Genomic DNA, 275,108 nt, shown 5'->3' on the forward strand with positions numbered 1-275,108 from the left:
CTATTATAAGGTTTAGTTCAGCACTCTAGAAAATCCCCCATGCACAGTCTATCCAGAGAAGAGGTTTCTATTAAGTGCTCTGTGATCCTCAGAGCGCAGTCACAAATTAACACCTCTCCATGCCACTACAGACCATGCAGGGAAAAAAAGAAGGACGATTGTAGTTCGCACTTCAACAACATTACCCATAATGCAGTGTGGGCTAAAGTCGCCGCACCTTCGCCGGGTGGAGCTTATGAACGTGGGAACGTCTGTGCTGCTGCTGGTTGCCGTGGAGTGAAAATTGTTTCAGGGGAGGTGATGAGACCTGTGCGCGGGGATTGATTAAGAGAAGTTAGTTGATAGTGTGTCGGCGGCAGTTTCTGAATCACCCGGGAGGCAGACTTGAGAGCGACAAATGATTTGCATGAGTCTCAGCAACAGGGCACAGAGCGAAATGTCAGGGACTGTTTCAGCCCTGAGCAGAGGGACGCGCGACTAGTACACCGCAACGCGGAAAATATTCAAGGGGGGAGAGAATGCGAATGGTGGGAAGATACCGAAATCAAACAAAATGGAAACGATGTAGCGTCGCTGCGGCATTTCATATAGCTAGAACTAACGTTAGAGTAGAGACTAGATAGCTAAGGAGCTAGCAGGTTAACTAACATACATGTAAAGTTATTCCCCGGAGAAGCTGAAAAGGAGCCCGGAGGCGTCTGTTGAATCAGAAGAGTTCATCAGTACTGCGAAATCCAAGAAGATAAACTAGAAGATGCTACGGAGAAGAATTAACCGTTTGGTATGTGTGACTAATATAAACATTACACACCCACATATACACACACATTGTTAGCTTCTGGCATCCTGCCTCTCCGGCTAACGTTCTAACCGCCGTGATTCTGCCCTGAAATAATGTAAGTTCCTCTTGACATTTTTCCCCGTAAATGCGTGAGAGGGCTGGCTTGTGTCAAGCCGTTACTTCACACTGAATGACAACACGAAACAGCTGTTGTCTCATATGATTGCTCTTGTTGCGGAAGCTTTTTCAGCCAGTTAGCTAACTGCTAGGTAAGTTCTTCCCTGCCAGGAAGTCACGACAGATGTTAAGTTGGTAGCTACACTCAGAGTCATTTAACTACACTTTGGGGTCACACACACAGTCAGACAGGGATTTCTATAAAGCAATTTTGTTTTCTGCCACGTAAACTTGCAACTGTACGTACATGAACAGTGAACAGAAGTCCCACCTGTGTACTGTTGTACGTTAAAAAGACTCGAGTCTAAATCTCAATTAGAAGAGCATAGTCTATCTGTCTCCAGAGACATGGCTGCTTTTCTCTGAGGACCCAAGTGCTAAAAATATGCTCTCTTATGAGGAGCAAAGCCATACTTCAAACGTTATGTCTCTTTTAAACCTTCATGGTTAGAAGTGTAACAATTGGTCAGTGAACATGAAAATTAATCAGCAACAATATTGATAATCATGTCAGTTAAGCTGTACTAGTAAAACACACTTTTCATAGTTTCATATCCTTTTAAATAGAATATCTTTGGATTTTGAATCCTTGCTGAGACAAAATAAGACATGAAGTTGTCACCTTGACCTCACAAAACTTGTGATGGACATTTTGTATAATTTATTTGACTTTTCAAAGACTAAATCAATTAATTGATAAAGAAAATAAATGTTGGTTGCAGCTCTTGGTAGGATGCCTAATAGTAGTTCTGTATTGTGCTACAGTTGCTTTCTGCTATAATGTTACTTTGTGTCCAGCTTTTGTTCAATATAAGTTGGTATTTTGCCAACCTGAACTGCCTTGACATCATATTTCCAGACTGGTCAATTTAATTCTTACCCTTTTAAAGTTCATCCATTGGTTTCATTGCCCTTCTTCCGCGTTAATCAGTCATGAGTGGACTAGTTGAAAGTGGAGTAACTATCTGCAAGGCCAGGTTTATAAATGCTAAGCCGTCTTTACGGCCTCTTTATCATCCCCTTATGCACCGGTAACCTGTTGTCAGCAGTGGGTTGAATCCCCCACAGGCTATGTGAGCAGTATAGATATCGACAGTGAATAAGGGGAAGCAATATAATAATTATAGTGCCTGACCCTCCTCCTGGCCTCTCTCTAAGTGTTGCCAGGTCAGCTGATTTTCCTGCTTCTGGAGAGGATTGCTGCTGTAATTTCTCTTCAGTGTGAGCTGTAAATAATATTTTGTGCGAAGCAGCCAGCCACACTGTCACTGATGCACACAGTGCTGTTATCTCAGGCGCGGGCTCGCTGCCTCCTGATTCACACACCCTCCCCTTGCCCACGGGAGGTACATGTACATCATAAAGAGAGAGAAGGATGGAGAGGAGGGGGGGGGGGGGGGGGGGGGGGGGGGGGGCAAGTGACTGCTCATACCAAAAGGCACTGAGGTGGCCTCATATGCCTCACTTGACTCCCCCACTATGATGCACTGTACCACTAAACCCTGAGTGTGTCTTTGGAAAATCATTAAAAATGGCTGTTAGAATGAGTGAGATTGGGCTTTTTCATGAGGGGGGAGGCTCCAGAGGTTGTAAAGCTCTGACAGGAATGCAGAATCACAGAGTTGCCTTTGATGTTTGTTCAAGCCCTTGAAGGCAGCAGTGTGATCTGTGAGAGGTGGAGCCTGGTGGAAATGTGATAGTATTCATTGAGAACACAGGAGACGCATGAAAACACCATCGCCAAGGCGGCACCTCAGTACGGTTTTTGCACCATGGTAACCAGTAGGCCCCTGCCTACTCACACAGTCGAAATCACACTAGTGAAGTTTATGCTCTATATTTTGACTCTGTTACAGTAGCTGATAGTCCTTCTGCTCAGTAGTGAAGTACACACAAGCTTCTGTAAAATGGTCCAGCCCTGCACAACCCAGTTAGACGATGGAAGCTTGACAGGTTCTCTTATTATGTGCACAAAGGCAGGAAATGGTCATACTGACACTAACTGAATTGCTTTGTGTCAGGCTTATATAACAATAGGACTTAGTGCTAACAATTATCACTTATTGTATAACAGATTAATTAAGAATAACAGTGTTGATAATCAATCACTTAAGTAATTTGTCAAGCAAAATTGCCTAATTGCTATTTCTGATGTCTCACATGCAAAGATTTGCTGTTTTTCGCAGCTTTATGTAATTGTAAATTGAACACGCTTTGGTTTTAGACTCTTGGTCAGACAAAACAAGCAATTGGGAGATGTGGACTCTGGATCAGTAATGAAAATTAATAATTAGTAGCAGCCCTAATATGATTGACAAATTTTAAGAAGGGGGAAAAAAGGTGAAATTAGCTGGACTGTTCCACGGCTGCAGTTCACATTTCCTGTGTGAAATATATTATATTTTGTCTTGGTAGCATGTTAAACTACCATGTGAAAATGTACTCTCATCAAATGATGATGAGAAGTTTCTAGCCTACATGTTCACACTGTGGTTTACATTCTGAGTGATAAGTGCTACACTTATGTAACATGACGTTTACACATTTATTTTTTCATACATAGAACATCCATCTTTTGATGCTATGAGTGTGTCTTTTTCTTGTTGCCAGATACATGTTGTGAAAATCCGATTTGAAGTAACTGAGGTTTCCCCCCATAACTAATGTATTAAAACTCTATCATGCAGATTCAATTGTGATTTGAGTCCTACGAATTGAATTATCAAATATTTTCTGTCATCACCTTTAATACTCAGGTTTGTTTGCTCAGAGTGCAGCACCACTTTGGTTCTCCGTTACCCCAGTAAGGGTTTTCCCCCTCACCCTTCTGCCATCCCTCTCTCTTCAATCTGTCCAACAGGCTGCAGGATGATGCACTGAGGCTTGCTTGTCTTAGATCTATCTCTACTCGACTGTGACCCAAGCACTAGTAGGCAGGCCCTTGCCTGGCAGGAGATGTTGTTATGAGTGAAGGATTGAAGGCTTGCATGTTGAATGTGTTTGGAAGCCCCAGGGCTCTGCAGACCTGTTTCTCAGGTCAGGTCAGCTCAGAGTACCCGCAGGTCTGCGATGTACACACAAACCTGCAAGCAGATACTCACCCACCAACACCAACAAGTGCAGACAATGTTGACATGCCTGCAGATTACACACAACAACACAGTAAGATCGTTGTTTTTAGAAACATCTTTTTGCTAATGTGACCACACATGGTTAAGTATATTATAAGAGGCTTTTGCTGCCTTCAAGGATGGTCCCTTTTCCAGAGTTGAGAAGTCGTTCTTTCGACTACGGTGTGTTTATGAGCTTTTAATTCATAATGTGGAAACAACATGGACGCTACAAAAAGATGTGTTGTAATTTGTCCCAGACTTGTTGCTGCATCAGCACGTTCCCTAAAAGCACTAAAATATTGCTTAAGCTGACCTGTTATCAGGGTTAATACTAATAAATACATTTTCTAACTATTAGATCATTCTATGTGGACAGCAACGGTTACAACTTAATACCATATTACAAATTACATGTGAGCAAAAAATTGATATGCAATACGTGAACTAGTAAAAAGTTTTTTTGCCATCAACCAAACGTTTACTTTCGTCCGCCATGTTTCTGTGTACATGACGTCAACTTTCAGCAAGTCGTTTACCAAAATATTCCTGTTGTTGTTGTTCTGACTTGAGGGGGCATACATGTGAATTTTCCTGTCAGGAACACATTTTTCTGATTATTCCAACACCACATGAATGCCACATATATCTGGTATCACTTTTTCTGGGGGTTATTTGTTCCACAATAAAAGAGGATGTTTTTTTTTACCCGCTGCTGTACAGTACTTTCATCTAAATTGCAAGTACTAGGATAATGAGTCTGATTTGCAGCATTATAAGCACTCAGTGATGTCAAATGTACCTCATGCTTTTTTCATTACTGTATTTTGGTCTTGCTGCATTATCTACCATGCTTCATAATGCTCCAAATGTATTTTTTTATATTGCATTCAGATCAGTCTTGCTTTTATACACTTGTCTGTGAGCAGCTTGTAGCACCTGTTGGAAACATATTAAGGGCTTTTATTAACCGATGAGTCCTCAAACAGAGTTTTCTCTCTTGGGTGAGCAGTTAGAGTAAGAGTGCATCTGAAGGCCACATACCATACAAGGCATGTAGCTGCCATTTGATTTATTAGGCCTGTTTGATTAGGAGAGATGCGTATTGATTAGAGCTGTGCTCAGTTTTGCCGCCATTAGTCTTGCACCGTGCGCTGCCTGGCGAACAGAATTGCTTACTCTCATTTCTTTCTCTTCCTTCCTCTCTCCGTCTGTTCTCCTGCACTCTGCCCAGTAATGGAAACCCAGCCAAAGGAGCTCATCTGCAACACACAGCAGGATAATAAATATATTTAGTGTGGGGAGGGAGGCGGTGTGAGGGAATAAGCGGCCGGCTGTGGGATAGCGGGGTGATAAAATATAGTGAGGGAGTCCAGAAAGCCCTGCGTGACTCAAAGTGGAGTGAAACCAGGGGGTGGACCTGTAGCCTCTTTGCACCTGTCCATCTCTCTCTCCGCTGTGCTTACCTAATGGATGCACTCCTTCAGGGTTTCTGTGGTGATTAACATCGGAGTGGGTGGGTCGGGTTGGATACAAGGGGACCGCGGATGGCTTTTTGTGGCAATCTTCCACTTCCTTTTAAAAGCTAGGTTGAATTCTCAGTTTGTACCTCTAAATAATTCAGGTTGCTTCATTTATTTTGAATTCTCTTCACATCGCTCCTCCCTCTCCTGACCCACGTATCCTCGCCAGGCTAGCGGCACTCAAAATGCATCCTCGTCATCCATATATGTATAAAGGCTCATCCAGAGATTTTCTGTGCCATGCTCCAGCTCTAGCATTACCCAGAGAGCATTCGCAGTGAGATGTGAAGAGAATGCTGAGATGTGTGGGGGGATGTTTTTTTTTTTTTTTTTTTTTTTTTGGTGTGTGTGTGTGTGTCTATGTCTCACTCTGTGTCTGAGCACGGAGGGAGGAGGAGAGAAGACGGCATCTTCTTGATGTTTCATCATCCCAGTTTTTCATTGTCACCTGAAATGATAGGGTACTCACTGACACAGAGAAGAGGAACAGCAAAGCCCATGTGAGGATTTAACGAGTGCTGGAAGACATACGAACATGTCCCCTCCCACACACACACACGAACACACACGCACACACATAAACACCTAGGTTAAGTTACAGCCTACAATGATTATCTCCACTGCAACCCTCCAGCTAGGAAGGTAGTTTTTCTGAGTTGCAGTGAGGAAAAATGAGGCTTTTTAATGTGGTCACACTTCAGTGGGAGGAAACGCTTGGTGCGAAAACCCAAATCGACCATGCCCTCTGAGCAGAGGAAGACAAGAACCACATTGAGTTTTGTCATTAGTCTCATTGGCCCCCTATGCAGTGTCTAAAGATAATTAATTGAATAGCAATTACAGCCAGTGTAGCCTCGTATATTATTAAAGATAATGTCATCAGTAGGGCTGTAGCTGAGATGGAGATTTTTTTTAAAGCTTGTCAGCATTAGTATATACTGTAAATTCCTTTTGTTAGTATTGCATGGCTTTCTGCCAGACACAGTGGGTGGGGGGAGTTAAGTTAAATTACAACCCATACGCTACACAGAAACCCCCCCCCCCCCCCCCCCCCCCCCCCCCCCCCAGCTGGATCAAACACCTTCATCTAGGTAGCTGAATCTGGTGATATGTCGCACACACGCACACAAAAACAGCAGAAAGAGCATGTGCACTTGGCTGGAAAAACCATACTCCATTTATGGCTTCGCTACTTTAAATTCTCTTTAATTATAGATTAAAGTGTGACTAGGCTGCAGCTCAAAATGTGCTCACTTTTCCTGGTCTTAAAACATTAAGTGTGGCGATTTTCTATATAAGAACCCTTGAAAATAATTCACTTTTGTCATTTTCTCTAATAGTCAGGGAGCTAACTTGTCTAGAGCATGGTACAGTGGTTACGGGGACAAAGTTCAAGCAGGAGAAGGTGGAGTAACATATAATCTTAAAACCAAAGCCTAAGTAAATGAATGCTTTGAGACTGTGAGCCGGTTAAAAAATAACTTGCCTAGTGAATATGAAAGGCTTGTGAGGTGCAGCCCTCTGTTCAGTCGAAGGTTGTGTTTTGAGGAACAGCGTGTGACGGATAAACAAATGACCACAGACCTCTGTCAGCATTGTTTTTTGAGGCTACCAAATGATTGAGGAAGCAGCTCCCATTGCGAGGTCTAGATGAGTTTCCCCTCCTCCCCATTGTCGAGGGACACAGTGTAATGTAGGCCAGTACCAGCCTATGGTACAGTACACTCTGTGTCTTGTACAGCTGCAGCGATGCTAGTAGAACAATGAGCCTTTGCCTATCCACAACAGCTCCTTAGGATCAGCCCTCAGTTCAAGTTGGACTATTATTACTCTGTGAGGCTATTCATCACTGTGTGCAAACACTGGACAGAGGAGAGAGTAGCCTCTGGTATGGGGTCTTTATACTATGCCATAGGCCAAGTGTTGGTGAAGCCATGATGGAGGTAACTCCTGTTTCACTATGGGGTAATGGCTCTGCTTTTCATTTTGATTTAGTAGGCTAATACTCATAACATTAATGTGGATTTTTTTGAGAGAGATAGTCTATTTGTTAATTTAATCGTTATATATTATGGTCTCCTGCATCGCGCCCATATCCTTTCAACTAACAAAATACTACTTATGCTGTGGCAAAGTACATGGAAATTGGGAAATTTGGCAACAGCAATGTTAACAGTAAGTCTGGTCGTTCTTTTCTTACCCATCCAGAGTGATTTTTACATTTACATTTTTTTACAAGTTTCAGGTGTATAGTCAACTGAAATTGTTTTAGTCGGCCATTATTTTTTTCCTTTTTATTTTGAGTTTAAGCTGACCTGCTTGCTCGCTCCTTTTCAGCAACACCCTGCTTCACATTAACATCATTTTCCCTCATTTAAAAAAAAAAAAAAATGTTGTGATGTTCCACTCATTTTAAGGAAGGAAAGTGACTAATATTTGTAACACAGTGGTAATAAACAAGTGGGTAATTTAGGAATTGGCATATGGACAAAACATGAAGACTACTTTTCCATATATGAGGAAAATATTTGTTATCATTGCTTTTCGTAGATTGCTGAAAATGATAAAAGCATAAACAAACTGTAGCCACACGACTCAAAAACAAATTTTAAGACGTGCTGAAGAGACCTGTAATGATATTTCTTAGATATTTGGAGATATAGAGGGTACACTAAGAAGTTAAAGTAGTTAAATTTAACAAAGGATCTTTGTGTTGAAATTTGACAAATCAGCCCGCGGGAAACAGCCATATTAAGAACTTGTTTGTTGCACAGGAAATGCAACAAAGGGGCGCTTATTAAAGTCCTTGTAGTGACAGTGACTGCGTTTACATGCACAAAATATTCTGGTTTTTGCCCTTATTCTGATATTCCTACTAAGCTGTTTACATGGCTAATGAATATTCCACTAATATTCCTGTTAACATGCAGAGGGTTTTCAGGGTTTTCCTCTGCTCCAGTGGGAACACGAATCACAACATCTCAGCAGGCAGTCAAGTAAACCAGCGAGGTGAAAAACATGAGTGAGCCGCTGCCTGATGTGTATAAGTGATATTGATATGAATGATATTATAAATTTATGGTTACAGGTACATCCAGTACAAAGGTTGTCCCATGATGTTTACTACACTGCTGAGTGTTTTTTTCCGTGCATCACACCGAGTCATCACCGTTTATCCATGGCTGCATGTCAGGTTAATAACCAAAAACCCTCCATCCTCGTTATGGAGAAAACGTGCTCTGCTTTTCCAGCCCGTCCTGAGCAACTCTCCACTCATTCCTCTCCTCTGTCTGCCTTCTTGCTCCAGTGTATGTCATTTTACCTGCACAGAGGTAAACAGGCAAGCGGGCCGTGTGTCACAAACTGCAGTAAAAACACCAATTGTGACGCATTTTCTGAATGCGCTGTATATATGTCCAAAGACTGCTCCTAAAACTAGAATAATACCTGCATATCCCACATGTCTTAATCAGAAAATGCTACTTCTGGAACATCCAAATGAAATATGCCTTTTACATGAAATGTAAAGTTCAGAATATTGTCATATTCATAATAATAATAGAATATTTAGTGTGCATGTAAATGTACCCAGTGACAAACCTTTAATTCAGGTTTGATGTTAATGTGCGTTTGTGCTATATTAACTTCAAAAGATGATGTAGGCTCTGTAAATTCACTGCAGCCAATGCAAGGAGCACTCGGATGTGTAATCAAAACTGAGAGAGTTACAATTAGTGATAGAGTGAGCATGCTGGAAGAGGACATGCAAGTGGGCTGACAAGAAAGAAAGAGAGAGAGAATAAAAGAGAGGTGAGATACAGTACCGCAGTGACTAACAGCACTGACTCAACGTGTGGATCTTTCTCCTTGTATTCAAATATTAATAACACTATTCAGCCTGTCATAATAGAAACTTTATGTTGCAGTTAGGCTGTTGTCATCAACATTTTTGAAACGGTTTACTTGAGTTAAGGCGTTTGCGCTGACATTTATTTATTCCATCACTCTCAGAATACCATTTGATATAGAGGCCTAGACTCTAATGTAATAGATCTTCTCTTGGGGCTTTTCCTTCTTAAGGTTTCTCCTCTTTGTGCTGAGAGGAAAAAACTGATGATGATGAGGTACTGCACTAAATGGCTGATAAGGTTGACCTGCGATGAATCCACTTACCTTAGAGCAACATCATAAAACCTGACAGAGTAGATAAGATGCATTTGGAGTAGATGTTGTTAAGTTGTTGAATGTGATAAAGGAGTGAGGCATGCACACACGCGCAGAGCCTTCCTTTTTCTGTTTTTCATGTGCTAGTACAACTGTGTAAGAAATTAGAGTTATGCAACTTGGTTCATTTTCACCCAGGGAATTACATGAAACGGATACCAAGGTCAAATGGGAACATGGAGTTTACAACAAATCTGTCGTTCTCAGTATAGTTCAGAGTGCTATTAGTACACGCGCAGGACATAAAGAAGTACAAGCGTAGGTCCCCAGTGCTCTCTCTCCTTCGCACAGCTCCCTCACACCTCATTAAATGTGTTTAAGTAGATTTTCTAAGTGGATTTTTTTTTTTAAGCTTAATGGCACAGCTCCTGCATTCCTTACTGACTGAGCTTGTTGTTTTTGTCCCTTTTACTGTTACAAAACCACAACAGCAGACTGATCTTCTGATTCCTAACTGATTCTCTCAGGCTTACTTTTTTTCCATTTGCTTCAGCACTTTAATAAGAAAATATTACAGCATTGATTTTGTTTGACCACAAAATCTATTTGTGTCAGGGTAAATACTTACTGTGCCACTGTCATGCCTGCTGTCACTAGCCTTTTTTTTCTTCTGTGCATGACGGCGTCTTTATTTGCTGTTTGCATAGAGGTGCTTGTGAAATTAAGTTGCTTGACACCTAACAGACCTCGTCTGGAGATTCAGTGCATATGTATGCTGACTTGGCCGCGCTTCAGTTAAATGTTAACGGTGGGCTTAACAACTAATCAGAAGACACTTTGCTGTCTAAGGCAGCCCTAAAAGCCAGCACCACTTCTCTGTCAGACTTGCAGGCCATAAATGGCAACATGTAGAAACACTATGTGAAAGGAAACTGAAGTTACCATTTCATTTTTGGATGACTCACTTGTTGATATCACAGGGGTTATGCGTGACAGTATGTGACCACTGAATGATAAATGATTAAAATGTAATGGACTCCCCACCAGTGAGGAGCACTTAGGAAACTTCTTGGATGAGAGGCAAGTGGTGAAATGTCTTAAAGAATAAAAACCGTAAATCCAATTGCCTTTAACTTTAGCCGTATTCAGACCAAATCAGGCAGTGCGGCGAAAAACGCCGCATCTCCCATTCATTTGAATGAGGGTAGTGCGTTTAAGCTGCAGGGGTTTTGGTTGCAGTGGTGCCACACCGGCCTGCGGCGAGAAAGTCGATCCAGGATCAACTTTTGGAGAAACACAACCCGGCGTCATGCTGCGGTGGCCAATCACAGCTGGTGATCAGAGCTAAACCGTGCCATGAGGGAGGACAGAGATGTTGTTTCACAGCGGTTATGTTCTAGAGCACATCCACACCTCTGCTCAACCCTGCGGTGGACCACTGTAATGCCTGATTTGGTCTGAATACAGCCTTAGTTTTTATAGGTTGCAATAGCCGTTTGTGTCTTATGGCATCAATTGATAAGTTGATCAACAGAAGTTTATTGGCAACTACGTGGATAAATTGATAAATCGTAATTCTCAGCTTCTGAAATGTGTGAAATTGCTGCTGTGATGGAAATTTTTTCCCTGTCTTCTGACATTTTATAAAATAAATGATTAATGTAAATTAATTTACAAATAACCAGCGGATTAACTGATAATGAAAATGATTGTCGGTTGCAGACCATATAATATTGCATTAACTATCCACTATCCCCATAGTGCTCGTAGTGGAGTTAACTAAGATTATGTTTGACAGGGTGGGATTGCTGTGTGGTCGAAGTGATGCACTGACCCACTCATCTGCAGAAGAGCCCCAGCCCAGCCTACTTACATCAGTGGAGCCGACAGGTTTCCTAGCTGAGATGATGTGCCATCATCTGCACCATACAACAACACAGACTGCAGCATCATAAAGCAGTTAAAAAACCTTTTAAAAAATTTTTACAAATTTTTTAAAGGTTTTACTGTCTAAATTTTATTTGTTTGTACTGGATTGCAAAACAGTGTACAGGGTTACTCAGTATGCATCTGCTCAACTAACAGCAGGCAGATTGTGACAAAGTGGATAGTCACTGAATAGTAAGATGCTGTGACAGGACGCAGCATCATCAGACCCGAGTCATCATTGTGAGTTTGGCAGTAGCTGAATGCAGCCTTATATTTCCCCAGCTCTCAGTGGAGCACCTTACCCCCCCGCCCCATCCCAACCTCTGCTCATTTCACAATGTGTGCATAATTTAATTTAGAGCGTAATTTAATGTAAAGTTTCAGGCTCACTCAATTCTCTAATGCACCATTTATTTCTGACCGAGCAATTACACCTCAGCTCAATCGAGCATTGGATGTTTGCTTTATTGATCTCTATTCACGTTTTGCAGCTGATGCCTTTTCATCAAGGAAGAATCTACTGTGTGGTATTGACATGCTGGCACTTGACTCTTGGCCACTTTTGCTTTACTTGCTAACATCATTGGCATTGAATGGCTTTGTTTGACCTTTGACAATGAGGCAAAGATGATGCAATCAGTTCTATATTTCCTTACATTAGCATTTCTTGTGCGGCCTTCGGCTCACTATTTTGGAGTTGAGCATTGAAATCACGTAACCGCTCAAAAATGAAGTGGGCCCCGTGGTCCGACCCTCATTATATTTAACAGTGAAATCGCCACCAAATCAATGGCCATTCAGTAGTTCTTTTCTTATCTTTAAGACCCCAGGACATGGACTACTTCCTCATTTTATATAGAATCTAATTTCCAGCTTGAATTATGTGTGCTTAGGTGCCAACGTTTCTTTTTGTGAATCAGCACTGAGGCCCACAGCTCGCTTATGTAGGTTGTGTTGTGGCAGTAACAATGTTTGTTCAGTCTACATCAAAACTAGCGTTTGTTTATCTGATAGGACTGCGACCTTGAAACTGTGTGCATTACTGTGGTTCTTGTGCATGATCAGTCCTAAAGAGATGGGCACAGGTGAAAGATTGGCACTTGCAGAAGCCGCCAACTAATACTGTTGACTGTCTGACCTGTAACCCTCAAGTACAAGCCAGAGCCCTTTCCTGGTCCTTTGACTCGAGGCTAATTTGTTTTGTAAATTGTTCCTGACTTGCATTTTTTTTTTATTTTGTCTGCGCAGCGCTTTGTACATGATTGCTTTTCCTGGCCCTACATTGTTTTCTAATGTTATATTAGTGATTTGCAGTATAGCGTATCTGAAATGCTGATATTACATTTGTAGATGACATTTTCAGAGTACAGAGAGGAGGGATAAGTGCCAGAAACACTGCATCTGATTCAAATAAATGAACAAGGGTAGTACATGGTGGTGCTCTTGGTTTATTGCTCCTCCTGGGGGCTAGTTGTTGTTTGATATAGAAAACCTGGATGTACTCGTGTCCTTGGATCCTGTTGTACTTCCTCTCTCTTGTACTCTTTCTCCCTCTCTCTCTCTCTCTCCCTTCATCCTCTGGCAGCCATGTCCGTCCGGTCCTGCTGAAGGAAATGTCAGTGTGAGCTGAGCGGGAAGTGGATGGTAGATTTGACAGCCATACTGAGGTGTGAACATTGCTGCTCATGCATAAGGGAGCATAATCTAAGCCTGTTGGCTCCCTTCTTTAGTCTGGACTGGAGAGAAGATGGGAAATATTTCATAATTAAGACGTGCAATTTGATTCAGATTCAGACAACTTTATTTATCCCAGAAGGGCAATTCAGTTTCAGAGCCTACCCAGTTCACATAAATAAATAAAATAAAATAAAATAAATACAACTCGGTCAAGCAGCAGCACTCCAACATACACATCAACATGTCAGTGACAACAGATCAACAAATTTTACGGTTTATAGTTTACACGTTTGCAAGGACTGGTCCACATTTCACTTACTGCTGTCAGTATTTAGCAGCCTGATAGCAGAAGGAATTAACAAATTTGAATTAGTTTTCCTAGGGGGCGCATTAAAGAGAATTCACCAGAAAGAACATGGTCGGATTGACTAATGATACCGTTTGCTTTCTGGACCACACGTTTCTTCCAGAGGGAGCACAGGTATTTCTGCTGGACTCCAATGAGCTTGGAGCAGACTATTCTTGTCCTTCACAGACAGTCCATTGAACCAGCATATGAAATAAAATGTTAAAAGACTTTCAATAAAAGATTGATAGAAGTTACATAAAATATTATCAGAGACACTAAAAGAGTTCAACTTTCGCATCAGGTGGCCTTTTATTTTATGTTATTTGACCATTAACGAGAAGCAAATGATTGCATAAACTGGTGTTGCTGTATGTAGGCTATGTTTTTGTCCTCCCATGCATAAATTAGACCCTCAAGTGTTTGAGGCTATTCTCTGATCTACCCTCTTGTCAGAAACAGACTTTGGGCAGCTTGCTGTCCAGGTGGCCGACGTAATTCTCACATTCCCTGGCACTGGTCCAGGATCAGATGTTCATGGTAATCTGTCCCCTCAACCCACATGTTGCTAGCTTTTATATGAGATAAAGCAGATCCCCTGCCTGCATAACCTTAATAATTTACAGGCACAGTAATAGCTGCACAACTTGTACTTATGCAGAGAACTCAACCACATTGAAAAAAACTGGTGGATAGAGGTCTTAATTTTATAATGTTTTTCACCCTCAGAGGCGAAAAGAACAGAGAGAATGGTACAAGTTTATTTTCCACAGGCTGATTCTGAGTGTTAGTTTGTAACTTTATTTTAAGTGTGATGAACATGATACAATTTGAAATAATGCGTTTACCTTAGGTTCTTAGGTTAAAAGTGTCACATCATGTGAAATTATACAACATTAATAAACAGGAACAAAACATGTATATTTGTGTTGCAAGTGGCTTCTAGGGCTGCGTACCATAGCTGTGAAATTTCAGTCTTATGCTTAAACACAGCTCAAGAAAAATTAAAACTGAAGAGAGCAATAAACAAAGACTTGAATACATTTGTACACTGTAATATATGTTCAAATATGGTACTCACTCAAAACCCAGTGTCGATTAAAAATGCGCTCTTCAAGCATGCACAGACTTGCTGATTGAGTTACATTTACGTAAATGCCTCACAGTGGCTAAGACATGCTTCATTGAAAGCCATGTCCCAATTCCTGAACGTAATTTAAACCTTGATGCTGGAACTGTGGGAAAAGTGGAACACTAGTTACCATCACAAAATTGTGTGTTCAGGTGTTTGCTGTCACACACACACAAGCATTTCCCCTTTGCTGCATGAGTGAGAGAAAAAAGAGAGAAAGTGCTTGAGTGAAAAACCTTAATAAAAACTGGGACTTTACATGTTAACATTGTTATGCAAATTATTTTTTCCATCTTCAAACTCCAGCAGGTCAGACCCTCCTTCAGTCTTGTGTGATCTCAAGGATCCACAGTCTGTAGGCTCAGACTGTCCATGATAAAGTCATTATGGATAAAAAAAAAAGCATTGTCAGGTTCATGTATGATTCCATTTTTCAGCCTGACCATAAATCTGCCATGGCTTCAAAATGATGCATTTTTTGCATTTCCGGCTCGTCTGCTGCTCGACACTTAATGTTATAACATTTGAGCAGAAAGCACCAATACAAATAGAGATGTTCCAATACCATGTTTTCCTTCACAGTACCAATTCTGATACCTGAATTTGCGTATCGGCCAATAGCGAGTACTGATCCAATACTGTTGCATTAAAAAAAAATAAAAAATTAACAGCTGTATACCACTAACCTTGTATGGATGTAATATGATTGCTGTCTTTCATGTGATGCATCTTCAAATGCTTTAGAAGATTGCTGGTGTTCAAATTGGCAACACTATAGTGCCACAACTTGAAACTAAAGCCTTGCATACTGTGCTATTACACGATGCCTTTTTACTGGTGGGACTTTCCAGTGTAAAATATTGCCAAATTGCTGACATTTTGCTGACGGCTAACATTACACTATTAACTGGAGATCAGTTCTAAAACAGTAGTTGCCATTGGCTGCACAGCGCAGCTTGCTGTGTAGGCTGCTGTTTTGGAGTGAAGAAGAAGAACTGATTTCTGGGAAAATTGCTGTTTTATCTGGATGTGAAACTACTTTTAAGTTTGTTAATAAATTACTATTGGATCAGTGTATAGACTCCCGTACTTGCAGATACCACATCCAGCATTATATACAGTATCGGAGACATTTACGATACTTGTATCGGAACAACTCTAAAGAACAGTTGCGGGAGGGCACTGATGATTAGTGTCTAGGAAAGCATTAATGGCTTGTTTTGCAGTGGTGACCAAAGCTGTATCTTTGGCTTAGGCCAGTTTAGGCTTAAGTTCTAGGCTACACTTGCCCTCCTCCGGATAGAAAAAAAAATGGTGTGCAGTTGTTTATCATTAAAGAGCCCATTTAATGGCAGTCATTCTAAATGGTAGTGACGCACTAATGTGATATGCTGGATTAATATTTATACTGACCTTATTAAACTGACTGTTGAGGCATGACTGAACCACATGAAATACTGTCTCTTAGCCACCGTCATTATAGATTGATTCATTGATTTACAATATAACATTTGTAGGACAACATAATAAAAATTTGCATGAGCATAAAAAGAATGTGGTTTATCAACATCTCTACTTATAGATGAGAGGGGATGTGTGGTTACAGCCTCAGGTTACTTCACACACTCAATTCCATACAGTTTAAAAAACCAGAAAGGAGAAGACCTCTCTGACTATTAATCACTTCAATTCCTTGTCTGGGTCTACTCAGTTCCTTTTTGGGTCATCATTTACAGTATACATTTGTTCTTGAAATGTCCCCAGGCAGAGTTCCTGGAAAGCAAGGTCATGACTACAACCTTGCTTCCCTGCCTTGCTCTGTGAGTCACCCTACCAGCCTTTTATGGAAGAGGAATGCCCAGGCCACCTCATGTTGAGGGGAGACCAGAGTGTCTCTGGCTCCTGACCTGGTTCTTTCCTCTTTAATACATTTATACATTAGGCTTGTGTGTGTGTGTGTGTGTGTGTGTGTGTTTGTGTGGGTGTGTATAGATATCACCCTGCCATCTGCATCACGACAAGTCAGCTCAACCCATAAATCTGAGCACAGCACCTTTTCTCCTCGCTGCCCACATTTATTACTCGTTTATCATCGATGAGTGACCACCTGGGAGAGAAGAAATTCAGTTATAGTCCCTGCACAGTTACTATTTTGGCCTGTTGACCCTTGTCATACTTTTCCTTTGTCCCCTCTCTGAATTATTGGCTTGTGCAACACAGTTTTTCAGAAGAATGCTTTTAAGATTTTTTTTTTTTTTTTAATTTTCTGCACCACGGTAGAAACTGTAATCTCTTAATTCTTGCCCTCCAAGTGGAATTCAGGCCTTACCAGACTTGATTTTTTTTTTTATGGCCACAACAAATCCTTTGTGATCATTGTGGATTTGCTCCATCTGAAATAACACTGCACCATAAAATAGCTCTTTTGTTTTCATTGATTTATTCTATAGTCGCCATGCCTCAGATGGGAGAGTCAAATTCCCTTTTATCCGTAGATAATTCTTGTTTCCTGCATGATGTTCATTTTTTTTTATGAGCTTGATTTAATTGAGATTGGTCCATGTCTAAAATGACTAATATGTCATGTATTTCCTTTTCTCTTTTCATCTTTATCTCCTCCCCTCTTCACTGCTTCCTCCTCTAGCTTGGCGGTGATGAGAGAAGAGTAGACAGTAGGACTATCTATATTGGTCATCGGCAGTGTTCTGCCAGTGAAGCTTTCATCCCACCCAAGTTCTGTGATAACAGGATTGTGTCCTCCAAGGTAAGAAGCACATTCACATTCATAAGGCAGGGCTCCTGTCTGGCCATACACCAAACTGAAATTCATACACCTCCGTTTGTTTCTCAGCTCCTCTGCGTATTATGTTGCACCTGCCCTCGGGCTTTCCTTCTCTCTTATCTAACACTTGGAATGCGAAATGAACTCTTGCACAGTCCCGACTCCTGAGCATTCCCATGTTTTCCTTTCTTTATCCCTCCTCCCACTGCCTCTCTACATGCTTGTCTTCACTCCCAGCGGAAGGCGATTATTTGTCTGTCAGGGGAGCACTGGCTGTGGCAGTGAAATACATGGCTGCTATTAATGTACTGGCAGGGTGGGCAATTCAGTGGTTTCCCCCTGGGCTCTGATAGACCGCAACCCCCCCCCTCCTCCCCCATTAAATCTCACCCCGCAGTCCTGTGTCAGTGGCAGGCTCACGCAGGTGCAGGCTGGCTGGCTTATGGATATGAAGGGTTGAAAATGATGGGGAGGGGGAGGAAGCCGGAGTGAGAGTAAGACGGCAGTGGGATTTATAGTGGTGCAGAGGGTCCCAGTGAGGATGGGCCAATCAATTGCCTCCTGCCAGTATGTCAGGGTAAACAGTCTTTAATTACCCCGGCTGTAGTGTTTATGCTCCTCCATGCCTCTGCCCTCCATCATCCTGTTGCTTTTGCACTCTGCAATGACCAATCTCCACCTCTCCTCTCCTGCTCTCCTTGCTGCTGCTGCTGCTGCACCATCACACTCAGCCACCCTCACCGCTAACACCCCGCCCCCTCCACCCCCTACCCCCCTCCCCTTTTCTCATTACTTTCACTCTCTTTTCTCTCTGGCAAAATGAGATGGGCCATTCTGCTGCGGCTGCATTTCAACACTCTCCCCATGCAGACATTCCCCTTCATAAACAGCGGCTTATTGCTGTTTCTGTGTGAGTGAGTGTGTGTGTGTGTGTGTGTAAGTGTGTATGCCTGCATGCTTATGCATTTGTGTTTTTCACCCGGATACTTTGTTGTGTGGTCCAAAGTTACCAGCAGGGTATTGTTGAGCTGTCTCTTAAGGATTTTAAGCAGATAAAAGTCTTGCTTTAACCCTGATGGTATCAGCAGTCACGGCCACTTCAAAACATACAAAAGATACAGAAACCGTTGCCAACTTGATAACTTCATTGGCTCTCCATTCAAGAGAAGCTGGATCAAGGGAATAAATCTCTAATTTGAATCAATACAATACCTGTGGTTCCCTAAGGGTTGTCTCCCTAGGCTGTACCAAGAAGAGAGACTACAAGCTATTGAAGTTGCCTTTTCTCTTTCCCCTTCCCCTGCGCAGACAGAATACACAAATGCTAGAGCCTATTAATATTGACTGCTTCCCTAATATCTCTCCCCTTGCCTTTCTCTAACCTCCCACTGTAAGTTAGGTTGAAAAAGGTCATGCTTGAATGGGGGAATAACACAGCAAAGAGCAGTATCAAAGATCAGATCTCTGTTTCTCTGTGACTCACAGTACATACATGTTTTTTCTTTTTCTTTTTCCTTCTGCAGTATACAGTGTGGAACTTTCTACCAAAGAACCTGTTTGAGCAGTTTAGAAGAATTGCCAATTTCTACTTCCTTATCATCTTCCTGGTGCAGGTAAGGACAGGCTTTGTTAGTGTGCCAAACCAAACAAAGTGAAGAGTTTTGTTAATCATTTTTCAAATAATACTGCATGGATGTCTGCTCTGTCTGGGACTGTGCTGTTGTCAAACAAGTTCATGTAGTCAGGTCCTGTGTGTGCATCTGACCTTATCAGACCAACACCTTAAAGTTGAATCATGTTGATGATCAATCTGATTGGGTAAATGCATCTCATCCACCTTGGCCTTATTTGGTAGACCTACAGTACTGATGCTTTCAAAAATAATGCCATGAATAGTTTTTATTTATCAATGAACTTCATACAAAGTGCAGTAAACAGAAGAAACCTAAATTAAATCAATATTGGTATAAGTGGCTTTGCCTTCAAAACAGCAACAGTTCTTCTCGGTACACTTGTTTTTCAAGGTAAGGTCGGTTGTTCCTGCATCTTGGAGAACTTGCCACAGTTCCTCTGTTGATTTAGCCGTCTCAGTTGCTTCTGTCTCTTCATGTGATCCCAGACTGACCCGATGATGTTGAAATCAGGGCTGTGTTGGAGACATATCATCTGTTGCATGACTCCTTGTTCTTCTTGTCACTGAAGATAGATCTTTATGACTCTACAAACATACTCTTGTATGTTTGTAGTTTCACAATAAATTCTGGACCAATCAGATGCTTTTAATATCTGATGTGCCTTAAATGTTTGCACAGGATGTACATGATATATATATCCACTGTATAAAACGGGGTGAGGAAGTGTTTGTCTATTTGCATATGGCCAACACAGATGTGGAAACAGTCACTTGAGAGGAACTGTTTGCATGAACTGTTTGCATGTTTTAAATGGTGTGAAATTGCTATGGCTTCCCTTTAGGCTTGTGCAATGTGGTTTGAATTGCAGTAGTTTGAACCCTTGCTCACACTTCTAATCTATGTAAAGAAAAAAAATATCACACTAACTTTACTCTTTCACTTGTATGTTTTACAATCAAAAGTTTCTCACCACCTTTTTGCTATCGTTGGTCTCGCGTATATGTCATTGTTAACTTGTGTTGTGTGTGCTGCTTTATGCTCATAAGTGGAAACTGTCAGCTGGCCAAGAGCGCTGACTAAATTGCAGCGACTGGCATCCTTATTCCCCTGCTCTGTGCTCTTAAGTGACCTCTCTCCTCTCCTCCCCTCATGAATGTGGAGAACATAAAAGAAAAGACCATTTGCTCCCTCCATCTGCTCTTGCTCTTCCATCACCCCTTTTTCTGATCCACGGAGAACCTCTTTCCATCCAGCCATAACCTAAACTATGGCTGCAAACAGCCCTTTTGTGTAAACAGGTGCTGGTGTTGGACTTGCTCTGGAGAGATGTGCTTTCTCCAGTCACATACTGACTGAATGAGCTCACAGAGTGACTGCTCCCAGAAGCCCAGAACTGTACTAAATTGGGAAATATCTCTTTGTAAAGTAATTCCATCATTCTCGTGTCAATAGCAGTTCAATTGCACTGTTTATTTTTCCTCCAGCCCTTGCTTCCACAGTTGACACTCCAGCCTTTATTTTCCAGTTTGTGTAGTTCGACTCTATATCATCCTCAGCTAAAGGACATAAGTGCCGAATTCTGAACAGTTGTGAGCTTATGTGTGAAATTATCGTGAGCTAATGCAGTACACTTATGTGGGAGTAAACCATCAGGCATGTTTGCATCACTCACACAAATTGCCTATTGCTGCGTGTATGCGCCAGGATTATCCGAGCGTGATGTATACAGTGGAGGCTGTTTGTTTGTGTGTAAATACATTGCATGTATGTGTATGTGATTGCGTGTGTGATGTATGACTCAGTGGGTGTCCCGGGTTTGCTGACGGTGTTTACCCAGGCTGCAGCGTGGTTGGCGTTTCTCCTCTAATCCAGCCTCTCTTGAGGGGTTCCTTATCCGAACCACTCAGTTTACCCGTGCAGCCTGCTATTATATCAGAGCGAGAGAGAGGATGAGAGAGAAACAGGTACACAGACCCTGTGTGCACTCATTTTGCACTTGCATCTCACAGATGAAAATAAACCTTTTCACTTCCCGAGAGAGGTTTCATGCAAATGCTTTACCAACTGCCAAATGTCATGCATCCTCCAACTCTCTCTTTTTTTTTTTTTTCTTTCCCTTTGTCATCTGGTCTCCTTTTTTCTGTCTTTCTTTCTCCCTGTCTGTCTCTCTCCCTCACACATTCCCCCCATTTCTCTGCAGCGCTGCACTGCTGACGTCAGGAGCCAGGAAGCCCTCTGTGCTTCTGAGTGCCACAAATAGACACAGGCTGATAAAAAAGCACCACTCTCCTATAAATAGCCCTGCATGTCTTTGCTTGAATTTGATCGAATGGGAATAGAGTGAGAGAGTAAGAGAAATGGCGACGGGAGAGCAAGAGAGAAAAGCTGAGAAAGAGAGAGAGAGAGAGAGAGAGAGAGGAAGGGAGAACGAGAGGGTGAAAGGAATAGGACGCAAGGGCCCACAGCGTTGCCCTGGGACCCTGGGGACCTGCTGGCTGTCGCTCACTCTGACACACTTCCTGGCTCAGATGAAGGGCTTTGTGCTGCTCCACTCTGCTGCTCTGATATCACACCAGCACATCAGCATCCGCACACAGTTCACTCCTATTGCTGAGATTTTTGTCTTTGCATTTGGTGCAGAGGAGGAAAGGTATTTGGCCATTTGGAAGTTTGGTGGGGATTTTACGTAGGTTTTACGTTATTACTTCATTTTAACCCTCACCCTATTCCAAATATGGTCGTTGTCCTTGATACCGTTGCTATGAAACCTGTCAAGTCTGATTTCACATGGCATTGTAGAGAGAGAGATGAACAGTGTTTGTTTTTTTTAAGTCCCTTTTGAAGAACAGATACCGGAATGACACCATCATTTGTCTCTTTTTATAGTCCTCTTTTGAAAAGTTGTCGTCACAGTTGCCATAGAAGTGGCAAAGACAAATCAAACAACATTTTTGGCTGAAAGTTGGCTTTGTTGAGCGCTCTCTCTGTGCTGTGGTTGCCCTTTTTTCAAGTTTGACCATCTGGCTGGTGCATCAGAGGGACATGATGTCCTCAGTCCTTCCTGCAGTTGCTTTTTAGCTTTCTGTAATCAGCTAGCTTTCAATCCAAACATAGAGAATAAAAAATGTTTGCTGTCGACTTACTATAGGCAAAAATAAAGAGTGTCTAACGTTCATTGCATCTGTGCCGTTCTCCTTTGAGAACCTGGTCACGCCAAACATCGAAGGCTAACATGACCCCAGGGTAAACTGAGACCTTCTCAAGAGGTATTCAATAATCTACAAGCTACATAGACCCGAGGAATATGCCCTGGTTTAATGAGTTTCAAACAGAGAGCCCCATATACCATCCTCAAGTACACTCACTATTTGTCTGAAGCATTGAATAATCTCACCTCTAGCTCTCTACACCTGAGGCTACTGCGGCAGAATTATTACTTTCTCTTCTGTCTCACTGGAATCGCCAACTACTACAAATATAATGCAGACTCTCCTCTGAATCTGCACTCCTCCGAATGGTCGATGCACACTAGTCCATCTCTGCCTCGTAATTGATTTATCCTCCAGTTAATTGTAATCACAGTAAAGCTTGGGTAGGCTGGCAGCTCTGCTGTTGTATGGGTACAGAATGTGGCTGTGTGTTTGTGTTCGTAGTGATTACTGAGCGATCAGCAGGTTTGTTTTATTCTCAGTCAGAGCACAGGTGAGGAAAACACCGGAGACTGCTTCAAAACCCATCTCTTGCTCTTACTTGAGCTAATGTCTATCTGACAGCTTGTAATGCTCCTGGTCAGAATACCAACGAGCTGGATGTGTCGTGTCGCTGCGTGCTGTTAATGCTCACTCTGGCTCAGGGGGGGACCAGGATCAGAAATACCGGTTATGATGGTTTTAAGGGACAAGCGCAAACACACAAGGCCGTTTGTGTGTTGGGGTTTTAGCTGGGAGCTTTGGTCAGGTGGTGCTCCTAAACTGGCTGTTGGGGATTACCTGATCACTGGTCCCATGCTTATTCTCACTACACACATTCATAAAAATGAAACAGAAGGCTCACACACAGCTCAAACAGGTAAGGTGAGTCCAACAAAGCTTTGTCTTGGCCCTCTCCCATACCTTGGCAGAAACATAGAAGCGCTGGCATGCCTGCAGATTAAGCACTCTGTCTCTGGCCCACCTGATTAAAAGTCCCGTGGTCCAGAATCTCCCTTGTTCTCTTCCAAAATGTAAATGTCTCCCATGTTTCTTACTGATGACCAAATTTGGGGAATAGTAGAAATGCCTCACGGAAACAGACTACACCCTGTATTTAGAAGACTAGCCCCACCTTCGAAACCATCACCACTCATTCCTCCCCCTGCAACCACACACACATGTGGTGCAGTATGGGTTTTGTAATGATGTATAGTATTCAAAGCATATCTTCTCAGTCTGAATGTTTATTGTTGGGTGTTAGCATTCAATTTCTCTGAAGTATTTTTTTTTCTCCTCCCCAATAGGTGATAGTGGACACCCCCACCAGCCCAGTCACCAGTGGCCTACCCTTATTTTTTGTGATTACAGTGACCGCTATCAAGCAGGTAAGACACTGCCTAATGAGGCTGATGAGTGTTAATATAATTGTTATTGTGATTTCCCATTGCCATGTCCTCATTTTCTCATTGTCTCTCACATTACATCCTTCCTCCTTCTGCATATAACATAATAAGTCCCTCTGCCTTCATAGCTCCCTTGCTGTGATTTTTGTGTAAAGTACGTGACTAATGCTCTCTTGGGTTTTATATTAATATGCTCTGCTGGCGAATTCTGATTCGGGAGGAAAATGGGCTCTCTGGGAGCGTGAGCAAATGGAGAGAGGAAGTCTATTACAAAAATACAAATTATCAAGGGGAGTGTCTGTTTCTTTGATTCTGTTGTTGCCATGTCCCAGCCTTAGATGTATTGTTTCGGATTGGCTTTTTAGCTAATCTGCTGCTGGGGCTTTGAAATGCACAATAGCGGGAGGACTTCCTTCCGAAAATATATGGGACGCACTGATAGCGCTGGACCGCCTTCAGCCATGCTTTGAAGTGGGACACCACAGCAGTCCGCCGGACTCTCTTAGTCAGGTTGAGGTGAACTGTATAGTTCACCCGACCATCCGTGGAATGCCTGTCCTCCCTCTCCGACCCCGTTTTCATCCACCTGGAATCATTTCCCTGCATCACTCAACAAGACTTTCTCTCTCTTCCTATCACCTTTCCCTGTAATCCCGCTTTCTGGCTCGAGCGCTGCCTTGGCACACACTCTGGTTTCCCTCTCTACCCTCTGCATCTCTGCGCCATCTCCTCTATCTCCATCACTATCTTAAAGTACTTAAAAAGTCTACTCTAGGCTTTGTGCCTTATACTGCTGCAGCCCCAGGAATGATATTTTTATCCGACTCAGTATTCTTTCATGGTATACTGTTCCAACTCACTGCTGGACAATCGCTATCCCATTCTGCTGCTGCAGGCACTTTTATGCATATAATTATGGAATACTAAATGTAATTATTATACTGCACATACGGAACTTTCTTTATATCTTACTTCTCTTGATTGGTGAGAGGTCCTGACGAACCTATACTGTGTTTCAGTAGAGTACTTATGTTATTGTGTGATTTGCTAATGTTCCATTGGTGCAAATGTCACAAAGACAGTTTTGTACTTTTTTTGTGTAATAAGGAAATAATAAAATTCTGATTTTGATATGTTGCCATAGGGCTATGAGGACTGGCTACGGCACAAGGCTGACAATGAGGTGAATAAGCACCAAGTGACAGTGCTAGAGGACAGCCGGAGGATACAGAAGGAGAGTGAGAAGATCAAGGTACCTTTCAGCAGCTACATCTTAGCTAAGATCCAGCGTAACAAACATTTCCTTAGAGACGTGGCCTGAGAGAAGCTGCTGGCAGGTTGGCATGACTGTGTTTAGAACGTATGCACGGGGGAGAACATCCTCTGTCTGCTCAACTGCTTAGTTGTTCAAACATGTTTGTGTTGGTAACAAATGTATCCAGGATGTTGTGTGCAGGTGTTTTTTTTGCAGCATATTTTTATCTGTCTGCTATGGTCCTTGTAGTATTTTCAAAGATTTATTTGTGTTCTCAAAAGTGTAACATTCATCAGGCAATATTTGAACCAACTTCTGGTTATTTTAAATGGTTGTTACTGCTGCTGACACCACTGAGAATCAACACCCAGCTGTCAAAACCAAAACATTATTGTTAGGTCTAAAACTGTGGGCAGCTGCTCTCAGCGCAGGAGCTCACACAAGTTAACTGTCAGCTACCTCCTGCTGCAAAATGGAAGAGAGTTAAAGTAAACATTTAGCGAGCCAAAGAGAGACAGTTGTCTTTTCTCACTAGTTGGCAGACTAATCCAGAATTAAAAGGTGAGTGAATATTGAACTAAAATGTGTCTGGTGTTACTCATGTTGCTCTGTTTATGCTATACTATTTGTAAGCAGGCAGCTTGTTTGCAAACACATTAGCCACAGAAACTTGATAAAAAAAATTGGTCATTGGTATGTGGTTTCTTTTTGGAGTCCTTCTGCTCCCTAGTGGTAAAATTACTTGAAGCACCTTTAAATGTGATTGTTTAAACCTTTGTCACTTATCCTGTCCAGTGCTGAATCCTTCTGATCTGGTACAAACGGAGAGAGAAACAATCATGGAATGTATTTACAATTGTTTTTGGTTGTGTTTCTTTGACCAGGTTGGAGATGTTGTGGAGGTAGAGGAAGATGGGACCTTTCCCTGTGATTTAATACTGCTGAAATCTAGCCGAGATGACGATACATGTTTCGTTACCACAGCAAGTCTGGATGGAGAGTCCAACCATAAGGTAATGTGGACCTCTTTGCAGTTCCCCACATTATTTGCAAATTTTGTTGGTATTTTTACCATTTTGTAAAAGTTATATTGGTTTTACTGTACATATTTGTGAATATAATGCTTATTAGGTTTTTGGGAAGGAAGTAGGCATTCATTTTCAACAATTTTTGCAATTTTCTACCTGCACTTTCTTGTACATTGGAACCTGTTGCTTCTGAAAAAAATCTGCAAGTTTCTCTTGTCTAATTCCTCAAAAATATATGTTTGTTCCTTTTTGTGCTCAACTGTGAGTCACAGTATCTGGGTATCATTTGTCTTCCTGTGGTACCCATGTGTGAGGGGTAGAGGAAGGCTAAAAGGATCTCTTGACCTGACCCAGTCAGCGCTCACACTCTGTGTCTCTCTCTCTCTCTCTGCCTCTTCCACTTGCCCAGACACACTACACAGTGCCAGACACAGAGAAGGATCTGGAATCTCTCAATGCCACCATCGAGTGTGAACAGCCACAGCCTGACCTTTACAAGTAGGCACTTCATCATGTGGCCCCAACAGATTTACACTACAAGCATGCATTGCTCAACTCAACTGCCAGTTGGAAATGTCTTGAACTTCTCAAGAAATGAAAGTCAAATTCAAGCAGTTTTGTTCTGACCAGCTCAGAATTGATTATTACTCATTAGTAGGAATCTTAGCGCAGTCAACAAAAAGCCTTTAGCTCCCCCTTGGGGCAAGGAGTAGAAATATTGTCATTTAGCCACACATCAAAGTGGTGTTTTAGATGTGCTAAGTGCCAAATGCTTACTATTCAGGGTCAATAAAACTGACAGCATGCTGCTGGCTAATCACCTATAATTAGCTGGCTCCTAAACCTCTGCTCCTGATTTTAGGTCAATGAGTACTTACAGTTTTTTAAAGTAAATCAACTCTGCATAGATTTGGATACCCCAAGTTCAAATCCACTCTAGTATAGACAGATTGAATGATATGCAAAACAAACATCACACATACTTTTTATACTTTTTACAAATGACCTCAGATTCTAAGCGTGTATGTATTTTTGTTCTAGGTTCGTCGGTCGTATGCACATCTACAAAAGCAATCAGGAGCCTGCAGTGAGGTGAGAGTGCTCATGCACGACCATGTCAGCTCAGAGAGCTAAATCAAAACACAGTTGCTTAAGCACTCATTTGTTTCCCTTTGCATCACCAACAAATCATTATTCCATTGATCCTTTTATTGCAGACAAGCATTAAAATTAAAACAGGCTGGCATGGCTTCAGCTACTCCTTCCAAACCTCTGCCACAGGCATTTATCATTGACTGCTTTGTAATAGCCATATAAACAAATACCAGTGTCCTTCTCAAGAAAACTGGAGCTGGTGTAAGCCCAGACTGCAGTCATACCGTGTACTGTCCCTGCATATTTTAGAGTGGATGCCAGCTTGGCTGCCAGGTTTCCATTTAGAGAATGGAGGAGTGTGTGGATTACACAGCTTCTGTGTGACTGAACTGTTTGATGTACTGATGTGTTTGTGCAGGTCTTTAGGCCCAGAAAACCTACTGTTGAAAGGGGCAACTTTAAAGAACACTAAGAAAATTTGTGGTGAGTCAAATGTTATTGACAGTAACTATATTAGTGTATTAATATTACTGAAGATAGTTCAGTATTTAAAAAGAGCATCCTTTTTCTGCTCCTTTTCTTTTTTAAGGTGTTGCTGTTTACACTGGCATGGAGACAAAAATGGCTCTCAACTACCAGGGCAAGTCTCAGAAACGCTCTGCTGTGGAGAAGTAAGTTTAGAGAAAACGGTGTAAACAAGCTTTAACTATGTGACATACCTCTGGTACTCACATATTTGATTTATTTTATTTTCAGGTCCATCAATGCCTTCCTTCTGGTTTACCTTTGTATATTGGTGAGCAAGGCCCTAGTGTGCACTATACTGAAGTATGTATGGCAGAGCAAGCCTGGGCAGGATGAGCCTTGGTACAATGAGAAGACGAAAAGAGAGAAGGAAACCAATCTGGTGAGTATGCATTTTAGCAACCTGCCTGTCCTTGTTGTCGAAGCAGTCGAACTGTGACACACCACAACGACATTGCATTGATGTTATAGAAAGCACAGTCCAACAATGTGAAATTTCTTAATTAGTATCACTCATCAGTACTTGCATCATGCACATTTTGAAAGTGAAATATCTGCAGTTACATGTCTAGAGAGCCACACAGGAAAAAGTCCTATCACAGCATCAGTATATTATCATGTATAGCAAATATTATTGTAGCTAGAAGCGCTCAGTAAATACTTACCCATCTGTAGGATTGCAGTTGTAACTTCAGCTGAGCTCCATCCATCGTATTAAAACGTTTTACAAGCCCTAGCCTCTTCTGGTCCACACTAGTAAAACTCCTCTCAGAAAAATGGCCGCTGCAGATCTACACTTTGACACAGTCCATTTCACTAGCTGTTAACCTTCTGCCCTAGCACTCAGTGAACTGTGAACATCACGATACAACATTGCAATTGCCATCATGTCTTCATATTTGTTGTTTGGATACTCAAGGACTACTGGTACTTAACTGAGGCACGCAATGTATGTTATTAACATAGAGTACAGTGCAGTCAGACTGTGATAAATCACCTGCCCAGCAATGTCTGGTGACAAAATAAAATGTACATTTTAAATTTGTGTTCTCCTTTTCCCCCCAACAGTATCTAAAGATGTTCACTGACTTCCTGTCCTTCATGGTGCTCTTCAACTTCATCATTCCGGTGTCCATGTACGTGACGGTTGAGATGCAGAAGTTTTTGGGATCCTTTTTCATCGCCTGGGACAAGGATTTTTTTGACCCTGAAATCCAGGAAGGGGCACTGGTCAACACCTCAGACCTCAATGAGGAGCTGGGACAGGTCAGACAGATGGATAATATCAATTAAACCATATTTGAATCGAATAAATGTGTGTCATTGGGGAATTCCTCTCTGCAGACTCAGGGTTCCCGTGTCTTCTGAAAGACCTGGAATGCATAGTTCATCTTTCCAGATTTAAAAAAGAAAGGAAAGACAGATCAAAATGTTCTGGAAAACACTGAATTGAGCTGTATGTACATTGAAACCAAGAGCAGAAGATTTGGAGTCTTTATGTACAGTAGAGCATGACCATAAATATGTGTGCCTATTCTTTATTTACATTACAAGTGAAACAGTTTAAGTAAAATACAAGGAGACATACTGTACAAGAGCTAGTACCTTATAATTCCCTGACTTTGAAAAAACTCAAAACAGGTAAAATAATAAATTATATAAATAAATTAAATAAAACACTACTGCTGTACAGAAATTGTATTGTTTAAAATGTAAAAGAAAATAATTTTACACCAAATTCCTCAGGTCCAGTGCAGTGAAGTGATGGTTCATTATTCATGGAAAAAAGCTTCTACATTATAATGCTTTTGTTTCACAAACACCTATCTACTAAACTAAAATATTTGTTTGTTTTTGTAAAATTTTAAAAAGTAAAATCTAAAGTTACGAGTGAGTCCAAGGCAAGACTGATGTCCATCATCAAAATGTGGTCTTGAGACTGATCTGTACAGCGCTACTGTAAAATACGAGCTCTTGATAATTACACCAGACTGGCACTCTTCTGACTTCTGTTTTTTCTTTATGGCATTTCTAACTCCGCAGTCAGAAATGAGTCACACTTGGTTTGCCAGATGATTACTTCAATTAAAAGTGACGCTTCATAAATCTGATTAATGCAATGTTATTCTTCAAGGGAGTAATTGCCTAATCTTATTGTTGGAATCTGTTTAAATGGGCAACTGAATATTTATGGGTTTGGAAGAGTCATGGTCTTTTATCACATTGTTTACAGGTGGAGTATGTCTTCACAGACAAGACGGGCACCCTTACTCAGAACAACATGGAGTTCATAGAGTGCTGTATCGACGGCTTCCAGTACAAGTACAGGGACACAAGCTCAGAGTTGGATGTGTTCTGTGTCACAGATGGACCTGTGAGCAAACTACAGCAGAAAGCTGGCAAGGTGGGTGTTGTGGTGTCCCTCCATCTGTTGTAAAAGTCACACAAGCAGCAACATATGGCCATTACATAGCTCGTTGCTCAGAAAGACCCTTTACAGGTCAACCTCATACAATCTCCTTGACATGTCAACGTATGCACTCAACATGGAGAGGCAGCAGAGTGGCTGTGTGCTCTTGACATGAGCACCTGATAACACTTTACAGATGGTTGCACCTCAACATGTCCAGTATGGTCCAAAAGTCTGAGACCACTTTCCCATATCTGTTGATAAGAAGTCAATTTAGACAAGTCTTTATCTCAACTCCAGCTACTGTATATGGCTCGGTGTGTGGCTGCAAATTAGTGCAAGTAAAATTGTTGATTGATGCACCATTTAAAAAAAATGATTTCATAATTAATTTAAGAGAAATTGAGTTTGTTATTTAATTGTATTAATTCACATTCATGTTGTGTTGTCAGGAGAAGGAAGAGCTGTTTCTACGTGCCCTGTGTCTGTGCCACACAGTTCAGGTGAAGGAGTCTACAGAGCAAGATCAGGTCCAAGGGGACGGACTGATGGACCAGGTGGATGGCTTAGGGGTGGATGGAGATATGCTCCATGAACCACTGAAGCAGAGAGGGTTTATAGCCTCTTCACCTGATGAGGTTGCTCTGGTCAAGGGTGCCATGAGGTAAGAGATGGGCTGTTATGAGTGAGTTAGACAAACGCACTAAGCGTTCGAATCATTTAAAAGTCAGTTAAATACGGATGAATATGAATGTGAAGTCTTTAGATGATATACAGTTTATTACACTCATTCACACTGTTCCTGAGTACACAATTACTCATTTGTGATGGTTTGTCTCCACCTGCAGGTATGGCTTCACATTTCTGGGTCTTGAAAGTAAAACCATGAAAATTCTGAACAGGAACAACGATGTTGAAATGTAAGTCTGTCATTTCGAAATTCAATTATACATTTTTCTTGATATTCATCTCTTTTTCAGTATTCACATTTACACCAAGGAACTCATTTTATTTCCATTTTAAAGGTATGACCTGCTTCACGTGTTGAACTTTGACCCAGTGAGAAGGCGAATGAGTGTAATCGTCAGATCCAAATTAGGTGAGATTACTTTTAGGCTTATTGCATTGACTGCTATTTAGTGATGGCCCTCAGCTCTGACCATGCTCTGTATTTGTGTGTATGTATGTTTGTGTGTGTTTTTGTCTCCAGGTGATACACTGCTCTTCTGTAAGGGAGCAGACTCTTCCATCTTTCCCCGTGTGAGACAGGAGGAGGTCGAAAGGATACGTATGCACGTGGAGCGTAATGCAACAGTGGGTTACAAAAGCAACATTGTCTTTCCAAATCTTCAGATCGCTGTAATGATTTCATAGCAGATTATTTTGTGTTTTCTTGCTGTAACAGTGTGTGTTTCACTGTGCAGGAGGGCTACAGGACGTTGTGTGTGGCCTATAAACATCTCAGTGCAGAGGAGTATGCCCAGGCAGATGCAGGACTGAGGGAAGCTAGACTGGCTCTGCAGGACAGAGAGGAGAAACTCATGGCTATTTACAATCAGGTGGAGACCGGCATGAGTCTAATAGGAGCTACCGCTGTAGAAGATCGGTGGGTACTCACAAAACATAATTGCATTTTGTTATTTTGCACGCTGCTGTTGTCCTTCCTCTCCCCTCCCTCTCGATAAAGACAAGTGCCAAGTATCTATGAGGCAAGAAATCTCACAACACACCTTGATAGAGGAGGTCAAAAGTTTGCTGAGGCTGGCAAAAAACATAGTGTCATAAACCAGCATCAGCCAAGTTAACATTACAGCTATTGCTGGCATTTGAGCCCCATCTAAATATACTGTAGCAGGTGGTGTCATTTGGAGCATTGTTTCACTTCTGATATACAGTACTGTTCTTATAACAGATCACTTCCCTTTTGCTCTAATGTAATGAAGTAATTTGTTCTTTGTAATATTGTTTATGCTAACTCTAAACTTCCTGCAGCTGCTTTATTGTAAGGGCTTTCAAGCATGTCCAGCAGCTTTTTCCTGCTTCTTGCCCTTTGTCAGATGTCACCAGACTCCTGCTAGTCTTTGTCCTGTATGACCTAGTAGTGACGGCTCAATGTCCCTCTTTTCAGAACTTTTTAATGTAAACTCACACTGCCATCTACTGGTTGACATGGGGTACTCTTCCAGAATCCAGCATTTAAAAACATGCTAATAGAAAGCATATATTGTCTTATAGTCATTATTGAAATTGTGTCTAATTTATTTATTTTTGTTCTTATCTCTCAGGCTTCAAGACGAGGCGGCAGAGACCATGGAGGCTCTGCAAGGGGCAGGAATTAAGATTTGGGTCCTAACAGGGGACAAGATGGAGACAGCAAAGTCCACCTGTTATGCTTGTAGATTATTTCAGAGGGGCACAGAGCTGTTGGAGCTAACTGTTCGCACTCTGGAAGATGGAGGGAAGAGGCGTGAGGAACGACTGCACGAGCTCTTGCTTGAATACCACAAGAAAGCTGTGCAGGATGCACCACCAGTCAAGACTGGCGTCACCAGGTTGGTACATAGATTACATGGTTTTTTACATGATTCTGGTTTGTATGTTGAAGTTATTATCTCTGCCAGGCGTAAACCTGGTAAGAGATCATGCGTTTGGTGGTGTGAGTCCATGTGTCAATGTGTGTATCTGTGGGCAGCTAATCTCGCATACAACTGGACCCATCAGCCTAATATTTTTTGTGCACATTTATGACCTAATGCTCAAGGACTTCTCGTGGTTGCGGTGATTAACAATTTTGTTAAAACCTATTTTCTAACACGGTTCCTTATGAGCCTTTAGTAAAGCTTAGACTTTCATCTTTTCATCAGTCCTCGCCATTTCATGCCATGCGGTACGACATAGCAAAAGGCATTTCCAGCAAAAAACTGGGCTAAAAACAAGCCTTACCTAGTCTGTTGCAGGCCACATTTTGGCCTTTGCCGTGGCTCAAAAACTGACATCCATAGAAAAGTTTGATCTCATCTTGAATTGGAGCTGCAGATTAATTCCATACCTGATATGATATGATCCAGTAAAGTTAGACACAATACGACATGAATAATATCCCCCTTTTTGTTAACTTTGCCACCATCTTGACTGTAAGGGAGCTGTTAGGGACGGTAGGAGTGAGAATCTCTCTTTTTTGTTTGGGAGGGGAGAGGGAGGGAGAAGTTTTGTTTTGTGTGGTGTGTTCCAACAAAATGTTCTAAATAAATAACATTTAAATTGAGAAGTTTGGACTTATCTTCCCATTTATTGTTTCCTTATTAAGTTTATACAGTAAGGCAAACCCAGGAGGACACTTGGTTAGAATACCATTACACTATTCTATGCATCTTAAAGAAAATTGAGACTAGACTATACAAAAAAAAAAAATTCAAAACTTTGCAAATCTCCGCTGGTTGCATCTGGCAGTTGTGGTGGTGTCGCAGTAGATGCTTCATCACCCACATGCCCCCAGACACACCTAGTTGAGATCTGCACTCCACTGAGTGCACTCTTATTCTCTAGTTTTCTTATGATTTGCTTTTGTATTAACATCATTTAACCAAACTCAGTCTTATTGATGATTTAAATTATTTTCCTTTTCTGTTTGCAGGACCTGGTCTTCGGCCAACCAAGACTATGGTTTTATTATAGATGGTGCCACTCTGTCGATGGTGCTCAACTCCTCCTCTGAATCCAATTCCAGTCGCTACAAGAATCTGTTCCTGCAGATTTGTCAAAACTGCACATCGGTGCTGTGCTGCCGTATGGCTCCTCTGCAAAAGGCACAGGTCAGAACAATCATTTGAGATGTGGAAAATATTTATTCATTAAAGATTTGAATTCATGATTTTCACAGTGAGCACTTATGTTCAGATTTTTTTTTAAAGTTGCCCCATGTCTTGCTCCATCTTTAGATAGTAAAAATGGTGAAGAACTCTAAAGGCAGCCCAATCACCCTTTCCATTGGAGATGGTGCCAATGATGTCAGTATGATTTTGGAAGCTCATGTTGGCATTGGTAAGAAATTTCGTGCTGAAGCTGACCAAGGACCTATAATTAAGTCTCAAGTAGAGTGACGGGCAACCTTTTGGTGAAGGCAGTGCATAATTATCTGTTCTTGGTGTTCCAGGTATTAAGGGTAAAGAGGGGCGGCAGGCGGTGAGGAACAGTGATTATGCCATCCCCAAACTCAAGCATCTCAAGAAACTTTTGTTGGCACATGGGCATCTCTACTATGTTCGCATTGCTCACCTTGTGCAATATTTCTTTTACAAGGTAGGAGGAGGAGACACTTCTGTCACATTGACCTCATGTCATTAGTCATGCGAAGAACTTGTTGCGGGTCTCAGCATAGCCTGCATTTCCCAAACAAACCCACAAACTTGATTTGAGGATTATGTGGCAAGGTGTTCTGAGAGAACAAGATTTGACAAGATCAGCCCTCTTAACAAAGTAAACAGATTTTTAGGTTGAACTCAGGTTAACGTGTTGTGTTTTTGTACCTACATAAGAAGCACATGAATGCATTTGATGTTCTTTGTTGTTTTTGTCCATCGGTGTGAGCCTGTTCTCTTTCTCTGTTTGCCTGCAGAACCTCTGCTTCATCTTACCTCAGTTTTTGTACCAGTTCTTCTGCGGCTATTCTCAGCAAGTGAGTATGTCCTGAGGCCCTTTTGAGGTTCAAAGATGTTCTGAACATGAAAGGAGGCAGTGTCCCTTGAATCCACACCACCTCGTCCTCCTGAATGCCGGACTCTATCCCTCAGATTGCCCCTCCCTCACTGCCCTTGGGATGTCTGAACTCTGATTGATATGTTTATGTACTGACACTAATTCACAGACAGATATGAAAGACATGTGTCCTGCTCTGCCACCATGGTACATTGTATGTGGATCTTATGTAATCATGGTGGCACCTATTCATGTCTGTGTGTGTGTGTAGCTACATTCTCATGAACACAGTGACTTAACAATAAGTTTTAGAGATTCAGGTCTGGGAAATGATGCAATTACAGATTGAGATCATTCGTTAATTAATGTATTAATTAGTAAAATTAATGACCTTTTAAAAATAATTGGTGTGTCCAGTTGTGAAAGGTGATGGAGAATATCTTATTCTTCCTCATGCCACATAGCCCTTACTCGGATCTTTCATAAGTAAATGAAAGATTTATATAAGCTTGCTTATATGATATACTATATGTGAAAGTATGACGGTGTGTATGAGTTTTGTCCTCTCCGTGATATTAACCCCTGGTTGCCCCATCCCTCCTGCTCCTCCTTACCAACCCCTTTCCCTTCACTTCCCCCCTCCTGCTCCCATCCTCCCCAGCCCCTGTATGACGCGGCCTATCTGACGATGTACAACATCTGCTTCACCTCTATGCCCATCCTGGCTTACAGCCTTTTTGAACAGCACATCTGCATTGAGGTTCTGCTGGACAATGCTACCCTCTACAGGTAAACCTGGGGATTTCCCGGATCTGCAGTATGCTGTTCCATTTTATTAAAGAGCAACAGCAGTCATACAAATGAAGATTTTTATCTTTTTTTTTAAATTTAGATCTAAGATCACTATTTCAAGCAATTGTAACTCTGCCAATGTGAAAAACTGTTGAACTTTTTTACTTAATCAAAGAGCCTAAGTGGCCTTTATTTGATGTTCATTAGGCTTTACTTTTTTGTCTACTTTTCATGTATTCAATTGAAATCTACCTCAGTCACTAATCAAGTCACCTTGATCTATGTGATGGAGCAGCTAAAGACTTCATGCATGATATTAAAATGTAGTTTTGATTTTCTGTGCTTTAATGAGATTGTATGCCAGCATGCATTAAAGAATGGCTCCGTGCATCTTTGTCTGTCATGATTTTCTTCAGAGAGATTGCTAAGAACGCCATGTTGCGATGGGGACCCTTCCTTTACTGGACTTTACTAGGAGTCTTCCATGGCTTGGTCTTCTTCTTTGGTGTTCGATTTTTGTTCAGTAACCCAGCACTGCAGGATAATGGCCAGGTTTGTCCTCTGACCTAGTGTGTTATCGGATTACACGATGAAGCATTGTCTCCTAAATATATCTCATGTGTCTTCTTCAAATCCAGGTTTTTGGAAACTGGTCATATGGAACGATTGTCTTCACTGTCCTTGTCTTTACTGTCACACTAAAGGTAAACTACGCCGCTGTTGTTTATTTATCTTTTAAGAAAGGGTGTATCATTAGAGCAGCTGTTTCAGGGGACAGATGTCTTGCAGAACATTGATTTCGATAAACAGTGTTGGATATTTGACATGTGCATTTAATCACTTTTCTCCGTCATTCTAGCTCGCGCTGGACACACGGCACTGGACATGGATCAACCACTTTGTAATCTGGGGCTCCCTGGCCTTCTATGTGTTCTTCAGCTTCTTCTGGGGAGGAATAATATGGTTAGAAAACAACCTATACAGTCATAGCTGTTGACCTTTTTTTATTTCTCATTTTCATCAGCTCTGTTCTTGGCTAGTCATCTCCTGTAGCTCTTCCAGCCAATGTAAACCAACATGTTCCTCTCCTGCAGGCCTTTCCTGAGGCAGCAGCGTTTGTACTTTGTGTTTGCCAACATGCTGAGTTCAGTGTCAGCCTGGCTGGTCATCATCTTGCTCATCCTGCTCAGCCTACTGCCAGAGATCCTGCTTGTGGTGTTCCGCAAGCCCCGCGGCCCCCACGCTCGACAGGTACAGCTGACCCACAAACACACACGCACACACTCGGCCTGACGCGCTCTACTACATTTACGCTCTCTCTCTTTCTGTCTTTCTCTCTCTCTCTCTCCCCCTCCCCCTACTGACTTCTCTATTTCTCTCTCTCTTTTGATGCGCAATCTTAACATATAATTGTTGTGACATTTTCACTTTTTTTTTGATCAAGGGTTCAGTTGTTGTTAATGGAGTCCATCCTTGATGTATTTCTGAGTGAAGTACAGTGATGGGATATAATTAGGAGTGGGACTAAAATAAGATTCAAAGTTGATCCGATCACTCCAAAGTGGGCATGATTTTGTGTATACAAAGTAGGGCCCGACCGATACTGGATTTTTGGGGCTGATACCTATATTAAAGAGTAAAAAAATTCTGATATCGATATAATAATCTTATTTATATATATGTATGTATATATATTTATATATATACACAATTTTTGCAGTGATCCCTTAAATGTGGTTATCAAACACAAATATATGTAATGGAGACATGATATTTTATAGTTTAACAATAAACTTTACTGTTTCAGTGCACTGATGTCACTTTATACAATAAACTTCACTGGGAATTTAATAATTATAAATAAAAAACAGAACAAAAAAAACATATATGTATATATAACTTGAATTGGGATTTGAAACGGGATCAAATATACATAAAATGCTGCCTATATAACTTTAAAAAAAAATATTGGTGCATATCAGACAACATATATGTTAATACTGATATATCTGTGATAGGCCAATATCGGCCGATAACATTGGCTGACCGATATATTGGTCGGGATGAGTCATCAAAAATATTTCTGCGTTTTATAGAAATGTTCATATATCAGAACAATTAACAAAGAACTATAGAAGAACTTTGAAAATGTATTTTCTTCATGTCACTGTGTCTCTATGATCAGTCTTGAATATCCATAACAGTTTATATGCGGGTTTTTATTATTTTATTGCATTTCAGAGGGACATTTTGATTTTCCTCCCAATTTATCCAGAAGACATATTTTGTCATTTCCATTAGCTCCACATGGGGCAAATGTGTTTTCCATGCTGCTGGAAATGTTTGGTGGTATGCGATGTGCTTTTGAGTGTGTTGTTTTTTTTTTTTAAATGATGTCTTGATGTTTTTTTAATTTGGAAAAAGTCATAAAACAAACCAAATGTTTTGGACATATTTGAGGGAAGTTTTACAGCAGTGATGTACAATATGAACATGGTATGCATTTCCAGGTTTTTTTTATTTTTGAGTGTGTATCTGTCAGTTGACAGACATACTGTGGAGTTTGCCGCCTAAAATAAAAGAAGACAGGTGGTGTAGTGTAACTATCCAGTACTTTTATTATAATTTAGAACACCCCCTTTAACCTTATTTTTACTCATTTTTCACCTTTCCAACATTGTTTTCCCAGCTATTACTCTCGCTTTTGCACTTTAACACATTCCTCTTACTCTGTCTCACCGTCTTCTTTGTTCTCTCTTCCTCTCGGGACCTGCCTCCCTAAAGATGAAGCATCGCCTTCCTTCCTCGGGGACATCTACCATCTTCATGCTGTCGCAGACCGCTAGCACTCACAGCTTCTCATGGAGTGACTGAGGTCTCTTTTTCTTTCTGTCAGCTCTTATGCTTAAGTCTCTTCTCACAGAGTTTCTCTGTCTACCAGTCTTGCTTGTTTTTCCTACCTGTTGTGTCCTTCCTCTCCCACTGTTCGACTCCTTCCTTACCCTCTTAAGTAACTCAGGGGTGGTGTTCTGTGGCTATTTATAGTCCCCGCTAGATTGGACAGACTAGAACAGATTAATCATTACATCAAGAATGCTATCCTTGGAAGGCTGCATCTTTAAATCTCGACTTGAGTGCTGTTCTTTACATATATGTATATTTAATTGGGAGGAATGTTAGTCAGTGGGCGGGTGTGTGCCCAACTCCGCCAGCGGTGTGGAGTAGGACCAGGTGTCCATGTTGGAAACGTGTAGTCAGTCTTCCATCCTTGTCTGTCCAGTTGGTATCAGTCAGTGTTTCCTCCCAGCTGCCTGTGCTGCTCCAATGCCTGCTGCCTCCGCATGTCCAGTCAGGTGAATGCAGCATGTCCAAGCACCCAAACCTGCATGAGGCTCAAGTCAACAACCTCATCCTGGACACTCACCACAACCCCCGCAGGCCACTGCATTCTGTCTGTCGTGCGTGTGTGTGCGTGTATTATCTCGTGCTTTCTTTTAAGAAACGTGCAAGGACAGTAGCTTCGTTAAGATCTCAACCAATTAATAGAATCAAAAATGATGGTCTTGTTTGGAGGTCTGACCAGGTTGTTACAGTGATTTTTTTTTTTTTTTTTCCTTTTTGAGGCTTCTGAAAATAATTATTGTGAGGAAACAGTGTTGGGGAAAAAAAAACGCACCTGGATTGATTTTCATTGTCCACCTGTCTCCCAGTTGTCTCTGTGTATGTATGTTCCCTGTGTTTATATGTGTGTGCAAGAGGGAGCACAAGACGGAGAGAGAGGCAAAGTGTGTGTGTGTGTGTGTGTCAGCGTAGTGATGTCATTGGTGTCTCTTGCCTCACCCCTCCAGAAGAAGCCGGTTCAGTCGAGTGTGGGGGGCCTCCAGTCTCCCCGGTCTTCAGCCAGGCCCCTGCTCATGAGAACCTTTTCAGATGAATCCAATACTGTCATTTAAACAGGTACCAGCCCACCTTCAGGACATTTAAGCCAATCAAAGACTCGCCCCCCCACCTACCCCCCCAGCAAACCTCTCCAGCAATTCTGGGCCCTAACTCTGAGCTTAACAAGCGAGTTTAAGGCGTAATGGCATACAGGCCACATCCAATAAGACCCAATGTGTTCCTATGTGTTGTGTAAGCTGATATTGGCTGGCTGAAGAGATGCACTTTTTCATGCCATGTTTTGTGTTAACTTCTTTTTTTTCTTTAAGGTGCAAACTCAACTGGTTATTTTTTTTTTGTATATACAGATGCTCCTTTCAGCCTCCCTTTGGAAGCTTTTATCACCGTCTGCATGCGCTTTTAAAAACCTAATTTTTGTTTTTAATTTTAGTCCATCTCATTTTTGTATTATGAATGTCTGTATATGTGTGTGTATGTGGGTGTGTGTGTGTGTGTGAAGTTGTCGGTGGTACTTTGGTTTACTTACCTTTCAGTGTGAAACAACAAAGTTGGTTTGTGACTTATGATTTCCCCAGTGTGACATTTGTAGAGTGATTGTAACGTGGTGGTCTGGTCACGGTGGTCATTTTGTCCTGTGTGCACGTCCAAACAATTGTGTTGCTGGTCGCCGTCTGCTCACCCTCTTTGCAAATAATCAATGCATCTGTGAGAGCTTGGCTCATTGCATGATGTGACTGCTGAAACCTCAGGTTGCATTACATACAGGGGGTAGACAACAGAATAAATGAAAACACCGCATCATAAAATATTTAAAGGATTTTCGTAGGTAAACATGGCAAAAACGATGTGTACAATATGAAATTGGATCCTGTTTCTTTTCACAATACAAGTTAAGAGTTCATTGCAGGTCATATTTATACAGTTCCCGTTTTTATGATAAAACGTTATTTATCTAAATTATTTTTTATTTCACAACATCACTTTTCATCACCAACATTATTTGTTTATTTATTTAATATTGAACACTCTGTCCTTTATATGGTAAATAACAATATTAAAGGAAATTTTACAGACTTCAGATAATAAATTAAACAATCATTATATTTAGAGTTAATTGGAATTGTTTAAACATGTCTGAGGCTAAAGAGAAAAGTAGTCCAAAAAGTGAAGAAATATTTATTATAATTACTATAAAGTCCTTTGATGACTTCACCAGGTCACTGAAATTTGATGAAGAGTTATGAAGAACAGAGCGTGAAGGATTTCCTATATGAAGAATGTTCCAACATCCTTCACTACATGTGGTTTAGGCCTGTAGGGCAGCAATATTAAGAGCGCTGGAGGTGTTTAGAGGTCAAAGGGCATCTCTATCTCTACACATTGTAGGGCATTTGATACTGTGTTGTCTTTAGGTGTTTTCATTTTTATTGTCAACCCCCTGTTGGTAGGTCTGAATGTCACTCCTCCCCATCGCTTTTGACCAGGGTCACCGAAATCTGTGACTTAGCAATAGCACCAAGCATTTTGCAAAAGCTGCTTAACCTGCGTTTTTATTCTGCATTTCTGTTCTCCCACTAGCTGTCAGAGGGCGGCCTCCTACAAACATCCAGGTAAACAAAAAGGAGAAAAACCTAACTTTCTGTGTCTGTTCAATGTCCCTGCTTGAGCCTCAACAGATCAATAAATTTGGATGAAATTGGGAACAGTTTCTTTACTAATTTCTGTTCGTCTCTGGAAGGGAAGGTGTTCTTTTATGTATGGTGGTATGTAGCCAATCGCAGCATTTTCTCTGATGATTTAGGATGATTTCAAGGTGTTTCTTTCTCTTGTTGGCAGAAGCTTTTAATGCCAACATTGGAGTAAAATCCGTCTGCTTGTGCTTTTTCAGATCGCAGCTGTCACACCACTATCCTACAAGCACCTGAAGGAGCGCGAGTGAAAGGCAGCAAGGACTCACAAACAACAGTGGCATCAGCCACATTCAGGGTCCCATGCCCATCAGGTCAGAGCTGTCTGCCATCATGCCTGATCTAAATCAAGGAGGTGATGAAGAAGAAGAGGAGGAGAGAAAAAAAAATCAGAAGAAAAAGAGAGATTTGCTGACTGGGGCGAAGGCATAAAAATGTGTCTCTCTGCTCTGTTCGTCTCTGCCCAAACCCCCCAACCCCCCCCCCCCCCCTCCCCACGCATGCCTGCAGAGCAGTGCCCTGCATTATTCTTAAAAATATCTACTCAGATGACAGGCATGAGTTTTCTTTCTTTTACTTCTTTTTTTAAAAAAATACTAGCTTACAGATGAATGCATACACGGCTGCCTTGTCAGTAGCTCTATTCAACTGCTGTGTTTTAACAAGCGGTTGTAATATCCACTCCAAGAATTGTTCACCTGCATGAAAGAAGGCTCAAAAGAATGCTTCACTCCACTGATGTTCAGTCACTGTATTCAGCAACGTTTTTTAATAAGACATGATAAACCCATTCTCAACGGTTATTCTACTTTACAGTTATTACGCTTTCCAACGGTTATTCTTTTAAATGATTATCATACATTCACTCGTTCACAGGTCCAAATTTTATAAGATGAAAAGTTACTGAACGTGACATCAGTTCAACTCAGTGCAGCAAACTGAGTGTTGGAACGGTTCTCTGGTTTCTAGTTGATTTGTTGTTTTTCATTGATTCTGAAATCTCTATTGAATACTAATTTAGGAGAGAAGTAAAGTGGGGCCATATCGCCGCTCGATCCCAAAAGAGTGTATACGTATGTAAGAATGAGAAATAGATTAGAGATGTAAAGGATATTCTGGCAATGCTTTGAGCATGACCTAAATCTTCCAGCCTCAGAGATAATTTAAGAGAGTCCAATTAAGATGAGAAAATTAATATATGTGCTGTACTGTATATAGCTTAGAGATGTATAACAGCATCTGCTCAAAGCCAAAAAAGATGAAGTCTGAAACAGACACGTAACGCGATCCGATACCGTCCACACAAGTGTGACCTGCAAGTGACAAGTCGGTGTGTGTGTGTGTCTGCGTGTTACATAATTGAGTGCAACTTTGCTGGATGAGAATAGTCAGAAATGCCTGTTTTTTTTGTGTGTGTGTGTGTGTGTGATGAAAAACCAGGATTACTTGAGCCTTGTTGATGTAGTACGGTTAGATATATCCTGCACTATTGAGGAAACTGGTTTGTTCATTGCGTAGATGGTCACTAAGGCACAAGAACGTACGAAAGATACACACACAGACATGCACGTATCGGATAGACGAGAGCGAGAAACACACATTAACAACACACATTGTATACAAATAAATGCGCACATGCACTAAAGCCTAAAATGAGGTATTTATGTTCATTACACATTATCTAGTTTGCATCATTTGTTTCAGTCAGGCTGAAGTTGGAAAGTAAAGAAATCCAACTCCAGACCTGCAGAGTCAACATAGTTAATGCCACTGAGGCTTTACCCTCCATCTCCTTCCTTCTGTTTTTCAGTCAAATCTGCTGACCAACAGGATGATAGAGTGAACTGTTTGGCCTTTTGTTCTTTCCTTTAACTTCTTATGTGTAGTGCTTCATACATTCCATTTAAACATGCAATGATTTCAAACACTTTTAGATACTCTTTGGAATATTTTTTCCTTTTCTTTTGTTTTTTTGTTTTTTTCCCACAAACAAGTATTGTCTGTTTGGCATATTTATTGTTAAGTGTGATTTTATTCACAAATGTTATATTTTTATTACATAAATCTTTTTTATTGTGGAGAGTGGTCAGCTTTGTGCCAGTTGAGTTAGCCTGTGTTATTACTCCAGCCCTGATATGAGCCTGTGCCAATCCCATTTGATAGTCTTTGTCATATGTGCAAAGACAGGCAGCCCCCCCACCACCACACTCCAACCCCCCCCCTAAAATGAACCTCTGAAGCAGTGCTGCTCCTTTTGCCATCATAGTTCTGGGTGATTTAACTTGTGGTTTAAACCAGCGAGTACCAGTCACTAATCAGTTACATCTAACTGTTTAAAAAAAGTAAATAAATTTGGCTAACATATCTGTCAGTGATTTTTAAAGTGAACTGATCCATATTCAAATCATAACTCCCATCTTTTTTCTAGTACTAGGTCTTTGTATTTGACCCCTCCTGACTGTAGCTTGACATATCTGTGTCATATCTATAGAATGGCACATGCAGTCATAATGCCAAATGGAGATTTTAAAAAAATAAGTTAATATTGATTTGTTCTTAACAAATGGAAAAATGTACATGCCTTTCAGTGTCATTTTGTACTAAAAATAGTGGGTTTTCTGATGCAAGGAAAGAGATGAGGCTGTTCTTTACTCTGTGACATGTTACCTCCAGACTGCACTGTGCCGGAGATTCGTGAGAGGACACACTGAGAGGGGCTGCCTGCTTTGTTTAAAAAATTAAAAACCTTTAAGTGACATCAGAGATGCTATTTTCAGATGCTTAAAAATATCTTGGAATCTAATGTTTTGCCTGTCTAAATGAAAAGTATAAAAGAATGGATTGTATTTTTAATGCAACCTTTTTCCAGCCACTTTTGTAAGAAAATCAAAATGTACAAAAAAAAAAAAAAAAAAAACCCACACGAGGCTCTGTGGTTATGGAAACTGTCCCTTTTCTGTGAGGGGTGGAGGTGGACACCTTCAGGCACATCAGCAGCCCTGCATCATGCAGCGGGGGCACCCTACCCCCTCCAGCCCTTTGGGTCTCCAACCTCAACACTCCAAACCTCCAAGCTGAATGTACCTCTTTGAAACTAGTATATTCAAAACCTGAAGATTTTCTGTAATAAAGCAGAATGTTTTGAAGATAAAAACTGCCTTGTGCTTTGTTACACCAGCAGTTATATCAGCAGGTTCCTGTCTGATGTAAGGATGAATGTATGTGTGGGCGTGTGTTGGGTGTGTGTGTGTTTATGTGTGCATTTGACCACACTAAGCAGATGCTGTGCAGTAATGAGATGGCTGAGAGGCTAAGCTGGATCAGCTGAGTGGCTGCGTATCAAGCCGGAGTACTGCTGCTCTCCTACTGCTCCGTGTGTGGCCTCACATCAAGCGCTGTGAGTCACTGACTAGAGGAGGGTTACACACATGAATACAGAGCTTGAAGTTCAGGCACCTGATTTCAGGCATAGAGCGGTTTTAAATTCATAAAATACTTCATTTAAAACATCGTACACGTTTCTTCCTGGACAACTTTCCAGGCTTACAAATCTTTTCTCGCTTTAATCCTTGTAATTCTTCTCCACTCTAGTCTCCACTGTTAATGAGTACTGATCCATTCAGAGCAGTTGTAGGCTGAGCAGTGCAGAGTTGAGTTGAGAAAGGCCCTGTGTATCAACGTGTACACAATGACACCCTTTCTTATTTGTTCTTCTGTTTGAATGTGATTGTTGTGTATTAAAGGCTGTGCTTCGCATGGGCCAAACTTGTTGGCTGAGGGTGCGGTAGATTTTCATTTTCTTTTTACAATAGATCTATTCTCCATTGTGCGTGCATGTATATTCTAGTAAATGTGTGTTTATAAGAGAGCTGGAGAAAGAGGGGACTTGAACATGGCAGCCAGACAGCCCTAACAATCCAGCCTACTGTAGTGCAGCGAGCATTATTCTGAAGGCACAAAAAACAGCAAAAGGGAGCATGAAGGAGTGTGAAGTGAGATAGAAAAGTTGGGAGGGGGTGGCGGTGCGCCAGGAGTAGACTCTTGAGCTCTGCTCGGTGCAGAGCTGACGCACTACAGCTCAGAGAGAGAGAGAGAGGGAGAGAGGGAGAGGGGAGGGGCAACAGGGAGACAGACAGCAGTGGCCAGCTGGACCCTGTTTGTTTTGAAGTAGCTGACTGCTGCTGAGAGCAGCCGGCAATAGTGTGTGTATGAGGGTGAAAGCACATCACACCCAGTCTGGGCAACAGTAGGACAGCAAACCACTGTTTTCTGCTTATGTGGGCAGGTTGTCTTCTTCTCTTGTAGCTGTGCTGCTCTGTTTGGAGGCACTCTATGCAGCTCAAGGTCAGGAAGATCCAGCAGCAGTCTCAGGGAACTGCCCCATCTGGATCCTGGGACCTGCAGAGGCAGGTGGGCCTAAGTTTCCCTGTTGTTGCTGCCAGCCTCTATATACAGACACTATGGAGGGCCGTAGGACTCTGAAGAGGATGTGAGGCCTGGACTACTGTCAATACCTCCCACTACAGCGTCAGTTGTGCCAGCCTGATACTGTGTCGGGGACGAGGGTAATGGGCCAAGCCTCACTGCCGGAGTATAGAGAGCCGGAAAAAGAGTCCAAGGAGGACATGGAGAGCTACCGCTGCCTTCTGCAGGCTGGCTCCCAGCTAGAGAGCACACTGCAGCGTGAGTACACAGGATGCTGACAGTCCTCATTTCACTTCTTGCAGCCACAAGCAGGCTTTTGAATGTATTCCTGTATCTGCACTTAAACTATTGCTACACTCCACATTAGTCTCCTCAGCACAGCAGACTGAGGTGCACTGAAGCAGAAGTGCATTTAGTTGGATTTACAGTGTTCATGTGTAACTTCGGAGAAGCATTACACTAGGCAACTGGAGAACTGCACCCTGTATCTTAGGTCGGTCATTATTATTGATGTGCCAGTTCCTGCAGCTTTGCTCCAAGAGTGGGCCATTGCAGGGATTATGTCAGCTATTTTAAGCCGTCACAGATGGAAAGATATTTATCCATAGTAATAATTTGTGGCCTGAATATCTTTTAGACTATGGGTTGTAGATCAGTGGATGAAAAGAGACAGTATGCTATTGCTGTCAACTATAGAATTAGTAAGAAAAATTGTATGCTCTCAGAGTACATATTGCAGCTTCCAGTGTTCAGGGTATGCTGATGTGTCATGTATTGAATTATGAGGTTAATAAACTGTCACATAGTGCAAATATACTGTATTAAACTCTTTATCATTATGCAGTTTAGCTGCATTTAAAACAGAAAAGGAAAAGGTTGTTATTTTTAATACAATAATGTAATTAACATGAAAAATACTTTTACTGATACATTGATTTTGAAAAACATCAAAAACAAGGTTACCCTCATGTATTCATTGGCCATCATTTTGAGTGTGGATTTGGAAAATGGCTAAATAAATAAATAAATAAGTAAAAATATGGAAGGATGATAAGATGATGGACAGAAATAGCGCCTGATGTGACTGACAGCTTCATGGAGGAGCTTCCTCCAAAGGATAATGTGATTACTTTGGGGATCTTGGCAGCCTTGAGTTATTGTTTAATTGATGGGCCTTTGCTTCTTTACATCTCCTGTGAATTCATTGCACCTGCGCTGGTGTATATAGGTAACAGAGACATGAGGGAAAAGGCCACAGTAAGTTTCTATTTATACCAGGTGAAGGTTTTTTTTTTTCCTCTATGTGAAATGTGAGCCTTGTACTCTGGGGTTTGTCCTAATCTGCTTATGGTGGATGCAGTAGTGAGCATAAAGAACACACTGCTCCATCAAACCAAGGATTGATCATTGATGATACTTCATTATTTACATAGCTCAGCTATTTCCCTCTCCCATCTACACCTGCAGAATATCATTTTTTTATATCTGATTTAAGCACGCCAGTTCCGACATTTATGCCATACGTGTGTTAGCACTCTTTGGGTCATTCAAAGAATGTGAGGATTTCAAGGTAAACCTAGAATTTACACAATACCCATGATACCGAATCTCATGACTGTGTTGTTGGACAACACTCAACAGAAGATTGATCTCCCCTGGAAGTACAATCTAAAGCTTCTGTTTGATGTTGTTCTGCTTATCAGTTAAAAATCTGTGTAAAACTGTAAACCAGTATTCCAGCTGGTACAGTATAGCATGGATAAATATAATTTTCTTTACATCGACAGCACTTAAATACAGGTAAGACAGAGAGTTTTACATTTCTCTGAAGTCTAAATACAGAATCCTGATGAATCTACAAAACATACACTTCAACTACTTCAACTGACATTTCAACTGCTACAAGTACGTACCAACTGACACGTCCACTGTTCACAGTGTACAACTACAAACTAACTTCAACTTCTGTCATTTCTTACTTTTCAACTTATAATTCAAATGCTTTCAGCACTTACTTTTCACCTTGTGTGGTAGCAAAACTACTTTCATGACTTGCATACAAACCAATAATTCATCTGCCTACAGAGCTTAAACTTGAAACTCAAATTTCAGATGCTCCAAAAAATTAAACCTCAAATTCTTTCAAAAAACTTTCAAAACATTCAACTGCAACTCCCACACTACATCTCACATGCAAACAATGAACACAGATTTTTTTCTTTAATTTTCTATTGTCTATACATTCACAGCAGTAGATGTCACACTCTGATAAAAATTATTATATAAGACAAAAAGCTGTGTGAATCATGACACAACAGCTCATAGAGCACTAAAAGCCAAATGTTCCTCATTCTAGAGCACAAAATACTTTAAATGAAGAGTGTCAAAATCACTCCAAAAGCTACCTGAAAATAAATACAGTGTTATAAATTTCTCATAACCAAATGCCCTCATTAGTGTTTGACCAAAGATTACTGGTCTTTGCGAGGCTATAGTGCAGGGTTTACCATCCTAGTCTGAACCAATCTCGTTTCCATGTATCCCAGATGATGGAATACACAATTTCCTTCAACCCTTTTCTATCAGAATGCAGCCACCCACCAGTCTAATCCCCTTAGCACTGAAAGCTTTGTTTGGCAAAATATCTCATGACCTAAAAGCAGCATGAGGTTTGGTCTCTGTGTGCTGTGAACATGTTTGTATGTGTAAGAGGGGATTTCTTGCTCTGCGAGGGATTACATGCTTTTTGGGGTCTCTATAATTTCAGATTGAATACAACATCCATGCTGGGTATGTGCACTCACTACAGTTAAACCAGCCTCTTTATGCTGTCCTTCTATATGATTTACATACATTTACTATGTGAGCAAGGCGTGGCATTGTACCATCAATTGGAAAAATTAAGTAAATTTAGGAACAAATCATGCTTACCCAGCCTCACCATGTTTAGGTTTAATATTTTAATATATGGGTTTAATATTATTAAGCGGCTGGCCTCTTAATATTAACATCTTATAGTGCCTATAAAATGTATACACACCTCTTGGACACCCCTCAGTTTGTATAGATTTAGTCCCATTTCAACATATGACTCTTTTTTTCTGTTGATCATTGTCATAAAGTAAATCGTAAAAAAGGTACAGAGGGTGATTGCTTTTTATATGAACTGTATGTAATGAAATCCGTGTAGATGGTTATCACTGTTTGGTCAACAGAGATAAACGCTTCACCTTCAGCTTTGTATGCAGACTGAAAGCAATGTTCGGAGTCTGGATCTGTTTGACTGGCGGCAAATCTGTTTCCATTCACACACTCGCTCTCCGTAAGAGCAGAAGAACAAACAGAGGTTATTTGAGTTTCGCCTGTGCACACTAGTCTGCATGTCGCCAGGAAAGATTGTGGCACAAGCTCAAAAAGATAACCACAGCATGTCCTAAACGAAAGAGCGAAGAAATATTGATCAAAAACCACATACTGTAGTGATTTGTTTATTTTTAACTTCATGTGTTGCACCTTTTCTATGGATTTTCGATTTCAGTGTTTGAAATATGTGATAAAATTTATTATTACACCTAAATTTCAAATTTAATTGAAAGTAAAATAAAACCTACAACCCCCTTTATTTCCTTTATTTTAATTTAGTTGTACATTGTTAGGCACGAGGCGTGATTGATTGGGCAACAGAATTTTGCGGTGTCTTCAAATTCATTTAGTCTTAGGAGGAGCTGGTAGTTGGGTAAGATGGAGGGAGAGTACGGTAGTTCCACAAACTGGCGAGTTTATTAAACAAACTGCAGTTTGCAGCACAGGCTACCCTCCCTGTGATCAAATACAGCAGAGATCTGCAGTGTGTGTGTTTGTGTATTCTGGGCTTGTTTTTTTTGCACCAACTTCAGTGCAGTCAGAGCTGCTTATCTTATATTTTTTATCGCCTTAAATTAAAAGATTTGAAAAATGTACACATTCACAATACATAGAGCCAGAGAATCAAGTGCTGTTTTACACCTCACTAGGTCAAAAATGGTTTTATATAACTAATTCACAGTTTAATAGATCTGCATATTGCTGTTATGGTAATGTACGTTTTTCATTGGTATGACATTACATCTATTCTATTCGAAACCTGTCTCAACTTAATGAAGGTCTTGCGGCACAGGGCAGAAATGGTTATATAACCATTCCAGCGTGACGGTAACTTTACCCTGCATTCGTGTGTGTGCACAGTCCAGTCCTGCGCTGGTCCAGCTTGGCTCAGCTCCTCTCTGTTACAGATATACATCAAATATTCAGCAGGTACCAGTAGAGCTCATTACTTGCTCCCTGAAAGCCTGACGGACACTATTACTGCTGTCAGCGTATGGAAAATAACACCTCCTTCCTTCCTTCTCTCTGTGTTTCTTTTGCCTTCTCTCATCATTTTGCGACTGCGTTTTCATCTTTCTGCTCCAATTCATTTTAAATGTATTTTATCTATTATGGATGAGGAAATGATGAATTGTGAACTAACCCGTTGATCTGTTGCATAAACCACAGTGGTGGAGACATTTAATTCAGTATGGTTTTAACAAGTTAGTATCTCAATACAGTGTTTAATGTTCCGTATGTCTGTGTTGACACAGAGCGGATGAAGATGTTGCCATTTTAAATGTCTCAAAATGATTTTTAAAAAGGCTATCCCCTAACTGAAAACTGTCAAGCCCAAAAGTGTCCTTTACTCGTAGTGTAAGACGCTTCTGAATTTCACTGACTGCTTCATAGAGACTTTGTGTATTTATTGGATATACTCAGGCTTGAACACTAATGGCATCCAGCATGAGATATGGGCCATCTGCCAGTAAACTTAACACTACATCAACATCAATTCAGTGGGTGTACAGTAAATGAGCTAATGCGTTTTAATGATGTCATTGTCTTATTTGCACCAGAAGCCGATGATTATCATGAAATATATTTAGTCGTACTGCATGTGTACAGAGTACTAGGCTCAAACTGACTACATTTCAGTAAATTACAGTCTCTTTTTGTTTTTTTTAAATAAAGCTGCAAGTTTCTACTTTTAAATGTGATGATTTTATATGAAGGCTTCAGGCTACAGTTTGGTTGTCATAGTGGAAAAGCTTTTAAAGCATCATTTAGGCCTGATGAGAGCTTTGATTAACAGACATACAACAGGAATTCTTATATTGTTGGTCTTGTAGGTTTTTAGAGACAATGAAAGATGGAAAAAAAAAATACCTGCACACCAGCGTCACATTTGCATTTTTTATTTATTTTATGTGGACACGACTGACAGTGTTTTGACCACAGAGGGTCATTTCAATATTTACAGACTGCCTTTCTTGAAGAAATTACTAAATAGAGAGAATCTCATTTAAATGCTGTAATTGTGGTAAATGACATTAACATCTGAATAAAACACTGCAGCAACTGATTCTTCTACTTTATGGATTCATATAGAGATCATTAGTTTTGTAATACACACCACTTCCCTCAGGCCATAGTTGTATTTTTTGTATCTCATTCCAGAGGTGACTGTTCCTGTGAGCATGAAGGAGATAGGAGGCTACATACAGAAACAGGTGGCGTACCTGTCAGGTGAGATCTTTTAATGTAACCATTTCCATCTAAAATCATATAACAGCAACTTTTTTTTACCTCTGCCCCATCCTTACATACCTCTGAGTTACTTCAAAGCACTTGCCACATATTTTATGATTACATATTTTCATTGATTGCTTATGTTTTTCTCCCCAGGGGGCCGTGGTGAAGACTCCAGCGTCATCATCACCCTCCCAGAATGCTCAGCTTTCAGTGACATTCCAGAGGAAGCTTTAGCCAAAGTCTTCACATACCTCACTCTCATCCCTCGGTGTGTGCTCCTTCATCTATCCCTCTCCCTTCCTGCAGTGCACCAAAAGCCCAGCGCTTGTATTCTGAGCACAGCTGGCCTTCACTGCTCCTGAGCTCACTATGTCAAATGTCCTACTGATGCCCTCTATGCCCAAAACCCCTCAGATTAAGGAACTTTAAATTGAAACTGAGGTGTTTCACTCACGTGCCATTGCAGTGAATTTCACCTGATAAATAACTGTAAATGTACAGAATAAATTATATGAAGTGTATTCTGATCAAATCGCTTGCTCTTGCCAGGTTATCTTTTCTCATTTTCATATTTGAAAGCTGCAACATCGATTGCCCAGAATGACATTATCTATATACAATTGCCTGATTTTGCTTGCAGAACGAGGCAACCCGGAGTGAAATTTATTATCATTTTAGACCGAAGACTGGATACATGGGCTTCTATCAAAACTGCACTTGCCAGGATAGCAGTGAGTTTCATATTTCATACTTCAATATCAACATCAGTATTCTTACTAGAAGGTTTAGACATCATGGACTGTATAGAGCAAATGCTCATCATTGTTGGTGAATACATTAGAGATGCTGCAGTGTGAATGTGTCTTAGCTGTTTTATTCATGAGTTGCTGTCCCTGTCCATGGTGCTGAAAACCTCAGCGCTATCCAGGCAGCATCCACAAGATTAAACTACTGTTTTTTTTTTTGCATAAACTTAACATTCTCTCAGCTTGTATATTTCCATGAAGTGCTTATTTTGAAGAGTAGCCTAAACATTTTGTCTGCACTGAATGTCCCCTTGCATACTGCTGCAAATGTATGAGTAAGCAGAATCTGTGTGATGACGCGGGGCGCTGAGGAGAGGAGAGGATGAGGAGGAAGGCGGGCGGGAGGGAAACATTGCAGTCAGCGCTGCCTCCCTCCGCCTGAGAGGCAGCAGCAGCAGCAGCAGCAGCAGCAGTGCTGCGGCTGTGGTCAGGCAGCCGGAGGGGAGCTGCACACTGGCACCGATTTCCCACGGACGAGGCTGGAACTTCTACTTAACTCGAGATGGCTTCTAACACCATGGCTGATAACTTTTACCGGCGAAGAATGCCGAAGGTCCGGAGGAGCCCGGTAACGTGATGCAGATGAGTTTTATTCACCGTCTGAAGAGTTGGGGTGAAGTTTTTGGGCGGGCAGGGTGAATGCGGCAGCGGCAGCGGCACCAGCTGTGGCTGCAGAGTGTAGCAGCATTGCGGTGCTGAGCCGCACCTCTGCTTAGTCATGCAATTAGCTGTGCGTGAAACCCGAATGAAACCGAAACAGACTCGTGTGTGGCGGTTTCATGCGTGTTTATCTTGAAAGCTTGAGTTATCAACCGCGGTCGAGCCAGGACAAATGAATGTCAAAAGTTGCGTCACATGCAAATTCATTGGTGGTTGTGCAAGAAACTACAAAATACATAGGAAACAATATTGCATATGCATTATAAGTCCTGCTGCAGAGCTGACTCCTGCTTTATTGTACACGCATGATAAATGTGCAAATCCTTGTCAAATTGGAATTTTTAAAGTATAGGAAAATATATATATTCATAGGCTATATGTTGCTTGTTATCTCTATCCGATGCGGTACAATATAGCATGCCACTGTAGCTTTTCACAGTTCTCATCATATTGACTTGACTAGAGATAAACTGTTGTGTGACAGTGACTGTGTTTGAGTATGATGCACACATTTCTACAGTCAGGTAACGACCTCAAACGAACTGAAGATGAAATGCATCATATGACGTGTGTAAGTGGTGTAGTGACAGAACCTTGAATCCACTAGGCTGACAGTAATCGCCTGAGTGACAGAACAGTTTAGACCTGAAGCCTCTCCTGTCAGATATGGAGGATGAGAGCTTGTTAATGCTTTCTTCCTTAACTTTCATCTCTTTCTGTGCTAGCATGCATAAAGGAGTTAAAGCAGCACTGATGTGTGAATGTTCTGATGCTGGAAATACTGATTTGTTATGTGTACGCTGCAGTCATTTAAAGTACAGAGTTTTTGTTTTATACTGATATCTCTGTGTGCTGCATCATCAATATAACTGTGATCTTATGTTCCCTCACTTCAAGGCTTCCTTTCCTGGGAACCTCCACCTAGTTTTGGTGCTCCGACCCACCAGCTTCTTCCACCGCACTGTTACCGATATTGGCTTTCGCTTCAGCCAAGAGGACTTCATGCTTAAGATGCCAGTAAGGCAGCTCCCCCTCAGTTACCAAACATGTCCCACATCACAACAAGGTACACCTCATTCTTTTTACAACCCTGATCTCCGTCACTCAAATGTTCTGTGGTGGACACAGCCAAGAACACACGTAGACCTCAGTTTTAACTTCTGAAACCATTATGAACATAAACGGGGAGATACAGTGCTGAGATATTTCTAATACTCCTGGTGAATTTAGTACTTTGATGTGTGAAATATGAACAGTAAAAATCTGGTTCTTGTCATGCAAATCATTTGTACATGTCAAATGGTTCTCATGACTCTATTTATTTTGGCGATAGATGATCAGGAGACTTACCCAAACTATTTTTAAAGTTAAAAAAATCACCTATCCCTAACACCAGGTTTATAGGGAAAAGTGAAACGTACAACTCCCATAAAGTCTGAGTTTTCTTTGAATTATTCTTGAAGTCTCAGATTTTTTTCTGCACCTTTAGGTGGTGATGCTGAGCTCTGTCACGGACCTGCTGCGGTACATTGACGAGAACCAGCTGACGTCGGAGTTTGGAGGCACTTTGGACTATTGTCACAGTGACTGGATTGTTTTACGAACGGTAGGTTACAGATACATTTTGAAACACACTATTAATTGCATGTACACTTTTACAGGATCATTATTCACCATCTCCTTATTATTGTTTTTTCTCTCATAACACAAATAATCTCTCCTCCAGAGTCCAATACATTATCTATGCAATGTTATTATAATGTTCCTGTATTTTCATGTGCTCTTTGCTCCCACTACAGGCTATTGAAAGTTTTGCTGTAACAGTCAAAGACATCGCACAGATGCTGCAGGCTTTTGGCACTGAGCTGGCAGAGACAGAACTGCCTAATGAAGGAAAAGCCATCGAGTATCTCCTGGAGTCTCACACTGACAAATACAGGAAACTCAAGGTAAGGTTTCAAATTTTTCTCATCTGAGAATCATTTATTTTATAAGCACAATGACATGCATGTTCTACTTATTCTACTTTTCTGTTAGAAACATCTAGTAGTATTTTATAAAGTCTTCTGAATGCTGTTCAATTATGATGTAAATTGACCTGCCTTGGATAGGATGCAATTAGATCTGTGTCAAAGGAGGGTCGTCATCTTCTTGCAAGCCTGGAAACCTCTGGGAAGGAGGATGACTCCCTCTGGGATGTGAAGGTGGACTTGGAAACTGTACAACGGTAAGATTTCTGAAAGAAGCCTTTTTCTTTCTCCTTTTGTATAATTTCTCAATTGCTCAGATACTTCAAAGTGTATTATTTGTAATTATGGATGTGAAATTGTAACCTACCATAAATCTACCCCTTTTGCATCAATTTCTTTGCTTGTAGTTGAAGTAAATCTTTTTTTATTGATTATATAACTTTACTGAGGGATTAACAGTGGAAACAAATGACTTGTTTTTAGGCTTCTTGCTCAGCTCAGAGACATGGAGTCAGCCTTTGACGGCTACTTTGAGAAGCATCATCTGAAACTCCATCAGTACATGCAGTTGCTCAAATATGAGCAAAGCTTCCAGGAGGTAAAGACTCCATGTATTTGCCTTATGTTTATGTCTTCATGCATGCCTGTTTGTTTTGTAATGTTATGTTCTAATGACCTTTCTCTAGTGCCATGAAAATCACTGAGTACATTGATGATAATATCTTTTCATTTTGGGCACTCCATGAAATATTGTCTTGTGTAAAGTTGTAATGACCATAGTAATCTCAAGGGGCCAGTGGGTCGGCTTCAGCCTATCTGTCTTTTTATTTTTTAAATCTTTTATTTTTTTATCTCTGTACATCTGATGGTGTATGTTTTCTGTTTAGATGGAGTTGTGTCTGGAGCATCTCATGGCTGAGGAGAGGGAGCTGTCCATATCTGTAGACACTCTTACTCAAACAGAACAGGCTCTTAAAAGGCTGGATGGTCTGGAATCAAATGCACAAGTCAGTGTTTCCCACAGAGACTGTAATGACTCAGTACTTGCCAATAGTGGCATTTTTTTTAACTTGTTTGTCGGCTCTATTAGGAGGTGATGGCTCGAGCCCAGATCATCATCCTTCATGGGCACCAGCTTTCAGCCGGTCACCACTATGCCATGGCTCTCATTATGCAGCGCTGCAACGAGCTTCGCCACCACTGTGATACACTCAATGCTGCTCTAAAGACCAAACACTCTCATCTTCTGCAAACACATCAGTTGCTGCTTTGTCTTGGACAGGTATTGAGACATGCACATACACACACACAGACCTCAGGACCCATATGTTTCTTTACAGTGATACTCTTGTGTTCACCACCTCCAGGCCCAGACCTGGTGTGATGATGGAGCATATCTGCTGGCCAATCAGCTGGTAGATAAGTTCCAGTCTAAGGAGGGGGCCCAGGCTGCTTTGAGGGATATTGAGAGGTTCCTGGAAGGGGCACCATCCATGTTGAGCTCAGGACCTGACATCCTGTCCATTGAGTACGAGGCTGTCATCACAACTCAGCTGCAGGTCAGCTGTAGTTCCATGAGGAACCTCATGTTAAATATTGATTTGAATACATCCAACATTTCCACGTATAGACTATTACTAAGTACTATCATTGAATATTTATATACATTTAGAGTTTGGCTCTTGTCTTTTAGTTTTAGTTCAGTTTCTAGTTAACGTTTCAGTGTTTTTATTTCTAATTTATCTACTTTGAGTGTCCCTTTGTTGGTTGTTTTATTTTTCATGTATGTAATATGGTTGCTGTAACTCTACAATTTCCCTTTAGGGTTAGTAAAGTACCTTCCTACCTCCTTCTCTACCATTTTTACAGGTGTCAGGTACACTGTACTGTATCATTCCCATGTGTATTTGTTCCTTAATATCAAGTATTACTTCATTTTATTCACAATTGAATATACTTTGTGTCCTTATCCCTCTCTGTCAGTCCCAGATAGGGAAAACCTTTGAGAAGCATGCAGCCGTGCAGCAGATGATCCAGAACCGACAGGCTTGTCTGAGGAAGCTGGCTGATAAACATGTCCGACCGGTCCAACTAGTGGCTCCCAGGCCTGAAAACCCACCACGCACCAAGTCCCCACTCTTCTCCCCTAAGCATGGTACAGTACAAACACACACATATGCATCATAGTATCATAGTATTTGTCTTTGGATAGCTACCCTGGTTTGCAACATATACAGTATAGTAAGCTTTCCTCAAATCAACCAAATCCCCACCAACCCTCCTCTTGTTTCCCAGGCTCAGTATGGGGTCTCATCTCAGCCCCTATGGCCTGCCACCAATCCCCCTCCCCTTGCATCTTTTCTTTAGGCACCCTGGTTAAATTAACACATCACAGGGTCCCTGAATAGCCCTAAGGTGTTCCTGAGCAGGCTTTGGGGTTAGCAGGCCACTTTTACAAACAAGCTGGAACAAGGGCAGAAGCTATAATCAGTCCACTGGGATGTACCTGACTGCTCTATTAGTCAGGATAGCTGCTATAGAGCCATATGTGGTTCATATACATTAAAGAACCTTTCATCTCCCTCCGCATCTCTAGGGAGGTTGCACAAAGCTAACCATGTACAGTAGTACCCAATTAATATTGTATGTGTTGTCTTTTATGTGTTTTTTTTTATCTGAATGTATCTATTGCTCTACTGAATGTGTCTCCATCCATAGCATGTGTGAATGTAAAGGGAAAACAGGCTTTTTTTCTGTGTTCATTCATGTCTTTAAAGGTCTTGTTCTCCGTGATATAATGCCATACTAATGAGAGTAATAACAAGAAAAAGAGTGATAGTGAATATGAACCACTCTGAGGCTCCCTGGATGCTCGGGAGAACAGCAATTTAAGAGAGGAGATGAAGGGGAAAGTGGCTGGCTTTGATTGATTTGATCCGTAACATGCGTACACACAGGCATGCGCATGCACACACAGGCACGTGTCCCACTGATGAATGCGACATGGCACATGCAAGGGCAACTCTCACATACACTCAGTTGAGCTTGGACTATCATGTAAGGATTCAGCTGCTAGGATCAAAAGGACACCGACAGTCTTGCCAAACGCTGCTTTAGATCTGCACATGCTGGTTCCAGGCTGCACCTTTAGTGGAGGCAATCTATTATCATTGATTACCTCGAATGTCCATCATGACTGATTAATGTTTTTTAAAATTACTGAGGAATAGGAAAAAAGGTCAAAGGGAGGGCGAGCAAATCCCTTTGAGGCTATCGTGTTCACACTGTGCACATGGCCATAAAAAAGTAATTGTGTTTGATTTACTGTAGGCTTTTAAATTAGCCATCTCCTGCATACGCCTCACATATGGAAATATACTGTATTTGAATTACACTTTAATGAGCTGCTGATCATCTGCCTTTTACAGGTGATGGTTTGAAGTTCACATTCGACCTCTCTCTTCCCGGGAAGAGGGCATCCCGAAAGAGCCCCAACGCTAGAAAAGTAAGAAATCAAGAACAGTACTTTTTTGACATTTCTTTCTTTCTTTTCACAATCAAATCTTCATTTAAATCCAAAAATGTCAGCAGAAAAAAAAAAGTTAATTATCTAATTTTTTTTCTGTCTAACTCTTCCAGTTTGGTACAATAAATTATTTGGTATAGTAATGTATTCTCTAAATTTTAAATGGAAGAGTCAGTGTTGTCCATCTGTGGTGTGTTCAGATAGAGGTGATTCACGACTACCAGGAGAGTCGGAGCTGTGTGTCGTACAGTCTGGAGGGAGAGGACAGCCCAGATCTCCTAAAACGGTGAGGAGGAGGCGTCTGTCCACCCGTCCACCCTCACTGCTGTTGATGTTGTTTACTTTGTGATTCTCTTTGTTCAGCACTAATGACACCCTCTGGCTCTCTCTGTCTACTTGTGTGTGTTTGTGTCACAGTCATGTGATGAGGGAACTCATAGAGACAGAGAGGATCTATGTAGAAGAACTGTTGTCGGTGCTGCTGGTTAGAAAAGACATTTTTTCTTGTCACACAAAAATTTATATCATTAACAATAAAATCTTGTCATGTCATATGTACTTATACCTGCATACGTGTGATGATGTGTGTGTGATTAAATGTTGCAGGGTTACAGGGCTGAGATGGACAATCCAGCTCTGTCGGGGCCTCTGCCCCCGATCCTACGCAGCAAGAGAGACATCCTCTTTGGAAACATGCCTGAGATCTACAATTTTCACAGCAGGCAAGTCATTAATGACTCACATCACACATAGACCTATTTACACATGATAAAAACAAACATGTACAGTATGTTAGGTATGTGAAAGATTGTTGCACACATTGTTGCAAAGAACTCCATTGCAAAATTCACTTTCTACCAACATGAAATCTGAGGTTAATTGATTGAAAATTGGTACCTTTTTACATGTACTTGGTATACCTAGATTTTCTGCCATAAAAAAATCCCACTTCCCTTTGAAAAATAGTTTTAACTCTTGTTTCATGTCACATGTACAAGCAATTGAAATCTTTTTCATTTTTTAGATGGAGGATTTTTTTCCACTTCTTAATATTATTATTATTATTATAGCAAGGACTGAAGAATCATCTTCTATTGATAAATTTTACATGCCACCTTTTATAAATCTGCTTTCCTTAAAATCTGGGAAATTGGTTTTGTTGATTTCCTGAATAAAAAATCCTTTGATGAAACCTTCATGAAAGAGTTCAGATTTTTTTTTTTTGGTTATAATCTAATGGAGGCTGAACTACATCTAGAGTATTCCATTTAATCTCTTTTTGCCAACTTAATTTCTGCCTTTAGAAAGCTTACAGTACCCTAAATGCAAATAACTCTTGTATCGCTAACGCTTGTATCTTTAGCATTACATGTGTTGTTAGCTTTGAGAGCCAAACATGTAATCATCTACATAAAAAGTGGAGTTTTTTTTAGTGTCAGTGTCTCTGCTCTTGCCTTTCAAGTCTGTGCTCCTGCTGAGCTTCATGGCTCATTTTGATGCATGAATTTGCAAATTCTAATAATTCTTGGTCCTTGATCTTTTTTGGGGGAATCCAGGGTTTTTCTTCAGGACCTGGAAGGATGCCTGGAGGCTCCTGAAAGTGTGGGAGCTTGTTTTCTGGAGAGGGTGAGATAATAAATATTTTTGTTATGTAGTTTGCTTACATTTTAACAGTCTGTATGTGATTTATTAGGATTATTTTTAAAACAGATTTTTCTTTCCTGTGTCCCCAGAAAGAGAATTTCCAAATGTATGAATGCTACTGTCAGAATAAGCCACGCTCTGAGGCCCTGTGGAGACAATTCTCAGATTGTGCCTTCTTTCAGGTCAGTTTGGCTCAATCAATCAGCAATTTAGTGATTCATTTACTGTTTTTGCAGTTTTCAACATTTCTGTAAACATTTGTTTCCAAAGTGAAACACTAAATCAAGATATATTTTGGCATTTTAATTTACAATTACAAATGTGGTTTAATTTGTCTCCCTTGTGAAGGAGTGTCAAAAGAAGCTGGAGCACAAACTGGGTCTGGATTCTTACCTGTTGAAACCAGTCCAACGCCTCACCAAATACCAGCTGCTGCTTAAGGTTAGACAGAGAGAAACGTCCTGTGACAGCCAGACACAAACACACAGTCAGTGATCCACAATGATGTATGCGTATGTCCATTTTACAATATGATTTTCATCTTAGTTACTCACTGGTAGTGTCTCTGATGTTTTGATATTAGTTGAAACCAATAGCAGCAAATAGGCCTTGTTACTAAAAATACTTTTGGCAGAAATAAGTTGCCACAAATGCTGCACATGTTTTTGATAACCCCAGATCATGTAGCAAGTGATTCAACTTTCACTCTTCACTGTACTTTTGTATTTTTACATTTTGAGTCTTTATTATTAATGGTTGACTAAATGGCTGTTTTAGCTATGGTACAACATGTGGAGTTACATCCCTGTTATTTCGTGTGTATGTGTGTGTGTTTTCAGGAGCTGTTGAAATACAGTACAGATTGCGAGGGGACCTCTGAACTGCAGGGGGCGCTAACAGCTATGCTGGACCTGCTAAAATCAGTCAATGACTCCATGCATCAAATAGCCATCACAGGATATGAGGTGAACCACATCTGTTCTGACCTGTGTTTGATAAGAACTGTATTTTCAGAATTTCTAAACTCAAATTAATTGGAGATAAATGTGTTTTAGAGTCTATTTTAGAGAGAAATTATTGAAAACAAAGGCTTATACTGTACCCTGTCACTTTATGCAGGGAGAAATTTGCGAGCTGGGCCGCGTGTTGATGCAGGGCTCTTTCAGCGTGTGGATCAGCCATAAGAAAGGTCCCACTCGCATGAAGGAGCTTGCTCGCTTCAAGCCAATGCAGAGACACCTCTTCTTGTATGAAAGAGCTCTGCTATTCTGCAAGCGGAGGGAGGAGCATGGAGACGGCTGTGACAAGACTCCCTCCTACAGCTTCAAGCACTGTCTCAAGGTTAGTTTGTGTCTGTGTATCTGTCTTAGAGGAATACACCAGTTTTTTGGAACATTGGTTAAAATACATTATAAATATGTTAAAATATGTTTTGACTATGAACAACAAAATCAAACATATGTTCTAAGTGGATCAATTATTCCAGTAGTCCATGCTACTAAGACCAGTAAGCATACTTTACATTATTTTGAGTGACAGCGAGTGACTAGCAGTGTCAGGAAATTACAACTTCTAGCAGCTCCAAAGAACATTGTAACTAATCTTATATTGCATGTTTCCGTGGCAGTTTTATGGAGGATGTTGGTAAAATTAATTAAATATCATGAAGATGCAAACTAATTTTCATTAGTAAAAGTCTCTCTTCTAAATAGACTCAGACTCTTTATTGGCCAATTAAGAATGTTTAGTGATGGGAAACTATTGATGTGCCTGAAATCATTCCCTATTTGCTACCTAGCGAACTACATTTACTTCCTGCTGTTTTATTAGAGTGTAAAATTTATGCCCTACGTAGTGTCCATACACTATGTTGGCTAAAAGGTCTTCAATGCAATGTTTTGTCTTTGATAAGAGTGTAAGTTACAGTTATACAACTGTCAAAATAATGATTTAAAAGTGTCAGAAATCAGATTTTGCAGTTTTACAATTGTTGACTAAATTATTGGGCATTTATTATGTAGCGAGCAGTGAATTAATATGCGGAAGTAATTTTAAATACAGCATTGTAAAGCTAAAAAATACAATGCCATGAATAAATACTGTCAGTGGTTTCTTACCTGACATAGTTCAAAAGAATCAAGTTCCCTTTGATGTAAACACTAATATTATATTCTTAATATAAGAAATGGTCTTTTACAATGGTTGAAGCTCATCAAATATAATCTCTATTACTGTCACTAACATGGTCTACTCAGGTTTGAGCATTGAAGTGAACGATACTGGGCGCACATAGTTGATATTGGTGTCTGTGTTGTCATCAGTTAACACGTGTAAGTTGCCCAGCTGGCCTCCGGACCTGATGTATTCCTTGAAGACGTCTTTTGTTGTATGTGTTGATGTTTGGAAGGTGTCACAGCTGGTGTCACACCAACAGCTGCTGCTGCTCTTGATTTATTATTGAGGATGTGGGGAGGAAGCAGTCACACAGCGGAGGTGTGTGCGAGTGTGAATGTTTGTGTTCTGACAGGACAGATGTGTTACATGATGTAAGTCTGATGTATGATGTGCTGTTTGTGCTGCTCATCTTAATGCTGCCTGTCTGCCGGTGTAAACACTTCATGTCTCTTGGCAGATGACTGCTGTGGGGATCACAGAGAACGTCAAGGGGGATGTGAAAAAGTTTGAGATCTGGTACAGTGGCAGGGAGGAAGTGTATGTGGTTCAGGTAAGGAGTATAAAAAAAGTTTAATGCCAGCATTTCCATTTGTTTAACTACAGTATCTCACTGATAATCGAGCTCTTACTTTTACTCTAATTTGAACCCTTTCAACATTATTCACAGCTACATATTACTAATCTACTAGTATAGGTCAAACAGAAGAAGCTAGTCTATGTTGTGAGAATGTTCAACCTGATGTTTCTATTGTCTCTCAGGCTCCTACGGTGGAGGTGAAGATGGCCTGGCTCAATGAACTGCGCAGAATCCTGACTAACCAGCAGAAGCTGCTTAGAGGTCTGTGAACAACTCAGGTAAATATGGTGAAGAGAATCTACATTCAAAAGGTCTACTCAATAGCTGAAGAGTTTTGAACCACCTCTCATAGGCCTCAGAGAGCATGAAATGTGGTTGAAAACTGAAGCTAGTAAGTGGACCTTTGTCCTTGATTCTCTTTACCATATACTGTTGCCAAAGGTAAATAAAGGAACATCCATGCTTAAAAATAAAGTTAATATTTAACTGAGAATCAACTGGAATCCTTCCCTGAGAATGAAACTTTACATTACCTGCTTCCTCTTCTCACAGATGAAGCATATCATCATGGCCAATTGGTTGAGCACATGCAGCTTTCTCCACCACATACAGAAAGGTCAGTGCCTTTGGCTGCTTACAGATATTTACAGTACTGTATTAAGGCATGACTGTAGACAATAGTTGCACAAACATATGAACACACACATGCAGTCACAAAAACTACTATCTGCATTTGCTGAGTTTTCATATTTGATCACAGCTTGAGTGAATGAGACAATATCATTTCACGTTGCCCTTGTAGAAGGCTTTGTGTGTGGCGGTGTGTGAGAAAGGGTACAGGCCCCACTCTGTCCACTCCTGTCTGGTTGCCTATCCCCACTCCTCCCATCCCCCACCTGCAGGGGCATGCGGCCGTCCAGAGGGGTTCCCATGGGCTGTCTGCCGGGGCTGAACTTTGTCTCGCTGTCGGCTGACATGTTTCTGTGCCTGCGTTCCCGGAGCCCCCGTCCCCGAAGCCCCCGGCAACGGCCCCGGCCGCGCCCCCGCCACCGCCCCCAGCGCCACTGACCTGCCCTAACGCTCAGTGGTAAACTCAGCCTGGCTCAACTCGCCTCGCCCTGGCATGACCCTCCTGGCCCAGCTTGGGAATAAAAACCCGGGGCTGCTGTGTTTGCATACTGATCGTCACCTGCACCCCCTTTTATAGCCTCCATTCTGATTCATAACTGACCCCCCACGCTCCCTTTCCACGCCCATGTTGAGAGGCTTCTTTCCCAGCAGCTCCTCCATAGTTTTTCTAACATGGTATAAAAAGTAATTGCTCTAACTTCTGCATCTCAGATTTGCTATTTTGCATGCAATGCAATGCAAAGGACAAAGAAAAAGAAAAATCAATTTTGGTTTCATTCCATGAATTTTCTTAATTTCCTCATGACGGCTTCTTTTGAAGATGGGACTCGTTTTTTGAGATCTATGAATATGCTCTAGAATTTGTTTTCCAGAAATATTCTTACTCAGTGTCTAATAATGTCTAAATGGATCTTGAGAACTCGAGACCAGATCTCCCCTCGTGATGACACATGCCTAACACTGTGTCACTCAGTGGTCTGTGAGTGCTACTGTACTTCCCACCCTCTACTGGGAAGCTTGCACATGGCTGCTCTGTGTTCTGCCCTGCTGTCTGGCTGGTGCCTGAATGGTCATGGCTCTGTGAGAAACAACAGGACAGAGTTGTTCCTTGACCCTGATCTGGGGCCAGCTTTAGTGTTTCCTCCTTTGATAGGTGTGGATCGGATTCAGGAAGTGCGAGCTGACCCTAGATTGTGTGGTTGAGAATAACATCTATCCTGAGGGTGTCTGCTAACTTTGCACAGGATTTGGTGACACTTTTTTTGTGTTGTTCCCCCCAGCAAGCAGCAGAGGGCGTCAGTGAGCTCAGAGGACACCGAGTCAGGGAGGAGCAGTCCAGATCCCCAGCCACACTCCCCTAAACACCAGCACAACCGCAGGAGTGCGTAAATCTCATCCACACATATTTCAGCCACAAATCAAGTAGATACTTAGTAACTATATCACAGAAAATGTTTTGAAAATTGATGCAAATCATACTTGCTTTGCTGCTGATTTTCTTCATAACCCCAAACTGATGTAGATGTTTGACTTTTGCCCCTCAGCAGTTCAGGTGTATTTTCACCTGAAGAACCAGGTACATCGAAGAATTTGGGGGAAAAAGCTACTGAGATTAGCTTTTGATTCTACGTTCTTGTTTATTGCCCAGTAAGTGACAAGGGGTCATTATGTTGCTGATAGAGTTACTAAGTATCTACATGGTGCCTTGTAGGTGTAGTATTCTACTGGATTAATGAATCAATGCCTTTAACAGCCAAAGTAACGTGTGTGCCACAGGTTGGCCCGGAGCTCATCACTCGGTAGACATCTGCGAGGGTCTGGAGGAGTGGCCTGGAGGTCAGGACACCTTCCACCCATCTGACACAGAGGAAGAGGTTTTGGTACAACTGGTGAGACCAAATACAGGCACATTAGATAAATGCAATACTTAAGATGATAAACAGTTAGATCCCCCAGCTTTTTTAGACCTCTGTGTATTATATCCTCATCTACTCAATCAACTAGAAATTACATAGAGGACAATCTACTGGTATTATAAAACACCACACAGCACAACACTTTAGTCCTGCAAAAACAGTTCTTAACCTCAAGGTCCATTTAGCAGCTTTCAGTCAGATAACAATTTTCCTCATCAGATGGAGTTGTCATGTAATTATAGATGTTCAAATTTCCATTTTTCCGAGCAATTTGGAAACCTTGGACACATAGAAGTCTCATCCATGTTGCCTTTAAAGTTGCGCTCCAGACAGCGCTTTACCTTGAAATCAAACAGTCTTATTTGAAAATGCTTAAAAATTAGTCAATGCTTTTGTATATTCACACCTAGATTATAATTCTTTATTCCGAACTGATGTTTTGCTCTTTTATCGTTTTGTTATTTCAGATATATTTTTATTTTGTGGTTCTTGTATTTGATATTTTGTGCTTAATTGCTCTTAATTAAGCACTTTGTAACTTTTGTTTTGAAACATGCTATATAGGTAAATCATAACTATATGAATAATTTTTCGACTTGCTGTTTTCCATCTGTGTTAGTCTCCGGGCAGATACAGGGCTTTGGCTGACTGTCTTCAAAACGGACCAGACAGCATCACCATCAAATGTGGAGATGTCATCCAACTGCAGTGTGAAGACAACAAAAGCCGCTGGTGAGTTTCTAGCATGTCATGGTACATGATGTGATGTAGAGTAGGGGACTGAAATAGTTACTTAAAGTGCAAAGTGTCGGGTGTCAGACAGGAGAATAATAAAAACATCCCAATCATTTTTTTTAGAGAAAACAAAGTATATATATGCACATAATTAGCAAGATAATCCTAGTTAGCCTGTTACCCTAGCTACAAAAATATACCACATGAGAAACAAAACACCATTTACCAGTGTCTTCATCAAGTAAATGTTATTGAAACCAGCTCATAGTCAAAATAATCAAAGCACTCAAATCATATAAAGGTCATAAGTCTAACTCAAAATCTGTCTTTCACACTCCCAAATCAAAACTTTTTCAGTTAAGTTTACCTAATTACATAGGCTAATTCAAACTATACATATACACCCAATATCCATATAAGAAACAGCAATCATATTCACAATCACATTTAAATTCAGTCCCTTTCTGTTATAGAGATTGCTGTGAGTTGTGTGTGTTAATGAGTGTGAATGGGTTAAATTCAGTTCAGTTGAATGGTGCAATGTGTGTAGGTGTGTGTGTGGTTTGGGGTGGGTGGCAGGGAAACAAGCCAAGCAGTCGAGTAGGTTCGATGTGGTCGAGGGGGAGGAAGGTTAAAGGGGAAAGAGTAGGAGAAGCCTGAAGAGTTACAGGCAGGCAGACTTAGCGCTTACTTTCTCTTTCTTGAGATCCAAGGGAACAGCTCCAAGCACATCCTAGGGAAGACAGACAAACTTTCCTCCCTAACATGCTCCAGGGATCAGCACACTTCCTTAGCCCAGGATGGTTCAGGGTGATCCAGAAAAACCCAGCTGGTTCTCTTTTACTACTGCCACTACTAATCTTTTACTTTTATGTAGTTCTTTAAGAGGTTAGGTAGGTTGTCCAGTAACTGGATTAAATTTAGTTATTTCCTTCTTTCTCCATGCTGCTTCTGTCAGTTTTCCCTTCCCCCGGCTCACAGGTGTGTCTCATTTATCTCCTCTCCTACCCCCCTTCCCTTCTAGGATGCAAAGGGCTATGCTGCTCTTTTTTCCTCATCCCCTTTCTGCCACAGTGAGGTACACTAGTTTGCCAGTGTAGTCTGGTTCAGAGATTACTGTAACTAATCCATATGTTAAAGGTACCAATTATGGCAAGAAAGTATCAACTGTATATGATGTATGTTTTTGAGTAAGACACTGAAACCTACTTAGTTAAATTCCAAAAATGTAAAAGCAAATGTAAAGCTAATGCTTTTTTTATTGAATACATATATTCAGAACTGGTACATTTATTTATCTAATCTCGCCTCGTCTTTCCCTCAATCTGAGCCCTTTCCACACTGTTCTTCATCCTTCAGGCTGGTGAAAAACCTGAGTCGGCGACAAGAGGGCTTCATCACTGCTGCCAGCCTGCAGCTGATTATAGAAGACAGCAGTCGAGGACACTCCTCCAGACTAGGGGGTAAAGAAAAGAAATGGGCTTCCAAGATGACAGTATAATGTTGAGCCATAGTATTTCTTTACTTTGATTTTCTTTTTAAAAGTCTGTGTATTTTCCCTTGTAGACCCAGGGAACCTGAAGGCGAGAAAGCTCAGCTCCCCGTAGAGAAGAAAGCACAGAATGTGAATCTAATATCTACCTGTGGATGATGAACAGACAGAACAAACAGATTGAGCCATAGCTGTCTCATAACTGATGCACAATCAGCCACCCACTCCTCACTCCCTGGTGCCATCTGCTTTCCTCAGCACAGTTCCGTCATTAAAAAGAAAAATGTGGGAATCTACACACCTGATTTTCTCCCAGATTTCGATCTCCTGGGCCGGGCCAGTGATTTGCCGCCACAGTGATTTCTGATAGTGAAGGCACAGGAACTGTAAAGCTTTCTTGGACAATCAACAGCTTATCCCTGGATCCTGTTTGGTCTTCCTCTTTTTCTGATAAGTGATTAATGTCTTGTCCTTCTGAGGCTCCATCTGCAACACATGTGCAGTGAGGATGTGAGGTTGCTGCTGCAGGACTTCACAATCTGAACATTTTTCAACCGTCTCTCATTCCAGCTATTACTTGAGATTACAGTATCTAAAGAGTGTGTGTGTTCTGTTTGTCTCAGTGTGTGCTGAATGGATGCTTACCCAGGATTTGCCTGAAATGTTTCTTAAAACAGAGAGTTTTGTACAGAAATGCTATCATTTTTAACATTTACTGTACCTCAGTGTTTCATCTTTGTGTAGTTAGTTGAAATTTTCCATTATATGACTTCACATTGTATTTTTCTTATATTTCATTCCTTGAGGCACCGCTCTTCTCTACAGTCTAGGAGTTAAAATGCCAAAATGTGCCATGCCATAATGCCTTTTTTATTCCTGCTCTATTGGAGTCGTTCCTCTCTTGTATGTACTGTTTGCAGTATTGAATATTCTGTTAATGCTTTAACCTGACCTCACAAATGTTCAACAGGCACTTTAATAAGGTGGAAGGACAATAGAGGGAAAAAAAAAATCCACCAATTGTCTAGTGAATGTGTTCTTTGCTTGCTGCGTTACCTCTTAACTGTGCGTTTCCCCTGATTCATGCTATTATTTCCTTTGTTTATTCTTGAATGTATAATATGTTAGGGAGGCAGGGGAGACATACCCCCCACATGCAGGCAGCAGTTGACATGTCAGTGACGTGATGGTAATGTATGACACAGGCGGACATGATGAAGATTGACGGCAGTGTATTCCTCAGTGTGTGCTGTAGACGAATAGGAGGCGCACTCCACAGAGCACCGAACACTGTCATTCTCCTCAGGATCTTTTGGGAGACATCTGTCAGTCACAGCGTTCAGAAGTGAAGGCGAGGCAGGGTAAGAGAAACAGAGAGATTATGGTCTATGTGCTCCTCCATCACAAAGGCAGATTGTTTCCTCCTCACCATTACGGCTCAGTTAATCTTGGGTTCCCCATTAAAAGGGATCATACGCCCAACATGAAATATACCCTCTGTGTCGAACGCTTAATTAAATATTGATTGCAGACTTATATGAATTTACCACATCAAATCGAGGCCCCAGTCGGAGGGCTGCCTTTGATACGCTGCGTTTGATATGGAAATGAGTCTAGAAAGCAGCAGGGGCCGCTTCGCACTACACATTTCCTATGTTGTTAATTTATTTATTTTGCTGTCATGTTGTTCCTTCATATTGTGAGGTATCTGTGCAGCCCCGGATGAAATTACGTCTCCATATATTTACAGGGGCCACATGTGACTGCGCAACAACATGGCCTTTATTTTGCTTTTATGCTTATATGACAAAATTAGATGCTTTTTTGTTGTGACTTCAATCCAAAATGCTGCAGATTTTGCACAGATTTTCCAAAGTGGAAAACAAACAAAACAATTGCTTGAAATATTATGTATCCCATTGAGCCAAGTAGCCTAAACTTGTTGCTGAATGTTTCTTTAAGATGAAAATGCATGGCAACTGAACAATGAGCAGGTTTGTATTGATAGATATCACTATTCTAAACTTTTTTGTTTGTTTGTTTTTTGTACAGCATCAGTTCTGTAAAAACTAATCAAGTAAAAGAAAATAAACTATTTATTGAAATTATTGAGATTTGTTTTGATAAATTAAAGTACTTAATAGTTGTTTTAACATGGTGATATGAAAACAAGGCTATACATTTGATAATTAGAAAGAAAATGGAAAAATGTCTGCACATTTGTTTTATACACCCTCCTTTAATCTATTACCCCAGTATTCTTGTTTTAATGAAGGCCCACTCATACAATAAAATCGTACAGATTATTCTCTTTTGGTGAGGTTTTGGTCAGCTCATACCTTCGGCTTTTTGTTTTTCTGCTATTGAATACCACTGCTTGTAAGACATTTATTTACCAGCAGATGGGAGTGATGCGTTTGGTGTAACTGTACACAGTCAGTGCATCGTAGGTATGACAGGAATTTGTTGTTATCATTTTAATCTTCATTGTTTATTTAATACATAATATAAAGTTATGTTAAATCATTAAAATGTCTTTCAAACTTTTTAAACATTCCCTGATATATATTTTTACTACTTCTATAGTTGTGGAATTCAATAACTGTAAATTATACAATAACAAATTGTATTTTACATATCTATTTTACACACACACACACACACACACACACACACACACACACACACACACACACACACACACACACACACACACACTGTCAGTGCAACAGCATCCAGAAGTTGCCACTCTGGCAGTGTTTTTAAAGGACACTGACAGGTATGGACACATTGGCTTTTGCAGAGTTTAAATTTGTGACCTTCCAGCTGTGTGAGTGTTTCACCATCAGATTCATGAATTGCTGGACAAATTATTTTTATAACAAACAATTCATCTTTCAATTTTTTAATATCCTATGAAATTAAAAGAGCATCAAGCAAAAAATGATATTTCATTTGACATGACACAACTCTTCTGTAAACTAGTTATATTTTTTTTTTAAATCTAGAATATTTAAATTCAAAGATCAGGGTCTTCCACATCAAATGCCAGCCTGTGTTTAGTTATTCCCATGACGTGGCGTATCCAGGGGTAGTAAAGGGACACTCGGGTGTATACACCATATTTCCCATCCTTTGCACATTCCTCCCCCCAGCTCACAATGCCCGTCAGAAACCATGTGTCATGAATACTGTTTGTGTGAGGACCTCCGCTGTCCCCCTGGCAGGCATCTTTGGCCACATTATAGTACCCTGCACAAAACATGAAGGGAGTGATCCTGGCACTACTGCTGCGCTTACACTCTGTCCGATCTGTGTAGGGAACCTCAACCTTCTGCAACATGTTAGACGTGGCTCCAAGATAGCGTGTTCGGCCCCAGCCGCTGACTGTCCCTGGGGAGAAGTTCTTCATTAGAGATTCAGTGAAGGCCCTTGGTCCTATGCAGATGGGCCGCACTGTTTTGGAGAAGGCGATAGGGCTTTTGAGGTACAGCAGGGCAATATCATGGTTGTACAAGCTTATGCTGGCGTTGTAGCGTGGGTGAATGTGCTGTTCCAACACTTCATAATCCCTCTCTGATTCCTCTTTGGTGTAGATGTTATGCTCCCCTGCAGGTAGACATGACACAGATATCAGCAATCCAATGATAGGTAATAAATTTGCTCTATAAAACAAAACATGAAGTGGAGTATCCCAAAGTAGATGTCCACCTTTGAATGAAATCAAGAATTACTTTAAAAACTATAATACTCCACCATGCTTCAGCAGAGCTAAAACTAGTCTGTGGCACTGTGTCTTACCCACTTTGATGAAGAAGGAGCCATGTGACTCCACCAAGCAATGAGCAGCAGTGATAATCCATTGTTCGCTGAGAATGGTGCCCCCACAGAACAAGTGACCACTGGGAAGCGATACCAAGGCCACCTGGAGAGAAAAGGGAGAACAGATCTGTGAATAGCTACGAGGAACTGAACATACTGCCCTCTCTTTTCCCTCTTGCATTCCTGTAACAATGCCCACATGCATTAACTAGGCCTACTTCTACTTCCATACAATACCTGCCAGGGGATCTCTCCTGGGATAACTACTTCACCGCCTACAATGCGTTTATATGGACTCTCATCGTCACTGTCCATCCACAGGGGCAGTTTCTTTCTGGGTTGGTTTTCTAGAGGGTCATTTGTGGCCGGAGGAGACGTTGTGGTACTGGCTGGAGTTGAAGGAGGGGATGTAGTGGTGGTGATGTTGGTCAGTGAATCTGTGTCGTTCAGGCTTGCACTCTCATTGGCGAGGATAACCCTTGTAGATATTGCACCAAATGTTGTCAACGCAGTTTGGCCACAAGGGAATTCAACTAGTAATGTGAGAGAAGAAGAGTAACATGAGAACATTCTGTGGAATTCAGGATCATTATTATAATATTTATCAGAAATGTCATTAAGAATATGTCGCTACCTTCTGGTTCACAGTTGATCCCATCCTCCGCCAGCTTGTATCCTGTTGCACAAGAGCATTTTGCTCCAAATGTTCCCATTGAATCGCAGAAGTGCATACAGTTTCCATTGTTCACATCACATCTTTTTGCTACAACTGAGAAAAAAATTATTATTAGATGTATACAATGACATGCATTACCATATATAAGTTCTTGTATGTTTTGTCAGATATTAAACCTGTATGATGTAACTGAATGGTTACTGGAACCTAGTGCACTGACAAATGAAAGTGTGTTCTGGTAAATGCAGTCACTTCTCACAGAGAGGGCACTTTGGCTGCTGTTTTTAGAAAATCCAAACAGAGAAACAATCTAATTTTAGAATCTAAAACCGAACTGATGCTGGATATGAGCCATTGATTTTCTTTATAAAAAAACAGGAAAAAGGCATCTGGCTGTTTATCCTGTGAAACTGAGATCTCATCAGATCTCATATTCTCAGCAAATTGAGGTCATGTAGCATTAAAATCTAATTTCTTTTAATCTCATTTTCAAACTTTCAACTTACTAATCTCACAGTCCCTGCCAGTGAAGCCAGACATGCATGCGCAGGTGTAGGTGCCAAGTTGGTCTTTACATGTACCCTGGTTCAGACATGGGTTCGATTGACACTGGTTGCCATCTGCGGAAATCCAGACACAGCACCTTAACACACAGCCAGATGATAACATTTTTGCCAGAGCAAAGTTTTCATAGAAGAAAGTTTTAGCAGAAATATCTCTTTTATACATAAAAGCTTGAGAAATGCAGGTATGTGTTAGAAGATGAACTACTCTGGAAGCAGGGGTCTCATCTTATTTAGTATTAAATTTAGGAATGGCAAGAAGTCCTTTGAGAAATTATTTGATGTGCAGGGGTCACTATTTTCAGGGGTTAGAAAATGATGGCAAGAAACATACAAATGAGACCAAAAAAGACACAACCTCCACTGCAACATTTCTGCTCACTTCTGTCTATTTTGGAAGAAGTCAATTATTAAACATTCTTACCTACATATCCTGCCCAGAACTCCATCTAAAATACAAAGTAAAGCCTTTGATGAATACACCCAACCAAGATAAGAATATGTATAAAGTAATAAAAAAATTAAAATACGCACTGTCTTTTCATCATCCTCAAAGGTCTCCCTGGCCTCCTCCAGGTCACATACTTCCTCCAGACACTCTCTCTCCAAGTTGCCTTCCAGCAGCTCCTCAAACAAACATGTGTTGTGGCGTTTGTGTCTCCGTAGAACACGGTCGGCTGCTTTACCAGACAGAAACACTGGGCCTGCGGGCCAAAGGGAAAATTAAATTACAGAGTCTGTGTTTAAGTAGCTGTCTTTTACTCACAAGTTATAACAAAATCTGTAAAAGTATATTAGTATTCTTTTGTATGTGAAAAAGTAAACAGAACAAACATCACATGCACTATTAGCACTCTTAGTGACAACTCAACAGCTGAAATAAACCCAAAGTCACAGAGAAATGATTTATAAGAGTCATAAAGAAATATATAATACCTCCAATACCCAGCTGAAAGTGTGAAAGCAGCAAATTTAGGCAAAACAAAAAGACTGGTGCCATTCGACAGCGCTGTGATATCCCGACGGTCACACACTCGGCCATCACTCCAAAGTACAGAGCTCTGTTTGCACATGTACACTCATAATAAGCTGCATGTTTGATCAGAGAAAAACATTCTGACTCTGTGGGGAAAAGCTACTGTGTCAACATCCACATGTTCAAGTGACTCCACGTTCAAGTGATTGCACGTATGTTTATTTGTATATTAACAAACAGTGGGGTAAACTAGTATAAAGGATTAGCCAGTTAAAAGCACATGTTAAATCTAAATTCACATTTTTCTACTCTAAGAACATAACTCAGAGAAAGGTCCCAATGGGTTTCCTAAAAGCCTTTTTGTTTCTATGACAACGTATGCCCTGATTTTAACCTTTCTGGGTCTGTTTTCATGCTCCAGTTCTTAACCATTAGGCTCAGCTGTTACCATCTTCTGAACAGACCAAAACAGGGCATTTTGTCATCACTATAAATAAGCTATAAACCAAACTACATGCATTATTTCTATGTAGTTATCACAGGTGGATTGCCTTGTTAAATACAGAGTACAGTTTTTGCAAAGAACTTTAGTCAACTTGTGTGATTTTACATAGAAAAATAATACAACATATTCTCTTCTTCATGTATCTTAAGTTATGCATTTTATTGTGATATCATATTTTAATAACATAAGAGAAGAATTGAGCTAAAAAGGCATTATTCTAAATTTGAAGTCCACACTGTCAATCCATGATATACAAGTAATGATTTGGTTTTGTTTGGTGTGTTTAAGATGTGCTGCTCTACGTTAATGTGGACATTAAATATGTCTCTTTAAATCTCAGGTTTCTCCATTGTGAATTTAAGTGGTCTGTGCTTAACATCTCAGATTAAACTGTGGATATGCAGCTATCTTGACTGTTATATCAGAATTGAATTAATCTGATCATGGTTGTGGAATGGTGTAAGTGAAATTAACTGAAGTCACTCTTTTCATGATAAATCCAACCTTTTTTGGGGGGGGGTTATTATTTTGCAATCCTGTCCAGAGCAGCGTAGAGCCCAGGCCAAAAGAAACAAGTTAATAAATGCACTTTGGCCTTTTCACCACAAGATGGTGTACACACACCTTTGTCATTCAACATAACACATCAGGATGGTAATGGAGATTGGTGAGGGGATCATATGGCTCATTATTTATTATTTCAGCAGAGAGAAAGCCCTCAGTCAGCGACTGGATGCATTACCAACAGTGCTGAGGAAAACAAATAAATCCAAATCTATGTTTAAAGAAAAAACTTCAAGAATCAGCGGCAATGAAGCAACAAACTGTTTATTAGGGTGTGTGTGTGCTATGTGAGACTTAGATATAGGCTATTTAATACATTCTTTCTTTAACTCTCCTCTATGTTTTACATTCAGTCTTAATTGAACTGGATACAAATGCTAGCAAAACACCAAGAAAACTTATGTAAGTGTTAAAGAAGATGGTGAACATACGGTTATGTCTTGAATGCCATTCAGTGTGCCATGCCAGTCTTACAAAATCCTAATGATGTAAGACGGATGCTTTGTCCAATAACAGTTCTCCTTAATGTATAAAAGTGTAAAATATTTATATGTCCCATATGCAGTGTTTCAAATCAACATGTATAAACAAAACAATACAAGCAAGACCAGCATGTACTTCATTTGAACTGATTTTCAACCTGTGGTTACTTTTGCAAACTTGGGACTGAGACTGACTTTTTTTTATACTCCCCAGACCCTTTCATAATTGCACAGTATTGTCAATCAATACCCAAGATGATACATTGGTCAAAGGTGAAGTGCAGCTCATGCTGATTCAGTGTGCCAGCCGAAGATTTAACTCTGGTGTCATTTTGTGGTTTGGCGTATAAGATGCAACCCATCACTGGCTCTGAAATCCCTCCAGAGGGAGTCCAAAGTCTTCTCGAGTGTTGGCAACTATTGACTGGAGACATTTATATTTCATTCAATCGTTCAAAGGCTGAATAATTCATACTTGAATAATTAACACTGTCTGCTCAATACAGGAGCTTCTCAATCATTTCCAACCAGGGTGAATATCAGAGTAAAGAATTTATTTGGCAGCTATATGTTACATCTCGATATTATGATTTGGTCTGATGACGCAAAATGACTTTCACTGCCTAGAAAAACAGAATTTTAGCAGTTTTCCAAATATACTTTTTCATAGGTATTCCAACTATAGTTCACTGGCTGGGTTATGAGTTGAGCATATTAACAAGACTACGGTGTGAGTGCCCAGATGGATAGACCGAACTAAAGCTGTCTGTGATTGGCTATTGATTTATGAAGATCTCCCTGACATCTCTGTCTGCTCTCTTTCTTGGACAGCACCACACAGCTGGGGAATCTGTGTCAACTCCAATTAGATTTGTCACTACAGTGGGGGATAGAGTCAGGGCCTTGCAGATAATAAAAACTCTGTCTTTCACCAGGGACACGTTGTCATTTGCAGAGGGCTTACGCTCTCCTGTGGTAAAACCTTCCTGTGGTTGTAAAACCTCACAAAATGCAGATTTCCTAGTCATACACTGTGTCAATCAGGGTTTACTGTGTCTGGCCTGCAAGCAGGTAGCTCCCGGTCTGAAAAGTGAAGCCAATGTGGAAGTGCTTTAAACCTGGCCAGCAGGTGGCGACTCCACTGGTTCCAAAAAGAAGTCCGATTGTATGGAAGTCTATGAGAAAATTACCCTATTTCTCACTTGATTTATTACCTCAGATAACAGTTTCATAATGAGTTTATGGTCTCAGTCGCTAGTTTTAAGTCTTCTTCAATACAGCATGATGTTCATTTTGTAAATTATGGTCCTATTTAATTTAAATTTGATGATAAAGCAGGGTATGCTTTAGGGCGTGACTACACTGTGATTGACAGGTCGCCACCACGGCGACAACGTAACGTAAACATGGCGCCACCCCAGATTCACAGAGTATAGGCATAGCCGTAGATGTCCTATCTGTGTGTTTTCAGTACATGAAAGTTAATTGTAACATTTCGGTCGCCTAAAAAAAGTCTTGTTTGGTTGTACTAAAAGACCCTCTAAGGAGTCAGATGTTCAATTTCTCCAGTAAGTACATTTTGTTTTAATTGTTTTAAGCCTGTTTTTCGCTAACGGAAATTAGCATTAGCATTAGCATTATCACAGTCAACCATAGACTGTAAATCGTAGACTGTAGCTGTACATGCACTGTGCCTACCATATAGCAGCCAGCGTTAGGGTCAGCTCCACCTTGTCATCCAAATATGATCCTTCTCACTTCTGGCTCCAAAAATCCAAGATGGCGACGGTCAAAATGCCAAACTCGAGGCTTCAAAACGCGAGTCCACAAAGCAATGGGTGACGTCATGGTGGCTACATGCATTATTTTTACTCAGTCTATGCTCTATCCTTCACAAAAAGTCATAGACACTGTTGTTGTCTTAATCCCTCTATGAAAGCTGATTAGATCTAGATTAGATCTTTGTTTTTAACTGACTACAGTGCTTGAAACAGCATATCTACAATATAAGTGTGTTAGTGAGTCTGTACATGATGACATTTGAATGACGTAATGTTTATGATAAGAAAATATCTTGGGGCAACAGGGAATGAGTTCTGTTTAATTAGATCAGTCATTCCTTCCAGGTTTTATGGTAGGAGTACATACACTCAGGGCTTCTGTGGGCCATAACATGTAAATGTTAATATTCTCATGTGTAGGCTTCTTTATATAGATGTAAAGAAAGGGAACAAAGTTTAGCTGTTTACATCCTCGGTGACATGCAAGCACTCTGCCTATCTAGGTTAGTTTACGATCACCTTTTATCCCTCTGAGCCAGTTTTGGAAAATCAGCCCGCTGGCGGTCTGAAGAAGAAGAGCTGCTGTCGAGCAGAATCATCACAGATTGTGTGCGCTTCAGAAGTGAGAACAGAATATCATCTGCAGATAGAGGCAAATGTATAGTTAGTTTCATGTGAAATCCTCATGAGACCCAGAAAGGAACCTGCTGCAAAACAGCAGCCGTTCTCTTGCAAAAGGGAATAAATTGAGATGATGGGGAGAGGGTGTAATTATATTGTGGGAACAGTATTCTTCTGGAAAAAAATATGAAGATAAAACAGGCAAATTAATTCACTGAAAACTCCTAGAATGAGGTTTGTTCAGAGGAATTGTTTGACATTTGGGAATACTAATCGATTTCTTCCGGAGAGATCAACGTCACTCATATGTTTGTCAGCATAATATGAGTTAAATATAGCCAGCAGGCACTTAGTTTAGCTTAGCTTAATTTAAAAGACTGGATAAAAATCTGAAGTGTAAGAATGACAATTTGTGGTTTAACTGGAGTTTGTGGACTGGACTACTTCTTGGCTGGGTGCAGTAACTTCTGGGGTTCCTGGCGGCCTCGTGGCAACAACAAAACTGGCCAGGCTAGCTGTTTCTCCCCAATTTCTAGTCTTAGTGCTAAGCTAAGATAACTGTCTCCAGTCCTGGCTGTAGTTTTATATTTAACAGACAGATATGAGTGATGTCGTTCTTCTCATCTAACTCTCGACAAGCAAACAAGTGAGTGTGGTTCCCAAAATGTTGAACTATTTCTTTAAAGCAACACTGATACTGACTACTTTGGTTTCTGTTTCTCAGGTTTTAGGAAGTAGAAGTGATTCATCTGCCTGAAATTATCTATTTTTCAACCACTTTCAGAGGGCAGATGAACTTTCTTCTCTGTAATGTACATCTCTGAAACTATGGCTGATATTGTCATTATTATGGCTGTTTCAGTGGCATTGAATCAGGGAGTTATAATGTAGTGATAATAAAAGAGAAATATGATATCTGTTTTATACTCAAAGACTGAATCTAGACTTCTGTTACTGGCCGTCTCTCACCACACTTGTGCAGTACAGTAATATCCACAGGGAGCTCCTATGATGTGAGCTGTAAGAGGAAGGACTGCGGGCCTCAAAGCGCTACCTCCCCCCTCCACCCCCATCACCCCCTCCTCTGGATAAAGTCATTGACATTAATGTGATATTTGAGAGCCTCGCTCTGTTAATTAGTACAGTCATTTCTGTAATTTGAAAGCCTGACGTTTCACACCCATTCCCCCGCTTGCCCACATGCGTCCCAACCAAGCCAAACACTCTGACATTTTAACAATTGGCTTGATATTTTGCCGAAGACGGAGAGGCAGTGTTTGCATTCAGACGCTCACAACACTAGTCACAGTCCAATAGTCTTAAATAGATCCTGCTGGAGGCCTTTCAGATGAAATCATGCCAGTAAAACATACAAAGAAAGGATATTTAAAACCCATAATGCATTTGTAATCGTATTGGAAAGGTAAACAGTCTGGCAATATTTCATTTTGACATTTTAAATTTCATATTTCGTGGATTGATTTGTTCCTGTATATCATTATTTAAAGTAAATTCATGTATTAAAATGTCAGTAAAATGCACTAAAGCTGTTTTTCCACTCTTGTATGGATTCCATACTGAGCTTTTAAAACAAGGTAAAGCTAAATGGGTCAGTGACCCAGTAATGCTTGGTTTAATTAGTTCACAAGTTTAGCTACATTTCTAAATGCATCATTTATGGGTGCATGTTTATCCAAAACTGTTTACAAGCTGCAGGTGTGGGATGAATGAAGACACATAATAAGCCAATGCTAAGGTAAAGGTTTAATGTGAGGTTAAATGTGGGTTATATGTAATTAGCCATCTTAGTTTTGCCAACAGTGACCCAGAAACAGCACTATTGTGAGTTCCCTGTGAAATAAGAGCTCAAATCCATTCCTGGCTCTGTGAGCCGTGATGCAGCCGAGCTGACAGACGCTGCCGGCTCAGGCATGTTCAGCCACCGTTAATGAAAAGTGGAGCTCCCATCCCTCCTGGTCAGAAAGTGCCCGCGAAGCTCACTGTTTTTCTGCTGAATGTCAAAAATGAGTTTGCAAAAAGCTACATTGGGCAGAGCCAATTAAGTGGAAATGGAATCAAATGAATTTTTCACAATAATAAATCAAATGAAACTACTTTAAAGGTAGTAAAACATGCCTCAGGTGCTATTAACTCATCTGCCAGCGGACTGATGAAGACTTCATCACCAGAGCTAAATGGCAGGGTATCAGCTGCTGTTATTCCTCTGCACTGAATACATGTAGATCATCTGTCCCACAGCTGAAATATACCCTGACTCTGTGTCATGAGAGATATAAAAATGCAATCTGGGCAGCAGCCAAGTCAATTATGTGGTGTGTTAAAGGGAGATGTGACAGAAATACGACATCATGTTGCACCTTTCGACCCTGACCTCTTTAGTTTTGAAATAACTTGCTGACCCAATTCTGACCTTTGAGACTGAGGTCAGTGCGCTTGAGCTCTGTGAGGCTCCCAGATAAATGAGTAGTGTTTGATGAAATCCATCACTTTTATGCGCGAGCCCGTGAACACACACACACACACACAGACACACACACAAATGCTCTAACACTTTTATAGTATGCATTATATTCATTTACAATTTCAACATGTGAATATTTCATTTGCTTTGCTTGAGGTCTAACACATATGACAATATAACTACTATAACAACTTGCCAAGTATTTTCAAATCTTTTTCCATAGTTTCCATGTCCCATATTAACTAAATGACCGGTAAACCTGCAATTCTCTGATAAGAGTGAATGTCATATAATGATTAATAAAACTTGAGGCACATTTTGACTGTGAGAGAAAAGATTTGTTGCGGTAAATCCCACCCACCACATTACACAAAATACAGACACAAATTCTATAAACACTCCCAGACCTCCAGCCTGTATCCACTGACAACAGCATCCCTGTAACAGACCCTGATTACCTTATCAGCCACATTCAGAGCTTGAATCAGGCAAACACCTACAATCAGAGGCAGACGACTAACCCTGCTGCACAATATTGGGGCATTAATCACCCTCCAACACCCCACCACCTGTCCCAGAGTATGAGTTTAGGACTTATTCCTCCCAGCATCCGCACCGGCCCCTCTACAAATATCACTTTGGGTGATTTTCAGTCCAGCTAAGTTACAAATCAAGCGGCTCCTTCACTATCGGTCTAGTGTTACTAAGTTATCCTATGCAACTGATTTATAAATCAGCTCTGTGTGCCGATGAGGTAGGAAATTGATTTTGAACTGACTGCCATGACAAATACACACTTTGTAAAAGAAGAGGGCCAAGAGTCTGAATTGCTTTTCAGATTCTATTCAGAAATATGAGGAGCTTCATGTACATAATTTCCATTGAGAGATATCTGATTAAAGACATGTAATGTCATTACCATTGTGACGAAGTAATGTCTATATTGTACATGGTGCATGGACAAAATAGCATGAATATTTGCCACTTTGCCACAGGAACACAACATGTTTTTTAAATCCAGTGCTAAAATAAGACAATATGTTAATTTTGTTTAATGTTTGCCTGACAAGCATAGAGTACATTGTGATTACATTACACTATATTACATGCAGTGTATGACCTCACTATCATGGCATTAATAATCTATGCTGTACAGTAATAGCTGTGACAAAGCTTAAATCAGCCTATTAAGAATCTGGGACAAATAAGGGTTTGTCAGAATTACTCTGATAGTAAAGATAACTAAAACACACCCAAATATAACAAATGTTGGAAGAAACCATGGCACCTGGAGTAGGGCTGTAACTAACAATTATTTTTTATTATTGATTAATCTGACAGTGATTTCAGAATTAATGGTTTTGTCTATAAAATGACAATGAGAAAAGAGTGAAAAATGCCTCTTTTGCCTTTGCACCCAAGGTGACATCTTTCAGTGTCTTTTTTTGTCCAATCAACAGTCCAAAATCCAAAGACACTTAGTTTATTATCATTTATGACACATAAAAGCTTAAATAAAAGCTTAAAAGCCAGCAAGTATTTTTAAACAAAATTACTAAAACGATTATTTGATTATCAGAATAGTTGCAGATTTGATCGATTCATCGACTAATCACTGCAGCTCTAATCTGGAGGAAATCCATGAGACTGCAGTCTCTTCAGTTCTCTTTTCAAAAATCTCTCTCACTCTGTATAAGAGTATGTTTAAGAATACATTTTCATGTAAGCCAGAATAATTCTTGTTTTAAAAGGATTTATGCAGTAGACTTATTATCAACTTTATGTAATTTACATAAATATCTTTCTGAGAATAGGTAGGCTACAAAAAAAACCCATTACATCTCTTGCCCCTTAACATTTTAATTGATGTTTCATAAAACATCAATAAAATTATAAAACAATATGATAATCAGTAACTTATCTACTACAGTAATCAGAGCTACTTATCTACTCAGTTCATAGTTTGCATATCTTGGAGCAACAACTGCTAAGCTTATTAGGTGCATGCATATCAGGGTCACATTTATCAAAGGAAACGGTTACACATGCCACTAAACAAGAACTAAAGCAGTTTGCTGACTGTGTGCATGTGTGTGGGGGGCAGCGTGAGTTTAAGATGATGATGCATTTTCATGCAGAAACCTTGCAATCAGCAAACAAACAAGTGATTCAGGGTTATTCTGTGGCATTAGTGGACACAGCCTATGATGTGACATCAGAGTTGACAGAGTGTGTGTCAGGGATTTGTTTGTGCTGTAGTAACTAGGCTGCAGGGCAGTGCTTTAAACAGGCTGGGGGTGAATGTAGCACTGTAGTGTGTTGCCCTGCTGGAAAGGTCAAAGGGGGCCACAGGCCATGGACACAGTGGGAACACAACCCGTTGACATTTACACTCTCTCTAACCCTCGCTGCTTATTCGTCATTCCCAACATACATGCCCATGGCCTGCTGGTGAACCAGAGCTCTACCTCAACTCATCAGTTCAGGGAGGAGTCACCAGCACTGCCATTCTGGGAGACTTGTGATGATATTATTCCAAAAAAATTTCTCAGTAAACATCTCGTCTTATCACCTAAACACAAAAAAAATGCCACATAAAACATTAAAAGTACATTTTTGGGCATGCATGCATAATTTAAAATATATTTTGTTACACTGTGTACCCCCATCCATCACTGCTTCTTCCTGAGTTCTTGTACATTTGTTCAGTCTGTGCATGATATTTTACTAGCTCAACAGTATATACAACACAAGGATTTGTTGTACATATTTTCATGGCTTTAATTATAGTATGCAATCCACAAAAAACTCACAATTCCATGAAAAGTGATGGCCCTACATGTTGAAACAATACCACTCATTTCTTTGCCAGAGAACCTTGAAACTGCTGTCTGTGTTTTGGCAAGTTTTGACTCAGTTTTTGAGGTTAAGCTTTGGTTTATATTATGGTTACATTTAAATTATTTAAATAATATTGTTTACATTTAGGTGAAAATGATTTCATTCATTTGTAGTCAGTGTTTCACTCACTATAACGTAAGTAAGTGCCCCAGCTCTGACTGTTTTTATGCGCAGGCTTTGTATACATATCATATGATGTTTTGGTAGGCTGAGAGATTGCATCACTAAGACAAGCAGTAACTGACCCCTCCTCTTCCCCCTCAGCGTGACCTCCCTGACCTCCAGCTCCAAGATAGCTTCTATCATAAATCATAACCCTTCTCTTTTGTCTGTGAATGCTAATGAGCTGTCAGATCTCATGATTTAAGATGAAGAAATGAATCAATACACTTAGTCCCAAAAAAATGCACAGCGTGTCTGAAACCAAAGGGACTGAAAGTAGTGAATGAAGTTGCTCCTGTTCACAAGAGATTATCATTTCAAATCTGTAACAAGAAAAAGGCTCATGGACAAGGACAGAGTTATTTCCATGAAAGAAAAATAGCATTAACCACTGGAACACTGTAAAGGGGCTAAAATAAAGCTGGAAGGAGAGGGTGAATTACTTGATCAGCATAAAACAAAAGTTTGAAGATAGTCAGTCTTATCATATAACAAAGATATTAAACATGAGATCTAAAACAAAAAATATGCACATAAAATAGGATATACAATGTTTTTATATTGTAAACCATTTTGGCCTCAGAATTGTTCAGGTTTCATATGAAATATATTTAAATCATTAAACACAATGGCCTGTGACAGAAAAAGTGACAATACAACAATAAAAAGATCAAGAATGCTATACGACTGCACCTCAACATGTTTTCAGTTATCCTCATATGTTAGACACTGAAGCGTAGTTTGAAGTAATGAGTAGACAGAGTGATAATAAAACTGAACTCAAAGTCAATGTGGTTTTAAAACCATAATGATTTGACCATTTGAGGCCAGAGCCACTCACTGAAACAGACCAAACAGACCACAGTGTGCCCCAGACGTCTCAGGAAGATTTGAGCATGTGAAGAAAGTTTGAAAGGAGTCCAATTTCTTCTAAAAATAGCAAGCATATACTCTAGATCCCGTAACCCTCAAGCCGCAGGTCTTTTTCCTCTGCTGCCACTGAGTGCTACAGGCTTTCAGGGCCAAGAAATGTAACATAAAGCCCGAAAAGATCGGACTGGGATTGGACCGGGGTTTCTCAATGAAAGAGGATAACAATAATACTCATTATTGTAAAAAGTATAGTGACCTTCGTGGATTAAGTGGCCTGAAAACAATTTGGATTTTCGTCCGTCAGCGAAGCTCACTCGCCATTTGGAACTGGACGCTTTGGTGAAAGTACAAATGAAGGATGAGGTGTCACTTTTAGACTTCATCTTATCAGATTTAAAGGTAAGGAGCCTGTATACTGTGTAATGTTTGATGTTGCGAATATACCGAGTCACACAAAGAAAACTTAAGCTTGCTGATATTGTTAATAAAGGATTATGTTAAAGTCATGTTTAAAAACAAACACATTTCTGGACAACATCCTACTGTACGTGTAATAGGTTTCATATTCAGTAAACAGGGTTGTCAGTATCAGTATAGTAACTCTGAAAAAAACATGTCATGATGGATAGCCTTTCACTACACCGATGTCTTGTGCAGGAACAGTTTGTTTACACATAAGAAAACACTGTTTTGTTGTAAAACTTTATTTTAGAATTGCACAGAGTAAATTTACTCTAGATAATCTGCACAACACAGTCAAAAGTTTTCACATTTTCTAAGGTGAAAGGTAGTTCTGATGAAAGCTGTTTACAGTGAAATCTGTGGATTATCCAAAGTAAGAAAGAGGATGTTTCTAGAAAAACATATTTCTATTGGATTTCAGTGCTCACAATGAAACTTTTACCGGAGTGGCAGCAGTAATCTTAGAGATATCTATTCCAAAACCGGGGCAAGAAACCTCAAAATGTTTTACATTGGCTAGAAAATAAAATGACTCACTGAATCTTACCTCTCTCAGTGTTATGTGATATACAGTCCTGATTTATTTTAAACAAAGTGAAGAAACAACAATGCAATGATGTTACTGTGAGGCTCCTTCAGTGTTAATATTTTGAAAAAGGCATGAGGTTTTTGTGCTGGTATCATAAAAATGATTTAATTTTCAGTGAAAACTGCAGTGACATACTGTGATGACTCATATTTTTTATTTTAGATATAAAAATGTTTACAATACTGGACTTCAATTTACAATATAAAGTTTTGTTAAGTTGGCTGTTGCTGAACCTTATCTGCTGATCCAAATGCCAGACATTGGAAATACTTTTAAACACCCAAATGTACAACAAGCTCAAAGAACAGATACTTTTAGAAAAAGTTATGACTGATTTGATGGCATTAACTGAACCAAGTTGTCATTTTCACAAAAATGACACTTATCAAGTTATTCTATTTTACATAACACTAGTATTAGTGGATATCATGTGCAATAAACACTTCATAACCTTACTGGGCAGCATAAATGAGTCTTATAGGCTAAGCCTTTTCAATTTTACTGAAATATTACGTTTTCAGTGCAACAAAGTTTTCCACTATAAACTGTCTCATTAATCTATATTATAAACCACAAAATACGATTTTCGTGTCATCCTTTTTCTCCTCAAGTTGCCCATTTGTTGCAAAAATAGTCAAACATCTCATGCACTTCATGAAGTCAGAAAGAAAACAACTCTGATCTTTTATGAGAGGAAAATGCGCAGCCTGCAGCCTGTGTGAATGGGAGAACGCAGAGCTCCGCAAAGGCTATTGAATGAGAGCAACAGCAAAGATGGTGTGCACCATGCAGCACAGCCTCCTGCTTTAATTCTCCACCGCGTCGACCACACACACACACACACACACACACACACAGCTTTTACACGGCCTCTGCATGAACGGATGGAGCGGCTTCGTTTTCGCCACAGCAGCGATAACTGAAGTCAAAAAAACCAAATGTCCACGGTGTGAATCGGCGCTGTAAGCGAGGGGAAGCGCTCTCACGTTGTGTATCCTGTTGATTCTGCCTGCCGAGCGTTTAGAGGAGCAGAGCTCGTCAGTGGACAAAAAAAAAAGCCTCAGACAAGAAAACCTGGTCGCAGGAGCAACACCGGATGGCATTTCTCCAGGGGTTTGTTTGTAGATAGGACAGTCCAGTGTTTTGACTTGTATTCTTTCTTTTCAACGTTGACTGAACCCCCTCTGGAAAAAACAACAACACAAAACCCTGCTCTCCATTTCGCAGCTTTTTTTGCTCCTCTCCTTTGTCACTGTAAAGCGGGTCGTGATTTTTTTTTGTATACAACATAACGGGATTCATGGTGTGAGCGTTTCCTTTCATCAATGTGCATTGATGTAGCGGAAAACGTGGAGGAGATAAGGTAGGTTAAAGCGTGCTTTTCTTTTTTTTTTTGTAAAGTGGAAAGGCAACGCTAGACATGCACCATAGGCTGATTCCTGGTGTTTATTATATGGGCTCTTTGTCGTGTGAATGTGTTCATAGAGAATTACTAGTTTTCATTGATATCCAATTGATAAACAGCTTGTAGCTCCCACAGCCCATTGTCTCGTCATTTGCCCCCCTCTCTAACATCAAACGCAGCTCTTGTGTTATTGAAGAAGAAAAAAATGTGATTATATGATGAATATTTCTCTCTTCACAGAACCCTTATCTCAGCACCTGGAACCTTTGGTAAGGATTTCATTGAGGACAGTCAGCAATTAAAAGGATTTCGATTCTTGTCTAAATCGGGAATTACACATCCAAACTGGGATCTATGAGCGGAAAAGTGGCGAAGCCTAAAGAAGACAAGGATGCTTCCAAGGGTAAGAGGCGAGCCTTGCCTTGCACAAAGACTGCTTTGCCCCTAAATCACAGGTTGTTGTTTTTTTTCCTCCCCCCTGACGCGGACCACGCACCCATTCATTCCCTGCATGGTGCTCAAATCACCCTTTGAGGTCATTGAAAACAATAGCAGCCACTGATGGTGAGCCATCTCCAGCACGGTGCATGTGGATACTGCTGTTTGAGATCTAAGCAGGTGCTGCTGTAGGCCTATATGCTGCACGATGTGTTGGTTTGAGATCACATGCTTTTACTTGCATTGACTTGGTAATCGTCAAAAACAAAGAGAGGCAATTACACACAAAGCGAAGCATCATTCTGTTGCATACCAGTATTCTACGGTGTCACAGATTGCGATGAAAAAGATATTTTTTACACTCAAAGTAACCATTAATGTTGAAATGATGACAGCGGTGTCCCATTGTGTGAATGGCATCCTGTTGAAATGTCCCTTTGTGTTTCTTGCTCGCACCTTATCCGCATACTGAGCAGCACAATTCTCAGCACATCTGTACAATCAGGGAGTCAGCCTCTTTCGCTCCAGTAGCCCGAGTTTATGACCTATATGGTGTACAAGAATCAGGCCCTTTTACCTCTCATAAAAAAAAGGAAGTAAACTGCCTATCCATTGCCATGGAGACAGAGCGGAGACAGGGTTGCCAGAGAAACCTGGCGGGACTGATCATCGTAACCGCTCCATACACCGGGGATGTGCACGACACTTTACGCACTGGCGCACACATTACAGCACCTTTGTCTTGATGTTCGGCTTTTCTATGAAACAATTAAGAGTAAATAAATAAATAAATAAATAAAGCATGTGGTGGTTGACAATAAAGCATTTGATTTGCGTCAGTAAATTTGTTTCTATAGGAGACAATTTTCACCTTCCAAAAATCCTACATTGTTCTGTTGTCTTTGTAGTCTTCATTGAAGTCAGGAATCATGACTTTCTATTGCCTGAAGATATTTTTTATGGTCAATGTACAAACAAGACTTTCCTGCGTGTATTATAATAACCTGTATTTACAATGTGGCAGCTCGCCCATTGCAGCCTTCCTGTTTATTTACAGTATAGCGATTCAATTGGATCTCCAGTGTTGTCAGGTTCTGGCTCTCTTTAAGATGCTCGCTACAAATCAATAACGCTAATTGGCTTATTTTGGCAGCACTGCTACAAGTGATGACGTGGCACGTTTATGTTACTATAAGTGGTACATACTGATGACACTACAGATACCACTACACACAGCCGGTGTGCAGAAACCTTTATTTAGTTGCTCTTTACATTTATTTCATTTATAGGTCATTCACGTTATCATCCTCCAGAATTACAGTACGAGCAGCTTAGAGGCCGATAATTCATGGATAATGAACTTTTGAGATACGATTACTTTATCTTTTTATAGCATCTTATTGATGCAGTGTTCACTCACCACCGTCATTCATCTATTGATTAATTGTAACACTCAGCCTTGACAAAACTACATGACCTAAAAAATAATAAAATATCATTTAAGCTCAGTTTAGTTTCATGTTTGTTTAAGTCACTTTTTCAAAAATATATACAGTACCAGTCAAAAGTTTGGACACACTTCCTCATTAAAGTGAATTTGAAGGTGTGTCCAAACTTTTGACTGGTACTGTTTGAGGTGAAGATTACAGAATAAGCCTTTATTTTATGTTTAGTTATCCCCCTTTTTATGTTAATGATGATGCATTTACTGTACCCCTCCATCAAACTTCTCAGTTTTAGAGATGACAATAATTATTTTATCATCTACCTATCATATACTTTTTAATATTCTACCAGTCCAGGAAGTGCAAAGCTAAATCTGGTGCAGAGCATCTCTTCTCTTTGTGTACCGTCTTTTGTACGTGATCCCTGACATATAAGTGTAATAAAACTAATAATGCAAAAACTAAATAAAACAGCACTGTCAGGATAGAGATACCAGCCTGGCATGTTGTGCTGACAATACAGTGAGAAAAAATATGCTCAAAAGAATTGATTCTAAGATTAACCTTCACAGCAACTTCCCTCTCATCTCCCTCTGGAAATCAATGGCATGTGTGAATGGCTGACTCATTTAAGCCCCGGGGCAGCACTATCTCCAAAACTCCCAGATGAGACAAAAAAACAACCCTTAACCAAGAAAATTCAACAAAGCACGGTTTAGTATCATAGATGCACAGCTGAAAGCCAAAAGCTGATGTGTCTCTGCTGCCTTCCAATTTTAGTGAAGGAAAAAAAAATAAAACTGCAGTTCACTATCCGCATCACAGAGAGGGTCACTCGGTGCCAGCGGCTCTCCATCAGAGACTTGAGTGGCACAGGAGCAGGGAATTGCGCAGGGAAAATCAGTACTGACCCTGCCAGCGCTGGCAACCACCTGTCCCACAAATTATTTCAGGGAAACAGTCCATTAAAGCTGGAACCACCTGCCATCTCCGCAGCTTTTTTTTTCTGAAAGCTGTTGGCTTACAGAAGCTTCTGACTGCCCTGCTTTTTCAGACCAGCGATACCCCCACTTCCTCTCATTTATTCGGATCATTTTGAAAAGACTTTTTTAGGACTTTTAGGAGAAACAGCGCTTCTTGGAAAGACTGAAATTGAACTACATTTTGAAACCCCCCCAAACATTTTTGACATTTTAAGAATGCTGATAAAGTAGTATCCCTTTTGCTGCCTCTCACCCAGTGCATGTTGGGACAGACTCCAGTTCTGAACAGAGCAAACAAAATAGAAATTAAATTTGATGGTTAGGAAACTCTCTAAAAGGTTTCTTTGAGAGAAGTTTAGAATATTATAATTAGAATAATATTGAATAGTTCCTTTCTGGTAGTCTTAGTAGTAATCATATTTAAAAATTGACATTTAAACTGTGCAGCCAAATACATTCTTACACTTTTTGTAATTTCATGACAGAGTATGACAGCAGTGTCCTGCAGTGCTTATAAAGTACAAAAATTGATGTGAGAAACAAATGTTAGTATGAGTGCAAAGACACAATAGAGCACAGAATACACGGTACTTTCTACTATGAAGAATTATATAGTGCTGCCATGAATACTAAGAGTTTCATGTGCAAGAATAATGTTGGCAAAAGTGTGTGTGCTCTTGCCCCCCAGTGCTGCAACTCATGCATGTGTGTTATAGAGTGCGATGGCAGATGGGATAAAGGACCTCCTGGCTCTGTTACTTTTGGAACTGGTGGCCTGAAGACGCCGGCCTGATAGACGGGCCTGAAGCTGCGCTGAACATGCAGTGCTGCGGATGAAGTAATCTGCTTTTCATTTTCCGAGGAGGGGCACACTTTTTTTTATAGATCTCACCAAGGCTGTCTTGCTTAGTGCTTATTATTTTGCCGGCAATATTCACAACTTTGCTGACCAAGTTCTTCTGGGCAACATTAGTATTATTATGCCAGCAGAGGATGAGGAGGTCTGACACTCAATAAAAAACTTTCAGAAATATCTCATAATAAAACACTCAGAGTGAAATGAGGATGGTTTTTCTAAGCCGTTCTCATCTTTAAAATAAAGTCAGCCTGACAGTTCCACTTCAATTTGTTGTCAGTGTAAATCCAAATGTATTTGATTCCTCAACAACCTGAATTTGCCGACTATTTATGACTTCCAGGTTGTGCTAGTGAGAAGATTGTGTGGATTTCTTTTGTTCTGTTAGTATTGATTGTAGCTGTGTCACTGTAAAGCTGTATCATCAGCATACTTTATCAAAAATCTGTTTGAATGATGACTGATACAGTTGTTGGTGTATAAAATAAATAAACCTGGAGACAGAATGCAGTCCTGAGGAAAGCACATGCTGGTGACTATCAGATCTGATAACTGTTTCACTTGTTGTGTTTGCTTGTTAGAATCTCTATGATCCAGGCACCAACAAAAGATGGCCGAGCCTTTCTGCTAGATTGGATATATCATATATCGTTAAAAGCCAATGAAAAATCAACAAATAATATTCTTGCTTTACACTTGGGTCTGTCCAGATGTTGGTAAAAGGTTAGAATTGCATACTGTTTTGCAGTTTTGTGCCAGTAATCTGTTTTCTCTTGCGTGGCACAGTCAGTAAGACCATAGCTCATCCTGTTGCCCTAAATGTTTAACAGAAAGTATGCAGAGACACAGAGAGACATGGTGGGGTGGAAGGAGAGGTGTGTGTAGCGGAGCTCCAGTATCAACACCAGTGAATCACGTTGTGTTATATTCACCCTGTCCTTGTGAAGCTAACTTGTTCAGACAAAGTGATGTGTCAAAGCTTGATGTACACACTCTCTCGGCTTTGAAACTCAGTATGATGAACTCTTGTTTACACCTATTAACAGTGCTGCATTAATGCATGGTGCATCAAGTTATTTCCACCTTAACTGGTTGAGGTTATAACAGTATATTGTAATACTCTCTATCTCATTTACAATCTCATTTTTAATAAATCCAACATGTAGTTTTATGAACACTTCTCTGCGTGCATTTCTTGCAGGTATTCCATAAATGTTGACAAAGAACTTTGCACTTGCGTCACTCTCCTCAGACTTGGTTTCAGTGCAGTGCATTGACAGACTCCCCTATTGGGTCGTGAGTGTCAGCCAGTGGATTCATGTCCTTCTCAAACTGCCTGTCCGAGCGGAGCAGAAGGCATAAGTCTTGCATATTTGCAGGCAGATTAATTCAGTGCTAGGCCGGCCACAGAACTGAATCAATAGATACCCAGAGAGGAGTTTGGAGCTGCTTCATTAATCACAATGCAGGCAGCTCCGTCCTCCACAACACCGACACCTGCTCTAATTTCGTCTGCAAAGCCGCACACTGCCTACTGTGTTAAAATCTTTCCATTTAATGGCACTGTCATGTTTTATTGTCGTCTCTCACTGAAAGTTTGAGAGATAAATGTAGTGGTGGAAAGAGTACATGCACAAGTACTTATACTTTACTGGCATTTTAGTTAAGTAGAAGCGAAGTTACCAGTGTGAAAAGATATAAAAATACATTGAAACTATATGCAGAGTAAAAGTTACTAAGTTTCTGTTTTTAGCTGTGACCAGCAGTTACTGTAGTAGTGGCTCTGTCATGCATCCTACTGTGCATACATTGACAAGTTACAGCAATACAGAGTGTTCAGTTTTCATGTGCAGACGCATTTTGTAGTAAGCCAGGAGATTTTCATGTGGGGGTCCTCAAATTCTAATCCCAGGGTTTTGGAAAATGATTCCGAATAAATCTTGAACCAAGTGAGAGGAGGATTTCCTACTATTTGACAGGGTCAGCTTAAAATCATTTCTTTCTCTAAGACACTAACACAAAATTCAGTTCAAGCTTTTTTTTCTTTTATATCCTTCTTAGTGACTGTGCTATCTAAACAGTGAACTTTTTTTGGACTACCGTGCGTACCAACCTGTACCAGTCTTGTCACATACATCATGATTTAGTATTTTTCCAGTGCAAAAAACAAGATTCTCAGTGTTAAGATTTAACTCAATAACATATTCTTTATAAGAAAATGTATAATTTTGGTCAGGTTATTTCCAATTAAATTCCAGGTTTAAACAGAAGTCAGGTATCCATATGTACATAGAAACAGGTTTTTCGTGCTGTAATCATTCCTCCTGTTCATACTGGCCATTAGGAGGGTTCAGCTGTCCGAGTTAGTCAAGTCAAATGGCTGTCTTCCAAAGCTACAGTGTGCTCCCTTATAATTCCATTTTCACAGTGTTTTCTTGTTGAGCTGTGTGTGTGTGTGTGTGCGTGTGTGTGCATGCGTGCGAGTGTGTGTGATATTCTCTTGATTTGACTAACCTCAATTGCTGAAGCCTCGTATTAGCTTCAGATCAACCTCAGAGTACATTTTGAAACAAAAGAAGTCTTGTGGATTTTTTCCCCCGTCACTTAGATTGAAACCGCATTAGGAAGGGATCTTTAAACGGCCAGTTGAACAGGAGGAGCAAAAAGGAGGAGGAGGAGCTGTTTCATTCTTCATGTGGGCACCTGACTATTGTTTTAAGACAAACTTTGAAATTTTGTGAGCCTATCCTTCAATAAACAGCTACAGTACAAGTCAATACCATATTCCTTGTAATGCATCCAACACAACTAAAAGAGTTTGCTCCAAGTAAACACTGGGTGTTTGTGAGGACATGTTCTGCTGGAAGTATTTGTGGTGTCAGAGTGGTGGAGTCGTTCCCTGTCAGATGCTTTCCTGGTACTGACGCAGATCCGGCCACACTGCCTGGAGGAAACTGGCTCGCCTCGCATCAGAGATCTGCCACTCTCCATTGCTGACTTGCACACTGATCTGTGTTTGGGAACGTTGAGAGCCCGTCTCTTCAATTCCTCTGTCAACTTGGGTTCCTGAGTGACACTGGTGCCCTGTGATTGGTTGTGATTGGCTTCTGGTTCTTGTTCGGGTCGTGTTCTCCGGGATTCTGTACAGTTTGTTTCTTTGAGAAGAAAGTTATGAAGAGGTGCTTCGATAATGGTCAGTTATTGGTGAAATATAATATTTGCAACGTATTTTCATCCTATCGTTATCTCTTGACTTTGAAATGGAATCATGCTCTGTCTTACGTCATCGCTGCCGAAGTGTTCTGCCACTAAAATCTCTAAATACCTGACTGCTCTGGTGCATTAGTCAGCTTGCTGCTGGTAATCCACAGAGCTGCATGTCTTCTGAGGTGAATGGATTTGTGAGCTGTTCCCTCAATGCCTACTGGAACATGCTGGTCTCTGAGAGTCATTTGCCAGGTCACAGAACCAGTGGACACATGCCACTGGTTCCTTGTATGTATAGGTGTCAGTCAGTGATTTCTTGATGTGGTAATACTCCTCAGTAGACACTAAATTCATCGTGTCGTTTGTCTTCCTCTCTAAATATCATCACTCAGAGGGACCGAAGGCTTTTAATCCTTGTTCACAAAATGGCTATGTATGTAAAAATATCTGTCTCTCTGCTGAATCTTACTGCTGTTTCACAAACACTGCAATAAGCAGACACAGTAGCAGACACAGTTATGTGTTTATAGTTATCACAGATGAGTGTAATCTCACAAAACCACCCACAAAATGCGTTTTCTTTCGACAAATTGAACTGGAAGTTATTGGGACCAAACACTGACGGCCTGCTTCAGATTTGTCTGTGGTCCACTGATGTTAAACATGGCTCATGATAATAATCTAATTTATACGCCCGAATTCTTTCATCAAAATAATGGTGCGGATCAGAACTCTGACAAATAGGTGTGGGATTATTACCTGTGGATTTTTGGATTACTGCAATTTTACTTTCAGAAATGCACTCTATGCTACAGTAGTTAATCCCATCTAAAGATAATCCCCCATAATTGTGGTTATGTGTGTCAAACTGCCCTGATAACAATAAATGATGTCTCTCCACAGGGCCAGAACACTGGAATATTTCAAAGTGGGATCGCTGTATTTTTCACTGCACATTCAAAACTATGTCACATAAGGCTTTACGGTGACATCAGCTATATGGGCATTGCTAACCCTTTTCCTATGAATGCTAATACCTGGAAGCCAAATCGAGGTTAGCAGTCCTCATCTTGGCTCAGGGCTTTAATGGGACGAGAAAGTAGAAGGCTTGACGGTTTTTCCAATGGCTTATTATCTGCTAAATTAGATAAAGATGACATCAGCAGAAAATGGCTCTTAAATGTGTGTTTTTATCTTGTCTGCTTTCTATTGCTGCTCTGTGCAGAGTGCACTTTAATGACATTGTCTTTTTTGACAATGATTGTATAGAGGAGATGACAAACGGCAAACAGAATCAATTGGTCCCCATATAATACCTTTGCCAGGTGTGTGACAATCCAACTCTGAGTGCTAATGGGCTCACCGCAGATCAAATGCCGTTAGCCCAACTGAGACGAAGGGAAGGGCTCATCAGTTCAACTGAGCATGTGGCAGCACTGAGTCATTTGTCTGTAAGCTTTCACACCCTAAGCTCACTTTCAGACCTTGTGCAGTATGTGCCACACGCAGTTCTGCAGGAGCTGAATACCACAGATGTCATCTTCATTTATCTCCAAACAGAATGAAGCTCCACTTAAGGTCTGGAAAACTTGAAGTGGATATTTTTGGAAAGGCCCGTGTGGTTCTTATAGATGTAGCAAGTCCTTCAAGAAAATTTCATCATGTTTGCCTCAGACTACTCAGGCTCAGACAAATATGTTTTTGAAAAACATATTGCAAAAAAAAGAAGTAACTAACTCATACTTAACGTCAATATATGATAGTTTTTAGTTTTTTTTCCATGCAGAACTACGTTATCACAGAGAGCTGTGAAGGCAGAGAGAGTTCACAGAAGCAATTACAGTATCCCAAGGTTACCATAGATGCTGTCGTCATCCAAGACAACCTGCACAGAGCCTGTTGGAACTGCAGCACCCTTGTGCACAATCATTGTGAGCTAAAGATTGAAGGGAGGGACATTTTGTGGTCAGAGTGTCACCGGTGAAATATTTCTGAGCAAAGTCAAGGTCTCAAAATCATGTAGTGTACAAAGGTTTTATGGCTCGCCGAAGTCTATACTTTAAATCATGCTCAGGATTAATAGTTGCTCTGGACATGAACTAATTAAAGTTGGTGAAAACTATAAAGGGGATTAAGGCGATGTAAGAAAGGGAGGTGATAAGGTTGGACCAGTGGTAATAAACAGGAGCTACAGGCTGGAACACAGCAGGCCTTGGTATCTAACTGGCCAGCAAGCCTATGTAGTGCTAATGGTAAGGGCAGATGCTTCTATTTTGAGCAGGATGTAGATGGTGATTGGTAGTTTCTTAACTTTGAGCACAGCCCTAAAGTCTGTAGCCATAATTCACCAGGAAGACAACAGAACCTCAGACCACCTTCCCCTCTGCACACATGCAGAGAATAATTAACAGGATTACCCCTTTCCTGCTCTCGCCCAATCTAGCAGCTTATTTCACAAGGAAGTTACGAATAAGGCCTCACATCTGCTTGCGTCAGTGTTCCACCTCAGCAGCTCACTGGTTATGAGGAGAAGCATCAGTGTGGAAAGCAGAAGGGAAGTCCTGAGCTGACCTGGTATTGGGCAAATCAAGGTCATTTTTTAGGAGACTGGTAATGGCTTCATAGGTCTGATCCATTGTTTCCTGTAACTCATGTTGCTTTGGGTAAGCTAAACCTGTTCCTTAATGTGCAATATTGCATGGAAGTGACGTGTGTGGCAGCACAAACAAAATAGCAGCCAGAAGTTTCAGTTAACGATATCCACACTAACAATGAGCAGGAAGGCGAGGTTCCAGCAGGTTCAGGTTTAAAGATACAGTAGTTTTGAATTAACTTTAACGACTTTGTGCTGATGCACCACATTGGCTGAAAACTGCTTTTGAATTTTGTTCATACAAGAGATAAAGAGAGAACATATCTGTCCTGTCTCCATGGATATTATACAAAAATAATTGGACACTGTACTATAGGAAACAATTAAAGGAAAGCTGTGATACAAGCTATATTTTCCTAATGCAGAGCTGTTCAGTCGTCAGACATACTTTATATAAATCTGACTGCTTTTACCAAAATTTTAGGCTGGATGTGCACTGTATGCAGGAAAATGGGATTGGATATTAATACTTCTGAACACCTGAATCTTAATGTGGATGTTACTTAAATCATGACCACACTTGTTTGTTGTAACACGTAACAATTGCAAGAATATCCAACTGAAAAACACCGGCAGTGAGCACTTTGCAGAGACACTGAGGAGAATGTTGTTGCTATAACACCAAATAGTTGCATACGAAAGTCGTTCATGTATGAGGTAACGTTTAGAGTTGCTATGTAACAAGCTGGCGAGTTTGGCTGAGATGAGAAGATGTAATCGCTTTATATGGCAGCAGATGGAACTATGAGGAAGAGTAAGCAATATCAGTCTCTGATCATTAATTAAGTTCTTGACTGACCCGCTACCTTCACCAGGCTGCCATGCACTCTGAAGGTTAATACTATTGACCATATTGATCTCTTGGTCACTCACTCAAAATAGCTGTTTCATTAGACTGGAGATGTAGACAGTCTCAAGAGTGATGGCAGAGGATTCAGGGTAGTAGCGTGTGTTTGTTCGACTTCCACGTGTCTTGGCTGATGGGAAGGAGGGGTCGACACAAACTAAATATTGTTGTGCATTAGCGCAGTAATGAAGATTGACATTATTACTGACGTCTTCAGAGATGGCTGAATGGCTGTTATGACTATTATACAGATACTGAGATGGGGACAAAAGAAAGAACCACGCCTAATTTGAAGGCATATATATGTACTGTATAGGTTCATGTCTTTGGGTCATGTTTAATGTCTGGAGTGACCGGGGCACTTAGTATTGGCTTCTCTTGAGCTGGAATATGAAAGATGATTTAAAGCAGAAAGCCATTAGTACCATTCCTCAGAGAAAGCTCATTCATTCAGCATTGATGAGGACAGAGGATGGAAGGGTAATACATTCAGAGTGATATATTCAACAGGGAGAAAAAGATAAAAGAAATTCAGATAAAATGGCGGACAGTTAAAAGCACAATATATGAAACCCTGAAGTAGTAAACCTCTCCATTGGAATGTTGGTGTGTGCCTTAGCGTGCGTTTGTGTGCTAATTTCAGTAATATTTTAGCACTCACTGTGTGAAAATGATGAAGCAAGTGTTAAATGTGAGTGGGCTTTCTATTTCGAGGATGTTAGAAAGAATAGGGAAGAAAGGCATTGTTAAGAAGACTGCTAAATATAGCAGCAATCCTTCACTGGTCCCTGAAGCCAATTTTACACAGTCTGGAGCAGTGAACATCACGGCTGCGCCTGCCTCCTTCTCATCAGGGAGACATCATTTACATAATGAGACGCTGCCACGGCAACAAAGCCCCAATAAGCACGGGAGTCGTCAGTCGTGGGGGTGGATACCAGGGGGGTGGATACCAAGGTGCCTTCCTAACATGCACACTTGATGCGCTGGGGGGCTACATCACTGTGAACGTTGTCACAAATGCACACACACACGAACATACACTTGGAGCCTGGGAGACAGAGTCCGTATGGAGAGACACACTTAGATAATAAAGGGTGGGAAGGCAGTAAATGAGTGGTCCACTGGGATGGGGTTGGAGGTGTGTGTGCCTGTTTTGGGGGGTGTGAATATGTGATATGTATATTACACAGTGCTATGTGTGGAAATGTTTTGGCGTGTTGGCATAATAGATAGTTTTGAGACCTCCTACCTGATGTGTGTGACAGCACTCAGTCACTAGTTGTTGTCTTAAGAACAATTACAGGGTCATACAATGGTTTATATCTTATTTATATGATATTTAATGGGTTCCACTGGATTGTAAATGACCTTTTCTGATGCACCAACTTTCCCTCACCTTCCATATATTTCATATACTTTCCCCAGACCAAGATTTAGCTTGCTGTATATACGTACAGTAAGTGGGTAGAGAGACCAAGAGAAACAGTGATAGTGATAGCACTGTAGAAGCAAAAGGAAAAGCTTATTCCAGTGTGCGTGTTTTGTAGCAAGATTGCATTCTGTCTTTTGGTGCTACTGTCAGCATGAAATTTGTATCTCTGCCTTTTCTGTGATGGATTTCTGTCTGTATGATTGCACAGTGTCAAAGTAAAACCTATCACGAAGAGGGAATAAGACTGAAAGCTGAATTTTCGGCATCATGTTTCACTCAGTAGAACTCCAATTTAATTCTAGTATTTTCTAGTTGTGCTTGCAATTAATACTAGTTTGAGGAAAACTATCGTTTCTTGACCAATATCGAGTTTTACTATTATAAATACAGGCAGCATTCAAGATTGACTGTACAGATGGTAAAGTTGCTCTGTACATTTTTTTTTACACACATTGGTGCTGTAGTTCCATAAACCTTAACTTCGCCTCACAGTCAGAAGAACTTTGGCTAGACTTCAGCTTGATTCAGTTTCCTACCTGACAAACTTTTCTTTTTGTTTTGTCAGATGTCACCAGAGATTCTCTGTGGTGAATGATCACATCATTTTCAATATAATTAGATGAGACAAGTCACTGCCTACACTGCAGTACAGAGAGGGGAAGATAAAGAGATGAAGAGAGAAGCAAAGGAACGAAGAGACGGCGCAAGAGAGAGAGAAAGAGAGATGGCAGCCAGTGATCTAACAGTAATCTATGACAGCAGAACTGGCCACCATAAAGAAGATGAACAGTGCTGTGGGCGAGATGAAAAGGTTACACGCAATAACGACAAAACACTTCAGCTTTGCTTAAAGGTTACAGTGGAAAATTAGGACATGGACGATGTTAAATTGCTTCAATTCCTTCACTTACTGTGGTTACTTTGAATAATACCTTCTAAAGTAATCATAGCAGTTTCATTTCTGACTTTTATTCATCAGTCGTCATTTTAGAACAGCAGATGAGCTACACTTCACTGGTATAAATGACATAGTGCTAAAAACTCATTAATAGTGAGTAGTCGACCCTTGCTTTCTGACCTTTACAGTATGTCATGTCCCTGTGTTGAGTGTGCTGTGCAGTCATTACACAGCCAACACATTCTATATATTCTTTGTTTGTGCGCTCTGTTGTACTATTCATAGTACAAAGACCTTTGTATCTCAGCAACCTTTAGTACATGTCTGACAGTGAAGGAAATACACTGTGACCCCTAACCAGCCGAGTCTGAGATGGGTCCTCATTTTCACATGATGGTCTGTTTGTACATGTCTATATATGTGTGTGTGTGTTTGTGTTTGTGTGTTCTCTGTCTGGTCTGCCAGTGTTATCTCAGGATTTTGCAGAGCTCTCTCTGTCTTTGGCTGTACTCTGTGAATCAGAATGGGAGGCATCTGGTGTTTGTTTATAGCCCAGATTAGATTTTTCTTTCATGTTTGTGTATTGTCATAGTCCTTTGTGTGCTGCATATTGTGTTGTACGTGTGGATCTATATGTGCATGTCTATATACAATTATCGGCATGTTGTCTGGGGCTAGTAAAGCATTGCAGATGTTTACAACTGGAAAATTAGCACCACCAGCTGCTATCTTGACAACCCAACTCCAAATATTTGCATAACAGCAGTGGATGGAAACGTGCATTAATTTGAAATTTCATATGCTTATTTTCTAGAAATTCAATTCACATTTGTGCTATATTTGAATGGAAATCTATCTAGGCTTAAAGACTGGTGGAGCAGGCAGCATATTGATATGCAAAACAGTGATTAAGGGTGTGTCTACATCCATTTGTGGCTAATTGTGAGAGTGGAAATAAGGCTTGTACATGTGCGTCTAGTACCACAAGGACAGAGCCACATGTACGCATGGCTTCATAAATCTGGTGAAAAGAATGCATTTACATATTTCTAGGTTTGTGCGTACACACAGTTTTAGTCATAAGAATCTACACAGAGATTTATGCATTTGGCCCTAGCTTTCCTTTTCTTGCCTGTCTTAAGTTGTACATACACTGACCAGAAAGAAGAGGGACACTCTGCTATCTGCTTTATGCATCTACACAAATAGTATTGTGTAATCTTGCCCATAATACACTTCAGTGCACTTGAAATCTAACATTCACACTGGAGCATGAATAATGAAGGACACACGAATGCACTCACTCATTTCCATATAATTACTGTACATGCTTTGGTGCTCATGTTACCAGTGAAAACATCCTTATAACAGGTAGACTCTTTATATTTGAATACATTTTGGTTTTTGATTCAAAGTGCTGTAGGACTTAGGGGGTTTTGGACTGTTTGTCAGAGAAAACAAGCAAATTGAAGACATCACCGTAGCCTCTGAGAAATTGTAGATGCCATACCACACAATTTTTTTCACATTTCATAGACTAAACAATGAATTGATAAATTGACCAAATAATCAGCAGATTTTTCCACAATGAGAATAATTGTTACTCGCAGCCCCGAAGTGTTGAGTTAAGCAGTCCTGTAACAATAACAATCCACTGAATGGCATTACCTCTACACACTCATGCTGCTGCAGCAATTTTTATCATAAGTGTGTCTGCTAAGAAACTGTATTTGGACCCTGTGGGCATTTTTGATAGGATGAACAGAATGTGTTGTTAACACTGTGTGGAGGCAGTCCTCACACTTGCTCCAGAATCAGTCATCACATCCATTAAAAAAAAAGCACTTGCATGGCTGCTTTGTTGTGACACACAGGAAAGTGAAAATATTATTTTTTGTCTCTCAGGTCAGTGAACTTTATTCTTTGTGTATTATATTTGCCTTCTTGTTGTAATTTTAAAGAGAAGAAAGAAAAAAAGTCAACCCCTGGCAATTTGATACTCTTCCATAACAAGCTAGTGGTGCACAATTCCGTCCTCTACCATCCCCCGACTACGCACAACATCCTTTTTTGATGCAGATGAAAATGGCTATGATGCATCAACATTCTTCACTTTGGTAGTAGATTGCCTAAAGCTCTTATGGTCCAAACAAAGTATGCATAGTACAGTACATTGATTTCACATTTTCAACTGTATTCATTCATTCAGCCATTCATGGAGTCTGTGGGTTGCTCATTTTCAGAGTAGGACATCATGCAGTAACCAGTCCTGTGGTTTCAGGAAGTGTTTAAGTATGATGCTTACAACATGTTACCATAAAAATGCATAGTGTCCATCAGCTAAATGTGTTGTAATCATGGGAGGTTGTGCATAGTGTGTGTGTGTGTGTGTGTTTGTGTGTGTGTGTGTGTGTGTGTAAGGGTTGTGTGGGTTGGTGGGTGCTCAGCACTCCATGCTGTAAAGCTCTGAGGGACAGATGGCTGCTCAGTCTTAATATGAGTTGTTCTACCGGTCTCTTGTCTTTGGCTCCGGGTCTCCATCCTGTCTTGGCTGCAGCATTACAGCATTACATAGATACCCAACCACCCATACAGTACACACACACACACACACACACATACACACACACACACTTGGAAGTATCTGGGCTCCTTTTACCTTCAGGGTAACCAAGCTGCCTACTCTGCAATAACCACTAACCCTGCTGCTGCAAGTGACCTGACCCATGCTGGAATCCAAACCAACACGCTAATCGCTGCGACAGGCTACTGGCTCAGCAGGTTTTTTCATTAAACTTAATGGTACCATGTTACTTTACAAGCTTATGAAAGCCTATGGAATATTTTCAATGTTGAAACGTCATAATATAGTTAATGAAAATTTAACACTTTATTATGCAAGATGTGTATACTGCTGACATAAAACGGTCTGAACTGTTTTACTAAAACACAAATGAATCATGAATTTTTACTTAAACACTTTGTGAGTTGCTCTTCACTGGAGTCATTAGAGTTTGCAGGTACTGTACATTAAAGAGTGGCACAAGTCTTGTGAACATGAAAGATTGTGATGTGGGAGAAAAACTCTATAAGATGTGTTCTTCCGAAATCTCATTTAGGATTTTGCAATAAAAATAATACTTTATATACAATTTTTCAGATTTTTCAATGCTGTTTATAGCATGGTAACTGTCCCTTTAATATCTCTGGTAATATTTTGGGCAGTGTTGAAAATCAATTAGCAGTACTGCTTCAGGACAAATCTTTGCATGATTTTGGCATCAATTATGTGTTGAAATAATTAATTAAAAATGTTTATTTCACTAGATTATCCGAAAAGAGACCATTTTGTTTTTGTTTTTTCTTATTTTGACACAGTTTCTCAACTGAATTTTCAAATTAGTCAAAAAGAAAAGGAGAAAAAAACAATAATGAAAAAGAAAATATAGCCACATAATAAATTAAATCAATAGAGTTCGACAATAAAGTTTGACATGAACTTACAGTCTTTTGATTAAGCAACTTGCTTGTTGGTTAAGAAATGTGTTTTTTGTAAATTATTATGCAAGTCCTTTTCAATCTCATTTTAAAATGAATACAATAGCTGTTAGTGCATTAATTTTACTATAATTTAATGAGTAATACATGCCCAAATTTTTCTCAGGTGCAGCTTTGTATGTAAAAGCTTTGGAATCTTGATTAGCGTCTCTATGCAGCATCACTACTTTGTACAGCCATTTGTTGTTCTCAGAAAAAAAAAATCACCCCACTGAACTGCATGTTAGAAGGCAGTCCAGTAATTAGCTGCTACCTTAATAATCAGGCACTAATTACCACCAGATCATGAGCACAAATTGAATGAAAGACGCAGTGCAAATTTGCTCGGCGTAAAAAATCTTGCCCAAGTGATCTCCAATTTACAGTATAGAGACAGTGGAATGATGGGAAATGGTTATATTCCCAAGTTGCGGTGAAATTAATGACTGCTGCTCCAGCTCTTTTCACCCTGCTCTGAATAAATCTAAAAACCCTGGAACACTGCGTATACATTTGCATGTGTGTGTAGGTGTGTTAGGGTGCAGAAGTATTTTCATTCAATCATCTCTGTGCTCTGTAGCAGATTTTGAGACAGATAAAAAGCTTGGGAGTATATACATGAGGTACAGCACTTTTCTCTCTTTGCTCCTAACAGTCTTAGTATGAACACATGCACAAAAAAAACACAGACAAACCCAGCAGAGGATATGGGTTGACATGCAGGTGTGTACCTCATCCTTTGATTCTTACACGTTTACGATGTAAAGCAAGTCACGCGTTATGAGGAGTAACTTTAAGGGTTTTAAGTGTGTGCACGTGCTCAGTATAGATACATGTCATATAACTGAAAACTAAACGTCATTTTATTACAATATAAACAGCCGCATCACTTGTTGGCTTGTTGACACCACATCCAGGAGAATACCAACAATACAGTAAAGCCTCAGTAAACCTCAGCCGCAATAATCGTACCCTCCCTTTTAAAATGTGAAATCCAAATCGAGCCCAGACATAATTACAGTGCTGGTGATGTTATGTTTCTCACCCGCTTTTCAAAACTATTTTGAGCTGAACTTATTAAAGCTGTGCCGCCACTAATTAAGTTGTTTGTCTTTGCAAAGCGATCTCCGCCTGCCCACTGCTGCTTACTAATGAGTAGTTGTGTCACGGCACCCTGCCTGCTGATTGAAGGGGAGATGAAAGCAGAAATATGGAAGAAAAATGACCCGTTGGTGGCAGATTTTTCTAACAGGCAGCGCTGAGGCTATCGTACAAGTCGCTAAATTGTGCCAGTTTAGGCTTGTTAACAGGCAGTTGTGTGGGTGTTCTGAAGGTTCCCGTGGAGGTTGTAGACAACACAGGTTTTCTTTCTATTGAGAAGCACTGAAGTTCAAGGAGAAATTGAGCAATGCTGTTGCTCACTGGAGTCTTATTCATTAAAATTATACAATTAGGAGTAAGAAAAAGTATACTAGTATAAGAGATACTCTGCTCAAAATCTTTTGATTAACAAACACTCATTCCCTGTGGGCTTGAAACATAGCTTTAAAAAGTTAGTAGATTGCCTCTTTAAGGACAGTGACTGTGAACAGCTTAAATTAGATTCCATTGGCAGCAAGTTTTCATTGTGGAAAAGTTTACAAAACATCATAAAATGTTCATAAAAATCTCTCATAACACTCCTGCAGCCTAATCCACTTCTTCACTCTCCATCTGTATGCTCAGTATGTTGCAAAGACTCATAGTTTTACTAAAATATGGCTAAAGACTGGTGGGGCTTTATGGAGGCCAATAAAGGGACACTAAAGCAGTGTATTTACTCATATTTTGGCTAAACAGGCAGAGCGCACAGATGGAGAATGGAAAAGTGTTTTGTGCTGCAGGAGTAGTTTGAAAAGTTTCTAAGGACATTTTAATACTTTTTTCTACCCAGAAACTTGTCAATTTTGGAATCTAATTGACTTTAGTTAAGCAAGTTAAGCAGTTCTTCATAGTAGAGTAAACTTCATAAAGTCCAATGAGAGTTCAAAAAAAAAACAGAACCTACTATAATTATACAATGATAAGGTTAAATGTTTTTCTAGTTGATTTGAATTTCCTAAACCAAACAGAATCATCAAATTGTGCTAGGTGTACAATAACCTGCCGTTTGGGTCAGTTTTTGTTATTACCATAGGACTGACTGGCTTCAGTGCTTGTTATTGTAGTTTCCTGTGGGAACTTTTTTTGGGAAGTATTTTGGCACTGATCTCTATCCAAGTCCTTTAATATTGGGTATCTGCTGATACCAAGGCTGATAATATTCTTACATTTATCTGCAGTAAATGACACATCTGCTAAGCTAGAACCATTTTAACTGGCGAACGTGACGACAAAATGCTACTGGAATGCCTTGTACACTGCTCTTTGCGAAACGCAAAGAGCCCTGATACTAAGCTGAGGATTGGCTCAGGACATCTCTAGTGGAAGTCTGAGCTTTTCTTTTGAAGTATCAGTGTTTGAACCTTTACCTCAGACCGTGTAAAAGCAAACCCTCAGAGGCCGGGGTTGTGTGAGCTTGTATAGACCTAATGGCTTTCCCATCTGCTGTGTCTGGGTAGCGCTGGGCTGAAGGGGGGGGGGCCCGTTTTCCTTCATGTCATCTAATACACAACATGGAGGGAGAAGGAGAGCAGGCAGGTAATTTTAGCTTATTTTAAAAGACATTACTGGAAAACAAAGTGTGAGTGTGTGCATGTCTGATTGAGTCCTCGATAAGTTCTCTGTGTGACTGTGTGTGTTCTGATATAAATTAACGTTTGCAGGCAGTTGCATGTATGTGATCTAGCGTGAATATTCTAGCGTGAATGAAGTCACAGCGTGTGGTTACACGCAGAATTATCTACTCACGCTCATTCTTATTCTCAGAATCTGGAGGCACAGTGTCACCTCTCGGGTTACTACAGATGAATGCTGCTTCTGTTAAATGAGAACAGAGGGACATGCTCGCAATCAGTTCAAATAATTGTAATTTTACTGATTTCTGAGATTCTACATTTAATTTTTTTGTCAGTGGAAAAGATAAGCTATGGCTGCTGGATTGACTGAACTCAAAGTGAGCCTGCATAGGATTAATTTTGCTCTTTTAAGACAGTAAACTGTGTATAAAGGGGATAACAATGTTTTTTTTTACACACGTAGCAGAAATTTCACGTGAGTAGCCCCCAGTTACTGTGCACAGCTGTATGACTGCTAGCGTCTGCTAATGTATGGTCAGGGTTTGCATGACAGAGGCCTGTGCATGTGGTCTTGCAAGGTTACTTCATGTGACTCTTTTGGCTGGAGGCCTCTCTCTCTCTCCTCTCGCTTCTCCCCGTCTCTCCCACTTTGAAGCGTGCTGTGCTGTAGGATGCTGTCTGAGCCAGCAGCAGTCTGAATGCTGATGAATGTCTGCACAGATAACCTGCGACTGATCTCACTGTCTCCTGTCAAATTTAACCCTTCTTTAGCCAGGCAATTTTGAAAAAGAAATGAAGAACCTTAGCAGGGTGATGGAAGGCAACACGTGTAGCACTTAATAGCTGCTCAGAATAACAGCAAGTCTTGCAGTTTTGGCAAATGAATAGTTTCAGTTTGGGGATAATGCCTTGTTAAAGAGCATTTCAGTGATAGTCTCTTGACAGAGAAAGAAGTAACTCACACTGATTTTTCAATAAATGCTTCAGTAACAGTCCCACTTCTATAATCCTCAGAAAACTCTTCTAGACTTTCTGTCCTCATCTTTCCTTTCTCCTCACACACCACGTACTTCTTTTTCATCACTCCAAACAACTTCTAGCAGCAAATTAGTACTTTCTTTTTTAAATCTTTCTGCATGTCTACTTTACTTCTATCACTTCCATTTCAACTCGCTCTCTTTACATCGGACTCAGAATAACACTCAGCTCAACGGCTCCTCTTCCTCCTTCAGCCACACTTAGATTTCACGTTGCCAAATTTTATGTCGCTCTGGTGGCCAACGAGCTTGCGACATCCCAGGCCAGAATTTTTACAGTGTCCTCTCTTTGCTGTTTACATCGGCGCTGGTTGTCTGAGTGCAGGGTGAGCAGTAGTAACTGCGTCTGGCGTGCAGTCATTATGCCTGCTGTTAAAATATCAGCTCACGTAATAAAGCAGGACTGGCTGACAGTTCACGCCATGAACCCTGTTAACCTCTTACATTGACTCTGCATAGCATGTCATGACCTGACATTGTAGAAACTATTGTAATAGTTTTCCAAAAACAAGGGTAGAGCAGCTGTACACAAATGCGATCCAGTTTATGGACAAATAAAATTCTTTATATTGAATTTTACTTGTTTGGGTAGTTTTTTTTAGCCATGCTATTGGCCTGGCTCTGAAAAAGGCAATGTCCATCGGTCGGTCTAACACTTTGGTCCAGACTAAACAACTGAACTTGAACAACTTTTGACTGGATTGCCATGAAATTTGTTATCCATGGTGCCATGAAGATGAATCTTAATGACTTTGGTGATCCTCTGACTTGTCCTCTAGTGCCACCATAAGATTCATATTTGTGTTTTTGAGTGAAATGTCTCAACAACTATTAGATGGAAATTTGGCACTGGCATTCATGTCCCTTTCAGGACGAATCGTCGTAACTTTTCACCGTGTTTCATCATTCCCATCAGCCTCAGCTGTACTTTGTGTATAGTGTGAAGTAGCTTGTTAGCATGCTAACATGCTAAATTGAAATTATTTAGAGCCTACATGGCAAACATTATACCTGCTCAACATCAGCTAGTTTACGTTAGCATTTAGCTACGTATAAACTCTTGTTTTTCTGTTGTCTACTTGTTGTCGATTGCAGGCACGTTGCCCCGTATAATGTAGGAGACAAAATTAGCATCAAAAACAAAAACCTCACATGCACATGAAGTGATGTGATTTACATGAACAAAAGCAGCATTTGTTTCCAATATATTAAAGAACTGGGCCGTTAGAATCAGTGATAGCCAACATGGCTGAACATGCAATTAGAATAGCATCAAAAATTTTATTTAAGCTGTGGTAAAAGTTGAGCATCACATTCCTGCACATTTCTTCCAATGCATATTCTTTTGCCAAAGAATGGGAAACTAATGGGAACTTCAGCTAAATTACTAAGCTTTAAAATTTGATGCTTGAAGAGAAACACACTCCTTTCCAACACTAGAAACTATTATGTAGAACAATATATCATATTATTTAAACACTGGATATCTGCTCCCGGCCAGTGTACTTAGAGAAGGGGCTCTCTCTCTCTCTCTCACACACACACACACACGCACACACACACTCATCCCTCCATCACCTCACCGCTGTGTCACCGTCTAAAGTGTTGTGGGATTCTGTCATTTTTAAGCCTCACTGACTTTTCCTGCTGTTTTGCACTCTGCTTGATCCCCACACATTCATCAGGTAGTCACATGCTTCCCTGTGACATCACTCCATACAACTGTTGCCCAAACAAACAAAAAAAAGTTTTTTCTTTGAAGGGTTTGCTTGTTCACACGCAATCAGTGCATGTGGAGCAACAGTGACAGTAGCAACACAAGGGTGTAGATCCCAGGGTGCACTGGGAGTGCTTGAGGAAATGTAAGCAGCTTAAGCAGTCCATGATGTTGTCATCTCTTCTCAGCTGAGCTCCCAAAATAACAGGCCCTCTGGGTACAGACTGGCAGAGCTGAGCAGGGGACAGTCAACAGACAGACCCAGAACAACTCGGCCCAGATTAGACCAGATCAGACTACCCCAGTTACTCAGTCCACTTAAGCTCAAACTGGTCAATCTAACCTTGCAAAACTGAAGTTATTCCAGCAGAGTATGCCTTCATCTGGTATGATAACTCTCAGAAACCTGCACCTCTCAGCCCGTTTTCTGAATGCCTGAATGCAGCAGGCAATTTTCCGTAAAGCCCTGTCTTGCGCCAAATCACTAGGGCTCACGTGTTGGGCAATTGTCTTTAATGAGCATGCTCTCTGCCCGGGCCTAGTAGCTGGTGAGGTGGTCGTGTTGCCGGTGGCAGGGGAGATAGGATTAACGTCTCTCTCTTTCTCTTTCACAAACACCCACATACACACCAACTAGGCCCCATTAAGTGGCTAAGTGTGTCGGAGAAGGAGGGCCTTACACTTCCACTGAGACGGCAGACAGAGAAAAGTGTTTAAGTCTCCTTGCTGCCCCCCTTTCTCCCATCTAGGTCATAATGTAGGCTAGTATAGGCTAGCCTATGGATACATTCTAAGTATGGAAATGCACAGCGTGTGTGTGTGTGTAAATGGGGGATTGGCATGGAATGATTTACTCCATGTGTGTCACCTGTGTATGTGATGCAACACGTGTAGTGTATATGAGTCCCGGTGTTTGATGTCATGTGCGGTTGTGGAAGTATGAATAGTGTGTTATGTTTTAGCATCTTTGTCACCTCTGATGCAGCACTGGAGGGGTATGTGGATGAACTCATTCTCACCTGTAAATTTTTCGCTGAATTATTCATGACTGAGAGCTAAACTGGATGGAGCTGACAACAAGCTATTTCTGGAAAGTCACATTCAAATATTACAAAGAAAAAAGAAATCTCTTTCATATCTGTTGCCATGCTTTTTTTTGAGGTATTTTGTTCTTTATTTGGCAAATTTACTACATATAACATGTAAGGAGGAGAGTAAGAAATATTATTGGGGCTTTTGATTCTTGTTGCCTCTATTAGTAAATCATGTCCTTGGTGTTGAGAGCTAACCTGTGAATATCTCTCTCATCTCTGCAACTGATGGTGAAAAATACATACAGAGTGTGTGATCATGGGTACAGATGAGGACTGGAGGCCTGATCATATCTGTCCTTTCCCTATTTCTGTGTCTCTAATGGAGAATGACATATAGCAGTGAAGGAAGAAGATGAGATAAAGCAATTGAGTGACAATTTCAGATCTATATCAGACCTGGTTGGCTGTCATGCAAAAAACATGTTGACATATGTTGCCAAAAACATTGGTAACGCTTTATTTTACTTTTAATTTTATACCAATTTCCTGGAAATGTTCTGAGTAACTTGCAGGTATTTAACGATTAATTTTTAGGGTATTTTACAGAGATGGTGCTGCAATTTGATACAAATTATGATTAAAAAAAACGGCAGTATGTAGCTCTGTGTGTGAAACTACATATTAGCATATTAAGTTGTCTCTAATAAACTCTGTAACAGTCACAAAAAAACATTAGATACATTTTGGGGCACCATGGATGGCACAGTGGTGACATTTTCACCTCTGGTAGAGGTTAAACTCCCAGCAGGGCTGTTTCTAGCTTGGCCAGACACCCTATCAAACACTATTGGCAAGTTTTGTGTTGCCATTCAGGAATCATATGTGTATCCATGTGTATCAGAAGAGACACTTGGCAGTTTACTCCTTACCCTGGCTAACAGGTTAACAGTGGGAAAAAGACTGTAGTTCAGGGAGATTCAGTCATTCTCAATTTGGACAAAAAGGGAAAGAACAAGTAAATACGCGTATTTTTTAATGAAAAATGCTTTTGACAGCAAAAAAGAAAAGTTTTTGACTTTAGTGTTTGACACTTTTGTGTTTGACTTTCAACATCAGCATTACGTAAAGTATACTATGTCTTTTCTTGTCTCTATACATTTCCCCAAGGTGAGAAGCCTAATTGCAACCATCTCATCAGCTCACACAGTCCCTCTGGCCTGTTGAAAAACTCAGCTCTCTTGTTGCCAGCATTCAAAGTCTACCATCCATTTTAGTTGTCAAACCCAAGGTTGTGGTCAGCTGTTGCACTGCAGAACCAGATTTATTTAAGGCATTGATTGGTCGCTAAGTTATCAACATGCTCCCAGCCTTGGAGGGCCATGTTCACAGTTTTGCTCCTTCAGAGTGTCATTACACCTGTTTACAGCACAGGTCAGGGGGCAGGGCACTGAGGAGGCCTGGAGGAATGCGAAGGATGAGGAGAATGTCGATGGATGACGTGATACTGTGTTGATTGCTCCTGCGGTATTTGACTTATCTTTGGGTTGTAGTGCTTTTTTTGTGGGTGACCTCTGAGGTGCTAGGGTGTGACAGGTGGAGGGAGAAAGAAGTGGGTTCCCACGACTTGGCAGAAAAGGTTGTGGTTGTCATTGTGGTTACATAGCCCGACTTTGCTATATTTAGTCCTCCTTGGCTGCCAAAGGTCATTTGTCTGTAAGAAGAATGGCCTTTCAAATATTTTTAAACAGCAGGCTCTTTGAATCTGAATTTGGTATAAAGATATTTTAAGTGTAGTTTGCAGAGACTAAAGTCAGCATGCTGTCTTTTTTCAGTCTGTCTCTGTGTCTCTCCCATACTATAACTTCTACAGGTCTCCTTGTCTTTCTCTGCCTTTCTCTGTCAGTCAGTCTGCCTCCTCCTCTCTCAGAATGGTGCTATCCTGAAAGACACCCACCATCATCTCTTGCTGCTTTACCCACAATCCCCTGTGGATAGCGAAACTGCAGGCCAGCAGTAGCAAAGGTCATGGAAAACCACTACTGCTCTCTTTGTTGGTTCCTAACCCTCATTATTAAACCTTGCGTCTAGGCTAACCCAACATGCAGTATGTTTAAATCATAGAGAGATAATCCATTTTTACCACAATTTTACCTTTGTCCAATTTCATGTTCTTTCTAGGCTCAATGACTGTCATTGCAAGCTAGTCAGAATGAGAAGCTCACAGAAAGCTCACTGCGTAGAATGGCTACTTGACCCTAATGGATTTTTGACGTATCCTGGTAACCAGAGTTACGCTGGAAAAGTTCAGTTCAGGGAATTGCACCGGACCAGAGGTGCTTTATGTACTGAACTACAGTCCCTCTGGATTTTATGGCCTCGAGCCATAATGGAGTGTTTGTGGTTAGGTCATATGAAGGACAAAGGCTAATCCAGTCTGTATTAGATTTAAACTTGATAGACTGTGGAGAGGGCACCAGCTGTAAGTCTGTGAGCATGATGTTGACATTTTTTAAGCTTCTACATATTGTCACCAGTGGTAGCATGTTGATGGTTGCTGCGTGGCTGAGGTCGAGTGCTCTGACATTAATTGGGGTCGTGATCTAAAGCTTCCACACGGGGAACAGCAGAAAAACAACAACCCCTACCCAAAACAATTTAATGGATCCCTGACTCCAGATTGCCGGCAGACACCTGCGATGTGAAAGTGGGACACTTGGCCTTTTCTCACTCTTTTTTAAATTTCTATCATTTACTGTAGTTGTAGAACCAAAGATCAATTGAAATGTCATGAAAACAGGGGGGACTTTAGTTCTGTGACAACTTATAAATCCAACTTATATTTGAGCATCAAGGATCCAAATGTTGTTTCTTAGGTCATTGATTAACAAAATCTCAAATAAATTTGTTTCAATTGGCACTTTTCCTTTTTCAGCATACATCTAATGTAATAATTTTGTATTCTGAGGTTAAGATAAACCTTCCTATGGTCATACACTATAATAAAATATATTCAATAAATTCTTAGCCTTTGAGAACAATGGACCTGGAAGTGATAATGTTCATGTGTCATGGATGAGGTTAAATTCTGGCTGTGATTCAAAACAAGAACTGCTGCTATTGGTCATCACATGCGACATGAGCAGTGCAACACTTTATTTTTCAGATGCTACACCCCGCATGTGTTTGCATGCTGTAATATTATGAAGCACTAAGGATATTGGGTTTATTCTTAGTATCTCTTCATCTCAGCTGAATAGGACATCTGCCCCTGTAGCAATACAACCATAATAACATGAGGAAATGGATGCTGTATCAAGAATCTCTCTCTCTCTCTCTCATTGCCATTTTCAGCGGTCTGGTGCAGCAGTGTGACATTTGTTTCTAGTGTGCTGCTAGGTTTTGTGTTAAAACAAAAGGGCAGCGCTGTTAGTGCAAACTGACCTATGAAACCGACTAGCAAGCTCATTACCTTCACAAAATGGCTGCGCAGAGACATAAAACAATTGCCATCATTTTACAGTAAAGTGCAATGCTTTTACATCGGGCAGTAAATCTTACTGTAAATTAAAACATAAGAGAGCAGCAGAAACTTTTAAGTATTTTTAAGCCTCTGTATGCTAAGTGAGACATTAACAAAATGTCTGTTGTCATTACTTTAAATTTATTACAAACAGCATACAGTAAAAATGCACTTTGCAGTGATTGAGTCATGGCCGGCCTTCCTTGCTGCAAATAGCACTTAGCTGCACATACATGTATATGCCCATCAAATATTTAACATCGCCTAACATAGTGTAGTTGACAAGGATCTCTACTGCAGAGGAGCGGCAGACAAACAAGTATTTTATTTCAGGAGTGTTTACTGAAGGGCCATCTATGATTTGTTTTGCAAAATTCAAGTTAGCAGTACAGGCAAGAACACACACACACGCTGTTTTCTTCCACTGACAGCATATGGATCCTGACACGCATACTAATTCACCGTTGCTTGTTTTGAATGATGGTTGACTGCATGTTGAAGAGAATCAACTCTGACACTAATCAGTAGGTGAAGACCACTCACAATCTACTCAGCAATATAGGCATCAAGGCAGATGACTGTGCTGTAGCAATTAATGCTTAATTGTTACAATTGTTCCTCATTAAACAGGTATCGACCACACTAACAGCCCGCATCCCATGGGGAACAACCGCTTCATTTGACAGATTTCTGTAACATCGCATTGTGTGTTTCTACTCCAACCATTCTGTCTTTCAACCCGTGGATGTTGTCATGGTAATTATCTGCAACATTGTGGAGCAGTTTAGTGTTTTGTGGCCGTGGCTGCTACTCATCATTGCTGGCTGTTCAAATACACACAAACAAAAACACATGCGCCCCAACAGCTGTGGGACCACTAATGAGGAAAGAACACACTAATCTCTCTGTGCAGGTGGAGAAGGATGCACGCACTGGCTAGGTATCTGCTGATGGATGAATGAATAGCCGAAATGAATGAATCAATCAATGAGTAAATAAATGAATGAATGAAATCAGCAAAGTCATATCAAAAAACTGAGCTAAACCTGAGACTTCGCATTTTGATCTGGTTCTGCAGCTGCTCCGTTTGCCTCTCGTCTCGACTGTTCTGGAATAGCGTGGCAGGGTAACAAGCGGTTTTCAGTTACACTCCCATTTTCACACGGAGATCATCAGCAACTGGTCCTTTCCTTCACCTCGCGCCGTCCCTTCTTTTGGCTGTTGTTCACTCTCACATGATATCAATAAATATTTGGCAGCTCTTGTCTCATCCCAGGTGTTAAGGATTAAGTTTTTGTTGTGTTTAGTTGCCGGGACAACCTGAAACCCCCATCATTTTGTTTTATTTTGCGATGTCTCATTATTTCACCAGGTTTTTTTCTAGTGGTTTGGGCTAGGATTTAAGTCAGTTTTCCTCATGCCAGAACAGATTAAAGTGATAACCTATTGACTAAGCTACAGACTTAATAGTTGTTGAGCTAAGCTAAGCCGTTTAAAACTGAAAATCTTTTTCTTGTTTTACATGCAGCAGATACATGCTTTGCTAGTTTTAGATTGAGTTGGTGTACTATGACAATCAGAATAAGAACTAAATTTTAGAAGAAGACCATTCAAGCTAACCTAAAGAAGCTATAATCATTATTTTTTATATTAACAATGTATCACTTGATACTGTGTAATGTAAGAATCGTGGCTCGTAGTGATGAACCAACAGAGAATTATCACCCGACTCTGCGTCAAGGACTTTACGGAGCTTAATAGGGAGTTTCAGCTCATTGTTTATCTGTCCGGCTGAAACTTAACTGTTTTCACCGCTCTTGTAGTTTTGTTTTCAGCCACAGCAAGCAGCTGTTTTCAGAGAAAAAACTATAAAATCCCACGCACTTGAAAGCACTTCTGGCCTACGACTATTCAGCTGCTAGAAGATGTCGCTATGGCTTACTCAGAGTCTAGCGACCCCGATGCCTGCAATCTAAGAGCTCCGTTACTTTCAGGCCCTGGGGAGAAATCAATACATCAGGAGTGGAGTGGTTTGCTATGAGTTTCATGCTAGTGATAGCTTGATTTCCAGAACTTGCATATTGTAGCTTTAAGCCAGTTAAAGAAGCAAACACTCTATATATTTTCTGAAAACCAAAGTGTGATAAATTCTTTTATTGAAACACATTTTTTCATGGTGTGTTTTAGCCTATTTAGATATCCTTTGATGGTCTTTGTCATAAAGACTACCTATTAAAGCCTAAAAATTTCAAATACTTATAGGAAACTGTAATGTGGCAGTATGAACTGTTCTTTTGATACTCCATGCAGAATAATAAAAGAAATGCTATTTGCAGACACCGCTGGACTTGCCTGTTGTTAGGAATGTCTTGATGCCAATAAATCCTGGAGAAATATTTTCAGTAAAACTACCAGCACTCTGGGTAGTCACCTGTTGCTAGTCCAAGTGCCTGTAAATACCGGGAAGGGTGTAGATTTTCATTTGCCACTTGTTGTGTGTGTGTGTGTGTGTGTGTGTGTGTGTGTGCGTGTGTGTTGTCGAGTGTCAGCGTCTGGTGAGCGTGGGTGGTTTGATAACGCTGAGTAAAGCAGCTGTCTTAAGCAGTTCCTGTGTAATTGTAATCCCTCTGATCAGGCTTTCTGTAAACACCAGATAGTAAACCTAGCCTGGAGCTCGACTCATCGTTGGACACACACACACACACACACACACACACACACACACACACACACACACACACACACACACACACACACACACACAGAGTCTCTCTATTTTCTTTTCCCTCACTGTTTCGAACCCCTTCTCATTCCCAGGGCGTCAAATAGTGCCGCTTTATCACACCTTTGGTGTCTGATACTGACGCACAAGGCATCCTTTAGTGTCTATATGAGACACACTGGGTTTTCACTTACTCCAGTGTAAACCCATCCATGTCATTATTAGATGCATTTCACAACCATTACAAATCACGTTTAAAAAATTAATTATGTTTTATGGTGTGGTTAAGGTCTGGTTAGGTTTACACACCATTAAAGTTTAGGGAAAGGTCATGGTTTGGGTTAAAACAATCACTAGAAACGTGATTTGAAGTGGAAAGCAAACACCTCCAAATAAGGTCATTTGTTACCTAACATAGACATCATCGGTCTCATGGTATCTATTTCAGACGTTGAAGGAGTTCTATGTAAGGACTACCCTGCATGTTGAAAAATGATGCTAATAGTGGAGACACACAGGATCCGTTGATGGATGTCATGTCAATGGATCCTATTCATTTTCTGCGGGGAGCAGGAGATCTGGCTGCGCGGTGCATGATGGATACGGCACGGCGACTTGACAGACCAATTCCCGTATCTGAATTTGCATAAACATGACCTGACCTCAACTTTATCCAGCGCAACGCACCTAGCTCATGAAACTCAGATCAAACTGTCAAACTAAGCAGCGCTGATCAAATATGCATTGCCTGGTTCTCGTCTCAAATGTTTTCAGAAACATATTTTAGTGTACCGTTTAGCTGTAATTTGAGAAAGTTTGTGACCCGGTTGCAATGTTGAAAACAGGCGAGGCAAAACCAAGCACCGCCCCGCTCGCAGTATGTCACCAACAGCTGGAGTGTTTAGTGGTCCAGTGCGTCCAGATGCGTCCTTGCTGGAGTCTGTGTATCTGCACCATAAGGGATACCCAGCACGTTAAAAAGTGATGCCGAGGGACATGAGAAAGCTGCACTATTTGACGCTCTGGGACTGAGAACAGGCTGCTGTTTCACGTACACTTCTCACACGCCAGGATAAAGACACCTGGGCTTATACTGTAGAGCTGCGGAGCTCTTCTATGTGAATTGTCCTTAAAATCCCAGGGTATAACGCTTGAAAAAATGAGTGGCCACTTACAGCACTTGTGTTTTTGATTGGTCGCCATCTGCGGGGCTTAACATGATGACCCCCTCATCCATCCCAAATTCATGCAGATGGTGCCCCTTGCCCTATTTATGCTTATGACAGAGTGCGATTCTTGTAAAACCCTCACTCAGGATCAAAGCGAGAGGGAGGGAGAACCGTACTCCATGTATCATTTTTAAATCCTTCAAGTGCAGTGCCCGCGTAAGAGGGATGGAATGAACTCTTTTTGCTGCATCGCTCTTGGATGTCAGTTTATATCATGGGTGGTGCCAGAAGCTTCTGCTGACATACCCTCCCTCCCCTTTTCTTCTCTCTCTATCTCTCTCTCACTCTCTCTCTCTTCTCAATGTGTAGCGCTGAGTGGCGGGAGGAAATGTTAGCTAAACTTGCTTTGCTTCTGTAAGGCATTTATAAAAGATACACAGCTACATGTCTGGATGGCCCGACTGCATAATTCATGTCTTGGTGTAGAGCTAAATCCTCCCCCCTCCTCCTCCCCCCCCCTCTCCCTCTGCTGTACTCCTCAACTGTGTAAAGGGTTCTGTATAGTCATAAAATGCTGCTAGCATCAACTAATGCCTGCCATACCCCTTCCACACACACACATACAAGGAAAACACACACTAGCAACCTGGTACAGAGTCAGAACCACAACTGCACTCAATTCAGAATTGCAGCTCTTTGTCGCCATACTTTATTTATCACACTGTCCTTCAGTCCTAACATTTGTTTGCTTTTAAAGTTAGTGACACGATTTTTTGGTTTATCCCCAAAAATACACACGGGAGGATACAGAATTTGTCGGGCACCCTTTTCTGTGTACCCTTTAAGAGGACTGTTAATTTATTTGCCTGTTCTTACACTTTAATTCTAATGGGACAGCTAATCAATTAACATCTTGAGCTATTACTGTAGCTGAAGCCAGAAATAAGCAAAGAAGTGAGATCTGTTCCCCGGGGTTGGTGGTGTATGGGCTTGTTTCCACACATGTTTGGACCACGTTTGCTGTAGTGAATTAGTAGTAAGTTTCACAGGGGCTGATGGAGGAAAGGTAGGTTAAACACACAAAAACACACACATTACCCAGAGAATATTACTCACAACCTTTACACTAACAGACAAGAATACATTCAATTCATGTCTGCTCACAAACATGTTCATGCTTGTGCAAACAAACACAATAAAAAATACCCTACAAGAAATTCACCGTCCTTTGACGTTAAGTGCTTAATTTAGTGAGCTTTTTTCTTTCTCCGCCTGGAATTATATAGTATGCATCCTAATCACTAAGCCAACAGCGCAGGCCGGTGATTTAGGGTTAGTAAGCAGTTACAGACACTTTGTAACCAGATATTTGCAGGATAAATCTCAAGAAAGACAGAAAGAGAATGAAAGAGAAATGAGATGTGTGAAGGTGTGCAGTATAAAAAAGTATAAAATAATGCTGGTATTCAAAGTTATGGATAAAGATATACAGTATATACTGTAGCTGCAACTAACAATTCTTTTCATTATCGATTGTTTTCCACATTGGCATTGATCATTATCAATCAGTCAATGAATCATTTCGACTATTAAATGTTAAAAAATGGTGAAAAAATGATTATTCGATTATCAAAATAGTTGCTGAGTAATTTTCTGAAGATTGACTAATCGATTAATCAGCTAATCATTGCAGTCAAAATAAATATAGGGCCGTGCTGGCATCAATAAGATGTGCAAACTGTAATTGTGCTAATTGTTATGAACAGTATACTGTACATTGTACTATATAAATGCATCAAGACATCAACAGATTAAAAGCAAAATAAAATATTAGTACCAGATAAGAAATGGTCTATGAATAAGTTGTGCACATCCTTCCTGGTGAGTGTTTGAGCAAAACATACACGTTTGGTTCAGTGGCCATACTGGTAACAAGTGAGATGACAAATTGCCCTGGGCAATCAATGTTACCATTGATGTATTGGAAAAAAATGACATCATCAAATAAAGTATGGCTATGATGTTTCAAACCTTAAATCGATCAATTCGTAATATTAATTTATTATTTTTTATTATTTTTATATTATTAATTAATATAAAAATTCCTTGTATTCAACTGTCAGTTCTTAAAAGAAGATTTTGTATCTGCTTTTTTATGTATACATGTAAACATCCAACAGCACAATGTAAAGATGTTACTACAGTGTTACTGACAGTGTGCATTCAGTAACATAGTGGTCTAATGGTTACTCTTTTCCTCTAGTTTTTTGGTGGCTTTTAGTAAATCTCCTTTACTCATAAATGGCATTAATTTCTGTTACATGTAATCCATTAAACACGTCACGGTTGATTGTTTAGTTATGTTGATTTCACGCTACAGGTTATGACATTGTAAAATCTGAATCGTTGTTTTGCACACAGTGTACAGTATATGTGCGTATACATTCTCACACACATGCATGTAGGCTACATGCACTGTCTCTCTTGGGCAGTTGACTCCCCAGACAAGCCCGCCCACACACGCTGCCATGTGCACTGTGATATTTGTTATACAAGCATTTTAGAGACACCGCACACACACACACATGCGCGCGCACACACACACACACACACACACACACACACACACACACACACACACACACACACACACACACACACACACACACACACAGACTCACATGCACTTGTGTGAGTCTGTTTTTGAGAAACATGAAAAGCAAGATGACCAGAGACTATGACCTCACCGTAAACAGCAGGGCGGATATTGTAAGCAGTGCTGTCGTGCTGTGACGTGAGTCGCTTCAGCTCTGGTTTGATTTCTTCAAAGTGACAGAGCACACAGAACAGGTTGTTGTTTTCATGGTACTGACATTCTGCCTTCAGTGGTTGTGTAGTATTTGGACAGGATGACAAAATGAGACAGTCACCTTTTTTATGGACATCTTGCATTGGGCACTAAAAGATTCATGCATACAAAAGTCATACAAAAGTTATGAGTTTGGTAGAAACCACGTGACGTTTCAACACAGAACAGTCAAACAGAGGAACATAGTGGACCTGGATTTGTTCTTAGCTCTGCATAAACATACATGCATAAAGACACACACACACAAAGAATAATAGTGGTCATCCTGCCTCAGTGGACTGCATTGTAGAAAAGGGAGTTAGATTTTTCTGTGTAGCTGTTTGGCAGTGGCATGGTGGCTGATACAGTAAGCATCTCTTTCTTTCCTGACACACTCCCACTTCGACTGCATAATATGATGACGACTTTTCTGGCAGTAATATCACTGATTACCGCCACTGGCACCACCCTTCATTATCCCTATGCATATGGGTGTGTGTGTGTGTGTGTGTTCGGGACAGTATGTTGAGTACATGATAGGTTAACAGCTGGGATGACTTGGCTGATGAGTCAGGAAATGTTCAGACTGAGGAACAGCTGCATGTGAACAAGATCCATCCGGTGTCAGACCACAGGACTTGGAAAAGGACCAATCTGTAAATTTGCAAAACAAAAACACTACATAATCTCAATTTCAAACTTCCCAGAGTGCATCATGCATCTATTTACAAAGCTGTCTGGGTCAAATTAACTGCAATTCTGGGTTGTTTTTTTTGTCTTTGCTTGAAATTGTCCAAAAGTGTACTTTTGTAATTTGATGTATCAAGAATTAGCATCTTCATTTATAAAATAATTTCACAGTAGTGAACTTTAAAGAGTCCCTCCACACATGTTGTAAGAAATATAAAAAATACTTGGCTTGGTATAATAATATGCGGTAATATGTTTTTTCCTCAAAAAAGTACAATCATCTCATTAAAAACTTTAAAATTCCTTCTCTCTCATTAAAAAATCCAGAATCGATAAATATACAAATATTGTTCAATTCAAAAGGTTAACTGCTGGACAAAAGATCGATGTCTCTTCCTACACTGAAAAGTTAATTCTCAGTGTATGTTCACTGGTGGCTTCAAGTTTCCACGTTATACTTGTTTAAGTTGTTATTGGACCACAACTGGCTCCAAACTAGCTGTGATGTCACAAATCATACTTATAGGCCCACCCCTTAACTCAGATTTTCAGTGAGCACAGAGAAACTTCCCACTTTCAGCAGGTGAATGTGAAAACAGAAAACACACATCATTCTGCACAGTGAAGCTCAAACATCCAAGTGAAGGAACAAGAGGAAAACCACGTTTTTGAGTGGAGGGGTTAAACATGAGTGAAAATCATTAAATCACAAAGTTACCGCACATGCAGTTGGCACATATCGAGGATGGAAGAAGAAGAGTTTGTCTGATTGGTGAATTCTCCTGTCACTGAAGTTCAGAAAGACCACTGTTCTCAGACAATGACTATTGTTCTGGAATAACATTATTTGTTCCAGTTCAGCTCTCAGAGCAGAGACAGAAAGACAAAACTTGGTCCTCTGCTTTTTTTTTCCCTCGCTCTTGCTGTGTGTCCCATCACTAAGCGTAAAAAAAAGCCTGAATGTTTCTTGACACAAGCAAAACAACTAAGTGATACGTGTACGTATGTGGATTTTGTCCCTCTTAAAATGCATCATCAGGAAACTGAGCCATCAAACACTAATCCCATATATTTGATGATTCAGATAGCATTGGCGTTAGCTGTTCCTAAATCTCGTCTCTCTCAATGCCTGGATTTGAATCCTTTGAATCCTGCATCAAGGCCGAGCTAGTTGGGTCAATTGTCAGTGTGTTCGTCACTTGTTAATATAGCAGAAGGGTTAGCCATAAAACCAGTATAATCTCTTTCTCTGATAGCGTATTTTATATTTTATTCACTTATGCTATAATGCAAGGAGCTATTGTTTAATCCTCCTGCTCTCATTTTTATTTGGGCCAGTTCTCTTTCTTCACATTGTCTCCCTTTAGTATTTAACCTGATTATAACCTTCACTCTATACTGAGACACATAAAAGATGTGTCTAATCTATGTTTGCATAGAGAAAATCACCAACATTATGAAGACTTAATCAAAAATTCACAAATCATCATTTAAAAGTCACATATAAAAGTCAGGGATTGCAGGTCATATGGAACAATGTTTATCTATCTTATAACATTTCTTATCAATTTATTGATTTCATTAATGTATCTCTTAGTGATGCAATAACAAGACAAGACAATAAAAAATCAAAGGGCTGAACGAACACTCTAACCAACTGGAAACCAGTTCGGCTTCATTGTTATTTTAACATTTTAATTCTGTATTGTTCTACTCGCCAAGCTTCATGAAGTCAGTGTTAAATGCTACAGAGTTGGTCAAGAGTTTTATTGGTGGTTATTAGCGGTTCATCCAGGGGATTTATTGCTCATTGGAATTTATCAGCAGCTAGAAACAAAGATAAAATATAATCGTGGAGTTAATAAGCCATAAAATTCTACAAAATTTTGGAGCACATCTTCATACAAGCCAACACAAATAGAAACTGATTCACACAAACACAACAAATCTAATAAGTTCCAGTATACTGTATGTTCCAAGTTTAAAGTTTCCGTAAGGCTTAAAAACAACAAAATGGCAATGTTTGTAGAAATGTAGATGGATTATATTTTATTTAGTAATATTGAGAATGTATAGGAACCTCAAATATGATGACTTTAAAGCTCAATGCTCTATTTTAAAATTAACCAAACACAACATCAGTGTTTATAAAAGTACTTTTTAATTGTTTGAACAAATGCTTTTATTGTCCACTTTAACTTAAAATCTAAGATTTAAGGTCTCTCTTGTCCCTTCTTCCTACTGTTGCTCTGTAAAATATTGGTCATTAAGGACAGATTTTCAAACTCTGCAACGTTAAAGATTACAGTAGACATTCAGTAAAATCTCTGCAGTGCTGAGACTCACATGGCGTTTTAAGGTCATCCTCCTTTTCTCTGCTCCATCTCTTACTCCTGTTCTTTGAAACGGTACACATGCCTTCACTCCTCCCCTGTCTCTTCTCTACCACCCCCTCTCCCTCTGCTACCTCTCCTCCTCTAAAGAACAGGCAGGGCTGTAAATGTGCATTAAGAAACTGCAAGTGTGTGTGGTTTCGATGCGTATCTGGGATCTGATCCGGTTGGCAGAGGGCAGAGGAAGACGCTGCCCTCCATATCTGCTCTGCCAAAGACTGAGTTCTTGGCAGAGAGGCTTGGATCAAGGAGTTTTTTTGGTAAAGTAATTAATAAAGAAGCTTGTCACAACTTGCAAAGGCTTAGTGTTGCTATGATCATACGGTGCTCGCAAGTGATTACATTACTGCTCAAAACCTAAAACCATTACACTGAATGTTTTGAATCGGCGTGTTATTTTGTATCTGTGTTGTTCCTCACCTTGATTAATATTGCCTGGTAAAGTCATGGCATAGATGGAAACCATATTGATATTTATGGCACATAAAGAAGATGTCAAAAGACAACATTTTAAACAGAGAACATTTTCAGTGTCTGACATTTTCAGTGTTACAGAGGACTGAGCCAAGACCTGATGACCCCGCATTAACTTAAAGCGATGGATGGATGTGGAATGGGCCTTTGCACTTAGTCAGCCATGCACTGAGACATCAGTAAGTGCACCGAGGGGTTGTGGCAGAACAGAAGGTTGGGGACGGTCACTGCTGCCCCTGCAAAATAACTACAAGAAATAATGTACTGTATACTGTTCCCATTATATAACACTATTTTACCCAGAAAAGAACAAAGTACACATCTAACATAGCATCGATTGGGTTAAATAATTGATTTTACAGTACTTAATCTCAAATGTTAGTGACAGCTTGTAATTTCTTGACAGGTCTGTTCCTTGATTGGATTCCACAGCAGATTTATAGCTGATATGCGACAGAGAGTTAATGCTCAGCAGCTCAGACTCTCCGTCTCTGAGCTGCAGGTCTCACACAGAGATTGCCTCCTGTTACGCAACTCACTAGACTACATCGTTTTGTTGGCAGAGAACATTTTCTGTTTGCTTTTATGTGTGTGTGTGTGTGTGTGTGTGTGTGTGTGTGTATGTTGAGCGTCTGTGGCCACTCCTACTACAGGGCCAATGAAGGACACATTTGTGACTTTTGCTAAGTTTCTACATGACTGCAATGCAGTTTTTTTATGGAAACTGTAAATTATTTTGCGCTCCTTTTGCTCATCTGTAGCTGACTAAAGCCACGTACTGTGAGGCTAATTATTTTAATGCCGTGTGGTCAAGTGTGCTTTCATAGTGACAGGAGCCAGTTTGATTCAAGGGAGAGATATTTAATCTGGGTAGTAAACGTAATACTATAACCCAAAGTAATTCACATATTTTACTTTTTATCCCTTGGCTGGAAGATAATCTAATATTAGCCTGTACAGTTATGTGCTGCTTGGAGCCAAGTCGAGTCACTTAGCTGCTAGGTTGTGTAATTTCACCTTTAACAAAATATAGTACGTAGTTTGAAAGCAAATGTCTCTTTCTTTTAGGCTTTTGGCAATTTTCTTACATTGTTACAAATAATAGAGGCTTAGCTCAATAAAAAAGAAGATCTCAAATGTTTTGATTTCACATTCTGAATTGTTGAAGTGTATTTAAAGTAATTATATGAATGCATGAAGCTTCTTCCGTTATTATTGGGTATTTCTAGAGAATTCATAGGCCAGGACAAAGTTTCCAAACAAATTTCAAACAAGATTTACATTAAATGTTTTGAAATGATCTAAAACATACTGTACTTTTCAGACTTGTATGACAGTAAATCATTTACCTTTCAGTTAAATATGTAACTGATTGATGATTTATAAATCCACTGTGTTGTTTTAGGTTTTTTAAGGCTGCAATCAACTTCCAATACTTGTTTTATCACAATAAACAGTATTAGATATTAGCAATGTATTTTAGTGTATTAGCAGTTGATACTGAAGCACACTATACAGTATGTTTTGTATATTTTTTATATGAATCATGTGTCTACATTAGGGTGAGTCATATTATTTTGCACTATTAACTGCACACACTTAATCAACTTAACCCACAGTGAACTGAGCCCAGGTGTATTTAGTTCACTGGTTCATGATAAATTTGTGGAGGAGGTAGTCAGCACTGTGCTAATCGCATTATGCATAAAAGAAGACAGATGTTCCCTATTAAAATCTCTGACTGGAGATGAACCGCACCTCATAAAACATACTTTCAATAGCGGGCTAACGATAACACAGCCTTTCATCCTTGTACCTCATTGTGTCTGACAGCAGGCACAGATTCAATGTGAATAGAACATATATGAATCATGTGTGACTTTGGAGCGGATTTGACATACGATACACATCATAAGCTACTTGGTGTCACTCACTGCTCAGGCTTTGTTGATCCTATTACACTTGAACCCCCCTCCTACACTTCTTCAGTCTCCTCGATCTCAAGGGGCTAATGATCAGCAGGCAGTAGTATATGCTTAACAATCCTATTTGCTCTTGTCAGTTGTTAATTGCCGTAAAAGAGATCCTTAGCATTAATCCGCCTTAGCAGGAGTGTGTGTTTGATCCCTGTCTGTTGACATGATATCCATGAAACGTTCGAATCAACTGTATGCTAGGGATGGGGGTTGTGTGCGTGATAATATTTTATTGGGTCATTTGTGTAACTGTGTGTGCACATGCTCACTTGCAGGTCTTTTGTCAGCAGGTCATACAGCAGTACTGATAGTAGTATTATACAATTTCTGTGCACTTTCGAAAGAAAAGAGAGTTTGGTGCTATAATATGACTGGAATTAGTTGTGTTTTTTGTTGTCTTTATGTCCATTTTTTTTCTTTGCATCTGTGTTTTTTTCATGTGTGTTTTATCTGCTGTCACTCTACCGTTAAGATCCAGAGCGGCATATTGAAGTAAAACTAAAAAAAGGCAGAAAAAGAGTTTAAATGTTTGTGTGTGTGTGTGTGTGTGTGTGTGTGTGTGTGTGTGTGTGTGTGTGTGGCAGACAGACAGACAGACAGAGAGAGAGACAGAGTGAGTGAGTTTGGACCCAAATAGTCTCTTCATATTGATTTTTCTCAACTTGGCATATTTTCAAGCCAACTGATACATTCCAGGGATTTAAACCTCCGTTATAAAAGTATTGGATGCAAAAAACTGTTTTCAGCGTAGAAAGGTGATACAAGGATAGTTTTTATAAACGTGTGTTCACTTGCAATGGAGGTGTGTTATTACAAATGCATTTGAGTGAATCAGAGAGCGAAAAACACAAAAGTGAAGTATTCAGATGGAGATAGGTTTAAATTTCAAAGTAAAATGTTGTAAATGTTAGGGCCACACAGGTAAAAATAACTCTTTGATAGATATATGCAACCCAGGCTGTGGTGTTGCAAGTACTGTAAACACTGCTTCAGTCTTTACTGCTTTTTTTTTAAAGGGTGGAAATTAATGTATATCACATCACTTGTTCTGTTCTTGAAAGAGGACTCATTTTCACACCATTTTGACAATGTTAACTGACCATTGACTGCGTGTTTCCATTCCATTTACAGTTTCACAAAGAATAGTGAAATGGTGTGTTCAGAGTCACACAAAGTCAATGCAAAGATGCGAATAGGCCCAAATTCACAAGGTTTCAACTTGAGCGAAAGATTGGTATGTATCGTGACAGTTTATGACTGTATTTCATGAATGTACAGAGAGGAGAGAGGAAAAAAGAAGAGAGACTGGAGGGAAATAACAGAAAAAGCCAGAGTTCCTGGTGAGTTCTGAGTTCAGTCAGAGGCTGAACTGAATACAAACACACAGACACACTCCCACAGACATGGCTGTTGCCTTCCGTTACTAACTAGCTTACAGCTAATGTGCAGTAATGTATTTTGGCTGTTTGGGGTGCATCAATACAAATAATCCTGCGGTCAAACTCGTGCAAGTAACGCAAGGCGAAAATTCGCTTTGCGTTTGGTGTGAACAGACCATAAGAGTGGCCCTCTAACCATTCTGGAAACGTACATTCAACTAGAGGCCAGGAGATTTTATGCAGACATGTTTGCCTTTGGTGTTTCTTATCAGAGTGAGCCTCTATTTTTGGATCATTGTGATATTCCACGTTTTAGGGGTGTAATGGTACACAAAATTCACAGTTCGGAAAATAACCTTGATTTTGGGGTCACAGTTCGGTACGATTTACAGCAGAAAAAAAAGAAAAATAGAAAATAACATTTTGGTCTTTTATTTTGAAAAAAATTAAACATCCAACAATGGCTCACTGGCCAAAACTATTACTGACACAGTTTAGTTGCTGCAGTGGAAGAGGAAAACAAGCTTTCTGTTTCTGCAAGGAGTCAGGACACCCGCTGACAGCTGTTTTATGCTGATTTATCTAACTGTATATAAAGTAGTTGAAGCTATCTCCACCTCCAGCCGCTACAACAGTAACATGCTGCTCTAACACTGATGATTCAGTATTAATAATCTAATGATGTCATATATAATAATATATCAGTCAGAGGGACAAAATCACCACGTTTACTTTTACTTTAACTACATTTTTCTCTCTCAGAACTGGTTCTTATGACGTGCTGTCTGACCACATCAGAAATCAAATGTGTTTATCGTTGTGCTGAATGGCTCACTCAAAGGCGGAGTGAAAAGCCGACTGTCACAGAGAGGGGAGGGGGACGGGAGATGCGGTATTGTTTCACTACAGAGATAATGGAGCATATTTTAATAATAGTCAGGGATGTGAACAGGTAAGGGGTAAAACTTTTAAATATATTTGCATCTGCATGAAAACTAATTATACCAGCCATTATAGGGTAAAAAAAAAAAAACCATAGAAAAAAACCACATAAAAAAACATATAAAAGGAATCAACAGATGTGGGAGCTGAACATAACAACAAGACAAAAACAAGAAGGCAGCAATAAGATAAAAAACTATGTTGTAAATCAGTTTATAGTAGCTTCTAAATAAATGCAAATGTGAATTCAAACATTTGTCTTTGTTTGCAATAATAAAACTATCAAGGAGGAAACAACAGAATATTACTGTAATACTCTGTTGTTTAAAATACGTATCAAATAAACTAAGGTGTCCGTTACTGTAAGAACATCCCGCTTGTCCAGAGAAAGACACCAAACAATATATGCAGAGCAGAACTTGGCCCATTCCCCCTCATACATGATTAAAATGTCTCCACAATCTGCCTTTACAGAGAGATTGTTAGTATCGTACTACAGTGCACATTGTATCAGTTCAGCTCCGTGATGGAGCACAGTCTGCCATCAGGAGGATAACGGGTAACAGCACCAACATGGTGAGTTCCTCATTTAAGGGACAAACATTTCCCAAATATAGCCAAAATATATCTTGAATTTGAATTAAAAACAGATGCAGAAACTCCCCTATTTACTGGGAGAAATCCCCAAATGTGAAACGATTGCAGCAAAATTCATCTCCTCTTACCTCCTCACGAGAACAACCAGTGGAAACTCAGGAAATACAGTTCCTATGTCTTTCTGCCTTGATACGTACACTGCTAACATAGACCCCAAACAGTGAGTAGTCTATGCCCACTGAATAAAGAAATTAATCAATTATTTCGAACATGGTTTTATTGAACAAATTGCACATGAATACCCAACCAATTAAACAGAACATTAAATTAAATAAGGCATTATAACTATAAGAAATTAAAGTCTAATTTCCCCTGTTCCCTTTAAAATCATTTCTTCTAAACTCAACAAAAACATCTCTTACCATACAGTGTTGAAATAAAAAATATCTGGGGGAAAAAAAACTTAAATAATTAAATAAATATAAATTAAACATGGCAATTTAAATAACTGTAATGACTCCCATTACAATCATTAAGGCCCCTGATTCTGCCTGACAAGGTGCAGGGATCTATGAGTATGGGAAAATTGAAATAGAGTAGGGCCACTAAATTGAGATAAAATTATATAAAATTAGGAAAAACATCTATCCGTTAAGGCAAGTTTCGTTTCACAAATGTAGAAAATCGATTTTCTAAATTAGTTAATAACGTGATGTTGGCGAAACTCAACTGTGAGGGCAGTGCAGTCCTCAGACAGTCTACAGCACGCACATGCTAGAGTTCATCTTCTAAAAAAGGCAGCAGTTGCAAGCACTTTTTGATTTAATGGCTAAATAATTACCTTTGCGAGATGAATGTGAAGTATACTGTGAAATTTATGAGTGTGAATGCATGGCGTGTGTAAATAAAAATCATTTTATTATTCATCACGTTCCAGGCAGCCTTTTACAATGTGTTTATCGGACATGTTCATATGAATTATAGGCTGTCCAGCCAATCAGTGTGCCAGACTGCTGCTGTGGTCATAGTCACACACAAGACGCCCTTCAAGATGCGCATTAGAGGTTCTCGGGGTTTACATGAGTGGAAGGCTCCAAACCACATAATTGGAATTCTGTGCTCCAAACCAAGGATTTGTATTGCTGCATTAAACTATTTTGACAGTAATTGTATGAGTCACAGAGCGTATTCTTCATACGACTGCGTGCATCGAACCATAACATCCGCACTGTGACAGTTCAGGTTGAATACACATACCGTTACACCCCTACCGCATTTCTAACCCACACCACTACTGTCACAAACAAACATGCTCAAAAACAGATGGCATACGACATATATCATATATGGCATACTGACTCATCAAGTGGGAGTCACATGAGTGTGTGCACAGACCCTCAGGCTAAGGAAGCTGTCATACTGAGGCAAAACAGGCTCTCTGCAAGGCCACTCGTTGATGCTGGATCAATACTTTTTCATCTGAGCTCTATATGTGTCTATCATTGGGCCTTCACCAACAGTTTCATCACATCCATCTCTGCAGACATGCTGATATTGGCAGGCGGTAGTATTACTCTTGCTCTCACCCACCTGCTCAGTCCCCTTTTCTGCAGGCAGACACACTTACTCAAAAACACCAAACCAACAAAGCAAGTCTCTGATGATGGGGCTCATACTGTAAGTGACAGTCTGTCAAAGTAGAGGCGACTCTGCTCCATGCCCATAACTTCCCCTCATTATACAACCTGCTGTTGCGTCAAAGGTCAGCGCTTCACACCTGAATATATCCCAGGCTCTGAAAAACAAATATAAAATTGGACTATAGACTTATGTAATGTTTAGTTATGCCTTTGCAATGATGTCTTAGTGCCCCCGCACCAATTGTTTGTGATGCAGTTTGAAGCGTCATGATGTACATTGGATGGAGGGTCAGATTAAGATGAGACCCCTCCATATAGCTTTTTTCTAGATGAACAACTAGAATAAGAAGGCCGGCTGCCTTCTGAGGCAGATTCATAGCTCCTTTACATACGGCGTATTGGTGTACAGTAAATGAATTGCTTTGCTTATGGCCATATTGTGTTGCTTCTGAGTAATTGCCAGCATTAATGGAAATTGTTTCCTGTACTATGTTATATATCATACCCTCTGTATACTAATGGAATTAGACTCAAGTCTTAATACATTATCTATAGAAACATACATGTTATTTTACAATTTTGCTGCTGTATCATTGCTCTATGTTATAGAGTGTAATACAGTCATTATGAAAGATAATAATGTAGGTATACTAAAGCCTTGACTAAGGTGTAGTCATGGATACAGTGAGACCTAAAATTGAGTTTGACGATATTGACTTTGCAGTTTCATATTTATTTTAATCGTCATCACTCTATCCAGCGATTCATGTGTTGATAGCAAAAGGCTATGATATTTGTCCCGACCTATCATGTCAAGCTTTAGAGCCTCTGTTTATAGCAAAAAGACAGAGTAACAAAGAAAAAGAGGGAAAATGAGACAAAGAAAGAGATCGAGAAAGTGACACGCAACGAGCTGAGAGGGATGAAAGAGCATGAATAAAAATGCAAGCTCATCCTGCGTTTCAAAGAAAACCTCAAGTTCAACTCGACTCACTCTCATTCTCTGCTGCCTGCAAGGTGACTTACAACCAAAATAAAACTATTCTTTTCTTGAGATGGAGCCACACTGAACCATAGGCATCCCAGAAGACAATGTGCTAGATTCTGCTCCCTGTAAAACCACATTGAGGACAGGCTATTTTAGAAACACAAACCTCAGGCTACAGACCCATTCCTGTGCTTAATTCTGATTCTAATTTAGTGAGTACGCTATTTGTCAAGTCATGATGAATGTATTCCACCTTCTTGATGGATATAGACCATGGCTTGAGTAAACTGTGCAGATTGCATATATGGAGGTGTAGCTCATTCCTCTGGACCTGCCAGTGCTTCAGTTGATAAGACACGTCCTTGAACCCTATTTGAACATGGTGACATTTGTGAGCCTGGGTGTTACTGATGATGCTTTGTCAAATAAAGCCTGTTCTCATGTTCTATTGACACAAGCACCCGGACCTGAACATAAGCACAACATGGTTAATGCTTTATGCCCCATACGGTAAATACTGTCCTCACAGATAGCACATCTAACATACAGTTGCCATAAAACCGTAAGATGCCAAGTCATTCATAAGGGGTTTAAATAGATGAGCAACTAACCGAAGCAAGATACATCTCGTCCCCCCTCTCCGATTTGTACCCACTTCTCCTTACTATGAGATTTATTCCTGTCAGAGGGGCAAGGACATCTATTGCAGTTTGCTGAAGGTTCAGTGTGGCAACACTGGTGCCTGTAGATCACGGACTATCATGAACCTGGGTGACAGCTCACTCTTAGTGGCTGGTCTGATAGAGAGTGAGGTCCCAAGCCCTATTGTGTCATCCATCACACATCCTTCAATCCCAATATGCACTCTTCATCAAGGCTGGGGCAAGGATGAAGGAGACAGGCTGTAAAAGATGGTGGCCGCCCCCTCCCCTGTTCGTCCTCTTAGCCCCACCGTCACTCATTTTTATTACCTCTGATGAGCCGGCAGTTAGCAGGCTCATTAATAAACGCCGGCTGGAATTAGACATTTGTTGGAGTACCTGAGAGTCTATTCTCTCAGTCTGTTTCACACACAAAAATCTTCTACCTCAGTTATGAGTTCAGTTTGGAATATTTAAACACGAGCGGGCAGGATAGTGAGGATGACAGAGACAAAACAGCTGCAGAGTGTGTTAATGTTTGTGCCAGTAAGCAGTTCGAAGTTTGACCAAAGATGCTCTATAAAAATAGAGGATGCATTACAAGCTGCGCCAATGGTATGAAATGGTATACACCTCCTGCCTCCTAAGTGGGCGCGGTCGCCTCTCGCCCCTCATCTCCCCACCTTGTTTGAAAGTGTTGTGAACATTGTGTGGACGGATGAAAGCATATCGGGTTGTGTGTCACATGATGTTATCGGTTATTGTGTGATATTATTCTGTTTATCCGGTTGAAAAACGACGTCAGCAGCACTGCAGTGAAACCAGAGACGGTTCAGCACCAACACAGAGAGGAGATACAAGCCGCTAGTCTCCTAAAGGGGCGGGGCCGTGGCAGAACTCACGTGAAACAGATACAGAAAATGACTCTTCTCCTTTCGGAACTGTCTCTGGTTTAACCCTTTAGCAACTAACCTGTGGATGTGTCTCAGTGCACCTCAATGCCTTTCTTGTGATGAAACAAACCCTTCATTCTTCGTTTTGGGAGAGAAAAACTCATCGGGCAGAAATTGTCAGGATCTCACAGGCTTAAAAGGTACACTCTGTATTATAGGGAATTTAGCTATTTTTCTACAAAATAATGCTATTTTATTTATTGCCTTGTGTGCAATCTAAATGTATTAGAAAAGGGCAGATTATGTTAGTGTAGCTGAATGTCTATTGGATCAAGTACAGTAGCAGCACCTCTGTGTCTCAGGACCAGAGAATGGGGTCACATTCCTGGAAGGAATCTTAGACTTTCTCTCTGTCAATCCAAAACACCATTAAAGTTTCAGTAGCGCTGTGGTTCTCTTGGCTAAGGGTTGCGATAGATATCTGTGGGGTTTCCAGGACCTTCTGCTGGTGCAGAGGTGTTAGTGTAGGAGGTTATTCAAGAGCCTGATGGAGGCACAGAGATACTGATAAGTCTCATAGGAGAAAAGGCATGTGGTGATTAATTGCACTGGGTGTGGAACACTGATTATCTGCTGCCTTTTAGTGTGTGTATGTGTGTGTGTGTGTGTGTGTTTATGTGTCTGTGTTTTATGGGGTAAACATACAAGGGAGGCTTGTATCAAGCAATGGCTGGACTACTGGACAGCGGACCTGGTTTTGTGGGCGTATGAGGATTCAGGTTTGGATCACTCTCTTTTTTGGAAGACATACAGAGTGCAGAAAGTCACTGTAGGTCTCCCTTTCAAGGCTAAATCAGTTGTATCTGCTGAACATGGTGTCTCACAGTTCAGTGAATATAACTTATATATTAAAGCAGTGAAGATAGAAAAGAAAAAATATATTTTGTTGGAAGGTTCTGGAGAAAAGCTATTATGTTTTTTTCAGTTTTATTTTAAATTAAGTTTAATCAATAATTAATTAGGCTAATTCTGTTCTAAGTTAAAGTTAAATTCTCCAATTCTTTATTTATATGTCTGCAAGGCATGCCCCTGTTTTGGTTAGTCAGGGGAAATGTTGGGTATACATACTGTATGCTGAAATAAAATACTTGGAACCCTAAAGTTCAGTTTTCTGTGATTGTACTGTACAACTGGGGGTCATTCTCTCTCCTTAATCAATTATTTCTGATATTATTTATTAATTTGCCTTATACATGCTCTCCATTTAGCCACCACACCCCCCATTAAGACCGATTTGGCAAGAACAGTTCACTGAATTGAAATACACTTATTATCTCTGCCAGGCATAAGCCTGGAGGGGATCATGCGTTTGGTCGTGTGTGTCTGTGTGTGTATCTGTCCGCAGCTAATCTCGCATACTACGGGACCCATCAATCTAATATTTTTTGTCCACATTTATGGCTATATGCTCAAGGACCTTTCGTGGTTGCAGTGATTCACAATTTTTGAAAAACCTATTTTATAACACCATTGACTGCTCTGTTTTATACAGCCATTGACTACTGACTCCTCACTCCTCTTGACCCACTGGGGGGCCACAAGTGATCAATAACTGCTTCAGTTTGGAAGTCTTTTTTCCGCTAGGGACAACGAATCATTCCTTATGAGCCTATCATAAAGCTTAGACTTTTGTCTTTTCAGCAGTCCTTGTCGTTTTATGATATACATTATGACATAGCAAAAGGCATTTCCAGCAATCGGCTAGGCTAAAAACAACTTTTACCCAGTCTGTTGCAGGCCACATTTTGGCCTTTGCTGTGGCTCAAAAACGGACATCCATAGAAAAGTTTGGTCTCATTGTGACTGGAGCTGCAGATTAAATCCATACCTGATATGTTATGATCCACTAAAGTAAGGCACTATATGAGATGAATAAATTCCTGTATTTGTTATTTGCACCACCATCTTGACTGTAAAATGGTTCAATGAATGGAAGTGAACCAAGAGCCAATTATCAGTAGTAAATGTTTGGCTTTGGCTGCTTTTTCTGAGTTGGCTCCAACAAGGGTGAGTGTGTCAGGTTTATGAATACAGAACAGAAATTTATTGTAGTGTGCTGGTGGTAACTTTGCACCCACTCAGATGTGACTATTACTCAGTAGTCAATAGAGTAGTATGGTCAAATAGTTTCAAGATTCATTCAAACAACATTTCGGTTTTTGTTTGTGTTTGAGACACAAAGAGAGAGAAACATTTGCCTCTTAGTCTTATTTGTGTGAAAAAGACACTTGGTGCATTCTGTGTGGAAACACATGGAAGTCAGTGTGTGGGAGTCTATGTAATGTTTTAGTTTATATTTAGTAGTCTAGTGTATCTTTACTTGAAATAGAAACTGAGGCAACACTGTAATCATTCATGTTTTCAAATTTTAGCTGGTGGAGGGTTACATGTGATACAAGACTGTGATATTCTCACAGCATGAAAAGAATGGATATTAGGTCAAAGAATTCATCAAGAACAACTGTGTGTGTGACGGGAAAATGGGTCATGAGTTACATGTGTACATTTTTAACGTAATTCATAATGCCATTTTTTTTCGAGTGAGTTTAGTTAAAATGAAAATTGAAAATGATCATGTCAGTCACACATGTCATAAATTGAGGGGGGGGATTAAGCATTATGGTGGTTCGATAGTGGAAACTGATTAATAGCTTCCTCTGTAGTCATTTTCATTAAGTAGTAAATGTGTCAGAGAGAGGCATGGTACTCAAATCCATTAGGAAAAGGAGATACCATTTATTTGGGATGATTCGCTTGTAGCTAATCCATCAGCACAGAGAAAATGGGTCAATGATCGAAGACAAGCAGGAACTGTGTCCATAAGAGCACAGATGCAATAGGTCCAGTACAGAAACACAGGGTTTTACACAGGATCCCAGTACAGAATTACTGTAGACACATAGACAGAGTGCTACACTGTAGAAGTTCTTCTTAACTTAACTTACAGTAAGCATGACTCCATGAAAACAACCCGGCCACCCTCTGCTGCACCATAGGCAGTATGACCCGGGGGCTTGTGCATGCCTTTGCATCTGCTTGCCTGCTCACAAATGGGGTAGATATGCAATGAACAAGGGGGCCATAATCACCAACCACCTGACCCCAGTTTCAGTGATGCTGACTTGGTATATACAGTAGCAGACTGCACGCTTGCCTTGCAATCTCACAACCTTTGAACCTCTACCAGCCCTACAATCACCTCATTTAAATGCAGAAGCTCCTGCCTGCCAAAAGCCTGCCATAACACTAATATTGAACATTTAGCCGTTCATGTTTCCTTTTACCTTTTCTTTGTGTTATGTCCTCACTTTTCCTTTTCAGCGACCAAGGAAATATTTTAAAGAGTCCCCACTGTTGTTTATTTGGTGTTTAATTTTAGTTGTTGTGTGACCTTGGTGTTCCTGATCTCAGCCTGTCTCTTTCTCTCTAATTCTCCTCTGTCCCTGTCTCCTCTCTCTTCCCTTTCTCTCTCTCTCTCTCACTACGAGCTATAGTACTATTATAAAAAGCTATAACTGTTGCTAATGTTTTATGTCTTTTTATTTGCCTGTGATTCTGCCTTGTGTTTTTGTTGTTTTCTTTTCTTTTTGTGTGTGGTGAGCCTTCTAACCCCAGTTCATTCTGTTATGGCACCACCGCAGTCCAGGATGACGCTGCCCCAGGTACCCAGGAGTACATTATGTTACGGCAGGACTCCATCCACTCTGCGGATATAAGGAGTAAAGGGTCCCCCTTTCGTGCTAAGTGTCACGAAATCTTCTGCTGCCCGCTGAAGCAAGTCGTCCACAAAGAGAGCGCAGAGCCCGAAGGTTTGTTCGCACCCCCTCCTTGTTTTGATTTGTTGATGCTCCTCGCCTACCCCTGCCCACTCCCGTCTTGTTTTCCCTTCTCTCTCGTATTCTGTGTGAACTGATACAGTAGTTCTCCACCCCTCTAAGTTCTCTTTCATTTCTGTCCCATTTTTTAGAGAGCATCTGGTGCGCTTCTACCCCTCTCTAGCATGCGTGTGTTTGTACACGAATGCGCGCATATGTGAGCGTGTTTGAGCATAGTATAAAACTGTCTGAATGCTTAGGACATGTTTGCTTGTAGAAAACCTGTAGGAGGGCATCTTTTCCTGTGCCTCTCTGCTCCTGTCTAGCTTAGTGTGTTTGTATGTGTGTGAGTGTGTATGTGCGTCTGCCTGCACACCCCTTATGTTGGACTAAGGAGCATAGCATCTGTAGCTCCTTCCCACCCCTCCCTACCCCAAACCATTAACTCGGTCATTGCCACCCTGAGGCGCATGCACAGACCAAAACAAAGTGCAAAAAGAAAGGGGTCATAGATGGAGGCAGCTGCCACCCTAATGAGTTCAATGACTAGGCAATTTTAATATGTGCTTCCACTTCCACTAGCCTCATGGAACAAAAAAAAGGTGTTATCCCCCTGTCCTGAAGACTATGTGAGATTGAAGTGTTTCATATTCATGACTACATAGGGATCTACTCAGCTACAGACTGCAAGTCCCCTGCTCTTGTTCCTTGTGTTCCCTATGCTTCTGCCATGTGGCTCAATGGTCCTAGTTGCTGCACTCTACCCTGTCAGTCCTTCCTTCCTTCCCTCCTTCCCTCCTTCCCTCCTTCCTTCCTTCCTTCCTTCCTTCCGTTCTTCCTTCCTTCCTTCCTTCCTTCCGTTCTTCCTTCCGTTCTTCCTTCCTTCTTTCCTTCCTTCCTTCCTTCCTTTACATTACTTTTTCCTTTCCACAACCTTGTTAATCTTTTCCCCTTCATCTCTTTCTTTTCCTCCCTTGTGCTTGTAGCAGCATGAGGAAATGTCTGCGTACTGTATACGTACTGTAAAGTAAAAAATAAAAAAAATCCCTTTGCACTCCAAGCATGCTACCATACCCTGCAATGTCTGGCACTCAGGTTCTATGACTGCCCTCATTTATCATCTGTCCCACAATAGAGTGCTAAGATTGTAGAAATTGCTTTCCTTCGCAGACTTCCTGATAGGTAAGATATGAATTATCTCACTACTGATGTGTTTTCTGCAATGCACCACTCTGTCGTCTCTTGTATCTGAAAGAGGTCCATGATATTTCTGCGCTTAGATATCAGTTAACCTAGTGATGGCGGTCTGTTTAACCGCTGAAGGACTCAAGCACACCTTCTAGAAGGCATAGACCTTTCCAGTTGCCTCTCTGTCAGCTCCGCTCAATTTGTGCACTTTTGTGAACTTTTTGTGAATAATATTGGATAATATTGGATACTGATAACATGACTCTACGAGTCACTCATCGGGATAGGGAAATGGTCAACTCACCACTTTGGAAACTCTCCTCCTGCCAACCCTGCTACTTGGCTGGATGAGGTTTTCAAATGTAAAAATCGGAGTAAACAATGTAAATATTGAGGAAAATGTGGAGAGGATAAACACCAGCTTCGATCCCAACCACATAGACAAGCAAGACCATCTCTGCGTCCATCTCAACATCAGAGGAAGCACTGGAGAAAACGTGGAGGGATTAAATACCAACTGTGTTCACGGCCTTACAGATCTTCTCTGCCAAGCATCGTGCTAGCCAATACACAGGCATTGGATAATAAACTGGACAATCTCCTCACCTGCATCAGTTTCCGAGGGGATATCAGGAACTGTAATGTCCTTTGTTTCACAGAAACTTGGCTAAATCCTGGACTACTGGACACCAGAATTCAACAAGTTTGCTCTATTCAGGATATCAGTCAGACAGGAAAAAAGGAGAAAAAAGAAAAAAGGAAGAGGCGTGTGTTTTATAGTGAATAAGGATTAGTGTGACAGTGGGAGTATTACAGTGCTATCCCGTTCCTGCTCACCTGATCTGGATTTATTGTCAATCAAATGCAGACCGTACTTTCTACCAATGGAATTTACATCAGTCATTATCACAGCAGTCTACATCCTACCACAGGTGAGTACAGAGGCTGCCCTGTTGGCTCTTTGTAAAGACTTGAAATGCTCACAGATCACTAATCCTGATGCTGCGCTCTTTGAAGCTTGAGACTTCAGTCAGGCTAACCTTAAGAAGGTTATTGCTGACTTCCATTAACATACTGACTGTGCCACAAGAGGAATAAACACTATGGACCACTGTTACATGCCATTCAAAAAAAGTTAGAGAGCGAAATCACTACCTGCGGTCAGGAAGAGTGACCATGCGCCCATCTTGCTGAGGTCAAAGTATGTAAACAAACTATGACGTATGCCCCCAGTGACATGAAAGGTCAGGAAATGGCCAGGCCAATCAGAGGCTGCCCTACAGTCTGCACTATATGATGCAGTCTGGAGCCAGTTCCAGGACATTACCATTGATGTTACAGATGACATAAATAGATTAATTGATTCTGTGGTGGATTTATTTGTAAAACAATAGAAGCAACTGTACCCAAAACTACAGTTAAATCATTCCACAACCAGAAACCATGGATTACCAGAACCATGCCATAAACACATACACTACAGCCTACAACTTAGGGTTGTAGTCTGGAAACATTGGACAATTACAAAGCAGCAGCCTACAATGTAAGGAGGGCAGCAAAGGAGGAAAAAAGGGACAATGAGAAGAAAGTGGAACTACAATTCGAGGAGCACAACTCCAGAAGCCTGTGGCAAGGTCTAAGAACTATGACAGATTACAAGACCACTCGCCCCCACCTCCTTGTCAAGTGTTGATGTGTCTCTAGCAAGTGAGCTAAACAACTTTTATGCTTGTTTTGAGATCATCAGCAGCTAGTAAGCAAAAACAGCTGAAGAAGAGGTTAACGGATGGGTGGGTACACCTTTCACACCTATCACCCTCTCTGAGCATGACATCAGGGGGCTTTCAAACATGTGAACACCAAGAAAGCAGCAGGACCAGTTGGTATCAGTGGGCAGATCCTCAAACTATGTGCTGACCAACTAGTGCCGGTGTTCACAATGATATTCAACCTCTCCCTGGCTCAGTCTGCCATACCCATGTGCTTCAAGAAGTCCACCATCATTCCTGTTCCCAATAAAACAAGACCAGCCTGCCTGAATAACTACCGCCCAGTGGCACTCACCTCTGTAGTGATAAATGCTTTGAATGGCTGGTCAAGGGTTACATCTGCTCCTCACTACTCAGCACACTGGACCCACTACAGTTTGGCTACTGTCCCAACCAATCAATGGAAGATGCCATAGCACATATCCTCCACACCAACCTATCTCACCTGGACAAGAAAGGGAACTATGTGAGATTGCTGTTCACTGACTACAGTTCAGCGTTCAACACCATAGTTCCCTCCAGGCTTGTCACAAAGCTCAAGGATCTGGGATTGAACACCTCATTATGCATGCAGATCATTGACTTCCTGACCCCAGGTGGTGAGGGCAAGCGGGCACACCTCCTCTACCCTCATCCTTTGTAGCCACTTTTGACTCCAACTCCATTGTCAAGTTTGCTGACAACACAGCTGTTGTTGGCCTGATCACAGATAACAATGAAAAGGCCTACCTGAAGGAAGTAGAGGATCTGACCTGCTGGTGTCAGGACAATAACCTACTCCTGAACGTCAGCAAGACTAAGGAGCTGATAGTGGACAAGAAAGAAGCAGGGAAGAAACTACGCCCCTCTTAATATCAACGAGTCCTCAATGGAGAGTGTAGACATCCTCAAGTACCTTGGTGTCCACATCACCAAGGGCCTGACCTGGGAGGTCAGCATACTGACTTGGTGGTGAGAAAGGCAAGGCAGAGACTGTTTTACCTCAGATGCTTGAGGAATTTCCGGGTATCCTCTCAAATGCTGAGGAATTTTTGCACCATCAAGAGCGTCCTGGGGAACGTCACTACCTGGTATAGAAACAGCACCAAGCAGGACCGCAAGGCCCTGCAAAGAGTGGTTAATTCAGCTGAATATACGATATTCGGTGCTCTACCCTGTCTAAAGGATATTTACAGCAGGCGCTGCAAGAATAAGGTTAAGAGAATCATTAAAGATACACCAGGCCAGCACAGGCCCTGCCCTCAGGCCCCTAGGATCCTAACTGCATCACTGCCTAAGACTGCCCCCCTCCAATCATACAAATATATTATTACTAATTAGTTTCAATTATTACTAATCATTAATTAGTTAATCTATTTTTATTGCACAATTTGAAGGAACTGATGGGCGCTGCGATTGTGCCTGAATGATTGCACGTGGCAAATAAACTTGATTGATTGATTGATTGACATGCACTACTCTTGTATGAGAGAGATAAAGAAGTGGTATACTAGCGGAGGTCTGGCTAGAGCAGTATAGATGTATTATTCAGTTTGGCTGCAGCTCCAGTTGGACGTGACTAAATTTACAAAGGAAGGAGGGGAGACTACAGCTGTTGCGTAAGCTCTTCATGAGGACGTCATTAATGTTGATGCATGATGCGGATAGAAACTGTGTGAAACCATGTGTGGAGTAGGCCACACACACACACACAACTGACAATACAGAGCTCTTTGCTTACATCCTTCACCAAAAGGTATGAATAACACATAAATACCTACAATACTTGAGAGATACAGAAGATGTGGATATATTTGCACTTACCTTTTTGGGTGTTATTTGGTCTAAAAAGTAAAAACAGGAAGGTTGTATGTTTTGAGAGATCTAAGCCTTGTCACATTGTCACATTGTTACCATGACAAAAGCATTCCAGCTGCTTTTTGATGCACTTATTAATGATTTTTGGATTCTAGAATGAAACAACCCTTGAATAGAGTTTGTAAGTCACACCGGATTGCAGCAGATACTGTTTAGTCAGGAATGCTGGTTGTCTATGTTCCATACATGGTTAGATTATATCAAATAGTTAATGACATGATCTAAAAGATTTTATTGATGTTTGTTTAAATGAGATGCTGGAGTGTGTGTGCCGTATTTGCTGTATCTGTTGTACCTGTTGCTGACAGTAACAAGTCCTCTGAAAGGTACAGTGAGGGGAGATCTAATGAGACTTTGACAAAGTTTGGTAATCTACAGTATTATTTCCTCTGAGTCTAATTCTTCTGATGCATATCCCAGCACCACATTGAGGTGGCTGATAGAAACTCCAAGATATTGCTTTCACATGTCACTGGAGACATGCTTAACAGAGCAACATATCAGCAGCATATGGGCTTGGACTATAGCACCCCAGAGGATGAGTTCAAATCATATCAGTTCATCTCAGTAGAGCTGCAGGGAGCACGAGAACACAGACGTACAGAGTGCACTGGACTCTCTTTCTCCATTCTCAGGCTTGCTGTCAATCAGTTTGTTCTCTATCTGACTCTCTTTGGCTCAGTCTTTGTCACCACCTGTTGATTCATCTTCCTCTTCATTCTCAAATCATTGTCTCCTGTTTCCTCTGCTTCAGTTTCTCTCTTTGGCTCTGTTCTGTTTCTCCACAGCAGAAACAAAAGATGGTGCCTGAGGGGGCAGAACTATGTAAATACTCCATCCATAATGCAGACGACTACACGACTTTGTGTTTATAGTTCCTGGCTATGCAATATATACACAGACAGACACACATCCATATAGAGACATAAACACAGAAATATAAAGCATGAGCAGTGTGCATGTGTTTTAAACATATATTGCTCTTTAACCATTATGGCAAAAAGAAATATGGCAGTTTTTAAGAAATAAGGCACTGACTTAGAAGTCAGGTTTACATTTCAGGAGTTTTAGAAAATAGAAATTGGACTGCGTCATGGACATAAAATTTCAGATTATCTGCTCATGAATCGCTCAAATTACAAATGATCTGAGCAGAAGAAGCTACTCACCACCTTTAGTTTTTTCCTCTCTCATATACATGCTCATCTCTCTCATATTCTCTCTCTCCAACTCTTGAATTCTCGTGGGCCATACAATTATAATGTGTCTGAAAGAGACACGGTAAGCAGTACAGGATGAAATTCACTACTGTATGAATACCAGCTAGCAGATATTTGAAACTTGCTTGAGATTTGTAATTCATTATAATGAAAATTGTGCTGCTGTTTTTTTATTTCATGTATGTTTTTTGTGTGATAATGCAGTTATGAGCCGGGACCATTTTGAAAATGCTGCAACCATTGAAGATTTGATATCTGAGTTTTAACAGTGCAGGGAGGTGTAGATACATTGATTCAACTAAAAAAAGGCCAACCAGTCCAATTTCAAACTTCATTTAAAAAGCTACATCAACTCTCTCTAATCACAGTCAACAGCTATTACAATGTTAAGCAACTGTGAGCTCCAAGATACTATATCTAAAGCGATGTGATGAAATCAGTAATGAATGAGGTCTAGCACCCGTGTTGCTCAACATTCAGGCTATTATCTAATCTGTTTCAGCCTTATTGACAAAATAACTCATCTGCTGCCCACTCAGCCATGAGAATGTAAGCAGAAGTGCAAGAGGGATGAGTAGTAGCCCCATCCATTCCCCACACTCGATGTAAAATGCATGGCGTTGATTCACCACAAAGTCGACACAGTGCAATTACATTCCAGGGGGCCAGCGTCGCTCCTTATAACAGTATCCCATTGCAGTGTCTCACCGAGTCCTGCACACTACTGCAATGTTGACAAGAGACAAGCATGCAGCCTTAGGATGCACTCCAATAACAGCTTGTTTAATTGTCTTTCTTTCCTTCTGAATCTGTCTTTCTGCATGAAAGCAACAACTCTTTTTGTCTAAGTCGATACATAAATAGAATATGCATGAATAAATAATGTGTATGATAATGTGATTTGGTGCCTGGAGAGAGTAGGATGGCAGGAGAGTTTCAGTGTCACATCAGCACTATAAATACTGCCGTGCTTACTTGACCTTTCTGGCCCCATCTATTGAGCATTTTACATCATATAAAAGTTTTAACATGTCCCCACTCTCATCCAGATGGACAGTAAATGCACATTAAAAATAAACTCCTTTGACAACTAAGAAGTGTAGAGATTAAACCTATAATGGAGAGACAACATTTATGTCAAATAATCCCCTATATAGAGAGGAGAAGTTCTATATTACATTATAAATTACATTTCAGACATTCAACAGCTCTTTTAAGGTCATGCATATAAACACAAGCACACATTTTCACATACGTATTTCCTCGGATTTAGGCAGAGATGCTGATGCAGTGTTATTTTCTGGCTCCTCTTGTGGCTTAAACCAAAGGCATATAAACAAACAGAAGGAGTAAGTGTGTATGGCAACATTAACAAGAAACTACTCTGGGGACCAGCAGAGTAAAGTTGCCAGGCCTATTACATTCGATCATTGTCTATTTAATTAACACTCCTCTCTTATTCGCCTCCAAATCGCAAGTCCTTTCCTCCATGGCAGACTCAGCAGCAGCCACACAGAATGAAATGAAGGAGGAAATGACTTGAGTCCATTCTGTCCAGAAATACAGTAAACCGAAGCTATGAATGTATATTCAATCTATACATATTGTATGTGCAGTATATGGAGCATTACTCATGTTCTTAATTTGAGTGCCAGTCACTGCAGATGATAAATTGGGCTGAAACCCCATTGTCATTCTAAGTTTGAAAAATAAATCTCTTAAGCAATCAGAATTGCACAGCACTACTATCATGGTGTTAGGGCTAGGCTCGTGAACCTGTGCAGAACACTGAGATAGGAGGAAGTGAATAAATTAGAAAGATAGTTTATTGCTGGGCTGGTAGCTGGGAAACTGGGGGCGAGGGCTTTAGCAGGTAGCTGGAAACCTGGGGCTGAGACTTGGACGTAAAGCTGGGCCAAGCAGGGCAGAGGGAATGCTGAGGGGAGCCAGGCAGAAGCTGGGCCAAGCAGGGCAGGGGAAATGCTTAGGGGAGCCAGGCAGACTCGTATCCAGAGGGCATGGAGTTGTGCAGAGCTGATGAGGGAGGCAGATGAGGCAGGAGGTCTGGAGACAGGGGCTGGAGTCAGGCTGAGGTTAATTGCAAGCACAAGGAAACAGGTACTAGATAAATGCAGATTACAGGGAGAACAGTAACAAGACTCAAAAGGCTGGAAGCATGACTAACTGCATGAACAGAGTCTACGATCTGGTGAAGACGTGGAGGCTGAACCATATATTTATGCAGGGCTAATCATGATGATTGGCAGCTGGTTGCCTGACTCCCACACACCTTAGACAAACACACACATAAGGAGAGAGTGGCTGCAGGCTTGCTGGAGGAAGAGGCAGAAATGGAGGGCATGACACATGGCATAGGTACTGTAGTAATGGTAAAATGATTTGTTGGCAGAGGATTTAGTTACCAACTTTTGGATGTAACAGCTACTGTACTAGACAATCACAATATAAATTGAATGCCTTGATTGCCATTATAGTATTTGTGGCAAATTATCTGCCTTATCAAAACTTTTTTCAAACTTTTCTATTATAAGCATGTAGCTTGTCAGCGAAGTTGACTGTTTGTCATTGTCCATCCTTGTTAATGGCAGTCCACATCTGTTGAATCAGACTGTATATTATGCAGTATTTTCATGTTGCATGCTACGAGACTAACTTTAATGAAATTCCAAAATGTGCCTTATGTAATGGACTGTGAAAAAAATTATATATATTTACTGCATACCCAGGAATAAAAACATGTAAGTACTGTACGATAAAATGCTGCTTTATATTCCACACACTATAGCCAAATGCATTATGTGAATTTATCCTCCAGGTCCACATTAGGAGCTTTACTCTGGACGCAGATAGTCCCCATCACTCTCACTGCCTGACTCGGATATGACGTACTGTACCTTCACCCAGCTTGACACTAAAATCCCAGCTTATGTCTCTAATGGACTTGCTGCATTATTGTTTTATTCAGGAAAAAGTTCCCATTTAACTACATTGCAGCCTCTAAATCTGAGCTAAACAGGAATATTCATTAGAGCAGTCAGGTTGTAGTAACTGTGACACAAGCAGTGTGTAAGTTTTCCCCAGAGTAAACAAGCATTAAGCTATTTAATTGGGGCAATGAGGCGAACTGCTGAGTCAGCATCACATTAGAAGGGAGGCTAGCAAAGTGGCTGCTGACAACTGCCGAGATACAGTAGAGACTACACACATGCAAAGTTGTGTCCTTCATTGGGGAGAAGTTAAATCACAGATGTAATATATAAGTCAACAAATACAAAATCCTGTTTGGTATAGCCTTGTTTGACATGCTTGCCAAAAAAAGTACTTGAAGTGCAATGAATTTTTGTGTGGAACATCCCTTAAAGCCCTTATGAAAACTGATGTAGTATATATTTTGCTTTCATCCACAGATTTTCAGGTACTTCTTTCCTTATCAGTTTATTTTACATGGGGTTGCCAAAATCAGAGTCCTACACATAGGGGCTGTAATGACTGAGAAATGTGACCTGGCCCTCATGGGAACTGTTGCTTTAGATATTGCTTATCATTAATAATTTTTATTGATCATCACTGAAAAGTACAAAAATGCAATTCAATCCAAAGAATACATGATGCAGCATCCCTTTAATATCTATGGGTGTGGCTGGCAATTGCGGGCAATCGTTGTTATCTTTGATTTATCAGGGATTCAGTTGACTGGATCAACCAAAAACAGCCATTACCATCTGGTTATTTTATCTATAAACAGTTTCTCAACTTAATTTTCAGAAAATGTACTACAATGATATAAATATTGAAACTTAAAGTTACTGTACATATACTATGATAGAAGATTTGAGCCATATTGCCCACAGCTATCTAGAACCCCACTTGATCCGGTCAGTGTCAATAGGCTGCACAATATGTACAGTATTTGGTCCTCTGCCAACACTGCAGCATCCCTCTGCTAGTTATTCATCAGCTTGTTCCTCTGCCCAAGTCACAACACAGACATTCGCTGGTATAGTGACTGTTCCCACTCTCCCTTTCTTTTTCTTTCACTCATGAGGTTTATACAAAAGTTATGTGTACTGTGTACTTAATTTTGAGACAAAAAGTAGCTACTCAATGCCTGAATTATCTCTCTTTTGATCGAGTTGTCACCTGAGATATTTTTAGAGCTATATCAGATGTGTTTTATCTGACAGTCTTTGATATCAACGATGGAAAGGCAATTTGACACAGTATTGACCGGGCAGGACTGAGTAAATGAGTCTGTAACTGATTGGCATTCTGGCTTTATTTCACTGGCTTTGAATCCTTTGTTTTTCTTCAGCATGTTTTCTACATCCTGTGACAGTTTATAATGGCCAATATTAGCTTATCACAAATATATCTGTCTTGTCCTAATATATGTGTGCCAATAAGTGCAAATAAATTGCACTACAGAAAGCACGTACAAGTTTCGTTTTTAACGACAAAATCATACTTTTTTTTTTTAACTCTCAAATGTTGGTAGGCTACTGGTCTCAAATGTCCAGTATTGATTGGTATCTGCTCCCCTTCAGAAAATAGCAGTGACTGGGTGTCTTCTTGTTATCTGAATAAGGGTTTGGTATGGTGACAATGAACTCAACTGAGAGGTCACACATGGAATCCCTATTCCTTTTCTACTGTATTTACCTATCCACTCCCATCCATTGAGTCATGTCTCCTGCAATGACATTGTCAGCTTGGATGATATGTTCCACCAAGCCTACAAAAATCATGTTTACAAATCTGAACCACATCAACCAACCTTATCACAACTAGTCCATGCTACTCTACCCACTTGTGAGTTACTGTACTGTATGTAGTACATAATAATCTAAACTGTGTAAAATAGTGATTGACGTCTTTCAATTTATCAAGGAAACAACTGCCTAAGCACCACGTCAGGCGGAGACCCAGAGAACAACAGGCCAGTTTGGCACATACAGACAGTTGGAGGGTCATTTTAGGTGCTGGCGGGGTTATGTAAAGCCTTGCATGTTTCATCTCAAGGGGTAATGTGCCAGTCAAGTAATGTGCCAGCCTGCCGGCCAGGGCTACTGTTGGCTCAGATTCATACAGACACCCAATTTTTCCCATCATGTCGCCTGCCAGCCCCTGAGACGGCTTGGCTCTTCCAGAGAGCCTGATGAAACCCAGATTAAAGACGAGAATAGTCATGCTGTCCTTCACATACAGAGGATATACCATGTAGTGATATTGCCAGATGTTGGAAAAAAGTTGGTTTACTTGCTTGCAAATACCTTTAGTCAAGAAAAATGTTAAATGCTGTGCCAGCCAGCCAGGGTTTTCTGTCTTCTTCCCCCGTCTTCCTTTCTTGGTTGTATTTTTGTGTGCTGTGCTCGAGACAGATTATTTGTTTACTTCCTTCTCAATGGTGGTTAAATGTCTGGAAAGTGTCCAGAGTATTCCTCGGTTGCCTTAGCAAATTTAATGCCGACTCAGTGATCTGAGTGCTGTGCAATCTCCTCCCCAACTTTGCAACAGCAGCCACTGTAAAAAAAAAAAAAGCAGCTAAAGCATCCAAGTTATATATTTAATCATTTGGATGATGTCTTGTAATGACTGTTTACATTGTCAACATCATCTGCCTATATGCTTACAGAGTTTTATGGTTCACTTCTGATATGTTTGCTTAACCTTACCCCTCTTCATCTTTGCACATCTGAGAGACAATATAAATGTATTATATTGTAATGTGGGAAGGTGTGTGCCTGCAAGTGTGATAGTTCAAAAAACTCAGACCTCTTATTCCCACTCAAAGTTAGTATCAAGTTCTTTTTAATAAAACGGATGAAAATATACTTACATATCAAACAGGGAAGGTTAAGTTTTACTGAAAGAATAAAAATACTCAACATGATAATGTTAAATCATTTTCTCTCCATCGTTAGAAGCCCAGTGTGATCTCTCAAGGGCATTGTAAATGTATGTGCCAGGACAATAGATGAGTCTGATATAAATAATGCATACTGTTAATGAAATGATAATTCTTCATCTGTCAAACAGTGCTCCCTCTTGCTTGCCAGTTGGCAGCCCTGTCACCTTCATCAGCTCCCTCCAGCACGCGTTCGTGTTCACTAAGGTGTACTGCACAGTGCTCCTCCATTACCCTCTGCAGGTGTTTGTCAAATGAGCCCTAATGTAAGTAACTCCATTGGCCTGTATGACGTGCCCTTTACCTCCAACAAGCTCCAGCAGAGTGTGTTTATACAGCCTCGTTCCCCTTCACCGTTCTCACCACACACACAAACACACACACCCTCCATCGAGCTTCTTGCATCAGTATGCCGAGAACAGGATGGCCGAGAGTCATTATCACAGACCCAAATCTAATTTTACAGCACGCAGACGAGCGACCAAGTGGGACAGGTCGGTGCATTGGACTGAATAAACAACATAGAGGTGTTGCATGTGTGTGGCTGTGCTGAACCTCAGCTGTCAGGTGCCAGTGAGACCTTACAGGATGCATGCTCACATACAAACACATATGCACACCACTGCAGCAATGAAGGCATGCTACATAACTTACCAAACCCCTCAAGGCCTTCTACCTCTTTTTCCTCAAAACCATATCATATAGTTACAAGTCTCTAATATTTAAGTGCCAAAAATCACAGCACATCTATCCTCTTTGTATTAGGAGAATTATCCGGTTGCACTTGTTGGTGTGATCTGCATTTTTGAGCTTTGTGTGTGCGTGTGTGTTTGACGGCCTTATGGCAGCCATTAGTGTTAGCTCACTAATCCAGTGGCTGGAGAGATAATTAGACATTGCACATCTCATCAGGCCGTGCAGCGTATATTGACAGCTGTCTCGGTATTTTCCCCTCTCTCTCTCTCTCTCTCTGTGTCTCTCTCTTTCACTCACTCACTCACACACACACATACATATTCTCAGAAGGAAAGAAAGACAAGAAAAGAAAATGAATTCAGGTTATGAATTCAGGTTATGATATATCAGAATGTTAAAATGTGAATCAAAAAACAACATGTTACTTACATGTTGTGATAAAATAAGTACCTCTTCAGTGTAATGATCAAAATACTATATATGCGCTCTTGGCTCTGCTCCGTTGGTATGTGTGTGTATGTGTGTAAGTAGGGATGTCAAAGGCCTCTGATGCATGTTCAGTATGATGTAATGGGCAGCAATCAGGCAGACAGGGAGGCAGTCCTGATGATCACACATAAACCATCATCGCAACAGGCCAGTGTCACGCAGCCGCCATCTACTAATCTGCACTCCTGACTGCCAAAGCACTGGTTAATATGTCCTAATCTCCTCATGTTATCTTCTCAATTGCAAACACACACATTGACCCTGGATGATGGTGCATGTTACGGGTCATGCCTAGAGAACAGTGCTTTTCCTATTCTCTATGCTACAGCAGTACTAAGATAGCCTTGCTCGGACTTGTTGAATATGAGCGCATTTGTGGCAGCAACTTCTGTAAACTGACTGAGCGTCAGACACGATATACTGCAGCAGCTGCGTTGCCAGGGGAACTTAGCCTTAGTAATTTGATATGAGCTCCAGTCATTTGCACTGATCCTTCAATTGGTAGCAGAGGGACCAGTGCAATCATTCAATCATGATAAAGCATGACCTCTGACTTACTACACGCCACTGGCTGTAGGGCCTGATAGAAGGAGGAGTCTGGAGAGAACCAGGGACACTGTGGTGTTATTCCACCTTCGGATATACAAAGAACACACTAAACCTCAATCAGATAATGAGTTCCACTCTTAATCATCTCTGTATTCCCCAGTGATGAATTCATCCAGACTGTTTTCATCATCATCTCTAAAATTGCAACAACCTGAATGCAGATCCTGTAGACTGGTTGAGCAGAAATAGTACTGTACACCTGTTGCTTTTCTTGATGATTTTTAAATGTACAGTGAGATTCAGACAGTCGATCTCTTGCTCAGCATAAACAGACAGGACTAGTGAGTCAGGAAATACATTGTTACAGAGATAAAAGGCAGAACCACCTCAAAATCCTCTAGATCCCTTCTCTCGCCACGGTTGCAGAACACAACACACACACACGCGCACACACACACACAAGCAGTAAAAGTTCTGCCTTTGGATCTTGTGGGTCCCTCTTCATCCTTTTTGATGGGTTCATAAAGACAGCAAGATTGAACAACATGAATATTGCACAGGGTTCATTCCTATTTAACTGTTTGCAAAGCAAATCAAAGAGTAGAATAGATATAAGATGCTGCTTGAGAGATTAGTCAGATTACTGATTTGAGGTGTCAGCCGGCCACAGTGGGTGGTGGTTACTTTGAAAATAACAGTTGCTTTAACAGTTTTTACTAGACCATTTTTATTCACCAATCATGTAAAACAAATACATCAAAATAAAACAATTTTGCATTTGCAAAACGGTTTAGGGTTAGGGTTAGGTTAACAAACTGAAGAACTTCAAAATTCTCAACTGTAAGCATCACATTTCTTGTCTTAAGTCACTTATCTATGTTCTTGCTGTAGCCAGCACCTGTAGATAAAGATTTTTTTCCCTTTGATCTACATTTGCCATGTCTGGTTTTGATTCACCTACAACTAAAATAAATTAATAAATAAATTTGATAAATACAACTACTGAAAATAAAGCCATGATTAATGGTAGCTTAATCGGCTCCATTGCACTGCGTTGTGGAGAAACAAAGTTTAAACTAAAACATGAGTAACGCTGAAGTCCTCAAAAGGTAGTTTGAATCAAAAGTACACATTTTTCACACTTGTGAGTGTAACTTCATGTTAGCCCTCTGTCTTTGAGAGAGGACTCCGATTCTAGTCAGTGTCAGTTGTGTGCGAGTACACAGTTACCGTACACACTGGCCAAGTAGTCACCAGTTACAAAGCATTTCCCTGGAGGCTGGTGTTTACATCCTATCCTCATGTAATGTAGGCAAAGGGATTAGATTAGAACACTGTATTATGACTGCAGGCGACATTATGATTTTAAAAGTCCAGTGCCATTCTTTAGCAGTGTTGCATTTCGTATAATATGCCAACTACAGGCCACAGAGAGCCACTACTGCTTTACTGCTGTGTTTTGGCCTAGTTTTGTTTATTTCATAGCTCTGGAGGGTTCTCTATCAGCTCTGCGCAGCTCCTCCCACCTGTTATGTTCCAAACACTGGTCCACTACCATCCATTGTCATTATACTTCCATTGATTTCTCTCTGTGCTGACTTCACTAACAAGCACAGGGAATGAAAGTGAAAAGTGGGATACTCTGTGTTGTGTAGGGAACATGACCTATTTACCCACCCACTCCCATCAGTTGAGTCATGTCTCCTGTCGTGTCACTTCCAGCTTAGTCGATCTGTTCCACCTAACACATCAGGCATTTAAGTATACAGAAATAATCCATGCCAATCTGAACCATGCAATCGCACTGGCATGTTTACACACATTCTGATCTTTTTTTATAAACACACACAATCATTTGAACCTCAAGTGTGGCGCCATAGATTTGGAATCCACATACGACCATTCATCAGTTACTGTATACACACCAGCTGAGGAAGCATTATACTCTGTGCAGCTTCCTTGTCTCTCTGATCTGCAGTGAGGCATCATGAGACATCACTGCACCATACTCCCCCCACCAGGGGAATGAAACCCATAACACCTTCCTTGAGGAAATGCATCGGTGGCGGGGGAAATCCAGAGTGTGTGGCCGGACTAAAATGAGCTTCATTAATGTTCACATCCAGTTCGCTGCACTGCACATTTGACCTCATTGCATAATATTCACAGCTATTCTTGAGGCCAGACAAGGGAAGTGATGGGGTTATTCTGAGGACAGAGATCTGGTTAATGGACAAATACTTGCATGAAAGAGACGACAGACACCTACACAAGAGTCTGCGTTTCCCTCCAGCAAGAAAGCACAATTTTTTTCTCCATTAAAACTTTATTTTTTTTGCTATTTCTAAATCAAGACACCATGTTAGCTATAGTTTAAATTTCAAGAATAGCTTAGTTTGTGCTTTCATGATCCTCATTAGGAAGTGTCCATCACCTAAGATGACAATTGCGTCCAATATTAGGGACTTGTAAAAAAAGACACAAACATGACCTTGTAGTCTGTGCCCGTCTCAAAGCTTTCCTTTGTGTCTCCATCAGTAAGAAGACAGTTTAAGCCAGCTGGTGTCTGAGATGAAGCCTTTAATCTCACTCCATTTCTTTCCTTGATGTGTCATACTGGTGGGGGATATGTAGGACAACATCACTTCACTTACTGTATTCTGGGACTAAGACTGTTCTTGCTAGACAGGGTAAAATTAGCATGGAGTTATTAATACAAACTTTCAGAAAGTCTGCGCTTCTTTATTTTGGCTGTAGCACACTTCCTTGATTTCTCTTTGATACCAGATGTTCCTCTTCACTGTGACAAGAGCCCATTTCCTGGGTGTGCTCTGGTTAATAGAGGAGGGATAACTTGAAAGAGAATAAAAGTGATTTTGTTACTTATGGTCTTTCAACTCCTAAATGCTGTCTCTCTTTTGCTTTCCCACCGTGATGGATATCGCCAAAGGGCCTCCATTGACTCACCATCTATGATTCACACATGTGACTGTTCAGTCATCCATTTTGGCAAGGGAGCATCTCCCGCACTTGATTTCCTCCTCCGGCTACCTCCTGTTGTGATGCTGGCAATGATAGATACTGGATGTTGTTCTGATGACAGTCATTTAGAGACTCATGTTAGATTTGGCAGGCTGGTCACTGTGTGTCTGTTATGTGTGTGTTTGCTTCTCATTGAATTATGTATACACAAGTGTATAAGTGCATGCTGTATGATCTTATCTTCCTCTTGCTCATCCTCAGCTGGCTGATGGAAAAGTAATGTGGCATCAGAGACTGTAGCTAACCTAGAAACAGGCTTCATGTGCACCAAGCTATTTGTGTATATCACCAAAACGACATTATTTGAAGCCTGGATGTTGCTTTGAACTTGGTCCTCAGCCTTCTATGTAACTAAAGTGCTTTCCATATAATGTGAACTGAGTCCTGTTTATTGAATCAACCTTGTAATGTGGCTTTAGTTCTGTAAGACCTACTGCTGTTTAAAGTATTTACACTGTCTAGGACTCCCTGCACAGCAATCAGTCACAGGGGCTTTTAGCCACCTTCCTCCGGCTTACAACTACATTGGTTATGATTCACCCACAATCCCCCAGGGGACCTGAGAGCTGCGGGGTCATGATATTGGCAGACACATCCACACACATTGCACACAAGATGCATCCACGTACACACACAGATATTACATTTCAATTTCCATTAGTGGAGCAAACAGAACTGTAGCTCGCTGACATCATCTCATTGATGTTTCATAACCGATCCAAGCGTTGAATAAACCAGCCTCTTTTTTTCATGTTTCTGTTCATGGTGCCTGAGGGACAAAGAGGACATGCTAGACTTTGTTAATCAGCCTTTTTTTTTTTTTAATCAGAGGGGTTCACCTCCAAGGTCTTCAAGGTCTGTGACCTGGAGCTTTATAGTAAAGTATTGCCAAACATCTCCATCTTATTTGAAGTCATAACTGAAACAAGGGTCAGCTGGTTAGAGGACAAGAGGAATAGAGAGCCTGTGTGGCCTGTAGCTTTAACTCTTGTATGTGTCGGGATTATGAGAGCACATTGCTGGTACAGCATTAGTCATTCTGAGCAGGCTGCTGTCTGAATCCTGGCCATTTCACACACCGTTTGGTGCCTCTGATTGAGATTTCTCCACGTCATTACAGCCTAGGCAGTCACACACACACACACACATTCACACACACGTACACACACACATATTCTGACACAAAGAATGCAGAGGCCACAGTGTTTGGGAGCCCACAGTACGCCTCCAAGCTAAATTACGTACTACACATGCAATTATAAACTAAGAATTGACAACTTGTAGAGTTAAGCTTGTGTAAATACATTCCCTGGTGTATTGGTGTCTCATTCAGTGATTGCTGTTAAAAGGTATACCAAGCACCTGCAAGGGACTAATAATTTTGTCTACTCTCAAACACAGATATGTGGATTGTTATCTCTTGATTGACAGTACAGGTTGAAGAGGAACATGTAAAATTGCTGTAAAATCCATTTTGATATTAGCATTTGTGTTCTGTTCTTTAATCAGGATGTACTATCTAGCTCAAACTGTATCATTTTATTTAAATTACTTTTTGAAAATAGAGAATATTGAATCATTTCTTGTCCACAAATAAAATGATCAACTGAGTACAGCACTCAGTGAAAAGCAAAAACATGTACCAACTCATTCTCATTATGTCCTAGTGCTGGTGGTGTTCAGTGACCCTCTTATAATCACAATAACAGCATGTCTTGTAGTAAGTGGTTAAAATGTCTTATTTACATAATTAAATAACTAAATATTTACGTCATATTTTATATTTAGCTGTGAAGGTTCAGATTGCAAATAAACATTATGGATGAAATATATTCAGCATTGTGCCTCTTCAACAATTTCCATCATTATCAGTCAAACTGTTACAAAGTGTCTGGCAGGTGTTCAGTTCTTGAAACTGCTTCAGTACTCTGTTTCACTGCCATATTTAGCTTTTATTGATGTATAAAATAGAATTTTGTTCCTTTTGCTTGGGTAAAAAAAAAAAAAAGATCTGTATTTATTTTCTCTGTGTGAGAGATTCTAAGGCAGTGCTGATCAGATGACAAAGACTTTGAAGCCAGTTGTTATACAAAAGGTGAGAGGTTAAATGACAAATGGCAGGCGTTCTGTCTGCTCCTAATTAGTTTCAGCGTTTTTAAGTGAGATGAAGATGGAACCGGTGGTGGTTTAATGAGGAGCAGACTGGCACACAGCGCAGACATCATCTGAACGATATATCTATTTGATGTTATTTTCGCTGCGATTAAAAACATGCAAGCTTACCCTGCCAATAAATAACAATCTTTTAAAACTTTCTGGCACTTTCAACACGAGATGAAACACCGAATAAGGAAGCAACACAACTGATGAACAATGAGGGTTTTTTCTCTGCACTCAGCCTGCACGCATATTTGTCCCAACGGTGGAGATCATCCTGGTTTAGCCGCTGGGAGAAATAATGTACTCGGGTTTCAGTCTACTAACCTCTTGTTTTTGTGTTCTCAACACAGCCCTCTGGTTCTAAAGGGGTGTTATAGATCACACAATCATTGCCATGGGCTTGCCATGTCAGCCATGACTGTGTTCTAGCCCCCCTCCCCTACTGGAACCTTGAGTGACTGATGGTTTCTTGTTCTGCAATACCCAACCCCCATTCTCAGAGCACATTATCTCTCTCTCTCTCTCTCATTCTGTCTCTATCTTTCACACACACCATCTTACGTATGTGCAGTCTCCATGGTAACGCGTGGTATCACTATGGCACCGGTGGCCTAGCATGCTGCAAGCTGCTGTTGTCGTGGATTTACTGTACCAGTGCACACACAAAGAGCAGACAGCCAGGAGAGTGCTGCCAAGAGGCTGTATGGTTTTAGCAGCGTCCCTTTGAGCTTATCAGAGATCATTCCTTTTTCCCCTGATAATATTTCCCTTCATCCCCTCACACGGAGGTTAAACTAAAAATCCTGCTTTTTCAGATTGCAATGATGATATGTGGAGATATTAATTTAGTCTGACATTAAATATTCGATATAATCACGAGCACAATCCAAGTATGCAACTTTGCCCTCTATTAAACACTATGAGCAAGGTTAACCTCCCCATTTATTCAGTGTTTGCCCTTGGAGGCCTCTTTTCTCTCTGAATTTAGAAATTCATTAAACCCTCGGTGTTATCATGACAGCCTCGGGATATTAATAAGAAGAGATGGCTTTAATTGTTTGGTTATATTTAATAATACAAAGGTCAACATAATGCTCAACCTTGGCAGCAAAAAGGCCCGTCTTCTCCTTTTTCTCTGGAGTTCTGCACTCTAGTGGCCAGTGGTGGCAAAAGCAGCAGGGTGCTGCGACCCTTTGGGTCTGTGTGAAGTCCTGCGGTCCTCGCTCTGTTACGGTAGATGTATATACAGATCAAAAGGTACTTCTTGTAAAACTATACAGTTTAAGGAAGGGCAAATGCTACCCCTCCTCTCAACCCTTTTCTATGACAGCAGAAGGTGCAGGTGAAGTAGGAGAAGAAACATCTTTTAGCAGCAATGCCTGTATTGTATCAAATAGACACATGCACTATCTATACATGCATTTTAGTACGATGTATTCAAAAATAAAAATTGTTGTATGCAGGTTGTATTTAATGTACTACTATGTCTACCGTAATTGCATCATGACTTTAGACATAATTGTTTTCCATTCTCTCATTAAATGTGTGTGTGTGTGTGTGTGTGTGTGTGTGTGTCTGTGTGTACTAGTGTGTCAGTGTGTGAGCACAGTACAGTGAAGGTGCCCCCGGGAGGCCACAGTAGACGGGCATTCTGGGGCACTACAGTAATTAATGTACCCATGGCACATTGCTACACAAGCAACCAAAGCACACACACACACACACACACAGCATGGGAGAAGTTTCTGTGTGTGTGCGTGTGTGTGTGTGTGTGTGTGTAAGTGAATGTCTTTGTGCGTCCTTGTGCCTTTCTTGCTCGTCTTCCTTATTTACAGAGTCTAATAGAGGTGTTGGTTACAGAGGTCACTACTTGTGTCTGTATTTTTTTAGATGGAAACATTATTTGCATTTGGATTAAACCAGAGATCGCTGCTTTTCCTCTTTGCTGGGTCTGATTTTTGGATGGCAGAGTTCATGTAGTATGCAATGATCTTCAGACAACTCCCACTTGCACATGAGCATACTATATAGATCTGTGGTAGACTTCCAATGAGCCAAATATAGTCCACAAATATACCAAAGATGACAAAAGAGCACTATTTTCTTCTGAGGCTTCTGCATGCAAAAGCTACAGAACAAATTATGATAGAACAATCTGTGTAATATATATGATTAATTTATATATTATATATATTTGTGCCTTTTAAAAGATTATACCTAAATGTAAGAATATCCACTCCTAAAGCCTTCTTGTTTATTTCAAATATGACTTTCTCCTTTATTTATCTTACCAGTTTCACTTGTGCTATTGAATTCTATTTTGTATTTTTCTTTCTCCATCAAACAAGCTGCACAGGATGCAGAAACAGCAAGACAGACATTATCAGGCTTATACACATTTTCACTTTCTTTAGTATCATCTTAGGTGTTTGATTAGTGCCGCTGTTGCACAGTTCAGCCTAACTCTCATCCCCTCTCTCTGTGTCCTCCTAACTGTCAGCGATAAACCCCGCCATCCTCCTGTAGGGCAAAACTGCCTGCTTGAGTGATGGTCTGGATTTACCAGTGGTGGTACGACTGAAGCAAAACCTGGGATCCTGCTTTTGTTAGCGCAGAGATCTGTCTGATCGTGTTTGCACAGGGCAGAAGTAGAGGTATTGGTTAGTACCAGGCAGGGACACTGTGTGCTGTGGTGTAAATCAGGGAGATGTATAGAGGTTCATTATGCACATTTCTGAGAGTGAACCAGTAATGTATATCACCGGGTTGGACCGTAGTATATTTACTGTATAGTGGCATCATCAACTATTGCTGTGCTGCTGAAGGAAAGGTCACATTTACAGGGAACTGCACTTTGAATTGCCTTGTTGCTGAAAGGTGCTATACAAATAAACTTTCCCTGATTTAAGAAAGGAATTTCTGAGATTAGATACAGAATACGGCACATATAATAAACACTCTTTCTAAAATGTGACAACAGTGGTGGTTTTAGTAATTGTTGATTCTCTTTTAGTTTTCTGACACAAGCTACTCCTATTGTATTTGCCCTGCAAGGATTTCTTCGAGATCCCAGTCTCGAAGAAATCCTTTTGATGAATTTTTCCAAATATCAAATAAAAGCAAAAGTAAAATCTCGTCTCGACACATGTTATTACAGCAACAGCCACCCTTTAGCTACCGTAACTTTTGTTAGTTGCCAGAATTTGATGCCATTACTAACTAAAAGCAAAAAAAAAAGTGATTACTGATTGATGTTATGTAAGAAAACATTTACAATTCATCTACCAAATAAATTGGATATCTCTATCCAATTTAAAAATTGTTTTAGTTTGAGGCTTCAATATTTTTTGTGTCAGAAAGAGTTCAACATTAAAATTAACTTGTTCAGAAATAATTTCTCAGTTATTTCTGTGTTTGTCCATACAAGAAGGGGGTCCTTTAACAGCAATATGGATCAGCTAATGGATATTAACTTACTGTAATTTCACTAAATAAGCTTAAACCACTGTGTTTATTGATTGTTTTCTACATTTTTTGAGTGAACAGACAGTTACAGTCATAACAGATTACAGTTTGTTTTGACTTGGTCAGACAAGCCTATGTGATTTTCAAGAAACCTTCCGACTGTGCCCTTGTGGTGGTGAACCAGAGGACACAAAGTCATAATAACCTTTTATTATGGCCTTTCTGTGCATGTATGGTACATAAGTGTTTACTCTCCATCACAGTAAAAATTGCCCTTATGGGTATTATTGCTTCTGTATATTAAGTCACCAGTTGTTCTTTAGATAATGATGATATAAAGCAAAGTTTAACCTTCAAACAACCTATAGTGCCCATCTTTTCTTAGAATATGTGAGTTAATGGTTAGACTGTTCCGGCAAAGATCACTCCCTCTTTCTGCCATTATGGAGAGCCATTTATGGAGCATATCAATGACAATGAAAGGGAAAACAAATGCTCTTATCTCTATAGTATGCTTCATGTAATTTATGCTACATCCCTTATTAATCAATACACTGGTATTGACCACTGAACAATTTATATCCCTATGTAGAGATTTAGGCTTTCAATACATAACCACAAAAATAAATTAACCTTTTATAAGGGCAGAAAAGTACTTGCTTCTGCATGGTTGACTGGTCAGCATAGTATTTTCACAGTATAATAAGGTATTGATTTCTTGTTTCACTCAGGTATTTGTATATATTGTATAGCTGTTTATAAAGGTGCTGCAATTCCGCACTACTTTAAATTCCACACTTATTGATTAATATTCATGTGTGTAGCTCTCAGTTTTTATTTGTGAATCTGAAATGGACTGCACTTGTGCTGCCATTTAGAGACAAATACTGGGAGTGCTGTATAAATAGTGAATAATTGTGACTTTATCTGTGAAATGAGGGCATTTTTTGATTCACAACTATAAGCTCAACATTAAATGAAGCTCATTTACATATTAAAATGATGCCAGTCAAGCTCAAAGAGTCAGACCCTAATTTGATGTGATTGTGATTAAATAATTAATTTAAGTTATGATGCTCTGCTTAGAGTGATACATGTCTAATATACTGTATGTTGCATATTAAATATGAGGATTTTCCCTTTAGGATGGACATACTACTCTTGATAGCCAGTCCACTTGCTCCCTCTAGTGTTCACAACAGTGTATAGTCAGCGAGAGTACACCAACCCTCAGGGGCACTTATAGTGAGCCTCACTATATCTAATTATTTAGTCTATCATTGCAGTGCATCAATAAAACTGCTTTCACTTTGAAGCCAGTTTGTCACCACGTCTATAAAGAGATATACTTTAACTTTACTTACAGGCCTAACATAATTGGACTTAATTTGAAATATAAGCATACCAAGAGACCACACATCATGGACAGTAATCTATGCCGTGGTGCTGATAAATAATCCCTTGTCATATTTGGTCAATCTCAGTATTAGCTGGAAGATTTGTAGAAACTGCCTCTACAGTCTCACAGGACAGAGAATTGTCCTTGTTAAAAACACTTTGTCTAATGCATACTAAGGCCTGTTGTTGTCTCGGTCGTTTGTATATCGATATTTTTTTCAGTCGAAAGTGGAAAGGCCTGTATAACCGGTTTAGTCAACGCATTATCGGATCATTTTACATAATTTTTTGTAATATGAGAGCAAAGTCTTCTCTGCCCCAAGAAGGAAGTACAATCTCAGGCTGCATTTTCAATCACTTTTCCTCAATCTGACCCCGCCGAGCGCCGCCACACATCGGACATACGCCCGTGTTTGTCCGGATCAACAAGACCTCTAAATGAATGTTTAATGAGCATTTTACATCTTCCTGTTGATGGCCACGCCTCGATGCTTTCTTCTCCACTATACGCCTCTGACAGTTGTCTGGCTTGAACTTTGCTGAATGTAGACTACTCGCCTTCACTTCACCACCCGAGGACTGCAAGTATCCGAGCCACTGCTTTGGTTTAGCTGTAGAGAATCATGACTTTTCCCTTGAGAAAATCTGTATCAGGTAGGTTGCTGCTCTTCTTGAAGAATTTATGCTGTACTTGTTTTGTGTTTTTACTTCAAATTATGTTTAAGTGTTATTTAGACAAATCCTCCCAAGTTATCTTGAGTGAAATGGTTTATGAAGTTATGCTTTTTAGTAGTGCTTGTAGTAGTGTTTTATTCTATTGATAAGTGATTGATTTTCTTGTTACTCTGCAATAGTTAACCGCCTTGGAGCTGTCCATGGTGCTGAAGTGCAGATGCCTTAAGCGCTTGACAGTTTGTCTTCATTGTTTTGCTCTGGAGTGTTGATGCTGTTTGGTTAAGAGCTTTTCGACTGGGTTTATTCAGAACACGTGTAGGAGGTTTATATTTTAACTGTAATGTTTAGTTTACAGAATTATGGCAATATTTACTGCATTTCCATTTCGCAAGATGTCAGACTTTATTTTGCGACGCCTCATCTTTAAACAAGGCATAATGCATAATCCTGAGGTGTGTTACTGACTGTCTTATTATTAATCAGAGGTAATAAATAAAACGTCTACAACAGTTTTGATTTGAGGACTGTAGATGGCACCATTGGTTAGGCTTTAACTGTGCTCTGTCCAGGACTGAAGAAAAGCCTGGGAGTGAAGAGGATGACAGTATCGGGTCGGAAATGACAGTCACATTAGTGTCAGAGCAAAACCCTTGGTTTTAGGTTTATACTGCGGCTAAAAAAAAAAAAAAATAGCGTCGACTCTAGCTTTTTAGGTTGGCATTTTCATCGTGTAAAATCGTAATAGCCTTCTGTAAAAGTTACGTGAGGATAGACGTCTTAAAGGTGGAAAGGCACAGGTTTTTATATGTTTCCTGAGTTATATTAATTATGTGGGAGTTTATCATTGGCTTAAGGCTGTTTGCTTCTTATTTCATCACACTACTTATTCCTCAGTATTCGTCTTAAACACCGCTGACGTCTGATGGTGGCTACCTGCTGTCTCTCTCAGTGATCTTGATGTTAAAACGGGCAATATAATTATAGTAGTTGTTATTCAGTCAATCATGTTTTAAGGCAGGAAATTCATGTAGTCTACGGCTGGTCGCTCACCCTCACCCAAGTTTGAAAAATACATATAAAGCCTAATTGTAAACGTTCTTTTCCGTGACTTTATGTCCACTGTTGTCTATTAAACATCCGTATCTGTGATATTGTGATATCCCCCATCTCTATCTTTTTCCTATTTGCCATCTCCCCACCCCATCTCCTTTACGCCGTTTGATATGAAATTTGAAATATCACAGATGACGGCCTACATGGAGATATTCATTTTTCTAACTCACATGCACTGCCCTGCACACTGACAGGGTTTAGTGTCTCTGTAGTTACACTCCCTGTCCTCTCTCTCCTCCCCACTGCTCATTCTCCAGGTTGTAGGTGGGATGCTCTCAGCAGCACATTGAGTCTGTGCTTTGCGTTGGGCTCGGATACTGCATCCAGAATGAGGCGCCTCCTGCTATTACATTGCGTTGCCTCGATTCAACAAAAGAGAGAAAACAAATGGAATCTCCTTAGTGATTCGCTCACATCCTCTGCGCTGTCTTTCTAAAACGCGGTGTAAGTCTCTTTCTTACAGCAGCAGCAGCAGCTTCAGCAGGGCATTAGGCAAACTGCAAACATTTTCCCGGCGTCTGCAAACAGGTGTTTCCATCCTATGGCTGCGCATTAAGCTTCATTCACGACTACCTGTCTACTCGACTACCATGTGCGCGGCCATGTAGTTCAATGGAAACCGCTTACAGAGAATGGCTTTGTGCGTATTTGTTTTGATGCCGAGAAAATGACACAGTTGGAGGAACATGCAACGTGCTGTGGTGAAACTCTTTGTACAGCTTCACGGTGGAACGTTTTGTTTTTATTTTTGGTTAAGTTTCACTTTTTTCTCGGAGATACAACGGACAATTCCTGAATAACGCCCAAATTTACGAAAAAAAATGATTCATTTGGACATCATCTAACGGGCTTTACCGCACTACTGGGACTGTTTCATTGTCTACTATTTATTGTCCACTTTGCAAATTCCTTGTTATTTAACGAACCGTGGTAGTTGTCACCACTGCTCCTGGACGGTTTCTCTCAAAACTCAGTTTTCTGGATTCAAAGGGGGTGATTATTTTCACTCTACTCCGGAAGTTTTTTCCACAGCGCTGCCAAACTGGCCATGGCTGCAGCGATTGCCAGCTCCCTCATAAGGCAGAAAAGGCAGGCCAGGGAGCGGGAGAAGTCTAATGCCTGCCGCTGCGTAAGCAGCCCCAGTAAAACCAAAGGAGCCTGTGAAAAACCTAGTCGACTGAACGTTTTCTCCCGGGTCAAACTCTTTGGCTCCAAGAAGAGACGAAGGAGGCGACCAGGTCTGTTGTGCAGTTTCATCAGGCCATTATCCTTACGATCACTAACTCCTCATCTATTATAGGGAGCCATTGTATTTCAAAACTCACCTTAAAAGATAGTATATACAAACTACTGCTCTGTTTTTGTGTAAGATTCAAAAGATTAATGACTCTGCCAAAGTTGGTGGGAGAATGAGGGGGCTCCCTTATGAGGTTTGTCCACAGAGAAATCACCTTTAGTGTCTAAGGCTGTGCTGAGGGATATATTAAACTGATGCTTCATCTTTCACAGTCTACTTAATCACACTACAATGGACTAGATACACAAACGTGCTTATTAATTAGATTAATTAGATTTTGGAAATCACTAAAGGCTTCACTGTCACTACAAGGCATTGCCAGTGGTGTATCCAGGAAATTTTGACTGGGGTGGGCAAGATGGGACACAGAGTCTGTGGGGTGGCCATGGCATAGTGAACCTTAATGAATGGCAGGTGATCAATGTAAACAAAATAAATGTACAAATGTACAAATAGAGATGTTCAATGCATTGCATTGCTTCAACGTAGGCACACATAAATCATAATTGAATTCCAAAATTTGTGTTAGCATCCATTGTAATGTGTGTACTCAAAGCCAGGTTGTTGTTTTTACATTTTATTATACAGCCATGCTGACCACCCACAACTAAAGTTATTATTACAACCTAGAACAGCACTAATATGCAACTACCATTCTTTGCAGTTTTCTGTTCCATGTTCATTATGTTTTCCATTTATACACTCACACCTTTCCACCCATGTGATAAATAAAACTTGAGTTGAGTTGGTCAGGATAGGCTACACATCTTCTAAGAGCTGTTTTCCTCCAGTGGAGTAAATAAATATTACAGGTTCAGAATGAAGCTCTGGGTCCAAACTGGTACAACACATTTATTCACAGTAGTTACCTGTGCAAGACATATTTAAAACACTTGTGTGTACAGAGTAGAACACAAATTACAGTATACAGCATTGAACAGTATAACACAATTATAATAGATTTATAATATATATGAAGAATGTGATGAAGAGGACACTGAGCAGCTTCCAGGTGCCACCAGAACAGAACAGGACCTGAGCCACGTGAACTCCATCAACATGGAGACCTGGCCGGAGAAGAGACAAGAAAAGGCATTATTCATACAGGAGAGAGAGAAGGATAAAGGCATCATTCAGAGAGAGAGAGACATGAAGTGAGGCTGAACTGCTGCAGGATGATGAACCAGATCCAAAACTACAGGACATGGCACCAACAGCCAGGGAAGCAGAACGGTTCCAGGATGGATGCTGGTCCAGCAAGAGATACCTTAGAAACAAGAGAGGACAGGAGGAGAAAATAGGGAGAGATGAGTTAGGGGCACACAGCTCAGACACCCATGTGCTTGTGGAACAAACAAACAGAAGGTTAGAGAAATGCAATGGTTATCAGAACGGTTGTAATAATCAATAATTTTGTCAGCAGGACAGTGCTTAATGAACTCATTGAGACAGAAACCGACCTGCCGTGCAGTACAAGGTCGTGTTTCATATCATTGTGGTGTCAACTCAGCTTGCATTGGCTCTACTATCTCTGAACATCTACCTGTGTAAACTATACCTGAACATTTTCTGCACAAAACAGAAACAATATTAAGCATACACAATCATAAAGATATTTTCTCATCAGCATGAGTAACACTCTCAACTAATGGAAAACATCACATTACACCTTTAACTGTGTTCGTTGAATGACCTCGGCAGTCTAACCAGCCCTGTTGGCTAAGAAATATAATAAACTTCATTTTCCAGTCTACATCTCTACAGGCTCCCAGGTTTAACTTGGCTGGTTAACTGCCTGTATTCTAGCAATAATCTCACTCTTATACTCTCTGAACATAAATAACATTATCTACATGACACAGTAAAACGCTATTAACAAAACTGAACAAACTACTGTGGTGGGTGTAAACTAAACACTTCACAGGCTTTGTTGTATCGAAATGGCTGTTAATGCTGTCTATTAACACACATTAGACTGTGAATAACATATGCTAATCGCCAATGCTAATTGCTAGTGTGAAACGCTAATGCTTCCAGCACATACACATATCTAGGCCCCACATGTACATCCAAATCCACATTGTATGCACCTCCAAAGCAATGTCCACAACACTTACAGTACAGGTGTTCACTCTATTTTTTCACTATAACAGTCACATTATACTTTTCTTACCTGTGCAAAACATATTTAAAACAGTTGTCAGCATGTTATTCATATTATTGTGGCATTAGCTCAGCCTGCGGTCACTGTGACCGGAGTCCATCATGTATTTTCGAATTCAAGACTTGCTTTTTTCTGACTTGTGGTGAAAAGTTCACAGACTAGAGATCAGCTCTCACGGCCTCAGTCCTACCATCACTATTGTTATTGGAAATGGTAAACTGGCCCTTAATCAGCTGATCAGCTGTAATCATTGATTGATTGATCAGCATCTGTCCTGCCTTATTGTGTTAATGAACTTGACCAACGACCATGGTCAGATCAGGTGGCCAGTAAGATTTTAGGAGTGTCCGTGGCCACCGTGTTATTTTTTTTTCCACCAGCATTCTGCAAACACCCATCCCTACTCTGCCTCTGAATGGCCCTGACCCTGATATTCTTACCCTTACCCTAACCATCTCCCTACTCATGCCTAACCAATGAAGGCAACGGGCACTAGCCAATCAGAGGCAGGGTAGGTTGGGTCTTCGCAGAATGGGGGTAGGAAAAAAAAAGGCGTGGCCACCCCTTAAATCACCATTAGTCACTGCTCACTCTCAAAATTAAATTGAATAATCAGCGTTTGTTTTTTTAAGTCTCCAAAATGGATTGTGACTTTTGATACATGGTACGCATATGTTGACTATAATTTAAATATAATTTAATGATTAATCTAGAAGAAGGAGAAATTCCTAACTTTTATGTAGAATTTTAAGCAGACCTCATAATAAGCTCAATAAATATCAGTTCTTAGTCACTTACTGAAAAAACTACTTGTCACATAAGAAGAATTAAGTGATATGTGGTTTCTGAGCTCCAAGTGAAATGATAACTTTTAAGTGTATCCCCAGAGATCTGAGCCAGCTCTTATGAAAGTATTCCTATTATAGCAATGACAATGAAAGGTGTGTGGCAGTCTCTTTGGTCCAAAGCACTCACAGCCTCACAAATCCAGTGCACAAGTGACCACAGCTGCATTTCTGATCTGGTCACATCTCTCACAGGCCCGAAGCCCACCGTTTGTCAGTTGTGTCAGTTACTTGATGTCTGCAGACATGATGACTGCACTGCCTGACTAAGCGAGCTCTGCTTTTTTATTTAATTCCATCCACTTTCATTCATTTAAAAGCTGTCTTATAACACTGCATATGATGCACCTGGAAGTTAAGGTGCATTTTTATGCAATAGTATAACTAACATACAGTTTTTGCTCCCCTCTCACTCCCAATTTACATTTCTATCCTGTGGAGGAAGCAATGAGTGCCAAGGAGAAGGCGTTGTCTGTGTGCGACTTACACATGGTGTCTCACCAAACACAAAGAACTGGCCACAGTGTGGACTGTCAGCATATGTTGTTTATTTGGTAGTGTGCAAACCGTCTCGGTCGTGTGTGTGGTTATAACACATGCTGACATAATGCACATTCCTCAATGTGTGTGTAAAAAGCGCCCAATTGTAGATCCGATGCATATCTTCAAGCTGCGATACCTTTTTTTTATCTAGTTGACACAACTCAGTAATGAAATTTACAAAGTCAAAATCATCACAATATTCCCAGTATACGCACTGGATAAACCTTCAATGCAGCAAAAGTAACCTTAGTGAGGCTAGAAATGGCAGTACTGAAAGGTAAGTGAGATGAAAGGATAGATGAAAGGTGTGGTAAACCACTTTAAAGGACACTCCACAAGGGACAGTAACCAGGGAATGGAGAGCACTTAGCTCTTATCAGACATTACACTGATGTAAGACAGACTGCCCAGTCACTTCAAAAGTAAATGTAAATGCTCTGCTACTTAAAACTATTGTTTTTTTAAACTTATTGAGGCTGAGTTTTTTATTTTGCTATATTAGCATATAGCTTTTGCCCATTTGATTAGTAAAACTATTGCTATTCCCATTACTCTACATTTGGTTGTGTCCTCTGAGATATTTGAAAAGCAGCTCCTTCATTATTTCAAAATTTGCGATAGATTCATCACAAGTGCCATTATTTGGACCAAAATTTGATTATTTTTCTGGCATTATACCTATATTGAACAATTCACTGTAGAGAGTGACTGGAAGCATTGAAAGAGAAAGAGAGGATGACCTGCAAGAATTTTCCTCAGCCATCTTAGATCATTGAGCCACCACAGAGCCCCTAAAGCCATTTTTAAATTCGATATCATTTGCTCTTGACCATCTATGGCGTTATTTTTCTCAGTTGTCAAGCACCACTGTTCCACTTTAGAGAAAGGACAGAAGCAGTTTGCCAGTGTGGACACATCAACATTGATAAAGCTGTAGCTCTTAGAATTTTAGCCATCTAAATGCTATTACTGCACTATCAATTTTTTTGGCTGATGTTACAATTCTCCTTTCAACCTTCATAGCTGAGGAGTAAAGCTCAAAGCAAACAAAGTTCAAAATTCTCTCTCAAAATACAAATAGCATATTTTTTTTTCCAGATCTCAGTGTTTGAATTAAAAATGTATGTTTTGGGTCATGTTTGCTTGATTCACAGATGTCTCAGCCTATCACAGTTAGCCGTGCTGATCACTGCTTTTTGCTTCAGTAACTTCCAAAATGGCAGCAAACTCAAACTGAAGCTTCAAAATGTCCCTTTTGAAAGCCGAATGGCATTATGTAGCCACATTAATGTTTTATTACAGTCTGTGGTTTCATTCTTCTGTCTTCCTGTTTCTGTTTCCCCTCTGCTTCCACAGAGCCCCAGCTGAAGGGGATTGTGACGAAGCTGTACAGTCGACAAGGTTTCCACCTGCAGCTGCAGGCAGATGGAACCATTGATGGAACAAAGGAAGAAGACAATGGTTACAGTAAGTTTCTCTCTAATCTTTTGTTCCCTCCATTTTTTTTATCACACATATACTACCATGCTGTACTGCTGGTCAGTGGGCACCTTGAACCTTTACACTGTCAATTCCGTGTATGACTTGTATTAGCTATTCACCATTTATCTCCATTACATCTGCCATCAACTTTGTGTTGACTTGAACGCCGCATTCATGCCCCTTGGTGGAGTTTCAGAGACAGTGTAGGTTTGCTGTGCTTAGATTTGATAATAAATACTTCTATTTTTGAGTGCAGTCAAACAGCATCCAAACTGTTAAAAACTACTTACTTTTATATTTATTCACTCGTGCGGATAAACAGTCTTGATTCATTGCGTAAAAACAAACAAAAAAACTTCTTCTTTCCCAGTGAATCTCAACAAATTCAAAAAGCACTGCAGTGATGTGTAGCTGTTTAATTTTGTCAACTCAAAGTCATTCTAAAGCAACCTGAACACAAATAATGATTGACTTTTTACTTCCCTACACACTGCCTCTGTGGTGAGAGCCAGTTTTGTCTTATATATATTGATACATCCCTATCATTGCCACTACACCCACCAGCTCTTTGTTTTCTAATAGACAGATTAAAGAGGAGATCAATGTAGGAGTAACAGCACAGCCACTCGTCAAGTAACAATGCACTAGAAATGGACCACTTTATAATTAGACAGTGCAGTCAACACGACATGCTTTTGAAGATTAGAACAGTGCAGTGGTTAGTGACATATATGATATCACTTTGACTCCATACCAAAACAATATTGTTGAGAAAAAGAGCTGCATGGCACACTGAAACAGGTTTGATGTACTACTTACCTTGTTATTCAGACACTTAGCGGATGTAAACACTTCTAGAGCCTTTGAATTAGTGGCTCTGTATTCAATTAGTCCCTTTGCGGTGATGGCGTGTGTATCTTACATATAAATACTAGCTCTGCGCAAGTGGGATGTTATCTAAGCAGTGCAACACCTTGTAATTTGAGTAGACTTTGTTTCCTAAATGAAATAATAGCATAGTTAAAGGGAAACTTTTTAATATATGCAAATGAACAATATTTAACTTCCCTCCCTGTTGCCTGCACCCAGAACTCCCCACTGGCATCATTTGCTGGCAAAAGTCCGCCTGATGACGCGTTTTGCATCATCCAGCTGACTTTTGCTGGACTTTTGGAGATCTGCATTAGACTACAAACTATGTTTCCTCATTTTCAGTGGTGGTGCCTTCAAGGTAAAATGTGGGTCTCCCAAAGCGCACCCGTCTACCATGTTATGCAAGCAATAGGGAAAAGCAGACCCTAAAATATCATACTGCTAAATACTTTAAAATATCAGTATATTTGGTAGAATGCTACTTTCATGATATGAGGTTGGATATTGCACTGTTGAATCAGACACAGTCTGGAAGAGGAAGCTAAGCTAAGTTGCTAATTTTTTTCTGTGATTCATCCAGAAGAGCTCTAACACAACCAAACAACTAGCTTTACAATGTAATTTTAGAGCAGAGATCTGGCATCACTATTACAACTTATGAGGGTGAATATAGTGCTGTATTATCAGACAAAACAATATGGAGGACGAAGCAACCATGGGAGCTGTAACAAGGCCAGCTGAGAGAGAGGCGCTGCAGCTGGAGAGGCTGCTGCAGCATGACCACTGGCTGCTGCAGCATGACCACTGCCCGCTCGGTGAGGATTGTCAGGGAGAATGGAAACAGACTGAAAACTCTGCGCTGCAACAAACTTTGTGGTGCTTTGGTAAACCTAACTTTGTTTTCTGACTGTGTTACCTGTAACTTGCCGCTGCATCCAGCTTTGAGCGTAATCTGGTCCGATTTATTGTCGCACAAAATAGGTAAAAGAAATAGTGGTTAGGGTGAGAAACACCAGTATGATATATCCAGACTTGATGAGGAAAAACGTTTTGTAAATAAGCCTAAGTAAAGATATATAATGCTGCTCACTTTGTCTAACTGGCTAGTCGTAAGCACATCGTGAGTAGCTCACTGGAAGCTCACTGGACAAGAAGCGTGCAATCCATTCTGGTTGTTGTAGGATTAAGAGCGTTATGGGGAATCTACAGCCTTTTTCTCAGTTTTCTCTACTCATAGGGCTCCATTTCTACCACAGAGGTGACCTAGTTTTAAGAAATCATCATATTCCCGGCGTGAATTTTTCCTTTAAGCCCGAGTAGAAATCTCTGAAATGAAAATGTTATACACACACACACATATATACAGACAATATTATACTACACTTCAAACACCAACCACCGCACCCATTATGTCTGCATGGACTCACTTTCCTGTTGACTTACATAACAACTGTCCCGCATTGGCACCAAAATAGTTTTTGAAGAGAATATTAAAGAGTGCTGCTGAATAGGAAAAGGAGAAAGAGTGAAGCTCTTTGCACTGCTCCAAAAATAGCGTTGTTAGGCGCTGGGTGCGCTTGTCTCCATGGTGACGGAGAGCGCAGTCCTCTTGGAGCTACTGGTGTCTTGTGATGGTGGGAGAGGACCTACTCAAATGTGCACACACATGCACACACACACAAAACCAAGGATTTGATCTTTGCTACTGTAGCTTGCTGAGGCGACAGACTGGCTGTGGTAATAAAGGAGTTTGATATTTCTGTGACATTTTCATTAAGAAGGCAAACAATATCAGAAATAACAAATCCAAGTCTCGTAAATCCCAGTGATTTCCCTCCCATTTCACACAATATCAACCAAACTGTGAGGCCACTCCAAGTTCTTTAATTTGAAAAAAGATGTTCAAATTGCAATTCGTTCTCAATTTCCACTCTTGTCTTTGTAAACAGATTCAAAGGTTTGTTATAATGCCCAGTTTTCCAAATTTACTGTCAGCAAGAATGAAGATACAGCAGCTCCCAAAATCAGGCAAATAAATTGGGCACATCATCAAAATCATCTGATTTGTAGTTCATATACATGTAGGCTAATTTAATTGGCCACTGATTGTTTAACTACTATTTGTTTGAGTTTCAGAGGTTGACTCCTTTTGTAAATTTGCTTGTATCTATCATGTCTTTCCCTAAACATTGGACACTTTTCTGTGTTTCTAATTTAACCATAAAAGGAGTTGTCATCTTTTTTTCTAATAAACACAAAATGTGCTTTCTGTGTTTCCTCAGCATAAAGTAGTCTAAAAACAGTGTTATCCTTTCAGTCTTACATTATTTACTTAATTCAAGTCACTCTTCAAGTCACCCGATTTTCCTCGGCCAAAGAGCCACTGCATTTGAATTATAATCAGACCGCAGAAGTGTTGTGTAATGTTGTCACAACAGCTTACTTTTTAGCTCCAATACTATCTTGTGCTGTCATACTCAGGCTGCTCTAATTGCAGGCATTCTTCTCTCAGAATGAGTAAGAGATAGGATAAATGTTTAAAATGTGCTTAGCCATTGCTGGGAACCTTCAGGTTTATTGTCACACTGAATTGCTCATGACTCCTGGGCTGTTAGTGGGTGGAACTGAGACACGGAGACAGCCTGCAAGCAATCGTGAAAACTGTACCTCAGGCCTCCTCACCCTTCTTATTCATTGTGCCTCTCTGCACCAGGAAAGGTCTGTGAGTGGGTAGCAGCCCTGTCACCCTCTTCAGTGTGCTCAGGTGTTTCTAGGAGGCAGGAAGTAATTGAGTTTCCCCTCTTGAAAATCTCCATCAGTACACCGACTGGAAATCCTTCTGAAATGAAGTGGACTGCAGATGTGTACGTGTGCATTGTGGTGGGAGTATGAAGGGAGAAACCACAGTGAGCGAGGCAGAGTGAGAAAGGTGCAATTATATAGACAAGAACTGCTCATGCAGCAAGAATGTTTCAGGAGAGAAAAAAAAAATCTTCAAATCTAAAACCATGCTATACACAAGAAAAAAGGATACAAGATGTATTTACACAGATCCAAATTTTGTTTGGCATAGTAGTGAGGAAAGATTCCTTCTGAAAACACCACCTCACATCCCTGCTAGCTGGGTACACAGCAGAGACAAGATAGATCAATCAGAACAATGGTTGTGTCTGTAACCTGTAAGCATGAATTTCTGGCAAGAAATTGCTCAGCCTCTGCACTGCCGTGTTGAAGAACTCATCAGAAAGTAGCTAAAATTGTTAAAATGAATAAAAACTAGAGCTGTAACTCTTAGTTGATTAATCGGTTCATCAATCGCCAAAAAATCAATCTACAACTATTTTGATAATCAATGAAATAAAAAGTCTTTTTTAAGCAAAAATTCTCTTCTGCAATGTGTGGATTTGCAGCTTTTCTTTGTTTTATATCGTTAATAACTGAATATCTTTGGGGCTTTGACTGTTGGTTGGGCAAAACAAAACATTTGATGACATCACCTAGGACATGAAGAAAACATGATGACATTTATCAGTATTTTCTGACATTTTATAAACAAAATAATTAATTGAAAAAATAATCAGCAGATTAATAGATAATGAAAGTAATTGTTTGTTGCAGCCCTAACTAAAACAGCCCAGTTATGGCATGCTCTTTCCAAGTTCGTCTTCTCTGGGAGAACTGTGTACTCTTTATTTGTAATGATCACCTGATTTCTTTGGTCTCCCATGTCTTTAGTTTGAGACCCTCCAATCATTTGTTTAGAATTTTTTGGAAGCGATTTGTTGTGAACTTGTCATTATATAATTATGCACGTATACTAATAATAAGTATAGTTTGTATTAGGATTGACATAAGATGTTCTTAGTGCATCTGAGTGCAGAGAAGGTGCTGACACAACATTGCCTTTTGTTACCATAGTGATGGAATACAAATTTAGCATACAGATCTATCATTCGTTTGTCAGCTTTACGCATGCACAAGATTATTGTACAGTAAACCTAAAAATACTGCAGATACCAAGGTTGTAAATAGTAAGTCCTATCTGTTTGAGATATGCATTTTTCTGGCAGCATCTGTTGTACATAGCAGCCAAAGCAGGCATCACCAGATACTCTCCCAGAAAAGATAAACCAATCTGTCGTCAAGCTTGAGACTGGTGTGTCTTTCCTAGGGAGCCATCTTTTAATCAGTATACTGTTATATGGCTCTCACAAACCACTATATGTGTTTGAAAAGTGGTGCAATTTAGTGGGAGTTGAAGTTAGTTAACAAAGTAACTCAACCATATTGTACTTGAGAATTTAATTAAGGCAATTACACTGCAAAAACACTGCACCAGTAAGGAAAAGTCAGTTTCAGAAGAGAGCGTCTTTTATTTAATTACTTTATGGACACAAGTTCAGATTGTATAATGAATACGTAAAAAATGGTAAATGCTTAACATTGAGAACTCATGCTATTGGGTATTTTACTGCAGACTAGACTAAAGCACTATATGTTTGACAGTTGTTTTAGAAACGTTGCTTCTTGTAAATAGATTTGTGGGATCTTTACCTGTCCAAAATCCCAACATTCTTTTGTTGTAATTGATATACTAAGATTGTTATATTATTATAAATGTGTCACTTGGGACATGACAACAGAAATAAAAAACAGACGATTGTCTCAGAGAGAAATGGAAGACAGACAATCAGAACAAGTGAATCTGGGACTTAAATGCGTTTCCCATTGAAACAAGTATACTGTATGCTCACAATGCCTGTTTACTCTACCAAGTATTATGCATTCCTATCACTGTTGTTTACAATGAAAGCCCAGAGGGAATGGTAAATGTAAATGGATTGTATTTACAGTACTGTCTATAGCAATTTTCTACCTTAGCAGACAAAGTGCTTCTCATTCACCTCTTCACATACACACTGACACACTGATGGCGGCAGAGCTGACGTGCATGGCGCGGTCCTGACTATCGGCTGCAATCAGGGTTCAGTGTCTTGCTCAAGGACACTTTGACATGTAGACAGGAGGAGGCAGGAATTGCACCACCAATTGAACCACCAACCCTACAATTACATAGTGCACGAGCCACAACCACCCCATGAATCAGGACGTCTGCAGTGTTAAAGTGATGCAGGCAGATGAAATAGACCATCACAAAGCCTCTATAGTGCACTTAGCTCAAAGGAGATGCAGATAGGGATCTACAAAGTGGTGGAAAAGAGGACTTATAGTAAGGGCACACTATGACTCACAACTCAACTGATATGAGAATGCAAGTTTAATATTGTCTATATACAGTATATATAATGTGTCTAAACCCTGGCAGTCCCTATCCCAATGTGTCTCAACAAGCAAGAGGGAAATATCAGAAGAATGTTATCATTCTCCTGTGGATTCTAATTTATTTGGTTTTATCAAAGGGGTAAAACAAAAAATCCACAGCAGTGGTGATAGCATCACTGTTTGGGATGCCATCACCACATGGCCCATGGGTTCCCTGCCAGCATCTTATGATACCCACGTACACAATACTCATATACAGTACAGGCTGACATTAATTAGGTAGAGGTGTACCTCATTGACCAGCTGGGCTGCTGTGGCTCTCTCAGCCTCACGACTTGCACTCAGCCCCACTGGTCACAACCTGGTTTATATATGTGTGTTCTACAGAGTGAACAGAGGTGTGCAAGTGCATCCTGTTTTGCTGTGTGAATGGAGAGGCAACAAAACAACAATGCAACAACACAGCTAAAACAACTACCTCATACATTTGGGTAGTGATACCATTTATTTAAGCAAGCAGAATTTTATCAGTTAAATCGAATTTGCAAACATGCCACTAAATGTTTTGTCCTCTTTGCTGTATTTTGACCATGGAAACTGATGGCATTCAATGCCGTAATGCTGTGTCACATCAGGTCCATAGAGCAGCATTGTCAGATAACAGCATCACAACTTACATTTAGCTATACAATTTTAATTTGTCTTTATATACAATCTTTAATCTCTAAAAATTTTACATATTGTGTTTGTAATACTTAGGCTTAACTTTATACAGCCTGTGATTTCAGTTCATTTGTGTGAATATAAAACATTATAAGATGCATCAAGTCAACTTTTTCTTTGCTTCTATCTCTTGTTTCTGATTTTGTTTTTTGACAAAAAAACAAAAGCAGTGTTAATTTTGCAACTTTCGTTGTTGAACATTTCTCAGATGCTTCATATCATATGTTTCACATCTATTACAATCAATAAACAAATAAGAAATTATGGTAGCTGTGTATAAATACAGTATGTTTAGAATTTCTTTTATTCATTGCCTCATTCTTTTGTTTTAGTGTTTAACTGAGGTGAAAATATATCCTTTAACTTTTGTCTCTGTCTCTCTTTGTCTCTTTCCAGCCATGTTCAACCTTATTCCAGTGGGGCTGCGAGTGGTGGCCATCCAGGGGGTGCAGACCAAACTCTATCTGGCTATGAACAGTGAGGGCTATCTGTACACATCAGTAAGTGTCTCACTTAATACATTTATGAATATATGTGTGCATGTGTGTATAGGATGGGGTCCCAGGCTCTATGGTAGGCACTGATCTATCCAGCTCTATGCAGACAGAATGTCGGGTCTCAGTTACTATGGTGACATGAGCACTGGGAAGAAGCACAACAAAAACATGTGAAGGAGAAGATAGATCTTTAAAAGAAAAACAATTATTTTGTGTTATATGATATTCACTTCTTGTTTTTATTTCTATTATTTGTGGAAATGGGTAACTCACTCTTACCGTGCCCACTTAGACACAACATCATCCAAAGCCCGATGAAAGAACGGCATCATTTTCTGATATAATTCAGTGTCAATAGAAAGTTCAAGGATTGTGTAAGCAGGCGGAGCAGTGTCATATCCGATTGTGGCAGCTGGCTCTTCATCTTTGATTAAATGTGCAAGGTTATGAATAATTCAGTTGCAGGCCGAACGATGTTCCTGTTCATCTCCCTCCCAAATGCCACCATCGCATTGTGTGGCAGGCGTCACTGAGGAGACTGACAGGCTGGTGGATTGTGCACCCAGAGGGCATTCACACACATACACTGTTGGCAGACAATCCACATAGTCAAATTAGTAAAGATTGTTCTGTATGGTTAAAGGTCTCAGTAGGCAGGGAAAATCCTGATTGATAGAAACAAGCTTAGAAACAGCAAAGAAAACCTAATGATCTTGTAGCTTTTTATTCTGCAGCTGCTGCTGACATATTATCTATTACAGACTTGGCAGTAATGTGTTGAAGGATGAAAATTGGCCCTCTGGCCTCTCTGTCCCCTGGTCTCACTCTCTCATACACACACACACACACACGCAAACACACAAATACATTAATGAACATGGTTGATAAGGTACTAGAAAGCTGGTAACCGATCAGCTGCCACTGACAGTTAAGCATGAAAATTGCATGAACTAGCACGATGCCGTTCAATTGCAATGTTGCCAACATTAATAACTAAAATTTATTTGACAGTAATAAATGTAAATAAAAGACTGATATCACCCAGTGCAGATACATAATCGCTGTAACAAATCACTTCAAATCACTGTATCACTGTAATGATAACAGTGTTTATATTTCAGCCCAGCACATGCTGTAGGCCAAGCCTTGAGTGACTGTGTCAATACCCTCAGGTTCCATCTGACTCTGGCTGAGTTTCAGACATCTAACTGAATCCATATCAGCTTTGAGAGTACTGTTCTGTTGTTTAGGCTATGCTCAGACCTTCCTATGGAGGAATAACAAAGTGATTATTTCTGTCAAGGGATCAACAACATTTGTCAACATGTACATAAATATATTCCAATACTTGTTACATAAAATATCTAGCATATTTTTAAGTCCCCCTCAATTTAAAAATATGTTTTACTTCAGTTGGATGTTTGCGCTTCACTATTCAGAAGGATATAGTTTGACACTAGAAGGCTGTTTTCACATTCAACTGCTGACAGACGAATGTTTCTCTGCGCTCACCGAAAAAACTTTAAGACCTACAAGCATGATATGTGACATCACAACTAGTTTGGAAACAGATTCTGGATGTTTTAATGATGGAGAAGGAGTAGATGTAATTTTAACGATGTGATGACGAAGATAATCTGATTTTTTGATGTGGAAAAACCACAGACACAAATTATTATTCAAAGTAGAGTGCTTTATATTAATCTTAAAACATGTCTGGAGGGGATCGTTAAACATATCCAATACTAAATGTTATATTTTCAATTTGAAGACCAATAGTTTTGCAGTTAAAAGAGTGAAGGTTTATTTATCAATATGAACACAGAAAAATAATCAGCCTGAAAAAAAATCTGAGAACGACTGTGTTGTTTTACCTGTCGTTCAGCAGGTAATAGTAAGTAAAACCAATTTAACTGCTGTCCATAGCAATGTAAAGGTCTTTCCAAATATATTTTAATAATTTAATCAATCCATCTAATTTCTAGTCAACAATTATGTTTAGAAAAAGAGATCTCATTCCATGTACAGTAGTATTTGTAAGACCAAAAGAATGACAACATAATCACTATAGCATGTTGTGAATGTTGTATGGTCTGCCTATAATTACATTTTAATGAGCGCTGGCAATTGTTTGACAACATATCCATGGGGGCTGCCCCAGCTAAGCATGCCTTGGGGGAATATACAGAAATAATTGAAATAAAACATACTCCTTCGACCCCTTCCCCCACACACATTCATATGCTGTATTTAACATTGCTCCCCAGCAGTCCACAGCTCCCAGTGAGTGATTTTAATGATATGAGCTTGGCTGTCAGTAATTAAGCATATGCAGCAAGCTGTAAGATTAATTTGATAAAGATGGATCCTGCTGGCAAAGGCTCTATAAACATTAGCAGCAGTAGAAGTATTGGCCTATTTCTGAACTGCCTTTTGCAGCCTACGTTTTAGGAAAAAAGTGGACGGCCAACTGCTTACGACAACCTTAGAACAGCACAATATGCTTGCTAAATTTTAGTCTTGTTTCCATCTGTTGCACTTCAATGTAACAGCTCTTCTCAGAGTCTTCAGTGAAATCTTGATGCACAATGATGCAAGAGAATAATCTTTTACTGTACTGTAGAATCTAAGTGTGTACCTTTTCACACTAATGCAGTGTTTAGTTATCTCTGGACCAGCCCAGAAGTGCTTCTTGTCCTGCCTCACTGACAGTTTTCAGTTGCTGTCATTAACAATGCATTCTCATGTGCAACTCTGTCTTATTGTGTACCCCAAGGTTCTGTCCCGGGTCCTATTTTCTTTGCCTTGTAATAGCTTCCCCTTTTGAAGATAACAAGCAGTTTTAAAGGTATATCTTATCACTGCTATGCAAGTGAGACAGGGAAAGATTCATGCATTTATTTATTGTTGTAAGGGCCACACAAATTGTAAAACAAATGCACCTTTCTGCCATCCAAGGAAGAAAAAAAGTGGTAGCGTGTCTTGCTCCGCTCACTGTGGCAAACCTGTTGATAAACACTGCAGCATAAAGTTGTGAAAATTCCATGGAGTTGAGGTGGTTGTCCGGTTTAGCTAGTTATCTGAGTTAACTACTTATGCTGATGCTAAACTAGTGTCTTCAACAGAGGCAGCAAACATCTGAGTGTCAGACAGAAGAGAGCAGTGCCAGAGTCCAGACAACCAGGGCTGTAATTACACATGCTTCAACTAAATCAGCACAAAAGTGTTGAACTGTATAAATGACACTCCACTGCTTTCATTATACATGCATACATGCGGTGGCAGTAGGCCCAAATGTTGAAAGATTTCATGGACTGATAAAGTCAGTGTGACAGTATTTGTGCGTCTGTTCCAGTTGAGTAGCTGTTTCCAGCTGGACAAACGTTAGCTACAGTCAACAACACACATCACTCCATCATGTAGATCAGGTATGCGCATTATTTAATATAAAATCAGACTGAAGTCCATTGTGGGGAGATTGGGGTAACCTATTTTACATTTATTAGATAACATTATGGATTATTTACTGTTGAAGGCTACAGCACTTTTGATTAATTGTTAATTCATTGTTAGATGTGTCCAACACACCTAGTCTGATCTAATTGATGTTCTTTAATGAGGCCTGGAAATTGCGCAGCTGTTTTATGTGTTTAATACTTTGGATTTTGTCTAGCCAGTCGTTGAACAGCAACAGACGGGAGAGGGAGCTCTTCAATTTTAAATTAAGTCCATATTTTGTGTTATTTAATTTATCATTCAACTAACTTTGTGTTTATCTGTTCTTTGAACTCCTAATGTACACTGATTTTGTGTCGAACATAGGTCACGTCAGTGACTAAAACAGTTTTATTATTGAAAAACGTCCACCGTATTACATGAATTATTAATGATTAATTGATAATCAATTGTTAACACAGCCGACTATCAATTAAGGAAATCGCTTAAAATTTGCATCCCTAATCTAAACAATACCTAACTGTACTTGCAAGCACTGAATCTGTTCTTTATTCTGTTTATCCCTGTGTTTTTGTGATGTATAAATGTGTGAAAGTTTAGTCAAATAGTGCAAGACATAAAAGCTACGATCTAAAAACAATACTTCTAGCTGCACATATCATCTATGCTGTTTTAAACACCAGCACCCATGTGAAATACATCTTGTAGGTGTGTTAAATTGGAATAATGCAGTTGGGGGATGGGTTGTAGAGCTTTCTGTTTCAGCTATATTAGAGAGGGAATTGAATTGAATGTGTAGCTGGCTGCCTAATAGCCCCTGTCTTGCTGGAATTGCTGCTATGGTAAAGTGCTGCCTTAAAGCCACACATTAAGCCAGCCAATAGCAGGTCAGTATTGCAGGGAGATTCCCAATCAACAGTGGAGAGACAACAGATGACGTAGTCTGGGTGGGGGAATGGAGCACTGCTACGGGGATCTGGATATCTTCCAATATTGTACACGTGTGCGTAAGTGAATGCATGAATGGAGATGTGAATAAATACATACTGTACAGTATACAGTAATGTAATAAATAGGATGCATATGATATACATATATACTCTACATTATACATTTATGTATGTTTGGGTTTAATCTGATGTTATGTATTTCTTTTGATAGCATTATTTTAAATGGCTTTTAGAGTGTAGAATGAGTTGACTCACATATGCATCTGGTGCATGTGCATCTGTTTGTACATAACTGCCTGTTCTGTACATATAGCAATGGAGAACATACACCGAGAAAAAGAGGCCGTGAGAGAGTGAGAGAAATGAGGAGTGTGAAAAAGAGTGCACATGTGTGGGTGAGGCAGAATGCACCAGTGAAAATATATTCATCCATATTCAGCATCAATGTGTGGGAGAGGAAGAACCAATTAATATGTATTTTACTTTACTATCCTATATTTCCCTGATTGCCCTTCCACTTTTGCAAACTTAACATCAGAAATGTTGTTTATTCTACACAGCAATCCACAAAAAAAAAACATAATCTAAAATAATCCGTAACAACATACAGTTACTACCCCAATCCTGAGAATATTTCTACTGAGTCTGGAAAAAAAGTAATATAAGCTTTCTTTATATGTTTTCAGATCTTCGTGTATATTTTTAGACACTGAGCTAAGTGGTGTCCACATATCTCATGAGGTGCCTTTGAAGTGGTGTTATTAATTTTCCTGGTGGGTCATATTTGAATTAGTGTGAGTCACTGAGGCTCCAGTTGAGTCTCGTCTAGACTGCTCTGTGTGAGTGTTAGTAACGCTGAGAGTTCAGAGCTCTTTGGGTGGAGATATTTATCAGTTTAGCATTGAGGTTTACAGGTCCTTTGTATGTAAAATGCCTGTTAAAGGGTTCCTGAGCAAGACATCCAACCCTTCACACAGTTACTCATTTATAAGGTACTGCGCCAGCTGTCTAAAATGAGAAGAAAGGTAATCTGAATAATGTACAGGAGAAGATAAAAGTATGGCTATGGTGAGGTAAAAAGAAAAGAATGTGAGACTCGCATTAAATCCTCCTTGCTTCAGGAGAGTCATTGAAACCTTGTAGAAGAGATGCAGAGAGCATATTTTATTCTTGAGAGTACAATAATAAAATATCATTCTTTGTATGTTTGTAGAATAAAGATTAAGAGAAAAATACGGACAGAAAGCCAGCAAATAAGTGTGTATATCATGTGCGAGTACTTGTGTATTTTAATTTTAGTACACTCTTGTTAGATATGTAGTTGGCTCACACCCATGCCTTTTCAACCATTTAGCAAGCACAATGCCTTTGGTAAATAACCAATGCTGTAAGGTTTCACTCCATTGAGCTGTGTCATTAACTGGTTTGTGTTTTGTGTGTATGTGTGTGTGCTACTGGCTTGAACGTGTACCCTGTGTGGGTGTGTCTATTTGTATTTGGTATTTGTAAGGCTCTTTTCCACTAGCTTAAAGCTCTCCAATTTATTCCCAAACAAATGAACGCTATGAGTGTACTTTATCTTTAACTAAAGGTGCTTTTTAATCCACTTCCACCAAGCTGAAAAGACCAGGACGCTGAAAAGCCGGATTTAGCAAGATTTGGCTTCACTGCCCAGCCGTAGCATTAGCTTTTGTGAGTCTCACAAGCATTGATGGCCGCAAAGAAACTAGAACAGCACTCAGCCCTGATTCCATTGGCATAATTGGTGTCATTTTAGTTTCGATATGGCAGCTGAATACACATGGGGCAGTGTGCAGCATTGATTTGGCTTGTCTTGTAAAAAAATCCAGCCAATATATTTACAGAGGAGATCGGATCCATTATGCTAGTATTTTTCCTGCTGCTGATTGGATCAGGAAAACATTATTGGTCAGTAATTACTCCCCTGAAGCCAACAGAATGATGCTTGCGAGTGCATCATAATTGATAGTGTTTTCTTGACATGACTGCCGTGCTAATGGAATATTCATTTTACAGTTACCCATACCACTGCTGCTGAATTGTGTAATTGTGTGCTAGAGTACAAGAGGTTTCCCAGATGGGCAGTGTGTGTCTGTCTGTGTGTGTTTGTGCATGTCCGTTTTACATTCATGGATATTAAAAATGTGCAGGGGAACATCCTTCAGTGCGTTACGCTCAACACTTGCATCAGCCTTTAAACGTGTCCTCCTCTAGGCAGTTATTGGATCGCAAAGAGCTTAGGCAATACTGCCATAACTTCAGCCAGGATTCCCCCTTGTTGTAAAACTCAACACCCTTCTCAATATCTCCCTGCCCTTTTTCCCACGAGATAAAACTCACTTCATTTAGAAAGACATGTATACATGAATTTCTGTCTAAGAAATTTTTGTATGCAAGAACAGGAATTATAGGGAGGTGAGACACTTACAGTGGAGATGTCTTATACATATTTACAGGCGTGTTTACATGTACAGCTGCATGTGAAAAATTTCTACTGAAATGAGATTTGCATGCCTGTCACTACAGAGACTTTCAAAAGAGGAGGGGTGATGAGAAGGAAGGATTTCTTAGGCGAATGTTTTGGGGTCTTAACCTAATTTAAGCTCAAACTGTGATGATTAAAAAATCATTCCTGATATCCTGATAAATATTCATGTATTTTTCTTGAGTTGCACTGATTTTTGTGAGGTACTCTTTGTACGAATACCAATGAACCTCAAAGGGCAAGAGGAGGCAAAAGTAGATGTTACCGTTGGCACTGCATTATATTTAAAAAATGAAGCTGGTGTAGTACATGAAAGGGAAGCCCTGAAGCTTCCAATCCTCTTTTTCTCTTGTTTACCAATCCTACAAGTCCTACAGCATAGCTTAAGGCAGCAAGGTCTATAAAGTTAAATGAAAACACTGCTCATCCCTTCGCAGATGTTTCCAAAAAGAAGAATGAACAGGGATGTTATGTGAGATTTGTCTATTCCACTCCTATAAAATGTGGAGAAATGTATCACATACCTCCCAGCAACAAGACTATAAAACACAATTTTTTGTTCAACAGTGGTATGTATGCAGCTCATCTAAATCTTAATCGTATCAAATGCACTAGAGCCATTTTCCTTCAGCCTAAACGGTTTTGTATGAAAGGGGCACAGCTTCCAACTGAATATATAAGAGAATGCTGTAATAATTTTAGCTTTTACAAAAAAATACTTGCCTGGACATTGTGTTAGTGAGGTTGCCAGCTGTGCATCATTCGGACAAGGACTTGTCATATTTCAAAGAAAAGCCTGTGTAGTGTAATGGGATCATTAAAAGTCCATTTAGCCAAACCACCATACAGACATTGGGGGAGGGAAATGACACGCCTGATATTATTCCTATGCAGATAGTGTCCTGCTTTTTATTTTTAAAGTGATTTCCCCTCGCTCCATCTGGCACTGGAGTCATGATTTAAGTGATGTGAGATTTTTTCACTAGGAGATTGGTTTCAGTGAACAATAGATATGCTATTGACTGAAGGAGACGCGACTGGAGCCCATTCAGAAGAATGTGAATGTTTCTGTCTATCACAGCCCTGATAGAATAGAAATGGGGATCCCCTGCCATTTTGGCCCTTACTTGTGTCAGTCTGAGCGAGACTGTTGTCCATAGACCCACTCCGATACAGCAGTACCGGCCAGCAGCCTCTTCTCCATCTTGGCACGAGATGTGCCTGTATCTGTCTGTATGGGTCTGTTTATCAATAGACTCTTAGTCTTCTCCAGGGTGAGTGTAACCAGCCAAATCCACATAAGCTCATTATTAGAGGTAGAACAGAACTCCTGGCTCGAGAGCTGAGCAACCCATTATTTAGCTTCCAATTGCTGCTCGTGCATAACTGAGATGGATGCCGCCCAGCCTTTCGAAGACTACTGCTGCTAATCGAGCTGACCAGAAGAACAGAGAGTCAGAAAGCAAGAAAGAAAGAAGACATGGGCATGGTATTGAAAGAGTTGAACAGTCAAGAAATTAACAATGTACAAGAAAGACCAAGAAAGCAATGGAAGACAAAATATTATAAATAAAATCTGATTTTTATAATTAGATAGAGAGTGAGGTGGGAGAAAGAAATCGAATATTCCTTTAGACAAAAGCTTAGAACTAACATCAAGTTCAATTTGAGGCCAAATAAGTAAAGCACAGCATGAAAATTTTGTTGATTCTCCTTTTTCCTGCAACACTTTGAAGTGTTTGTCTTCTTGATGTTTGCACAAATTATTTGTATACTTATACTTATATATATTTATATAGTCCAGGTTATCAGTGTAATATCTGAAGAACACAGCCATACCGTAGCTTACCACTAAAGATCTCACAGACCACATTTAACATCTAAGGCTCAACTGACTTTCTTTGAATAATGCCATAATTTGAGGGATAGTGATATTTTATCCTTGACAACAGACTGGACTGGAAGGGCAATACTGAGTTGCCTATGGGAAGGTCCAAGGCAGTCCTTATTTTTTGAGGTCCTTTGAAATCGTTGAAATCTTTTACCACTCTGTTGTTGTGAGTGCAATATTGCAGCAATCTGCTAGTGCAGAAACATCAGAGCTGGCGATGCAAGCGAAGTGGATACACTGATCAAAAACACTTGGACAGTGCTGGAACTACTCGAGAGCTGTTAACAGTTTGGAGAGGAGGATGCTGTGCAAACTGCTGTCTGTCACAGAAAATGTCTTGCATCCCCTCCAAGATCTAGTAGGAAAACAACAGAAACCTTTCAATAGTATACTTATTTTGCTTTTATTATTTTGCTTAAGGAGTCACATAGGCCCTTTAATAGGTTGTATACTTATACCTTCATAAACATAAAAAAGGAAACACTTTCTGTTAAATACTGCATTGGTCCAAGTATAAGATTTTTTTTCTGGAATAATAGATAGATATATAGATAATTTTGTGTTCACAACATCAGATATTCTTTTTTAATGAAGAGAGTGCTGGTGTTGCATTAAGGGTTACTTGTATGTTGGTAGGCTGGCAAGTGTCTTCAAGTCTGTTTATAGTGTCTTTTAGAGTCTGGCAGTCCTAAAAGTGTTTTGTTTAACCTGCAGGAGTTTGTGAAGGCTCATAGAACAAGTTTTCTGCCATGGAGGAAATAAATTCATGATGAATGAACATGAAAGTGTCCAAAGTGTCTTTTGACGCCTTTTACTGCAGAAAAGGATCATGAACTGAATCATCTGTCAAACAACCAAGAATTACTGCTGTCACAGATGACGAGGAGCTCACAAAGACAAAGAGATCCAAGGATAAGAACGCTCTTCTCTTTGGTTTAATAGTATTTCAGGGAAACTCTCCCAACAGGACCAGTGTAAAAGTGTGTTGTACCTTCAATGGGTCCTTGAAGATGAGGTGTTGGAAAAGGTAGTGTCGTCTTATAATTAGGTTCAACTTATATTTAGCCAATACAATACATAAAGGAATAGAAAAGACTTGACTGGAAGATAGACACTTGATTTGGCAAACTACTGACTACTGCCATCTCATTATAGCTTTAGCTGAACTCAGTTGAATTTTTTTTCTCCATAACTTACTGTATGCTGTATATAGTGATTTGCCAAATATATTACTGTTGGTTCATGTGCCATTTTACTGCTAAACACATTTCTATTTACACTGTATCCTCACAGCAGGGGGTAACAGCTGGATAGCCATCCTGAACCTCAATAGAGCTGCATGTCATGGTAAACTGATGGATTAGTGTCTTTCCAACATAGTTTAGGAGAGTTTTGTTACATTCCAGATTTTTAATCTAATAGATAGCAGCCTCAATTTCTACTGCTCCTCATTGAAAGCCCAGTAGTTCATGGGCTCTAATAGGGTTGCTTACACCATAATATATATTTGACATCAGACTCAACACTGTTGGCAATAGAAAATTTTGTTAGTAATTTGTTTCATTTGTTTTTTTGTTTTTTCATTTTGCATCATATTCTCAAGGTGTGGAATCTGTAGTCATTATCAGTTTAGTGCTTAAATTGTAGTGCTAGCACTATTATCAGTTAGGCATTAGGAGTTCTTGATATACATCTTATCTCTGCTTCACTCATCTTATGGAGCATCCGAGTGAGACAGAGAAATCCACCTGCCTACTGCTGCAGAGAGCAGGTATCCAGCCTAGCTTGGAACACAAATGGCAGCATTAGTGAGTGGGAAGCCAGTCAGGGACCATGTTATTGTCATTGTACTAGTGATTACTACTGGTTAGCACCTGTGTGGACAAGTGTAAAACTATGTGTGTACTTATGTTAGCTCAGTAAGACAAAATATGTCTTTGGTACAAACAATGATTACAATCCTAGCCCAGAACCTCAGAGGTTAAGAAATACATGTTGTCATTTTACTTAACTAGTCTGTCAGCCTTTTTGTCTTTACGGTTTAAGGGCTCTTATGTCTGAAACTAAAGCTGTTTGCAGCTCTAATTTCTTAGTGAACCGTAACACTGCATGCTCCCAGTTGATTCTGCAGCCCTCCTGGTGGGCTTAGCATTTATTCAAATAGAGTGTTCGGTACCCCTGTGAAGTTGCAGCTTAACTGATAACTAGAGCTGAGCCAACAGGATGTATCCCATTGAGGTGATATGTCACAAGCTTCCTGTGACTTCCGCTTTGTTTCTGTCAGAGATTATTGTATGGTGTAGTCCCTGTAAAGGTAAGATCAGCAAGAGGGGATGATGAATGGGCGTGGTTGTCAGTTATTGTAGGTAGGGCTGGGATTTGTCTCAAATGGTATCTGTAGCTGGGTGTGACAGGAGGTGCGATTCTATATGGTAGTTCTTTTAACAAGTTCAACAAGTGATCATATTCCAAACCATTACAGCTCACTACTTTTGCATTACATAGCTTTTGTTTGTTTTAGCTATATTGTATACAAAAGCTTTGACAGCTGAGCAAAGCACATTATCAGACTTGAACCTCATTCAGTCTTTTGAAGTCCTTTTAAGTGCTGCACATGAAGAGCGACAGCGTTGAACTGCCAGGCTATTATAGATGACCTCCTGTCTGGTAGTGACATGTTGTTTGTCATGATCTCACAGCGGGACTTAGGTCATGGTGAGCCCTGGGGACACGTCATTACTCTCACCAATGACACCTACCCTCGCGGTGTTTTTTGATTAATTAATTGAAAAAACACTGCATAGGTGGATGTCACCAATTAAAAAACACCAAGTGGTGTTTTTTACCTGGGATAGGAGTGATCCTGGGTAGACCTGTCTCAGTCTGACTGAGGCATTCATCCATCTCCTTCTGAGAAAGTCACTTTGTAGTACCCATTGTGAATTTGACCCATTGGTTTTGCAAACTGTCTATGTATATGTGAACTTGAGCGTTAAGGTGTTGGCTTTAGAATTAAAGAAGTGTGCAGTGTTTGCATATGTGTATTTTCATTTGCAAAGTGCCATAAGAATTCATTGCTCGCTAGCTTTGGTTGTCTTAAGTTGCCTTTCCCTCATGCACTGTCCCTCGATCTCTCTCAGGGGGAATTGTCTTCTAACTGATTAGACTCTGTTCTGTAGACTCACTGCCCAAGCAGCTCCACAAATTGGACAAACACACAATCAAACACCTAAGCGCACGCACACACACACACACACACACACACACACACACACACACACACACACACACACACACAAAGACACAGACACACACGCACACACATACATCCATGCCCACGAACACTCACAAAATCTTGCCACAGGGGAAATAAACCTCAGCCACCCTGTTGTAGCATTAATGGCCAAATCCTATATAGGCACTGGATTCTAAACCAAACAGAGAGGGGGGAGAGAACTCTTGCACAGTATGGAGTCCAGAAGATGAGCAGCAAAGTCAATGTCTCAAAGAAGTCTCCCTTATCTCTCTCACTAATGAACTGGCTGTGGGAAGTACATGGATAATGTTGAAAGACAGGTGGAGAAAACATACACACCCTCCATACACTACCCAAGTGCACATAAACCTATTAAAGCCACCTTGTGAAAGCATCTCAGTCATTCTTTGTAATTTACAAAGGTCAGTGCTTAAATATATCGTTTATTACTTAGATACATAGTAATAAACTATCATGTCCAATAAAATCTTAAATACAGCAGACAATACTCTGAAAGATAATGAAGTGCCCATACATAATTAACAGCTAGGAGCAAAATGAGAATATACTCTTCATCTTGCCTGTATATTTTATTAATGCTCCTCTGTATCTGTCATATCACTGTTATCTATGCCACAAAGTGCTACATTATTTACTACAGTAAATGGAATGAATAGATTTAGAAGATTCTCAAGAGAAAAAAAATTAAAGCAGGGGCTTAAGACTTGAGATAGCTCCTTCGCTCTTTCTATGCCCGAGTGCGTGTTGGATGTGTAGCGCAGCGTACCGTGATTAAGTTGCATTCTCAAGTAATGAACTATTGTATTTCAGCTGCTTCTGTTCATAACAGGATGTCAACAACTCTTGAATTACTGTCCAACAACTACTATACATTGTATCTGTATCTCCTTTCTCCCCCCCCAGGAACACTTTACACCAGAGTGCAAATTCAAGGAGTCGGTGTTCGAGAACTATTATGTGACATACTCCTCCATGATATACCGGCAGCAGCAGTCAGGCAGGGGCTGGTACCTCGGTCTGAACAAGGAAGGAGAAATCATGAAGGGGAACCATGTCAAGAAGAACAAGCCAGCAGCCCATTTCCTTCCCAAACCTCTAAAAGGTGAGCCTGCCCAGAGCCTCTTTTACATTTTACTGTTAAACATTAAGGACAATGCCAAGCTTGGCATTAGGGCTAAAGTTCCCCTAACTACATAATTTTAAGGCTGCCCCTTGAAAGTCGATGACTCGAATCATCTGTCAGAGACCTCTCAGTCGACGGAGATTGTTCAAGTCAAGCAGTTGTTTTGTCAGTCAGTGTGCATTACAATAACCAGATAAAACCGATAAAAGCTTACAAAAATTCAGAGGGATAATATTTCAATGAGGAATTCTAAATAAGGGGAAACATAAACATATTCATATTCATATTCATATTCTAGCAAGGTTAGCTGGCACGCTTACTAAAAATAATAAATGCTAAAAAAATAATTCCAATCTTCGATAATTTTATTTCTTAATTTATTCTTGTTTAGATTTGTTTATTAGTTTTTATGTTTAAAGAGAAATAAAGAAGTAGGCTTATCCTGTTGAAGAAGAGATGCTGTTAATTTATTTTAAACTGTTTCATTTGTTGTTTTTTAAAAAAAAATAGGCTATAAGCTTGATTTAAACAGAAATACATGTTTGCTGACTGTCTCATTATTCAAACAAATCCATATGGTAGCCCGACACTCTATGTCAGCAATTCAAATAGGCCGCAATTCAAATCTTGCACCATATGCAGCTGTCTTATATTGATTTTTAAATGCTCAAAAATATGTTCCCATGACTCTCTTGCGTTTGACTATATTAATGTGGTGGAAATCATTACTGAAACTCATGCCAATTGATCTTCTGATGCCAGATAGTCTATATGAAAAACAAAGGAGCAAATAGTGGAATCTTCATATTGAACAGCCAAATCCGATTCGACTGACAAAATTCTGAGTCGGGTGCAGCCTTACATAATTTGTTGAGAAAGCCTCTTGATTATTCAGTACTGTCACTTTTCTAGTTGGCAAAGGGGTTATTGTTCACAATAAGAAAACCCACTAGCTTCTCTCCACGATTAAATGTGCCCATTTTCTTTATACCTTCTGTCCTTGTTCAGTAAAGACTAAATGAGCTGCTTTCTACAGGACTCCTTGCCGTTTAGCATTCTCCTTAGAGATGCTGGCATGGACCTAGCTTCCTCTAGCTGGTTACACTCCACTGCAGATACAGTGTAGAATGGGGCCAAGCCATTGTCTGTGACCAGAATGAGCAGGAACAATAACGTTTAAATCCTTTAAATAGTAGCACCAAGGACTTAGTTTTCATTACAATAAAGTCACACAGAACCACACCCATCCATGCAATGTGTGTGGTAGTGAAGAACAGAGGAAATGGAGGAGAGACAGAGAAATGGTACTGTGCTCTCTGTTGAAAAGGCCACAGTCCTTTCATCTTTAACAAGACACAGATTTACCTGTCAACACAGAGGAGGCAGAGAGAGAATCTGTTTCTCCTCAGTGGGATAAAAGGAGAGCACTCTGAGTTTTTTTCTCAGTAAGAAATGAAAGGCTTGCAGCACAAAATACTCAAACAATGAGGAAAAGAGGACAATTCCTTCAGATTGTTGATTGTTGAGTAGTTGGGGTCTGTCACAACTGGCTCTTTTTTTATAGTTTCACTACATTTTGTGTGGCTGCATATTAACTTACCTACTGGTTCTGCCAGGTTATTATTGGTGACTAACTGGGTCAAAAGATCATTAAGTCTTAAACCTAGAGTGACTATTTGGTTTTATGAAGTACCAGATGTAGTATTTTATCATAAAATTATCAATGAGTACCATAGGTGACACAGGCAAAAATTTAATTATTTATGTGTAGCTGCTTTGATATCTGTATATATTTTGCTTACCTCAAGTGAGTTGCTGCCCTGTCACTTTCATTTACTGTATATTACGCTGGGATTGGGGGGGTATTAGAATGGATATTTTGATTCATAGACTGATGTTTTTTTACAGAATTGTGACTTACAGACTTACAGAATTTTGTGGTAAGGCTAAATTAAGGCATATATGCTCATATATTTTTTATTTAAAATGGAGATCAAGCCACAACGCTTCAAATTAAAGATGAAATATTCTTGGAAAGACACATCATCTTCATACCAATGTTGTAAAAAATGTTAAACTTCTATAAACTATTTAATAATATATGAGGGGTTATAAGCATTGATTTCAATGTTGGATATTCCACTTTGGAGGTAAACTCTTAATTTCTTCTATTTGCCAGTATGACGCTGCCCCTTCTTGGGTCTTTGGTGGAGCTCCTCCAGCCAGCATCCTATTAAGAGTCCATGTCTGCCCTCTGAGATCACTATAATAGCTTTTCAGTTTCATTTAACTGGCCATCCAGGGGGTCTCAAAAACACTTAAGAGCAATCGCCAGAGAATGATTGCCTTGCTTTATGCTGAGAGAAATACTAAGAAAGAGTAAGAGAGAATAACGAAGATAGATGTAGGCTGAGTGAGACAGTAATTCTCACTGATTCCAAAAGCTAGAGACTTTAGCTGGCTTGTGTGTATTTTATCTAAAAGAAGAAATATAATTTTTTGAGGTCCAACAGCAAATCCAAAAAAAAAAGAAAAAGAAAAAACATGTTTGTTGTAATACCGAAAGATGTAAGACATCACCATGTTTTGCACAAACTTTAAAAATAGCCCGTAATGCACAGTATTTACAAAATCTTTTTATATCATTTAAATTCCACATGTAGCTAGTGGTTTGGAAAGAGCTTTGCAAGGGAAAGAGGGAGGAAGAGAAATAAAGGAGAATTTGTTCCGGCAGCTCATAAAGATTCAGAGGCAGTGGTGTTACAGGGCACCAATTAAGAAGCTGTCTCTGCTCTGGCAATGGCATCTCCTCCAGCCATTACTCACTCCTCTTCTGGTTCCAGTCTGTGAATCTCAGCCCACAGCCTCTCATTCTGTCTTCCTTTGGATGAAGCAACTGTGCAAGTTCAGTTCACGTCATTCAAACCCAAACAGGAAAATCCTCTTACAATTCTTCCTTAAAGTCCTGATGCATGCCACAAAGAGCTGCCTTTATCAGGATAGTGTGTAGTCTGTTGAATGGTATCTGTCATTGGAAAAATGGGAAGATTTGTGTACAGGGATGGGAAAAAATGACAATATGGATGGTTGTTTTTGGGGATTTATGTTTAAAAATGAATAGCAGCGGCAGCGTTTAGGTGATACCATAATCCTGAGGTCAGTCATCCACCATTATAATCATATAATACTGTCACTAACAAGACTGGCACCAATCATCAGCAGTTTCCCGATGAAATCCTGCTTTGGTGATTGATGTGTTTACACAGGGATGGTCTCTGGATTGCTGCTGTAACAAAAATGCTGGGCTAAGTGAAGTGTCTGAAGGACTGGGTTTGCTGTTTCAGCCACAGACTCCCTTAGGGATGAACATCAAATAGCATTCTGGGCAGAAGGATGTTGACAACATCCTGAAACCAAAGACTGCGAACCTCAGATTACTGATATTTCTTAGGAAAAAGGCTGCTGAGAAGCATATTGGGCCGATGCTGCATACACAGCAAAGCCAAAGCATTAGCAACTCCTGAATTTATAATGCCATGCTGTGAACATAGGCTTTGTTTTTTTAGTTCAGCACCGACCTGGTCTGCTGTCACCGCTTGATTCAGCAGTTTGCAGGAAATTATAAGTAAAATCTCATGTTATACCAACACAGGATGCATTCTGCAAATTTTTTCATTGATACCTGTATCCTATTAATTACCATTATTGTTTTCTGTTGTTGTTTTTGTAACGTGAATGCGCTTCTCTTGTGTTTCCACAGTGGCAATGTACAGAGAGCCATCCCTTCATGACTTGACAGAGTTCTCCCGCTCTGGCAGCGGCACACCCACCAAGAGTCGGAGTGCCTCAGCTGTGCTCAACGGAGGCAAAGCCGTGAGCCAGAATGAGTCAACGTAGCCCGGCAGCCGCACCCAGGCCTGGGGCTGAACCACGAAACCTTACCTCCAGCAGAGCGTGAATCCAAGCAGACTTCTCTCTCCGATCAGCGGTTCAGGACTAGCTACGATACCATATACCACACACATACACCTAGACACCATTAATAAAAATAGTTAGGTACCATCCTGGTCACTCATTGTTTCCGTCTCAAAACAGCGTCAATAGTAAGAAACTTCACAGCATATATACCATTCTGGACTTAAAAAAAAACAATTAAAAGTTTTGTTTTGGGCTTGAGATTTATTTATTACCTTGATCATTCTCTTTTGGTGGTGAAAGCATACCAGTTAGCTCATCTTTTCATGTTTTTTATTTTCCTAATTTCCTGTCGACAGTAACTTTTCTTAGGTCATGTAGACACCAAGCACTCGTGCATCTGTCAGACAGGGGCAGGAAGTTAGACATGTAGGCGTTCAGGAAAGCCAGTAACGGTGCTGGTCTACAAGGCTGCAGTGGTACAGTACAAGCCCTGATCTTTGTCTCATCCATGCTTCTGTGAATACAAAGCCTATAAACTCCCTGGTGTGGCACAGCCTAGTGCTGCTGGGACTGTGGCCAGCCAGACGGTAGCTCTCCTGCATCCTAGTGCACACGCTCAGAGACTGAGCTCTCTAGCATGGGAAAATGAAGCCTATGTTCAGCTGACCTGAAATATAAGGGACAGTGTGGCTCTTGCAATTTTTTTCTTTCTTTTCAGAGATGCCACAGCTGCACCTTGGTTTTTGCTAATTTTCTGAATTAGCTGGGAGCTTTTTATTTGATTTATTTGACTTTTTATTTAACTGGTTTTGTTTTTGTCCCCTCTTGTTCTCTTCCCTTGTCATTGTTCAGTATTTGTATTTTTGTTGCTGTTGCACCATTGAAAGGGGTTCCAGCAAACCAAAGACTGAACGAAAGAGTGTCCCTTTAAGCCGCTGAAAACCAAGCCAGTATAGAGGCAAAGCTGGATTTTTTTTTTTTTTATTGTACATTTTTGATGAGAGAAAGCTAAGATTTTGGAAACAATGGAACAATGGGAAAAGGAAGTGATCTTAAACACTTTGGAGTTGTCAGCGTGCTTGATGTTGTGCTTTTTGCTGATATGCTCGATGGCCGAGGTATGAAACGACTATTCAGTGTCCCCATTCCCTTCTGTTTCTACTGTGTCACAATGTCTCCGTCTCTTGTCCTCGTGATCTGTTTCCTCCCTTTGTGCTTGTGTCATAATTCGACCTCCCCGCCATCCTTTTTTGTCGACTTCTATTGACTGATACAGTTCACCATAGGAATATGGTGCAAGCCCCTTCCCAGGATGCTTGTTATGTGTTTGAGTAACTTATTGTGGTGACAATATTTTCTATATTAAAAAAGAATACTGTGGACTTTTAGGTGGCTTAACATTTTATAGGACACGTCATATTTGTAAAAGTGGAAAAAAAAAGAAAAAAACATTCAAAAATGAACATCTTCCCTTTCTTGCACAGGGCATGTACAAACACAATTATGTACAAAAAGGACCCTTTTTGTGGGCTATGTACTCTCTTCCCTTCAGCTACATAACTTTTTTCTGGTACATGCTTCTGGGAGGCTTTCTTTTCTTGGTTTCCTCCAGAGGTGGTTTGTATTAGGTGAACCTATCTGTTGCATGGGAGAAAGCAGGGAATTCTGGTCTAGAGCTGCATGATGTAGGCTATGTGTATTAACCCATGTTGGATCATGTGTTCCAAACTACCAGGCTAAATCTGATAAAACAACATATACAGGCAGACATTGTGGCTGTCTGATAACTTCCAGTTGTTTATTATTTGTTGTATACACAAAAATGCACTGAATAAAATGTTTATATTAAGATATACTTTTAAAATGTGTCAGACTTTCTTCTTTGTCCCATCACTTGCCTTATTTATGTACTCAAAATAACCTATATAGTCCAGCCTACAGCCATTCCAATTATAGAGAAGACTGTGTTGTGGGAATTAGAGTTCAGATAGAAACTACTGAACATACACTCATACCTGGCCTCTTTCCTGTTTGTGGACACCAACATATCACATAGACGTGGGATATGCCTTTAATTGCCTCAGAGTTGAGGCCGGTAGACGGGCTTATGAGCTCATTCTAGCTAATAAATCAATATCTCTTTTGGATTTGAAAATCTGAAGACTAGATAACTGGATATTGCTCCACTGCTGTGGCTCTATCGTGTGTCTGTATGATTGCTGCCTTTGCTCAATAACATCACAATAAGTAAGCAAAAGCAGGATCACTTTTACTTCTTTCCAAAAGGCTGACCTTGAGATAAGCCATGGTAAAAGTGATTCAAATCTTGTCCTCCAAGCAGATAAAGCCCATTTGCACCAAGGCACAAGATCACACATCCAGGCTGTGCATGATGGGTAAAATCATAACACTTCAGTGCTATAGGGTCTTAATATGTGCAGAGAGGACATGACACTAGGTAGTAATTACACAGCAAGTCCGTCACTACTAAGACAAGCTGGGAAAGGATGATCTGAATGATGGCATGACACTGTGTTAACCTACTAGGCTTTGTTAATAAGGTCAGCCCTCTCTCCCACACTGTCTCTGTCATCTCGGGAAGAAGCACTTTCTTTAATTAGGGGTTTTGTCCATGATCACTCTACTCTGATTGTCACCCACAGTGCATGTCAGGGATGCTGAGGGTAAAAATGTGACACAAAGAACAAGCGATGGAAGAAAAAAGGCAACCTGACTGCAAATACTATTGTAGAGAGTGCAATGGGAAATACAACAAGAATACTGAAGTTTTCTGAATTGATTTTCTGAACAAATGTATTTAATAAGATATGTAAATAAAAGACAAATTACTTTCCATTTTTATGAAATAACCGCTATTGAAAATTCAAAAGAATTCAGCTAACAGACATTTAAAGATAAACATTTAAATAAAAATTTACAGAAAGAGCAATACGGTACGCAATAATTTCTGAATTTGAATTTACTACACATCAGTGACATAAAAACCACCTCCTGGAAATGTTTCCCTTTCTTAATAAACTGTCAAGCTCAAAGAGTGGTTGTTAAAGAACAATCAATTTTATTGAACACCTCCACCACCTCAATACATCAAGTATCAGAATACTGTATCATGTTATTTGAGATATTATATGTACATAATGTGGGGATATATGGTACGCTGGCACACCTGGAAAGTGTAATATTAAAAAGCCCAACGTATATTCCAAATATAAACAGAGGCTGCTTGACCACCAAAATTCAAGGATTTGATTCAGCGTGAAGCATTCTTGCATGAGATTGATTTATTTAAGTAGTAGCCTACAAATATGGATTATTTCTAAAAAGGACTTGTAGTAGTTCAGTATACTTTGTTTAAAATGTCAAAGGTCAGTTCAATGCACGGCTTGATGTCAGAGTGTAAATTTATTATGATTTTTATAGTAGTAAAAAAGATTACACCGAGACTTGATTACCATAATGGCCCAGAGATCATTTTTATGAGATGAATGAATGATGAATGATGAATGATAAAATGCTGAAAAATAAATGATTCATAGTAAAATATTAACTATTCATGCTTACTATTGATGTAAAAAAGTAATCAGTTAATGAAAAAACCCTTTCTGATATATAGTGAGCTTAATAGTACCAATGCAAAATTGTAGTGCTATATATTACATGTGTCTTTCTGTTTACGATTAACAGAAATGATAAAAATATGTTACCAGCCTGCATATGTTTTCTCGATCAAAGCAAATAATCCAAGTAATCTGCAAGCACCAGGAATCTCATCAAAAGTGCAAAAGACTGCTGTTAAAAATTTTGATCCTCTTCCATCCAAAGTGCTTTTAAACATTAATAAGGACCATAAGTTTCCACAGCATTGTGATGGACAATGGATGGACAGTTCTTCTGAAAAATGTTGAGTGAACACTCACTTGTCACTTAATTAGTCTAAAGATATAAGTTGTGTCATTGTTCAATAATATAAGCGCAAAAGAGACTTTTGCTGGTTACTACAGCCAATTGTACAACTGTACAATAGGCTCCCTCTTCATCCTCAGAGTGTGAGATAGAGTAGGCATCAATTTGGTCTTTGGAGACTGCCTCATTACGCCTATTGCCAGCAGAGACACAGGACTAATAGGCCTCTGTAATATAGGCCCTGATATGAGCTACTTCATCGTTCATGTAGTTTGACATCCCCCTACTCCCTTCATTTCCTTTTGCCCATCTCTAGACTCCATTCATTAGCATGGGACAGTCCAATTTATTAACGGAGGCCTGCCTGCCTTGTTCAGAGATGGTGATGTGAGGAGCGGCCACTTTCCCTCTGTGGCATCTCTTTCTCTCTTTCCCTCTGTTGCTCTCTCTCTTTCTTTCACTCACTGACCAATCAGTTATTCTGCCCGTCACTTGGCCAGACTAATGAGTCTTCATGAAGCCTGCAAAAAGAGCAGATGCAAATCCTGAGGGTGTGTGTCTTTCACACACAAAGCCACACACATATACACACACATCAAGCAAAGCTATTGTCACGCCAGTGTGCGAGGATTTGAGATCTTGAGTGAGATCAATCTGCAATTATCTGTCACGAATCAGACAGAACTGATGGAGCTGTGATATATGTGAGCACTGTGTACCTGCGAATGCTATAACTTATTACTCTTTATCACTGCCAGCACAGGCTGACTGGCTTCACTTCTCCCCCTCTCTCTCTCACCCAGTCTCCCCTTCTGTCTCTCCATCTTGGTCATCGTCTTCACTATCGCACTTTAAAAAAAAAATTCTTAACATATACAGAAATTACATGAATGTAATTCGCTTTACTGTATGTACCATTTAATGACATCGCTCACAGCAATGTCTTCTTTCTTTTGATGCCACATTAATTTTGCTATTATTGAATGTATTGATGTTGATGAATTATTCATTAATGCTTTACAAATCAGCAATAAAACATAAAGTAACAGTAAGCAAGGCATTAATGAATGATTGATTAAATCATAAATAACTAAATAAATTTTTTTGTGAAGTGGTATCAAAAGAAAACACTTGTTCTGTGTTTGCATAGTTGATGCATATCAGTCATCAGCTTTTCTAGTCTAGAAGTGAAAAACCTGTAATCCAGATCGATAGACTGATAAAGAGTCATGTTTGAAACTCATATTTTTCATATTCTTTTCATAAAATGTAATATTCCATTGGGATTCTTGAGAGCTCTTCCTCACTTATAATGTTGATGTTACAGATGTGTCTTGTTGCCTTTTACAATTCTTTTCTTACAATGTTGTCACAAGAGGTGTGTTATACAGGAAACAATTTCCCAACTGCCAGTCAAGAAGTCAATGCATGAAATTACTACAAGCTTAAATGATTTGCTCCTTGTATTTTGCACACAATTTAATGTACAACAAACTGAGTTAAGTGCAGCTTCCCAGAAATATTGATGCTTTTACAACCTTCGGAAGAAGACAAAGACAACTGGATTTAATTGACTGTCTGACGCAGAAGCCTCCCACGAGGGGCAGCTGCAGCTCACATCTGTGCTCCTTCTCAATTTCCTTCTTTATCTGTTTATTGTGGACAATTTAGACCTAATTTACGCTACACATTGATATGTTATCTGCAGATGAAAAGGGTGGATGAAAAATTGTGTATTGTCAAGAATCTGGCTACTTAAACGTAAAGCTTTATTGTCATTTTTCACAAGTCCAAATCTCTGAAAATGGGCTATACAAAAAAGAGGGAAAAAATTCAAGCTAACAGACTATAAATGCCATGCTATATGGCTTTAAACCTTGGAGATATCTCTAAGAATAAACAGAAAGGATTAGGGACAAAGAAAATGTGATAGAGCAGAAGGAAATGGGATAGAAAAGCTTAACAGCGAGATAAATACAGTCACCCAGCCAGCTAGCGTCAGGAAACAAAGTTGTGCATAAGACCTCCTAGGGAGAAAACAGCAGAAATGAGTGACACTTTAGTTATTGTGTAACAGTGCACTGAGCTGTCATATTATGCCTGGGCTTTCACATGAAAAAACAAAACAACCTACAAATATAAATGTATCAGGTGACAGCAGCCCAAGACACAAGCCGACTAAAACCCTGTAGCTTTCAGCTCATGCATGAAAAGCTTGTTAGGTCAAGAAACTGATGAAACTGAATGAAATGCATCACGGCTAACCCTGAAAATACCAGGCCTCTTTGTCCCTTGACACCCTTGTGCCCTCTGTGAGCTGAGAGTCCAAATAGAGTCTGCTGGTATTTGTCCCTCTAACAACCTCTCTTCCATCATCCTCCCCATGTTCCTCTGGTTGGCACAGAAAAGGCAGTAGCTTCACTCTCAACAGATTACCCTGAGCAGAGAGTGTCTTGCACCTCCGCTTATCAGTGTCACCAGCACATCGGAGCACCAGGGACAGGCAGAAAAGATGGGTAAGACACGTTGCCCAGAGAATGCACATTGATAATATCCACCACAAATAGCAACAGACATCTCTGCTTCCCCCATTAGAGGTGCAGTACAGCTGAGGTGTCACCTCCTGCTTTTTCTTCAGGCTACAGTGGGATTTAATGTGGATTGTTTATCAGAGATGAGACCACGACCCGGTTGTTGTTACTGAGAAAGAAACTGAAAGGGAATATACTGGAACACAGAATTCGTGACACATTTGTTGTTGTGTTGGCTCTGTACTCCAGCACGCTGAATTTAAAATGAATCAATGACTACGGAGGTTACAGTGTTGACTTTCAGCTGTAATTTGATGTTGTTTACATCCACATCGGATCACCAAAATGCAGAAATTTTTCCTACATATTCTCCCTATTTCAATATTTTAGAAAAAAATAATGTGGAAATCGTATATAGCCAAAGACTAACAAAAGTAAAAACACTCCATATGTACAATATAGTACACTATATTTACTGTCCACCCTTTCATTTGAGTTTCCGAATTCCTACAATGAAATGAAAAAGCAATGTCCATGGCTTGTACACTACTTTCTGATAAGAATCACACAATGCATCATTGACATTGTTGCGTTCATTTGCAGACACTGTTGCCTCATTTGAGTGACAAGCAAGCTTTACTGTAAGGAAGTTGCAATTTAGTCAGCAAACAGCCTTAGTTTTATCCATAGTTCCATTTATTTATTGTGTCAAATGCAAAATGCTTCCATACATTACTTCTCAGATGGTTTGGTGTCATTATCCATTCTGCATGGCTCCCTCATTTTCTCCATTTTGTTTTAGCAAAGATAATAACAATAGTGTAGTCTGATAAGGTAATAGGGTGTAATATGAGTCACATGTAAAGTGCACACCCTGTTTAACTTACACACTGAATTGCAACCCACTCCTGATAGTGAATTTTGACTTCATTCTGATTCATTTTTACCCCCTGTTCAAATATAATGTAGAAATAAAAAGTGACAGCCCAAAAATATAGAACAGTGAGTCCTGCAGGATTCACTGTTCCAATATGGATGTGATCTCTCTCAAAGAAACACCATTAAAGTCAGCACTTCAACCTCATAGTCACCATTTCATATAAAGTCCAGTGCAGAGTCAAAACTATGAAAAACATATCACTGACTTAATGCTGTCTGACTGCACCATTTATATGTGTCTGTCTGTCCATCTACCCATCTCATCTTCCATTGATGGCACACAGAGCAGATAGATGTTGATGTAGAGTGGAAATTGTTCAAATTTAATGCAAACGGATGCTTCTTTATTCATATTATGCGGTGGACGGGTTTATTCTACTCAAAGATTTACAGTAGCACTCCCATTTCAGTAAGATAGAAAATCACAGCTGCTGATTTCTATCTGGAAACCATTTGGACATTGAAGGACTTCTGACAAGACAGGGAAATTGCATCATTATGGAAGCTTTTAGTTACAGCATAACACTGTATTTTCTCTATATTACAGAATTATCCCGCACAGTATAACAACACAAAAGCTGTAATAAAATACCTTATTAAAAGCCATTTGTCTGATTTGAGCAATCCAGTAATGACATATTCATTTGCACACATGTCATATGTCAGAGGTCTGCTGTACATCTGGATCTCCTAGACATTTTTATCTGGGATCATATATACAATGATAGGTTCGCACAAGACCCACCATTATGTCAAACATTATATAAATACACAGGGAGTCATTAGACAGAATGGAGGAAAATGACTGGTTGATGCTGCACCACGAAAGCTTGAAAGGGTTATGACAACCAATGAGTGATCACATATCCCAGTGTCAGTCAGGAAAGTCAGATTAACATTATCATAATCCAGACAAAGAGACCAACCCATTACTTTAATGAATAATCCCCAGTTAATAACATGGAAGAGCAGCTTTAGATGTGAATTATGGATAATTAAGGAGTAAACAATGAGTGCTGTTTTTTGTAGGCCAGCTGTTCTCATTACAGTTTTTTATTATGTATTTGCACCCAAAAAAGCAGCCCCTTGGTAAAAAAGCTACCAACTGGAGTCTTATTGTTTTGTATCAACTGTGGACAAGCTCGCCTACCTACAGTGGATTCTACAGTAACTAATATCGAGCCTTACATACAAGGTTTTATCCAGTGGGTGAGACTTTGATGTTGTCTCAAGACTTATAAACTGTACATACCTCTGAACAAGTCAAATATTCATAAGGATCTCAAAGAGAGGAGTCCTTGCAGACACATCCACTTAAAAAAATCCTGGGGCTGTCTGATCTAAATGTGACATTGATGAGATGTGCAACTCTGTGCCTTGTACTTGACAGTTTAAAAAATGTATTTAAACGATTTAAAAACATTTTGTAATCATCTACAAAAATGACAGGAAACAATGAAGGTAACTGCAAAAGAGGACACTATTTTATATGTTGTAGCATTGGGAAAATGACTGTATGGTTTTGCAGGTGTTGGGCTTTTAGCAACCCTTCTCTGTGATATTCTAACCAATGTACTTGATCATTATGTGATCAGTGCCAGGAGTTATTTTGCACAAAGCAAACAAAATTACAAAATATTAAAATATTTCCTTGTGGCTCTATTGTATTCTCGTTTATTGAGGTTTAAGTCTGGAGAGAGTTTGTATTTCTGGTTTATTAATGATTCATTCCTCCCTGAAGGATTATTAAATGTCAGAGGAAAATGTTATCTGGCATTAAGCTCTTCCTCTTTGAATCTGAGGGACTGACACCAAAGCCTGATGTTTACCGTCAGAGATTATGATAGGCTAGTTTTTCATAGGAATGAGAAACATGCTGTGCATACACCATTACAAAATGGCCCAGAAATGTAAGATGTGGTGCTTTTTTTTGTATTTCTGGGTGGATATGTTCTGAAAAAATAAAATCTTTTACTTGGCACAGAAGGGTAAACATCTATGCTTTGTTCCCTATGCACTACTGTAGGCCCATTGCGAGTAGGAATTTCACAATGAAGGAAGATATAAAGGAAAGATCAGCTGCATTTTAATCCTTACATTTCTGCTTTTTCCTGTGGTGTGAGATTTTGAGATTTGCATCATTACACTTGGAATAAACAACATACTGTATAGTTGTAAAAGAGCAGGATCAGAAACATATCATCTACTTTGATATTGTGAGTTCAAATAGCAAACAATGTCTGAGGTCATGCCCTCACTCTCCTCTTGTCTGTTCAGCCACTCTTCTTCTCCACATCAATCAAAAGAAGAAAAATGTTACGTAATTGTCTATTTTTTCAAAATATGACACTTTAATTTATTATGATGCCATTTGAGTCATGTTTTAGAGACGTTTCTGTGAACTCGATGTGTATTTTTTTTCATCAGATACTATGAACTGGTCTTGTGTCAGACCCTCCAACTGTATTTCTTAACTCTATTCTCAGTTCTCACTGTCTTTTTATTACTCTGCCGCCATTTCAAAAGAACACCTTCAGTATAACACCTATCAACCACATTACTGTGTAAATATATATTAATACAGACATGGACATTACCAATTAATTTTGTTGCCTGAAAAACTCTTTGAAATCAGATTCATTCAGAAGGTGTTTGAACAAGCAGCATGCACCAACGTTATGCAACTGCAGTACACTTCAACAGTGTTTCCACTTTTTGTTTCACCGTTTCTTAACCTGTTCCAACTGGACCTACTTCAGTAACCTCCACTTATTCAAATTGCAGTCCTGCAAAGCCAAGTCATTCCCTCTGGACGATAGAAGAAACACTTGGTGTACTACTCACTTCCCCAGCCTGTCTAACATACTCAGTATGTGATCTCCAGCACTGTGAATCACCCTTTCCTACCACAATCATCCACACAATCAGTAAACAGTTATCACGTTTCCACCACAAAGTCAAGAATCTGATCTTATTTCTTGCCATTCTTGTTTTTGTTATTTGCATATATTAACATCATACATAGTCATCTGCAGTCAGAAAGCAGATAGCGTTCTTTCCATTCTGCCTCTCTCCACTTTTATTGTTAATAACCACCCATTTTTCTCTTTGTGCTGCTTGGTGTTCTCCTTCCATCACCTCCGTCTCACTCCCCTCAACTCCATGTGCGGGAGGGAATCCCAGCTCTTGCCTCACTGCAGTGGATGAGGTCAGCCGTTACATAACAACCAGACAACCAGCATTCACCTCTGTGAGCATGCAGTCAAGCAATATGGCAAGCAGTGAGAGGCAGGCAGGCAGGGGCCACATCCAATATTTATGAAGCCTCTGCAGCATAAATGCATTCTTCTCCTGTCCTGCCCTGCTACAGTACAGTAGACAGCTCTTGGTAAACGGGTATGTGGGGAAAACATTTTCCCTCCAGTCCTCTATCCTGCATCATTCGCTCCTGCAGCACATCCATGCCAAATGAGGATACAGTACTTAAAATACTTACAGGGATACAAATAACAGAGAGCCTGAGGGAGAATTAATGAGGACTCAGATCACTGCCTGTCGAACTAGAAAATACAGTATGTGCTGAACTGACCCAGCAGATGCGAGAGTAGATATCTTAAGAATATCTCATAAAATCAGTGACAGAGATCACATAATGAAATGTGTGTCATAATGTTTTGATGTTACATTAAATACGTATCACTGGCAAATAATACTACTAACTAACTAAAACAGAATCTGTAAAAGGTGTAGTCCATGATGTCTCATCCCTGTCAAAACAACAAGAGCAGCTTTAATATCCTGCTGGATTGACTGCCACAAGCCGAGGTCCAGGAATGAATCAATATCGCCGCCTTTATCGTATTGGTGTTATGGCGTGATTTACTGATCTGATATTTGAGAAAAGCAATTTGCTCTGCTGAGAAAACATGACAGTTTGTGAAGGCTATTTCCTCCTCAACATATGCATACCAGTAACACCCCCACACAAATAAATGGTTTTGACATTAAACATGTGATGAGAGAATGGAGTGAGTGAACTGAAGATAAAGAAAAGGACTTTAGACATGTGTGAGCTAGGGGAAACTAAAAAGGTGAAGGGAGAAGACAGAGATTACAGTATGAAATGAACAAGACAGAAAAATAGTGCAAAATATCAAGCTCCCATAGGGAAGCCTCATATCTGATCATGGGTTGACTGCTTGCAATAACTGAATGTTTTGTAAAGGGAGTGTGCAGTCTGCCAAAGCTGAAAAATACTACTGTACGTTTCCATCCAAATGCTGAGCAAATGCCAATCTGAAACCATTTCACAAAAGTGTCAGCAAGAGAAACTGGATATCAACATCTAATTTCATCAATGTAGATTATATTTAAGGAAGAAACTGTGAATATTTTTTGTCATTTGTGTATGGCAGCTGTTTTCTCTACAGTTTTTATGATGTTTTTGCCCTAAAAAATGACACTGACATACAGTAGAGATAAAGAAATCTTCTTAGAAGAATCTAAAAAAGTTCCAGTAACTCCTAACACATGGCATTTCATTGTTATTGTCCACTTAAGATATATTTATTTTTTACAAACACAACTTGGCCACCATTAGGGAAAGAATGCAGTTTCGGTTAAAATAAGTACACAGGTATAGTTAGGAAAACATCTTGGTTTCTGCTAAGGTTAGGGTCTTCCGTTGTCATGGTTACAATAATAACCATGTGATTAAGTTTAGGGAACAAATGTTGTCATTGTTAGAAGAAACCAACATTGACTGTTGGTAGGAAATGGGAAACAACAATCTAACAGCAATCTAATGTGGCATCCAACCCGACCACCTTCCTCTACAGACTTTGGGACTCTATAATTACATAACTCGACTTCCTCCTTTTCTCCCAACAGACAAGACCATAATTAGCCTACCGCCACCTCTAGAGGGCTTTGTCACCTGAACGTGAACAAATGTCGTTTTGGGGCATTTGTTGAAACGACCAATGCTGTCGTTTTTCTTGGGAGGTAAGTCTCATTGTAAATGCAATCGGCCCAACAATCATAATGTGTGTCTGTCTTTACACACCAAACTGCAAGCTCCCTTTGAGATTTCTCTCCCTCTCTCATCTCTATCTCTCTCTCTCTCTCCCCCTCTATCACACAACTCCACACTGTCTCCCCTTCTCTTTCACACAATTACACTCCCTTTCTCGATTTCTCTTGTGGCTCTCTGTTCTGCTACATATCTCCTGGTCTTATCTCCTGTACACAATCGCTTTCTCTCTCCCTCCGGCTGCAGCCTCCTTGTGCTTTATGTCATATCTTTAGTCTTGATCTCTATGTGATTGTTGTCTCTGTGCTTCACACAAGCAGCGTACTGTTGTGGAAATTGCTTTAGCGCAGTAAACCGTCCCCCTCCTCTTTCTGATAACTTGGTGGTGTTGATTCCACTTATCAATAGTGGAACTTGTGGTTAGGATAAATAATGCACATGCTTTGAAATCTGTGGCTTAAAATCCCCATTAACAGCTCAGCCTCTGAGCTCAAATGAACCAGGATGTCAATATCTTGGCTAACTGTCTATCAGCTTTCTAAGTGGAACTGGAGCCGGCAGCCTATAGGGAGACCTAGCCTATAAACCTGCTAGACAAAGGGTATCAATATTCAATGAAACTCACTCTCTTGCTGTTGCCATTATCACCATGAACAGGATTGTTAATAATTACTAAGAATTTTCATCTCATTTCAAGGGAACAACTTGACTCTACTTTGTATTCCAATTTACTCATTCAGACTACTGTGCTTTACAGTATAATTTACTCAAAAAATTAAATTTACGCAAATTAATTTCCTATTTCTAGAACCTAGGTAACTTCTAGCACCTAGGTCAACTGGCATCCTATAGAAAAGGAAGAGTCTCATAAGTGAAGTTGAAGAAGGCCATGGGATACAATTGAAAGCTCCTTGAATAGCTGAGTAAGTGTACTTGTGTGGACTTGTATTAGCGTAATGCCATCAAATGTTTACATTGGGGAACAGAGAGTTTAGCTTATTTCACTAAGAGGCAGTATTGTTTGCCAGTCTCACTTGGTGAGCTGGCAAGAAGAAGGCATCTCCGCCGCCCACTGTTCATCAGCAACACATATGTACATTTGTGCACAAAGATTTGCAAATACAGGCCCACACAGAGATACTGCCTGACACTGCCAGAGATATGTCATTTTGCGAAACCCTCTCAGGACATGAGTACACCCAGACACAAACCAATGCATGTACATTTACAATAAAAACATACAGTGTATACAGTAGTGCATATTGTGTTTAAAGCTAGAACCAAGAAATGTTTTGGTACAGAAGCAGATCTTACTTATTTTTGAGAGATGACATAACATTTGTCTCTCTGGAAAGATCTGATTCAGTTTTTCTGCTCAGCCAAGTGGAGGCAAGTTTCTTTTGTTCTCTTGATGTGTTAAAGAGAGCAATTCAACATCACATATGGCATAAAATGCAGCTTCAGTGCGTACTATGGGCTTCAAATCTTAAGCATACTGTATTGCAATTCTTTTTATTTATTTTTGGTTTATTTAATAGGAACACTGCACATTAATAAACATTGCTATAAATGCGCCAGAGTTAGCCAAGAGGCTATTTTTCATCTGCAGTTCCATAAGATTGAACATAAAATTGAAAAATCATGAAGATTTAATCAATCAAGATAAAAAACATCATTCAGGACACCCTTATACTACATTGTCAGGTACTATTTACAACACGCAACACAGAGACTCATAATACAAGACATGCAAAAGAATAAAATGAGCAATATTAATGTTAATAGAAATATGGACTAAATAAGACCACTTGGGCTGCATAGTTAGACATTAACTGAAACATGCAAAGCAGAAGCACAGACATAAAAAAGACATATACAGTATATAAAACACAGTCTGACACAATAAAGGCTACACCTCTTTCAGTGGAGTCACAGCAGATGTTTTGCCATTGGCAGCTGTTGGAAAAAAACTGCTCTGACATCACTGACACCGCTGACTAAGGTGTGATCAGATATTTCTGCCCTGTGTGAATGGTAGTAAGGGTTTTTCCGTGGGTTGTCATAACCTATTACAACTCACTGCATGCTAAGTGGGTCTACGCTGAATGAATACATTGCTGCAAGGTTCTGCAGTCACTTAAAATTAATGATGATTAGCCTGTCAGAGGGCTTGCCAGAAATGCTTTGCTCTTGTTTTTAAATACCACTTATTAAAATGCACCTTAATCATGCTCCTGTCAGCAATGCTGACTTAATAACCAAGAGCATTTGTATTGTGTATTTCTTTGTAATGATGTCTGAGCACTCCCCTGTTGAATCTTTTTAATAATAAATATATTCTCCAACAATATCTGCATTAACCTAAATAGTTCTATTGTTTGTAATGACACCAGGAGCTCATTAAATACAGCTTATGAAAAGCATTGTTAGGCTACAAATGCCACACAATGAATCTCAGAAATTGTTGACCATAGATATAGATATAAAATAAAATTTATACATTTTGTGCATAATTCTGCTAATTTGATTGTGTGTGTTGGCGTAAAATGCCCACTGAAGACTAGAGTAGGAAATGTGAAATCTCTGTCAGTGATGAGGTTTGAGGAGGTGGTGGGGGGTGGGGGTCGCTGAAGCTCTGAGTGCCGATAATCAATCTCTCAACAGGAGATGGGGAGAAGAGAGAGGTCCTCATTGAATGGAAGAGATCTTCTCTGGATGTGTTCACTTAAGGCCGATGACGAAAAGATGACAGCGTGATACGAAGTTGTCTGAATGTGTCTGTGTATGCTTGGATGGAATTTAGTTTGTCTATGCGTCTGCAAATGAGTGAGCCTGTGAGCAAGCAGGACACTGCGATGTGTGGGTGTGTATGTGGGTGTGTACTTGGTTAGCATGTTCATTCCCAGTGACACACTGTATTGACAAAGTGCATATGTTTCATGCAAGTACAGTACACTGCATAGTACATTGCTGGATTACATTTGTCTTTGCAACATTTGGAAATCAGATCATGGACAAGATAAGAATGAGGAGTTCACGATTCAGAAATAAAAGACCCTTGACATGATTTAACAAAAAGAGGATGAGGAAGGAGAAAGGGGAGGGGGGTAAGTCACTCTGGGCAGCCCACAGAAGAGAGCCGGTTGCCATGGTTTCAGAGTAGTTGTGGCTGGTGTTGCTGGGCCGATGGGAGGCAGGCAGCTGGTTGCCTAACAGCAGCAGATGGAGCAACGCAGGTTTCCAAGAACACACAGGCACTGTCCCTCGCCTACATGTGTCATATCATTCCTGTCATCATTATCCTGCACACACACACACACACACATACACACACACACACACACAGATAGACAGCAGACTGCTCTGTGGGGAGTCATGACTAGGCTTTAGCAGGCTTTTAGCCTTTTATGTGGCAGCATCATCGCCACCGCCAGAATACACAGAACAAAGCACCATGACATCGGTTGTCTTTGAGTATAGAGACTTAGAACTCTGCTACTGGATTTACAACACGTACAAGAAATACAGTTTTTGATCCTAAGAAACCTAAATTGAATGAATGGCCAGCAAACAATACAGACTCATACATGGATAGATTAAAAAAGTAAAAATTTGCTCTTGTCATCAAAGGGAACTTTGAAATTCATTTAGTATGAAGTTACAAATGATCTCCTGAATTATTTTGTCTGGATGCTGCTAAAAAATGGCCCTGCCACTATCTGATCATTTGCAAGATGATAAATCATCAGTCGGATTCCTTGAGCTAATAAACCTCTTGCAAAAAACACATGAACTTAAAAACCCTCACAGTTTTCTGAATCATTTAACTAAGCAGATTTTTGTACCGTATATTGTTTCTGCTGTTGTTTAAGGTTGGCTATTAGTAAGTTTCTTTTGTTGCACATAAAATATATAGAGTGTATATTTTTTTGTAAGTTCATACATACTTGATTAGTGCATGTGCATCTATCCGTGCATGTGTGCTTGTGTGTGTCTTTGAGTATGGTGTTATTTTAAAGTTAAGAAAGGAAGATGAGCAGAGGAGGCAGCTGAAAACAATAACCAGAGTATCACTGAACCCACGACTCTGAACTTTAACAACTTCACAGACCTGTTCTCTCACCCAGGGTAAGATAAGTCTAAACATAGCTAGGCAGCATGAGATATGAAATACACAGTCTTTCAGACTGCACACGCTAAACTGTACTATAATTCTTTGCTATGCATCTAGTCAGGATAGCATCAAATGATTAGCACGGATTGGAGGTAAAGTCACCAGGTATTTTAGGTATGAGAGTACGAAAAGAACAGATGAAAGCCCACCATACCATGCTCTTGATTTTTTTCCCTCAAATCTATCACGACTCTACTGTAGAAACCCTTTTTTGTGCAGTTGCTATGGAAACCATAATTAGAGTCCAGCATGATGGCACTGTTTCCAATTGGAGCACAGCTCTGTTCCAAATCAAGCAATGCCAACTGGTTGCTGGGTTTTATCACACTGTATATCACGGACAGCACATTCGTCAAAGTTAGGTGTAGAAGAGATATCCTGGACCTAAACACTGGCTGGAAAGAGTGGGAAGAAAGACAGCGAAACAGAGAAAAAGAGAGAGGAGGATGAGCAGAGAAATGAATAACGAGTGTGATAGTGGAAATGTAGCAGTCATCAAAATAAACAAACAGCTTTCTTCATGTTTGGACAGCTCTGGCTTGGCTGACCTCCCACAGATGAGTGAACAGTTGAAAGCTTGTTTTGCCTGAGGAAACCCTGTTAATATCAGCTAATTAATATTCATTATATTATGACTTGAATACTCATTGAACAGCTCCCTACCCCTCACATTGCCTGTCATTGCACTTGCTTGAATGAATCCCTGATGAGAATCTTGTTTATGTGTTGTCCTGCGTAGCACATATAGACCCATCAGTCATGCTCACAGCTCAGCTTAAGAACATTTAATCGCTACATCCATGTCACTGTTCCACTCAATCACACATCTCATCCATCTTGCCCCACATGCTAAGCAGGGGGAATTGGAGCGACAGTGGAATTATGCCCATTAGAATAATTCATTTCCCCTGGCGGGCCAAATGAGAATGTATCAGCGTTATTAATAATGTGGTAGCCAGGTCCAAAAACAGCCCTCCAATGACAGAGATGGAGGAGGCCAGTCAAATTAAGCTGAGAAACTCACCACGGGGGCCTCAGGTTGCTGCTAGGCTTCGCTGAACTGCACTTTACCAACAAGCTGGAACAAAGTCCCAGAGACATTGTATATGGACAGAGTATATAATAAGAATTGGTGTATGCAAAACTTATTCACTTGTACTGAATATGTGTAGTGCACTATGACACCATTGTATGAACTCAATGTATTGATTCACTCCCAAGGATACAGGAGGCAATTCATCATTTCTATAGAGTACTATGCATTTCCCACACAGCTATAAATCATGGTCTATAATTGCCCACAGCAAGATTTTTTTTTTACTTAACCTAGAATACTAGCTGACAGAATATGTCCATAACTACTGATTCATACTCATGTCAGAGAAGAAATTCCCTAGATTTTTTACCACAGGTGTGTAATTACCGCTCAGCATTTCAACAGCCCCTTGTGTGGTGTTATATCTGTTTGAAAATGACACCTCTGAATGATAATGTACTTCATGCTCCATTTTTCCGTTTTCACCTGGACTTCATGAACAGTTACCCTCTGGCATTAAGTGATGTCAGAATACAATTAGGTTTGTCACCAAAAAACAAGGCATATAAGTTAGAGGAGTCAAACCTCCAACATACCTAAAGCCTGTGTTTAAAAAGATAATGCACAATAGATAACTCGGTATACTCGGTATTTTAAACTAACCACATGTTATGGGCCCCTATGTGACCGACCACACCCATCAGACATCTGAAGAAAACACAAACACACATGCATATTCACAATGCTGATTGGCCAACAGATGTTCCTGCCTCCAGTAAATACACAACAACAAAGGACTAGCCAACACATGATGTCATCATCCATCATTGTTAGCATCTGGACAGATTTGTTACAAAACAGAAAATCTGCCATTTGAAAAAGGTCACAGCCACTCTCACTCTGACTAATAGCACACATTTTTTAAATGGCACAAATTATGGCAGTTCTAGCGCTGAAATTCTTCAATTACTCTGCCTTACCTGCCATTTAAGGGCCAAAATAAGAAGATGTGGGCAGGTAAATAATACATGTATGGCAACGTGTTTTGTGGGAATATTTCTTACAGTTATTTCCAGTGGGTGTCACAAACACTCAACTCAGGCACACTAAAATAGCATTAAAAACTGTGATTCTGCCAAAATCAAATGAACACTTTTAGTGCATTTTGATGGATCTCCGCCAGCCTTAACTGTTACTTTGGCACAATTCTTGAATGAAAGCCATTAATCTAAAACATTGTGTGAAAGTCTCACTGCAATTCCTCATTCTGTCACATTCCTTAATGCTTTCACAACACAATCCAAATGTAGATGTCTTGGTAATCAAAATAGATTACACTGCTTTTCTAATGATGTAGATGTATTTATCTGCATGTTAATCATTACATGTACAACTGCAATGATTAGTTGATTAATCAATTGACAAGAAGTACTTTTTTCATTGATTTTTTGTTTTGGGTCATTCTTTAAATAAAGTAATACTAAAATACTCTCATTCCAATTCCTTAAATGGGAATAGTTTCTGGTTTCTTTAGTCTTCTTTGATAGTAAACTGAATATCTTTGGGTTGAGGACTGTTGGTTGGGACAAAACAAGACATTTGAAGTTGCACCTTTGGCTTTGGGAAACAGTGATTGACTTTTTTCACATTTTCAAATAACTAATCGATCAATCAAGAAAGTCATCGACTGATAAATCTACAATGGAAATAACTATTAATTGCAGCCCTAAAATATGCAAAATATTCCAGATAATCATATTGCATAACTTGTTAAGACATACTTTTGATATATCTTTAGTAATTTTGTATTATTAAAATGTAAAAAGAATTGATAAATGGTCAGGCTTGAAATTCAAGTATTAACATTTTCATCCTCTGTCTCATGTCTGTTTAGAGCTAATCCAACAAATGAAATACCTTGCAGATAAAGGTGCTTCATTACATTGATGTCAAAGTCATAAAACATCTGGTCTTGCTACATTGCTGACACAATGTATTACAATGAAAGCTAATTTATATCATCTCACAGAATATATCACATCGCCAAATCTGCCATATGGTATAGTCACATGGGTACCTCATCGTCCCCATACAAGTGGAATTAACTGCATGTTGTTCAGCTCTGATAGAATATTATGATGAATGATATTGACACACTTAAAAAGAGAAACAGTGTACAAAGTCGCAGCTAGCAAAGTGTATCAATTGTTTCATAAAGCAGTTCTTTAAACTGTGCTGTATTACTACCTTAACATTTCTGTGTGAGTGAGAGGTAGCCTTATAGTTGAGGTCTTTAAAGAATAATTGCATGCTGATGCAAGTGGCCATGTCACTTCTCCTCAGCATTTGAACCTAGCAGCATCTTTCATAATTCATGACTTCAGCAGGAGGCACTTTGCCACTTTTTGATAGCCTTTTTGTTGTTTATTCTACAAATGCCTTTTTTTGGCTAGATGTCCCAACTCTTGTCTTTCCTCACCCTTCCTGTTGTTCAAAGATACTGTGAGGTCTAAAACAGTGAACAATATTTACAAAAAATGCACAGCCATGAACTGAAAGAAAAATGAACATTAAAGATATTGAAGCCCTGAAAGCTGTTGTTAGTTTCCCCTCACCAAGTAACCAGCATTTAGGGCCACTGACTTCCATGAGTAATGAAGTGAAAGGAAATGGCAATTTAGGTGATTATCAGGTACGGTGTTTTAATTTTGTTGTGTGCTGAAAAATGTACAGTATAACAATTTTAACCTGTATAATTAACTTTTATCAAGTAGAATCAAACCAAATTTAACCAAGAGACAATGAAAGAGCAAAAAAATCGAATTATGTTTGGATGTGTGCTATGAAAGTGGGGCCCTAGAGACTGAGCCGGTGATGTTGAAAAATGCAGCAAAAGGCTTCTGAAACCTGAAGCTATAAAATTTTAATTATAAACGCAGCCTCTCACCCTTTCATTCTTATGTTTTTGAGGACTTTTTGTCTTGACAGGCCTCATAAATGTGACAGATAGAATGGAGTATTGCAGAATGGCTTTTATTTATTTTTTTTTCACCATCTATACAGTTTATATTCACATGTAATACCAACATGTGACACATACTGTGGCTCAGTGAAAGGTTTACATAATCTGCAACATTTGGGTACATTTGCATCCTGTGCATTATTATATTAATTTACAATTTAAAAAAAAATCACATCAGGGGAAAAGAAATATTCCAAAAATACCACAAATACTGCAACCTAATAACTATAAGACGCAGGACTATAACAAACAAGGTGACCAAACATTAAATGCAATATTCAGGCAAGTTTACTTATTACACTACATGGCTCTGGTTTTCCTTTCTAACTAAACTATCTAAGACAAACCTCAGGGGGTTCAACATTTAGTTTTATTAATCTCCAAGACAGACATGAAGTCACAAGCAGGTCTAATGATGGTATAGCAGCCAATATAGTCTAATTAAAACCATAGGCCTACTGAAAAGACCCACAGAATGGACAATTTGTTCATATGCTCAGATCCACACTCAGTTAAAGAGATGAAATTAAAGGGGACCTTTTATGCTCATTTCCAGCTCTATGTTTTTATTCTGGGACTCCACTAGAGTAGCGTTGCATGATTAACAGTTCAAAAAACTCATTATTTATCTTATACTGGCCCTTTATGCAGCCCCTCAGTTCAGCCTCTGTCTGAAACAGGCTGTTTTAGCTCCTGTCACTTTAAAGGCCCCCTCCTGATCAGCCCACTCTGTTTTGATTGCGTAGTGGTTCTGGAAGCTACATAAACAATCAGTAATAATCAGTAATTCTCATTCTTTACTTGAAATGGAAACTTCTCAAATACATCTGTACATGTTCGAGCCCAAATCTGATTCAAAATATGTGAGTGGACAATGTGAACAACACATGGAACAACCTTAGCAACAAAGGCTACAGAATAGATGGCCGTTTGAGGGCATGCATGGTTATGCAGCCCCTAAGTTCAGCCTCTGTCTCTAAAAGGCAGTCTTAGCCCCTGTATCTTTAAGGTCCCCCTCCCAATGAGCCCACTCTGTTCTGATTGGCCAGCTTTTCAGAAACTGCTGAGGGGTAGAATGTATCAGAGTCATGTTAAGTTGCTGCCAATGCAAACCCAACATTTTCTGCTTTACTGCTTCATATTAAAAGCTTTTAAATTACTAAATAAGGGGAGACTTCTATTGTGAAGAATTTACAGGAAATTAAGCATGTTCCTCACTGAATTAGCAGAGCTTCATTAGCAGTGCTAAAAACCAGTCAAAATAAGATACAGACATATTTGGAGCACTTTGTTCAGTGCACCAGTTAGAAATAATGCAGAGAGGAATGGTACAAGCAGAGACGGCCACAGAGATGATGATGTTTGATGAAGAGCTGCAAATGACCAGCACACCTCCAACAGGTAAACTACTTATTTTAGTTTGCAGTGTTGTGTAATCGAGTCATGGCTCGGCAAGACTACCCCCAAAATAATGGAAAAATGCCATAATGTAGCAGGGCAGAGCAGTGAACTTGCATGTGTGTGGAGTAGATGACCATATAAAGAAATCCGTCCCAAGCTGACATCGGCTTGGGCTGAAAGTAGAAAAAACTGTTGGAAACCCAACATTCAGAGCAGTCTGAAGCTGGTGCTTTTTGCTCACAGAGCTTAGTTCTACATACATTTACCTTATTATTTGACACATTGGCTACTTTTAACATGAACATCCAACATTGTAACATTATATATATGACTGAAAAGCATAATAGGTCCCCTTTAACATAACAGTGTGTCAGCACATATAGACATAAAGCACACATAGACAGGTATACAGGCACATGAGATCACAACACAATGAGCTAATGGCTTCCAATGCAACACAAACAACACATCAATAAACAAATATAAGAAAATAAAAATTACTTGCACTTACTGTCTGTAGCTCTTAATCTCATAAGGATCAAGACCATGTGTCAATCTGGTGACTTTTAAGCAAACCTTTGTGCTACAGGTGAAGGTTGCAGCAATGCTGGCCACAGACAATCTTAATAACTCCAGCTGTTTCCAAGGGTCTTTTTTTCTTTGAATAAGGCCTTCCTCCACAGCTGTTGCATATGGAACAAAGTTACAATGGAAAGTGACTTGTCTGCTCAGCCACAAAACAGTCCTTCTTCATGCATCAAAAATGCATCTTTTGGCCAATCATTGTCTGCACATTCAAATGTGTTTCTCCATCTTTGAACATGTGTTTTTCTCTACTAAAAAGTTAGCAGAGCAACTTTTTTCAAGTTTTCTACCAAGATAGCATGCTCACTAGCTAGCAAGCTAACTAGCGTTATTATTCCCATATGTTTCCAGTGTTGGCTTACTTAAAATAAATGAAGTTAAACTTTTGAATTGACAAACATTACAGCCTTTTTGAAGGCATATCCTTAACCTTAATTATGTCCTGTTGGTTTCTTAAAAAACAAAACATTTCTTCTGGCACACGTTGAAGTACATTTTTAAGTATAATTTTAACTCCGTCCTTGTCTCTTCATTCCTTGACACAACAAATGAGACAACTGGACACATTTACAGAGTTTCATTTCTGGTTGTAATTTCTGGCTTGTTAAGGCATCAAAAAATCTATTTGAAATACAAAAAACAACTAACAGTCTGTTGTGAAATAGTGAAAGTAATAACAAAAATGGCTTAAAAGATATTCGTAAGTAAACTGGGTTTGAAAAATAATCATCCCTATGCGGTTATGATTGAGCAATATTCATTAAAATTCATAAAAATGTTGCTGTCATTGTCCACAGGTAGGCCTAATGCGTACCTTCAGCACTTGGAGACAGTCTTTAACAAACTATGTGTATTTATTTGTCACAGCTTAGCAGGTATACTGTAACATCTACCCCTAGTACCTACCCATTATGCTGACATTTCTGGGTGTCAGCAATATAATAGTAGATAGAAGTGAGCCAACCCTCTCACACTGTAACACACCATCTTTCCATTCTGATATATTATCAACAGTTAGAAGGTAATGGTTTCATCATCAAAATAATAGGCATGTATAATTTGCCCTGGATTTCCCATTCTTGGATTCAGATCCAACATGTTCCTTTCTTACCCTGTTTATCCTGATTCACACTGTAAATGCCCTTAATCCTTTAATATTATTACATGGATATGATTAAATATTAACCTTATTTAAGCAAAACAACCTTTCATCTGTGTTTGGAATAGCCATGAACAAAAGTATGTCTCAATGACCACTGATTATTAACACATAGAAACCATGGCATTCAGTAGAAGATCAGTTTAATTTACACTGAAAAGACGGAGCATATAATGTCTGTTGAAACTGGTGCTGATGAGGGTGAATGATACAAGCTGAATACAGTGTCAGGTTGTTTATGCTCTCACACAGAATATAGGACATCATAAAGTGAGCATAAGGTATGTCTTACTCTACTGTTTGTATAGATATATATAGCACATACTTTATTTAGAGAAGCCTTTTATGTTGACAAAACATGACATTTGCTTGCATTTATGTATTGACCTTATTAGTGAGTGAGTAAGTGAGTCAAGTGTGTCAAGAAATGGGCTCCTCAGACCTCTACTGACATATTGAAAGACAGCATTGATTGTAGGGTTTTTAACACTGTTGAAGAGGACATTGTTAATACTGACAATGACAGTGTAATATTTCACATCATGTTTGCAGAAAGGGTATGCATTCTAACTAAAACCCTAATTGTTTTTAGTAACAAGCCCTGGTTCAAGGATGAAGTCAGGTTGCTCTGTAGGAAAAAGTATGAGGCCTTGAAGAACAGCATCAGTGTGCAGTACAATCATCTGAAATATGAATCTCAAAGGCTTTGGAAAAAGTGAAAGCTTGCTACAAAGACAAATTAGAGACTAAGCTACATGTCAATCATGTCAAGGGTGTCAAGGCTTGCAGACATCACACACAATACAAAGCACAATAGCCTAATTTGAACTTCAATGCTTCTTTCCACCACAGTTTTAATAGATTGTGTTACAGCCACCCTCAGGCAGTGTGCTGATGAACTTATCCCAGCACTCTGTACCATTTTTAATTGGTCACCACAACCCTATAACATTCTTGCTTGGTTTTAAGTTTCCTATTTGAGTTCCCAAAGAAAAATAACATCAAATATCTTAATGACTATGGGCATGTTGGTTAATAGGGTAAACATCTTTCCAGTGTTGTGCTTGACGATGTGCATAAGGAAATTAGTGCTGTGCACGATACGGTTCCCATATGCCTGCATTCAGTTATTCTAAACACAAGTCCACATATGATTGTGAATGTGCTTCCATACTTGTTTGACATGGACATGGCCACCAGACCAGGGTTAAAATACTGGTACTCAGAAATACTAACAGTATAGGTTACTGTTGACTATCTTTTACTTCACATTTCAAAACTAGAATAATGAGGAAGGCAAAAAGCACAATCACAGACCTCTCTAATCCAATCTGTTCCCATCAGGCAGGTCATGCAGGAGCATGAAACTCCTCACTGTAAAGACAGTTTTAATAATCAGTACGTTTATATAGTCTGTTTAACAGGTTATGGTCAGTTTTGCACTTAAGCATAGACTGTTATACTGTGTTTGTTTGATATCATGTTATGGTGTTCTTTACTGTGATCATATTGTAATATCGTGCAATACAATATGGCTGTTTGTCTGTTTAGTCTGAGTTGCACTAAGACAAATCAACTTGGGTGACATGGCAATAACCTACCGAATTCAAACGTGAGTCAGTGTGTGAGCAAACAAAAATGACAGATTGTTCTGCCATGCAAGCTCTAAACGGCTGGCAGCACTTTTAAGTGAACAATACATTGCTTTTGTCATCTCAGGGTATTTGTGTACGTACAGTACGTGTGTTGGTTTAGAATGCTTGTGTGTATTTGTATATGAGTGTGTGTGTGTGCGTATTTGTGTATCAGGCTGTCAGGGCTGTCCTCCACTCCTAATGGTTTAATGGGCACCCTGTGGTGCCTCTCAAGCCCCCTGGAGTGGGGCACACTCAGAGTGTGGGGGAGCACAAAGGCGCAGCCATGTCTCTGGAGAGGAGTGTCTTTGTGACGAGGGGCCACTGCTGTGTTGACTGTTGCTGGCCTCATGGTGATTACTCTCCCCGGGGGGTCTGCATTGTGGGCCCTGAGACCCAGAAATTCACCTTTACATACCCTCCTGCTGCGCCTCAACAGGGGGCCGAAACGCACCCCTGTCGATCACCCCATTTTGGTAGAACACCCCGCCTGCCAAGCAATCTGTCCAGCATATTCTGTCACTTCTCCTGATCAGTATAAGTTATATCAGTGAGCAGAAGACGGTGATCTATGCAGTATATGAATGCTAATTCAGAATGATCATTGATACACATTACCATATTACAATATTCTGATGGTAAAATCTACATACATGCATACATGCTGAGTCATAAATGAACACTCATGCTAGTGTTTTAACCATTGTTCTCTTGACATGTGTGAAAATGTCAATAGATAGATACACATAGATACAGCCCATTCACTTAGATGAGAAACTTTTGATTGGTACTGTACATATATACAGTACATACTCACATTATTCAGCAAAGCACAAATAGTGGGTTTTTAAGAACATTTGTTTCATACAAATATCTTAAAAATTATTTGTTTTCGGGAAGAAAAAAAAAACGTCAAATAACAGCGCGTAGGTCGGTTACATTGCTATCTCAGTCTCTGTCCTCTGCTCCGCTGTTATGTCTATCAACCCAGGTCTCAATGAGGGGAGTCACATCCACCTGCTACATGACGCACATTTCCTAATTTGGAGATCACTCCTGGAGTTGGGGTGTTGGAGTGTTCCTCAGAGATAAAGCTGAGCTACTGACACACGCAAAGTGCTCCCAAGGGACTCTCCATAACCTTTTGTTCCCCTTCTCCTTTCCACAAAGTTAGGTTGTAAAAATAGGCAATAAATGAAAAGTTTGAAGTTCTTCTCTACATGTTACATGCTATACTGTCTCTGTGTTATGGGTGTATAAATAAGTCGAGGCCTGTCTGTGCATTTGCGACGCACTTGATTTTAGCTCAGTAGTCAGTGCAGTCATCTATGATCTGGGAGACTGGAGTTCAGGACCTGGTGTGGGGACCTCCGTTGTAAGGTAGTTTATTCACAAACACTTATTGTAACACTTAAATTTTCTAAAATTAAAAATGTAATGAAAACAAAAACAGGATTTTTAAGCTTCTTTCCACTTTTATTCAAATACAAATACAAATATAAATAATTTTGCTGCCTAAACAAATACAGATACAAATACAAATACTCGGCTCTCTGCACATCCCTAGTGCATACATACTATACATGCATGCATACTGTACATACATACACTTGCTTAATTCTTTTCTCATTTTACCTACTTCTAAACAAATGTATATTTTATATGTCAGGCAATTTCAACCACATCATGCTCACACACAAAAAGCCAAGTACAGTATGCAGATCCATTCCCACACATTCTGCCCACTGGCTTCTGCATTCCACACAAAACAACATGCAAGAGGCTATAATTGTATGTTGACTGTTGTTCGTAATAAAGCAACCCAAGACTTAATATGCCTTTGAGAAGGCTGTAGCCGGGAGCAGAAGAGCGGTCATTCCAGAGTCTGGCGTCAGGTCCAGGGCAACAGGAGCGAGTAACTTAGTTCCTCTGATTTCACTTATCAGGGTCACACTGTGGGGGCCGGTCCCTGGTGAATAGTTCAATGCCCACCTTCGGATCTTGCTGTCATGGAGACTGTGGTTAACTCCTTATATTTCTTCTTTAAGTCTTGATATCCTGTATCTTGAGAAATAATGTGTATGTCTGATGAATGTTGATGTTACAAAGATGATGCATTTTAAATGATATGTACAGAAGGTTACTCTGATATATTTTGTGAGTGTGTGTGTGTGTGTGTGTGTGTGTGTGTGTGTGTGTGTGTGTTTTCTGTATTTGGAGTGGCGGTCTTGCAGAATTCTCTCCCTCACATGAATACCCCCATCCTTATCCTCATATATCAATACACTCCCACCCCAATCACACAAAGCAGCCATCCTGCTGTACATAGCTCATCAGACTTATTGATATTAAGGAATACGGTAAATATTCACACCTTTGTATCAAATCCAATAAAGCTACATGGAGGTAGTTGTTCAAAGTTGGTCAGGTGGAAATTAAAGATCAAGCAAAGTAAAAGATGACAGACTGTGTTAAATGAATCTTGGTCTTCAAGGAATATGCTTGTCTACATTGCAGTTGTACAAAGAGGGGAATAACCAGAGATGTATAAAGGACTGCAAGGTCCTTTCACCGATACATGTGACAATTTCCTCACATCTTATTGCCTATAGACTAAAGGGAAACAGAAGCCTGATGACGTGGGTACATTATATACAGAGTGTGCAGGACAGAGTTAAGCTCTTGGCATGAAGCTACAATGATTATGTCATACTGCCCAAAGATAAACAAGAATGTTCTTGTAATTAGCATAATCACTGACAAGCTTCAGATGAAGCCAATAATCAACAACTCAACTGTGGAGGAAACGACAGCCTGGAGAGATTCATTGCAAAAATATCCCTTGACAGGCTGTTGGCCTTTGGTGATTTTCCATAATACTATGAATGTGTGCAGACAATGCTTATATTCAATGACTGAACATGTCAGTTTTTTTTCTGGAGAGACCTAGACATCATAATTCTTGTCAGCAGTTTTATATGATCTTGATATTAGATGTTTTAAACCATCAAAGACATTTTTTTATACAGTAATACTGCACTACACTATCTGCATACAGGAGTAATTCACCTCATTATCTAACAATCTGAAGCTGTTGAGTATATCTGCCTCTCTTTTCTTCACAGTAATGCTCATATTTCGTCCACAGGCTCAAACTAGAATTAGATACCCAGCTATCATAAGGACATGTTTAATTTTGCTATTGGTGATTGAGGATGCATCTGTGGTGTCTGGATGTCCACCACAATCAATAAGCTCTCTGAGCAGCGTCTGGGAACAGTGTTAGTGTAAAGGTCTGCTTAATGTGGAAATCAATGACCAGTGAGTGTTTCAGGGAGAAAAATGCTGACATGAAAAAGGGCAATTTCTTTTTAACTTCTTTTTTCTTTCATTTATCAGGCAGCATGTTCCTCCACTTCTGGCCTCAGCAACTGCACGTGTGAAAACCACTGCACTTTGAAATCAGCTAAAAATCTTGATAATTTTGATTAATTAGAACTGCTATTGGGCTAAATACATATTTTGTGTGGGCCTTTTATTGGATGTGGACATTAAGCATTTTAATAATGCTTATTTTTCAAAACACACTGTTGTTTTGATGGTTTAAATTTTATCTTGGATTATGTAACTGTAGTAGCAGAGCACAGTGTAGTCAGTACAGGTTAATTTCCTCAGTCACATTACCTGCTCCACTCCCACGTTACATCAAACATGTATAGTAAAAACTGTATCTGTAGTCATGTCTCCCCTAAAATTTTTTGTTAAAATATTTTGTTTTTCGACTACAGGTCGCTACTTGTCACTTCGATCATGAAGATGACACTATTCTATAGAGTATATAGGCCACAATATAGTATAGAATTGAGTATTTATAGTATATAGTTTAGAGAATATTATAGATCCGAGATGAACCTGACAGAAGGGGCAGGGCTGAGAGAAAAAGGCGCAATTACAAATCCGTCTGCTACTTCAGCACCGCGGATAGCGCCATGGATTTATCGATACACTGCACAGTTAGGCGTACTGATACTTCAGAGCCATGGTTAGGGCCATAGATTCCAACTTGCAGAAACCTCAGTCAGATAAAGGATCAATGAGTCAGGCAGACTAGACTAATATATTTGACTAAGCAACCCCTCTGCCCCTGCACTCTCTCTGCTACTAGGGGATGGAGAGGGGGGATGATAAGTTAATAAGGGAGATACATTTTGGTAATTTTGCTAACAAGGGTGATGACATCCACCCCCAAATCGCTGACTGTATCCAACAACTCAGTTTTCAAGGAATGGTGTTGAGAAAGAGCTGTGGAAATCAGAGGGTTTGTGTCTACATGCTTAAAGTTTGGTCTTGTAGCATATGTGTATTTCTATACTAGCTTATCTTTCCTTGACCTTTTTTGTTGATAGACAACTGTCCATCTGCCATTCATCGATTTTATGCTACTTAATTGTGTCTGGGTTGATGTGGCTGGAGGCAAAGCCAAGTAGCCCTGATGTCCTTATCCCTAGGGATCCCAAAGAATTCCAAGGCAAGGTAGGATATATAATCCCTCGGATCTGCCTTGGGGTCTCCTTGCAGTTGGACATGCCAAGAATACCTCCACAGGGTAACATCCAGAGGGCTTCCCAAACAGAAGCCCTTACCAGCAACTGTTCTATTCCGAGCTCTTTCTGTATGTATGAGCTCTTTACCCTAATTTTTATGTTGAGCCTTTCCACTCTGCAGAGGAGACTTATTTTATACTTATATTATACTCTGAGGTTCTTTTTCTCATCACAACTGCATTGCATTCAGCTGCAAACTGTCCCAGTGTGCAGTGCAGGTCACAGTTTGAAGCAGACAGCGGGAGTACATCTTGGTGATAGTTCACTTTAAATAAAATTTGATTTGCCTTGACTGGACTGGTTTCATATTACTTTTCTCCCTTTCTAAACAGCATCTTAATGGCTGTTTATGGCCATTCAATGTCGGCAGCCACAATAAGAGGGGGAAGAAACGAGTCGTGACAGACAATGTAGTCTGTTTCCCAACAACCCTCTCCTTTTCAATTAACTTCTTTCACGCTCAGCTGTGATTCAACTCTACAATAAGCATTCAGGCAAACATTTAAAGTGATGTCTAAATAAGGGCTTGTTTAATGGAAACATTTAGACAGGGGATTTAGGGTTATATGCTCACTAGTTGCGATCCTGCTCCATGTGTTCAGCCTCCATTTGAGCTCCCTGCTACATTCAGGCTTTGTTGTTTCAAGCATAATCAGCTTACATCCTGTAATGTCTTACCAGCATTCAGAGAGATGAAATGTACACTAACTGGGCTCTTCAGCTGAGATCACATATGAATGTCTGTTTTACAAATCAGGAGTTATTGGATAGATATATCAAGATAACTTTCTTTTACTGTCTCCCCCTTTTTCGTGCACAAACACAGACACGTGAGATTTTGTGCTTTGGACAGAACAACTGACCTGCAGAAGGCATGTCATATTCCTGCAAGAAAAAAACTAAATCTTCTTTACTGAATCTTCAAAGAGCAGAAAGGCATAGAAAGATACAACTTGAAAGGTAACCTCTATACATGTATATCTATATAAATTGTCTGTTTTGTGTGTATGTAAGAGCAAGAAAGCACTAATTCCATGTAATGCAAGCACCATTCACATTGTGTGCCAGCATACTGGCAAACAAAACACACTTGTGGTGCATTATGTAATTCTGGAGGAGTTCCCACTGTAAAGCCAGGCAGCAATTCAGAGGCTGCAAGGTATGCTGCTGCCTGCAGGAAAACTGCTATGAACTATTTATGACACTTCCATTACAGCCACAGCGTTCCTTCATGCTTTTCCTACTTTTTTAACAGCTGTGCAAACTTGCCATCATGGGAGAGGTCAGAAGTAATTAAGATCATTTTTTGGCATGCCCTCTGGATTTGGATCATAGATCACCTGGCTCACAGTGCAGAATTGCACACTATCAGCCCAGGGGTCTTAAGATAGATGAACATAAAAAAGAAAGAACAAAAAACAGGACATCAAATATTATGTTCATAATCTTGTATCTCCCTTGTGACATTTCACCCAGTTCAGTTATTGTTACTTATTGTTAATTGTAAGAACAATTAACAATAAGTATCAATATACAATATGTAGTGTAGTAACCTGAGTATAAAATTGTAATTGGCACACACCTTTTGCATTGTGTAAATTTAATTTAGTTTATTGAGCCCAGCCTTTGTCCTGAGACAATGATTCTCACAGCTTATAATTAGAGGTGTGGAGCATTTGACTGTGTGATAAATACACACGGAGAGAGAGAGAGAGAGAGAGAGAGAAAATGGAATTGTTACGGCTAATCCATTGTTAATGGCCCATCACAGGTTTTCCACAGCTTTAATGGCAGTCTTTAACCATGAAGCTGGATAAAGGGGGGAAGAGGAGAGAAAGGGAGAGAGATGAAGCTTGAGAGAAAAAAAACAGTCAGACTAGGTCGACTAGCAGAGACAAGGAGAGAGGGGAGTTAGGGAGAAACTGACATTCTTGCAAACAAAGAGACAACGACATGAGGCACAGAAAATTTAGAAACAATGACACATGCTTTTATGTGGTTAGAAATCATATGTCATATGTTGAGATGAGAAGTTATAACACTGAAGGAAAAAGCTGAAATCCTAGAGGGTTGATTGTCTCCTTTCTTGGCAGACAGCACAGTTCCTGAAGGATTCTCTGTGAGGCAACCATCATTCTTGGCAGCTTGATCCTATGTCCACTATTTATTAAACTTCTATATAGAAGAGTGCATTGCTACATCCAGTCTAACACTCCTAATATAGAATCATGTGCTCCATATGAGTGCGCTAACTTTGTCCAACATGCAAAGAACGAGGAAAGAGTGCAGCAAAACAAAGACAGGCAGCATGTAGGTTTGTTATTCTGCTAGGAGTTATTCAATATTTCATTAGGATGTTGTGCAGAATTTCCAAGTGGGATGAAAAGAAAACAGGCCTTATGGGGAAAACTCTGATGGTGCTTTACTTACAGCCTTGAAACAACACTTAATTTTAACTGTTAGACCAAACACCTCATCACTGGCTGACATAAACCATACTGAACAAATACTTCACAGACAGCTTTTCTTTTTTCAACGATGTGATTTTTAGTTTGTCATGTCAGACATCTTATTTATTACACAATGAGCAGCAAAAATAAAAATGTTATTATTATTGTCAGTCCTGAAGACTCCCACTGAAAATTCTGTCTCCTGAAACAGTGAAAATCACCTCTGAAAACACATCTGAGGGTGGATATTATCAAGAATTTGCCAGATCACTTGTTTTTTTAAATGGCTTTCTAACAAAAGAGCTGAGTACCTAGTTACCATTCCCTCTGTGGCTTAGCAGAATGTACGTAATGAGGTGCATCCAGGTGCACAGGGGACCCATGGTGTTGAGTCCTCCCTGAGGTGTTGAGGCAGATGAATTTCTATTAATGATCACCCACAACAACCTTTTGCTCCCTAATGGCACTGGAGAGATGACTTGCAGATTGCAACCCCTCTAATTGGTAGCAAAATTGAACCTCCATCTGTGTAACTTTAGAATTGAATATCCCTCTCTTCGTGACTTAGTGCTAAAAGTTTACTCATTACTCTCAGAAGAACTCAGCATCTATAAAGTCAACATCAAATCAGGTTATCTTTTTTCTATACTGCAGTGCTCTACTAGCCTAGTACTCAGAAATATAACTTCCACTGCACAGGTTATGGATAAATACTTGTGACACTTGCCATCTGGCTGCAAATCCACTGTACCATATGTTGTGTGCAGCGGCAAAGACTGAGGGGATGAGAAAGCTCAGCTGTGTAAGGTGCAGCACAGTACTGTACATTAAGTGTCAAAAAACTGTGTGGCAGCAGACCTGCCTGGGTTATGTAATGGATGAGCCTGGGTCTATGAAGCCTCTGCTGTTATCATTAATTCATGTCACTGAGGACAACATGCACAGGAGCTGAGGAGCCACCGTAGGAGACACTGAGATGGAGGCTGATCCTGCGGGAGGATCAGGCAGCACAGAGGATGGAGGGATGTAGGGGAGAGTGGGAGATTGAGGCTTGGGCGTGGTCAGACAGAAAATGTAACGATAGTCAAAAAGCCAGACAGACACAAAGACACTATGTAGTGGTGAAAAGAACATATAATTTACAATACCTGAAGTGGTAATTAGTAGCATTCTAGCAAGTATTAAACCGATAATTTACCTTGACCCTGTATTTATTAGTCACACGGTCAAAACTGGCTCATGCTGCAGAATAAAATCATGTGGATGACCTGAAACCTTTTGTTCTTTCTATCAGAGTATGCTAAGTCTCTAATAATGTGTTTGATGTTCTTTGACAAATTGTCTTTCTCTCTGTAACTGCATTTTGTGTTGCATTATGGCATGTGGACCAAATCAGTAATGTAATAAAAATAAGAGGAAATGTTTTAAATTCCTTTCCAGTTGCATTGATGTTGATGTTTTTGTGGACTTTTCAGCAATTCCTGCTTTCTCTCCATGTCAAACAGTTACTAAGTGCAAAACAACAGCTGCTTTGTGCTAATATAAAAGGAATAAACTGTACAAAAACAATAATAAACCTGTGTGTTGCTACTGGTTGTTATAAGCTATTTACAGCCTAACGGTACAATCTTGTTTTCCTTTTCTTATGTTTTTCTCGAAAGAGGTTGCCAGTGCTCACATGTGGCCATGTTGAGAGAGTGACGACTACACAAACATTCTGTGTCCCCACTACTGCAACAACAAGCACGCTCAGACACACACAAAATTTAAAAGTTAAATATACAAGGCAACTTCGCCAATTTTCGCCAGTGGACGAGAGGTAGAATAGTCCAGACAGACATCATTAGGGCCATCAATAGTAGTGGTCACCACATGTAGCGATGAACATTTTTAAACTGATTATGTTTTTTTTTCATATATTCATTTATTTTTATTTTCAATCTGCAACTCTATTTCTACAAGCATTGCATTTGTATTTTATGAACAAATTACTATGTTACAGTGTTTACATGTTCAAGTGTGATGGTTTTGATTTAACCTCACACTTGTTGACTTTGAACAGTGAGCTTCCCTGCAATAAAATACCCCACTGTAGTTGCCACTTTATGGGTGGAGATTAATGGTGCTGTAGCTGCCTTTTAAGTTCCACAGGAGACGTACCAGGGGTCCGTGTCAGTGTTGTCCGCTCCTCAGTGACACATCAGAGGGCAGTCATTCTCTTCTCTCCCTCCATCTGGCCCACTAAGCTGTTGTAGCACCGATAAGCCTTTGGTCACAGAGTTTTACTCTTAGCAGAGGAGGCATAAAATGGTTGACTTCCTTCCTTACAGATTGGTATTCACTTTCCTTCTGTCTCATGGTTCCTTCGTGTGATTTACAAGCTCATTCATGTCACCCATGGCCTTAACCCTAACCTAACCTCTGACAGCACTTAACCCCAACCTCACCACTCCCAGGAGGACACAGCATCATAATCAGACACAGTTAGGCCTATAAACACAACTTCTGGAGTATCAAATGTGTCATAAAGTCCGTCCTGTGTAAAAGTCTAAAGGCATAAAGTTTATCTTCTTTCGGCTGTAGAGCATGGAGAGAACTTAATTTAAGTAGCTTGTATTCAAATTTGTTCACACAGTATAAACATTTGGCATTTTCACAAATAGCAAAGAGAAATTCTCTCCCACAGCAGCATCACAAGCTCATTTTTACTTCTGCCAGATGGCAGGTGGCTAAGCTAGATGGGAAAGTTATTGTCATCAATCAATAGAGAGTAAACAAAAATGCACCACTGCTCCTCAAAGGAATGAGAAAACGCAAGCCAGGAAATCAATAGAGCCCCTCCTTTTGGGTTTTAAAAAAAATACACATAGCTGAGCTTGATAAGATATGCACAATTCATCAAGATGCTACTTAGATGATGACTAAGATGTCAAGGTCACATCTCAACTTTGTTTTAGTGAAGCACAGCTGTGTCTTTAGGAATTTCACACAAATGGAGACTGTTCATATCTTTGTATTGTCGTCTGAGTTATCTACCCATTGTTCTATTAACTTCACATGAATTATTAACTGCTAGTGCAGACAAATTACAGAATGATCATGATTAGATTAGCCATTATTAAAAAAGTCATTACAAATGCCAGAGTTTCTACCTCACATAGGCACAGGAGGTTCTAGTGTTAGTGTCACCCTCAAAAGGGAAAATATCTATTCACCTTTCAAAGAATCTGAAGAAATCTGAAGTTTGTGCCTCTGATCTATTGTATTATCAGAATCTGTTACAGTGCTGGGGTGGAGTGCTAGATAATTATCATCAGTTCAGTAGCTATGTCTGTTCCTTCCTGTCTTCTCTCCCGTATTCAGATTCTGGTTATGTAATCATAGCATACCGGGTCTGTGGAGGCTGACAGCGTTGGATGTCAGGCTGCGGATTTAGATCTCTTTTATAAACCTGAAAGCCTCTGTAAGCTCTCGAGAGCAGTCGACACCCTCTAAATAAGATTGGTCATTTTGATCAATCAGGAATATCTCTGAGGGTGAGGCTATATCATGCCGTGTGCTAATCAAATGCATGTTTTGACAGCTCAATAGCAAGACAACATTCTGAGTTGAATAGAGTGGATGTAGAAAAGATCAGGAAGAAAAGGATGTGTGCCAAGGCCGAGGCAATGGGTTAAATAACTTCTCCTGACAGTGACAGTGAAAGAGAAGAGCAGGAGAGAAACAGTGCTGTCCTCCTTTATTGAACAGTGTGAATGATTTTGCCAGAGCAGACGGTAGTTCATAGTCTTTTAAGGATTATGTGGGAAAATGTCTTTTAAAAGTGAGTGCAGCACAATTTCCTGACTGGCTGCGGTGAGCTGGTGGGTAGCTGGAGAGGGGCAATGTGTTTGATGCTACAGTACTTTTCATCTTTCTCCAAGGCAATATGAGTAGTGACACAGGAGACATGAAGATAGTGTTCATGCAGAGGATTCTGAAACTCTTGTCCTTTGCAGTTAACTTTACATGGTAGATGGACTGAATCCAAACTAGTCAATTCTTACAGCCAGCGTCAAGCTGTGTGTGTCCGCACAGATGTCTGAATGTGTGAAAAAGCAAACTGAATAACTTGACTCATTTGATATATTCATGTAATAGTAACCATGAACCCAAAAGAGACATAAATCCACCAAGAGGTTATCTGAATGACCCATGTCTGTTTAGCGGTACTATACCAGACTGTCCACAATCACCTTGTCTTATCTTGTGATATTCTCTGGGCTTAACCCTGGTCAATCAACCACTGACGCCAGAGACTCCAGTGTTAATGCCCCCTGTGGTCCAGCTAATCTCACTTTACACAGGTCTTTGCAGTGGGAAAATGCCCTGGGGTCATGTTTCTCTTAACAGCTCCACACATCCTCCATTGGCTCAGTGCACCAATCCTCCTCCTCCTCCTCCTCCTTCTCATCCTCAGTCACATAACATCATCTCATTTTTTCACCAACTTTCTGATTTTGCTTGGCCCCTATTTCCTTTTTGGTGCATTAGGAGTCCACAGACTTCCAGCCACAGCCTGTATTAGTGCTTTTACAAAGTGGCTCCAGAGGTTAGCCCTCACAAGTGGAAATGTTCCCTGTAGAGTTACGGTCTATCAGGCTGATCCATTTCACACTGAAGGGTCAATAACCAGCCCTGTGTGATAAGACACAAGAGCAAGTAAAGGCTTTTTAAGGAATGTATGGCTTTAGGGTTCCATGCTGAAGGTTCAAGCCTCAAATACTAATCTGTTCAGTTCAAGCGGGAAGAGAAAGGAGAGTTACTTTTATAGACCAACAGTAATTTTGGTGCACTTTTGCACTTCTTTAAAAATATTTTATATTTATATAATATGTTTTACATAATTGTTTAAGCTTGTCTATTTGCAGTCGTTGCTAAGAAAGGTATTAGTGCAGCGAGATGATAATGGGACAGAGGTTGACGTTGTAACAGTCCCATGAGACTTATGTCAAAACATGTTCACTTGCATTCTGTCATTGTTACGTGAGCATTAAAAATTACAAAAATGTTGTGGATATAAATACATCAAGGAGAAAAATGGAATTAATTATGGCCCCTGTGACATGTTACTGGTTTTGTCCCTCTTGCTGTGGATTGGATTTGATGTGCAATGCTGCCATCTGCTGAAGAAAACAAGGAACTAATTTCTATAGAAACATCTTTAGTAAAAGTAGATATGTATGGCTGATTTTAGTGAATGCAACACAAAAATACAAATTGTGTATCTTTCTGTTAAGGTATAGAAATAAGAAAAAAACAAGTATGCCCGTATATAATTGGCTAATTATAAAATGTAATGTGAAGTGTCTAATCTCACCTGGCTCAGATTACATCTATATAAGACATGGGATCACCACGCAACTGGCGTCTGAAAGACACACTCACACTTCTCACACCACACAGCTGTCACATCTCACTGAGATCAAAACAAACAGGAGGACAGGTTTGTCTCTCAGACTGTTCCACTTAGCTTAGATAAAAGCTGCAGTTTCTATTCGAGGAAGGTGAAGTGCCAAGAGAAGTTTGAAATGTTTCATTACAGAACCTCACAGACTGCCTTTGAACAGCGTAGGCTAAAAATATAGTGTGTAAATTTGGTGTCAGCTCATGGAGCCTTGTCTCCTCTCCTCTCCTCTCCTCTCCTCTCCTCTCCTCTCCTCTCCTCTCCTCTCCTCTCCTCTTCTCTCCTCTCCTCTCTAACCTCTAAAGTGCACTGTACTAACCTCATTTTCCCATGCTCCCCAGTGAGAACTAAACTCCATACTGGATTGCTTTGCTCAGGGATAAGCACACAGAACGTAAGGCTCTTTGATGTAGCAAATGCAATCGAGCAAAGGGCAGTGAGACACACCCTACTGGCCACACTGAGGTCCAGGCTATTTCCTTGCATCACTTAGACCTCCAGGCTCCACAGGCCCATAAACAGGCAGTCTAATCCACTAGGTCCTAAATGGAAGTCTTTTAGGGCAAAAACAAATAAAGATCAGTGGATTCAGACACAACATTGTTCTTAGACATTTAACAGTTTGCAAGCAGGCTAGACTAAGAGTTTGCGCCAAGATTAGTCATGTCTTAGACAGCATCCTCTTTTCTGGCTGGACTGGGTTGCTGGATGCTGAGGAGAGGGTGGGGGCAAGAGAGATCAGCTTAACTGTCCTGCCTCTTATCCTCTCTTACTAACCTACATTAAATTAAATGAACACAGGGCCAGCTCCTGATATGTGTGAAAACCCTGGGAGATTACACGGTGGTAATTAATAGGAGTAGCTGAGATTACAAAATGCTTGTATCCATGTGTGTGTGACCCCCAAGCTCACAGGAGGTCTCTCCAGCCGGACATACCCCCCACTGACCATGCCCCCTACTGGGAAATGTTTTGCCAAAGTCCCTATTTGAGAGGTCTCCTGTATTCTGCATCTTTACCTCTACAGTCAAATTAACACATTGTCAGTTTTGTAGATGCACTGATGTAAATTGTAGGATTAAATTCTAAATCAAGGACATATGTCACTCAGCACAGTGCATGTTTTTTTTTGTTTTTTTGCTCATAAAACATATTGTTGTTTGAACTTAATTGTTATGAGTGACATAAAGCGACAGAAGATAAGCTTTTATGCTCTTTGTACAATGTTGTTTTCTTCTTCTGCTTTTATCTTTCATTTCAGAACACATGTTGTTAGGGAGCTTTCATCAGAATAGAAAGTAACGTTTAAACATGAGATAATATATTGATCATGGCAGGAAATCATTCACACTTGACTATTTCAGCACCCATATATTCATGCCAGGTGAGTAAATACAGCATTTATTATACAATAACACGGATATAAACACACAGACAGAGTTGCACAGACTTGAAAAAGCAATTGCAATAACACAGGAAGCCACATAATGAAGATTGCTTAATTCTGTCTGAATCCAGCTGTAATGGATGTGCACACAGATCTGGGGGAAGGAAGGCAGGGAGTGAACAGTAAGACATCAACACTTTCATGTCATCCCTTTCTCACTGTGTTCCAACATTTCATCAGCTGTGCCCTCAAAACACAGTTTTCACCTCAGATCCACTCTGCACCTCACATCAAGAGAATGTATGCAGTGCAGCAGATCAGAGAGCTGAATGAAAGCTGTTGCTGTGACACTGGCGCTCCCTCTAGTGGCTAAACTGGGATCATCGCAAGTGTAGTAATGATTAATCCTACTTTGTTCTGTGGATTTACTGTATGGGATATAAAGCAATGTGTTGAATGAAGTATAATATCACATATATGTTTTTTTTCTGTTTTTGGGTCTAATTTTAGACAACATAGATATTTATTGCAATATTATGTTTCAGTGGCAAAAGAAAAACAGAACATAACTGCAGGAAGAGTAAGAAGTAAATGCCATTGAAGGTAAGTGAAAGCAACTAAAAAATGGTTTGAAAATATCTTGTGAAAGCCAGAGTTTGGTGTTAAATTATATATTACATATCGTTTATCTGGAAGCCAAAGATCTCTAGATGCAACATTGAGAACTGGTATTTTTCCTCTGGCCATTGAGATTGGTAGATTTCAAAATATTCATGTCATATTCAGTCATATTTTGTTGTTCAGATGATCCAAGATCAGAGAGACTGTCTAAATTTGATGTGTTTAAGTTTGCTAATTTTGTCTCAAAAGCCAGAAAAAGAAGGCAGAATTGCCTATTTAATTAGTATTTAATCAGTATTAACTCAGATTTCTCCGGTTTTATACAGTAAATGTTTTGCCAGTGATTTATGAATTTTGTTGTAGACAATGAAGATCTGAAGATCTGTGTGAAAATTTTTAAGTCAGTTCTTTACTTTTCTTATATGACTTTTGTTGTTGTTTTAAAATGTATATGCAGCACCCTGGTTCGGGCTTATAAGAATTGAAGGTGTCAATTATACCCAAGTTATACCCAAGGCATAATTGTATGCATGACACAGGACACCTATGTGAGGATAAAGAGGACACAAAGAACATAAGACTTTTGTTAGGTTTTGGACTCATTCTGGCATTCTTTCTCCTGGTCGTATGACAGATACAGATAGAATGTGAAGAAAAATAAAATTTGGACACATCATTTGAAAAGGGCAGGTGTGGTCTCCCCCAGCGCTGCTTTTGCTCATGTTTTGAACAATTGTTTTCCACACTGTGGTGCTGTTTGATAGATAACCGGCGTCAGTTTGCTTTTTTTAGGAGATAAATCAGATGCTTAACATCTTAGGCAGCCAAGCCTGGCCCTCCCTGCTCATCAGACTCCATCCTTAATTACATAATGGGATGAATTAATTGACTCTATTAATCCAGGTGACCATCTGTTGGCCAGTCTTAGTCCAGACAGTGTCCTGCGATAGTGTAAGCCAGTAAGCCAAGCCCAACCTTTCGTGCCAAGCATCATGGGCAATCCATTACACTGTAGTAGACCTGTCTCCTCAGAAAGTCCTTTAAATCACGGAGTGGGCCATTTGGCATGCTTTCATTTTTCTCTCCCTTTGCTGATTTGAAGGAAACTGGAGGGGTAAAAATGTGTTTTGCAAGGGCTTATTTTGACATGGGTGTCAGAAAGAGAGTAGCTGAGTGTACATACGTACTCCCCCATACGGATTTCTTATCGCAGCTCAGCTGTCACACCGTAAAAGGCGAGGAACAAAGCAGCAACTTTGTGTCATGTCATTTCTGAATAGACAAAGCACTGACTTTTTTTTCTGGAAACTCTTTATTTCTTTCTTTATTCTCTCTCTCTCACTCCAGGGGCCTTAAGCTGCTATAAACTTTAATAGCCTACATAGTGTTCAAATAGGTGCTGCTTAGAGCTCTGCACACATACTTAGCAAGCTGAGAACAAAGATCTACCTCCACCTTCTCTCCAGCCTTTCAACTTAAAATCAGCCATCCTTATCGCTTACCAACAAAAGCACACAGGATTTAAATAAAATGACTATTTTCCTTCTTTTTCAGTGAGTCGTAATGGCTAAATAATTGCAATGGCTCATGCATTTTCTTGAGAAAGACTTTGCGACAAATGTCCAATGGTGTTGGGTAAAAGCAAGATGCAGCCCCTTAATAGCTGTTATTTGAAGAGGCAACTTGCCAAGAGTGCTCTCATGCTAGTCCCTAATGATACCAGTCCACAGAGAAAGGATTAGTGGGGTTTTGGTGTAAATATAACACACTTCCTGTTTACTCTGGGCAGAAGCTACTTGAAGCTGTCTTGAGCTTTATAATGTCTCTGTGATGATGCAGCATATACTTGACAGAAAGATGATGTTCTTTCATATGAAGTATAGTGGCTATTTGTAAATAATCCTCTCAATTACATACATTCATATTCAAATCAGACTACTTAAAACACACGATCATTTTAAATATAACTTTCAGAAGAATATTATGATGTCTACATTGGTGTTATTCCATTGAAAAACAAGCACCATCTACATAAGAAGTGAAACATCACAGTGTATCTTGTGTATTTCGTGTAACATCATGTATTTTGCCCAGCAGAGGGCGGCCCACAGCCTCTTTGAGAGTCTTTCCAAGAGAAGCGGCCTCAGCTGGCAGACTGGTCTCAGTTAAAGACAATTGAAAAAGCTGTGTATGTAATATCAGGCTATTAACCTGAGGTCTGAAGAAAAAACATGTCAGAACCATTTTCCTATTTGGGCCACATGTCATTTTCGTCTCTGCTCGAAATGCCCTGTTCCTTCTCTTTTTGTGCACACTGGGATAATAAGGACAAGGTTACGGAATCCATTTAAGAAAACTGGTGATTTTGTGGTTTATGTTGTCACTTATGTGAAAGTTATGGCTCTAAATACCAGCCAGTGTGCAAGCCTATTCTGTGCTGAGCTTCTTTTTTTTTTTTTTTGCACTAAATAAATCCTTTTCTTTTAGGTCCATAATAAGCAGGAGGCGTATATATAAAACTCTAAAGAGGAGGGAGAATAGGATGCAATGAGCTGAGATGGGAGAAGTGAGAGGAGAGAAGAGAGACTCGATAGTTTGTGCCAGATCTGTGGTACAGGCAGAGGGAAAGAGGGAGTGAGTGCTGCTCTAGTCTTAGCCCCATTTGAAACAGATGCTGTTTATAACCCAAAACCTTAATGGGGAGCTCTCTGGTCTGGTGCTGGCCTATGATCATGTTCCAGCCTAGCTCCAGTGCCCATCTTTTTTTCTTGTATGGGGAAAAATGCCACAGGAAAAAAAAAAAAAATCTTCTCTCCCCCTCCTGTACCAGGGGTAGCTCCTCTGTGAAGCCCTAGATTTATCCAATCAAACCCAGCTCTCTGTGCTCACTTCAAATAGCCACCCCCCTGACTTCAACCCTGCACTAAAAGGAGCCCTCATCTTTCCTCCCACCATACAGCAATATGACCAAAGACACGCTTATTATTTTATAGACTGTGATCTCTGAGCACATGTAAAGCATAACCTAAAAGTGTGGATTTTCAGGTTACACGTGATCCCTTAATAAAACCTCACCCGGCTGGCTGGCAGTGCATTTCAAATGTGGACATCACACATATAGGCTACCAGGTTATGAGCATGAGGCAGCTGTTGGTGTTGCCAAAGCGTGCACGTGCCCTCGATGTTTTACATAAAGCTAATTTTTTTATTTAAGCGCTCCACTAAAAACCAATTCAAGATTTATTTTGATTTCATGAACCTTTTAATCTGCTTCTTCCTGGTGAGTGCACGAGATCAAAGGGAGAGCCGACCACATCTCATCATGCAAGAAATAACATAATATCTATTCCATTACCGGAAAACATTGCCAAGATTACGACAGATGATTACTCATGTATGTGCTATTTCAAGCACAGAATTAACTGCTATTTATTTTTGCCCACTGGTCACAGTGCAAAAGTGAAATTTCAATTTCAGAATGCACACGCGAATGAATCAAAACAGCTCAATGAAGGTATGAACACATGATCATTTGTTTTTACTGTGGCTGCTGAGGCAGGATAGGTAGACCTGATGCCAAAAATCTTTGCCGTTTTTTGTCTTGTGCTTTATTTAATTTCATTGGGTTGCATTTATTTGCATGCAGCGATACACTATTTCGTGTCATGATTTTATTCCTAAAATCTTAATCAAGCTTGTTTCTCTGTAACATGTGAGAGGTGCATGTGATGAAAGCATAATGTTGCTGTCCAGTGAAAACCTTGGATGTCAAAATGGGGAGATTTTGAATTAAGCTGTCCATTTATAGGTTGAGAAAATGATCTTCCTTAAAATCCACTGAATTATATGAAAATTGTACCCTCACAATGTTGAAAACAAGGCAGTTTTTAGGCACATGAAAAGCTGACAATTTGGAGATACATGGTTTTCACAGGACAGCGACAATAAGTAAACCTGACTTGACCACAAACATTAAAGCCACATTACTACTACACTGTTTCATGAACAATATCCATCATTAACTGCTGAACTTGAGTGATAATGTTATTGCTTCAAACACTGGAGGCTATAATAAAAATATATATCAATATTGATCAGTTCTAAATGTTTGTGATTCACCGTAGAGAGATGATATTGCAGTAGAAAAACAGCCTTGGACTGGATTACAAGGTCAAACTGTGAAGATCAAAACTGTGTATGCACTGCAGACTGGTTTACAGCAGACAGGGCAACAAGTTAATATTTGTGAAGCCCGATGTCTTCAAGGTCAAAATGAATATGCAGTTACAGACATGGCCTGAGTTGGATTTCTGCCTGACACACGGTGTAAATGTGCTCTGCACAGTCCAAGAGCACACACACTTCTGATGCAAACACTGAAAGAAAATGGTGCATTGGGGAAATTATACACTTATTTCTTGGCTTGAACATGAAGACTCTCCATTCATATAAAGGTAAACTTTGCTATTACTATTATTTTGCAGGCTGTGAAATCTTTCCACAGAGTTGTGGAGGAGCTGGAAGTCTTCTGGGGTTCTGTAAAAGAAGGGGGGGTGGGTGGAGGGGGGGTTGGTCTGTGGTGCATTGGAATTGGGAAATAAAAGATCTAAACTACATCTTATTGTTTAGCCTATGTGACAGAAAAGATTGTAGAGGCATTGATGTAAACTTTGTTGTTTGTTTAGAGTGTCTAAAAGAATTCCTGTTGTTGTGTGCTGTGTGAGGTTAAGGAGGTATTTTAAGGTCATGCCATTTTTTTTTCTTGTTTGTCTGTTTGAGTGGAGCTACACTGCTGCACAAACTGTGTGATTACTTTGCTATAATTAAACGTCAACATTGATAAATCTGATTCTCCAAATGCTCACTGATCTAACCTGTTTATTTTCACATTTTTTTGTGTTCTGCAGACTTTTTTAATCTATAAAAAATACTGCGCTGTTCAAACATTTTGACACCCCTCTCCCCATAATTTACAATATAATTGACTGTTTTTGCCCATGCATTAGCCTGGGATCACAGGCCCCCGAGGTTCAGACATCTCTTTTCTCAGCACAGATCAAATGGAGCCAGCTAACCAACACATTGAATTCCCTCGCAAGGAAAATTGGGCTGCATAAATATGGATTTTAATCACTGCCCAGTATTTATCTTTCTTCTCCACTCATCTTTTGATGTTGCCATATTTTCAGGCTAAAATATGAGTAACATCTTAATCAGGGTATGACAGGAAAAGCACTGTATTACTACTATTTCCTTTAATTGTTGTTTCTCTGGAATAGAGATCCCCATCTTTAATTAGTTGCGCAAACATAGAATATCTTGGTTCATGATTACTGTAATACTGGGAGACTAATAGCTAGAAGGAAAGGAAAACTAAGAATCTACAGCCAAGTGTCTGTGATTGACTTTTCTCATGGACCCAGAGCACAGACAAAGACTCAAAAGGGGGTCCAAGTGGGAAAGGCCTACAAAATGTGCCCAGCAAGCTCCTTCAGTATTTTCCAGCCGCCTTTTGTGGCCACAGCCACATTTCTTGAATTGTCAGTGACTCTCCGGCACCATCTATACACATCAGTCACAGGGGCTGTCTTATTTATTTTATCTGTTGTTCCCCCTCTTTCTCTTTGTTTTTGTTTCTTTTCTTACTGTCAGGTATTTAAGCAGCCTGCCGGTTTTATAGAGCTTGCTGAATGGTCTTGATGGACCCGAGACTCAATGGGCAGCATGTGACCCATCTGACCAAAAGCTCCTTTATGTACCGCCTCTCTTTGTTGTTTTGTTTTTGTTTGTCTGTGAGAAAAGAGAGAAAAGACCACTTCATTGGGTAGGAGGTTACCAACTTGCTCTATTAAGGCATTGGGGATTTCATTAGCTGCAGTCAAACAAGGCAATAAATAATAACTTGTGACCTTTGAAGTCTTATAGACTGAAAAGTGGGAACATTGAGCTTCACTCTTGCAAGTCTAAATAAAAGCTGACAAAAATGCTCCTCTAGCCTGTTGAAACTGGTTGCTGGGCAAAGGGCAAACCTGTTATTCTTATCATTTTATCATAATCTCACTCTGGCCATTTTTCTCCGGGTGATTGCAGGCAATCACAGAAAAGCAATCTGTGGTTGGCAGTGTTGGCCAGTGTGGCAGGGTGGAGCAGCAGAGTAAAACAAGATTCATTATGAGGTGTGCAAGAAATGGTGCCTTCACGCTCCAGTACACACGTTTGCTCAGGGGTGATTAACTGCCCCCCAAAGGGGAAATGCTGTATTACTTTAGCTACTGTGTTTCCAAGAGGGGAGTGTTACGCTGAGCACGGTTGTAGACTAAGAAGTTCAACCTGAGACTGAGCTCGGCGGCTTTTATTCAAAAGCACCAGAACTGCTGTGTCGCCCCACTTAATGCTTTTACTTACCATAAAATGAAGAGGACCACTGGAGTCATTTACTTACCATAAAAAGAAGAAGACCACTGGATTTTTTTTGTTTTAAATCTGCTGAGACAAAGTCTGAGGGCGGTTTAATTAAAGATTAAGAGAGAGTGAACCCCCATCACACCTAAATTTCATTGGGTCCTAAATTTGCGTGACCTGGCCAGGATGGGGCTTTTGCTGAGTTGCCCCATACAATGGCCTCTGGGAATTCACTGCCTCTGTGCCCCAACTGAGTCCCACACACCCACCCCCAAAGTCCCGAGGTCCCCTGCAACTCTGCACCACTTCCTGTAATCATCCCCACATGTGGTGGTGGCATTTAGCCTCTTCTACCATGGCACACGTCATTAGGCCAAGCTTTAAGCAGGTCTACCTTGCTCCAGGCCAAAGGGGAAACTTTCTTTATGGAGGTAGGGGGTATAGTGGGGTGGTCGGAGGTGGGGGTTAATGAACCACTGACTGAATCGTACCACCTAGAGAGGTTTTGACATGCTGAGGTAGCGGTAGCAGCCTACACATCAGCTGGCAGTAGCTCTTGTCCAGCTTCGGGGCTGGATTCACGTGAAGGGAGTGTCTGTAGGAGTGTTGGGTGGCAAAGGTCAAGCCAGTGAAAGCTGTAAATCCCAGAAGGAGACCGGCCTAAAGGTCAGCCAGTCATGGTGATTAGAAGAGCCATCTACAAGATGCGAGAGAATCGGGGGTGGCACAGAAAAATCCCCCGTGCATTCAAGGACAGATACTATTGTTTTCCAAAACGCCACTTTGGCGACATGAGTGGTTTATATTTCAAGATAATAGAGAGTTCCTCAAAGAAGAAAGGAGCATTTAAGCAAACATATGAGTAATGTGCCACAACGTCTCTGCTGTTGACTGAAAGTCTGGAGTGTATTGATTGTTGTCAGTGCATGTTTCCACTGGTCATAGTAACAGTTCCTTACATTGTAAGGGCTTCTACTTTGGCTGAATGTGCAGTTTATTTACCCCAAGAAGTATATGAACTCTTGAGCATGCATCTACATGTAATCCAGTTTGACATTTTCCTTTCAGTTATACTAAACTCAAGGTGCTATAAACAGTAGTTTTGTCGTAGTGCCTTTTGGGTTGATTTCTATCTTAATATATTTGTCCTGCACTTTCAACATAAACAGGTTTTTGTCAAGACAAAATTATATTTACAGAACAATATTCTGTAAGATTATTTCTGAAGAATAAATGTTTCTTCAATGGAAAATGTTCCATTATTTATTAACAAACAATCAGAAAAACCTACAAGAAAAAGTACATATTGAGTGGATGAATACTTTACCATAATTGAGGTGTTCACTTTACAGTTGTTGATAAACCAGTGTGAAAATTCATAGAGAAAAAGGACAAAATGTTCTACAAAAATGGTGTTTACTCTAATAAAATAAAAGTTTGACAGTGATCAAGAATGCTTAGATTAGGATGTTTTTATGTTTGTAAATGCCCTAGAATGTGGGTCTTGTTTGTGGACACAAACCAAGCATGAATTTCATGCTTTGGTGTGGATTTTTCATTGGTGCATGTACAGCTGGCCAGTGAGACTGATGATTTTATTTCAGCAGCCACTGCCATCTCATTTATGTCAAACTGTATTTCTGGGATATCTGTGCGAGAATATGATGTGCTGCTGCACATAATAACTACACTGAGTTTTTGTTCTCTGCTATTCGCTATTTGCTTATTCCACATCCATCAAAAGATACTTACAAAATTAATGGACAATTCCAGTTATTTTCACACCTGTGTCATGTTTTGCTGGGTTTTGCAGTTAATTTTCAAAATTTTATCAAATAATTTATGAAAGAGCAACACTTTGGACTATGTACTACTCTTCGATAAAACTCAATAGGGAAAATGAAAAACCCAAATTCAGGATCCTTAATCTTTAACACATTAGTTTTCAACCTACAGTTACTTTCGCCAAATTCAGTTTTCCAGTTATCTATGGCTTGTATCATTGGTTTATTGTGATATGTTATTTTAACAACATTGTTGTTAAAAAAACAACCAAATATGAATGCTGTTCTCAAATCATATCCGAATTCTGCAGATTAGAGTTGACTAATATCACTTATATAGTGCAAGCAAACCTGTCACAGGCAGCTGGTATATACTGTATAGTACATTTTAACCAAGTTTCTTTGAATGCAAACATTTCACTGAATGGAACAAACACTTTGAGATATTCAGTTGTGAGTAGTCTTTGCTTTTGTTCACACAATAGCTTTAACTTCTTCAACTCCTATTTAGGAAGCCTGCGCTCCACTTCACACTCACACTGTGACCTCATTCACCTCCAGACAAGTTAACTATGTCCCCCACTCACCCTTGGTCCAAACTGAGGGAGGATGAGTGGTGCACCATTTAAAACAAGCCGTCCGAAATAGAGGCGTAGCCATCACCTCCCCACATTCACAAATACACCCTTAAATGAGGAGAAGTCAAAGACAGAAATTCTAATCAGTTGCCTTCCCTCCTTTTTTTGTTGAGGGACATAAATAAAGACTAGAATACAAGTTGAACTGAGGCCAAAGACATGGGAGGCAGACAAAGTATTGTTGGATGATCTCCACTTAGTAGAGGCAAGGGTTGAAAAGAGTGCTGTCTTGTTAGTTAGTGTGTAACACGCAACTTTCACAAGCCATTTGGTCAACAAGAACCACAATATTCCATTCTTGGGCTCTTAGAAATTCACATTGAAGACGGCTTGCATGCAACCAACTTACTTGCCTAATAATGAATGAATTAATACTAATATCATGATAAACAATTCATTTTTATCTGGTATGTTTGTCTCATGTTGGTCACCAGAGACCTGAGGTTCATCTTTCATGTAGCTGGTTAAAAGGAACAAGAGTAGAGGCGTACAGAGGCTGAAAAGGACCGCCTCTGTTTGGTAATCGTTCTCTCTCTATCTTTTCATATGACCAGACCTTTCATTCCATCCTTTTCATCACAAAAGAAAAAGAAAAAAGTTTGTCAGTCCCCTGTTTCTTTTGTTGTGTGCTTTCTTCTCCATGCTCTTTCTAGTTTTATCCTAATCCCAGCCATGCATGAGCGATCAGTTGTGTCCTGTTGTTTCACTGTTCTGCTAGTTTTCAGTCAGTAGGGTTCCTCCTTTGTTCCTTTTCTTTGCCAAACACAGAAAAGGTAAGGAGAGGAACGAGTAATGAAATCTCCTCTGTAGACTTAGGTCTTTGTATCCCTCATCAGGATTTTTAGATATAGCTCTGACTGTAATTAAGGCGGATTGTTGCTGTGATGCTGCTCTCTGCTGCTTTTCCTGTTAGTCTTTGGAGAGTTAGAGGAAGGCTGCATCAAAGCTTATATCTGGAGTCCAGCAATCATGAAACTGCACTGTTTTGATGTATGAATCCAATAAAAGGATCAGCGGACATCACAACTTGTTGAAAAACCCGTACCTGACAGGCCAAGACATGACTGTTTTTGTCTTCAAGACACAAACAGACGGCTGAGCAGCTCAAAATCTACCTGAAACCAAAAACAGAATCATGAACACAGTACTACAGGAAGCCACTCTGGGTTGTCCTTAAGATGTCTCAGAAGAAGCTTTGATCCTTTAGATGAAAAAAAAAAATTAACTTATATCTTCTTTTACACTTTTGCCCAGATGAAGGTTTTGTTGAGTAAGATTAAGTCTTTCTGCCAACATCACTATTTTTTTCAATATTTACATTAGCATACTGGGAATTGCACTGATCTACAGAACATGTGGTCCAGTGTGGAGTCTTTTGCTGTGTGCTATTGCTGAGGTGATCGTTATTAGCGTGATCATGGCACTATGCGCTCCATATGGGCTCAGTGGGGACAGAGGCTGAGGCCCGTTCAAAGGGACAGTCATTGTTACAGCCTGATCTCTAATCTCTGTGGTTGTCTGCCCTAATTAAAAGTCTTGTGGGTGTGTAGGGTGCCTGGGCCTCTGCTCTGCAGGAAATTATGATCGCAAACGTCTTCCTGTCGAGTCCTGCACTTGGCACTACAAAGTGATGCAGGCCGCCATTACCTGAATGGGCTGGAATCAGAGCAGACAGCCGCATCATCCCAGCTCTTAGTCTATCAGGGCCGTGCACAAGTGGCCATTGTTGACGCCAAAAACAGGATTAAGGAGGGTCTTCAAGGGAATTGATTTTCATGTGAGAACAATAGTGGGGCGCAGAACACTGGGGCCTGGGTCTGAATCACACGGCCAAAGAGCTTTATGAAAAGGGGTGCGCCGCGAGCACTGAGATTAAAGCAATCAGGTTCTTTACCCCCACTCTTTTTGGATAACCCTCCTCCTCCCTCCTTCCCTCCCTCCCTCCCTCCCGCCGTCCCTCCGTCCTTGTCCTCTTGGCACAGTAATTTTAGCCCAAATAATGACCACAGAAAAAAGCCTGTTGAAAAAGTGGGGAGAAAAAAAAGACACAAGTTGTTTACTTTTCCCCACATTTCCTTTTTCACTTTGGTCTAACAAAGGTTCAAGAGCCATCGAGACAGGGTGAAGGTATGTGAATCACTATGCAGAATGTCTGAGCAGATTCTGGACACTCTGTCCAAAGCTCCTAAGAGCCAGGCCAAAGGCTCATCTGTGTGTATAGAGAAAAGCTGTAGGGAGTGGGTATCTGAGATGGGAGACGACATGGTTCTTTGGCGGGGACCAGTGTTGGGGTGAACATGACGTGTCACTGAGAGGGGATCAGGGGTTACGGATGAAAGGGACGGCCGCCTTGTCCTCTGTCTTTGGCCGACTGCGTGCAGCTGTGGGCACCATTGTGGACATGCTCATTTGCATACGTTTGGCAGGAGCTCCGGGAGGCAGCACAGGCCAAGAGGAGCGGCCCTTTTTAAAATGGAGGCAAAAGGGCGGGCAAGTAAACACCCAGTGTGTATGCAGATACATACCCATACATTATTTGCACTACAGTACACACAACAGCAGTGGCCAAGAGAGAAAAAAAGGCTTGTTATTCCTGTCTCAACATGTAAATATAAACAGTAGTGAGAGTGAGTGTAAGTTGTGTTTCAGTGGGTGATAAGGCCATGTCACCCTGATGTCATAATGATAGAGTGAGGGACTGAAGGAGTGTGCTGTGTGGGGCTCTTGGCTGGAGGTGGAGGGGTGTGTCCTACCCTGACTAGAGACAGGTTTATTGGGCCTGATGAGTGCTAAGCTCCTGTGCCTAGCCACAATGGAGCCTGTGATCTCCCTTTGTGGCTCATTGGGAAGCACTGGTGCGCTCGGCAGCCCCCACTCTGTCATTAGACAGATTGTGAACAGGCTGCACAAGGCCCAGCCAGGGATGACGGAGCCACCAGCCACTTCATTAGGGGCATTATGAAGAGGACTGAAGCTTTCTTCTCTCCGCCTGTGTCCAGAATTCACAGGTCTGTTTAATCACATAATTCTCCTCAAGTGCCCCAAGGAGGCTGCAGCACAGCAAGGGCCCTTTAGACCCATGACAACTTGGAGAGATTAATTATATTCATCTTTTGGAATATCTGCAGAATAAGAGGGAATTTGATATTGGCTCGCTTTTATTTATTTTTTTTCTCTCGTCTTTTTCCAAGCAGCTCTTTGATGTCCTCCTGTTATTGTTGGGGGACGTCTGTGCAACCCTCTGCTGCCGGAGCTTTGATATGCTCCAGCAGGGGTTAAGGGTTAGCGTCCAGAGGTCCAGGGCCAGGACGTCCTAACTTCTGTCTTGGAGAGGGGTGACCTCTGGACCTGAGGGTTGGTCAGAGAGACTCCAGATTCCGCCTCCCTTTGATGCATGCTCTTTCACAGCAGTTAATTAGCCAGGGTGGCTAAACGTTTAGCCTGGGCGTGAAAGAGTCTGGGATAGCATGTGTGTCCAAGACATTGCCCACTTTTTTGTGTGTCACAAGGTCTTTTGAAACAATGTGGTACTTGGACAACTTGTTTGCATAGGATAGTGGGTGAATGGTGCAGCCTATTCACAAGCGCTCATTCACCAGCAAGAGTTTTGAGAAGGCCTTTCTGGTAATGAAGAGAAGTCCTTGACATTTCACCCATTTCCTCTAATCAACGACACAATTTCCCTCTTGTTCTGTGTCTTTGTTTGCTATATGTTACAGGAATCTATCCTAAGGAGAAGTGAAACAGAGAACCTCTTATCTGGCAAGCAGCAGTTGCAGCCTGTGAATCATTTCAAGCCAGCGCTACATATCTTCCCCTCATCTTCATACGGTCTTTGGGGGGCATTAATATAAATTTCTGAGAATATGGCTTTCATCAAGTATCCAGTGAGCGGTCAGGGTTTCAGGCAGGATTCAATTTTCTCTTCCTTCGATCCTAACAACTGCTATAAGCAGTCATGAGCCAGACTGGTAGCCTCAGCTGTAACATACTGGATTCATCACCGGTTAAACATCAGTTCTTTACTGCTGAACGTTGGGGATAATAATTTCCCTGTGTGTCAGTAGGAAAGGGCAAATAAAGCCTGTTTGTTCGATTTTGGAGAGGCAGTAAAACCCCCCTTTGCCTCCTGGCCTCGAGTGCACAGGCCTACAATAACAAGGTAATATATTACCTCAAGACTTAACAGCAATAGACCTGAATTAAGATACGGCAATACTTCTGATAAACACATCTGTGCTTTTCACTGTGGCACTCGGAACTTGTAAATACAGTAAGTCATTAAGAACCGGCGACGTATTTAAGTTTTCTTTTCCTATCAAATCTTCTTTAGCCTAAGGCAACCTTCAATCATTTGCTCACAGAGCAACATCAAATAAAATTTCATTTCATGTTGTTTGTGTTTGGGATAGTGGGAGGAGGGAGCCAGGTTGAGTCTGGTTGATATTGTAGAGATATTGATCTGCTATTGAGTGCACACTGTGTCCAGACAGTTTCCATCCCCAGGGACCCAAACACTAAATCATTCTCTCATTTTAAGCTAACTTGTACGTCTGCAGAGCTGCCAAAGCTCTCAGGGTAGACAAACTTTAAAGTGAAATGCTCTCATTCTTCTTGTCTCTCTCTCTCTCTCTCTCTTTCTCTCTTCTGTGTTCTGTCTTCAGCTTTGCATCCATCTCTTACACCATTGCACCTTATATTGATTCAAGCGTAGCTGCTGCCACTACAAACTATGATCTTAAAGACATGTTCCCAAACAAGAGCCTTTTGTCTTAACAAGCATGAAAGGATTTTAGGAGATTTACACTCTGCCTGTGATTTAAACATCAAGGCTTAACCTATTTCTTTATGAATAAGGAGTTGCAAGGGTATGGGGCTGTTCTTACCGTATAACTTGATGATTCACCCATTTGTGGATACATGGCAAGAAATATATTTAACCGTTTTGCTGCTTGAATCAGTATCTTTCTTGTATGATCAACTGCAATGTTTCTTACATATGATGGTGCTGTAGTTTGGCCTGTAAAAGGAGAAATTCAATCCACAAACACAATGTTAATCCATAATGGGAGGATAAGCATTTCTGTGTTTTTAATTATATAATGGCAAATAGAATGAAGCTTTATTATACATCATGGCCAATACATCTAAGCCAAAGACAATTATTTATTCTGATCATATGGTATTCATATTTTATTATAACACTTATGTGATTATTAAATTTTTTTTTAAGTGCTCCAAAGATTATTATCAGTGAAACATGATAGATGTCATTGTTTTATTATGTGCATGACTATTTTCCAAACTGTTCCACACAGCTGTTCTGCTCTGTTTTCATGCATGAAGTCATCAAATAAACACAAACATTCTGCCTGATGACAATAATGAACTATTGAATCAAACTCTCATACCCCAAATATTTTCTCAAGTCAGTACATCTGTTTGATCTGATGATTGCTGGAGCGTATAGTCCCCCCATATGTGCTGTTTTGTTTGTGTGTATGTGTCGGTGTATGCAGTTTGCTTGGTAGTCAGGACAGGTTTCAGGAGTGCTCGGCGCTGTTCTCCAGCTCGGCCACCTGCAGCTGGGGATCGATCAGCTCTCTGGCACACCAACCTAACCCCCCACCAACCGGCCCCCACCTCAAGAATCCCATCCCATCGCTGGATGTATCAAGCAGACCAACAGGGGGCTGCCTGTTTCTTCATTTCTCTGGCGAGAGAGAACTTCACATCCTTACCATGTCATGGCTGCGCAAAGGACACTTACATCGACATAAGCTGATACACAACTCACAAACCACAGTCTTACCAAAGCTACTGTAATATGTCTTGTAAAACATATAGCCTGCAAGAGTATAATTTATTCATTTCCATGCACATACTCCATGTTAAATTAGTGTTTTTTTGTTTGCCTGCAATGATCATATGCAAACAAGTGTTGTAGCTAATGCTCTCTTATGCTATCCTTTTTTATCATGCATTTCTCTATTTTTTTCACATATTGATCTATTGTCTAAATGAAATTACATTAAAGTTATATATGTATATATGTATATATATATGCACAGCCAAATACATTCATTCACACAAACTAACAGTCACACATACACATAGACACACATTAGCCTATCAAGAAAGCACAGGTAAAAGTCTGCCCATCTTTGTTTATTCCAAACACTGAAACTAAGAAGGAGATTTGGAAGCCTTCTGACTCAAATCCCTCTTATTTTAGAACTCCTCCACCTCGTCAGCCTCATCGTGGCACATGGGTTTTGACAAGAACAAACTGGTCCTGCTGGAGACGTGAAGGTTGTACCAGACCCTTACAAGGTACTCCCTGCTGCAGATCCAGAGGAGAGAAGATTTCCATTATCAAGGACTCTCCCTTAATGATGAAAGTAAACAACATGAACAAGAGTGTTTAATATTTCATAGTCCACCCACAGGTGTAACGGTGTGTGGGGAATAACACATACATCCACACATATCAATGCGAGTCTGATTAAGATGAGGGTACTGTCCCTGCTGCAATTGGCCAGATCTCCCTGTGTGTGAGCGTATGTGTGTGTAGGGTCTTGAACATATTTGCTGCCTCAGTCTTTTTTTTTTTCTCTCTCTGCTCTCCCTCTCTCCTCCGCCCTCTCTCTGTGGTGATATATGGAACATATGGGAAATTATTGTGGGGTTATAAAGGGCTGTTGACTTCAGCAGACATGCAATAAATTAAGCTGTTTGTGCAGGAGAGGAAAAACACGAGCTCTTTAGGAACACTTAGTGCAGATTTCCTGTACAGACTTCACTCTCCTTCCCTCTCTATTTCTCCCCTCTTTTGTAACTCTTCCTCTCCTCCTACCCTTCCACCAATTCTCTCCGTCTCTCTGACTCCTTCTCACTATTGTAACACAGGCCGCAACACAATATCATTCTGTTCTCCTAGTTGGTGGTAACACAGTGGGATATATCCACACAAATTACACACATAAAACTCGTAAAGCCTGGAAAATATTTTAATAGTTTCCGCACCCCCTTAGCGGCAACAAGCTGCATGTGCAGAGCTGGTGAGCACCACCAACATTATTGGTGCAATTAAATGTGAAACACAAGAGAGGAACATGGGGGAGTGGGAGCCCAAAATGGCTGTAAACAAGGAAAATGACACTTGACAAGTTGTAATTTATGGACGTCGTTTCAAAGGCAAGAGACTCACCGTTGCTACACTGGCAGAGGAGGAAGAATAAGGCACAAGGAGCCAGGCATTAGAGGAACTATTCACAGAATGTTAGTGCATCAAAGCCACACAGAGACAAAAAAAGGGAAAGAGAAAGCTGTGACTTCAAAGTCGAACCATGATGAGCAATGCACAGAGAGAGAGAGAGAGAGAGGGAGAGAGAAACCAAGAGAGACAGGAAGTGTGTGTCAGAGAGAGAGAGAGAGACAGAGAGAGAGAGAGAGAAAGCTTTGCAGGATGATAGTACCAAAAGCAAGCATGGAGTGGGGGGGGGGGGGGGAGGCCCCTGGATACAGGCGTACTCTCCTCATCTCAAAGAATGCTAAATCACACACACACACACACACACACACACACACTGATAAACACACACACACACACACACACACACACACACACACAGGCTGTCTGGGGAAGAGACGCCATTAAACAGAATAGAATAGGACTTGAGCTCTCATACCCCATCCAGAAACAAATCAGCGTCACCATTTACTTGTTTACTCTCTTTCCAAAATGAGGACAAAACTGAACCAAAACAGTCACTGAAAATAAGCATGCTAAGAAAACCTAAGACGTTGTCATGCTTGACGAAAGCTTCCAATTTATCCTTCAACAACAGCATCCAAGGCCAGATGTTTATCATGATAGTTACACTTTGTGTTTTCACTGCAAATACAGTACAGTATATCAGTGATTTGAAATAGTTGATTTAATTTTTCAGTTGTTTAAAGAGACAGCTCCAGGCAGCTCTGAGACAAGTAATATGTTCTTTAAAAGTACTTTATCTGAATACTTTTGCACCATTTTTCAGCTTTTCACAATCTAAAAAGGGTTATTAAAATGCATCTTTAAGTAATTTGTCATTTTTAGTCACTTCATCACAACTAAGGCCCTTATTCCACAGGGGACCCAACCCCACTATTTAACACAGAAGTCAAAAAGCTCTTCAGTCTCTTATCTGTTTTTCAAGAATTACATTTAAAATCAAATGAATAAAAGGATCTAATGCATGTTGAGTACAGTATAAGGTTATTCTTCAAAGTTGTTGGACCTGCCAAAGGCAACGAACAGTGAAAACTATTTCATTTGAGCAAACTGCAATCACTTTAATTGAAAGTGCTGGTTTTCTTGAATGTGAGCCACTGGTTTGCAAAGAAATCCGCAGTAGACCAAAGAAAGTAATGATGATTAACCAAAATTTGAAAGTCTTCACAGCAGATATGAGGGACCCTTTGCCTCACAAATACACAAGTTAAATTCACAGTCTAGATATCCTGTAATTCACAAACTGACAAGATTCATGTCTGATGCACTGAGCACCTCCAATTGCAGCTCATTAACTCAGTAAGGGGGAAGCGTTCTACAAGCACGGAGAGAAACTATTAAAACACTTCCATTAACTGGAAGAATAAATATCCTGGTTGCAGCCCAAAGTGTCTTCATTTGGGCTCAAATGTGAGATATGCCGTTGCTATGGTAATATGGCAATGGCTGTAGCCCTCCTCCCAGCTGTTGGTGGGTTTTGTGTGTGTGTGTGTGTGTGTCAGAGAGAGAGAAAAAGAAAGAGAGAGAGAGAGAGAGAGACTGTGTGTTTGTGTGCGTGCACACATGCATTGATGCTGCCTTCGTGCTGTGTTCCCCCTTTCAGTCTTCAGAATAGTGTCTCTACTAATCCGTGAAAGTTGCGGCGCTCTGAACCAGTGGCCAAGCCTTTTCCCACTGAACCAAGGCCCAGGGTCTGCGCTCTGCTTTACACTTGATTGGTCCCTCCCGTGGCAGGACTCCCCTCCCTGCTGGGCATGGGCCCGTCCCCCTCGCTGGGCTGCTCAGCACTGCCTAATCGCCTTCTCCCCACCATAATTACCAACGCTGAGCCCAGGACTCACCAACACACCATTAAAGTCTGGCCAGCCAATCCTCACCAGCCCTCACACATCCAGCACTTAGCACAGGCCCAGAGACAGGCCTAAGACCAGGCCCAACTCCACCAACAGAGCACCTGTTCATGCCTGGGATGCCCCGCAGCACTGTGGACTTGGCTGGTGCTGCTGCTGGATAGAAAAAGAGAGGGGGTTGGCAGCTGTGCTGTTGTTCTCTTCCCCCTGTAGTGGAGGTGATGTGTTTATTTGGGCTGGGTGCTGCAGTGAGAAGCTGTGAGAGGTAACTATCTCCTTGTTGTGCTGGACAGAGTACCAGAGAATCCACCCTGCAGAGACAGAGCCCTTTGATATGTGACCACTTCAAATCCACACATACAATGGAAGCAGTCAGTTGTGGATATAGCCCAAGTTGATGTTGTGTAGGCAAGGTGAGACAAATTTGCTTTGCTCTAAACCAACTTTGCACTTTATTTTCCCATTCCTATATATTTTCAGCAAACTACAAAACATAATGTACATCCTGAACACTGACAATCCTGCAATGTGTGTAAAATCAGAAATAGAAATACTCCCACTTTCAATTCTGTTGTGCCCACAAGGTTCTTCAATTTCAGACTATTGCACCATTGGTGAGAGCATATGGGACTGGCCAGGTGAAACGCAGTGACCTGGCAAAGAGTCCAAAGACTGTTGAGAGTCGGGTACACGTCAGAAGGCACTGGGTGTGCTGGCACAAACAGTACCCAGAATGTGGATCAGACAGACACCCAGCACTCGCTAGCTTATTACTCTCTTATTAGGAACATTTTTGCCTTGCATGGATTGGCAGAGTCCCGCTAGCCACCCTCTTCACATGGCCCAGGCTCTGTCAGAGCTGATCAAAAGACATTTCTTCACATCTCCAGACGCCAGGGAAAAAAGGAGAAGAAAAGAGGGAGAGAAGAAAAGAGCCAGAAGGGGGCATACTGCTCTCTCTTTACTCTGGTCTTTTGGTGAATGAGGACTTTTCACAATGCCCTCTCCTTTTTCTTTATTTTTTCATTCTTCCATTGGCAAAAAAAAGAAAAAACAGCATTTCCCATCGCGTTTCGCCAAATTGTTTTTGCCATATCAAAAACAATTATCCTCAGGTGAAGAATGCGCCTGCAGAATTACAACAATTCCAGGGGGAGAAAGAGGTCTTCACAAATCTGACTGGCTTCCCGGCAGCCAAGACCCCCTCGAAGTGGTAATGAAAAGTGTAACTTTAGCCTCCCAGCTGTATGTCTCAATCCATAATCCTTCCCCAAAAAACCTCACCGTAGAGCCGCCTACCACTCCCATGGCGTTCCCAGCCTGTGCCGGGCTGGGCCTGCACTGATTTATGTGGCAGTCCTGTGTCATACTCTCAACCTGAAAAGGATTTGCTCTCCTATATTTACCAGGGTGGTCAGGGCAACTCTCTGGAAACACAGAAAGCCCAGTCTTCGGGCCTCACTCCCAGACAGTCGTTTTGACCCTCTGTACCAATACCTTGGACATTTTGGACCTTAGAAGACTCAGACGAGGCTCCAGTGTTTCTATAGTGGTGTGTTTCAGCAGTGCAGAGGTGAGTGTCTGTGTGGGCGTGTGTGTGTGTTCATAGCTGTGTGGGGCAACATACAGTAGCTGAATAAGAACCTGGTACATATAAGCGTGTCATAGTGTTCAGAGTTGAGGGGTCGGCCTGTGAAGTGACAACGAGCCCATGAACCTCTGTGATGCAGAGACAAATCACATTTGAGCATGTTTTAGTTGTTAAAACTGTGTTTATTTCATTCATCACGGTGTCTCTGCATATTCATTTTCAGCTGCGGTTTCATAAAGATGCAGTGATTTGGAAAAGATGTCATGCATGCAGTTGCCCAGATGCATAATATGGAGTGTGGTCATTTCTGTTTCAGGCTCAGAAAAAGTGTTTTATAGTAGCCTCCTGGTAGCCCAATCCAACTGCTACTGTGAGACACTAGATTAAAAATGTATTGATTTCCAGTGAATTATTCTGGCAAAGTTGAAAAGGAAGACACTAATTGGTAGAAGTATAACTAATTGATGATGTATGTGTAAATTACAGATTTTCAAAGAGTTGAGAGACATGAGAGAGAGCGGTCTTGCAGGTCTGTCCATCACAGTTTTTCCTTTTGGTGCAGCTGACTTGTGTAAAAAGTACAGATTGTGCTACTTACCCATACAGCGTGACTAAGGATCCAATAAGAGTTGAGAACTGAACACATGTTGGTAGATGAGCTGTTGTGGATGTCCACTCTGCCACTGTGCATCCACTCCTGTCAAGTAAACATGCCAAGGTGACCTCTGGACAGCTGGGTTTATACATCCTGTGGTTGGTCGTCTACGTAGTGTGGTGGTGGGAGCAGCGGGTGGTTGACGCAGACTCTAAGGGATCAGCTCATCCCATTTTTTTTGTGTGTGGGTGTATATGCATGCGTGTGCACCCGGCATGTGTGCATGCACATGCATGCATGTGTCTTCTAAGCGTGTGCATTTATGCAACAGCCATGTGGTTAACACTAAACACTCTGGTACATTCTGAGCAGCAAATGAAAGCATTACTGCCAAGAACATGCACAGTGCATGCCTGATATAATCCACATTTTCCACTGTGTATCTCAGTTAAAGGCACAAATTAAGAGATCTCATTCCTGCAAAATTTCAAACAAAATTGGCGTAACCATCTCCCGACCAGAATTTCAAAGAAATCTGGCATGACCTGAGAAAGACATTTGGACCAATGCAAATGCTGACAAAATGGCCGCTGTTGCTAAGCTAACGTGGAGGAAGAAGATGGAGCTGATTCTCTTTGAATGCTGTATGAAAGCACCAAGTTCATAGTTGAATGTACACAATGTTAAACCGCACAAAATGCTAAATTGCAGAGTTGTAGATTTTGACCAGTTTGTTTCAGTAACAAAATACTGTGTAGTGTCATATATGCATTAAACGATTCTCACTCACAAAGGTTTCCTGACATTACAGTTTCAGATTGACTTTTAAAACACGTGTAATTTCATTTTCTTAGCATACGATCGCTTATAATATAATTCACAATTTAGAAAAAAAATGGTGCATATAATTTAATGGCGCATAGTTCAACAAACTGCAGTATTAGAATGAGTGACTACGTAAATATTTTCGCCAGAATTGTGAGTTAAGAGATGAGTAAAATTTGACAGCTTCATATGAAAGTCTATTTGAGTCTTCGCAGTTGAAAGCCTTCATAGTATGACACAAGGAAAGCCTTCAAAATTTGTATCCTTTTTTTCTCCCTATGCGTTAGGTTAACTCTGGGAAATCATATGATAGATAGTTTGAGATTTAAGGGATAAGAGTGTTAACTTTCTCTTCTAGTATACTTTCCCATTGAGCTCAGATTTTAAAGTCTAGAATATGAAGGTGAATATATTTTGGGGTTTTACAGTATGCTCTATAATGTTTCAAGTTGGCAGTTTGGCAGTTTAAAGGAGGCTGAGATACTGGAAGAAAGACAGACAGAAAGAAAAAGAAAGAAAGAAAGAAAGAAAGAAAGAAAGAAAGAAAGAAAGAAAGAAAGAAAGAAAAAAGCTTTAAAATATAGAAAAAAATAAACATAGTATTTTATCTGTTTGAAGCACTACTTTATATTAATGTCATAATAAGATTTTACCTGTAAAATAACATTTCACTGTGACTTTACAGCAGTTTATCTAAATAAAATGACTGATATGAACTTCATTTCCACCAGTAAGCAAATGTTGTTTATCGTTTGCACTTTCAATACAGCTGACCTATCAGTGTATATAAAAGCAAAAAGATTAGTAAAAGAATTGAAGATTTGTATCTTTAACTCGAGGAGGATGTGTAAGTGTAAGCAGGAGGGACACTGCTGACAGTTCAGTGTCTTCTCTACAGATGAACATACGAAAAACAGATGGTGGCCTTTCATAGTGAAAACTGAGAGAAGTTTCACATTTCAATCTAAGAGAGACATCTGATTTGACTCGCAGTTTTTGATCAAAAACTCTTGTTCTTATTTATCATTGCATATTATTAGATTATGATGAGAGCCTCCCATTCTAAACAAAGTCCCTTGAAGAAACAAAACGACTTGAAATAAAAGAATCTTCTGCCAATTAGATCCCACCTTGAACTAGAGAGCTAATGAATTTCCTCGTCTTTTGATGCTGCACATGAAGTTCTGCAAATGTAAAAACAATAGAAAAGAATTACAAAGAAAGTTGTAAACAGATGGCTTCGTCAACAAACAGCTAAACTATAACACAAAGTATGCATAATTACTTTCCGACTGTTCTTGCAGATAGCATTTGTCTGACATAAGCTGGAAAACTTTCTACCAATTCTCGCATAACTTTCTTTATTCCATTTGCTGAAATTAGGACAGAAGCTATATTGTCCATTTGCAACTGTTTTTCTTTACTAAAAAAGTATAAACGTGTATGTGAGAGGTCAAAACCAAGTTCATATACACTTGATTAAAATGAGAAATTAAGGTTTTTAATTTTCAGACAGCTGTGCTTATTCGGACGTTGACATTATAAGTTTATTTCAATTTAGCATTCATTCTTACAATCACATAAAAAAAAAAAACAGAGACCTTACTTATCGTATTTAAACGCTTATTTTATTAATTTACTGTTTATTTTAATTAAAATAAAACACTGGAGATGTTTTGCTTTTTATTATAATTTCAGTCTTAAAAATGTCACATATTTTTAGTCTGTTTGTATATTTTCAGTAAAACTATTTTTTATAATGCGGTTAATTTTCAAGTTTATTTTTAATAAAAAATAAAATAAAATAAAATAAAAACCACACAGCCTACACTCCCACTGTATCTTTAAATTAGAGTAATAATATCAAATGAATTATCATTAGTATAGTCAATTTTTAGTCTTATTTTAAATTCACATGTATTACAAAATCAGCGCAGTACTACTCTGCGGAAAATAAAAAGTTCTGCATTAAACGACAATTTATGTTTCTTTTAATATTATTTATTTCTTTTCTTATTTCGACTGCTTTCGTTATTACAGATATACAGTTAATTTAACGTTGCAAAACGATTATTTATTAATATTTATTAACCAACAGTTAGTAAAAGAGTGTGTTTATGTGGCTGAAATGCTGACGTTTCTCCAATATACGATATTTTTTGTTTTGTTTTGTTTTGTTTTGTTTTGTTTTGTTTTGTTTTGTTTTGTTTTGTTATGCAATAGCTATTCTGAATGTTTTGGTACAAATAACATATATAACAGAATAAGTCATAGAAAATAAGAAACCGATGACAATGATAATGATGGTGATGATGGTGATGATGTTGATGATGTTGATGATGATGATGATGATGATGATGGTGATGATGATGATGATGATGATGGAAAATATTGTGAGCACAGTAGCAGTATAATGAGAATGCATTGAAAGAAGTGGGAGGCCTGCTTATAACACAGAGGCCCCACTTTTGTCGACTTAAATTGATTCACCTGAAGGTTCTGGTCACGTATTTCTTTAAATTTACCTTAAATGAGCCCGACCACAATTCTAGTGTACAAAAGAGACATGTCAGAGTCACACCACAGATGAGAAATAAATAGGGAATGGGTTTTTGTGGCTGTTCTTCAAAGGCGCTCCAATTTCACACCGTCAAATTAAAGCACCCTTATATTTTAGGCCCATGAGTGTTATTCCTGCTGTTTGGTCTTCAGGCTTTTTTCTTTGACAAAGTTATAATTTAGGTAATCTGAGATGTGATATTTTGGAGTTAAATTAAATCAAAATCATATATTTTTTGTAAAGAGAATTTAACACTTACAAGACTGTGCGAATGTAACTACGACTCATGATTTTACCCACAACCTGACTTAAATATTGATGGATTGACACTTTTCTGTGCCTTAAAATATTCCCATTTAAATTTGAAGACACACGCAGTCATATCTGGGCTACGCTTGAGTTACATTTGTTATTTCTCAGCACACTGTTTTGACTGCTGCTGTATATTTTGGATGAAAAATTTGTCATCTGTGGCATTACCTGTCCCGTAAATCACGACGCATCACATCACATCACTTGTCTGAGCTGTGCGCTGTCATACATCACTTTTTGCTCTGAGAATATCTGCTGCATGTCACTCAATATTTGCTTAGGTGACATGCATGATATGTGACCTGTGCACATGTTACTGCTGGAGGTGCTTATTTGATGGACTCTGACACGCAAGTTTGGAGGAGCAAGTGCAACTGACAGAGTGATGAGATTCAGTAACCGTTAGCTCAGGGTATGTTTTTAAAAGCACATAACTGTAGCTAGCATCGATGCTAAACAACATCTGCCATCTCTACTGCAATGTGAATGTTGTCCCTTAATACGAAAAACAGTGGAGAATCTTAATATGAAGTGCTGTTAATATTGGTATAAATATTTTATTTAAAAAAACAAACAACGCTTAAATTTTCAGAATTTAGATACTTCCAGTACATTTAAGTAGGACCTTCTATCTGCCTTTCAGTTAATATGGGTCAGCATTATATAACTAGGAAGTTGACTGCCAACGTCCTGCAGCTTGTTTATGGTGACATCTCATTGCTTGGTCGGCGGGGTCCTGCCAGTGTGTGTCTTTATTAGTTTCTATGCACTGCTGGTGTGGGCACCCCAGCAGCAGCAGTGACAGCCCTTATCCCTCCTCTGTGCCCCACCTCATACTAAGCCTTGGATTTAAAGGAGAGGCAGCTCAGGACAGAACAAGTGTGCCAAACCGGAGCATAAGCAAAGCTTTAGAGCATGAGGCCTCACTCCAGTGTATCTTTCTTGGACAACAAATACACCACACTTACTCTTTAAAAGACATGTCACAGTTAATGCTTCATCTGCCATACAGTCAGGTTTTAGCCAAGAAAGTTAAAGGGCAACAGCAGTGTGCGGGAAGTTACCTGTGGAGTGTGCCAAGTCGATCTTTGGGCAAACAACACGATAATGAATCCATCAACCAAAATCCTCAAATCTTATTTTAAAGGCTGCCCAAATCTTCGGCTGTTTTGGACATATCCTAAATAATGTCATGGCAAGTTCAGACCATTTTGTTAAATTATGAAAGAGTAAAATAATAAAAATTTCAGACACAGTGAAACAGACTGTTATTATTACCTTTAAATCTGTGGGCTGTATTCTTTATTCCAACAGGAAAAGTTTCATTTCTGGGGAGCACCAGGAGGTGCTGTAAAGCAGTTAGTCTTTGATAGCACAACTCCAGCAAAAACAAACATGGCGGATAAGGGGGGCAGGGCCGACAGTAACATACAGCAGTTCAAAGAGTTAATGTAACATTTACATTGGACGAGGTTTGAGAGCAGGGAGCTTCAATATTAAAAAAAGATCCCCCTGCAATAGGTGGAACTCGGTACCTTTCAGGGTACCGACTGAATTTTGTCAGTACTACTGAGTGCCTATTCACATTAGATCAATCAGTGCCAAATTTCAGCACCTTGAATGAATTCAAATAAATATTGATAAAATTCCTTATGAGCCTTTTGAAAAATCTCTCCTAGTTTACTGCTTGTTGCAAGCGCGCATCTGGGTGACAGAGTATACGTTAGAGAGAAAGAGAGAGAGCAAGACTACATTACCCCTACCCTAAACCTACAGCTTGTTCAAGTCCAACACAGTCAGGGCAATGGTGAGCTGAAAACGGTTACATGTGTGGTTACACCTTTCCAAACTTGATGCAGACAACGGTCACTGCAATATTTCTGACACGAAATGCAAAGCTGGCCGACAGCAGGCTGGAGGTTGTAGGGACGGGTTTAGGAGGGGAGAGGGACGTAGGGAGAAGTTTTATTTTGTGTATTGTGTTACAACAAAATATCTAAATAAATAACAAAATGTTCTAAATATATAACAATGTTGAAATTGATAAGGACTTATTCTTTTCAACAGAAATGACATTTTTTTTATTTCAGAGAGAATAAAGTACGGAAAAAAGGTACCGTTGAGTACCGGCACCAAATTCTAGGTGGGCTACCAGTATTGGTACCAGTATTGGTACTGGTATTGGTTCAAATGTGAACAGCACCCAACCCTCCCTTGCAATCCCTCCTACCTGGGGCTCAAAGAGGAGGCGCAAAATCAAAGTCATGTTGAAAACTGTAGTGCCGTTGTTAGCATGGAAGCTAAGAAGCATTCAGCGATGCTTAGCACCCCACAATGCAACATGCATTAATCAAGGTGGAGCTGTGTTTTTTTTCCAGTATAGCAGGCCTGTAATCAATGGCCACCTGTGTTGTTGAAGGCACATCACTCCAAGCAAATCCTCTTTCCAGATGAAGTGTAGGCTGATTATCTGTATTCATATTTTTAAAGCTTTAGGATGTTTCAACAAAGTGTCTTGAGCATTAGGTTGCAAGCAGAGTGAGGCCATTTCAGTCCCAAAGGTTTCATGCTCATATTATCACCAGAAACTACTCCAGATATGCAGCTCAACGGGGTAGGTGTTGGGAAAGAATAGCTGGGGAAGAGGGGATTGATTGTCATCAGTAAAACGGTGCTCCAGACTTTCATTGAGTCCCAGATTAGGCCAAGCTGAAAATGATAAACTAAAAGATGAAGCAAGGCGACCTGGTCCTCCTTCTTCTTCATCTGAAGTGCTAAACCTCACCCTGACTTTGTAACGCTGAGGCTTGTGAGTCACAACTGTGAAGATATAATGTTATTTAAACCCAATCTGTCACCAAATGGAGTGAAAAAAATGCTTGCCAAGTGCACAAGTCTAACATCACCACTTATGAGACACACACAAAAACACACACACACATACACCTCCCTATCTCCATGTCATTACACTAGCAAAATTGCCAATTAATAAAAAGTGAATTCATGGAGTTGTCATTAACAGGATCGCTATCAAAGGTCAGGTTAGACATTAAGGAGTAAGTATCAACACTATTATATGACTTAATATGACACAATTATGTGAAATAATTAGTTTCCATAACTACCAGGTTATTTCAGATGGTAATGAGGAAAAATTTGAAAACATTTTCTTGATGTGATAACATACAGTAATGAATAATTTCTCAGTGACGAACATCACGGCATCCCTCTTGGGTCTTAGTTGTTGCTTCAACATGTGACCCATTTTGCCTTTTAAACATACCAAAAACGTTGTTAATTTTGACAGCTCAATTCACGAGTACCCAACCCTTAACAAGTCTGCCACCTTCTGCAGCAATATTAAAAATGGTGACAGACAAAGATGGATATTGGCATGTTGGTGCCCTGATGGTGCCCAGGTGGTGCTCATAATAATGCATGTTGCCACATGCCCATAATGGATGGAGGCATCTTGCCTCGTGTGGTAGTTTTGCAAACTGTCTCTGGCTTTCATATGAACTTTCATAAGAAATATTCAGATCCTTCACTTTAGTAAAAGTAGCAGTACCACACTGTAGAAATACTTCAGTATAAGTAAAAGACCTGCATCTAAAATGTTACTCAAGTAAAAGTACTGTACGTAAGTATTATCAACAAAATGTGCTTAAAAGTTCTCATTTGGCAGGAGAATAGCTCCTGTCAGTGTTATACTGCTGTATCATATATTACATTAGTAGATTATCATTGCTGGTAACACATAAGCAGCATTTTAATGTGGTAGCCAGTCAAGGTGGGGCTAGTTTTAACTACTACATATAATGTTAGGTGGTTTAGTCCTTAACAATGTATCATTTTACAAAGTCATCATAGGTTGCCTGAGTGTACGTATAATATCTTAATCTGAAAAGTAACTAGCAACAATGGCTATCAGAAAAAATTAGTGGGGTAAAAAGAACAATATTTTCCTGTGTAATATAGAGGAGTAGAAGTATAAAGTACGAGTGCCTCAAAATTGTACTTAAGTAGTGTACTGACATTATCGCTAATCTTTCATGTATGTGTGTGGCAATATCATATAACTCATTAATTAATTTCACAGTATCCTATGTCTTCTATCATCACAGACTAACCTAAACCAAGTCCAAATTAACATAACATGTTGAAGATTTGCTGAATTGTTTTTATATATTTTCTATACTTTTATTCTATGACATGTGTGCTGTCACAGAGTTCACCATACAGTAATCTTAATTTTTGTTACAGTGGAGTGGTATTTTGTGTGTGAAGTAATTCGTCATAAAATGTAATTTAAGACAGTGGAGTCTTTGGTCTCTTTTCTTATATTATTATATAAGTGGAAATATTCCTGCACCAGGATTTTGAGCTCTAAAACCTGCTCAGTTGGTTTGACTTCATCTTTATGAAGGTCAAAGTATTCTGTTGAATTACTTTACGTCGGTTTGTTTAAATCAGCAGGTCTGCAGTATAATAGAATAGACTAACCTAAGTACACTCGGGACGTATCATTGAGCTGTATGAATTCAAACTGCTGAGTGAGGCAGTATTTGCAACCTGAGGCCACATTAAGAACCAAATCAACGTGGCTGCTGGGCTTGAAAGAATAATAATAATCTGAGGAAAAAATTACTTATCACCAAAATGAAATTGGCAAAGAATGCAGGCTGTGCACGTGGCAGTGGACTGCTCTATAAAGACATCTGCTGATTACACAGTTTGGGGAGGCCTGGTATAGAGGAGCCTGGCAGTGAAACGTGTAAAGAGATTGAGACCACGCGACGACTGCTGAAAGAACACAGCACTCAGGCCCTCACAGCCAGTCACTCTGAGCAGAAGCCATAAAGACATGAAGCGGAAAGTTGCCTTCACTCTGTTTTACACAACAAGAGAACCTGGGCTGCCCATGGTGGCAGAATAGTATTAGGCCCCTGAAATCCAGTCAAGGGCTTTCTCATTTTCTCCAGGCCCTCTACTCAGCAGGCACACAAAATACCCAACATAGGCTGTATTGAATTTTTCACTGCTATTGTGAAGTGTTAGCAGACAAGAAAAAAAATCCTCTGTTTTGATGGTGCAGTTCTGAACATGCTTTCTGCATACATCAGCTGTGCTGTGTTCACCTCCCCAAGATGGTGGCAAATTGGTGTCTGTCTCAGCTGACAGTGACATGCCTGTAGACAGGTCTGCCTACATGCATCCCTGCATGACGTTGTTTCAGCACTCCATGTGGCAGGTGGAGACAGGGACCTGCCTCAGGTGGCCCATGTGCTGCAGTGTGGCTGCACGCCATGGTGCTGTACTGCAGATGTCTTCCTACATATGGCAGCAGGACCGGCCCTGAGAGCCACAGCATAGCACCCAGAGCCGTCCACCTAACAGGGCCAGATCACTGCACATAGACAACGCCCACACCCTTCTGCCACACTCATTTTAGATTCGATGTTGAATCAGTACTGCAACTGCCACCTATGTGATTGTGCTCGTCAACCCTGTCATGCCGTCATAGATCTACAGATATAACTTCTACAAAATAAACAGGAAAACATTTTAGTTCAGAGCATGTTGACGAAAATGTGGTGGAAATGGTTCATAATAAAACATAAGACTGTAGCTTTTTACATACAGTAGAAGCATGTAGATTTGACTCATGTTTAGGGAAGAAATGTGGGTTAGGTTGAAATTATTTTCAACTATGTGATATTATTTTGTCTGTCATGTTATTGCTGCAACTGGATGTGAGCAAAAGTTTTATAAGAGATTTATTGGATCTGTCTCTCTACTTAGTTACACACAGGCTCTACAACTGCAGTTTCAGAAGAAACAGACGGACTGGAGAGAGTCAACAACTATCTGTTCTTTTATCTTTTTTTCTTTTATCACATGTCTATAAATATTGGCTGGAACAACCTTTCCTCAGTGGGCTTCAGGTACTTTTGTTCAGTGAAACTGCTCATTACGACTGAGCTCAGTGTTATTTTGAGAGATGGCAATCTGAAACAGTTGCTTAATTTGTAGCTGTGCAAATGTAAGTATTTTTTATCTTGAGATAACTAGATAAACAGAGTGTTATTCACTCTTAATTGAAGCTTATCACTAAATTTCGAATAACACAAGCACAATCCGCACTGTGGCGATGTGTTTACATTGAGCTTATGTTTCATCGGGACATCTGAGGGCATCTGGTTCTACCTCAGCTGAGCCATATGTGTCCCTCTGATCATGTTTAGCCAATGCGTCCTATGTGTGTTTTCCCTAAGCCTCCCCTCTCCTCCTGACCTCTCACCCAGGCTCTCTCTTTCCCTTTGTTGTGCAGGTCAGAGTCCACGCACTTGCACCCACATAGCTGCATGGCCACATTTTGGTATGCAGATATACAGACACAGGTAAGTCTGGTCCAGGTGCACCCCACAGTGATCCTGACCCACTCTGGTTCACCCCGCAGCTCTCAGGTCAGGCCTAGGGCCCAGCAGGCTCCAAGCACAGGTCACGGAGGGCCTCAACATCCCAGAGATGAGACTCCAGACTGGCATGAGGAGGAGTGTTTGATGTGGCCCTGAGCTGGGCTATGTTACCATGTTTCTATGCCTTTAATTAGCTCCAGCAGCTGCTACTTCCTGGTTGACAGGCCCTGGCAAACTCCACTGTCTATGTAATCTCTTACAGGTGACAGTCAGATGCATGTCAGCTCGCTGTATAGCACCAAGCTCTGTGTTCTTCTTTAAGTCAGGTGTTACAGCTTTAGAAACGTGAAAGCAACATTGCTGTTTACCAAGCTAATTAACTGTGAAGTGACTGTATCCGAGATCTGACTGGAGAAAACAAAAGCTTGCAGTGCTATAATGTCCACAGCGTGTTTCCAAATATGTTATGCAAATATGTCTCCAAGCGCCAATACCCTGCCCATTATTCTTCTTTTTTTTACAAGTTTCGTGTCTGTTTCCTAGGGAAGCAATCATGATAAGGAGACAGCAAAGTTCTCTTGGTGACAGTAAATGTGCCACTCTGCATTCTTTATCTGGATTTCCAGCTCGCACAAAGACATCCTAACCACTGGAAATTGCCCTCTGAGGACTGACAGCTAGAAATTGATCTCAGATTAGATGAGCGCACCTCGTTCCCTGCTCTCCTTTGTCACTCCCAAGTTGGTGGATCTTTCCTTAAAACTCCACCAGAGATGAAAAAAGGGAGACTTCACAGCTGGCTATGGCATACTAATACCCTGGACTCATTAAATTAATGGGGGCCAGATTCCTCTTACTGAATGTGCACTGATGCCCTTTGAGTTTGCCGGGGCTAGAGGGTGTGCAGCACTTTGAAAGCCCTGACCGGCATATTGAACATGTTTTAATAGAACCCTTTTGAGACTCCTGGTAGGATGCACAGTAACTCTTTGCCTTTAAGTTCCCGCACCTCTCTGTGTGATCTCGTCAGATAGCCACTCTATCCTCAGATTCAGGCCTGGAGAGGGGGAGGGGACCATGCACAGTAAATGAGGCCAGAGGTGTCCATATCTCAGCAGAGGCCATTCTTTCCTGGAGATGTGAATCTTTGAGACATGGTGCTGAGCAAGCTTTGATGTAGAAAGGTGCTCGGCGTAAGACTCTGAAACAGGAGGCTTATAGGCCAACATTCAGTGGGATTCCCTTCAGGGAAGAGAGTCTGGACTCTCATTGGACAGTCGTCCATACAGTGTTGATTTAATTACTCCATTCTGCTATTTGCTCAACCACTGAGGCTGCACTACAAAATAAAGTCAGTCCCTCACACGGCCATTATAAATGTCATTGCCCATTCAATGTGAAGACGCCATTGCGAATCACTCCATAATATAGGCAAGCCGCAGGAATGCAGGGAATCCAATGAAGAGGCTTTCATTGCCAAAAGGTAGCAATAGCAGAATTTCAAGGTGTAGAGGGCAAAGAAAAAGATAGTGTTTTAATGGCATTATATTACAATGAATACTTCTTAATATAATGGAAGGAATAAAATATTAATATATGAATTTTGCATATTTGCCCAACAGCAAAAAGATGAATTGATAAGAAAAGAAAGCTGGTGAACTCTCATTTGCATGACAAAAAAGTCCCTTTAGAGAACTAATACATCACCCTTATGGTTATCAGAACCACAAGTACCAGATATGACGATAAGCAGAATTTATCCTCAAATTAAAATATTAAGCCAAGAATCTTTTCAACGTTTAGTGATTTTCATATTGATATAGTAGTTCAGTAGCAGCGAGCCAAAAACATATTGTATCTTTTTCTTGCCCTGAACTGAGAGGACATTATGATATAATGATAATCCTTCTCTCAGTCATCTTGACTTTTTGCTTTGAAAACACCATTAAACAGAAAAACATCACTGAAAATGATGAGATTACACACAGTAAGGTATGAGGTAGCAGGACTCATCCTGGCGGGCTGAAATACCCTTTAAACTGAATAAGACAAGTGGCTGGAATCTACAGTAGGATACTGACAGGAAGATGTAGCGTCTGAGCCAGACAATGAGGCTCTAGCTGTTGAATGTAGTGAATAAACAGAAATCCAGTCGAGCAAAAAATGGCTGACTCAGGTGCACAGCAGAGGAAGCATCAAATCATGCGACTACAACTCTCTCTCTCCCTCTCCCTCTCTATCTTAGCCTTTGCACGTGACAAAACAGCACCATATACCTCTTACAGAAATCCATGTTGGGCAATCATTTGATTTTCATAGCTAGCTTTGACAGTAATGATTTCATAAAGCCTTTGATTTTAGCCATGGCTGCAACATCGCTGGATATCGCTCCTCATTAGTGATTCCATAAGCAGAGTGCAATGCACTGCTGTAGCGGCTGATACTTACATGCCTCCCACTCTAGAGTGTGGCGGTAATTTATTCTCTCCCCGGTGCTCATCATCCTGATGCAACTCACACAGTGAGAATCCATCTCTGTGGTACCTGGCAACAAAGTGGGAGGAGGGGTAAAGGAAAGGGGGGGGGGGTCACACATTTTGTGATCACAATCAGAAGGGAGAGGACAGTTACTAGGCATGTTTAGAAGATCCTAATGCCATATTATTTCTCACTAGTGCATTCAGTGAACATTGAAACTGAGGTGGTTTTATCAGGCATACTTGCAAATAATCCAAGCATTCAGCAACTCTATTTGAGTTTGAATAATTTCAAGACGGAAGGTAAAAACAATTCACGGGCTGAGATTTGATCCTATATAAGCCAACTTCTCCTTCCAAAAGTTTTTCTCAGAGTATGGCTTAAGCACTTCAAAGTTAAGTACTATATAGAGAGTATGATTCATTTGGCAGCTCATATTGTCCAGCTTCAAAAAACCTAAAGCTAGCCAGAGACACACTGTGGGCTGTTTTCAGCTTCAGAGAAGAGAAAGAATTTGGCTTGAGATTAGGCCGCCCATCCCCATCCAGAGATGGACTCTTTTTCATCTTATCGTAGTCTTAGCGCATTGGTGTGGTGACTATGTGCTTCACAGGTGGGAGTCTGCCTCTGTCAAATAAGCCAGTTCACTAAGGACGGGATTTGCCGCTGTTATTTTTCTATTAGGGAAGAATTATGCTAAGCCTTCAGAGGCCATCTTTGTGTTGCTATGGCAGCCCATATTTCCTACCGGGTTGCGACCTTGAATGACTACAGTGCAAAGCCAAGTAGCCCCAAAATCCTTTGAGGATTAGAAGCAGGGTCTCATAGTTATGCAAAACACCTCTGATATGATTGAACCTTGAATGGTTGAATGACAAAGTTTATTGAGATTGCCTCTCTTTTCATCTGATTATTGTCATTTGATTATTTCCAATCACTTGGCATGGCTTCAAAGGCCACTTTTCAAATGGCTGTTGTTTAGGACAACACTAAGCTTTTCTTTCTAACATGTCCACAAACCTCATATCTTCAGCTATTATATCAGTGAAAACAACAAGGCAGGATTCTTGGTGGTAGGAATCTGAGGCACTCATCTCAAACAGAAATACAGTGTCATACTTTACTATTGAGGGTATGAGCTGCAAATAATCATTATCTTTATTTTACTTGTTGATAGTTTTTTTTTTGGAAGAATTGATTGTTGAATCCACAGAAGGTCAGAAAATTGTAAAAAATATCCATTTCAAGTTTGTAGAGCCAAGGTTCATATCTTTATATTGCTTGTTTTGTCTGACAAACAGTCCAAATCGTAAAGGCATTTGATTTTAAATGACACAAACAAAGAAAAGCATCAAAATACTCACATCATATAAGCAACAGGACTCAGTGAATGCCTGGTGTTTTTGCTCAATTAAACATTTGGTTCTTTATCAGAATTGTTAATTGACTACATTATGAATCTTATCAGCACAAATTGAGGCAAATCAGTAGGATGATTACAAACATACTGCATACTCTGAGTGGCTTAATGTGCGGGTTGGGCCAAAATGTAATGTTGCTATTCATGGATTTAGAGCTTCCCTTTTGCAGTCACCTTATATTACAGATGTTCTGGGGTCTGGTTATGATGTGTAATTATACAGCCGATTGGGAATTTCCCTTCTATATCTCCCACAATGCTTTTCAGCCTTCTAACTAATGTTTTCGTGTTGTTGCAACCTTCAAACACATTTTTTGCTTATGAAAGCTATTTCACGAATCACAGGTCAACTTTCCATGTGCAGCCAAATCAATAGGAATTGTTTTTCCTCTTTAGATTTTTGTCATAATCTTTCCAACTGTTTTCAGACCAGCCATCAAAGCCTCAACTCTATTCGGAGACATGTATAGACAGCTACTCAAAGCTGACATAGAGATGAAGCTTTGAAAGTATGAGATTGACACTATTGTGGTCACAAAGCACAACAGGAGACTACTTTGAAGAGGAAAATGCTTTCAGTATTGTATTTCACTTTAGAAATAGTGGCCGAAGACGAGCTCAAGTATTAGACATGTTGAATTGGTGTACATTAAACAACAAAACCAGACATGAGCGCTGTATGCCACTTCCGCAAGGAAGAAATGTGGGAAGGTCAAAACTCCGCTGTTTAAGTTTTGAAACCCCGGATAAACATGACACTCTGCTTTTGCTGCGCACTCTCTCTCACTTCTGCATCTTGGGATGGCGCTGGCTTGTGATGCAAATAGAGTTGACAATATATCCAAGCAAACAGCACTTTTTTTACTTCAGAAAATAAAGTGCCGCTATCAGAGCGATGTCTTGTTGGCAGTTTGGGAATTGATCATGCTCAATCCCAAGCTGCATCCTTGTCAACTGGCAGGTCTGCGGAAGATGACACATTTTCTGACAGTGCCTTGTCAATGACTGTGCTTGAGTGAAATCCCCAGCCGTGTTTGCTCACTGCCAAAGTGATATCTATCATCTTATTTTTGACAAATTCGTCACACCCATCTCTCAATCTAATTGGTCTTTGAGGTTCCTGCAAGACAAAGACTGCTAATCTTCGTGTGTGTGTGTGTATGTGCACATGTGTGTGTGTGTGTGTGTGTGTGTAAGGTGTGTGTGTTTGAACAGTGCTTACCATTGAGCAGTTCTCAAGTCTTTGAGCCTGTGTTCAGCTAAGTTTGGAAAACATGACAGTCACATTTTAGGTGCTCTGATGTCACACAGTCTTTCTGGCTTAAAAGTTCACTCAATATGAGGTTTGGTCTTCTTTGATGTGGGGTCCCTAGTGATGCGATTTTAGCATGCTATCTGCCTCTGCTGTTCTCTGTCACCTACTCCTGCAAAGACTGACATGGGAGCTGCCAGAGCTGAGACTCAGCCTTTTATTCCTGGTGACTACAAATTAAAGATACAGGGAAGGTAAAAAAAATCAGGCAGCACCTTGACAAGCAAAATGCACAAACTTCTGCCAGCATCTACCACTCATGCAGGAGATACTATACTTACATACGTGGAATCTGGACCCCAGTTGTGATCAGTCATATACATTTTTTGTTTATAAGAAGAAAAATATGTTATTAATGTCTGGTAAATGTTAGAAGCCTCCACGTCTTCAAACAGCATGGCCTGAACTCTGCAAAACAAACAAATCAAGCACAGGATTGCTAATGCATGCTCCTGATTCATTTACATAAAAAAAAAAGCTTTTTTTTTTGTTATAGGAATGAAACCCCTGGAAAACATGCAGGGACGTTTTATTTATGACTTAATCATTTAACTTTTAAATACCCCCCCCAAAAACAACTTGCAATTGAATTTCTGCTCATTATGCAACATTTCAAACCTGAGATTGTGAAGTTGTATTTCTGTGAGGGGGGAAAACGCTGGGTGATAAAGATCTACTAATCTTGTTTTATGCTTATGACGGCGAGAGGAGATCCCCCCCCCACCCCTACCCCCCACCCCCCCGCGATGCGAAGCTCACCTGAAGAAGCAACCGCAGCTCCACATGACTCCTCCGCTGCTCACATCTCCGTGTCCTGAGAATTGGGATTTAGGGAGGATTAAAGCAGAATATTTCAATTTACCGCCGGAATTTACCTGGCTGTGCCAAAGTAATTACCTACCCCTTCTGGAAAAATGCAATTACGGGAACAAAACACACCTACAGCCGGGGAAGATATAAAGGGCTCTAAGTCGAATAAACAGGAAATCTAGGACCGTAATGAAAGTAATTAAAAAAACCGCCGCAGCTGCCAGAAGTCTTAAATTATTGCCTAAATTGTCAGTGGTGATTGAGCCGAAAAGACATAAAATGAGACAATACTCCTTTCAATGTTACTCCTTGATCGCTAAACTGTCCTGTTAACCCTTTAGTGTCTAGATTTCGGTATGTTAAATAGGTTGACGAACTCATTTTGTTTGATTTTTCGGAATTAAGTCGTTGAAGATGATGTATCCAAAACGGAAAGGAGAGAAACTTATATTTGGAAACATTTGGCATTTTTTAGTACATATTTTGGCTAAACAGATTGTAATTCGTCTGTGTTCAAGGAAAAACAAAAAGGAATCTTAATCAAAAATATCCATCTGGAGTATGGAATTATAATCGTGGAAAAATTATGTCCATGTCCAACACAATATATTGATATCATAAAATCCTCTATAATCTCATAAGGTCGGCCCACACACATTGATACGCGACGCCCTCACAGAAAAAAATAGACAATGTATTTTAATATATTTTTTCCTCGTGTCAAATCCTGTAGAATACATTATGGACACGTGCAGAATTATTGCGGCCTGACCTGGTTGTATTGTGGGAATCAATGACAGAGATGAAGAAAAAAAGTGTCTATAGCACGAAAAAAACAAAACAAAAAAAAAAACCCTGTCAAAAACAATCATTTTAATATCACATCAACACCCTGCAACTAACATCTGAACAGGCTGGTTATGGTTGGGGTTAAAATTGATTACTGATGTATTTAAAGTCCAGAATAGGTCCACTATAGATGAAATTTGCTTTCTGTAATTTCAATTCATTTTGACTTGTAAAACAGCTTTGATTGAATCTGCGTACGTAAACAATAAGTGTACCTTATATGCTGGTTATGTCATAATCCTTTCGGTTAAATCTGATTTTGTTCGTCTGTGTGGTGCGTTCAATTGTTTTATCGAGAGTTGTGTTTTTGTAAAAGGAAAAAAAATGCAATAATTTGGTGGTCCTGCTTTTGACATTCGTTACAATCTGGTCTTGTTCTCATAATAAGTATAAATAAATGGACAGAACATAGACATAGACATGAACAGTCTAATAAATGTATTGAGGTAAACTTTACACGTTCAGCGGAGTTCCAACCTGACAAATAAAATTGTAATTATTCATCTAAGAAAGTAAAAGCTTTATAAAAGGTATGTAAACAGATGTAAATAAGTAAAATAAATCATAATTATAAGAAATAATGTTTGTATACCTTTTGTATATGGCCATATTACTTGTTTTGGTTTTGTTGCAGATTGCACTAATGATCATTCACGTGGCCCTTCATTCGCACGTGAGAGGGAAACAAAAATGAGTACCTCTGTCCGGTCTGACGTGCAGGGATGAGATGAGACAGAGGCCCTCTGTGGGTATATCCCATGTAAACAGGGCCCTGTGCATTGTGTAAATTAGGTGGATTAGCCCCTGCTTTTGTTGGACATGGTGTGTACACACGGACACTGATTCAGCTCTCTTAAAGCCATTTTGGCCCTCACAACTTTAAGGAAGTCTTACATTCCCAAAACCTTCAGCCGGAGATGATCTAAAGGGGGACTCCTTTTGAAGCATCACGGCATTCAATCTTTGTGTTAGTTCAGGGTTTGTTTGACGAAATGCAAAAACTGTTAATTCAGTCGGAACCTCCATTGAAGGAGAAGAAGAAAAACATCCTGTTGATGACTTAAACGTAACACATGAAGCCTTGAATATAATAAACTACTGAACCACAGTGACTATAGTCTATTATCGAATCAAAAATCATTTAAAGACGCCTGAACGATTGATTTGAGTGATACGTAATTTGTGTGGAAACGTGACGACGAGTTGAACACACCCCAATAAACACACACACACACACACACACACACACACACAGACTTCCAGTCTTATTGGCCCACCCGCTGCGTATGCACACGAGTGCACGCATGCAGGTGTAAACATAAACACTTCCACATATTTCTTAATAATTCCAGTATTTGGACCAATTAAGCCAAATAACTTTAAAAGCTGGTTTATTGGCTCCTGCTAATTAAAGCGTCCCCAGACAGTATTATATGTGTCTATCATTCATTCTAACAGATTCATCCAAATAATTGAAATAAATAAATAAATATGCGTGTGACTCAATTGTCTGTGATACCCTTCAGGTGGTTTTGAGAGTATTGTCTTTTGAAGTTATCACGTATTTTGTATTTTCAATTTGTGCAAACTTTGCGGATGGGAGAGAAATACACTTCCGTCTTTTTTTATCTACCTGTTTCTTCCCCCCACTTCCCCCAGATAACCCTTTTATTTACTCTCTACAGCCTTTTTTGAGAATATGAAATGCAGCAGCAGACCTCTGAGAAGAAAGAGGTAACTTTATTTCATCTGACACCAATTAATGTCGAATAGGCTCATATCTAATATCGCGACGCTTTTTATTATTAGTGGCTAAAATAAAGCTGATTGGAAACTAGTTTCAATGCGGATATTTTTAATGAGAAGCTAAATAAGCGGAGTATACATCAGAAGGCCTACAGGCCCGCACTCTGCTCATGTCTTCATCGTTATTCATCCACCTGTGGCATCGGAGCTGCTGTGGAATTTACACCGGCTGAAAGTTTTTTCATAATATAAAAGTGGTTTTGTAAAAAAAAAAAAGAGAAGAAAAGAGAATAAAAAATAAAAAAGCAATTTCGTTTGAGTTTATTGATTGTTTTGATATTAGTTTACTGTTTATTAGTAAAACTGGGCTGTTCTTCTCCCGTCATGACTGACGCCATTCTTCAAAGTATATTAAGACTGTCAATTTTGACATGAAATCCCGTCACATATCTGCCTGTAATGTGCCTTATGGTTTGGCAGATGACTCATTGTAACACACAAGAAAAAGCTCATTTATGTGATTAAATGATCCTCTCATCATTCAAACTGCAATTTTCAAATTACAGTTGGCAAATAATAGTCCAGCTGACCGAGCTGAGTAACTATATTATATTATAAATATGATAAAACAAACTTTTATTATCACTGGCGCTTGGATGGGTCTTGATTTTCTATCATTGAAATATTGTCGTGTTAAAAAAACAAAAAAAAAAAAACAAAAAAAAAAACTTTTTAAAATTAGATTTCAGATCGTCTAGCAGCCCGCAGTGACTGACTTTGATTCTGCTGAATATGAAATGAATTTGCGTCTTTGTGTCTGTTTGTGAGTAAGCGGATTAGACTTGGAAAGAGTAGTTGCAACATGTGGTGATAACCTCTTCAAAGAAAGAGAACATTTCAAGGGGTCATCACGATTTCTTATATTCCATTAAAATCATTTTTTAAAAAACAAAACAGACACATAAAAATATAAAGTCACGCTCCTTATCACCTCAGTGAGGTCTGAACTGAATGGAGGGCTAATTGTCTCCAACATAGAAATTAGTTTTTCAGAAGAAATAAAGGATCACAGTGGAGTTTGTCTTTCTCAAAAGAAAAAAAAAGCAACACAATGGTTTTTATTTTATAAAAACTTTAAAATGTATTTGTGTATGCTTATTGTCCATGCTTATTAAAAGTAAATCTGCCCTCTGCCTTTGCATGCAGTAGAAAGTTTTAATAACACATTTCCTCTGTTTTGTAAAAGGGTGAATGTCTCACTATCTAATCCTCTGAGATATAGACACACTCCTGTCCAACAATCAGGGGAAATCATAGAATTTCAGTAACTACTTCAAAGTAGTATGAGTCACTGGTGCAAAAAAAGAGAATAATCTGCTTAAATAGTCTAAATCTCACATGTGATTCACAAATGTAACATCAGTGTGGGAATATTTTTGTTTTTATCTCATCAGGGTCCAGTTAAGATGTCTATGTCCATCTATCTGTGAACACATCTGACAAGAAGAAGACCAGTAATATGAAGCAGAACTGAGAGACGAAACTCTGCCTGTCCCCTCAAAAATGACAGTAAGAGTGGAACAGATTTAACATTTTTAACTCCTCAGCTACATCTGGGAAATTGGATGAACGCTTTACATTAGATTGATGAGGAGGGATGACAAGAAATAACATTGAAAAAGTTTGATAAATAAAGGTGAGTTTCCTGGAATACATATTGTTCCAAAATCATTTTTATCACTGAGCCGAGAGAAAGCTCATTTCCTGTTTCTTTATTTAAAGACTGCAGGGTCATTTAATTAGCTAGTGTGGGGAGTAATTATGTTACATGTCTAATTTTACAGTATACAGTATGTCTATGGACTTAATTGCGCCTAATTGTGTGTGTCCTGGAATGTGCATGTGCTCCTCATAGTTGTCTTTTTGTCTGTGCCTCCATGTACCCTATGTGCCAATGCAAGTGTGTGCCCATATGTGGGTGTATGAGAGCTCCACTGTTACTCTGTGCCTGCGTGTGTGCCCATGTGTGTTGTATGCAGCCTATTAGTGGAGTTTAACCCCTGTGTTCAGGGAGTCACATCCCCTCAACACACCAGGCTCCATTCTTACTGCAGCACGTTAACATTTTACTCTCTTCCCTCCCCACCCACCCCCTTCACTTTTGTCCTAAGAGGGCAATTAAGGAAACAAACGTTTTCCCCAAGATAAGCTGGCTGCCAGCTTTGCATACTAATGCAATGCCAAGTGGTTACAAATAGTGAGTGCTCTAATTACCGGCACTGTTTTCAATCAGAAATTGCTCAATTTCCCAGGATGAGGTCTCCATGGCTTGAGAAAAAAACACAACCTGACACAGGCAAGAGACAATCATCTCTATGTGGAGTGTAGTGTATGTGGATTTTGTCTATGTGTGTGTATTTCACGTGCTCACATGTGTGCACGCGTGTTGGTGAAAATAAGCTGATCTGCCTCTCTGTGTATAGACCCCGGTGCGACCCTCTCTATCACTGCTGCCCTTGACAAGTCCAGAAATGGATCCTGTCAGCCTCTACAGCATTTAGCACCACAATTATCCCCTTTCACAGCCTGGCTGCATTAATGTAAACCACACCAGGCAGTAGTTGCCACTCAGTGATGTGCACGATGTGGTGCACCATCTCTGGGTGAGCAATTTGGTGCAATTGTGTTGCTGTGTGATCATCAGTGCAAATCAGGGCCTGCTCATTTATTAAACAATTTCCTTTGGAGAAAATTAGAAGGAAGGCTCTTTTAATTTGGCAGGGGATAGTAATATCTCTAAAAGCAACAATAATGCATAATATGACTGACATAAAAAAAAAAAAGGGGAAATTCAACATTTGAAAGAGTTCAGCCCACAGGATGCATCAACCCATCAGTGAGGGGGTAACTATTATGAGAGGAATGGCCATCCTCATGTGGCCACCAGGAGTAGGGGGCGGCACAGACCAAAAGTGACAAGGACTCACTCCCTGGGTGTGAGAATGAGTCACTCCATAGGATGCGCACACAGGACGCATCCGTTGGCCTTAGCTGACCTTTAGCTCTAATGGCGGCTAATGGAGGGCTGGCCCTCGATCAATGCACTGAGAGACTGGGCTCCCCATCCCTGCCCTTTCACCGGGCCAGGAAGGGAGGGATGCTGCCAGAAGCCACGCCGCGGAGCCATCGACCCTGCCACTCTCCCATCCTGTGGGTGACAGCTGCGGTGCCAATGAGCCTGGGGACGCCACGCTGCCCTGCCACGTTGGAAGGACAGCCAGCAACTCTATCTCTGCGGTGGTGGGAGGAAAAGTCACTGATGATCTGCTTGTGAATGTCAGATCCATGTAAACAACCCCAGCAAACACTTTGGTGTTGAGTAGATGTTGATATGACAACCCATACTTATGTTTGTGTAGCAAAATGAAACAAAATTAATAACCAAGTGCATTATTTTGTGGAAAAAGGATTAAATGTCTACCTAATGTCACTTTAAAACTTATTCTAAAGCTGTTTCAATATGATTTTTTTTTTTTACATAGACATTATATCAGGCTTGTTAGGGTTGTTGTTGAACCTACACGTCATGTAAACATAAGAACAATTATCATCCAACAAATGCGTTCTTTGACTGCAAATGGATCCCACTCAGTTGCTTCAATATAAGTTGAATACAATTTGTCCAAATACTGAGAACTCCTGCAACCTATTTTCTGTGCAAAGTTGAAGCCACATCAATAAAGCACAACTCCTGCATAACCCATGTCAATTGTTAGGAGTTGCGTTTGCTTTTTGAGTGTTCTTGGCATTTGTTGTGCACTTAAAATGTTACCATAGGGAATATATTTTCTTGTGCAGCACCATGTTGCTAAGATGTGCCTGATGTTGTGCTTGGTGGTGTACTTTGTAACCCAGATGGCACACCACTGTAAACCTTTCATCACAGCAGCCTTTTTTGTCAATAGGCAATGTTTGCAAAAAAAAAGGAAAAAAAAAATACTAAAACAGCATAATATTTATTGTGCATTTTAATTGCATAGACTTCAATTCAAACATGTAAAGATATTCAGAACAATAGCAGATAAAACATTCATTCCATATGGGGAGAGAAG

General features: G+C 40.1%; 4 protein-coding genes and 1 long non-coding RNA gene across 15 annotated transcripts; 3 read left to right on the forward strand and 2 right to left on the reverse strand.

Annotated features, from left to right (window-relative positions):
- Positions 1-217: 217 nt before the first annotated feature.
- Positions 218-43,571, forward strand: atp11c (ATPase phospholipid transporting 11C). Of its 4 annotated transcripts, none has more exons than XM_042418611.1 (31): positions 218-781; positions 17,484-17,603; positions 19,145-19,234; positions 23,751-23,831; positions 24,994-25,101; positions 25,989-26,117; positions 26,542-26,630; positions 27,174-27,224; positions 27,646-27,710; positions 27,817-27,898; positions 27,984-28,134; positions 28,821-29,018; positions 29,986-30,156; positions 30,615-30,826; positions 31,011-31,082; positions 31,188-31,261; positions 31,373-31,476; positions 31,587-31,768; positions 32,448-32,714; positions 33,797-33,974; positions 34,101-34,203; positions 34,316-34,461; positions 34,778-34,837; positions 35,519-35,646; positions 36,066-36,201; positions 36,288-36,353; positions 36,509-36,612; positions 36,744-36,900; positions 39,498-39,606; positions 41,128-41,159; positions 41,438-41,486. In XM_042418611.1, the coding sequence occupies exons 1-29, from the start codon at positions 755-757 to the stop codon at positions 39,600-39,602; spliced, it is 3,456 nt and encodes a 1,151-aa protein (XP_042274545.1). In that variant the 5' UTR covers positions 218-754; the 3' UTR covers positions 39,603-39,606; positions 41,128-41,159; positions 41,438-41,486. The 4 variants fall into 4 exon arrangements, with proteins under 4 accessions (XP_042274545.1, XP_042274546.1, XP_042274547.1 ...); XM_042418612.1 differs by having other exon boundaries at positions 39,501-39,606; XM_042418613.1 differs by lacking the exon at positions 39,498-39,606 and having other exon boundaries at positions 219-781; positions 41,438-43,571.
- Positions 43,572-45,760: 2,189 nt separating this feature from the next.
- Positions 45,761-69,466, forward strand: mcf2a (MCF.2 cell line derived transforming sequence a). 2 transcript variants are annotated; one of them, XM_042419425.1, is made up of 31 exons: positions 45,761-45,920; positions 51,189-51,257; positions 51,417-51,531; positions 51,904-51,994; positions 53,627-53,746; positions 54,219-54,335; positions 54,529-54,678; positions 54,841-54,956; positions 55,183-55,297; positions 55,587-55,706; positions 55,790-55,981; positions 56,067-56,258; positions 56,683-56,854; positions 58,128-58,204; positions 58,426-58,511; positions 58,643-58,709; positions 58,832-58,947; positions 59,782-59,851; positions 59,959-60,051; positions 60,218-60,310; positions 60,709-60,834; positions 60,989-61,210; positions 62,502-62,594; positions 62,804-62,882; positions 63,174-63,237; positions 64,532-64,632; positions 65,028-65,140; positions 65,787-65,899; positions 66,927-66,980; positions 67,262-67,365; positions 67,469-69,466. In XM_042419425.1, the coding sequence occupies exons 1-31, from the start codon at positions 45,806-45,808 to the stop codon at positions 67,507-67,509; spliced, it is 3,396 nt and encodes a 1,131-aa protein (XP_042275359.1). In that variant the 5' UTR covers positions 45,761-45,805; the 3' UTR covers positions 67,510-69,466. The 2 variants fall into 2 exon arrangements, with proteins under 2 accessions (XP_042275359.1, XP_042275360.1); XM_042419426.1 differs by lacking the exons at positions 45,761-45,920; positions 51,189-51,257; positions 51,417-51,531; positions 51,904-51,994 and adding an exon at positions 52,470-52,637 and having other exon boundaries at positions 67,448-69,466.
- On the reverse strand, positions 56,759-66,878 carry LOC121902175. 2 transcript variants are annotated; one of them, XR_006097476.1, is made up of 3 exons: positions 66,594-66,878; positions 60,263-60,330; positions 56,759-56,845 (listed from the first exon to the last, which is right to left on the reverse strand). It is a non-coding gene; the product is annotated as an uncharacterized LOC121902175 (long non-coding RNA). The 2 variants fall into 2 exon arrangements; XR_006097477.1 differs by lacking the exon at positions 56,759-56,845 and adding an exon at positions 59,314-59,842.
- Positions 69,467-69,943: 477 nt separating the features above from the next.
- f9a (coagulation factor IXa) lies at positions 69,944-83,073 on the reverse strand. Its single transcript, XM_042418242.1, has 8 exons — positions 83,013-83,073; positions 72,990-73,159; positions 72,880-72,904; positions 72,399-72,512; positions 71,851-71,985; positions 71,454-71,749; positions 71,196-71,319; positions 69,944-71,003 (listed from the first exon to the last, which is right to left on the reverse strand). The coding sequence occupies exons 1-8, from the start codon at positions 83,071-83,073 to the stop codon at positions 70,414-70,416; spliced, it is 1,515 nt and encodes a 504-aa protein (XP_042274176.1). The 3' UTR covers positions 69,944-70,413.
- On the forward strand, positions 76,511-194,011 carry fgf13a (fibroblast growth factor 13a). 6 transcript variants are annotated; one of them, XM_042418791.1, is made up of 7 exons: positions 76,511-76,550; positions 86,499-86,661; positions 135,636-135,803; positions 167,562-167,672; positions 174,963-175,066; positions 188,047-188,245; positions 192,027-194,011. In XM_042418791.1, the coding sequence occupies exons 2-7, from the start codon at positions 86,613-86,615 to the stop codon at positions 192,161-192,163; spliced, it is 768 nt and encodes a 255-aa protein (XP_042274725.1). In that variant the 5' UTR covers positions 76,511-76,550; positions 86,499-86,612; the 3' UTR covers positions 192,164-194,011. The 6 variants fall into 6 exon arrangements, with proteins under 6 accessions (XP_042274725.1, XP_042274727.1, XP_042274724.1 ...); XM_042418793.1 differs by lacking the exon at positions 76,511-76,550 and adding an exon at positions 83,905-84,201; XM_042418790.1 differs by lacking the exon at positions 76,511-76,550 and adding an exon at positions 85,439-86,216.
- Positions 194,012-275,108: the final 81,097 nt, after the last annotated feature.

Source organism: Thunnus maccoyii, chromosome 8 (assembly GCF_910596095.1).
Source record: "Thunnus maccoyii chromosome 8, fThuMac1.1, whole genome shotgun sequence".
Taxonomy (NCBI): Eukaryota; Metazoa; Chordata; class Actinopteri; order Scombriformes; family Scombridae; genus Thunnus; species Thunnus maccoyii.

What these genes read in the sequence shown, in the direction of transcription:
- atp11c (XM_042418611.1), top strand. Translation starts at nt 755, where the DNA reads ATGCTACGGAGAAGAATTAACCGTTTG. An exon ending in ACAGGATTGTGTCCTCCAAG is followed by an intron (nt 17,604 to 19,144) that starts GTAAGAAGCACA and finishes TTCCTTCTGCAG; the next exon opens with TATACAGTGTGGAACTTTCT. An exon ending in ATGGAGAGTCCAACCATAAG is followed by an intron (nt 26,118 to 26,541) that starts GTAATGTGGACC and finishes CCACTTGCCCAG; the next exon opens with ACACACTACACAGTGCCAGA.
- mcf2a (XM_042419425.1), top strand. Translation starts at nt 45,806, where the DNA reads ATGGGCCAAGCCTCACTGCCGGAGTATAGAGAGCCGGAAAAAGAGTCC. An exon ending in TGCTGCTTTGTCTTGGACAG is followed by an intron (nt 55,982 to 56,066) that starts GTATTGAGACAT and finishes CACCACCTCCAG; the next exon opens with GCCCAGACCTGGTGTGATGA. An exon ending in AGAGCCCCAACGCTAGAAAA is followed by an intron (nt 58,205 to 58,425) that starts GTAAGAAATCAA and finishes TGGTGTGTTCAG; the next exon opens with ATAGAGGTGATTCACGACTA.
- fgf13a (XM_042418791.1), top strand. Translation starts at nt 86,613, where the DNA reads ATGAGCGGAAAAGTGGCGAAGCCTAAAGAAGACAAGGATGCTTCCAAG. An exon ending in GGAAGAAGACAATGGTTACA is followed by an intron (nt 167,673 to 174,962) that starts GTAAGTTTCTCT and finishes GTCTCTTTCCAG; the next exon opens with CCATGTTCAACCTTATTCCA. An exon ending in AGGGCTATCTGTACACATCA is followed by an intron (nt 175,067 to 188,046) that starts GTAAGTGTCTCA and finishes CTCCCCCCCCAG; the next exon opens with GAACACTTTACACCAGAGTG.
- f9a (XM_042418242.1), bottom strand. Translation starts at nt 83,073, where the DNA reads ATGATAGAAGCTATCTTGGAGCTGGAGGTCAGGGAGGTCACGCTGAGG. An exon ending in TGGCAGGGACTGTGAGATTA is followed by an intron (nt 71,986 to 72,398) that starts GTAAGTTGAAAG and finishes TTTTTTTCTCAG; the next exon opens with TTGTAGCAAAAAGATGTGAT. An exon ending in CTCCTTCTTCATCAAAGTGG is followed by an intron (nt 71,004 to 71,195) that starts GTAAGACACAGT and finishes GTCTACCTGCAG; the next exon opens with GGGAGCATAACATCTACACC.